General features: G+C 49.5%; 11 protein-coding genes and 1 long non-coding RNA gene across 33 annotated transcripts in view; 6 read left to right on the top strand and 6 right to left on the bottom strand.

The window, feature by feature from the left end:
* ATP6V0C (ATPase H+ transporting V0 subunit c) overlaps nucleotides 1–2,656 on the top strand; it is a 12,913-nt gene extending 10,257 nt beyond the window's left edge. Inside the window, exons 2-3 of the mRNA XM_054080834.1 lie at nucleotides 433–616; nucleotides 1,828–2,656. Of these exons, the coding sequence (XP_053936809.1) occupies nucleotides 433–616; nucleotides 1,828–2,032 (389 nt within the window). The 3' untranslated portion in view covers nucleotides 2,033–2,656. The remainder of the gene's footprint in view (nucleotides 1–432; nucleotides 617–1,827) is intronic.
* Nucleotides 2,657–8,923: 6,267 nt separating this feature from the next.
* Nucleotides 8,924–17,703, top strand: AMDHD2 (amidohydrolase domain containing 2). Its single transcript, XM_054081036.1, has 11 exons — nucleotides 8,924–10,027; nucleotides 10,533–10,669; nucleotides 11,350–11,489; nucleotides 11,843–11,897; nucleotides 12,310–12,522; nucleotides 13,620–13,708; nucleotides 14,056–14,200; nucleotides 14,467–14,574; nucleotides 15,287–15,355; nucleotides 15,773–15,874; nucleotides 16,249–17,703. Exons 1-11 carry the CDS (start codon nucleotides 9,945–9,947, stop codon nucleotides 16,335–16,337), a joined length of 1,230 nt encoding a protein of 409 aa, XP_053937011.1. The 5' UTR covers nucleotides 8,924–9,944; the 3' UTR covers nucleotides 16,338–17,703.
* A 990-nt stretch (nucleotides 17,704–18,693) lies between these two features.
* C15H8orf33 (chromosome 15 C8orf33 homolog) lies at nucleotides 18,694–29,063 on the top strand. 2 transcript variants are annotated; one of them, XM_054080189.1, is made up of 7 exons: nucleotides 18,694–18,746; nucleotides 19,888–19,969; nucleotides 22,227–22,361; nucleotides 23,479–24,194; nucleotides 26,069–26,156; nucleotides 26,268–26,414; nucleotides 26,551–29,063. In XM_054080189.1, exons 1-7 carry the CDS (start codon nucleotides 18,738–18,740, stop codon nucleotides 26,745–26,747), a joined length of 1,374 nt encoding a protein of 457 aa, XP_053936164.1. In that variant the 5' UTR covers nucleotides 18,694–18,737; the 3' UTR covers nucleotides 26,748–29,063. The 2 variants fall into 2 exon arrangements, with proteins under 2 accessions (XP_053936164.1, XP_053936165.1); XM_054080190.1 differs by lacking the exons at nucleotides 18,694–18,746; nucleotides 19,888–19,969 and adding an exon at nucleotides 19,106–19,832 and having other exon boundaries at nucleotides 26,551–29,029.
* A 195-nt stretch (nucleotides 29,064–29,258) lies between these two features.
* Nucleotides 29,259–33,912, bottom strand: LOC128853690 (uncharacterized). Its single transcript, XR_008452367.1, has 4 exons — nucleotides 33,771–33,912; nucleotides 32,998–33,057; nucleotides 30,386–32,870; nucleotides 29,259–30,059 (listed from the first exon to the last, which is right to left on the bottom strand). It is a non-coding gene; the product is annotated as an uncharacterized LOC128853690 (long non-coding RNA).
* NAGPA (N-acetylglucosamine-1-phosphodiester alpha-N-acetylglucosaminidase) lies at nucleotides 33,467–52,679 on the top strand. 4 transcript variants are annotated; one of them, XR_008452365.1, is made up of 12 exons: nucleotides 33,467–34,311; nucleotides 35,011–35,490; nucleotides 40,461–40,600; nucleotides 41,111–41,219; nucleotides 41,557–41,685; nucleotides 42,507–42,715; nucleotides 47,537–47,584; nucleotides 47,908–48,036; nucleotides 49,138–49,269; nucleotides 49,431–49,491; nucleotides 49,907–50,027; nucleotides 51,182–51,317. XR_008452365.1 is itself a non-coding variant. In XM_054080188.1 (12 exons), exons 1-11 carry the CDS (start codon nucleotides 33,467–33,469, stop codon nucleotides 51,414–51,416), a joined length of 2,514 nt encoding a protein of 837 aa, XP_053936163.1. In that variant the 3' UTR covers nucleotides 51,417–51,428; nucleotides 52,151–52,679. The 4 variants fall into 4 exon arrangements, 2 of the variants coding, with proteins under 2 accessions (XP_053936163.1, XP_053936162.1); XM_054080188.1 differs by lacking the exon at nucleotides 49,907–50,027 and adding an exon at nucleotides 52,151–52,679 and having other exon boundaries at nucleotides 35,014–35,490; nucleotides 51,182–51,428; XM_054080187.1 differs by lacking the exon at nucleotides 49,907–50,027 and adding an exon at nucleotides 52,151–52,678 and having other exon boundaries at nucleotides 51,182–51,428.
* A 257-nt stretch (nucleotides 52,680–52,936) lies between these two features.
* Nucleotides 52,937–99,976, bottom strand: SEC14L5 (SEC14 like lipid binding 5). Of its 2 annotated transcripts, XM_054080962.1 has the most exons (17): nucleotides 99,849–99,976; nucleotides 95,655–95,758; nucleotides 93,465–93,540; nucleotides 76,966–77,115; nucleotides 76,708–76,839; nucleotides 74,558–74,686; nucleotides 73,665–73,884; nucleotides 71,121–71,233; nucleotides 65,318–65,507; nucleotides 64,930–65,018; nucleotides 63,685–63,755; nucleotides 62,625–62,796; nucleotides 61,075–61,209; nucleotides 60,161–60,298; nucleotides 59,162–59,407; nucleotides 58,579–58,757; nucleotides 52,937–57,246 (listed from the first exon to the last, which is right to left on the bottom strand). In XM_054080962.1, the coding sequence occupies exons 3-17, from the start codon at nucleotides 93,525–93,527 to the stop codon at nucleotides 57,141–57,143; spliced, it is 2,133 nt and encodes a 710-aa protein (XP_053936937.1). In that variant the 5' UTR covers nucleotides 93,528–93,540; nucleotides 95,655–95,758; nucleotides 99,849–99,976; the 3' UTR covers nucleotides 52,937–57,140. The 2 variants fall into 2 exon arrangements, with proteins under 2 accessions (XP_053936937.1, XP_009569306.2); XM_009571011.2 differs by lacking the exons at nucleotides 95,655–95,758; nucleotides 99,849–99,976 and adding an exon at nucleotides 94,911–95,047.
* An 8,918-nt stretch (nucleotides 99,977–108,894) lies between these two features.
* Nucleotides 108,895–159,631, bottom strand: LOC104068218 (syntaxin-binding protein 4-like). 11 transcript variants are annotated; one of them, XM_054080910.1, is made up of 23 exons: nucleotides 159,354–159,631; nucleotides 143,615–143,688; nucleotides 138,613–138,708; nucleotides 137,765–137,834; nucleotides 136,703–136,777; nucleotides 130,089–130,174; nucleotides 129,205–129,325; nucleotides 127,180–127,321; nucleotides 126,892–126,998; nucleotides 126,333–126,486; nucleotides 123,924–123,996; nucleotides 120,705–120,802; nucleotides 117,928–118,024; nucleotides 116,644–116,771; nucleotides 116,018–116,110; nucleotides 114,839–114,904; nucleotides 114,557–114,745; nucleotides 114,131–114,247; nucleotides 112,879–112,928; nucleotides 111,879–112,009; nucleotides 110,511–110,568; nucleotides 109,919–109,965; nucleotides 108,895–109,759 (listed from the first exon to the last, which is right to left on the bottom strand). In XM_054080910.1, the coding sequence occupies exons 1-23, from the start codon at nucleotides 159,614–159,616 to the stop codon at nucleotides 109,698–109,700; spliced, it is 2,397 nt and encodes a 798-aa protein (XP_053936885.1). In that variant the 5' UTR covers nucleotides 159,617–159,631; the 3' UTR covers nucleotides 108,895–109,697. The 11 variants fall into 11 exon arrangements, 9 of the variants coding, with proteins under 9 accessions (XP_053936885.1, XP_053936886.1, XP_053936884.1 ...); XM_054080911.1 differs by lacking the exon at nucleotides 109,919–109,965; XM_054080909.1 differs by having other exon boundaries at nucleotides 108,895–109,965.
* A 976-nt stretch (nucleotides 159,632–160,607) lies between these two features.
* Nucleotides 160,608–186,984, top strand: LOC104068219 (periplakin). Its single transcript, XM_054080113.1, has 22 exons — nucleotides 160,608–160,761; nucleotides 169,639–169,738; nucleotides 170,655–170,809; nucleotides 171,327–171,447; nucleotides 172,399–172,524; nucleotides 172,798–172,839; nucleotides 172,968–173,129; nucleotides 173,559–173,666; nucleotides 174,167–174,262; nucleotides 175,266–175,388; nucleotides 176,853–176,999; nucleotides 177,840–177,991; nucleotides 178,467–178,564; nucleotides 178,858–179,015; nucleotides 179,952–180,130; nucleotides 180,221–180,359; nucleotides 181,114–181,307; nucleotides 181,642–181,792; nucleotides 182,093–182,176; nucleotides 183,084–183,200; nucleotides 183,874–183,966; nucleotides 184,484–186,984. The coding sequence occupies exons 1-13, from the start codon at nucleotides 160,700–160,702 to the stop codon at nucleotides 178,534–178,536; spliced, it is 1,464 nt and encodes a 487-aa protein (XP_053936088.1). The 5' UTR covers nucleotides 160,608–160,699; the 3' UTR covers nucleotides 178,537–178,564; nucleotides 178,858–179,015; nucleotides 179,952–180,130; nucleotides 180,221–180,359; nucleotides 181,114–181,307; nucleotides 181,642–181,792; nucleotides 182,093–182,176; nucleotides 183,084–183,200; nucleotides 183,874–183,966; nucleotides 184,484–186,984.
* Nucleotides 178,714–187,168, top strand: PPL (periplakin). The gene is made up of 10 exons (XM_054080895.1): nucleotides 178,714–178,795; nucleotides 178,858–179,015; nucleotides 179,952–180,130; nucleotides 180,221–180,359; nucleotides 181,114–181,307; nucleotides 181,642–181,792; nucleotides 182,093–182,176; nucleotides 183,084–183,200; nucleotides 183,874–183,966; nucleotides 184,484–187,168. The coding sequence occupies exons 1-10, from the start codon at nucleotides 178,714–178,716 to the stop codon at nucleotides 187,166–187,168; spliced, it is 3,882 nt and encodes a 1,293-aa protein (XP_053936870.1).
* On the bottom strand, nucleotides 187,124–213,386 carry UBN1 (ubinuclein 1). 7 transcript variants are annotated; one of them, XR_008452358.1, is made up of 18 exons: nucleotides 212,849–213,386; nucleotides 211,181–211,267; nucleotides 210,123–210,218; nucleotides 209,711–209,845; nucleotides 209,188–209,291; nucleotides 208,337–208,775; nucleotides 205,992–206,062; nucleotides 203,312–203,441; nucleotides 202,968–203,086; nucleotides 202,410–202,538; nucleotides 201,359–201,502; nucleotides 198,298–198,348; nucleotides 197,083–197,125; nucleotides 195,533–196,756; nucleotides 194,319–194,571; nucleotides 193,916–194,005; nucleotides 188,422–188,564; nucleotides 187,124–188,246 (listed from the first exon to the last, which is right to left on the bottom strand). XR_008452358.1 is itself a non-coding variant. In XM_054080107.1 (17 exons), exons 1-17 carry the CDS (start codon nucleotides 213,086–213,088, stop codon nucleotides 188,509–188,511), a joined length of 3,411 nt encoding a protein of 1,136 aa, XP_053936082.1. In that variant the 5' UTR covers nucleotides 213,089–213,386; the 3' UTR covers nucleotides 187,124–188,508. The 7 variants fall into 7 exon arrangements, 6 of the variants coding, with proteins under 6 accessions (XP_053936082.1, XP_053936083.1, XP_053936084.1 ...); XM_054080107.1 differs by having other exon boundaries at nucleotides 187,124–188,564; XM_054080108.1 differs by having other exon boundaries at nucleotides 187,124–191,115; nucleotides 212,849–213,385.
* Nucleotides 213,387–243,349: 29,963 nt separating this feature from the next.
* LOC128853726 (olfactory receptor 49-like) lies at nucleotides 243,350–245,741 on the bottom strand. Its single transcript, XM_054080734.1, is given in 3 exon segments — nucleotides 243,350–244,019; nucleotides 244,021–244,070; nucleotides 244,073–245,741. Coding segments are annotated over 3 exon segments (990 nt in total). The 5' UTR covers nucleotides 244,704–245,741; the 3' UTR covers nucleotides 243,350–243,710.
* A 4,510-nt stretch (nucleotides 245,742–250,251) lies between these two features.
* LOC104068222 (class I histocompatibility antigen, F10 alpha chain-like) lies at nucleotides 250,252–253,532 on the bottom strand. The gene has a single exon (XM_054080722.1). The coding sequence runs from the start codon at nucleotides 252,648–252,650 to the stop codon at nucleotides 252,186–252,188; it is 465 nt and encodes a 154-aa protein (XP_053936697.1). The 5' UTR covers nucleotides 252,651–253,532; the 3' UTR covers nucleotides 250,252–252,185.
* Between the last annotated feature and the right edge of the window lie 13,251 nt (nucleotides 253,533–266,783).

The raw sequence follows: 266,783 nt of genomic DNA on the forward strand, positions 1-266,783 counted from the left end.
ATCCCAGCTTTCAGCAGGGTTAGTTAATTCTGCTGCGGTAGAAAGGCGGGATTTACTGCGTTTTCTTAGTGGAGTTGAAGCCTTGCCATGTGGGCTCAGCACTGACTGAGGTTATGAGTCAGGATTTGAATGCTGGGTTTTGGTTCCTAAATAAGGAATGAACGTCTGCTGGGGAGCATATCCTGCGGTGGAGCTTACCTAGAGGGCATTCTGTTACCAGCGCCTTTCTCTTGATCCACCTTTGGTTTGGGATTCTAGATAGGTCACTTCATCATCCTGTGAGGAATATTCCCAGCTGACAAACCAAGCAGCTGAGGGACCATGTTTCTTCTGCACAGTTCTTCCCTGTGCTGACTCAGCTCTCCTAACACTGTAGCTTGGCAAAGGAGATGGTGTTTGGGAGTATGTCTAATGCGTTCTTTTCTCTTCCAGCCTTGGGAGCTGCCTATGGAACAGCAAAGAGCGGCACAGGGATTGCAGCCATGTCTGTCATGAGGCCTGAACTCATCATGAGGTCCATCATCCCTGTGGTCATGGCGGGAATTATTGCAATCTATGGCCTCGTAGTGGCTGTCCTCATCGCCAATGCCCTCTCACCTTCCATCACGCTATTCAAGTAAGTTGCTGCCTCTGCCTGTTCTGTTTGTCCAGTTACTGTGTGGGTGCTGCTGAGTGGGTGGATTGTGCTCCTGGCCCAAGGAAGGGCTGTCAGTGTCAAATGATCTGGACCTGGCCATGGCAGCAGGGGTGGATTTTGCTGCCCTGCCTGCCCTGGGCCTCGGTGGCAGTGCAGCCTGGTCAGCTGCCCTGTGAGCCAACAGCTCGGACATCATGGCTGGGAAAAAATGCCATGATTTTATGGCTTGAAAGAAACAGTTCAGTTCAGGCAGTGCTGGGAGAGGAGGTTCATCTTGGCTCATGGTGCCACGTTCTACACCTGGAATACACAAGTCTAAATACTTCTCCTGTTGCCTGGGAGATGCAAGTGAATAATTAATATTGCTTGCTGCCTTATGTGCTGGTAAATTGATCCTTAAGCCAAACATCAGGCCTCTCCACCAGCTAGTCTGAAACTTAATCTGTTCTTGGCTTTTGAGAACAGCTGGAGCTAGCTTGAGGCCTCTCAGAGTAGAACAATGCTGAGGTCTAGCAGGAGATATCCTGTACGAGCTACAGCTGATGGGCAGTGTGGTTGGCCTAATATGCTGTGATCTAAGACAGCAGGTATGAAGGCTTCTTTGCATTTAGCCGGTGCCAGATGTTGATAGGGATGGCTTGGCAGGCGCCCCTGCCTGGAAAACCAGGCCCTTCCTGACCAACTTTAACCTAACTCGACTCTAACTCCAGACCTAACAATCACCTGGATGTACTGGGGCTGAGTTTAAAAAGATGGGAGGCAAAAGCAGCTGTTACAGGGGATGGAGCACTGTGGGGCAGGCATCACTCCGAGCTGGCCTGTGTGGCTATGGTGAGCATGGCTCTGGCAGTGTGTCAGGCCTGCACTGCTCAAAGAGGCTGTGGACAACAGCTGGGTGGCCACATGAACTCATGGGCCCAGTGGCTGAGCTTTGTGTATGGGCCAGGCCTGAATGTCAGCTAAAGATCTTGCTTCGCTGCTGGTTTCTTTAAGTATTGGAGCTAGGAGCCTCAGGAAGAGTCTGCCTTTAAGCACTGTCCTTGCTTAAAGAGCAGAGCAGCTCTTCCTGCAGGAGAAAAGCTCCCTTTAAATGTTAATTCGTGTTTCACTTGAGGACTGTGGAAAAAGAGCCTGAAGCAGAGGGGCTGGGTGTCCTGTTGCCACTGAAACTCTCCATCTCTGTCCTACAGGAGTTTCCTGCAGCTGGGTGCTGGCTTGAGTGTGGGCCTCAGCGGTCTGGCCGCTGGCTTTGCCATTGGCATCGTGGGTGATGCCGGTGTTCGGGGAACAGCGCAGCAGCCCAGGTTATTTGTGGGCATGATCCTGATCTTGATCTTCGCTGAAGTCTTGGGTCTCTACGGCCTCATCGTTGCCCTTATTCTCTCCACAAAGTAAACCTTGCGGTATAATGTAAAGAGATGTAACAAATCCACCTTTAAAAACAAGCTCCAGAATGACAATGGTCTCAAATGTGTACAGTTGTCCCAATTTGGTAGTTGATCTCTTGTAAATGCGCAATGTATGTTAGTGACTTGTTTGTCCTGTGTGTATTCAATATGCAATTGGATGGGCTGCTCAAAGCCAGCTGCCTGGCTCGGGGCAGCCTGTGTGCAATTTTCCACCCATTGCTGTTAGTACTTTATGTATAAATATGAACTAGAAATGTAATTTTTCTCTTCACTGGATGTTTATTTATAAAAGACTTGACATGTTCATACATCTATGGAGCAAGGATTTTCAATTTCCCATGCTATATCTATTAATCTTATCTAGGTAGATTACACTGTGGGGTCAGTTGTAAGTGCAGAGAATTCCTTGGATGTAACTATGATTCTCAAGATTGCTGTAGTGTCCTGGTATTGGAGTATGAGAATTGTGTTTTATTACAGCAACTGTCCGAAACACTCCAGTGTTTCAGTAGTAACCGCGTATGCTCCGGCATCAGAGTCGTGCACCCAGTGTTGGGTTACAAACTTCTACCATGTTTCCGAATAAAACTTCCTCACTACATTGCTGTAATGAGTCCTCTGCCTCTGATTTTGTGCTTCTGCTGCTCCTTTGGGAAGAGGAACTATTCCTCCAGGGGGAGGCAGGTTCCTGAAGTGACTGAGTGCTAGGCAGGAGTGGTGCAGCTGTTGCTGCCAGACCATTCCCTCCTCCTGGGCCAGCAGCAGGGCCATTTCCAGCTGCTGCCCATGGGCAGAACTTGTGGTGTGTGGGAAGGTGAGGCTGTGGCTGCTCTGTGCTTGTCCTGGCCAGGCAGTGCAGCCTTGCTCTTGTGAGGGCTCTGCAGAGACTCTGCTGGTTGGAAAGTAGTGCTGTTAGCAGTTGGCTCCAAAGTACTTGCATAATATTCCCCTCAAGATGGGCTCATTCCAGAAATCATATTTTCAACTTGTGAATTGAGAGTATCGGAGCTGAAGTTCCGCTGTCATAGCCAGTGGCTGCTACATGAGCCTCCTCCCAGGAGTTGTGGGTGTTGCAGAGCAGTGCTGACAGAGGAAATGTGTTGGACATTTGCATGTGTGGAGCTTGTTCCAAACTGCCTTTGGAAATGTTACCTTGACTGTAGTTGTGTAGTGTGGAGAGCAGCACAAGCTTTATCACAGAATCATGAAGACTGGAAAAGACCTTTAAGACAGAGTCCAGCCCTTAACCTCACACTGCCATCTCCACCACTGAACTGTGTCTCTAAGTGTCACATCTACCTGGCTTTTAAATCCTTCCAGGGATGGTGATGACTCCACCTCCCAGGGCAGCCTCTGCCAGTGCTTGACAACTCCTTCCCTGAAGGAATGTTCCCTAATATTCTATCTAGACCTTGGTGTACCTTGAGCCCATTTCCTCTCATCTTGTTGCTTGGGAGAACAGACCAGCACTAGCCTCACTACAGCTTCTTTTCTGGAAGCTGCAGAGAGTGATGAGGTCTTCCCTCCAGGCTAAACAGCCCCAAGTCCCTCAGCTGCTCCGGCAATCCGTGGGCTCCAGACCAGCCCCCCAGCTCCATTCCCCTTCTCTGGGCGCCTTGTTCAAACCAAAATGTCAATATTGAACAGACAGCTGTTACCAGTAGTGCCTTTGCTCTAGCCACGCTGAGGAACTTGGAGTGATCTGTTGGAACCTCTTCTGCGAGCCTGGATGGGTGTGGAGGTATGGTGATGTACATGTATTTTACCCCTATGCCTTGTGTACTGTGTGCCAACAAACAGCTCTTATGAGGAGCCGTGGCTTCAGCATGAGGAGCTTACTGAAGCTGTGGCTGGAGCTCCTGTCCTGGCAGGAGCCTTCACCCCCAGCCTGGTGTCACTGTGGTCTCCAAACAAGATCTCTGTGAACCAGTCATTACGCAGGTATGGATTCGCTCATGCTTTTGGGAAGGTGTAGTTTGATCATTAATAAACAGTAACAAATGGATTAGTTGGTTGTTCACTAAAAAGCTGATCCAAGCACTCATTTCCTCGGCTGCTTGTGTCAGGGTGGGCTGTGTGGTGGGGTATTTCAGAAGGGCTCTTCCTGGGCTATGTGGAGGCCTGAACTGATGGAAGGAAAATCTTGGATGTCTGTTGGGCTGAGTGGAAAAGTTCCTGCTCTGAATTGTGCTCCTCAGCCCAAAGTAGCAGACTTCAGACTTCTGATTCAGGTTTTGCCTGGGAGCCATAAAGACTTGTGGAAACAGCAGCAGAAGTCTCTATGGGGAGCTGTTGCAGTGGGAGCCTTCTTGGGGTTTCGCTGCAGCCTTGCAGCTGGGAGGGGGTGGGTCACAAATCCAGGCTCTCGAGACAATACATCCATCATGCAGCTCTGGTGAGAGGAGCTGGATTCTGCTTGCGTAGAGAAAGAGAGTCTGGCTGGGGCTGCAAACACCTTTATTGTCTGTTTTTAGCTTTTTTTAAGGGGGACCTGCTGCCAGCTGTCTTTTTTTTTGCCAATTTACAAAAATATGAACAAATTGCATTTAAGAGTGTGACTCAATACTGGTGGCAGCTTTTGTATCCAAGAGAAACAAGCACTGGAAGAGCACTGGTCTATAGGAACTCCTTCAGATCCTGCTGTAGCTCAGGGCCCCCTTGCAGAAGCCAGTTCCCAGGCTCCAGTGGCAATGGATGCTTACAGAACCAAACGCAGGCAAAATCCCATCACTGGCATTTTGTTCATGCCTCAGGACATCAGGCCATTCCCGTTCACCTCTAAACCTTGAAGTCAGGAGGACAGAACAGAGAACAAAAGCTGAAATTGGCAGGCATGGGTGGAGGAATGCTTTGTGCTGAGGATCTGGAAATACGCCAGGAGTCAAATTGACACTCTGAGCACGTTTCCTCTGCTACGCAGTTCCTGACAGCGATGCCTGAGATCCGTTGATGACTCCCAGGCAAAACCCTGTTTGTCAGTCCCTTCACTGGTGCTGCTGCATCATCAAATATCTCAGCTGATTCAGGACATTAAGAAATGGACCTTTTCATCCATTTCCTCTGTCTGTGGACAGCAGTGTGCTGGATGTGAGCACAGTCCCATCTGGCAGAGATGGTTTGGAAGAGGGGCAGAGGCAGCCTCTGAGCATGACATGCCAGGCTCGTGGTGCGGGTGGAAAGCAACAGTGTCTGCTGGCACGTCACGGTGCTCTGTAACGTGGCAGATTGCGCTCTGAGAGCACTGCAGAGTGAGTCAACCCTGCGGAGGGAGAGCGCAGGCAGCTCTGCAGCAGCACAGGGAAGCGTCCCTGTCCCTCGCCTGTGGATTCTGGCTGGGGAAGGGATGTCCTGCACAGACAATGCCTCCAGAGCTGGCTACCCTCTCTCTACCAGGGCACACTCCTACTGGTTTTTTTTTTCTCAAAGGCTGCAGGGGTTTTTGTACTTTTTTTTTCACTGCTCTGTCACAGAAGCATTTTTTGGCAGCAGGATTTTATCTGTGATTGATTGCCCAGGGACTGTCTGCTTGAGAGTCCTGGTTTGCAGAGAGGTGCAGTAACCTGGGAAAGTAAATAAGCTTAGGGGAAATAAAAAGTTAATTAAGAGAAACTGATCTCAGAAACTAAAGTGCAGGGTAACAGCAGATCGAATGAAAACAGCTTTCTCAGCAAACCTTGTTTCCCTCATAGTCTGACCACAGTGGGATTGATTTTAATGGCTTTTTGCTGTTTCTGTCCAGCCTTACTACATAAACCATCGCTGCTCCTCAAGTGGGAGTCACCTCTGTCTGACATAACAGGGCATGCCACCTCTGCTTTTAAATCATCTCTGCTCTGCAGCCATCAACCATCTTTTTCTCTTGATGTAATTAAATGAACCCAGAGTCAGTCTTCCCACTGGCACTTACCCTGGAGTGGGAATTTTCTGTCTCAGGGTCAAAGGATTGTGTCCTGAAAAGCTTCTCCATTTTTGTTCCCATGCACACTAATGAACACTGTTCCTTTTTTCTACAAGCCATGCTTTGTTTGGCTCCTGAGACAGTCACAGCTTTGCACCTCATGTCACCAAGTTTTGGTCACAGCCCCAGGGCACGCTGGAGACACACTGCCCCAGTCATGCGGTCTGTAGGGGCCACCCTGCAGAGTCCCAAGTGCGTCTGCAGACCGTGGACCAGTGCAAGTGGGAGCTGGGCTGCAGGAGGGTGGGATGGGGAAACTGAGGAGCCTCGCGTTTGCCATCTTCCTTTTGTTGAGAGGACGAGACATGCTCACTACAGGCTCCAGTCCTGGGTCCTCTGGATTTTCCCGGGAGTGATGTACTGGTGGCTGTTTCAGCCTCACACCTTTTAGGCGCTTTGAACTGTCCTGTCCACGCTGTTCCATCCGTGCTTTGCTCTGCCTTTGGGGGACCACGAAGGGGTGACCTCAAGGGACTAAGTACAATAATGACTACCTACAGCCAATGGCTCTGTCTAAGGCAAAGAAATCACTGATGTTCCCAAGATGGGCAGCGTGTTCCCAGCTCATCGATGCCAGCAGCCTCCCTTGCTCTTGGGTGCATTAGAACAATTTCTTAGACCTCTTTGAATGCACATGAAAAATTAGAAGCCAAGGCTATGTCTCCACGTACCCTTCATTTGGAAGCAGCGCCTGCCTGAGCCTACTTTGGGACACCCGGACCTTTCTTCATGGCTGTAGCATGCACCCCCCCTGTTTCTCCCAAGCACTGGTATAACTTCTCATGTTGCCAAGCGCTGAATCTAAGCGCTGAATCTGGGAATTGACCCAGATTAAAAATAACTCAACCTGAAGAAAAACATGTTCGCTAAAGAAAATGCCAGTGAAACTGCAGTGTGTGCTTTCCTCAGCCGATCCCTGGGGCAGGAGGGAGAGGGAATGCGCAATTGCTAGAGAAGGAGCTGCAATTACTGGTGACATAAGGCAAGGTTAATTGAATACTGGGAAATAAAAGAACATCCAAAGGAGTATGACTTAAGCAGGACAGCTACATGACACGAAGCTGAGCTGGGTAATGCACCTACAGCACTGATGAGGTGAATTTTCCTGCCTTTCATCTCGGCACAGGCTCCTCTGTACTTCCCAGCAGTGCAGAAGGAGGTCCAGGCCATTCTGCAGCATTATGATTCAGTGGTTTGCTTTGGGGCTCGCAGCCAGGGAGAAGGTTGGATCTCCCTGTGGCCAGAAGGTGAGTGATAGAGTGTCAGCAGGGTGGACAGTGGCAGGATCTGTCACAGGACATCATAGAATCATTGAATCATAGAATCATAGAATAGAATACCCTGAGTTGGAAGGGACCCGCAAAGACCATCAAGTCCAGCTCCTGTCCCTGCAAAGGACAGCCCCAACATTCACACTGTGGGGCTGAGGGCCTTGGCCAAACACTTCTGGAATATTGTCAGGCTTGGCACTGTAACTGCTTCCCTGGGAGCTGTTTGAGGGCTCCACCACCCTCTTGGGGAAGAACCTTCCCTAATATCCAACCTAAACCTTCACTGGCATCTTCCTGCCGTTCCCTTGGGTCCTGTCCTTGGTTGCCAGAGAGAAGAGCTCAGCGCCTGCTTCTCCTCCCCGTGTGAGGAAGCTGCAGAGTGCAATGAGGTCTCCCCTCAGTCTCCTCCAAGCTGAGCAGACTCAGTGACTCCATCTGCTCCTCACACTCTTCCCCTCCAAACCCTTCCCCAACTCTCTGTCCTCATCTGGACACTCTCCGGCATCTTTAGATCCTTTCTATTCTGTGGCCCCTGGTGCTCAAGATGAGGCTGCTGCAGTGCAGGGTGAAGTGGGACATTACTGTCTGCGAGGAGTAAGTGTTTGTGTTCTCTTGAACATCTCTTCCCCTGCAACTTGAAGGAGGAACAACACACAGTGACCAATATGATCAGAGTGAGGTAATTTATTCAATCTTTTGTTCTGGTTTTATACCTAACTAAGCTCTAATTAGTAATCGTGTTAATTGTTGATTGGTACAACATATCCTAACAACAGACAGTGATTGGTTACATTTTTCAAGTTGCACGTTTCCATGGAATCAAAACATTTTAATCGCAAAGTTACATTGTTAAATTACACATCTTGTTCCCATGCTTGGTTCTGGTTTTCTTGAGCCAGCTCCCTCATTCTCACGACACAGCAAAATTCCTCTGAAATTGCCTCAACCTTGAAGCCTTACACTAAGGCTTTGTTTCTAAACACTGATACTCAGCACTAGGATTGCTCACAGGATGGCCCCTTGATTTTAGCCACCCTTCATTCTCCTGCCAAGAGATGTTCCTGTCACCAGTCTGTTAGTGTGTGTGCTCCTATGGAAGTGCCCTACTTGGGATACAGGTGATGTGGGTGCTGTCTCTGCCTCTTGACAGCTGAATTCAGTGAGGCAGCGTGGCAGAGTGCTGTCCTCCCCGCAGAGCCCTCTGCTTGAAGCCACAAGGCTGCCGAAATGTTAGGGGCATTTCCCAGTCTACTGGTTTGGAGTCTCCTCGGCTTCAGCGGTATGAAGCCGCAAATCATTCCTGCCAATATCCTGCCGGATACCCCAGCTGTGAACAATTTTAGCCACGATGAGAAAAACCTGCCTGAAGCCTTCCCTAGCCTCAAATTCCCCTAACGGGACTGTGAATAATTTTCCTGGCCTCAATCAGCATCATTCCCAGCCTTCCGTTTTAGGGGTCTTTACTGGCATCCTGCTGACAGTGAGAGGCAACTTGTGCTGCAGACAAGCCTTGACAGCACGGAATGATCAGTACAGCATCAAACCTCATTAAAACTCAGTTCCTGGCCAGACAGGGACGTTATGTTCATGCACAATTACATTCCCCGTCATTTATCTTTCCTCAGGGTGATTCATCGCAAAGGTCCCATCAGCACCCTGCCTGGGAACAACCTGCAATGAGGCGTGGGACTCTGCGTAACTGTGGGACACCGAACAGGATGAGCACGAGAGCAGGAGCACTGGGTGGACAGTGCGGCACACAGCAGCCCTGCAGAGCAGAGAGGGCAGAGGGAAGTGGAAGTGTCTGCCAGCAGAACTGTAGGAGTAAATGCTTAGACTGTTGGTGACATTGGCTTTAGTCTAGACAGATTTCCACGCAGGTACAGGTTGCAAGAGGAGCGATTGGGATGAGATCTGAGGAAGAAATGTTTTGGTGTGAGGGTGGGGAGACCCTGGCCCAGGTTGCCCAGAGCAGTGGTGGCTGCCCCATCTCTGGAGGTGTTCAAGGCCAAATTGGATGGGGCTTGGAGCCCCTGATCCAGTGGGAGGTGTCCCTGCCTGTGGCAAGGGGTGGAACTGGATGGGCACTGAGGTCTCTTCCAGCCCAAACCATTCCATGGTTGTATGATGTTTCTTCCGCAAGGGCACACGCCGCGATCCCTGTGCCAGCGTCCCAACTCACTGAGGGCTGGAAGGTGCCAGGAGCTGCCCTGGCGCTGGCTGGTGGCTCCGAGTGGCTCCAGACCCCCGTGCTTGGAGTTGATGCCCGTGGTGGGGCAGGAGGTCAGAGGGGCACAGGGAGCCCTTGAGGAGGCGGTGGTGCACCTGCAGCTCTGAGACTAGCGCTGGAGCTCTGGGAAGCAGGCGTGCTTTGTCAGCCCAGGCAACACAAGGAGCAATCGCCATCGATCGCGTGTGGCGAGACCAGAGCTGGGGCAGAACGGGGGGCACTGGGGCATGTGCCCTCGCCCAGACAGCGACACTCCCCCCGCCAGATAGTGCAGACCTCCCCAAATGGCGTCTAGGGCTGTCACGTGGGGCGGGTGGGGAATCCCGCCCGTCAGCTGGGCGGGATCACGTGACCAGCCCGCGCTGCGCTGCGGGGCGCGATTGCCCCGGCCCGGCGCCCCCGCAGCCTCTGGGCCGCCCCGCCGCTCCGCCGCTTCACCATGCCGTCCAACAAATCCGTCTCGGACGCGCCCATCGTCCAGTTCACCAACTGCCGCATCCTACGAGGCCACCGGCTGCAACGGTGAGCGCGGGGGGAGCCGGGGCTGCCTGAGGTGCTGGGGGTGCTGGTGGCTACCGGGGGCACAGGGGGCTGCTGTGGGTACTGGTGGGTGCTGGGGGAACTGGTGGGTGCTGGCGGGCGCTGGTGGGCGCTGGGGGTGCCGGGGTACCAGGGATGCTGGGAATCCCCCTGGTCTCCCAGGCCATCAGCTGTCGGCTCTCACCCCCCCACACTCCCACTGCCCCTTGTCCCCCCTGCCAGCCCCGTGGCCGTCGCCGCCTGGTGTGAGGGGCAGCCTATGAAAACCCTGTTCGTCTGATGAGGCTGGAGGCCAGGCAGAGGGAGGGCTGCTTGTTGTAGGGCCGCTGGAAGAGCAGCTTTGCCCTTGCAGCCCTCAGGGAGCGCGTGGAGGAGGGTGCCAGTGGGATCTGCTTGTCTGGGCCACCGCTGTCCCTGGGGCCGTGGCTCCCGTGTGCTCCATCGCGGATGGCAGAGGAGCTCGGGGTGTGTGTAACTGTTCCTTCAGGGAGGACCTGTGGGTACGGGAGGGGAAGATCCTGAACCCGGAGAAACTATTCTTTGACGAGAAGGGCTCTGCTGACGTCCAGCTGGACTGTAAGAACAGCATCATCGCCCCAGGCTTCATCGATGTCCAGATCAACGGTACAGTGACACCGTGTGCACTTGCAGGGGTATGGGGGGTCCTGGGTTTGTCCATCCCAGGCCTTCATACCCTGCTGCACCTCTACTGCCTGTGACCAAGCGCATTCCAGCTGCTTGGAGAGGTGCTGATTGCCAAACTAACAATAAAGAACAAATCTCCCTGTGGATGCTGCTGCCCTGTATCTGACCCCTTTGTCTGGGTGGGGTTCCAGCACCGCTTTTCTCTTGGCCTTGTGTTTCTCAGCATTTTATCCTGTCCCTGCACTGGCCAGATGCCCTCCCTACCCTTTCCAGGATGCGGGATGGACATAGCAGGACTTTTCAAGCGAACAAACCCTACCTGCAGTCGCTCTTCCCTGAGGGTCAAGAGGGGCTTGTTGGAAGTCAGACCCTCTGACCCTCTCTTTAATGGGGAATCCTGAGATTTTGCCATGCATCAAAACAAAAAGGTGATGCTTGTAGAAGGCTGGGATGCTGTGGAGAAAAGCGCTCCAGGAGGACAGCATTGGTTGAGTTTGTTCTTGCGGAACCCCATGGAGAGCTCTGGTGGAGCCCCCTCTTCTAGTCTATGCTGTACACATTGAGCAGCTTGCTCTGTCATGCGAAATGTTTCTTTAGTGGTTTGGGAAAAAGTCCTCTGGGGAAGCTGCAGCTTCATCTCTGTTTTTTTCATGATGCAGGTGGCTTTGGGGTGGACTTCTCTCTGGCCACAGAGGACTTCAAATCAGGGATTGACCTTGTCAGTCAGAAAATCCTTTCCCATGGAGTGACCTCGTTCTGTCCCACCCTGGTGACCTCTCCTCCATCCGTGTACCACCAGGTAAGTGACCTTCTCCCTGTCTCATCTGCAGGGTGAGAAAGGCTGAGCCTGGTACCAAGATGGGCAAGGCTGGCTCTGCAGAGACTGGGGCAGCTGCCTTGTCAGAATAGCCGTAGGCATGAGGAACAGAAGAACTCCACCCATGGATTTCTTGCCCTTAACCTTTAGACTGCTGAGGCAGTGATGTCTCCCAGGCCAGCTTTGCACAATGGGACTTGCCCCTGGCTTTTTCTTTACCACCTGTGCTTGGCTGCTGGTCCCAAGTTGTGAAGCTGTGGAGCTCTCTGGGAAGCAAAGACCAGGTTTGTTTTGGCAGGTGCAGGGGGCTGTGTCTGACAAACCCCTTTCTCCAGGTTCTCCCTCAGATCAGTGTAAGGAATGGCGGAGCCCATGGAGCAGGCATCCTGGGTAAGTGGTTCTGTCCCTCCCTATCCTCTCTGGCGCCATTCTAGGAGGGTGACTGTCTTTTTCCTTGTTACAGGGAAAGAAGCTGCTGTAGGGGCAGCACAAGTGGGGCTGGAGCTCTCTTGATGGGAGAGCTGTGTAGGAGGGCACTCGCTTTCTCCCTCAGCCTGGCCGTGGTCTCTTGCCTTCATACAGAGCTGGTCCCACCCTTTTAGGCCCCATGGTTAATGACAGTGGAGTGGCTTGGCCTGACTCGTTGCCAGCACTGCATATTTTGCTGTGCTGCCCTCAGGGTTCCTTGAACCACACATTTTGCTGCAGAAGGATGACGAGAAGTTGACTGGAGCAGGGTAGATGCAGTGGTTTCCTTGGTGGGGAGAGGAAGGGTCATATCTTTGTGTTCTTGTTTGGGCAGGGGCCCATCTGGAAGGACCGTTCATCAGCAAGGAGAAGAAAGGGGCACACCCGGAGTGCTGCCTTCGCACCTTTGAAGCAGGTGCCTTCCAGGACCTGCTTGCCACCTATGGGTCCCTGGACTGTGTCCGGATCATCACCCTGGCCCCAGAGATGAAGAGGAGCAGTGAGGTGATCCAGGAACTCACCAAGCGGGGCATCTGTGTCTCGCTCGGTAAGGACTTGTGGGGGAGGAGGCTGGGGGAGGCTCTGTCTCCCAGTGCCACACAGCCAGGCCGCCCTTGCTTGACCTGTAGCATTTCTAATGGCTCAGTGTGACTGGACGGGGTGGGAATTCCTTTTACCTGGCCCACATGGAGATGGTAGACCTGTCACAAGTGGGAAACTTGCTTGATGCTACAATTCTGTCGCCTTTTGCAGAGTAAGGGCCAGATTTTGTATGGACTGAGGAACCCCTGTGTTTAACATGAGAGAGCAATTGGTGCTGTTCAAACGCAGGGAGGAACAGCAGTCAGATTTGATTAAAGATGTAATTGAGGGCTAACAACATGGAAGGGTTCAAACTCTGAAGTTCAGCTGTTTAGGCCTTGTTTGATAGGCGAAATAATTTTCCAAAGGTTACAGTTGAGTTTTGATAAGCATGTTTTTTAATGGGAAGGGCTGTACGAGACCTCTACCTCTGGTGCCCTTAGGCCGCTGACTTAAAACTGACTGCATTTTTCTCCTGTTTCCCAAACCTTTCTGTGCCATAGATCATTAAAGAAATACTTTTTTGGTTAAATAAAAAAATGGGGGGGAAGGGAATTGCTGAAGGTGAAATTAAACTGTAAGCGAGAAGGGCATTTACGCAGCAGAGCATCTCTTATCTGACAGCCACAGAAAGGCAGAATTTGCTCACAGAGCATTAGAGCTGCGCTCCATGTTGGGGAAAATGGAATTTTCCTTCTGGGTAGTTTCATCCCTCTATTCTTTCTTGGCCAAGTCCCCACTGCCTGTGCTCCCTTGACAGCTCTCTATAAAGCCTTTGACCATCTGAGGACAGTAGAACGGCGTGTCGTTGGACTTCTAGCCTAGCCTGAAATCAACTGTCTGAGAGCAAGGGAGTTTGTGATGTGATATGAATGATGAAGGTGTCCAGGCAGAACACCCACTGCCAGAGTCCCTGTGGTCACAGCCAGGGACTTCTGCAGTGTGGCTGTGCCTCAGACCTGAGCCCAGGCGCATCAGAGTCCTCATGGCAAAGCATCTTCACTCCTGTAGGGAAAAAAATGGAGAGATGGGCAGGGAAATGATGTGTTGGTCTGTCCCCAGGTCACTCAGTGGCAAATCTCTCCCAGGCTGAGGAGGCTGTGCAGCACGGCGCAACCTTCATCACTCACCTCTTCAACGCCATGCTGCCGGTGAGTAGCCGAGGGCCCTTGCCCTGTGCTGGTACCACTTTCTGTACTTTCTCTCCTGCTCCCCATAGCTGCAAATTGCCCCCAGCTTGTTTCGTATCAGGCTTCAGTACTGAGGCTTCAGCTCTGAACCTCTGGCTTCATATTCCTGCTGCCTGACCTAAAAGGGAGTCAAGGCTGTAGCAGATGCTTGAAATTTGAGGGAATGCTTAGATTCATCTGGTAAGGAAAGAGCAGCCAGCTGCCAGGCACTGCTTGCTAGAGAGGGCAGCTGTGTCCCCTGACAGGAAGGCTATGAGCCCACAAGTCCTGATGATGCTCCACAGCTTGTCCTCTCTCCCCACGGACAGTTCCATCATCGTGATCCTGGGATCGTGGGGCTGCTGACAAGTGACAGGATTCCTGCTGGGCGGAGAGTCTTCTATGGCATGATCTCTGATGGCATCCACACCAACCCTGCCGCCCTGCGGATTGCCCACCGAGCCCACCCCAAAGGTGAGCCAGGCCAGGCCCACATGGTGCCGCCAGACATCCCAAGCACTGCACCACCTCCCACAAAACACTTGCGCATGTGCTAGGGCTGCTTTCACTGCCTGGAAGAGGTCACAGCTGTGTGCTGACCCACCAGCCCTCTTCCTTTGGTCAGATGTGCCTTAGGGGTGCTTTGGCTCCTCTCTGGGAGGATCAGCATGGCGCAGTGCTTGGAGCTGCAGCAAGGTTAGTGGCAAAGCTAACACAGCCTCTTTCCATCCGTTGCTCAGGCCTGGTGTTGGTGACAGATGCAATTGCTGGCATGGGACTGGCACCAGGTCGGCACACGCTGGGTCAGCAGGTGGTGGAGATCGATGGGCTGAACACCTACATTGCGGGTAGGTGCCATCCTGCGAAATTGCTGGGGCAGCGCTGCTGCTCCTCTGCTCCTGGAGAGCTCGGCAGCCTTGCAGGGCTTGTTGGTTGGGCCACCAGCATGGGTTTTGGTGCCTGGCCGGTTAATGGCTCTGCAGTGACTTGGCCCTGGAAGAATGAGGCACTTTGTGAAGAGGGAGATTGCCCTGGCTTGGGGGAGGGAGGGAGAATCTCTCCATTTTTAACTGTCCACAACACCTTTGAACACCTTGCTGCCCAATGTCACAGATGCCAGAGGTTCCAATGGCGTCAGAAGAGACAGAGAAATCTCACAGATAACTGGTGTCCTTTGTCTTTACTGTAACACCATTACTTCTTGCAACTGACTTTTCCTAAACTGCAAGCAGTTGGAGACTGAAAAGATATTTTGGAGAAGGATCATTCCTTTTGCAGTTCCCTTCCTCTGTCTCTGGCAGCAGGTGCCTGTGTTGTGAGCTAGGGTTTCACTCCGTCCAGCTGGTCTCATAGTGGAGCTGCAGGGTGACATCCCAAAACCTCTCCCTGCACTGTGCGCACAGGCTCTCTGTCACTCGGCAGCTATGGCTGTGGGCCCTTCGAGTTGCTCCTTGTGTGGCCCAGGATTTCTACCCCTTTTGGTCATATTATGCTTTCCCACCGCTGCACTTCTTGCTCTGAGTTGTGGGACTGCTCAGGGCCATCCTGTTCCCCTCCCAGGCACAAAGACCCTGAGCGGCAGCGTGGCAACCATGGACACATGTGTGCGACACTTCCAAGAAGCCACAGGTGAGCCTTGTCCACAACATTGACTCAAGAAGAGGTCTCGCTCTTGCCAGCTGTGACTGCTCCAGCAGGGAGCTCTCACCTGAAACGGTGAGAAGGACTAGGATCAGTGGCACTGACCTCAGAGGAGCACCTTTTCAAGGGGAGATTTGATTTTAACTCATAGCACTAATGAGAGGTGAAGTCTCTTGCTCCTTTCTCACAAAGGTGAACAATTTTGCCCTCCCTTGACCCTAGATGTTCAGTTTTCTGTTTCCCACTGTCTCTGTAGGGATGTTTCCCTTCCCCGTCTCCATATGGCTGTGGTGAGGGTGTTCCCAAGCTTGGGTACCCTAGCCAGCTGCCTTAGCCAGGAGCGTTCGGGCCACTCTGGCAGAGGGGCTGTTTGCTGCCTTAATGCCTCCCCCTTCTCTGTCCAAGGGTGTTCGGGAGAGACTGCGTTGGAAGCAGCGTCTCTGCATCCTGCCCAGCTCCTGGGGATTGACCACAAAAAGGGGACACTAAATTATGACTCCGATGCAGGTACTGGTATGGGGACCACAGACTGAGGGCTCTCGGGTGCTGGAGCAAAGCAGGGGCTGTTACAAATGCATCTTCATCCCCTGCTTCAGTGGGAGCTGCAGGGAGACTCACTCTGCCTGGGATTTGCTCTGGGCTTTTGCTCCAGTGGTTTTTCCCTTGGATGCTGGTGGCATTCCGTCAGCCTTTTGGAGAGACACCACATCTCGGCCAAGCATGGAGCAAGAGCTGCCATAGCAAGGATGGCACCACACTGCTGTCCTGCTGCTGGGTCTGGGTGGGAAGAAGCTCTTTCCCAGGGAGCCCAGCTCCTTCCAGGCAGCTTCAGCCCCTCTGTTTCTCTGATGGCTGCTTCCTTTCTCTCTTGTCCGATGCAGATTTCGTGATGCTGAATGACAGTCTGTATGTACAAGCCACATACATCGCGGGAGAGGAAGTCTGGAGACAGGATGCGTTCGGCATGTGACACTGGGCTGTCCTGGTGCCCTTTGAGGCTCCCTGGCACCGTGGTTGCCAGCTTGGGTAACCACCCCACTTCTCTCTTCTTTAAATTCCTTCCTGCAACTCCCTTAAAGGAGCCTCATACCAAAGAGCTGTGTTTTCCAGCACAACCGCTGCTTCCAGTTACAGCCATGCCTGCAACAGATTTGTTGGTGCTCTGTTGGTGAGTGGGGAAAGCAGGCAGAGGTGCATTGGGGAGGACTATCCATCCCCAGAGTGACCTGAAGGACTGCACAGCTCTCCTGCATGGAGTCCCCAGACAGAGGTGCTTCCATCGCCGTCTTACAGCAGTGTGAAGGTGTCCCTGCCTTTGCGCTGTTTTATACAGCACACACTGACCTGCCTCGTGCCCAAGGCAGGCTCAAGCCATTTCTATTCCTCTGCCTGCTGTTTGCCTTGCTCCCGGGCAGCTGTGGCTGGTTAGACATCAGCTTCCACCAGCTCACCTCACAGCTCTCCACGTTAAAGGTACTAGTTGTGTCAGCAGCAGCTCAGGATCACATTCTGATCCCCAGGCATCCCACTGTTGTGCGTCGTCTGGAGTAAGGCTGTCATGGCTCGCTGGCTCAGTGCCGTTGTGGGCCAGAATCTGTGTGGGCTGAATCCTCAGGGCAGAGATCAAACCCAGGAAAAATGAGGCATTGCTCATCCTTTGTGCCTTTTCCTTGCGTTGGTGTTGAGTCCACAGCACGTGGTTTCGGCTGCAGACATGGACAGCATCCTGCCACAGAAAGTAATGTCCCTTTGTTCTATCTCAATGGGTTCTGCAGACTCTGTGCCCAGCCATACCTAGTGGAGCCTTTGCATCGTCTGATGGGTTTGTGCATTCCTCAGGCCATAGACAGGAAGCTTTTGCCTTAGGGAATGCATCTGGACTGGCAGTGATAGGCTCGCAGCCCTTGGACAGGCTCAGGGACCTGAGGGAGAGGAGAACTACAGTGGGATTATGCCTTTCAGTTACAGTTGATTGTGCTTGTTACTCCCATGCTCGTGATTTTCTTCTCCAATACTTGACTGTCAGATCTTCCTGGCACTGGACACTTCTAGGTGAAGACTGATGCTGATTTCAAAGCTACTGCAGTCACGAAAGCTTGGCAGTAAGTCTTGGGCCACTTCTGAGGAGCCTCAAACCACGAGGTGGTTTCCAGTAGTGAGGGGAGGGCTTAGGCAAGGGCTCCATCCTGGCAAGGGTAGAGGCAAAGCAGGAGCCTGGGCAGAATTGGCAGAAGTGTGCGGATTTTTCTGGTTTCTTTTTATAACCATTAACAGCAGCATTTGGAAGTGCTTTCCTAGCACTTGAAAGGTCTGCTGGAATAACTGGCAGGCCGGAAGGATTTTCCCCCCCTTTGGACATCAACCTGCCACCATCGGCAGAAGCCGTGAACTCCATGATCCAATGCATTTGATGGAGACAGTAAACACGGTGTGTGAGCTGGGACGTGCGATGGCATCAGGAACCTTGGCAGGGACACTTCTGGCTGCGGCTGGGAGAATCCAAGAGAAAATGCATCTGAAACAAGGGATCTGACTGATTTTTATTTACAAAATTAAATAATTTAAAGGAAATCTGAAATACAATGTGATGGGGCATTTGTCCAGAGCTCTATTTGACCCTTCTGTCTGCCAGATGAATGTGGGTGGTGTCTGGGACCAGGACCGGGCTGCTGGTGAGGAGGGTGCTCCTGGGGGTGGAGGAGGCCAGGAGGGAGGCAGGAGGATGGTGATGTGTGCTCACAGCCCATAAACAAGCCATGTCCTAGCTTGCATCCAGAGCAGTGGGACCAGCAGGGAGGGAGGGGATTCTGCCCCTCTGCTCCGCTCTGGTGAGACCCCACCCGGAGCCCTGTGTCCAGTTCTGGAGTCCTCAGCACAGGGAGGCCACAGAGCTGTGGGAGTGAGTGCAGAGGAAGCCACGGAGATGATCTGCGGGCTGAAGAACCTCTGCTGTGAGGCCAGGCTGAGAGAGTTGGGGTTGTTCAGCCTGGAGAAGAATCTGGGGAGACTGTAGCTTCCAGTACAGAAAAGGGCTTCAGGAAAGCTGGGGTGGGATTCTTGATCAAGGAGTGCAGGGAGGGGACGAGGGGGAACGGGTTTCATCTGAAAGAGGGGAGAGTGAGATGAGATCTTGGGAAGAAATGTTTTTGTGTGAGGGTGGGGAGGCCCTGGTCCAGGTTGCCCAGAGCAGTGGTGGCTGCCCCATCCCTGAAGGTGTTCAGGGCCAGGTCGGATGGGGCTCTGAGGACCCTGATCCCGCGGGAGGTGCCCCTCCCCGTGGCAGGGGGTGGGACTGGATGAGCTTCGAGGTCCCCTCCGCCCTCCCGGATAGCTCAGGGCTCCCGGCGTCCCCGCCCCTTCCTGCGGCGGCATGGAGCGGGTGAGTCCTGCCGGCTCCCCTCCCTCTCCACCTCTTTCCCTCCCATTTCTTCTCTCCTTTCCTCCCCTTCTCCCCTCTCCCTACCTCCTCCCTCTCTTTTCCTTCTCCCCTTTTCCTCTCCCCCCTTAACCCCCTTTTTCTCCCTCTCCCCCCCTTTCCTCTGCCCCCCTCTTTCCAAGCTGGAATCTCCGCGCTGGTCTCCCGGAGCACTTGTGGGTGGCGTTGAGCTCAGTTCTGTGACACAGGGTGCTGTGAGATGGGTGGGTATTGAGTAAGCATCAGGAAAAAGGAGGGCTCTTCCATCTGGGGCCTTCGAAACGAGAGGAGGATCCTCCTAAAATGGGGAAAGAAGGTCACAGGCGGGGATCGTTCTGGCAGCGTGCATGCCGATGGTTTGGGGTGGCGGTTATTTACTCTGAACTTACAGAGATGTATTCTATTTCTTGAAAAACTCATTCGTGTTAATCACCTTTCCCAATACTAAGTGGAACAAGCATCCTCCCTCGCGCATGCTCCCCACACACCGTTACTGAGCCTGAGCTCTGCAGAGCAGCCCCCGCCCTGTTCCATTGGCATCCAGCCCCCTTTGAAGTACCTACATAAGGTTTGAAGTCGTGATTATCCTGACCTCTGCCTTTTTCGGCTCCTGAAGCAGTGGCCAGATGCTGATTTTCCGCAGTCTTCAATGCCTTTTTACCTTTGTTCTATTCTTCAAATATCACAGAACTGTTCTCTAGTTCCTAGGATTAGATTAGATATTAGCATGGACTCTATGCAGTAGCTCATAGTGGTTTGCTCAGGGTTAGAACAAGGAGAAGAGAGAAAGCAAACAGGCTGTGGGATGCCAGGGGTGGGTGACTGCGAGTGAGTTTGTCTCTAATTTTTGTCACAATGAGGACTCATGTGATGGCCTCCCAACAGGGAACTGCAGGGCCTGTGTCCTGCCCGGTGCTGTTTTGATTTGTGGTACAACTGGAGCCGTTGTACAACGCACCTCAGTTGTACCTCCAGAAAAGGGGTTTCTGACCCACTGGTCTGATCTCCCACTTGAGAGAGGAGAGAACTTTGGAAAACTCAGTTTTGCAGGTGAGATATATGTGCTTCTTTTAAACATTGTGCTTTCCCCCATCCTGTGTCCAAGGTTCCCCGAGGCACGTTTGAAGATGAGCTGGAGTGGTGCATTTTGCAGCTGGAGACAAATCTCCTGCCAACCCCAAACCAAGGTACATTGCCTCACTCACACTCCACAGCCATATACCAGCCTCTGTTCTCATTTAGCAGACCTGGGCATTTTTGTTTCTTCTCTCCCGTATTTCCTACCTTTATGCTGCATATGATTTGTTCTGACTACAAAACAACATGTCTGTGCATCTGGCCCCTGGGTGCCAGTAGGTTTATCTTTGTGAAGCCTATTCCTCACTGTTCTTGTTCCAAGGAGAAATCACGTGAAAGATGAGTGTGTGCAGATGCATCTGGGAAGGTAGCAGGGATCGGCACGTGCCCACACACCCTGCTTGGGTGCCGGACCATTTTGTCACACCCGTGTGTCATGCACGGTCCCTATTTTCCAGCAGCAGGAGGGGAAAGCTGCTTCTGGAGGGAAGCAGGAGCTGAGCGCAGTGAGAAGGCAAGGAGAGGCCACACTGTGGACAGAAAAAGACCCGCTGGCACAGTACCTGACCCTGACCCAGGAGACCAAAGCTGCCAATGGCAACCAGGCACTACCTGGAGCCTGGATTGCTGGAGTAGTGTGTGACAATGAGGCAGATTGAAGCTTTACCCAGGAATTCAAGTCTGTGGGTCAGGATCAAGGTCTGGGTTGACGAGGAAACTGCCTGCAGCGGTACTCTGCATGAGATCCTCAGGTTAAGCTGACTCCCAGTGAGGAGGGGAGACTTTCCCTTGAAGCTTTTTCTAGCTCTTTCTTTGTCACAGCTCTTGTTAGCAATCAGGCCTTGAATGCAGCCAGCGAAAACGCTTTAAGTAGGAGCCAGTGTGTGCTCAGGACACTGACAACCAGGTGCTATGAAGATACATCACATTTTTTTGGGTGGCTACAGCTCCACCGTGGCATTTCTGCCTCACAGTTGTGTGCCACTGCTCTGTTCCTAGCATGAGACTCTCAGAGTGGAATCTGCAAGATACACCTTGTTTGGACAGTCCTGGAGTGATGCGCTGCAGCCAAGAAAGATGGCCATGTGGCCCTTCCAAAATACTAGTCAAGGAAGTTAAACTTTTTTGTGACTTGAACAGTGCAAGACAAACACTAGAAGCCTGTGCCTGTCCAGCTTTCCCAGGCTAAGGTATTTGGGGAGCGCTGCCACAGAAGGACAACGATACTTTGAGAGAATTTGCTCTGACAGAAAGAACTGGGATGGGCATTATGGTCAGGCCAGTTTGTGTGAGAGTGAAGCAAGAGCCTTGCTTTTCAGGGTGTGCGCACTACACAGTCATATTTGTTGACTCACCAAGCCTGGATTTGGCTGTTGGTGTTGGGAAGGGTTGTTAAGCCTTGCGTAGCTTCTGTGCCATTAGGAGTGCACTTACTGCAGTGTGGGGTTCTTACCATATCTAATGAGCAGCTTCTTCTAGAAGCACTTGGAGTTTCCTTATCATAGAATCATGGAATGGTTTGAGTTGGAAGGGACCTTAAAGATCATCTAATTCCAACCCCCCTGCCATGGGCAGGAACACCTCCCAGTAGATCAGGCTGCTCAAAGCCCCATCCAACCTGGCCTTGAACACCTCCAGGGATGGGGCAGCCACCACCTCTCTGGGCAACGTGGGCCAGGGCTTCACCACCCTCATCATGAAGAAATTCCACCTTATGTCTAATCTAAATTTGCCCCTCTCCAATTTGTAGTCATTCCTTGTCCTATCACTTTATAAAAAGTCCTTTATAAAAAGTCCCTCCTCAGCTTTTCTGTAGCCTCTTCAGGTACTGGAGGGTCACTATAAGGTCTCCTCAGAGCCTTCTCCAAGCTGAACAACCCCAACTCTTTCAGCCTGTCCTGTATGGGAGGTGCTCCAGCTCTCCGATCGTCCTTGTAGCACTCGTCTAGACTTGTTTCAACAGCTCTATGTCCTTCTTATGTTGAGGATTCCAGAACTGGACGCAATACTCGAGAGGAGGTCTCACAAGAGAGGAGTAGAGGGGCAGAATCCCCTCCCTCGCTGTGCTGGCCATGCTTCTTTTGATGCAGCCCAGGACACGGTTGGTTTCTGGGCTGCAAGTGCACATTGCCGGCTCATGTCAAGCTTCTTGTCAATCAGCACCCCAAGTCCTTTTCAGGGCTGCTCTCAATCACATCATCCCCCATCCTGTATTGAGATTGTGACTGAATGCCAGTCATGGATTAGTCAGAGGTGGTCTGAATACGGGGCCATTCAGAGGAGAGCCCATCACCAGCATTTCCCAGTGTGGTCTCTGGGGCCCATTGTAACCTGACTCTTGTCTCTTGGTCTTTTTCTGGAGAACAGCAGAGACACAGCGCATCCTCGAGGTCCTGCGCTCCCCTGAGACTCCTTTTGTGAAGAAGCAGCAAGTAATGAACCGTGTGCTTGGGGATTATCATCTCAAGATGGCTGAGGATCAGAAGAGCGTGGACAATGCAGGTGAGCTTGAACTGCTCCTTCAGGGAATGCTGATATTTGGTTCTTTTCTGTCCCTTACTAGGACCAGTGGTGTTTAATACCTTCGTCAATGATATTGACAGCAAGATCAAGTGCACTCTCACCAAGTTTGTAGATGACATCAAGCTGAGTGGTGCAGTTGTCAGATCAGAAGGAAGGGCTGTCATCCAGAGGGACCAAGACAAGCTGGAGAAGGGGATCTGTGTTAACCTCATGAGGTTCAGCAAGCCAAGTGCAAGGTCCTACACCTGGGTCAAGGCAATCCACAATTTCAATACAGGGTGGGGGATGACTTGATTGAGATCAGCCCTGAGGAGAAGGACTTGGGGTGCTGGGGGAGGAGAAGCTCAACATGATCTGGCAGTGTGTGCTTGCAGCCCAGAAACTAGCCGTGTCTTGGGCTGCATCCAAAGCAGTGGGATCAGCTGGGACAGGGAGGGGATTCTGCCCCTCTGCTCTGCTCTGGTGAGACCTCATCTGTAGCCCTGCCAACATAAGAAGGATATGGAACTGTTGGAACAGGTCCAGAGCAGGCCACGGAGGTGGTCAGAGGGCTGGAGCACCTCCAATGTAAGGACAGGCTGAGAGAGTTGGGATTGTTCAGCCTGGAGAACAGCTGTGGGGAGTCCTTAGAGCAGCTTCCAGTACTTAAAGGGGCTCCAGGAAAGCTGGGGAGGGACTTTTAAAAAGGGCATGGGGTGACAGGATGAGAGGAAATGGCTTTACATTGGAGAGGGGAAAATTTAGATTAGGCATTAGGAAGAAATTCTTCACAATGAGGGTGGTGAGGCCCTGGCCCAAGTTGCCCAGAGAAGTGGTGGCTGCCCCATCTCCGGAGGTGTCCAAGGCCAGGTTGGATGAGCTTTGAGCCTCCTGATCCAGTGGGAGGTGTCCCTGCCCATGGCAGGGGGTGGAACTGGATGGGCTTTGAGGTCCCTTCCAACCCAAACCATTCCATGATTCTATGATTTTTCACATTGCAGCAGGTGGTGGGATGGCCTCTCTGGCAGTGCCTTTCAGAGGGAGCTGCAGCAGCAGCAGCATCCCCGTGGCAGGAATCTGGCGCAGTGATAGAAACATTATTCTTTGTCTTGTCCAGATGTGAAACCTGGGGATGTGGAAGTGCAGCAAAGCAACGGGCAGGCTTCAGATGGGAAACGATCCAACTACATCTTTGAGGCAAAGCCGGAGTGGTTCACGTCACCTGACAACAGCTTCCGATTTGATTTTCCACTTCCTGAGATTGACCTGGAAGCAACTGTCCCAGCTTTGGAAGCAGTCCCTGGTGGCAGAGGTGTTGAGCAGGCACCAACCAGTGCAGGAGCCACTGAGCAGAACAACTGGAATGGAGCCTTGAGTTTTGCTGCCTCTGGACAAGAATCCAAGTTTGCTTTCAACTTTGCCATCCCAGATGAAGACCATCCTCTGGTTCCGTTAGTTCCAACAAGCCAGCATATAAAACACACAGCAAATCGTGAAGTGCTGGGCAGTTTACTGCCTACGGAATCAGCAGGCGTGCCACAGATTTCAGCTGTGCTGAAGCCTGAGGTGACTGAAACTGTGGGAAGTGTGCCCAAAGAGGATGGAAGCCTTGTCATGCTAAAGATCCCCCAGCCAGAGACTGCTCCTGGAGGTGAGACGGTGACAGAGAAACCAGCAGCAGATGGAGCTGCCCAGAAGAAGAAAAAGAAGAAGAAACAAAAACCATCTGTCAGTAAAAAGGAGACAGAAGAAACTGAGATCAACAGGAAGGCAAAGGCAGAAACTAACAGATGTCAAAATAAAGATGCTTCCCACCAGGATGAGACCTCTCAGGTATTTAAATATTGATGGGATCCCACAATTTATAAACCCTTGAGCAAAAAAGCTTTATCTTTCCGCTGTTTAGCAGTTAGCATACAGGCTTGAAGTCAGAGCTGAAATAAGAGCATTGCTGCTTATTTCTTACAGTAGCTCTCTGCTTTCTCTGCCAGCTGAGGAACCTCACTAGCGGTAAGGAAGTTAATGCTCCTTCAGTGTCTGCTTCAAACGCGTTCTGAAGCTTCTCATGTTCACACTTGTGGTGGCTGATGCTTGGAAGCTGCGGCTGCGTTTTCTTAAAACAACAGAAATATCAAACGGAGGTGACTGCTCCATCACTGCTGAGCTGGTGCTGCGCATGCTGAGCCAGCCCTGTGCCCTCACTGTGCGGTACCGGGTTGGGAGAGTTGCTCACAGAACACGGAGAGCATGGCTGGGTACAGAGCTGGTGTCACCACGGCTGTGGCAGGATGCACTGCAAAGCCTGGGACTGCTTCCCACTGGAAGGCACGGCCCAGAAACTGACTGAAGGTGTGTGGATACACTGTTAAGGCACACCCCGACTATTGTAACGTTCTGCTAAGGCCCAGGTCTTCATTTTATTTTTCTTCTCAGCACTAGCATGGTTCTCATTAACAAATGATGCCAGCTGAGCAATCCTGAAACACAGAATCACAAAATCCTGCTTTTGGTGCTATTCTACACTGAATTCACACTGAGCATTCCCTGCTGCTTGAAGTGTTCCGCCAAGGCACTGCTTCCCCAGCAGCCCTGCCAATAAACATTGCCGAGTATCAGAAAGGCAGCCAGATTTGAAGGTGATTTAAAGAGCCCTTCTAGTCTGTTAGAAGGAAGAGCAAGAGACAGCTTGAGGGCTTTTGTGTTTACACGTGCATAATTATTAGGAATTGCTTCAGCCCCAGGCTGCAGCCCTGTTTCTTTCTCCCTTCCACTTCTCAGTTAGGCAGCTGGCTTTGCTTGGTGGGACTTGCCTTCTCCTATCTTTGTGGGCTTCAGCTCCCTTCTCCTCTTGCATTTCTGTTGAGCCAGCTTGCAAGAGCTGAGACACCAGGACTCGGCTTCTGCCTTAGTCTGTTGTTTGCTTTTGGATTTTGGGCAGGCTTGGGGGTAGGGTTTTGTTGTTGATGCTTATTCCTCACACCTGTAAATTGATTTGACACGTTCTTTGAGAAGAAAGGCTCTGGACAGCTTTCCAGAAAAATGGCATCATCTGAATGGCAGACAAATATTAAATCCATCAAATAGAGGCAGTGAGTTACAAATAAACATTTGTTCAGTGCTTTAAATTTATCTGTTGAAAAGCACTGTAGGGAAAATGTTGTGCAGTCTATAAAGTGGTCACCAGAACATGAAATTTGGAATAGTCCTGACTTCATACACATGCCTTTTCTCCTGTGTGCAGCTGCTGCTCTACTTTTTGGATGACGTATTTGGACTTGAGAGAATAGGGCTTGTTCAGCCTGGAGAAGAGAAGGCGATGGGAAGACCTTAGAGCAGCTTGCAGTACTGAAAGGGGCTCCAGGAAAGCTGGAGAGGGGCTCTTGATCTGAGAGTGCAGGGATAGGACAAGGGGGAATGGTTTTCCACTGAAAGAGGGGAGATTGAGATGAGATCTTGGGAAGAAATGTTTTTGTGTGAGGGTGGGGAGGCCCTGGCCCAGGTTGTCCAGAGCAGTTGTGGCTGCCCCATCCCTGGAGGTGCTGAAGGCCAGGTTGGATGGGGCTTTGAGCCCCCTGATCCAGTGGGAGGTGTCCCTGCTGATGGCAGGGGTTTTGGGCTTTGGATAGGCTTTGAGGTCCCTTCCAGCCCAAACCGTTCTGTGATTCTCTGATTTCATTATCCTCCCTCTGCTCCTTGTTGCATCGCAGTCGGATGAGCAGCTGCAGAAAGAGGTGGACTGGTGTGTGGAACAGCTGGAACTTGGCCTGAAGATGCAAAAGTCCACTCCAAAGCAGAGTAAGTACTCCAGTAAATGAGAACTTTCCCCTGTGGGAAGGGCTAGCAAGCGGGCAGGAGCAGAGCAGGTGGGAACCCACTCTGCATTGTGTCGCATTTGCGCTGCTTCAGCCGAGGAGGCTCTCCGTGCGATCAAGACGCTGCGCAATGACAAGGCTCCACTGGTGAAGAAGCGTCAGGTTATGAGAGCCATCTTTGGAGACTACAGGAAGAAGATGGAGGAGGAGCGGTGCAAAGAGCTGAAGCTCATGGAAGCAGGTAGGAGAACTTTGCATGCTGAAGGAAAAGAATGAGAAATGGTTTTGCTCCTGCCCTCCCTATTGCTTTATAGAGTTGGGGCTTACTATATGAGATGACTGAACATCTCTGATTGCTCTTTTCTCCTGTCTGTAAGCTGCAAAATCTGCCAGGATCATGGAAGTGAAGGGAAACGCCCGCAACAAGAACTGTCGATTCTTCCGGAAGCGCTCAGGAGCTTGCAGGACAAGCCACAGCTCAGCAGAAACCCCGTCAGAGTCACCCAGGACACTTACCACAGACTCATTCCAATTTCCAACTTCCCGAGAAGAGTTTTACTTTAATTTCTTTTAGGAAAGTCTTTTAGACTAAAACTGTGGCTAAGTGCTGTACCAAGTCCACAAACTTCAGAATGATGGAAGGATGCTGTGCAGCAGCGAATGTTATGCAAGAATCTCTCTGTATTTCCTAAAGAAATGATCCTATTTCGTTGTGCCTTATCTAGAGGTGTAAAACATTTGCCTACTGCACACATGACCCCAGGACTCTTCTGTATAATGGCACAGAGTCTGGAAGGATCTGCTTTTCTTCCTGTAGAATTGGCATGAACCTAAGAATCTGTCTTTTGTACTGGAAGATTTTCCAATTCTCCTATTGCTTTTCTAGCAGTGGGGGCAGTGATGCACACAAGATGGTATGGTTTGTAATAAAGATTCAGCAGTGTACACAGGGTGGATAATCGCATGCTGCCACTCCACAAGGCTGTGTGAATGCAGCTTGTGGTGTCAGGAAAGCACCAGGTGGTGTGTCCATCACTGCCCGCTACAGAGGACGAGGCCAGGGTCTTGGAGGCAAATGAGTGGGAACTATCCTGCTCATACATCTCAAATCGACAGGGATGAATTCAGAAGAGAACTGCAATTGCTGATTTAAGCTGGCTGAGGGATGTAAGGACAATTGTTTCCAGACAGGGAAAGATTTTTGTTGCTGAAGCCTGGGTTCTGGCCTGCTAGGAAGAATGTACAATCAGTTCTTAAGTTTCATAGAGTCGTAGAATCATAGAATTGCTTGGTTGGAAAAGATCCTTGAGATCAGAGTTGAACTGTCCCTGTCCACCACTAAACCAGATCATCTGCTTGTCTTTTCAATCCCTTCAGGGATGGGGACTCCACCACCTCCTGGGCAGCCTCTGCCAGTGCCCAAGAACCCTTTCAGTGAAGAAATATTTCCTAATGTCCAAGCTGAACCTCTCCTGGTGCAACTTGAGGACATTTCCTCTCATCCTGTCGCCTGTCACTTGGGAAAAGAGACCAACACTGACCTCGCTCCAACCTCCTTTCAGCCAGTTGTAGATAGTGATGAGGTCTCCCCACGGCCTCCTTTTCTTTAGGCTAAACAGCTCCAGGTCCCTCAGCTGCTCTCACAACCCCTGGGCTCCAGACCCTTCCCCAGCTCCGTTCTCTTCTCTGGATGCGTTTCAGCCTCTCGATGTCCTTCTTATCATGAGGGGCCCAAAACTGAACCCAGGATTTGAGGTGCAGCCTCACCAGTGGTGAGTGCAAGGGGACAATCCCTTCCCTGCTCCTGCTGGCCACCCCATGGCTGATCCAAGCCAGGATGTTCTTGGCCTTCTTAGCCACCACTGGCTCATATTCAGTTCTGGTCAACCAACACCTCCAGGTCCTTCTCTGCCAGGTAGCTTTCCAACAGCTTCTTCCCAGACCTGGAGGGCTGCATGGGCTTTTTTTGTCCCAAGTGCAGGACCCGGCAATTGAACTTGTTGAACCTCGTCCTGTTGGCCTCAGCCCAGTGCTCCAGCCTGTTCACATCTGTCTGCAGAGCTTCCCTACCCTCCAAGCAGATCAACACTTCCTCTCAGTTTAGTGTTGTCTGCAAACTGATTGAGGGTGCATTTGATCCCCTCAACCAGGTCATTGGTAAAGTTATTGAACAGAATTAGACCCAGCACTGAGCCCTGGCTACCGCCTCCCACCATTCTTTGGGCCCAGCCATCGAGCCACTTTTCCGCCCAGCAGAGGGTGCGGCTCTCCAGGCCAGTGGTGGCTAGTTTCTCAAGTAGGATACTGTGAGAAACTGTATCAAAGGCTTTACTAAAGTCCAGGTACACCACATCCACGGCCTTTCCCTTATCCATCAAGTGGGTCACCTTGTCATAGAAGGAGATCAAGTTAGTTTGGCAGGACCTGCCTTTCATAAACCCATGCTGATGGGTTTATGATCACCCTGTTGTCCTGCATGTGCTGTGTGATAGCACTCAAGATGACCTGCTGCATGACCTTCCCTGGCACCGAGGTCAGGCTGATTCTGTGACTTCAAAAAGTTGATGTTTGCTACAAAAATTTTGTTTTCATTACCAAGCTCTGATGCAGTCGTTTGCATTTGTCAGGATACTTCTTGTTTGTTTGAAATATTTTAAAGAATGCCTGTCAAGGCATATGGAGAAACTGAACCTGGGTACCAGATAAGGAGAAACATGCAGAAAAGGCTTTAAGTTGCCTGGAAATCAATAGGTTAAAACTGGAAATCTATAGGTTGTAGCAGAAGACTGATATACTTGCCAGGGAGCATCGTTACATTGACTGTGTGGAATAACACTGTTGGGTGGGGTTTGGGTTTCCAAGATTTAATATTAAACATAAAAGGCTGGGTTGGTATCAAACTTTTAGTGTTTTCGTGGTGTTTATTAAGATTAAAGAGCATCTTCTAAACAACCTTGCACTCCCAACCTGTGCCTTTGATGCAGAACAGAGCTGGGAAATAGATATTTTTTACCCTTATCTTGTTTCAGGTAATGCCAGAGTTGTCTAAATGTTATAAAATCATAGAATGGCTCTGCTGTCATATTCGTGCACAGACTGGAAAAAGGAAAACAACTCTGAAGTTGAATGTTTCCATCTTGATAAAATCACACCAGAGTACACTTAGAAAAGTACACCTCTAAGGAAGGTAAGCCAAGAGTATTAACTGGTTCACAAAACAAATCCTGCTGTACCCTGTACAATAACTCTGATAAAAGGTACCTCTCAGTTGCAAGAAAAAAATACCCCAATCACCTCCTGCACAGCGGGTCCAGCTGGCAACAGCTGAGAAATGGATATGAGTACATTCACCAAAAAGGAACCTTTTAGCAGCACAGGTAACAGATCGTGTTCACACAAGTTCCTCGAGGAACTCCACTTCCTTCCCGCTTCCCACAGGTTCACCACAAGTGATATGGAAGGTAAGGCAGGCCAGAAGGCAAGGCACAAGCTCTCCTGCACGGGAATTATGCCTTCCAGCAGGACTTCCACCACTGGCACACAACAAACCATCATGGCTGCACCTTCAGCCCTGTTCTTACTTACACATCAAGCTCCAATTGTAAAGGAAAAGCTGTGTCCAAACCATTTTCCCAAGGTGAAGTAGTTAAAAACTGCAAATGCAGACAATACAAAGCGTTTATTTGCTATTTATCAAATCCATGCATCTCCAGGAATGAATCTGCTTTTCTGACTCCCTCCTCCTCCACAGTCAGTCATTCTGCCTGAACAAAGGAAGAACAGTCTGGTCCCAACTCTCATCCCAGCGCAGCTGCTTGGATGTACAGAGGTTTTCCCTGAAGCTGTGAAGTTTCCCTTCCAGTGTAGGGAATCCCAAGAAAAGCATCTGTAGGTTAAACAAAGAAGACCACAGAAAACACCTCCACATCACATTTCAGGCTCATTCCAGCCACCCCACAGTTATCCCTCAACTACAAGGCTGCAGAAGGAGAGAGCTGTCTGTCTGACCCCATAAACAGCACTCAATGACAATATTTAAGTGTTCTTGCCAGCTTTGTATCCACATTCCAATAGAAGTGAGACCAATAGCATTCACCAGGCAAAGCAGTATCTTCTGAGAATGCACAATACAGAGCTGGCAGCCAGAGGGGAGATGGCTCACATGGTGGCACCTCCGTGGCTACTATGAAGAGAAATCAGTCCAGTCTTTACCTTCAGTTGTTCCGTAAGTTCATTCCAGTCCCAGAATATCAGATCATTTTCATTGTGCTTCACAAGTTCATGTAAGCTGTGAAGAGAAGCCATGGAAGAAAGCATGAGACAGAAAGCAGTGAGTGGGACAGAACATGTTTAGGAGTCGTGTGGTGACCTCTGGAGGGACTGCAAGAGGGCATCTGCAGCCCAGGGATCCTGGATGGGGAGAGACGAGCTCCAGGCCTGACAAAGAAAGTAAAGCTTTTACATGTTAAGACTGTTTCTCCCCTCTCTGTCAGACTATCCCAGCCCAGGATCCAGCTCACGAGATGTCCACAGACAGCGTCTCTTCATTTATAAGGGCTGCTGTTTCCCCAAGAGGCAGTGAATTGCCAGAGTGACCATGCACACTCAACCCTCACCGAAACAAAGGATTACGGGGTCGGTTTTTAAGGCAACTGGTTGCATTAAACACTCCCAACTTTGTAGAAACTAGTGTTAATTTTTTTAAACTGATCTTAAATAAAACAACCTTGATTCCTAATTTATCTTATTGAATTAAAACCCCATACTGTTATGGCATAACAGCAGGATCTCATTGGATACGCACAGCAGATGTGGAACTGCTTTGTAAGGATATTTAATGTGATCCCCCTTAAGTTCCATCAGAACAAGCAAGCTTTTACCATGCAAAATATATCGCGCACACAGGTAAACAGCCGAACATATCCACCACCTTCATGGGCAGATCCAAGCCGCTGGATGACTTGTGCAGACACACCTCCAGGTCTGCTGAGCCTGGTAGGCAAACAGAACGGAATGGAGGCCGAGCTCTCTGCAAACACCTCCTCCAGTCTCACTGCAAACCTTTCTACTGATGTTCTGCTTTGGGTGATGCGAGTGGAACAGCGGCTGCTTGCAGCACCATCCAGACTGACATAATTTCAAGCACTCGCGGGGGAAAAAAGTACAATATGCTTTGTTTCTGGTCAGTCTGGCTTTAGAAACACACCAGGTGAGGGCAAATTCAATGAAAGGGAATTTTAAACATTGCACATATCTTAGAAGAGCCTTTCTGCCTCTGAATCTGCTAGAATTGGTTAAGCACACAGGAAAACTCCGTAAGATCTAGGCAGGATAAGCCACAGGGCTCGCTAGCGGCCACCTCCAGCTCAAGTGAGTTCAAAGCAGAGAAATCAGTGTGATTTTATAGACATTATCTTCACAAGTTGAAAATAACCAAGCACAGACAGTGTTTTCCAACTGTATGGCATCTCAAAACCTGCTGAGCGTACATCAAGATGAATATGTATTTTACTACTTTATTAAGCTTACTGACACTTTATGCTAATCCAGTGAACACGCTGAGGGAACACTACTCCAAGGGCTTGTTAATTTAGATTTCAGCTATTTTTGGTTGCTCAGCCAAAACTTTCATGATTTCATTTACTGGTGACCCTGACAGTGCACTGGAAGATGCACAGGCACGCTGTATTTCCACACAGTTAGAAGAAATTAAGAGTACAAAGAACAGGCTGAAACAGCCATGCAGGCACTACTCTTACTTCTCAGGAGAGCAGTGAAAAGCGGTAGTTAGGAAAATTGAGCAGTTTTGGTGGCATGATCAAACCCAGGCACAGCACACATGAAGCTGTCACTAATCAGCACCTTCATTACCTTCCTGTGTTCTACCAGCTCCTATGTCAGACCTGCAGCAGCTCTCTCCGCCTTTGCTAAGTGGTTTTTCACACATTCTCAAGCCCACCTCATAATCCACTATTTACCAAGCAAAAGCAGATAATCCTCAGCTTCCTGCCACGGTGTACAGATCTCGATGTGTTTCAAGTGCAGTTTATTTATCAATCCATTGTAGTAGTCTTTCAGGGGTTCTTTACGTGTTTTAACCAGAAAAAAAATAATAGACATAATAGTCTTTTTTTTATCTGATGACTTTTAAGATTACTGAAAATAGTGTGGTCTGTGCCACTTGCGAACACTGCTGTTGTACCAGGCACACACAGGACACCACACGCAGACCCCAAGGACACAGGGAGGACCGAGTCCCCTCGAGAACAGCATGAACCCAGCATTATTTACTCCACATTCAGAAGAGTCGGCCATCCACATCCCCAGCCTCAGGTTTGTCTACAGCCCTAAGGTAAACAAAGAACTCAGGGCAAACTCCATCAGAACAACTGGCCCTTCAAAAATCATACTGTGGTTTAGTTTGCTCTTAGCAGGACCATTAACCAAACACATTCCTTCTGCCTACACAGCTTACTGGCAAACCCTTGTTTGATGAGCAGGTCTTTCCAAACACTAAATAAAAAAGTTTCTGCTTCACACTCCAAACATCAGATTGTACTTACTTTTGCTGCAGCATCTCAATGCTGAGCTTAAAATCTTCTGTCCGTGTTATAGCACACAGCTCTTCTCAGGCAGGCAGGACGAGAGCTTCTCCTCTGTAAAGATGTGCCATGATGACATGGCTGTAACGATCCAACTGACCAGACACAAAGACAACAGCACCTCATCTCTCTTCACCATCAACAGTAGAGTCAGCATAGAACAAAGTGAAAATAGTCTTCCGTATTAGCATGGAAAGAACGTTTACGCAAATAAACCCTTACCTGTTGTCACACGCACTAATGATGGAAGCTCAGCTCCCTCATTGATGTACTGCTCGTAAACTGGAGAACATAAAAAATGGTTAAAGTGAACAAATATACAGACACCTGGTTTAAGAGTAAATGTAGCAATGTTAACATTTGCAAAATCCTGTACAAGTCAGTTATGGTCTGTTTAAATGCACTCTTCACGAGGTGTTTATTCTAGTGCACCATATCAGCCATTTCAGTATCGCAACTTAGAAACTGCAGCTGCAAAGCCTACACAACCAGACAATGTGCACACCCTCCTCTCACTGTGATCACAGTGAGCACACGTTGTAGCTTAGAAAATGAAACAGCAATGGACAAGCTGCTTAGAACTATTAATTCTCCCTGACAACTACTCTAATTGAATCCCGATGTTGTATTGCTATGTTCCAACTCCTAATCTTAAATCACTGCCACCCCGTGGCAGAGAAATCATACAACCATGGAATGGTTTGTGTTGAAGGGACCTCAAAGCCCATCCAGTCCCACCCCCTGCCATGGGCAGGGACACCTCACACTGGATCAAAGCCCCATCCAACCTGGCCTTGAACACCTCCAGGGACGGGGCAGCCACCACTGCTCTGGGCAACCTGGGCCAGGGCCTCCCCACCCTCACAGCAAAACATTTCTACCTAAGATCTCATCTCCATCTCTCCTCTTTCAGCTAAAAGTCATCCCCCTCATCCCATCCCTGCACTCCCTGATCCAGAGCCCCTCCCCAGCTTTCCTGGAGCCCCTTTCAGTACCAGAAGCTGCTCTAAAGCCTCCCCAGAGCCTTCTCTTCTCCAGGCTGAACAACCCCAACTCTCGGTCTCTCCTTGTATGGGAGGTGCTCCAGCCCTCGGATCATCTCCATGGCCTCCTCTGGACTCGCTCCAACAGCTCCGTGTCCTTCCTCTTTCGAGGACTCCAGAACTGGACACAGGGCTCCAGGTGGGGGGCTCACAAGAGCAGAGCAGAGGGGCAGCATCCCCTCCTTCACCTGCTGGTCCCACTGCTATGGATGCAGCGCAGGACACGGGTGCGCCCACTGCCGGCTCACGTTGAGCTTCTCCTCCCCCAGCACCCCAAGCCCTTCCTCTCGGGCCTCTCCCGGCCCGTTCCCCGCCCAGCCCGGCCCCGAGCCCTCGCCGTCCCCGCGCCGCCGCCAGGAGCGCTGCTGCCCCCCAAGATGGCGGCGAGGCCGCTGCGGGGTGGTGCGCGGCGGCCTGGCCCGGGCTTGGCGGGGCGCGCGGCGCTGGCGGCGCTGGCGGCGCTGGCATGGCTGCAGGCGGCGCGCGCCGCGGGGTGAGGCGGGAGCAGCGGGGTCGGGACCGCGGGGCGGGGGGGGGCAGCGGGGCCGGGCCGGGGAGAAACGGCACAGGGGGTGCGGGACGGGGTGGGTCAGCGGCAGCGGGAATCGGCGGGACGGAGTGGGCACAGCGGCACCGGAACCCGGGGTGGGATAAACGGGGTGCGGGATCGAGAGGGGGCGGGGAGAACACATTCTAGTCATTGGGAAGAATTTCTTCATGAGGGTGGGGAGGCCCTGGCCCAGGTTGCCCAGAGCGGTGGTGGCTGCCCCATTCCTGGAGATGTTCAAGGCCAGGTTGGGTGGGGCTTTGAGCCCCTGATCCAGTGGGAGGTGTCCCTGCCCATGGCGGGGGGTGGAACTGGATGGGCTTTAAAGGTCCCTTCCAACCCAAACCGTTCTATGATTCTATGATTCTGTGACAGCGGCACTGGGACCCCTGGGATGGGACAGGCGGGCTGGTGGGGTGGGGGCACAGCGGCACCGGGACCCCGGGATGGGGAGAAAAGGGGCAGAGGGTCAGAGGCACCGGGACCCGCGGGGCCAGGGCTGCGGGACTTGACAGGACTTGGGGGCAACAGCGGCACCGGGACCCCGGGGAGGGGACAGCCAGGCCGGGGGTGCGGGACTCAGCGAGATGAGTGGCACAGCTGCTCCCCATGCTCATGTTGGGTAACAGTGTGTTCCCACCACAGCAGTCCCACTGCCTCATTGCAGCCATACCCGCCGTCCCGGCACGGCCCACGACACCCACACCGCCACGTGCGAGACTGCCAGCCCCTCCACTATGGCAATGCCACGCACGAGGCCTGGCCAGGCGACACCACAGGCAGTGGCCCAGTGGCCACCACCAGGACCTTTGTCTCCTACCTCCCCCTGCATGGCCAAGACCGCCGCGCTGTGTATGGGCACTTCACATTTGTGCGGGATCCGCTGCGTACACTGTCAGTGCTGGAGCCCGGCGGTGCGGGCGGCTGCCAGCAGCACCGCAGGGCACCAGTGGAGCAAACCGCTAGGCTCAGGGGGTGCTTGGTGGCCCAGAATGGCGGGTACTTCGACATGGAGACTGGGGAGTGCCTCGGGAACGTGGTGAGCGACGGCACCCTGGTCAAAAACTCCGGAGGGCTGCAGAATGCTCAGTTCGGCATCCAGAAGGATGGTACCATGGTGTTTGGGTAAGGACCGGGGTGTTTGTAGAGTGCACTCTGCTCCCTGAAGTCTGGCAGGGATCACTGGGGCACTACCTCTTCAGCCTCTCCCCGTTAGAGCATGTGGCTGCTTCTAACACCTATATCAGGGCTGTCCTGATTGTACCCCACTGAGCTGCCTCTGGCCATTGGCTCTTTTCCTAGGATGAAGAGAAACTGGATAAATGACTCTGATGGTCTCTAGCTGGTTAGGTTCTGTCTCTTCTCCCTGCATGCAGCAGGTACACTTGATCGTGGCAGAAGGGCAAGACGTCTCTGTCCTGCCACAGAGGAGAGGCAGAGCGGACTGCATAACTGCTCTGGCGGCAGCACCCAAGTGCTGGTCTTGGAAGGGACCTCTGGAGGTGCCTTGTCCAGCACCCTGCTCTGTGTGGGTTTGACGAGAGCAGGGCTTGCTCCAGGTCGTGTGCAGTTGGGTTTTAAATATCTATGATGATGGAGACTCCACAACTTTTCTGGGCAAACCTGTTCCTGCGATTGGCTGCTCTTTACAGTGAGAAAGATTGTCTTAAGTTATTTACTGCTCAGTAGAAATCCAGGCATCTCCAGGATTACCAGTGCTCTGCTGTGCTGTGCTTTCAGCAGGCCTTAGGGTGGTTGAAGTCCCCTGTAAGTGCCAGGGCCTGTCAACATGAGGATTTTGCCAGTTTCCCGAGCAGGTCTTACCTGCTGTTTCCTGGCCAGATGCTCTGTTTCAGACCTCCACCGTGCTACTCCCGTTGATCTGCCAGAACCCTCATCTGAACCTGTAAGCCTTCAGCTGGCTCCTGGGCAGTGCCTAGCAGAGCTCCTGCCGTTCCTGCTGCTCTCTCACGCCAAGGGCAGCTGCTTCCCTCTTCTCCCACTGCATTCCGTGGGTGCAGGCTCTTCCCGTGGCACTCCTTTGCAGCATTCCTATCACACTCTATCCTGCTGCGTCTGTGTGATCCCAGATTGTAGCCGTGCAGCTGCACTGGCTCCGGTTCCTCCTGTTTGTGCTGGTACTGCTTGCATCGCCTGTGTTGCTGTACAGCTTCATGCAGGCACCTGCTCATTTTCCAGAGGGCAAGAGCTCCCCTGTAAGTCCTCTCTCACTTCCTTATTTGTGTCTGTGTAGTTGAGATCCCCTTCTGCTTTTATGTTGTCTTTTCAAGTTCTCTTGTCCATGTCACCCTGAAACCTTCATGTCCCAGCCCTGTTTTCCACTTGCTCCCTTGACCGCGGGGGATGATCTCTCTCCTGTGTTATCCCCAGGGTGAATCTGTCCTCACCAGCCTGCCTCTGTGTAGTGAAGTCACTTCTGCCTCTTGTTCAGGCCCTCCTTCCTTGGAGAGTGTTCTAGCTTTGTTAAAAATGAATCCGTATTAGCTGTGCTACTGGGTATTGACATGCAGAGTCCACTTGTTGCTTCTCAAGCCCTTCTCACCAGCACGGCTAAGGAGGAGGCTGGCTGTGCCACCTCACCTGTCACCCTGTACTCTTGGTGCACTTCGGGTTTCCCTGGCAGTGCTGTTGATGCCCATGTGGAGGAGTGGTGGGTACAGCAGTCTGGGGCTTGGAGCAGCCTCCGTAGTCTCCCCATGCCACCCCATATCCAAGCCTCATCTCTTCTCCAGACAGGACAGCACTTGCCCACCACCTCTGGGCCTGCAGTGGGGGTCAGGCTCATCAGGCAGAGAGGCTTCACAGCGCTCCCAGCCCCTTGCCTGCTGCCAGGCCACTGGTCCTGGGTTGCGGACAGGCTTCCTCCTGGGGCCAGAGCTCATGGACTTTCAGCCTTCATCATGTTGGGGTTTGTCTTGGGGGCTCCTGGCCATGCTGAGGTTTAGAGGGTTGCTTCTGCAGGCTGTTAGGGATGATTTGTCCACCTCTTTCTCACCATCTGGAGAAGAGGAGATTGACCTTGTCACTCTATAACTACCTAAAAGGAGGTTGTAGAGAGGTGGGTGTTGGTCTCTTCTCCCAAGTGATGGGTGATAGGAAAAGAAGGAATGGCCTTAAGCTGCATTAAGGGAGGTTTAGACTGGACACTAAGAAAAAAATCTTCACAGAAGGAGTTATGAGGCATTGGAACAGCTTCCCAAGGTCAGAGTCCTCATCCCTGGAGGTGTTTAAAAAGTGGGTAGTTGAGGTGCTTGGGGGCATGATTTAGTAGTGGACAGGTGCAATGGGAGTTGATTATGTCAAAGTTCTTTAATGATTCCGTGATTCTGTGGTTCCTGCTGCTGCACAGCTCATGTGTCTCCTGTAGCTCCTTGTCTTGGCTCCTTAGCCAGCATGCACTGGGACGCTGTTTAACTTGACCCTGCCTTCAGCAAGAGGCACCAGGTATTCCTGCAGCCCAAAACTGCCCCTGTTCTCCACAGTGTGAGCGGGATCGAGGTATCTGCTGTGCCACGGCTGCCAAAGTTGGGACTGGAGGCTGTGCCCTGTGGCACTGTCACCACAGCTCACCACAGGCGCTGCCCTCTGCAAGTTCCCAGCTTCCTGTTGCACAAGCCGCAGCATCTCTCATCTCTGGGAGCTGTGGGCTCAGCCTGGCTGGTAGATGGACTCTTCCTGGCCTGTCGAATACTCCCAAAGCAGCTGGAATCGGAATCACTAAGTTGGAAAAGATCTTTGAGATCATCAACTCCAACTGTACCTGTCCACTACTAAATCATATCCCTAAGCACTTCATCTCCTTGCCTTTTAAATCCCTCCACGGATGGAGACTCCACCACCTTCCTGGGCAGCCTCTGCCAGTGCTTGAGAACCCTTTCCACGAAGAAATTTCTCCTGATGTCCACTCTTAACTGCCCCTGGCACAGCTTGAGGCCATTCCCTCTCATCCTATCACCTGTCACTTGGGAGAGAGACTAGCATCCACCTCACCACAGCTTCCTTTCAGGCAGTTGTGGACAGCGATGAGGACAGCCTCCAAAATCTCCAGGTCCCTCAGCAGCTCCTGAGGGGAGCTCCCCTTGTTCTCCAGCCCCTTCCCTAGCTCTGTTCCCTTCTCTGGATGCACTCCAGGACCTCAGTGTCCTTGTAGAGAGGGCTCCAAACCTGAACGTGAGATTCAAGTTGGAGCCTCAACAGTGCCAAGTCCAGGGTCACAATCACTTCCCTGGACCTGCTGGCCACGCTGTTTCTGATACATGCCAAGATGCCATTGGCCTTCCTGGCCTTCTTGGCCACTGCTGGCTCATGTTCAGCTGCTGTCAGCCAGCACCCCGAGGTCGTACTCTGCCAGGCAGCTTTCCAGCCACTCTTCTCCAAGCACTGCAAGGGGTTGTTGTGTCCCAAGTATAGGACTCAGCACTTGGCCTTGTTAAACCTCATCCTTATGGGTGAGGTTTAACGTCTCCTTGTGGAGACACAAGCACAAATCACTCTCTGATGAGGAGCACCTGACAGAGGGACATTAGTGCCTGCTGGAAGTAACGGCCCCTGGGAGGTGCCCTTCCCCAGCAGCAGGCAGCCAGAGGTCCTCAAGGCTTCCCAAAGGTCTTTCTGATGATCTTAGAAGACTGAGAATCAAGCTGGAAGCTGCTGCATTCCTCACCCTCCTGTTAGCCCACTTCCCCGTACCCTCAGCAAGGGCCCCTGCAAAGCCCAACTGACTGTGCCAGCCCAGAGCCAGCCCACGGAACCACGGCCTTGGCTTACGTGGTGGAGTTGGTGATGTCTGCTTCAGTGAGGGGGCTTCTGTGAGGGGGCTTCTGTGAGGGGATCAGCAGCAGCTGCAGGGTCCTTGATCTCAGTTCTGCTGTGCTGTTCTCCTGCTCGGGAAGGGTTTCCGTGTCAAATGCAGCCATGGCACCCTGTGTGGTGGTGGCTGCTTTGTGTCTTTGTGGCTTCCAGAATGTGGCACTAGAAATAGTGTTGGTGTCAGCAATCTGGTCTGTCAGGGCAGTGAGGAGAGCACTTTGCTCTTGACCCTTCCACATTGCGTCACCAGCAGCAGGACACGCAGCTCACAAAGCTGCTGCCTCTGCCACGGCGAGGAACCATGGCAGGCGTTACCTGTGCTCCGGCTGCTATGAACTGTGATCCTTTCTCAGCTGTGCTTGTTTTGTCTTTGTGTTCCCTTCCCCTTGGCAAAGGGATTTCTTTTTGCATGTTTTCCATTCAGGTATTTTTGGTTACACTTTTCTACAAAGCAAAAAGTTTTGGCTACAGTCATGGATACTTAAACACTAAAAGCTGAACATCCAGCTTGCACAAGATGTGGCTGGAGCACATAGAGCAGTCAGGGTTGAAACAAACACCATAGGCAGAGTTCACAGTGCAAGCAGAGCCGTTTGGTGGCTGAACTCTCCTGTCAGCACCAGGCCAGCGTTACTTAGCACCCTAATTCCTAAAAGAAGGCTATCCCTTGGAAAGCACCCTCCAGTGGCATGTATGGAATGGCCACTGGACAGTCCTTTTACCGACTGTTCAGTGGAAGGTTTTGCTGTCTGCAGAAGCTGAGGAAGCTCTGTCCTAGTAGGAGGGGAGCAGGGAGCAGCCGGCAGTGCCTTCCCTGCAGCACTGCTGTAGGCAGGCTGGGTGCTGCTGCTGAGAAACCTCTAAAAAAGTGTTTGATGTCAGTTTTGCAGAAGGGAAGCTGACAGGTGGCAAGTTGTTACAGCTGCTTCAACAAATTCCTGAGTGTTTGGTGATGGCTCTGCCCTCATGTTCTGCTAGATACTTTCTGCTTTTCTTGTCCTGGCTCTGGTCTGCTGGCCACATTGTTGTTGGGAGCTGTTTCATGCACAGTGGCCTGGGACTGTCATTAACAGTGCTTTTGTGCAGGATGGCAGAAAACAGGGTCCAGTCTGCTGAAGTGCGGTTTTCACAGCTTGGCTTCTAGTTGTGGGTGCGGCTGGCCTTCCTCTAGCCACCTTGTCCCCTTCTTGCTGCTTCTAGAGCCTGCTGGCAGCTTATGTGACACTGCTGTGCCTGTGGGTAATCCCTCCTGCTCTCTTTCCTAGTTACCTGTCAGAGGAAGATGTCTTGGATCAAGCAAACCCTTTTGTTCAGCTCGTGAGCGGGGTAGTTTGGCTCCTAAGAGATGGGGAAGTGTACGTCAATCACAGTCGAACAGCTGAATGTGATGAAATTCAAACCACAGGTAAATATGATGAAGCCCAGCTTTAGCCTGGACGCAAATTTTCCTTCTGATGAGGGTGTTGGATGGAGGGGGTAGCAGTGGAAACCATCTTGTCCAGTTGGAGTGTGCCACTCATTTAAGAGGTCTACATTTCTTCTGTGCTGCTTCACCCTGAGTCTGTGGCTAGTGCAGCAGTGCAGGGCATGGAAGAGTATTTGGTGAGGACTGGAAAGAGTGGTGGCATGGCTGGTGTCTGTGCTTCTCCAGGGACACAAAGCAGATGCCTCTTACAGGAGTTTAAAACAGGGCAGAAAATTCCCTTCTTTGTCCCTGTACCAGACAAAAACTTAACTAGTGCTTTTGGAAATGTTACTCTTAGATGGGCTTGGATGAACATGAGGAACCCAGGCTCTGTTCTCAATTGTGTTTCGGTTTAGCCGAGCTCCCTGCTGGGAGCTGTTTTGCAGGCAGATGTGTCTGAGCAGTCAGCTCTGTCACTCAGCTGTGTGTGAACGATTCCCTCCTGCACAGGAACCTTTGACAGGTTCATCAATGTGATATCAGCCAGGACGGCGGTGGGACACGACAGGCAGGGGCGTCTGGTCCTGGTTCATGTGGATGGACAGACTGAATCCAGAGGGTAAGGCGAGGGCTATGGTGAGGCTATGGGGCCCATGTGGGATCGACCTTGGATTCTGTCCGGGGTACTGGAGGGGCTGTGTGGCTACCAGGGCTGCGTTTGAAGGCAGAGCCTTGCAGAGCTCGAGGTCAGCTGCAGGCACTGCTGCTGGGTGTCTGTCTGGCAGAGCCTGAGAGGCTGATGCAGATTCCAGGCAGTGAGTAAGCATCCCTGGGATCCCTCAGGATCCCTGAGAGCTTCACCCTTCCCCTGAGGGTAGGGACTGAGCTCCTAGTGTAGCAATTTCATTGAAGTCGGGTAGCATGAATGAGCAAGGAGTGACTGCTTGCTTTTGCAGGGTCACCCTCTGGGAAATGGCTGAATTTCTGAAGCAGCAGGGAATTGTCAATGCCATCAACCTCGATGGAGGAGGATCTGCAACGCTGGTCTTAAACGGGACCCTCGCCAGCTACCCTTCTGAGCACTGGTAGGTGCTGATGTATGTTTCCAGGGCTGCTCCAGTGAACTTGCAGGCCCTGCTGGCATGCAGACTGCAGCCCAGCCCCTTGACACCGCTCTGTGTTGTGGGGTGTCACAGCATCAAGGCAAGTGACAGGTTGTGAGGGAGAGAGAGACTCTGAAATTTAAAGTGACAACATATTTTTTCCACTTAGTCATCTGGGATTAAAGTTTAGCTGTTTTCAGACAGGCAGAGCTGTGTGTGTGACTGAATGGCCTGATGTGGGAATCAGATAAGGAAGTGTCTCTTATGCTGGGAGATTCAGAGCTGCGTCTCCATGGGAGTTTGCAGAGAATGGTCAACAGCTTGTTGGTGTGGCAGAGAAACACTGGCTTGGAGACTCTGCCCTGCTTCGCATGAGGGAACCCAAAGAATATTTTACTTTAATTTTAGCTTTTTGGTAATTTCTGACTGTGAATATGAAGGGATTTAACATTCAGTTTGCTGTCTGACAGCTGAAAGCCAAGCATTGCTATAACTGCAATGCCATCACTTATAGCAAAGCAAATAATATTCAAGAAAAGGTGTGTTGAGCACCAGAGTTAAGCTGGGACCACCCGGAGAGAGAGATTCTCTGTTGCCTTCTGAAATTCCATGTTTGAAATGACTCCTGTCAAATAAGAGTTAACACTTTGTTAACACATTGGCAAACAAGAACATTAATGATGGGAAGGTGGGAGTCAGTGTAAATCAGGATGAGAATTTGTAGGTTATATCAGCTGGTTTCATGTGGTGGTGGGAGCATCACAGTGCTTGCACACCGAGTGGCACCACTCTACTGTTCCCAGCTCCTTTGACAACATGTGGCGCTGCCCACGGAGCATCTCGACCATCTTGTGTGTCCATGAGCCTGCCTGTGAGCCTGTGGACTGCAACGGCCATGGAGACTGCATAGATGGCGAGTGCCACTGCACTGGCAGCTTCTGGAGCGGCCCAGCCTGTGATGTACTGGACTGCGGCCCAGCCAACTGCAGCCAGCACGGTGTCTGCACCAGCGGTGAGTTGGAGTGCCCACATCTTCCAACACAGAGGTGCCGGTGGGTGCCCAGGGGCAGCTGCAGGGGAATCATAGAATCATTAGGTTGGAAAAGACCTTACAGATCATCAGTTATAACTGTACCTGTCCACTACTAAATCATATCCCCAAGCACCTTATCTCCCCGCCTTTTAAACATCTCCAGGGATGGGGACTCCACCACCTCCCTGGGCAGCCTCTGCCAGTAATTGGGAACCCTTTCTGTGAAGAAGTCTTTCCTGATGTCTAATCTAAACCTCCCCTGACGCAGCTTGAGGCTATTCCCTCTTGTCCTATCACATATCACCTGAGAGAAGAGACCAACACCCACCACTCTACAATCTCCTTTTAGGTAGTTGTAGAGAGCAATAAGGTCTCCCTTTGGCCTCCTTCAGGCTGAACAACCCCAGTTCCTTCAGCTGCTCCTCTTAAAACTTCTTCTCCAGCCCCTTTCCACTTCTGTTCCCTTCTCTGGACACACTCCAGGACCTCAATGTCTTTCTGATAGTGAGGGGCCAAAACTGAACACAGTATTCAAGGCGTGGCCTCACCAGTGCTGAGTGCAGGGGCAGAGTCACTTCCCTGCTCCTGCTGGCCACGCTGTTTCTGACACAAGCCAAGATACTATTGACTTTCTTGGCCACTTGGGCACACTGTTGGCTCATGTTCAGTCAGCTGTTGACCAACGCCCCCAAGTCTTTCTCTGCCAGGCAGCTTTCCAGCTCCTCTTCCCCAATCCTGGAGCGCTACATGTATGTTTTGTGTTCCAAAGTGTGGGCCTGGGCAGTGTATTCTCGTGGATTCACTCTCCTGCCTGTGCAGCACCGTAGTAAGCCCTCCATGCATCGCAGCGTGTAGTCTCAGCTGGCCCACGATGCCCTTTCCCAGCCTGGTGTGATGGAGCATAGCTCATGTGAGCTGGCACCACCGGTAGCTGCTTCCTTTGCCACAGAGAGCAGTGGTCTTTGGAGAGGCTTCCCCGCCTGGGAGCCTGTCCTAGTGCCGCTGGCAGGGATTGTCAGGCCAGCGGGTGCCGCGTCCCTAGCGCTTGTCCTGCCTCCTGTGTGTGTGTAGCTCCTCTCCACATTCCCACCAGCCTCTGGAGCAGCAGTAGAGGTGGTCAGAACATGTTTGTTGCCTTTGGGAGACAGCAGCAGTGCTAGATTGGGACTTGGGTATGGAAATGACACCTCGAATAGGACTTGATGCCTAACTCTGTCTCTGTTTCCCTTCCTGCCCCCTGGGGCTACAGATCTGCTGATTGGCAGGGCGGCATGTTGTGCTCTGGCAAAGCAGCCAAGTCCTGACCCCTACCCTTTGTTTTTCCTTCTCTACCTAACTCTTCTGCTTCATGGCTTTTACCAGTGTGCAATTGCTGTGCTTCAAGAGCTCACTTGGAGTCTAGGGACTGTCATAACATACAGCACCCAGCTCCTGCTCTCTGAGCCTGTCCAGTCATATTCTCCTGTTTCTCTGCCACTTCTGTGAACCAGCTAGCAGCCTGTTGCCCCAGGGAGGGGGCTGGATAGAGCTCAGTGGGTGCAGGTGTTTGGAATCATAGAATGGTTTAAGTTGGAAGGGACCTCAAAGCTCATCCAGTTCCACCCATGTCCTGCCCATGGCAGGGACACCTCCCGCTGGATCAGGCTGTCCAAGGCCCCGTCCAACCTGGCCTTGAACACCTCCAGGGATGGGGCAGACACAACTTCCCTGGGCAACCTGTGCCAGTGCCTCACCACTCATGGTGAAGAAATTCTTCCTAATGTCCAGCCTAAATCTGCCCCTCTTCAGTTTATACCCATTCCCTCCGGTTCTATCCACAAGCCTTTATGAATAGCCCCTCTACAGCTTTCTTGTAGGCCCTTCAGGTACTGGAAGGTTGCTATAAGATCTCTTCTTAGCCTTCTCTTCTCTAGGCTGAACAAGCCCAACTCTCTCAGCCTGTCCTCATAGGGAAGGTGCTCTAGCCCTCTGATCATCTTTATAGCCCTCCTCTGGACCCGTTACAACAGCTCCATCTCCTTCTTACATAGAGGATTCCAGAACTGGACGCAGTATTCCAAATGAGGTCTCACAAGAGAGGAATAGAGGTGCAGAATCATTTTCCTCGACCTGCTGGTCACGCTTTTTTTGATGCATCCCAGGATACGGTTGGCTTTCTGGGCTGTGAGTGCACATTGGCTCATGTCGGGCTTCTCATCGACCAGCACCCCAAAGTCCTTCTCTGCAGAGCTGCTTTCAAGCACGTCATCCCCCATTGTGTACTGAAAACGAGGATTGCCCTGACCCAGGTGCAGGACCTTACACTTGGCCTTGTTGAACCTCATGAGGTTCTCAGAGGCTCACTTCTCCAGCCGGTCCAGGTCCCTCTGGATGACATCCCATCCTTCCGGTGTGGCAAATACACCACTCAGCTTGGTGTCATCCGCAAACTTGCTGAGGGTGCACTCAATCTCTCTGTCAATACAATTCATAAAGATATTAAACAGCATGGGTCCCGGTATGGACCCCTGAGGGACACCACTTGTCATGGATCTCCATCTGGACTTTGAGCCATTGACCACTACTCTCTGAATACGACCATCCAAGCAGTATAAGCATATCCACCTTATGTCCACCCATCAAATCCATATCCAATTTACAGAGAAGGATGTTGTGTGGGACTGTGTCAAAGGCTTTACAGAAGTCTAGATAGATCACATCCGTCAGTTTACCTGTGTCTGCTGCTGCGCTTACCCCATCATAGAAAGCCACCAAGTGGGTCAGACAGAACTTGCCCCTGATGAAGCCATGCTGGCTGCCGTTAATCACCTCCATGTCCTCCATGTGCTTTAGCATAGCTTCTAGAAGGATCTGTTCCACGATCTTCCCAGGCACAGTGATGAGACTGACAGGTTGGTAGTTCTCAGGGTTGTCTTTTCTATCCTTTTTAAAAATGGGCACAACATTACCCTTCTTCCAGTCACCAGGGACTTCTCCTGATTGCCATGACTTCTCAAATATCATGGAGAGTGGCTTGGCAACCACATCTGCCAATTCCCTCAGGACTCTGGGATGCATCTCATCAGGTCCCATGGACTTATATATGTTCAGGTTCCTCAGGTGTTTGCAAAGCTGATCCTCCTCTACTGTGGGAGGGGGTTTACCTTCCCGGTCACCCTCTTGCTGTCCCATGACCCAGGAGGGGTGATGAGAGCAGTTATCAGTAAATACTGAGGCAAAAAAAAGTTGTTGAGTACATCAGCCTTTTCCTCATCTGTTGATACATGATCCCCATTTCCAGTCATCAGTGGGGGTACGTTCTCTTTGATCTTCCTCTTTTGATTGATGGACCTGTAAAAGCCCTTCTTGTTGATCTTTACTTCCCTTGCTAAGTTCAGCTCCAGCTGCGCCTTGGCCTTCCTGACTTCATCCCCACACAATTGGGCAGTGTCTCTATACACGTCCCAGGTTCCTTGTCCCTGCTTGCACTGCCTGTGGAGTTCCTTCTTTTTTAGTTTAACCAGCAGGTCTTGACTCAGCCATGCTGGTCTCTTTGCTTTCCTGCCTGATTTTCTACATACGGGGACTGAGCGCTCTTGTGCCCTGTGGAAAGCTTCCTCAAATATTTTCCAGTTCTGTTCCGCTTCCTTTTCTCCCTTGTCTCTCTCCGCTCCATGTCCCAGGGGGTCTTACCGAGTAATTCCTTGAAGAGCTGGACGTCTGCTTTCCTGAAATGTGGTGTCCTGACTATATTCCTCACCTGTCCCGTATCCCTCTGGACCTTGAACTCCACCAGTGCATGATCACTGCAACCCAGGCTGCCACCGATCCTAACGTCACTGATGAGTTCACTTGTATTGGTGACCATAAGGTCCAGTATTGCTTCTCCTTGGGCTGGGGTCTCTATCAGCTGGACTAAGAAATTATCTGTGATGCACTCCAGGAGTCTCCTGGATTGCCTACAGCTTGCCGTGCTACTTTTCCAGCATGTGTCTGGGTGGTTGAAGTCCCTGAGTAGGATGAGAGCTTGCGAGCATGAAGCCTCCTGTAGCTGGAGGAAGAAGGCTTCATCAGTTGTCTCACCTTGATTGGGTGGCCTCTAGTATACACCAACCACAAGGTTCCCATTGGTTCTTCCATCTTTAATTTTTACCCACAAGCTTTCAACCTGTTCGTGGCTATTCTTCAACGACAGCTCTTCACATTCTATCCCTTTCCTGAGATAGAGGGCAACACCTCCACCCCTCCTTCCGTGTCTGTCTCTCCTGAACAGCCTGTAGCCATCGATAGCCACATTCCAGTCATGGGACTCGTCCCACAACGTTTCCATGATGGCAACCAGATCATAGCTTTCAAGTAGCACCATAGCTTCCAGCTCCTCCTGCTTGTTGCCCATCATCTTTGTAGCCCTCCTCTGGACCCACTCCAACAGATCCGTGCCCTTCTTCTGTTGGGGATTCCAGAACTGGACACAATCTTCCAGGTGGGGTCTCACAAGAGCGGAATCAAGGGGCAGAATTACCTCCCTGGCCCTGCTGGTGATGCTTATTTCAATGCAGCGCAGCATACGTTTGGCCTTCTGGCTCCTTGACACAGGTCAATCTCTCAAAACCCAACCAGCAGGAGGTTCTGCTCTGTTTGGCAGCGGGTGCGTGTTTGACCCTAACCTGTGTACAAGTTCAGGATTCCTCTGCTGTGGGTTCCCTAGCAGGGTCAAGGAATGTCAGGAGGGCACCTCAAGAGCGGAAGCTCCTTATTTTAAATTCCTGCTATTTCCAAGTTGTTCTGTGCTGTGATTAATGCTTGTTTGTGTTTTTGCAGCTGGATGCTTCTGTGATGCCGGCTGGATGGGCAGCAACTGCAGTGAAGGTAATGCTGACTCCCACTCCGCTCCCTCACAGCCTGTGAAAGGCTGGTGTGACCCTTTTCCCTGTGATGGCAGGGACTCCGCAAGAGGAAGAGCCAGGGGAGAGGCTGCAGAGTGCACTGCTCTCTTTTGTCAGTGTGAGTTTTAATTGCAGCCTGAGCATCTTAAGATCGGCCTTGTGTGAAGCATGTGGCCTGGCCTCAGCTTCTGTTCTCTGAGCAGCCAACAGCGCCCTGTGCCAGTGACTGCTTCATGATGGGAACGTGGGGTGGGGTTGCCATCTTTGTAACTGGGGCCTGATGAGATCTCTGCTTGTCTCCTGCAGCTTGTGTGAGTGGGTTTTATGGGGCCGCGTGCACCCAGAAATGCCAGTGCCAGAACGGTGGCCTATGTGATCCTATGCATGGAGCCTGCTCCTGCCCGGCAGGGTACTACGGCACCAGCTGCGAGCATGGTAAGGGCTGCTCTGAGGAACTGCCTGGGCTGTGGAGAGGCTCTGGTTTCACCTCTGAGCCACCTCGTGCAGGCAAAGCAAGCACAAGGGCTGCCAGGCAGGCTCAGGCCTGGACTTCACTTCGGAGCATAACCTGCCAGCTCCCAGCACTTGTCTGTTGGACCCAAATCAGCTAGAAAAACAAGGAGGTAGCAGAGAGGAAAGAGGTGTTTTCTTCATCATTAGAAAATTGTGGGTCCCTGCTCAGTCTCTGCCCCAGAGATCCGTGTTGCTTTCCGAAGGTGGTGAGTGAGTGTAGAACCTGGATGCTCAAACATCCTTCTCTCGAGGGGGCTGCACTGGCCCCTGCCCTCACCTGGGCTTCACATGATCCCAGTCAGTGAGGGGGAAAGGCTGCAAAGGGCAGTTCTGGCTGGCAGCCTTCAAACTCCGTCTGTGTGTGTGCTTGTGCTCATGGAGCCAGTGATGTTTGACATTGTGTAACCACGCCAGCTTTTCTGAAGGGCTCAGGCCCTCCCTGTATCTGATTGAGCAGCCGGCTATGCTGACAGGAGAAGTTAATAGCAGTGTGGGTGCAAACATCGTGTGTGCGTGGTTAGGGGACTTTGTTCCCAGCCTGGGAGCACTCAGCCAGCCCAATCCCTGCTTTACAAAATCCTCTCTGTGAAGTAAACAAAATCACAGCAGTTAACTTGCAGTTCAGTGCTCTCAGGCTGCAGGAGGCTGGGTGGGCAGGCAGAACCACTCTGTCAGGGCAGGATTTGGAGTTTGTTGCGCCCTTAGTGATTGGCCACTGCTGCTCCCTTCCCCCTTGGCTTATGAGTCAAACAGCAGGGCTGGGGTGCAGATGTGGCAGAGAGAAAAATTGATGGGAAGCAATAAGGCCAGAGATTGCTGTGGTGACAGAAGCAACATGAACACCTCAGTGAGCTGTAGGTGAGGGTTGAGCCACTCCTGGAGCTCTGAGTGTGCCCTTCCTGCCTAGCCCAGAGCTGGAGCAGCAGGGGGAACAGGCACAGTTGAGCTGCAGGGACAACCTAGATGGCTTCAAAGCATGTGGAGCTCTGACAGTGGCCAACTGCTGTGTCCTGTGTTCTGCAGAGTGTCCCATGGGCTGGTACGGGACAGGCTGCCAGAACCAATGTGCCTGTGAACACCTGTGTCCCTGCGACCGGCGGACAGGCAGCTGTAACACCAGCGCCGATGCGGCAGTGCAGGAGCAGTTAAACACAGGTATTGCTGGGGCAGGGGAAGAGCAGCTTTGGGGAGTGATGCTCTGTTTGCTTTGTGACCAGTGCCCACTGGCTGCCACCTCAGCTAAACTTGCCTTTCTCAGTGGAATTGTACACCCTCTCCCCAGCATTGCTTCTATCCCTCTGGTTTTTATTTTCCAGCTGGGCAGTGTTTGGCTTCCCAGAACAAGGGAAGGAATGAAGACAAGTTCTCTCTGTCACAGTAAGTGTGTGGTACTCATCCCACCCATGTATCTGGGCGCATTGAGGCCGTGCCCTCAGTTGCTCACTGCCAGCTGGGGCTCTTCCCACCCACTTCTGGTGCCATGGCAGCATCAGACCTGCTGCTGCCTTGCCCAGAGCATCTGTGTTGTGCCTTTGTTACATCACCTACAGCTCTCCCTATGGGAAAGATGGGGTTAAGGAAGGCAAACAGATAAAAATGGAGCTGAAACCCCCATCAGTGACCTCTGGTACTCTGAGCCCACCATGCTGCAGTTCGCAGTTGGTTAGAGCTGGATGGCTGCACTCAAAAGAGTTGTGGTCAGTGGCTCAGTGTCACAAGTGGAGACTGGTGACGAGTGCTTTTCCACAGGGGTCAGTATCAGGACTGGTATTGTTTAACATCTTTGTTGCAGACATGGAGAGTGGGATTGAGGGCACCCTCAGCATGTTTGCCAATAGCACCAAGCTGTGTGGCACAGTCAATGCGCTGGAGGGAAGGGATGGCATCCAGAGGCACCTGGACAGGCTGGAGAGGTGGGGCTGTGAGAACCTCATGGAGTTCAACAAAGCCAAGGGCAAAGTCCTGCATCTGGTTTGGGGCAATCCCAGCACAAACCCAGGTTGGGTGGAGAATGGGTTGGGAGCAGCCCTGAGGAGAAGGACTCAGGATGCTGATTGACAAGAAGCTCAACATGAGCCGGCAATGTGCACTCGCAGCCCAGAAACCAACCGTGTCCTGGGCTGCATCGAAAGCAGTGGGATCACCAGGGCCAGGGAGGGGGTTCTGCCCCTCTGCTCCGCTCTGGTGAGACCCCACCTGGAGTCCTGTGTCCGGTTCCAGAGTCCTCAGCACAGGAAGGATGTGGAGCTGTGGGAGTGAGGTCAGAGGAGGGCACAGACATGATCCAAGGGCTGGAGCACCTCCCATACAAGGACAGGCTGAGAGAATCGGGGTTGTTCAGCCTGGAGGAGAGAAGGCTACGGGGAGTCCTTAGAGCAGCTTCCAGTAGTGAAAGGGGCTCCAAGAAAGCTGGGGAGGGACTCTTGATCAGGGAGTGCAGGGAGAACACGAAGGGGTGTGGGTTTAATCTGGAAGAGGGGAGATTAGGATGAGATTGTGGGAAGAAATATTTGGCTGTGAGGTTGGGGAGGCCCTGGCCTAGGTTGCCCAGAGCAGTGGTGGCTGCCCCATCCCTGGAGGTGTTCAAGGCCAGGTTGGATGGGGTTTTGAGCCCCTAATCCCGTGGGAGGTGTCCCTGCCCATGGCAGGGGGTGGAACTGGATGAGCTTTAATGTCCCTTCCAGCCCAAACTATTCCATGATTGAGAAGCTCAACATAAGCCGGCAATGGGTGCCCACAGCCCTGTGGGCAGCACTGTGTGTGCACCAGACATGGACACAGCTCAGTGTCTGTGGCACTGGGGAAGCTGCAGCTGCTCTGCAGGCACAGCCAGCCCCTTGGGAACAACGTGGAAAGCTGCACGTCTGCTTGCTTTGACTGCCAGAGCAGCCTTTCCAAGGCTTTCACAGAGCATGTTCCCACCTATCCCCACCTACCCAAGAGTAGAACCGTCCAGTTGTGATGGTGGAGAATGGAGTAAAAACCTTGAGAAGTAATTTGCACATTGGGAACACTTGAAAGCAGGACAGGAGAAGTTGCTTATGTGGATTTTTCTTCTGTCTGACAGAAACACCTGGATCTTCCTGACTTCTGTCCTGGCTCTGCTCCTGGTGCTCAGCGCCATGGGGAACATTGGCTTCTTCCTGCAGGCCAGATTGGTGCAGCGCCGGAGGAGCGGTTCCTATCTCTATGAGCCACTAAGGGAGCTGAACGGGGAGGCCACCCACACCTTCACTGCTGCTGCCTGTGAGGCAGAGGATGTTCAGCACCAGAGCCAGGCACTTATCCAGAGTCCCGGCTGAGCAGAGAGGGAGGTACTGTGCTCTGCGCCTCACCCTGCCGCTCCGAACTGGCTGTTACCGGGCTGCTCAGACTTAGACTGTTAAACCCGTGCCTAACCCAGCTGCAGGATCCCTCCAGCCAAGACGTTCCCTTGATTCTGGCCTGGCCCTGCTGCAATCACCGCCTGCTTCTCTTGGTCTGCTGCTCCAGGTGGAGCAAACAGGAGTGAGGCATTGGGTGCCATGAGAGGATGCAGGGCACAAGCCATGGGGCCGCTTCCACACACGTGGATGGATAAGGGGTTCCTCTGCTGCAGCAGGAGAAGAAATGGTTCCCTCCTTTGTTCCCTCCAGTAGGTGAGGGAAACAGGAGGTGAAGTTGAGGCACAGGCACTTCAGAAAGGTGCCTTCTTGCCTGAGCAGTGGCAAAGGTTTTTTAAGATGCAGGATACATTGTCTGTAGCGTAAAGTTTGCCTTAAGGATGGTGAAGACTGAGCTCAGGCTTTAAAACAAAGTTTTCTGGTCAATGTTGCAATAGAGGCAGCACGTGGTGAACCTGCAGTATTCCTCTGGGCACAGCAGCTGGCTCAAGGGCTGGCACACAGTGGCACAGGGCCAGGGCATTTTACTGAATCCTCAGTCCTGGCAGCGTGTGACAGATGCTGTCTGATTGCTGCCATTTTGGTACCATACAGCAACATAGACAGACGTTTCAGGTAAAACATTTCATTCTTGTGTTCTGTACCTGTTGCAGGTTCTGCGTGGGCTGCTCCTGGGGTGCCACAGCCTGGAGTCATCCCACCCAGGGAAGGGAAGAGAGCCAAGCTTGGCCAGGCCAGCGCGAGCTGAGCGAGCTGCAGGGCTAGGCTTAGCATGCTGTGCCCTTGTCCACAAGTCCCTGCCATAGCCCTTGCTCACAGTGGCTGAACTGCCCTGTCCTCGCTGCAGGGATTGCCAACCAGCTGCCAGCCCTCCAATCTGGAACAGCAGCTGGAAATCAGGTGTTTTATCTTCAAAAACAACCACTGGACCCCAAAGGTACCAAGTTTGTTTCCATGTGAGGGAGAGCTGGCCTTTACCGTGCTGTTGTAATGCTGCTGGGCAGGGGTTAAAGCCTGACTGGGCCTGAATACAAACACTTCTACCACTGGTCTTTCTTTCTTAGAGTAATATTTGTACCGCTGTTGGTGTCAAATCAGCCTGTAAATGGAAGATTCTATTTTTCTATTATTGAGAGATAACTCTTTGAAACTTGAATAAAGCCTGTTACTAATAACTGCCTGAAACTCTGAGTCTTGATCCCCAGCAGCAGGCAGCCAACACAGTCCTGCCCTAGTTAATCCCAGCTGTCCGCTCGCACCCAACAGGCCTTTCTGATTTTAAATAACCAGCTCCGCTGCAGGCTGAGGTGTTGTGGTGCCTCCTATGGGGTGGGAAAATAAACAGTGCTGGTTCCACAAGAAAAAAAGAAAGGATGTTTTAGTTGGTTAAAAAGTGGGAATAAACTGAGCACAAGCGAGACCTCTTCTGTGGGCAAAGACAGCAGTGCATGGGCTGACAGTTTCAGCTTTATTGTTTGAACAGTTGCATCAAACACTCGGTGTTCTTTAGTGATGGGTTTTATTTCCACCACAGAAACACACAGCACCTCCCGGAGCCCTCGAGCACCGTAACGACATGCACCTGTGGCCAGGTGACACGTTACAAAGAACGCTGCGTTTTGCTAGTGTGCTCTTAAACAGTGCTGGGTAGGTTTTGGCTGAGAAAACACCAGGACTTCGATATGTGAAAGTGAAGGTGACTGCAAGGGAGAGAGCATGAGTGGTTGCTAAAAAATATCAATGCCCATGTACCTCATGTCACTGAGAGCTTGGAAGTGGATGCTGATGTCATTAGAAGCCAATATCACACAATTCCAGTTTAGCTTTCTAAGAGAGAATCTGGTCTAAGAACCATCACAGACGTGTGGGGAGAATATTAAAGCTCAGAGCATGCAGTAATCCATGACGATTGCTGTTGGTGTTGGCCTGTAGATTCCAGTGCCTCTGTTTCTTGTAGTGTTTGGTGTTCACAGTGTAAACGCTTCAGACATTGATGAAGTGTGAGCTAGGGAAATGCACTCTGGAAGGAGAGGTTCCTGACTCCAGTGGGCTCTGCCCAAGCTGCTGTGTCAGCACATGGAATGCATGCCCAAGGCAACGGCTGGGCTCCCTGCTTCCCCCCAGGAGTGCCAAGGGGCAGATTTACAGGTTGCAGATGGCCATATTATGGCATTTTCAAAATCTTTTGATGAATACATCAATCAGGAGTATAAATTCTCAATAAATGCTGGGTGTTTTTCCTGTCACTGAAAGGTAATTGATCCACCCAGCCTGGCCAGCCCAAATACACCCATGTCTGACACCGCAGCAAACACCTATGTGCAGCCACAACGACTGCTGGCACTCAGTCTCCTCACAAAAGGACACAGCCATCGGGATTGCTCTTCCCCAACAGCAAATGCACAGGAAGCCAAGAAATGCCAAGGCACTCTCAGTGCCTCCCTGCTGACAGCGCAGGAGTGTGTTCGAGAGTGCTCTGCCCCTCAGCCCTTGGCACGTGGATGTGGTTCAGCGGCTGGCATGGCTGCCCAGGCTGGTGGCACCGTCGGTCCTGATGAGGCTCAACAGTTAAAAAGCTCTTTTTCACACTTGAAAGACGGCAACTGTTTAGCCAAAATGATCCCAGTCGTGCCTTCGACTTAAGTCTCCAACGCACATCCACTGCTGGTGGGCTCTGTGTTTCCATTTACCAGTCCTGCTTGGATAAAAGCCAGTAAACAGCAGGATGAGGCAAGCCCACAGGAATGGCTAAGCCTGAAGGCTTCAGATCGGGCCGTATTGAACCATAAACACCAGCACTGTACTTTGTACCGACAGCACAGTGCCCTTCCTCGTGAGAGCTCCCATCCTGTGGCAAACCCAGCAACAGCTCCTGAGGTAGGTGTTGTGTTTGCATATGGAACATCTGAAACAGGAAAGCTCCGATGTACCAAGGAGCTATTTTTTTAAGCACCCAGCTGTTTATTCCCCCCAACCCCAGCTCATGGACACGGCTGGGCACAGGGAAGGCCCTGCGTCACGTCCCGCTCACCACCGGAGCCCGGCGTTCAAGGCTCTGGCTGACATTTGAGAGACGAGTGCCTTCCATGGAGCCAGAATCCCAAATTCCTCCTGAGCCCTGGCTGGGCTGCCAGGCTCCAGGTGCCTCGCTGATGGGAGTTGAACCCCCTCAGCTCTCCCGAGGGAAGGGGAGCAGCAGATGCTGCATTTTAAAGCAAGAATAATAAAAACAAATCCAGTGCAATCGAGGATATTCTTAACCATAGCAGACAGGAACAATACCACCATGGGATGTGACCAACCACGTAAGAACGAGCAATGAGGAACAAACCCTGGAATGTCATCGGGAGGACCAGGTTTGCTCCTGGTGCTTTGGGAGTCGTTTTGAAACTCTATTTCTAGCATCAGAATTAATTACAAGTAAAGGAATTTACATCAGGGACACATAGATGCACTTTTAACTTTGGAACCTCTGTTTTTCCAGAGCAAAAGCCGTACTTTTCCCTGTCTGCCAGACCCCAGATATGCTGAGATGCAGGAGACAGGAGTTCCAGACATCTGAGAGAAATGGCCAAGGCAACAGAACAACTGGGGAATGCTCTGAGATCCAATCCTCCCCAGAGCCCTGCATAACTCAGGTCTCTGTTCTGCTCCTGTGGGAAATGCAAGGGAGAGCAATTTCCTAGACTCCAGCCCTTTAAAAAAACCCAAGCAATTTACAAAACCACATCAAGCTCTTCATCTCCTGTTGCTCCAGAGACTGGGGCTCTATTCTCCTCTGTCAATGCCTGGTTCTTCAGAACCTGTAATGGAACAGGCAGGGTCAGAAGGAACCGGTTAGGTGCATGGATTCCATCAACCTTAATAACTTGATGAGAGGGAAAGAAATGCCAAGTCCTGACTGAGAGACATGGCCCTGGATATGTGGATCATCTGTGCTGCCCCACCCCAAGCTGTGAGCCTGTGGAACTGGAAACTCACTCAGTTCAGCTGATCTTTCCCATACATGACAGGAGCCACTTGGCTGGGACAACCCAAGCAGTGGCAGAGGTCATGCCCTCATGGTGCTGTGGGCACCAGATCCATGCATTGGTGACCTCCAGCTGGTGGGGGTGAGGTCTCCACACAACCCAGTGGGATCGAAAGCAGTGACCCACCCACATCCCATGTCCCGCGTGCCTGCCAGCTGCAAAGGCTGCCAGAGGGCAACTCAGTGTTTGAAGCCCATTCTTGTGTGGTTGCCACCATAACAAGAACTCCTGTAACTGTGTCAGCCAACCTGATCCACAGATCTCCATCGCCTTCCCTACACACCCACGTGCTGCAATAACCAGTGGAGATGATGCAAACATGGGGTTCCGGGGTATCACAAAGACACACCAAACCGAAGTTCTTACAGGTCCCGAGCCCAGTCCTTGCCTGTTAATCCTAAGAGACATCCCTCTGGAGTCCAGGAAGCACTGGACTGACCTTACCTCGCAGGAAGAGGTGACACAGCTCTCACCCCAATGCCGTGTCCAATACAGCCCTTTATGCAAGAACATCTAGCGGTCAAAGATCAGAACCCAAGTAGAAAGATTCCTTGGGACTAAAGACAATCAGTTATTCCTTCCTAAAACAAAGTTTGTCCCATTAAAAAAGACGATTGGATTTAATAAATAGCAATTTCTGAAATTATAAATAAGTTAAAAATTAATTTAAAATAAGCAGTATTTGAATAAACGCATCTCAGCGAGTGCTGAAACACATACAGGCTGCTTCTTTTTAAAAATTTTGTCTTCAAGTTAGCCCACATTTAAAGAAGCAAGGTCTGCAATGCTGCCACAGAGCTTTGTGCCTTCAGGAGATGAAATATTGCTTTTCTTAGCCCTTTACAGTTTGATTCCGTTCCCATCACTTCAATGAGATGAGTCCAATTGACTCCTTATTGCTTGTAAACCTGAGGAAAAGGGAAAACCAGTCTCTTTAAGATGCTGCTTACTGGGGGCAGAATCTCTGCCTGTACCTTCTAGAAAACCAGTCCAACTTTTGTGTCTCAGTGGGTTAAAAAAAACCAAACCCATTCCCTACCAGCATCCTATCAGCTCAGAAAGGGTTTCAGGTTTGCCCTGGAACTGATTTATAAAACACCCTCTCTGTATAAAGGTCTTCATGGTTTGCTTTAAATCCCTGCACCTCCAACATCCACTTTATGTTCCGATGGAACTGGTGGTCTGGGCATTCAGCAAACCAGGTTCGTTTTGGTACAGAGGAATCATCCAGTCCTCAGTCAAACAGATAAGGCAACATCAGCCTCCTCTCCTACATGCAGGAAAAGGACTGATTGCAAAGAGCCCTTCAGAGACGAGTAACATGTAGATCCATGCAAACAGACATTCATCCAAGAACCGCAGTTGGTGAAAAAGACTATTGAGAAGAGGGCATCTGATACCAAAAGTCTGAGTCTGCCATTTGTATTCTAAGTTTTCATGTTGCCAGCAGCTCGCAGAAGCTTCTGTGTTCACACAGCTGCTCCATGTGGTCACAGGACCAACAGCGTTGTGGCTTGGCGCCTGGGGGCTCTTTGGTTTGGTGCACAGAGCAGCTCTGGGGTGAATGGGAAGCCCTGCGCTCTTCCTCCTGGCCACTGCAGCCTTGGTCCTGCTATCTAGAAAGGTGGGAGCTGCTCTGGGACTGGCTGGATGATGTCGTGGCTCCACTCAGCTGGGAAAAGCCGCTGTTGCAGGATTCCAGGCTTGACATGGATCCCCTAGAATAAGACAAACCAGATGTACTTGTTAGGAGGGCAGCTATGAACGGAGATATCGATACATGTCAGGAGATCAGCTCATGCTACAGCACATGCACAAGTATTTTAATACTTGTCCCGTGATTTTCATGTTTGTCTCTAGGAATCTCAGGGTTCCTTTGTGTCAGGATCAAAAATTCACTTGTCGTAGGCATCTCAGGTTTCTCAGCTACAGACATTATACCTTGTCTCTTGTGGTTATTCTGGGAGTGGAAGACCGTGTGGCTGGATTCGGAGCCCTTGAGCAGAAAGGGAAACTGGGGAGTGCTCCCAGTGCAGCTCAGCAGCTGTGGCTGCCACCGCTGCCCTGCGCTCTCCAGCCTGCTAAGCACAAGGCACGTCCAGCTGTGGTCTTCAGCAAATCCTACCAAAAGCAGATTGGGTTCACTGCAGCCATGACCGCCTGCTGTTCCTGACACATTTCATGCAGGTAGAACAACAAGGAGCTGTTTGAGTGATCAGGGTGAAGAATTTGCTGCTGCTCTGATTCCACAGGATCTGGCTGGGTCACTTCCTCAAGGTCACCACATTCCCATCTGCAAGTCTGGTCTGCCCAACACTTCCTCCAGCTCCCAGTGAGAGGTCAGGTATTTGCAAAGAATTTGAATTACTGAGTGATTTGAAAAGTGCTTTTTGCATTAAAGGAGTGTGGACAAATCATAGAATGGCCTGACTTGCAAGGGATCTTAAAGATCATCTAATTCCACCCCCTCTGCCATGGGCAGGGACACCTCCCACTAAATTAAGCTGCTCAAGGCCCCATCCAATCTGGCCTTGAACATCTCCAGGGATGGGGCAGCCACAGCTTCCCTGCGTAAACTGAGGCAGGGCCTCCCCACCCTCATTGTGAAGAAATCCCACCAAGGCTGATGCATCCACCTATTCCAAAAGCACTCTCCAGCTCACAGCTGACATCCTTCTCAAGGGCCAAATTAAAGTCAGTTCGGGACAGCTCAGCTGATGTTTGCTGTTACTCCAAACGTAACTTCTCAAATATTCTCAACTCGCACTAAAAACCCTCAGCTGAAACCATCCCCCACTGTGGGTGGCTGTAAGTAGGAACTGAACTACAAACACCACTGATGAATGCACAGCCAAGGGGTCCCTTATTGCTTGCAGCACTAGAGCAGAGTCTCCATACAAAATGCTACCAAAATTGTGTTCATCTTACTTATTATACATGAAAAACACACTCTGTGGAGGTCATTGGTGTTTGGATGTTCAACTCACATGCAGTTCCCATTTGGCTTCTCTATTGCAAGTCATATGGTGATACCCCCATAAATCTCCCACCTGAAGTCCTTGGATGCCAGCACCTCGTAGTAGTAGATGAGTTTGCATTTGTGACTGGAAACTTGCAGAGAGGCAAGGACGTCGTCCACCCGTGGGAGGCTGGTGCTGGAACAGGGTGGAGGGCCATGCATCTTCCACTGGAGAATGTAAAAGCCAGGCCAGCGAGTCACATGAGATCCCTGGAAGAGAGAGAGGGAGCCATCAAGTGACCACCAGGCATCGTAGGGGACAAAGGAACGACTTGGCAGAGTCAGAAGGAACTGAGCTGACTGCTTTGGAGAGCATACACCACTCACTCATTTTACACGCCTGAGCCACACATGCCCCCGTCATACTATAAAAAAAGCATATTTTCAATTAGATTATCATCATGGACTATGGAGACTCTTTCCAATGGTTCAGTCTAAATTAGGACTGCAATGGCAGCCACCGACACAGGGAATCCACAGAATAACGATCACAGCAATGATTCCCAAGCAACACGTGGTTTCCCATGCTACCAGTTCCTTCCCCTCCCCACTCCAGACCATTTGGTGCTTTGCTAGGACTGTAAGATCCACACCAGGACCCAAATATATCTGACCTGGATGCTCTCTCCTTCACGGCAAACCAGTGGACATTCCATGCGGCTGTAATCCACACCAAGGACCCATGACTTATCAATGAGCTGTGCATTGTCCCCAGCAGCTGAGGTATTTGGTAATGTGGGCTCTTTGTGGCTCGTTTCAGGAGCTCGTTTGGAGTGAAAGAGGCTGAACACCACGTCTCCCTTCAGGATGTCAAAGTCCCAGGTGATGACGGATTCCCCTTCCAAAATCTCCACAACTACCTAAGAAGGGAGGGAAGAGAACAAGCACCCTCTTAAGAGTGAGGTGGTAGCCAGCACCCTCCTCCTTGCTTTGCCACCACGCTTTTCTCTGTCACCCCTCAGCTGAGCTCTCTGCCTCCATTCCTAAGGAGGATACTGACTGCTCTCCACTGCCGCTCTGCTGCCTCATATACCTGCCCAGGCATCTTTACCTCATCTTTCCTCTCGTGCTTGTAACTCATCTGTTGGTTCTAGGAAAGCCTCAGTGGAACTGAAGCAAAGTGTTGAGGACCCAGCAAAGAGCCCTTCCAAGTGGCTGTGAATGCCACAAGGTGCTGCTGCTTCCTCAGGAGTCTAAGCAGGCTGAATCAGAGTCACTCATCATCAGTGAAGCCAGCAGACTCTTTTGATAGTCGGTGCTCTTTTCTTGGACATGCTCTTTTCTGACAACTCCCATCAGGTGTACCAGAGCACCTCCATTCCTGCCTTGGCTGTGCCACTGGAAATAGAAGCTATGCTGTCTGAAGGGAAACTGAGGGACCTTTACTCTCAGCAGTCCAAAAGATCAGCCTGCAGTAGAGACAAGAGCACCGGTTCTTAAACTGCCGTTCATCATTCACACTTGTGCTGGCATGGGCCTTCCCAAGAAAGGCATGGTGCTGCCAAACCACCTCAGGCTCACATTTGAGGACCCCTTTTTTGTTCCAGTCATCCTTAACCACAGGAACACATCACCAAGACCAGTTCAGTGCCTTAGAATGTTCCAGTTTGTACCTCGTGTGGAGCTCCTTTGAGGACACTCGCAGAATGATAGATAGTTTCTGTCCATAACCGGATGTGATCCGGGTTCTCTGGCTCTTCTTCTGTTTGATAAAGTGACTTGGGCACAAGTCCACCTTCTGGGACAGTACACTGGAAAAGCCAGACAAAAAGATGAGGGTTCCTACTCACCTAGTGGTAAAGGATTGAGTCAACTTGACAGGCTGAGAGAGTTGGGCTTGTTCGGCCTGGAGAAGAGAAGGCTCCAAGGAGACCTTAGAGCAGCCTCTGGTACTGAAAGGGGCTCCAGAAAAGCTGGGGAGGGGCTCTGGATCAGGAAGTGCAGGGATAGACAAGGGAGAACGGTTTGAAGCTGCAAGAGGGGAGACTGAGATGAGATAGGAAGAAATGTTTTCCTATGAGGGTGGGGAGGCCATGACCCAGGTTGTCCAGAGCAGTGGTGGCTGCCCCATCCCTGGAGGTGTTCAAGGCCAGGTTGGATGGGACCTGGAGCAACCCGATACAGTGGGAGGTGTCCCTGCCCGTGGCAGGGGGTGGGATATGCTTTGAGACTCCTTCCCACCCAAACCATTCTGTGACTCCGTGATCTGTACAACGAACACTTGCCTGCTGTCAGACACAGAGGATGACTCACTCAGCTGGCAGAAGATTTCACAGTAGGACTAAGTTTAGTTGAACACCGACAATTTATCTATGCTAAATTCAGAGTGCTCACCTCTAAATCCTGCAGGGCAGCATCACCACTTCAGGGCGAAGCCTCCTGTGCACAAACCCCACCACACTTTGCACTAGCATCACAGCCAGAACAGCCCTTCAGAGGGAGTGGGAGGCCAGGGTGTTGAGGAGCGGGGATTTGAGGGTTCTTGTACATTGCAGGTTATGTCTGCACAACAGGAAGCAAAACTCACCATGCAGTCCCCTCCCAGGAAGTCTGGAATCACATCTTTGTCCACGTAGTCCACCAGCCCTCCTGGACCCTGGTAGTTATTCCCACTGTAAATGAGGAACTTCTGCCTTGTGTTCTCATTGATAAAGGGACTGACCTGAAACAAAATGTGGACAGAAGACATGGTCACTGAGTGAAGCTGGAAACCATGTTTATACCATCTTACACAGATGCTTCAGGCTCCAGACTGGAAGGGCTTATCATCGGGAACGCAGACCAACAGGAGTGCAGAGCTTTGCAACTCTAAAGCATTTCTCTAAAGAAAGGGTCAACAAATGGGAGGTGCACTCTACAGTCATCTCATGTTTCCTATTTCATATATTTCATTTGTGGTCACCGCACCACACAGAAACATCACAGGAATTTAACAAGCAAGTCCTTACATTGCCAGAACAGCCAGCGGGCAGCAGGCAGAGCATCTCCAATATCATAGAATCATAGAATGGTTTGAGTTGGAAGAGACCTTAAAGACCATCTAATTCCAGCCCCCATGAAATGGGCAGGGACACCTCCCACTGGATCAGTGGGCTCAAAGCCCCATCCAGCCTGGTCTTGAACACCTCCAGGGATAGGGCAGCCACCACTTGCCTGGGCAACCTGGGCCAGGGCCTCATCACCCTCATTGTGAAGAATTTCCTCCTTACATCTAGTCTAAATCTGTCCCTCTGCAATTTAAAGCCACCCCCCCTCATCCTATCACTACCAGCCTTTGTAAAAAGACCTTCCACAGCTTTCTTGTAGCCCCCTTCAAGTACGGGTCTGTAAGGTCTCCTTGGAGCCTTCTCTTCTCCAGGCTGAACAACCCTAACTCTCTCAGCCTGTATAGGAGGTGCTCCAGCCCTCACATCATCTTCATAGCCTTCTCTGGACCCAATCCAACAGTTCCATACCCTTCTTATGTTGAGGATTCCAGAACTCGACACAGAACTTGAGGTGGGGGTCTCATGAGAGCAGAGTAGAGGGGCAGAATTCCCTCTCTTGCCCTGCTGGCCATACTTCTTTGAATGCAGCCCAGAATATGGTTGGTTCCTGGGCCGTGAGCACATGTTGCTGGCTCATGTGGAGCTGCTCATCAGCAAGTACCCTAAGTCCTTCTCTGCAGTGTTGCTCTCAATCACATCATCCCCCATCCTGTATTGAAACTGCAGATTGCCCTGACCTGGTTATAATTGCCCCAACACAGGTGTCCTCTAGCGAGAGATTAAAAACATGTGTGTCTTTTACTATCACGATGAAAACCCACCAAGTCTAGGCTGCCACTGCGGCATGAGGATTGGTGGTTTCAGTTTGGCATCCTGGCCTGCCCTGGCAGACGACCGCCACTCAACCCAAATGAGCTACAGGCACCATTGCTTGCTCTGTAGCAACACCAAGGCCTCCTCAGGAGCTAAGCCACAAGTTCTCTGGAAGCTTTTCCCTCTCTAACTCCTCCAATAAGCAGAACTGACTGGATGATTTAGCTCTTTGCCCATGCACAAGTGCTTATGATGCTGGACCTCAGGTTTCACCCACCAGAGTCCAGAGCACAGGGAAAACCCTGGGTGCTCGCACTATCAACAGCCGGCCCAGAGTTTCGGGGTAGTTGTCCTCCACAACCTCAATTATCCGCAGCAGTGCCTTCACTCCAGGCCGCCAGAGGTGCCGCATATTTAGCCCTTCCAAGTCCACTAGACATGTCCAGGATCTAGAATAAACACACAGAAAGAGACCTGTGAGAACCTCATTGCACAGTGGTTGCTTTGTTTGCGCTCCACGAAACATTTCAGGACCACCACAACCTTGACTCAGCCTGAACCCAGTGGCCATTCAGGTACAGCAGATGCCCAGCCCCGACAGCCAGAGCACGCATTGTCAGAGTGGAAAGGGGAGGAAGGCAGGCCTATTGCTAGAGATAATTAAAAAATGCCTTTAAAATGAAAGTGGAATTGGGCAGTTTCCCACATAACAAAAAGATAATTTCATGGATCTGGAATAAAATCACTGAGAGAAGATTAAATGCATCCACAAAGGAACATAAAAAGATGGAAGGAAGGATCAATACTTGCTTCCATCTAAAGCTGCAGAACTTATCTGCATGTAGGTCAGCAGATTCCAGCACCGAAATGGGCTCCAGGAAAGCTGTGGAGGGCCTCTTTGTCAGGGAGTGCAGTGACAGGACAAAGGCAAATGGTTTTAAGGTGAAAGAGGGGAGACTGAGATGAGATCTTGGGAAGAAATGTTTTGCTGTGAGGGTGAGGAGGCTCTGGCCCAGGTTGCCCAGGGAAGTGGGGGCTGCCCCATCCCTGGAGGTGTTCAAGACCAGGTTGGATGGGGCTGGGAGCAACTTGATCCAGTGGGAGGTGTCCCTGCCCATGGCAGGGGGTGGAACTGGGTGTGCTTTGAGGTCCCTTCTAACCCAAACCATTCTGTAATTCTGTGACGTCCACTGTGTACAGTACGCCAAGCCACACCAGAAACATCCTGCTGCCAGCAGTTTAACCCTAAGGACCTCAGCTCAAAGTTTCACAGAAGCGTTCTTCTCACTATATCAGTTCAAACTCAGTAAGGATGCAAGAAAACAAACAATACTAACGTGATGGGGCGGCCAAAGATGCTGGTGTTTTCTTCACATCTCTTTTGTCCTTCCTCATTAATTGACAGAACCTGTAATCAAAGACAGTGCAGACTGAGGTGAGCCTGAACACGACTGAGAAACCAGGACAGCCCTGAGAGCTTCCTTCAAAACACACAGAACCCCAGAGATACCACTTGGAGAATTTGCAGTGTGCAAAACAGAGTAAGAGTTGACATAAAAAAAAAGCCCAAGGCTTCTCTACTGAAACATTGTGCTGACCACACGAGGTACAGGTACCAAATATCTAAGGTGGAATGGAGGACTCTCAAGACCAAAAGTTGTTAGCAAAGCTGCATGAAAGGGCCATGGACAGCTTCTGACTAAACTGAAAATTATCAGAAAACATTGACTGATGAGAAACTTGACATGAGCTGGCAACGTGTGCTTGCAGCCCAGAAGGCCAACCGTGTCCTGGGCTGCATCAAAAGAAGTGTGGCCAGCAGGGTGAGGGAGGGGATTCTGCCCCTCTACTCTGCTCTCATGAAACCCCACCTCAAGTCCTGTGTCCAGTTCTGGAATCCTCAAAATAAGAAGGACACGGATCTGTTGGAGTGAGTCTAGAGGAGGCCACAAAGATGATCTGAGGGCTGGAGAACGTCTGCTACAAGGACAGGCTGAGAGAGTTGGGGTTGTTCAGCCTGGAGAAGAGAAGGCTCTGAGGAAACCTTCCAGTGACCTTCCAGTACCTGAAGGGGCTACAAGAAAGCTGGAGAGGGACTTTTTACAAAGACACGGAGTGATAGGATGAAGGGGAACGTCTTTAAATTGGAGAGGGGCAGATTTAGACTAGACATTAGGAGGAAATTCTTCACAGTGAAGGTGGTGAGGCCCTGGAACAGACTGCCAGGAGAAGTTGTAGCTGCCCCATCCCTGAAGGTGTTCAAGGCCAGGCTGAATGGGCCTTGAGCAGCCTGACCCAGTGTCCCTGCCCATGTCATAGGGGTTGGAATTAGATGATCTTTAAGGTCCCTTCCAACTCAAAGCCTTCTATGATTCTATGACTCGCACCACCACAAAAACTCTACCTCTGTCTCTGCATGAAGACAGAAACCTCACAGAGCCAAACACAGAACTGAGTTGCCAGCCATGAAACACAGAAACTATTTGCGTCAGGCAGGTAGGTGCCTGCTGCACTCTATCAAGATTTCTGAATGCTCCAAAGGAAAATAGAGTTCTTCATGTGAGAATGGAAGGAAAGCTTACGTGTCGCAGCAGTGATTCTTCTCCCAGAGCTTTCACCAAGCCTTTTGTGTCCATCTGGCCAAGACGAAGTATGTAGAGTGGTCTCCCATCTTCAAAACAAAGAGGAGGGCTTAAAGAGGGAAGTGCTCCAGCACCTTTTACAAATGCCGCGTTAAAATGTGAAAAGGATAAATCCCAAATCCAAACTCCACCTTATGAGAGAGATGTTGCTCCCCACTGCCCTAGCCTGCCTGATCTGTGCAGAGAAAACAAACCCATAGAGCTAATTACAGGTGTTGAACTGTTTTGATAACACTTATAGCATCAATACAACTTTCTCCCAAAGCCACTTTTGAGGTCCCATAATGCAGCCTGTGTGGTGGTATTGCTGTGTTGGGCTGCTTCTGACCTTTGTCTTGGTAATGCCACCCTCCAGTGTAGTATTCCTCCAAGAGGGCTGGTGGCCTCCATGACTGCAGGATGTAATCCACCTGGTACTGCTTTCTCCAGGAGAGTGACTGACAGAGCATTTCTCGTGCTTTGTCAATGTTGAAGTCACGAGCCCGCAGAAATCGAAGGATATGCTCATCTTTGGGGATCTGAGAAAACAGAAAAGGAAGCCTGAGGGTCCAGACGAGTACATTCCCTGTTCCACTGCTCATAGAGCCTGTAGACCATGCATGGGTTTTTAATCAAAACTAAGATAAAGCCTAGATTCCTTCTCCCTCCATATCTAATCCCACTGAATACAGCAGATGGTGCTAGGAGCATGGAAAAAGTGACCCATTTGTGGCTGTTTGAGAGATATAGGCTTGACATGGAGCACTGCATGTGCAGAGGCACAGCCTACGGGAAGCCTTTCACAGCTCCAGTCACCAGAAACCCCAGCAGACTCTGGGCTGGCTAGGTGTTCCTTCAGCTGGCCATCCACAAGGACAAACAATACAGTGAAGGAAAGTAATAGAGCTGCAAGCTTGCCTTCCTGCAGGGCAAATTAGCAAAGGAGGGAAAGCATCCATAGGTAAGGCGTTAACCAAGGCAAGCATAGAATCAGAATGGTTTGGGTTGGAAGGGACCTTAAAGACCATCTAGTTCCAAACCCCTGCCACGGGTAGGGACACCTCCCACTGGATCAGGGGCTCCAAGCCCCATCCAACCTGGCCTTGAACACCTCCAGGGATGGGGCAGCCACTACTTTCCTGGACAACCTGTTCCAGTGCCTCTCCACCTGTGAATTTCTGTGAAGAAATTCCTTCTTATGTCCAATCTAAATCTTCCCCTGTCCAATTTAAAGCCATTGCCCCTCGTCCTATCACTCCATGCCTTTACAAAAAGTCCCTCCCCCACTTTCTTGTAGCCCCGGCAGGTACTGGAAGATCACTATAAGGTCTTCTTGGAGCCTTCTCTTCTCCAGGCTGAACAACCCCAACTCTCTCAGCCTGTCGAAGCATGCATGCTTTGGAGGGTGATCACAACTGTGCAGCCTGTGGATGACTACCCATAGCACTGATTTCAGCTCTTGTGCTGTCCCTCTTCTGCTCTGTTGCTGATCATGCTTCCCTGGAAAGCTCTTGAGTTCTTCCACAGTCCTTCCCACCCCATCACATCACACCAGCTCTTATCAAAAGAGACAAAGCAATTGCAACTACAGTGCTCCCTTTATATCATCCATCCCAACACTTTCTATCAGTAATTCTAGCACCATGGGCACAGGAAGCCTTCCCCAACCAAGTCTGTAGAATGGCTTATTCCAGCCTGCTTCCAAATCTTCCATGTTCCCCCTAGCTGAGTACCAAAGAAGATTTGCCAGTAACTGAGCAGCAGGAATTAACAAAACCCCGGTAGATCCCACAGGAATGCCGAAGCTGACTACAGCCCATCAGGTGCAAACACAGCCAGATTACAGCTGCATATGCAGTTGATTTCTCAGTTCTTTCACACCAGCTCCCCCAGAAGTGTTTGGCCACATTTGCTACATCAGGTTCCATTAAAAATTCAACCTGTGTCGAGCAGGGACAGCCTCCTCACCAGCCTTTTGTCACCAGCCTTTTATCACCACCTGAAGTTTGTTGCTTCAACTACTCAGCTCTTTAACGCAATGATAAATCTCATTCTAAAGGATAGCATCTTCTTTGCAAGAAGCAGGGCATGGACAGTGAAACAGGACGAAGAGGACAAAAGTAAGAAGGGACATTTTCCAAGGAACAGGACATGTACAAATACTTTTTGACAGAAGAATAAGGACAACCCTGCTCTGAATTCAAAGAACAGAGTGCAAAAAGCCTCTCCAAGGTAAATGTGGGTCAGGGAGGACAAGTTCTTGAGCTTGTGTTACTCTGACAGGTGAACAAGAGAAGCAAGCAGGGGAGTAGTAGGGCGCTTTGGGATGAAGTTTCAACAGCTGGCACTATCCTCCCTGCTTCTCCAAGACTGTAGGGACCAGAGCCCAAAGCCCACTTGAAGGGCCCACGGCAGCTCCCAGCAATCACTGAGCCCTCAATACTTGGCTCTACCTCGCCAGGGCACCAAACGCAGGGAGCTGCTTGAGCAGAGCAGGTGCTGGCATACACTCACAGAGCTCCAGGAACCCCAAGAAGCAGTTGTTTCACCTTTTGCTCATGTGCTGTCATTTTTACATTCTCCAGCTTCTGTTCCCCAGCCTCTGACTAGAAGAGGGGAAAAACCAAACCATAGAACAGAACAGGCAGACATTTAGATTGTGCATCTTCCACCTGAAACCCTTCCACCTTGCAGATCACAAGTGTGGATAAAGTCTCACTGTCTTACTCTCATCTAGGGCTCATTTTCAGATGGATACCCAATAGCTGAGATATTTCCTACTACAGAGAAGTCCACACCACTTTACTGGAGAGGTCATCATAGCCCTGAAAAGCCGCACGTCCTACATTTCAGAACAAAACATCATACCTGGGGATTGATACTCATCCTTTAGTTTGCATCTGCTTGTTGTCAAGCCCCTCTTATCTGACACGAGGCTGAATCAGCGGAGACACAGATCACAACCAATATTCAGCAGAGCCTGTTTAATTAGGTAAGCTGTTATTATTAGCAGGTAAGCCCTTACACAGCTTCCTTGGACACACAGCTACCTAGTTAGCTGGGAGGCTACCCCAGGTTTTCACTCAGAGTCAGAGCACTGCATGACAGCAGCTCACAGACTGGTGTTCAGATGCTCCTTCAGGAGGTCCTCTGTTCCCGTGGGTGTATATCATAGAATCATAGAATGTCCTTAGTTGGAAGGGACCCTCAAAGATCATCCAGTCCAGCTCCTGTCCCTGCACAGGACACCCCAACATTCACACTGTGTGGCTGAGGGCATTGGCCAAACGCTTCTGGAATATTGTCAGCCTTGCTGCCATGACTGCTCCCCTGGGAGCTGTCCCAGTGTTCCACCATCTTCTGGAGGAAGAACCTTCTCCTAATGTCCAACCTAACCCTTCTCTGGCATATTCCTGCCATTCCCTTGGGTCCTGCCCTTGGACACAAGAGAGAAGAGCTCAGCACCTGCTCCTCCTCCTCCCTGTGTGAGGAAGCTGCTGAGCGTGATGACGTCTCCCATCAGTCTCCTCTTCTCCAGGCTGAACAGACCCAGTGACTTGAGCTGCTCCTCACACTTTTCCCCTATAAGCCCTTCCCCAACTTCATGTCCTCCTCTGGATGCTCTCCAGTAGCTTTAGATCTTTTTTATCCTGTGGCCTCAGAACTCCAGCCAGTGCTCGAGGTGAGGCCGCCCCAGTGCAGAAATACATATATTCTCTATATATTATTCCTGTGGTCTCTACCTGCATCTAGCAGCCACCCTGCTCTTGGGCATGGTTCAGGCCATACAACCTGTGGTTGATGCTGCTGTGCACCAGTGGCCTTGGACAGACCTGGCAGATGCTCAGTGTTCTGAATTTATCAGCTCTTACGAACCAACAGCATCAACAGTCTCTGGAGCTTATCAGCTGCTGGGAGACTTTCCCACACTGCCTCACACACTGTTGTCCTCAGCCTGCAGTCCTCTGGTAACCATTTCTCCACCCACAATTTCAGGTACCAAAAACATCCATGCACACACTCACACAGAAGGGGCTTCTTCACCCCTTCAGTGATGACAGAACTATAGCACCAATGTAACATCTTTGTTACATTTTCCTTCTATGTGGGTGACACATGTTAGGTTTTCTAAGAAAACTCAGGGCTTTCTAAGTAATGTTTAAACTCCCTGCACACAGATAGGATGTGCTTGCTCTCAGCTCTGAGAAAGATACAACAATGCATGCAAAAAGCACTGCCAAAGCTCCTGGCAAACAGCCACCTCTTCTGGAAACACGAGTTAAACGAAAAAAATATCAAATTAAAATCTTTCAGAGTCCATGAATGCAGAGCACCTCCTCACACGTTCTCTATGGCTGAGCCATTCCCTTTGGAGCCAGGAAGCTGTTACTACTGAAACCTTATCAGCCATGCTCAGCTTTCAAGGGGGATCACTTGCTCCAACCATCTTTCTCTGGTTTTCATCTCTTCCTAAGCACTCTGTCTATGCAGCCCACCCAACTACTGTTGCTCTCCCTGGTCTCTCCTTCCCACCCAGTCTCTCCAGCAGGAAATCCCAAATTAGATCCCTCTTGAGGTATCCAAGATGCCCTAGATCTCTTTTTTTCAGCCACACACCCTTCACCTGCTTGGCTCGATACAGAGAACGCCTTCACCCAGGAGGAGCCCAGCAGCTGCCAGACACTACAGCCAAGAAGAGACACATCCAGCCCATGGTATCCATGCTGCTTTGCAGGGAAAACTATTTCTATCTACACTACATGGCCAAGTCCCCAGCCTAGTGCCCTCAGCTCCTCTATTTTAGAGGCTGATGCAGCATACCTCACACCATAGGGTGAGACTGTCTTTTCTTCCCAAATCCTGCATGTTTTGGAAATCATAGAATCATTAGGTTGGAAAAGACCTTTGAGATCATTGACTCCAACCATACCTGTCCACTACTAAATAATATGCCCAAGCACCTCATCTCCCTGCCTGTTAAACACCTCTAGGGATGATGACTCTACCACCTCCCTGGGCAGTCGTTCCAGTGTTTGAGAACCCTTTCTGTGAAGAATTTTTTCCTAATGTCCAATATAAACTTCCCCTGGCACAGCATAAAGCCATTCCCTCCTGTCCTGTCACCTAACACTTGAGAGAAAAGACCAGCACCCACCTCTCTACAACCTCCTTTTAGACAGTTATAGAGAGCCATAAGGTCTCCCCTCAGCCTCCTCTTCTCCACGCTAAACAACCCCAAGTCCCTCAGCCGCTCCTTGTAAGACTTGTTCTCCAGCCCCTTCACCAGTTTCGTTGCTCTTCTCTGGATGCACTCCAGGACTTCACTGTCTTTCTTGTAGTCAGGGACCAAACTGAACCCAGGATTTGAGGTGCGGCCTCACCAGTGGCCTCACCCAGTACACAAGTACAGAGGGAAAACCACTTCCCTGGTCCTGCTGGCCACGCCATTTCTGATACAAGCTAAGATTCTATTGGCCTTCTTGGCCACCTGGGCCACCTGCTGGCTTGTGTCACTCAGCTTTTGATCAACACCCCCATGTCCTTCTCTGCCAGGCAGCTTTATGCCACTCTTCCCCAAGCCTGGAGCACTGCATGGGGTTGTTGTGTTCTAAGTGCAGGACTCTGCACTTGGCCTTTTTAAACCTCAGTACATTCAGATAAAGGAGATAAAAACAGGAGCCAAATGAATTCTCCCTGAGGAGAATTCAGTCCTTGACTGTACAAGCTGACCCACCTGCCTGACACAAGGTACACAGTGTCAAGCAGCACCTGCCTGCAAGCAGGGGACACACCCCAGCGTGGGTCCCCATTCCTCCCACCTCACCTGCAGCTCCTGGGCAGCACAGCCTGGCCAGATGGGCTGGCCTGCAGGGTGGCGACTGCTCTAAGGACACAGCAAAGCTCTCGTTTGGCAACTGCAGCATTGCTTGCTTAATGTTGACAGGAATGGCTTGGGCCATGCCAGTGCAGCCTGTGACACTGCTGAATCCTGCAGCAGACACCTGGACCATTCTCCACACTTGCCTTGTAACCAGCCTTGCCAGAACAGCTGAGCCTCACCACACAAATTGTCCAAGGCCCTGAGTTTTACTGCAGGACTGAGGGCGCCTGTTGTGCTCAGGCTGCAGAGAGGGCTCTGCTCCCCCACCCACCTTGCCTTTGTGCGTCTCTTGGAGCCACTGGCGAAGGCGGATCAAGCAGCTCTCTTGCATTGGCGTCAGCTGGCCCAGGTATCGCTCTATGTAATCAGCATCCAGTTTGTCAGCTGGAGGAAGAGGTGGAGAAAAAGAACAATTTAGAGAACACTTCACACAGCCAGAAAAGAGACATGCAGTTATTCCTACACATCAGGTTACACACGATTCCCACTAGAAGAGTGCAGGAGCCCTCATAGTAGCTGCATGAGGGAAGCAAGTAACATTCTCAGGGTGATCAGGGAATGAAGACACGGGCACTGTGTAAGGTATTATAGAATCATAGGTTGGAACGGACCTCAAAGCCCATCCAGTTCCAAACCCCTGCCATGGGCAGGGACACATCCCACTGGATCAAGGTGCTCAAAGCCCCATCCAACCTGGCCTTGAACACCTCCAGGGAAGGGGCAGCCACCACTTCTCTGAGCAACCTGGGCCAGGGCCTCACCACCTTCATCATGAAGAATTTCTTCCTAATGTCTAAAATAAATCTTCCAATTTAAAGCCATTTGCCCTTTTCGTGTCACTACAGGCCCTATTAAAAGTCCCTCCCCACCTTTCTTGTAGCCACCTTCAGGTACGGGTCTATAAAGTCTCCTTGGAGCCTTCTCTTCTCCAGGCCGAACAATCCCAACTCTCTCAGCCTGTCCTCGTATGGTAGGTGCTCCAGCCCTCACATCATCTTCATAGCATCCTCTGGACCTGTTCCAACAGTTCCATGTCCTTCCTATGTTAAGGACTCCAGAACTGGACACAGGACTTGAGGTGAGGTCTCACCAGAGCAGAGTAGAGGGCAGAATCCCCTCTCTCGCCCTGCTGGCCACATTTCTTTAAATGCAGCCCAGGATATGGCTGGTTTCTGGGCTGCAAGCATGCATTGCTGGCTCGTGTTGAGCATCTCGTCAATGAGCACTCCCAAGGATCAAAGCTAGATCACTCACTTGTCTCTTAGAACACCAGCATTTCATTCAACCCTGAACTGGCCCAGCAGGAGTTTCAAAAAAGCCAACCTATCACAGGAGCTCTGGCTCTCATCCCATTGACCACTCCAAGACATGGACACTTAAATCCCCTGCTCTCCTGCACAATTCCAATGACAAGAGGCTAAAAAGCAGACAGCTGAAAACTGAAATGCTATTGTGCTTATGGACAGCAGAGGTAAAGGATGAAGAACACCAGCATTCCTGACAGCAAGGGAGAGTTTTGGCATGAGAAGCCCTGTGCATACCAGCAGCTCATGGTCCCTTGTATCAGAGACAAAGGATAGGAGGTTCAAGTCTGCCAGTACTCAGAGCCAGCAGCAGATGTGCCATCAAGGCTTGGATGTGCAGATGGCAGCAAGGAGAATGTGGCAGGAGCTGTGCTGGAGGCTTGCAGGCCCACAAGGAGGGATGGGAGCAGCACCTCTGAGCCAGCTCTTTATCCGGCAGAATTTAACCACAGAATAAGACCTCGATACCCACAGGATACGCTGTGGCTGACTGATAATACAGAAATAGCATTTGATAAGTATCCACAGAGCCAGCAAGCTGGGGAGCCATCCCGGGGAAGCCGATCACTGCCTAAACAGGAACAGAAGAAGAAAGATAAGAGCTACTTCTCTCTTCAGCTAGATGGGATCTGCTGCTCTTGGATTAACTGTCATCTCAAAGCACGTGAACATTGCTTACAGTCAGCTCCACTGTGGATTTCCATCCTTTATACCGGGCATCACCTGGAAAGAGAAGCTACCAGGGAAGGTCTGGGGAGACCAGGACCACTGGTAGGTCAGAATTCCAAGCTTTTCCCTAGGTACACTTAGCAACACAAATGTTGTCCTTGCTTCCGAGGAATGACATCTCCTCTTTCTAATACCATAGCTCTACATTAGAAAGCTCCTCCTATTTCTTTTTGTCAGAGAAGAATGCTATTTAGTCTAGGAGAGATCAGCATATGCATGCACAGGAATATAAAGTCCAACTCAGGGACTTTGTGTGAGAAATGCATTAGGCACCATTCTGTGAGCTTGTCTTGGCCTGATAGAGGGGCAACCCCCACCTGAGCTGATCTCCAAGGACGCTGACTTTGAAACAGCCAAAATATTTATTTCTAATTTAATTACAATGCACTCACAGTACCTTTAAGTTTCTCCAATTTAAGATATAAAATATCTTAAATATTTAAGATATAAAATATATTTAAGATATAAAATATCTTAAATATTTAAGATATAAAATATATTTAAGATATAAAATATCTTAAAGGTCAGATCAAACCCAAGGTATTTTTAAGCTCAAACAAAACCAGACTGTCTGCACAATTCTTGGGTTTTCATTTTTTTTTGTGGGGGGAATAAAAAGCAGCTTTTGTTTGCATTTTTCTTTAAGAAAGAAAATAACTCTCCTTCGTCCCCACCCACAATCCAGAAGTATAACCTCACGACAAAATAATAAAAATAAATTCAGCCAGTGTTACTCAAAGCATTCCAGCTGCCGGCAGCTCCCCGGCTGGGGCTGCACGTACCGTCAGGGCCGGCCACCTCTGCCGGAGGGCAGGCGCTGTCTGGCTGCTCTCGGGGGGTCCCACCAGCCCTGGACTCCAGCAGATCAACACCAGCATCGTGGCCAGCAACCGGGGCTTGCTCCTCTGCCTGTCTGCACACTGCAGGAGGTGTCCAGCGGGGGATGAAGGTGATCCCTTGGGAGATCAGTTCTTTCAGGTAGTGTTCAATCACCTCCTTGCCCTGAGAGGGGAAAACTCTAGTTAAGCAAAACCCACTCCCAACTCCCCAGAACTAGTGAGCCGCACAAAGCTCAGAGTTTTCTTCAGGACAGGTGATTAATGCTGGTAGAGATAAAGAGAGGGGAAGTAGCTGTCTCCTTCTGTCTGTATGACCTTGTTGGGTTAATGTCAGTATGAAAGCACCATCTAAACAATGAATTATAACACCGGCCAGGCAGATTCCAATGCTATGGACGCAGCTGCCTTTCTAATCCTTCTGTCCTGTTCTCCTGCTCCCAAACGATCAGTTGGTTTCCCTGTTCCTCTGCAGCCCAGAAGAAAAAGGCCACCAAAAGGAATTGTCTCTGCCCAGTCTACTGGCAAGACAAGGTGCTGATTTTTACCCAGAGCAGAACAGTGTCCTCAGTGTCTGTGGAGCCCGGCACCCACAGCACCCACTGTGATCCTCCTCTGGCACAGTCTGCTCCCTCCCCTGCACAGCCACGTTCCAGTGAATGGATTGTTTATGCTCACTGCACGCTGTCTTTTTCTTCTTTTGCTCTGCTCAGGGACTTTAGAACCATAAGCACGGACATACAATTGTAGTGGGTCTGCTTTACCAAAAAGCAAATACGGGCGCACTGAGAGCAGGCATTTCATCTCAGTTTTGTGGCACAAAGGGACGCCGAGCTTACCCGCTTGATGTTCGAGGTGTACTGCTTCATGGCAATTTTTTCAACTGTGCTTTCAAAGCCAAAAAATGATTTGATGTCAAGAGATGCAGACTGTTCAAAGCAAGTCCACTCTTCATTCTCGGGGTGAACCTAAGCCCAAAGACACACGCAGGGTTGGACAGCAGCAGACAGTTTGCATCACGGCAGGGCACCTGCCCTCGGTACCACAGAGCTGTTCAGTCTCCACAGGTACAGGGCATGGGGGCAGGAGTGGCTACCAGAAAGGCACCAACAGACCCACAGTTAAGAGCCATGTTAATTTTCCCAGAAAACAGAAACACATAACGAGATGGACACAGGGACATTTGTGGTTAACTCAGTGTTCCTCACAAGCATAAGGAAATCAGGGTTAGAAGCAATTTCTTCCCCAGCATGACTGAACAGCAATATTCATAGCAGAAGTTGCACCAAAGTAGCAGTTTGACTGCCCACTTGAAACCGTTGTGACAGGATCTCCTTACAGAAAGGCAGGGATGGCCTCTCAGAATCTGCAATTACAACCCCTATGTCTGCAGCACAGGAAGAAAAAACAGAAAACAGTTCTTTTTCTAGTTTTGGGAAGGAAACTCAGCCCCTGAATGTCAGTCTTCCCCCCACAAATACGAGGGACACGGCAGAGCAGGGAGTTTCACCACTGTCAGGTCAATATCCTTTCCTTTCCAGCCTCTCCCCTTGGTTACTTTCTCTATGGTAAACACCTACATAACCTTTTCCTCTTCTAAGCTTAGCCCTTCTATGAGAGGGCGCTGCCTTTTCTCTGTGGGTGCTGCTATTCACAAACTGTCATGAAGGGCGAAAAATTCCAGCCTCCCCAGGAAGACAGGAACTCTCTAAAGGACACAAATCCCCAAGGGGAGATATTAAGTAACTGCAGGAGCAGGATCATATTTCTCCAAGTTGCTTCAGAGAACACTGTAGAAAAGGAAAGATGAGAATAAACCTGTTTCCTTCATACTCTAGCAGGGAAAAGGGAACTGTAAAAATAGAGCAAGGAACCATCTTGAGGATGCAGACAGTTCGCTCCCTCCCTCTTCCAGGAAGAGCAGCCCGGCTTCTGACCTTTCTTTCCACAGTCCAACTCAGCAAGTGCAACAATGCTTGAGCAATTCCAGAGTTGATCTGGGGACATTTCAGATCTGTCAGTGCCTTTCACAACAATGGAAGTTTGATTTACTGTAGTTTTTAGGAAGCCCCACATCGCCACAGAGTGATCTCTGGCTCAGGAACCCCTCCTCACTATCCAAAATATTAAAACCTTTCCAAGGATTTGTCTTGCTTGACACAGAGGCTGACACTGACTCCCAAGAAGCCGAGTTGTGGTCCAGCTGCAAAAGGGCAGGTAAGTAACAGGATCTGGACTTTTGTTTAGGGAACAAAAAGCAGTATCTGATTGCTTCCAGTAACAGATGAAGCTATTTTATGGTGATTGAGCCCAAAGAGCACAATTGCAATGAAATGTCACACTGCTGCTGAAGATACAGCCACAACATGAGACATCCCAGGCCACAAATACAGCTCAAGATCTTTCTCCAAACATTTAGAGCACAAAGATCATGACAAGATGCTAAAACTTTCACTTATTCATGGGCAAAATTAATTGTCAGGCTTCCCTCTGGCCCTCATCACAATAAGTAGTAAGGGTTCCCTTCTAATATCCAGATCTAAACACATGCCCAAGCTTCAGATGCTTTTATCAACTTGAATTCCAACCCAAAAGAGACTGATGCAGTCAGTTCTGGAGCACCAGCCATGTTTTCTAGTCTCACCTTAGGGCCCAACTCCAGAGAATCACAGAATCATAGAATCATTGAGGTTGGAAAAGCCCTCTAAGCTCATCCAGTCCAACCATCTGCCCAACACCACTGTGCCTACTAAAGTATGTCCTGAATTGCCACAGCCCCATGTGTTTTGTGATTGAGAATCAACCTAAAAAAATTTCCCAAGCCCTGTGAAAGCAGGGAAAAGCCTGCATCATGAGACCCAACGCCTTCCTGTCCAGGAGTATCGAATTGTATTGTGTGACAGCACATTCATTCAAATCACTTCACCTTGATTCATAGCATACAACTTGCAACAGCTCCTTCAGAGCAAAGTGGGAACAAGGTACTCACTGAGTAGCTGCATGTCTCGAGGATGACAACACGGTTGGCGAATGTCTCATTGTGGGCTTCAATGCGGAGAGTTCGCTCTTTCCAGTTCACAGTGTTTTTCTGGATGAAGAAAACATACTCTACCCCTGCAATCTAAGAAGGATGAGGAACAAGAAGGAGGTGGGCAGGAAAGAGAGGGAAAGAGGAGCTTTAGGAGCCTTCACCAATTTGAGCCAGACAGCAAAACCCAGGTATCTCTGCCCTCTAGGTCCCACTTGCCTTCTTCAGCAGCCTAGGAGCATCCACATTCAACTTGCAGCTCCGTTCGATGATATGGATAGCTCCATCATCACTCCTGGATTCATGTAGGATTTCACTCCCCAGGAAGACCGGGATCTCTGGACATGTAGGAAAGCGCTTCTCATATGCCTGGAAGTGAAAACAAAGCAAGTTTCAGCTTCTGGCTAGGATCAAGTGTAGGTATTTCTGAATTAATTAATTTCCTTATAGTAAGAATCCAAGAGAACAAATGTCCTTCACCTCTGGAAAAGGGGAGCCAGCACAGCGTCTAAAATAAAGCAAAATAGTCATGAGTGGAGCTGGCACCTGCTCAGGTCACTCACTAAGCTAAGCACATCATTATATAACTTCTCTTTTGCACATGAAGCACAAACAAAAGCTTGTTGTTAAAAAGTCCTCGGAACGGGCTCCTCATAACCTCAGGAACCTCACCTCTAGCTGTCGAGAGCAAGCACAGCTCTGCTGATTTCTGCTACCTACAGGCCTGATGCAGAGATAATAAAATTCAAGTCGGACACATTGCTTTGTGAAGGAGCTATTGAAAAATATTTAATACTCCTGTGCCTTAAAAATGCGATGTGTCCAACAGTCCTCATTGTTGTAGACTAGCAAGGGTAAGACCACCAACTACTGGCTACTAACTTGGCCTTGATTTATCCATTTTTAAAACAATTCTAGTCCTGGTTCTGCAATCTTCCTTGTTTTAACTAATCAAAGCTTTGGTCTTCTATCCAAAGCTGCTCTATCAGCTCCAGCAAAAGTCCAGCTTTCCATGGTGCTTGCAGCAAACAAAGTTAATTTCTATAAATGCTACCTACTGCTGCTCCTCTTTCCCTGACTTCTCCAGCTCTCATTACATTGCAAGTTCATTGCAGGATGGAAGATTTTCCTTGGATTTCTGAAAAATGCCTTGCATGTTGGGATGCTCTTTTAAATATGCAATTGAAACAATGCTAGCACAAGCAACCTGGGGTTCAAGTACACCTATAGTGGGAGGAGAACCCGTGCTCTCGGAGAGCTACATCACTTTGGTCATGAGAATTTCTTGCTGTCATTCCACAGATGAGCCTACCCGCTATGAACTGCTGTCATCTTCTCGTCTTCTGTATAACATGACCAGTTTACACAGCACAAAAATATAAATGTCAGAGAATTATCTACCCCAAAGAAGAATTATCTACCCAATATTTCCCAAGAGGAAATATTAATGTGATGGTGACTGACATCAAGTTGTTTGGCAGCACATACGTGGCACCATGGGCACATGTTTTCCACTACATCTGCAGTTTGAAGCTGATTGCCTTCATGTACCCTGGTGCTGCAGATAACACCTGCTCCTAAAATAGCTCAGGCATTTAAGGGCATATTCTGTATCTCCTGCTCCTGAACCTCTGAAGGGAACAGAAGTTATTTCAGATGATCGTATTGCTCTGGCATCAGGAGGGAAGAGTGAGCAGAGGAGCAGCTGGAGTTCTGGCAGTTGAAAAAGCACATAGGTTTTCAGCTCACCCTTTCCGAGACTCTGGGTAATGTTCTGCTGGCTTTGCCACAGTTCTTGGAGAACTTCCCCCCTATCTGCAAGGCCTCTCTCCGTGCTTTTTTATCCTGATCAAAAAAACCCCTAAAGTTTTTGATAAATATAAACCTTCCCATGGTAAGTAACCATTCTCAGCACCAACGCACTGGGCTCCATAGAACAGCAAACTCATTGCCTGAAGAAGCTTAATCTGTTGTGATGGCAGTTTCCAGCTGGCTGCCAGGCACTGCTGCAGGATGCCCTGAGCTCTCTGCACTTCCCTCAAGGCTCACAAATCACCCAGGGTGCATCCTTGTTCGCTGCTTTGGTGTCTGCAATTGCCAGCACATTCCCTTTCTCAGGACAAGTTAATTCTCCCTCCTTGTCCTGTCCCAGTGCTCCAGATCCCAGCCCACCATCCTGTGCTGTCTCAAGGTCAAAGTCTTTCCCCTGTTCTCCTTTGCAAATCTTTTCTGTTCCAGCCCATAAAAGCAAGACCGTCTCCAGGCTGCCTGTTCTCAGCCACTAGAGCCTCAGTGACTGTGAACACTGTGAGCACCTTTGTTCTGATCTGCAGTGGTCTGCATTCAGCCGTGTCCATACCACTCCTTACTCAGGCCCTTATCACACTTGCAAGAAGCCGAACTGGAAACTCTATCCCAAATGAAGGCTGCCCCAGTTAATCCTGTGACTTCGGAAAACAGTAGAGGTTGGACACCACCTTGAGTGCCAGAGACCAGGTGAGAACAGTCCTAGGACTGTCCGTGGGCTTGACAGCAACTCACAGCTCTGCCTAAACACCCCTAAAATCCTGTACCTCTGTTCCTGCAAGGAGTGCCTGGCGCTCATCACCATCAGCCATGCAGCACCATATCCCTGCCTGCCTGCACCCTGATGCATCCTCCACCACCTCTGCTCACAGCTCTGGCCAAGCCAGTAACACCATCTGTTCCATGTTTAACGAGCAAGGACCAACAGTAGGAAGCACAGCTGAACTGATGCCATCCATTCTTCTGGGTTAGGATTAGGGCTGGCCAAGGACTTCTTGTCCCCAGTACTCATGATTTCCCACAAATCAAAGACGTGCAGAGCAGTGGTGCCATGAGTACTTGAGGGAGTCTGCAGAGAAACAAAAACTGTTTCTCCACTAGGACAGTGAACGGTCAGAGCATAGCCACCCTCCAGAAGCCTCGCTTCTACGGCTTCACCCAGAACACAGCCCTGTGAGTGCCTCCTCACTGCTGAAAGACCATAATAGCCAGTCTGGAGACCTCCGGTCTCTGAATCCAGGCTTGTCTGTTTCCAATGTGACGATCAAGGCCCTGGGTCTCTGCACACAGCTGAATTTCTCTCCTCTAGCCACACACTTGACCTGACTGGGACAGGTTCCCTAACAAATCGTCATTAGATCAAGCAAAACCAAGACTAGTTTGCAGTAACGGCACAGTCACTAATTTCAGACAACTAAACAACATCTGGAGAGTGAAGAGGTCAGGGCAGAGGCATGTGTCTACACACAGCCCCAGTGACAGAACCAAAATAACCGCCCAAACCCATCACCCAAACATAAACACTTCCATATTTGAAAAGGACTCCTTTTCACACATCGATGTGAAGTCCTTCACTGATTTTCTTTGCACAATTCCTCTAAGAACACAGCAGCTGCCTGAGATGGTGTGAAGGATAGCAATAAAGTTGTGCTGTTAATGTGCCAGGTCTTCCACCACTGAACGGATCAAACAATAAGGAGAGTGAGCTGTCCGTTGCACCCAGCATCCTCTTATCAATCAGTGCCTATACCCAACAGTTCCTTTTTCCTCCAGTAGAGAAACTGAGGGAAATAGAAGACAGAGAAATCCTGTATCTCTTTTTTTTTTTTTTCCAAGTCTCTGCCAGAATCTGTTGTTTCTTCTCCTTCTCTACAATTCTACAGAGTGCAAGTTGGACAACAGAACATCCCAGTCACATAACAGGCACTACATATCAGCCTGTTTTAACACTTTGGATGCTGACCTGCCTGTCTTTGCTCTCTGATCTTGCTGCAGTAGCTGCACTGACCAGTACACAGGAACCATCATTTGCCTCTCTTCTCTGCCCCAGAAGCAGTAACAGCGGCAATAACAGCAGCATTGTGTCTCTACTTTCTCTGAAGTGCACACCCACACTATTTCTTTAAGACAACCACCTTGATGAATGAAGTCTTGAACAAGATCAAATTTTTATCTAGAAAATGGATGGCTCTGTGAAGCCATTCTTCCCTTTTTCCAAATCCCAGCAGGTTTGGCACAGACAGACAGACCTAGCTAACACATGTGCGCCTCCAGCTCGAGGAGGCCAGACCATCACTCCAGTCCTGGCCAGGGCTTCCCTTCAAGAATGACCAGATTCCTGCATCAACTTCACATGGGATTGGGCTGAAGAAACCCCCCAGGCAGCTGCACAGCAGGAGCTGTCTGGGCACTCCAGAGCACTGTGAACACTTGATTTACCAATCAAACTATCTCAACAACCCACTTTAGAGTAATTATTTTCTCAAAGTTTCGGGTCAATATGCTTTCAGCCCACCCAACCAACCATGCCACAGGACTCGGGGGCTTGGGCCCTCAGTGTCTAAATTATAAAAAAAAATCCATCACATAGCTGCAGGCATCAGCCTGTTGTAATTTAAAAATTCAAATAAGTAGAAAATAAATGGAAGAAAATTTACAAGTGAAACAATTTCTAGCTGAGAAAATTTAACCCATGCAGGAAATCCATAGCAGATACTCAAGTTTTCAGTGGGGTCAGCTCATTCAGCCAGAAGGGAGGATGAGGGAAGCTCATGCAAGGCTGCAGTGCATGTGTCTGTGTGAATGCGCCCCTGCCCCACTGTCTCACAGCACCTCAAACGCGCTGCAGCATCACAGGCAGCCAAGCAGCCCCAGGGCACCCCCAGCACAGGGCATTCACCAGCCGTACCACAGCCACCCAGTTCCAGTTTGCTACCCTCAGCAAGTTTGCAGATGACACTAAGCTGTGTGGAAGTGTGGATCTGCTGGAGGGTAGGGAGGCTCTGCAAAGGGATCTGAACAGGCTGGACCGCTGGGCCGAGGCCAATGGCATGAGGTTCAACAAGGCCAAGTGCCGGTTCCTGCACTTGGGGCACAACAACCCTATGCAGTGCTACAGACTGGGGGAAGATGGCTGGAGAGCTGTACAGAGGAGAAGGACCTGGGGGTAATGCTTGACAGCAATAGTACATGAGCCAGCAGTGGCCCAGGTGACCAAGAAGGCCAATGGCATCTTGGCTTGTATCAGAAACGGCGTGACCAGCAGGTCCAGGGAGGTTATTTTCCCTCTGTACTCGGCACTGATGAGACCACACCTTAAGTACTGTGTTCAGCTCTGGGCCCCTCACCACAGGAAGGATGTTGAGGCTCTGGAGTGTGTCCAGAGAAGAGCAATGAAGCTGGTGAAGGGGCTGGAGAACAAGTCTTACGAGGAGCGGCTGAGAGAGCTGGGGTTGTTTAGCCTGGAGAGGAGGAGGCTGAGGGGAGACCTTATTGCTCTCTACAACTACCTGAAAGGAGGTTGTGGAGAGGAGGAAGACATGGTTTAAGGGAGTGTAAGGAATGGTTGGACTCGATAATCCAGTGGGTCCTTTCTAACCTGGTGATTCTATGGTTCTATGATTCTATGATTCTATGAGTCAGAGGCACACGTTATATCAAACTGCTTCCAGTGACTGCTGCATCCCAGCCCCTTTGGTGCTACAGGAGCTGACAAGCGATTTATCACAGTGAGCAACACAATCAACAGGGACGTGGCTGACTATGAAATCAATAAGGAATGCTGTGACCAAGGTTCTGCCCTGTGATAACAAGGTTTGGCCAGCGATCTCCTGGGAGAAGTGTCTGAGCAGTTTTATCTGCACTGGCCAAACATGATGGGACCAACATTGCAACAAATGGAAGTACCTTGCGAGAAGAGTGTCTGTGAGGACAATGATGCGAAGTCATGCTTGTGTCCTAAATTATCACTCAAATGCACGTTAACCAGTACAAAGAAATGCATCTGTGAGAAGAGATTGCCCTGAAGGCTTAGGGACATGGTTTAAGGGAATGTTAGGAATGGTTGGACTTGATGATCCAGTGGGTCCTTTCCAACCTGGTGATTCTATGATTCTGTGATTCTAAGGTCAGGCAGATGCCAAACAAGAACAAGTTATACAATAATACAAGCATCAAACCCAAAAAATTACATTCTGAAGGCTCACAACCACCAAGGAAAGGGAACATCACCCTGCTCTACAAGCCCTCTATTTCAGCTGCTTAACCCCTTCCCCTCCAGGACTCAGAGGTCCTCTCTGAGTACTTCCCCTCCCTCATCCCAAGCTGTTAAACGTACTGACAGTGCTGTACATGACTGCTTCTCGTTATACACAACAATAGCTGTTTCCTACAAGATCCAGAGAACACAGCTGGAGGCAGCGCCTTTTATAACAGTGACTCCTGCTTCTCCTCTACAGGTTTCTACAATCTTTCCTACCAAGTGACCTTGAAATCCATGACACAATTGAGGCTTTTGGAATCTCAAACAACAGGGAAGCCAAGCACTGTGTGAAACAGAACACCTCAAAATCCAAACTTTCCTGCACAGGCCAAGGCTCCTTCCTAGCAACTCCTTCCAGCCAGCATTTGCTGGGTCCAAAGTGGTTCCATGTGCTCCAACAAGAGGCAGCTTTTTTGAGATGATCTAGTTTCATACCTTAATATCCTAGAGGGAGTGTTATCCTCTCAGTCCCGGGGCTGCATGCAGGCTCCCAGGGCAGCAGTTCTGGCTTTCCACCCATGCCAGCCACCTCTCAGAGAGGCGGCTCTTCTCACTGATACATAGCAAACAGACAACCGGTTTGGATTCTCCCTATCTGTACACAGATCCTTTTGCAGAGCAAATATACAGTGCTTGCATGCTAAATGCCACTGTCCATGAACTCAGACAGAAACAAACTGAGCTGTTCTGAACAGTGGCTGGCAGGAAAACACTCATCTTCTCCTTAGTGAGTGGTGGTCTGAAGTGGCTGCATGGCTGTTGTCTTCAGGGATGGGTTGATTGGTTTTCAGGGCTTCATTAGTGATGGCAACAGGGAGATCTGCTTGTTCAGGTACAGGAAAAAGAACAGGAATGGAAAAACTACAGACTGACTCCTCCATGACGCCAAAATGAACTTGAGAGGCAAGAACTTTTCAAGTTCTTGAACTTTTCAAGAGGTGCAAAAGCCCAGCTACTGGGGAAGGTTATCTTGTGTAGAACACATGAAAAAAATGAACTGTTATTCATCTGATGTTGACAAAGTGTTGTAGTCTATGTCATAAAAATATATTACAAGAATAAGACTTCACCCTTGTGTTAAAGACTAAAACATTTCAAGCTTTCGTGATCATACACAGTTTAAATCTCTACTAATTAACAAGATGCCTCACGGTCTGGTTACAGCCATGTGCAGTTTGCCAGGATAAAGGAAGAAAACATCCATCTCTGTTCAGATGAATGGGAAATGAGGAGGAAAAATGACATTGAGTTTTGAGCTAGAGATGTCCAGATCACCATTGCTTTGAAAAGAGAAGCAAGATCAGAACCCTCATCACTGAAGTGGGAAGTGGACACGTTTGAATTGGCTTTCAAGCAGCTCTAATGACACAGGAATATCTCTCTCTCCAGATTCAGGTGTGTTCAGATTATGACCTTCTAGAAAAAATAAATCATTTCAGCCTGCAGTCCCTCCTTCTACTCAGTCTCCGTGCTGAAGGGGACCAGGGGGCCACATATCTACTAAGCAGACACAATGGTCCCCTTGCTTTGTAATCAGTAGCACAGATCCTGCTTCTCATCAGCCACAGCAGTGCAAATTAAAATCCATATGGAGCAGCTGGGAGGGATCAAATGGATGTTTGGGTTGGAGAAATGCACTGAAGTCATGGAAAATGGGAACTTCCAAGGAGATGCACAGCAGAGTAGCAGAGAAAGACTTTGAGGCCTGAGCAATGACACTTGTGTTAGAAAAAAGAGTAAGATTTGTCAGTGAAGAGTCCACTGGACCAGAGTACCCAGGCTGCAAACATTGACCCAGTGTTAGCTCTCCCTGCACTGCAGCCAACGATTTGCCTCATTTCTTCAGATTTTAGTGAAAGCAACAATTGAGGCAGCAGCAGCTGCCTATTACAAAAGAAGCACCACTGAGCGACAGCGAGTGTGCTGCAGCCAGGACACGCACTGCAGCTGCACAAAGCCAACTCGGGAATGACCAGCATGCCCGATCTGGCCAAGAAGAAACACCACCCTGTTCAGCTATTCTGCTGTAGCATCCTCCTCTGCTTACCAGGGAGGAGAAGCTCAGTGATGGAGCAGCTCAAGGCACAATCAGCCATCACAAACAGCTCCAGAAGCGGTGCCGTGCCCAGGAACCACTGCTGGCTGGGGTGTTACACTGCCAGAGCCCACTATGGAACACGATGGATATATCCAGCTAGGAAGGCAAGGAAGAAGACATCTCAGGTGATTAACACCTCAAAGAGCAGAGCGCAGCAACCCAGTATCAAATCGCACATGCGCTGCTTGGTGAATCACCCCAGATCACAACGGCTGGCTTACACAGCAATGCCAGTCAGAAGGACAATCCATCTTCACCAGTAGCTGCTGTGAGCATTGATACAAACTCGCTGTATCTCCGGGCCAGACCTGGGCCAGCCACCTTGCTTAGTAGTTTAAAATCTTCCATGCTGGTTGAGATGTAACAGTTGATGATGGTTAATTTTCTTGCCTCTTTCGGTCCTTGCTCAAGAGCTTATTGCCTTCTGCACCTACACAGTCTGTAAGAGAGAGGGGTCCTTTAGTCACCACTGGAACATAAGATCATGGTGATACCTCCAGCTGCGCTCTGTCTCCTTGTGTTGCAGGACCACTGAACTTTGACTGATTTTAGAGCTCCTCCATCCCAGCATGGGCTGCACTGATCAGATTAAGCTTGAGAAATGACTCATCCTTCAAGGAAATAAGCCTCCATGTTGCAGCTGGAGAAGGTGAATAAAGAAAACAGGGATTATACTGTACAGACTCTTTGAATCACTGTACATCTCTCCAACTCACACGTGGTGCCAGCACCATTCGCTCCCAAAACATTTTGCCCAGACAATGGCATCATAGCAGTGACAATGCCAAACTATCCAACTACTGTGATCCCCAAAAGGCACCAGCCAGATGCTGGTGGCAGCTCTCCAGAACTCTGAATGAATAAGCAGTTCTTCCACCCACTTCCAGCAAGTGTGGTAAACAGCACTCACTAGACATTTTCTCCTTGCTCGAGGGTCAATAACCCACACCATAATCTCAAGACAAATGCCAGTGCTCTGTTCAGCCTGTGTATTGCTGACAACCTGCTTCATGCATGAGGAGGTGGTGGCAGGGGCAAGGTCTGAACACATGAATGCAGTGGTGAAAAATCAACGAGGCTGACACAGAAATCATTACTTTGACTTTTGTTGCCAAATGCTTCTCACCAGTAGGATGATGGGATATTTATAGTGTATCTTGACAGCATGGTTTCAAATCATCGAGTCACACTGAAGCATCGTGTCTTGAGTCAACACTAGATTCTCTGTAAGTGCATGAAATGTTAACCCAGCAGCTTCTGACAATCACAACAAATTTATCCCTCAAAACAAGGCAAAAGAGACAAGGGAAGCTGCCTGCTGTACAATACTTGGCACAGACCATGGCTGTAGGTCATCCACATCCACAGGCAATTTGTCTGTGCTTAAAAGGCAAGTTCTAAACCAAAGAGAGTAGATTGTGCTCCCTAGGGGAGTATTCATTTCTTACCTACTGCTCAGATTATTACCAGGATATTTCCTATCACGTGACATGGGTTGAACACCAAAACACAGCTATTTTAGACCTTTTCACCCCTTGCACATCGTTTCTCTCTCAATCTCTAGTGTACTGTCAGCCAGAAACACCACTTCACACAGCACCTGAAAACTATGTCACTGTCTGTGTCAGAGCGGATCCAGAGGAGCTTCCAAGCACTGGGCACACAGGCCGCAAAGCTCTACCGCCTGCCATCTGTGCCTATCCAAGGACACAGCAGGTAGCAGGACATGCAGGAACCTCTTCTCCAGTGCTTCTGCACATGCTGCTCTTGGAGCTCCACTTAAGTCTCTCCAGTTACTCTGCACAACTCTCTGATCAGCTGCACCATCACCGCTGCCTCCAAGGGATTCCAGCAGTCAGAAAAAGCTCCAGTCTCCCTGCAGCAAGTACTCCTCTTATTGCAGAGCTCACACTTTAAAGCAGAGGCAATGAACCAGCATCAAATATTCTAAGATTCTACTAAGATTCTACTTTTTTTTTTTTATTTATTTTTTTATTTAAAACCAGCCTGTGATGATACTGGATAACTGACAACAGCCTGGAGCTCCAGACAGGGATATTCCAGTTTGCAATTACAATAAGTGTATAGGAACTCCCAAAGATGTGTGCTGTGGTGCACCTGCGCTGTAGGCACTGTGAGATACTGCACTGTAGCTGACCTAGACAGCCAGTCTGCGCTTCTAATGCAGTGAGACAGCAGCAGCCTGAGACCTAGGTGGACTGTGAACACACACATTGAACTTGTCACTCTAAACAAGCCCACAGAATGAACGTGATGTTTGCTAGACATCAGGCTGCTGGTAGATTATAGTGCTTTCACATTTTATCTGTTACCAACGTGTACTGCAAGCTGTCGGACACACTATTTTGCCTGCCCTGCAAAAGAGAGGCTTAGAGGTTCTGTTGCAAAAGCATCATTGCATCAATCAGTGAAATATCAAATCCTTTAAGGGCCTGCAGCATAGAGAGGGGACCACATATGGTGTATCGGGATTCAAGCAGACTCTATAAGCTCAGCGTGCCAAATGCAACAGGAAGAATTCATTAAAAAAAGCTACTTCAATTTCTAACGACTTTAACAATATGCATGCTAATGCTGAATAGGCACAAATAAAAACCATTTTGGAAAGGTGTATGGAAAGCAATACCAGCTGTCAGGACCCAGACCTCAGTATCCAGAGGTCCTTCGCCTGCAGCTAAACCCGACAGCTGAAATAGTCAGGACCTGCTTTCAATTATACTGTGTATACAAGCCTTCCAAAACTGTGGGCATAAAACAATGATGGGAAGATGAAATAAAGGGTGCATTTTGATTTCAGTCATACCAGATGTTTGACTCCCACATCTACCTGTGGGTCAGATCTTCAGCTGCTGTAAAGGAGCAAGACTTCAGTGACTGCAAAGCAGCTTTGCCAGTGTTGCCAAGGCTGAGCTGCTGGTGGATTATTCAGGGGCAAATCCAGTGACTATTGCCAAGACCATTTCAGCGGGGTCAGGCAAGCAAGAGACATCTCGTACAGGGTCAGGGATGGTTGCTTTGGATGGGCTTTGAACTGGTGTTACAGCAGGAGTGTACAGATGATGGTGAAGGGATGCTTTCTGCTTCTTACTCCATGTGAAGTAATTTCTGACCCTAAACAAACCCACAACACTTGCAGTGTGAACTAAATTTGCTACACAGCTTGTCAGTGCCTCCAGCACTCAAACTATACTGAGAAGAAACAGAAGTACACATCACACCGGTTCCATTTGTTTCCTAGTATATCTTAACAGAAAAACAAACAACTCCAGATCAAAGAAATGCAGAGAACACTGAATTGCCACTAAAACTAGAAAACACTCCCTGAGCTACTAGGGCCTCACATGACCAGGATGTCACTTGCAGTCGCAGGAAGGGGAATCCTGAACTGCCACCTAACAGATATATGGGAGAGTCCAAGGGGTGCTTGAGATAAGAAGTGCCTGTACACCACACACGCACCTGAAGAACAACTGCCCCATGCTGCCCATAGCAGAAGCACCTGAGACAGAAGAGCTCAACCAGCACAGTGAGAATCACACGCCACTGCTGCCCGTATGTGCGTTCAAAAGACAGGGCTCTTAGCTGCTCATATGTGTGTCACCACATGCCGTGGGCAGCACGAAGAAACGAGGTCAAGCTGAAAGAAGCTCTGACTCACATCATGCACATGTAGGGCTCAAGAGCAGTTTCATCTTAAGCATGGATTACAAGTGGTACACATGATGAGAGCTGATGCTGCTGCAAACTCCCAAATACCTGATTTTTGTTTTGCCTTTTCAAAACCATGACATGTTTTTAGATAGCAGTAGTAAACCTCCCAAAGGTTATAAGCAAAGCTGGTATCCAGTATGCAGTCAGCTTAAATGTCAAGCTACAGGCATATATTTTCACATGTTAATATGCCTTTTTAACAGTTTAATAAACCCAGCCTTTAATCTACTTGTGTTGCATTTTGAAGAGCTTTTGTTTCACAGAAAAGATAGAATCACAGCTAGTAAAGTGATAAAGGTTTGATTTTGCTCAAGGGGTAAAACCTGCAAGCAGAACATTCCCCTTTTCTGCAACATTTATCATTGCCTTGACACCAGGTTCTGCCCCCTTGCTTGCAGCAGAAACCATGCATTGCTGTTTGCAGCAGTGAGAGCTGAACATGAAGTACATTGTAAATGTGGCAAGAGGAGCAAAGAACTGACAGCAGTGCTGTCATGAGTCTCTCACACCACTATTGCAGCAGCTCAAACCATTCATCAAGTACAGGAGAGCATGTACAAGTTCCTGGGGGGTATTTCAGTACTGTAGCATCAGGAATCATGGAATGGTTTAGGTCAGAAAGGCCCATCCACTTCCAACTTTCCTGCCGTGGGCAGGGGCACCTCTCAGTGGATCAAGACAACTTGGGCCAGGGCCTCCCCACCCTCACAGCAAAATATATCTTCCGAAGATCTCATCTCAATCTCCCCTCTTTCAGCTTAAATACATCCCTCCTTGTCTATCCCTACACTCCCCAATCAAGAGCCCCTCCCCAGCTTTCTTGGAGCCCCTTTCACTACTGGAAGCTGCTCTAAGGACTACCCCAAGCCTTCTCTTCTCAAGGCTGAACAACCACAGCTCTCTCAGTCTCTCCTCGTACAGGAGGTGCTCCAGCCCTCAGATCATCTCAGTGCCCTCCCCTGGACTCGCTCCAACAGCTCCATGTCCTTCCTGTGCTGAGGACTCCAGAACTGGACACAGGACTCCAGGTGGGGGTCTCACCAGAGCAGAGCAGAGGGTCAGAATCCCCTCCTCGCCCTGCTGGTCCCACTGCTTTGGATGCAGCCCAGGACATGGGTGGTTTCCGGACAAGTGCACATTGCCAGCTCATGTTGAGCTTCTCCTCTCCCCGTACCCCAAGCCCTTCTCTCCAGGGCTGCTCCCAATCCATTCTCTGCCCAGCCTGGATTTGTGCTTGGGATTGCTCTGACTGGGTGCAGGACCTTGCAGGAGTACAGATGAGGAACAAAGCAGGTGAAAATTACTCCTGTGAATTGGGACAGGCACAGGAAGATTGCCCTGCATTTAAATCTTTTTAGAAGGAAGGACTTTTCTAGCAAGCAAAAGCAAAAATCCCAGACTCCAGAACGACCAGAAGAGACCTGATAATCTAGTTCCCTTTTCCTTCCTTAGATGCACAGGACTGGCAAAAAGGGCAAAGAGGGGAGTACAGTCCTCCTTCCAAGGACATGGAAGATACCTCAGATCTACTGCCTACAAGCACCAGAATGAAAGCTGCACAAGGATTAGTGAGCAGTGTGAATCCATAGACAATTATCCCAAGACAAACAATAACAATGGTATTAACAGTAGAATCACTGCCTCAGCTGCCAAGCAGATCCCCATGCCTAGAGGCTCAGCTGCACAAACGTGCACCCTGCAACCCCAGGGAAGATAATGGTGTCCCTGACGGTGGGGCTCAACAAGAGGCATGGGAAACAGTGTTGAAAGAAGGCCAGGAAGCAATGAATCATCTGCCTGCTTTGCCTATGACAACCCTGCTTCTGAGTGCTTCGTATCGGAATTAAACACATACATGATTTTCTGCAGCAGAGTCCAGACATTTGAGGTTCTGGGGGGAAAGTCCTTTTCCAAACAAACATTACTTACCTTATGACGGAGCCCATACAGGCCACGAGAAGCACAACCTTCCCTATGACACAGATGAAGAGCCAAGCACAAGGGTGTCTGAAGACCCATAAAACAAGGAGGTGCCTTGAGGTTACCCACACAACCTCCCCTTTCCTACTCTTAAACAGAGTATGAGACCTTGGCATTCCAAAGCAGGGAAAGATGAAAGCAGCTGACTATCAGGTTCCCAGTGCCAAGGAAGCTACTGTCAGTCTTGTGCTGAAGCAGATTAACAGCAATGCCATGTGCTGCAGAACAAAACAGCTTCACTGTACTCTCATTCTCCTTGCAAAACTTCCAGCAACTGACAGCTCTGCAAAACTCGCACTGCTTCCACACAAAGGGAAGACTCCATTGGAACACAGAAAATGTGATAGAGCCTGCACCCAGCTCAGGCTGCATGGGCTGCCTCCAGATTAAAACATCACTTTATAACACCAGCCTTCATAATAGAGCAGATCCTGCCACAGACACATGATTTTCACAGGACATTGGAGTGGGACTAGTGGTCTATATTCAACTCCCTGCTCCAGTACACCATCACTTGACCCTGGACAAGTAACTTGATCTTCATAAGAAGAGGACCAAAAACTTTGCTAAGGTAATCATAGAATCTTAATGTTGGAAAAGACCTTTGAGATTATCACCTCCAACCATACCTGTCCACTACTAAATCATGTCCCCAAGCACCTCATCTACCCACCTTTTAAATACATCCAGGGATGGGGACTCAACCACTTCCCTGGGCAGCTGTTCCAGTGCTTGAGAACCCCTTCTGTGAAGAATTTTTTCCTAATGTCCAATCTAAACTTCCCCTGACGCAGCTTAAGGCGATTCCCTCTTGTCCTAGCACCTATCACTTGGAAGAAGAGACCCACCTCTCTACAACCTCCTTTTAGGTAGTTGTAGAGAATAATAAGGTCTCCCCTCAGCCTCCTCTTATCTGGGCTAAAAAACCTCAGTTCCCTCAAACGCCCCTCGTAAGACTTATTTCTCCAGCCCCTTCACCAGTTTCATTGCTCTTTTCTGGATGCACTCCAGGACCTCAATGCCTTTCTTGTAGTGAAAACTGAACCCAGTATGCGAGGTCCAGCCTCACCAGTGCAGAGTACAAGGAGGAGAATCACTTCCCTGGCCCTCCTGTCCACAGTTTCTGATACAAGCCAAGAATGGGAATTTGAGCTTGCTGAACACCTCAAGGATGACAGCCCTGAAATATCAGGGAATTTTAAGTGCTGTCATCTTGAAAAACTGAAAGCAAATAAAACTAAATCACTTGAAAAATAAACCCATCCAAGGTTGGCTTTTGGGCATTCCGCTAATCAGCTTACAAAGCATTTGCCAAGAGGCAGCCCTCCTGTATTAGCAGCCAATCTATAGACAAGCATCTGGTGTTAGGTTTATACTGCTAATATGGACAACGGGAATGTGGAGAGGTATGCACAGAGCAAAGAACACTGGTATCTTGACAGCAAGTACTGGTGTCTTATTCCAATACAGGGTGCAGAGAGAGAGCAAAGAACACAGCTGGAGAAGTTTCACTGCCACAAATAGCAGCCCCAGCCTGGCTGGGGCACTGCGACAGCACAGTACTGGCTCAGCTGTTAACAGACATGGCAAACTGGGATTAAACTGGAAAAAGAAAGAGAGAGGAGGGCAGGAAACAAGCAAGGAGAGCCCAGCTGTCAAAAAGAAAGTGTTCATTGTGGTAATTAGAGAGCACCAAAGCAAATGGTGCCTGCCCTCAGCTGAGGAGCTGCTGCTGACTTCAGGGGTCATTATTCCCAGTTAGGGCCAAACGAAGAATCTCCCCCAGTTTTAATTGTGGAAGTAGAAGACTGGAGACTGTTTTGGTTAAAACAAATCTTATAGCACTTATTTCCCAGGAATCCAGAACAGACAACGTTGTCAAAAGGAACACCATGTATCACGTTAGCTATCCCTCCCATTCCTGGAATGGCTAGAACTTTCCATTTTCATTCTTGATCCCTATCTGACCAAAAAAAAATGGTGTCCTTGTTCAGCAGGGAAGAGAGACAATGAGGAAATCAGCAGATGAACAGTGGCAAATACTAGGCCTTGGGGATCCCTAGAGCAGACTGCAATGCCCAACGAATTACAAACCAAAGCCTTGGGATTCTATAAGCAAGCATATCCAACAAACACCCAGTTGCTCAGTGCTGTCCTCGCAATGCAATGGCAAACCTTTCAGGATATCTCACTTGCATCTTGGAGAGCTGTGACAATGTCCAGAATATCACAGATGTCTTTAAACTCTGAGGAAGCTGCCATGCTCACATTACCTTTGTGCACCACCAGTGACTGAACTTCCCTTACGGCTCTCACACACCTTCTGGAAATCACAACACTTGGAGAGAGATCTCCAAACATTTCAGTTACAGGGTGAACAGGGAAGAACAATATGGAAGAATTTTTCCAAAGACTTGTAACTTTTAACCAAAAAAAACCCACCTGCGTATGATTTAGAATCAGTTTCTAGATGCATACATCCTACAGCACTGACTGGGATCAGATCTAGAGATCTACTAAAGTGAAAGGCTCTTGGTGATAAGGCAAGGATGGTGTCTGGTCACAGACTGACCCTGCCTACCTGCATCTCACAATGTCTGCCTTCCTTGTGAAGGAGTTTTTTCCCTCTATGCTGCCCCTCTTCAAATACTGAGATCTTGATTCTTGTTTTTCATGGAAAATTGAAAAACAGACAGGAAGAGAGCTGAATCTCTGTTCCCATAATATAGCTGTAAGGTGGCCACAAAGACATGCTAGAGAAAACTGCCTCCCCCACCACCCACTGGTTGGACGTTGCAGCCCTCGCCAGCCAGAGAAGGAAAAGTGCTGAGCATTACTCACTGCCATGACGAGCTCAAAAGGGTATTTGTAGACTCGAACTGGGGACTGGTATTTCTGCACCATTTTCACTCTACACCTGTAGTAGAAAGAAGTCAGAACATTTTAGATCCCTTACACCAAATCCCACACTACATTCTAGCAATTTTCAAACAGATCTCACTAGAATCAGAATCGTGGAATCATGGAATGGTTTGAGTTGGAAGGCACCTTAAAGACCATCTAATTCCAACTCCCCTGCCACGGGCAGAGACACCTCCCACTGGATCAGGCTGCCAAAGGCCCCATCCAACCTGGCCTTGAACACTTCTAGAGATGGGGCAGCCAGAACTTCCCTGGGCAATCTGAAGCCTTAACCTTTAGAAGGCTTTAGAAGCTGTAACCCTTCCTCATAAATGGAGGAGACACATTAGGTGAAATATCTTGCTCAGCGCTGCTTAGCAAGTCAGTGGCAGGGACTGAACAGGAGGCAGGTCCCTGCAGTTCCCATCCAGTGCTGTGTCCAGCATGCGGCAGGTTTGTCTTTGCTGCTTCCCGACACTACTACAGTGATTTCAACTTACAGCTCCAACAAACTTTAAGACAATTCAAGCACAAAACAGAAATGTAAAGCCAGAATAACTGATGGTCTGGAGAAGGAGCCTGTCTTAGGAGCCTTGCAAAGCTTCAATGGCAATTCTCCTCCCACCTTCCTTTTCTGCATTACATTTGTACTCATTATCTAGAGTCCCCCTTGCTGAAACCTTCCACAGCTTCCCAGATCTCTGTGTTTTAAATGCATTTGTGCACAAAGTAGCAGTCAGTCATTTTAATGCACTAAAAGAAAGGAAAAGGAAACAGCATGTTTAAAGAACATGCCTGACGCTCAGCTGGCAATCATTGTCCGCTGACTGGATGCCCACTGTTTCCTGCTGAACTACGGAATAACTGCATGTACTGGAAATAATTCAGTCCTCAGCATTTCATTTCTCCCAACCACCTCTCACTGTTCTCATCAGGATTCCTCCCTCAGACTCTCTTGCTGGCGTTTTAAACCTCAAATATGCATCAATAACCAGCACCTAAAGGAATACGCAAACCATTAACAAAGGTTACTAGGCTGCTGCCTGTGACTCCTTTAGGGTCCTTTATATCGTTGGTATTAATGCCATCTAAGAACATCAGAAACACAAAGGACTGGACAGCTGGTTTGAGACACTGTGCTGACTCCACCCCACTCAAATTCCAGCAGACACAGCCCTCGGCAATATGACGCAATGTAGCACTGATCTCAGGCAGAGCAGTCAGACAACCTATCCCTGACATTTTAAACCCAAAAAATGGAGGTGAGACATGACTTAAAAGGCAAATAGCACTAGATTCTCCCTCAAAAAGACTGCTGCAAAATGCCATTGCACAGTAAAATCTAAGCAAGGGAGAGGGGAAAAAGACTTTAAAAAGTCTGAGTACCTGAGAACAGGGAATGTTTGTAGGGTGGTCTCACGACTGGGCAGTCACACTGCAGACGATCCCATTGCCCATGGAGCAGCATTCAGGGCTTGCTGGATGTCCAGCACTCTTCCTGGCTGTAAAAGCCAGCCCATGCAGAACACATAATCGTGGAGAGAATGCATAAGCAGCTCAAACTGAAGTGAGCAGAGCAGGGCCAAGCAAACACCCAGGGAGCCTGGGCTGCTATCACATATCTGATACCCGAGTCAGGAGGCAAAAGGGGCACCTTGTAAAGCAACGCTGTAATATGATTATGCAAGTGGGATATCCAGGCTGTGCGGGAAAGTTCCGAGGAAGTGCAAATATAGTAAGAGAAGCCTCAAACACTTTTAGCTGTGGTCTGGCTCTCAGTTCTGACCTCACCTCCTAAATTCCTGTACCTCTGGAGGAAGGGGTTGGGGACCTCCACAGGAGGATGCCTCAGGACAGATCAGTTGATCTGAAATCACTCACAGCATAGCAATGGTCACCAGCAATCGAGCAACAGAATGGCACAAGTTCTAGTTCAACAGCTTAACCATGCTGCTTGGACAGATCCGTTGCTTCCGAGCAGCTGCAGCAACCAATTGCCACGGGATTACTGCCTCTTACCTCGCTAGCTGAGAGAAGCTCGAGTAAAAGACCCAGTGGCTCTTATAGCCGTGGGGAGCTGGGGAATACAAACAGCTGATAACTCACACCTGCCCCAGAAACCTTTCATACCTTGGGGAAAGTGCAGCGGCAGATCTTCTATGTCCTCTTCTCAAAACAGAATAGCGAGACCGTCATTCTGCTTCTCAAAGCAAGAAGGAGTCCAGCTATAACTCCTGAACAAAACAAACCAGAAAAGTTTGTGAGACATAGCTGCTCAGTGCACGCAGATACAGACGGAGGAGCACTGACAATGACATAAGGTTTTCAGGTGTCACCTCTAGGCAGCAGGACCAAGGTACCTGAAAACAAGCATCCTCATAGGGCTTTAGAACAAAAAAAGACAGACATGTTTTTAAACTCATCTCACACATTCCACTCCAATTACAAAGAGATACGTTCAACCACCTTGCAAAGAAAACCAGAAAGAAACTACACAACTGCAGAACACGCCTGCTCCTTCAGCATCTACCACCTGAGCAACTACACTGGCCCCGGCTGCCTGCTCCACTGCAGATTTGCAGCTGGCTAAAAGCACACGCTCAGAAACACAAGCTCAGCTTGAAAGCAGTGACTCACTGAACTGCAGTTTGGTTGCTTGGAAGCCCCAGCCCCTGGCTACAGGGAGACCTATGGCCACTTATTGGGTAACACTGGGGAAGAGCGCGATTTCAGCTGGCCAAGCCCAGTAGTTTGTAAAACTTCAGAGTTTGGATCTGTCAATGCCCTGAAACAACATCCCCAGCTAACACCCACTGTAACTGTCCCAACCAGATATTAGAAGGGTTTCAATAACTGCCCACCTGAATGCAGAAAATGGCAGCAGTTGCCACATTTCACTCAGCATCCCATGCCATACCAACAGCTGTGCCAGCAGCATGTGGATGCAGCAGCCTGAGCATCCTGTGGGGTCCAGCTGGCCTGTGCCCCCCCCCTTCACTACAGCCCATACAGAACTCACAGATGAACCAAAGCCCGGAAGGCAGAGTTCATTATAAAAGCTTGAGGTACAGCAGCTAGCACTGTACCAGGGGAAGGAGGGCACAGAAGGGTGCACAAAGTGGAAAAACACAAACCCCCAATTGCACTTGCATTTCCCTGTTGCATCTTTAGTCGCACTTCAGAGAGAAGGAGAGTTCTGAAAAAGAAGTGGTGTACACACAGCCATGTAAAGCCACCGCTAGGTACAAGCAGAGCTTGAAGGCTGCGAAGGCTCCCATGAGGAGCACACATCACTACACACACAGCAAAAGGACGAGCAGCAGGGGTATGAACTACATATTTCCATTTTATTTAGATCCATCCACTGTGTACCTGAGGGATTTTCCATATGCCTAACTTTCATTCTGTTATTCGTAGCAGAGGCTTTCTTGACAGAATGCAGCCAGATGGCTGGAAATAGGAATTTGGGTCTATGTATTAAACATATTCAAAGCCCTGAATCAAAGCCTCCAACCCCTGCTTCTCCTCCAGGCTTGTATGAACTCATTCAGCTCTTTCCACACTTGAGCTGCCTGCTGGGTGGTGAAACTCAGCAGCAAGTGACTTTATTAACTTCTCCACCTGTGGTGGCTTCTTTTCAGCAGGAAGAAAACAACTGAGCAACTTTTTTGTTGTTTTTGTCAAAGAAATACTGAAAATAGCAGTTCCAAACTTCCTCAAACACTATTACAACATGTGAAAGCCAGCTGTGGCACTCAGCTAAGCTGACATTTCCACTTAGAAAAAAGGGGGACTCTGCAGGGCCATGGTTTTTCCTCCTCCCTTCTACAGTAAAGTGGAGAGAAAAGTGTGTGACATCTCCTCTGCCTGAAATGCTTTTCAGTTAGGTAGGTGTTGACACAGTGGCTGATGCTTTACACACATAATAAACATCCTACAGCTTAGTACCATGGTATTATTAGAGCTCTTCACATAAGAACTTGTTCTCAAGGCTTTTTTAGCTTAAGGAAGCCTCAAAGTGGCTTGATGCAAGCACAAGCCTTTATTATCTTTTAGAAGCAGACACCTTCTCAGCTAAGAGTTCATCTTCCTGCTCAATTTCACCATCAAGAAGCATCTTTGGTGCAAGGGTAAAACAGCGTGGGGGGCTACAGCCAGCACGCTGCTGTGGATCCTGGCCACCATTCTGTACACCTTGCAGAGATACCTGAAGGCAGATTATAGTCAAAGACAAGCAACACAAACACTAGAACAACATCCACGCATTCTGTACTACACAACAAGGAACAGACTCTTTGGCTAAGAGGGGAAAAAAAATGGAACAGTGTACAGCATTCTGCCCTAAAAGCCTTGAAAAGCCAGTGGTTTCTTCCACACGTCTCAAAATAAGCTTCATGCCTAATACTTCTGCACCTTTCATCCCGTAAGTTAATTTTCATAGAATTCTAGAATCATGGAATGGTTTGGGTTGGAAGGGACCTCAAAGCCCACTCAGTTCCAACCGCCTGCCACGGGCAGGGATACCTCCCACTGGATCCAGTTGGCCAAATCCTCATCCAACCTGGCCTTGAACACCTCCAGGGATGGGGCAGCCACCACTGCTCTGGGCAACCTGGGCTAGGGCCTCCTCACCACCACAGCAAAACATTTCTTCTCAAGATCTCATCTCAATCTCCCATCTTTCAGATGAAAACCGTGCCCCCTTGCCCTATCCATGCACTCCCTGACCAAGAGGCCCTCCCCAGCTTTCCTGGAGCCCCTGTCAGTACTGGGAGTTGCTCTAAGGTCTCCCTGGAGCCTTCTTACCATAGAACAACCACTGACTTTTTACATGCAGTTCCATACTAAATCCTTGGTATTTGTCAACCTGCACCAGAAGATATGACTTCTGAAAGCAAAGCCTCTCGTTCCTTGCCTTGCTCCTCCATATGAAGTCACACTACACCATTATCACTATTTTCAGTACTGAAGTTCAGTTTAAGAAGAAAGATGTGCTTCAGCTTAACACATCAAACGAGTAGGTGCAGTCACCAGGTGCCTTGACAATGAGACAAAGCACCAGCATAGAAGTGTTTCATAGAATCATCACTGAATCACAGACTGCTTTGGCCTAAAGCCCACCCAGTTCCACCCCCTGACATGGGAAGGGACACCTCCCACTGGATCAGGGGGCTCAAAGCCCCATCAGGGCTGATCAAGAGCCCCTTCCCAGCTTTCCTAGAGCCCCTTTCAAGGCTGGAAGCTGCTCTAAGGTCTCCCAGCAGCATTCTTTTCTCCAGGCTGAACAACCCCAACTCTCTCAGCCTCTCCTCATACAGAAGGTGCTCCAGCCCTCGGATCACCTCCGTGGCCTCCTCTGGACTCACTCCAACAGCTCCACGTCCTTCTTGTTTCGGCATGCTCTGCACTAAGTTTGCACTCTGTCCAAGCAGGAGGTGCAGACACGCTCATCAGCTCCATCAGGCTCGGAGGGCCACCAGCAAAGACCGCTCCCTTGCCCAAGCCGATTCCAGCCCGCGGAGGATCTGAGCCGCGTGACACGGGTCACGGCACACGCTGGGTTTAACCCTGCCCTGGAGCCAGGGGGTTTGTGGAGAAGCTGACCCAAATACCCCTGAGGAGCACCTGGCTAGGCCGGCTCTGCAATCCCTCGGGTGCAGCTCCGAGCACCGCCGAACATCCACCCCCGCTGCCTGGGGCACCTCCCTGACCCCGCCGAGACCGCCTGGAACCTCCCCCCCGCTTCCCCCGCCTGAACGGCTCCGGCACCCCCCGACACGGCACCCCCCAGCACCCTCGCACTGGCTCCGGCACCCCCTGACACCCCGCACCACCACACCCCACCCCCCCCGCCGCTTCCCACATGGGCGCTCCCAGTACCTCCTGTACGGCCACCCCAGCACATCCCGCACCCCGGCACCGGCCCCCCGCCCCGCACCTCCTGTCCCCCCCAGCACACCCCGCATCCCTCCCTCCCCCCCGGCACCCCCGCACCAGTACCTGCCCCCTCGCACGCCGCACATCTGCAGTGGCACCCCCAGCATCCCTCGAACCCTCGGCATCGGCCCCCACCCTCCGTCGCCCTGGCCCCCCAGCATCCCCCGCATCCCTCCCACCGGCAGCCCCGCACCGGTACCTCCCTCCCACGTTCCCGCACGTCCCACACCGGCACCCCAGACACCCCCAGCACCCCCGGCCCCGTATCAGCACCCCCGGTACCGGCACCCCGGATACACCCCGCACCGGCACCACCCCGATACCGGCACCCGCCGCACTCCTGGCATCTCCCTCCGACGCGGTACCCCCACTGCCCCCGCTACTCACCGCGGGTTCCTCCCGGGCCCATTCGCAGCGCGGGGTCCCGGCCCCACAACCACCGGCTCCACGCGCCGCTTCAACGGCCGCGCGCGGCGCAGGGCGCTGTCCATTGTGCTGGGGGGGAGGAGGAAGGGGGGCGCTGGCCACGCCCCCGCGCACGTGCGCCCCTCGTCCCGCCCCCGCGCACGTGGGCCGCCTTCCTCGCACTCCGCACGGCTGATGGGGGGTGGGTGGGGGTGCCGGGGGGTGGTAGAGTGTCCTGAGCTGGGAGGGACCCACGGGGGTCATCGAGTCCAGCTCCTGTCCCTAAACAGGACACCCCAACCTTCACACCGTGGGGTTGAGGGCCTTGGCGAAACGCTTCTGGAATATTGTCAGTCTTGGCACATGACTGCTTCCCTGGGAGCTGTTCCAGGGCTCCACCACCCTTTGGGGGATGAACCTTCTAATGTCCAGCCTTAACCCTCCCCTAGTCCTCACGAGTCCTAGGCACTACGCAAATTTCTAACTGTGTTTAAATGTCTCTGTGGATCTTGTGTGGTGCCAAGGGACAACTTCAGTGACGTTACCTAAGGGCCTGCTCTTAGGACGTATTTCTGTAAACTCTTAGATCTGTGTTTCAGCTCTCTGTTTCCAAGCATCAAAGTTTGTATCCAAGCATGGATAACCCTCCCCTGGCATCTTCCAGCCATTGCCTTGGGTCACTAGAGAGAAGAGTTCAGCGCCTGCTCCTTCTTCTCCCTGTATGAGGAAGCTTCCTGCAGACTGCAGGCCTAAGGTGAGGGGGAATGGTTTTGAGCTGAAAGGGGAGATTTAGAGGAGATGTTAGGAAGTAATGTTCTCCTGTGAGGATGGGGAGACCATGGCCCAGAGAAGTGGTGGCTGCCCCATCGCTGGAGGTGTTCAAGGCCAGGTTGGAGGGGGCTTTGGCCTACTGGATCCAGTGGGAGGTGTCCCTGCCTGTGGCAGGGGGTTGGAATGGGACAAGCTTTGAGGTGCCTCCCAAACCAAACAGTTCTGTGATTCTGTGATCCCTGGGAAGCTTGCACTTGCTTTGGGCTCTGGAGTGTATGGTGAGAGGATCCTGCTCACTGAGCCATGTGCTGGGGAAAGGGGCCGTAGCAGATGTCACCATTGGGTGAGGACCCTTGAGGATGTGGCTTTGCTGGAGGAAAAGACGCCCACTCTGCCACCTTGGGTGGATTGCTGAGTAGTTGCTGAGCAGCTGTATGTCCTGGGGCTGGAGGAACGCATGGCACTGAGTAGTGCTGGAGGAGAGGAACGTGGGACCATTCTGGGAATATTTTGCCCCTTCAAAGCTTCCTTTCAAGATCTCCCTAGAGACCAGCTGCCACTCTGTGTTATGTTCCTGAAAAATAGCGCACTCACATTTGCTGCTGATTTGTCTTTTCCTGTCTCCTTATCACTTCTAGCTGTAAGTGCCCCCTTATCTGGGCAGGCATTTCAGGAAGCTGTGGTCCTATTTCTGATCAGCAATATTTCCGGAGATGTTCTGCTATCTCAGGACAAGGAGGCCAGCCTGACGTGCTCTGTAAACAATGAACCCACAGAGTCACCAGATGTCAGAGCACCCAGGGCTGCATCAGGCAGCTTTTTCTGGAGGGTTTTGCAGGGCAGTTGGATATCGAAAGCCACAAAGTTATTCCAGGACATATAATATTCCAGTTATTATATGTCCTGGAATAGACATGTTGCAATGTCTACATTCCCTTTCTAAATAAATGCTGTCTTTTCCCACTCAGAATGCAACTTTTTTTTCTTTTTTTTTTCCCTCCAGAGAAATGGTATTTCTCTCCCATTCCTTGAACACTGTTAAATTTACTCAAAGAAAACATAAGAAAAAATAAAATACTCTTTCACCCTCCTACTATGACACCAGTACCAGCCCAGGGCTACTTTGTGACCTAAGAGAGGCAATTTTCCTTTATTCACAACAGGTGGTCGAGATTTTGACTAGTAACACAGACGCATAAAGATTGGAAAAGATCCCTAGGCTCATCCAGTCCAACCGCCAGCCCAACCCCACCATGCCTGATAAACCCTGTCCCAAAGCACGACGGCCACATGGTTTTTGAACCCCTCCAGGGGTGGAGTCTCCCTCACTGCCCTGTGCAGCCTCTGGCAGGGCTTTTCCACCCTGTCAGTAAAGAAATTCTTCCTGATATCCAGTCTAAACTTCTCCTGATGCAACTTGAGGCCATTTCCTCCCTTCCTATCACTTGTTACTTGGGAGACAAGCCCAGCACCCAGCTCTCCACAACCGCCTTTCTGGGAGCTGCAGAGAGCGATCAGGTCACCCTTCAGCCTCCTCTTCTCCAGATTAAACAGCCCCAGGGCCCTCAGCCACCTCTCATAACCCCTGTTCTCCAGCCCCTTCCCCAGCTCCATTCCCTTCTCCAGACACACTCCAGCCTCTCAATGTCCTTCTTGGAGTAAGGAGCACAAAACTGAACCTAGGATTCGAGGTGTGGTCTCACCAACACTGGGTCAAGGGGGATGATCCCTTCCCTGGTCCTTCCCATGTGTTGCCTACACCATGGCTGGTCCAAGCCAGGATGCGCTTGGCCTGCCTGGCTGCTTGCCACTACTGGCTCATGTTCAGCTGCTGTCAACCAGCAACCCCAGGTCATTCTCTGCCAGGTAGCTTTCCAGACACTCTTCTCCAAGGCTGGAGTGTTCGATGGGTTATGGTGACCCAAGTGCAGGACCCGGCACTTGGCCTTGTTTAACCTCAAACAATTGCCCTCGGCCCATGGGTCCAGCCTGTCCACATCCCCTGGCAGAGTGTTCCTGCCCTCCAGCAGATCGACACTCCCACCCGATTTTGTGTTATCTGCAAACTCACCAAGGGAGCCTTTGATCCCCTCATGCAGATCACGGATAAAGTTGGGACCAACAAGACTGGCCCCATTCCATCCTTTCCTTTGCTGGGTGGCCCTAGCTATAGTTGTTATTTTCCAAGATGTGTTTTCTCCTGCTGCCAAAAGGTCACCTTGGCATTCTCCAGTGTTAGCAGGCTGCCCTTTCCACAGAAACACAGATGACTCTCCCCTGGAGTTACCAAGGGCTGTGAAGTCTCTCTCTGTCCTTCTACCTACAAGGCCTGGGCCCTTGCCTCAAGGACTGGCATGCAGCCCTCTGTATTTCTTGTGGGAGCTGCTCAGAATGAAGTTCTTACCCCACAGCAGCCCAGCCCAGGAACTCCTGCTGGTGTCTGCAGTCAGGAAGGAGAATGTCTACCAAGGACATCTGCTCTGCAGATAACATTCAGCCTCCATTTCCGACACTACCAAGAACTTTTTGCTGCAAACTCTCTTCCTCTCAACTTTCCTGCCTCGTCTGTGGTTGTGAATTTGGAAAACTCCACAGAAATTCGAGTGAGCTGGTGCGTAACATGCAGAAAAAAGCCCATAGGAACATTCGTGATCTTGTTATTGCTCTGCACCTTGTTGTGAAAGCAACTGAGCTCCAAAGAAGCTGCAGAGGAGGGTTGTGGCAGCGCTGTGGTCAGTGAGGCCAGCAGAACCTGTTGTCTGTCCTAAGGTGCCGGAGCAGACCCAGCCTGTGCAGGAGAAAGATCAGGGGGAAGTGGAAGGGCAGCAGCACACAACCAGTCCGGCTTGTTCTGCACCCTCACACTGAGGTGCTTTCCAGCCCTTTCACATATGTTCAACAACCCTGAGAAAATCAGCATTGTTTAAACATTAAAGAGTCCCTTTAAAAATTCAGCAGCAAAGTTCACCTGTTTTTTAGAGCCATATTGAAGACGGCATGGAAGTGCATTGCCACTCTCTAGAACTGGGCTGCAGTCCAGCCCATGTCAATGAGTGGAGCTGGGAGAAAGAGGAGCCTTTGCAGCCTCCGCGCTGGAAACAGGCAGGTCAGTGTGCTCTACAGCAGCATCTGTGGCCACCTTCCACCTCCACTACCTCGACATCTCTGAAGAGAAATCTTTTAGCAGATAACCTAGCTCTGTTTCATGAAAACTGAGCAAAAGTTGGGTCTGTTGTTCTGAGAGCCAGCAAAAGTTAAAATATTGAGGTTTTTTTTCTGTGAAAAATGCAGATCAGCAGGACATGATACTCCACCATTCATAGAGTGGTTTGGGTTGGAAGGGACCTCAAAGTCCATCCAGTCCCACTCCTTGCCATGGGCAGGGATGCCTCCCACTGGATCAGGGTGCTCAAATCCCCATCCAGCCTGGCCTTGAACACCTCCAGGGTTGGGGCATTCACCAGGTCGTTTTGTGTCAACAGGTATGCCCCATATCTGATGTGTCCCCAGGGCTTTTGCCTGCCCCATGTTTCTCCCATAGGTTGATATGGTAAGTTCCATTTTTTCCAAGGTGAAATGTGCTGCCCAAGGTCACACAGTGAGAAGGCAGAGATCACTGGCAGGAAAGAAACTGGAGAGCTAATGAGCTCCAGCCCAGCACATTTACAGCAGATTTGGTTACCCTCCCATCAGGCTGCAGATAAACGGGCGTGCTAATGGCTCGCTGCTACATTCACCTTGCAAGATAACACCTGGATGGCTGCCTGCCCTGACGTCCCTTTTGTGCAGCTGTTGGTTCACTGCTAATATCTTGTTCTGTTTTATTAGGAAAAGAGCTCTCCTGATTTCTGTCCTACCAACTCTGAACTGAATTTCTACTTTGTCTAAGAAGAATACACAATAAAACTGTCACATCATTGATATTTACCCCCTAAAGCTTCCAGGTCAGCAGCTGACTCTGTGGATGCTCTTTACATGAATTTTTATGAGTTTACACACAAGCAATGTGTTGAACTCAGACTGTTACATCTATTTACAGGGACTGTTTGTATTTTTCCCAGTGGCTCATGGAATCATAGAATCACTGAGTTTGGAAAAGACCTTTAAGCTCATCCGGGCCAACCATCAGCCCAACCCCACCACGCCTACTAAACCTTCGAGAAGGACTTTTTACAAAAACATGAGGGAAGAAATTCTTCACAATGAGGGTGGGGAGGTCCTGGCCCAAGTTGTCTGGAGCAGTGGTGGCTGCCCCATCCCTGGAGGTGTTTGAGGCCAGGCTGGATGGGGATTTGAGCTCCCTGATCCAGTGGGAGGTGTCCCTGCCCATGGCAGGCTTGGAACAGGATGGGATCTGAGTTCCCTTCCAACCCAAACCATTCTATGATTCTGCTTCCAGTGAAACAGCGAGAGCAGAGGAAAAGGCTGTTAACCACGGGTGCTGATTCCAATTTGAATATTTTTTGAAAGTATCTCCTTCCTGCAAATACTCCTAACAATTATGTGTAAAAGCCAGAATGCTGTGTCGTGTGTTCTTACTACTTCTCAGCGCATCTCGCTTCTAGCAAAGCATAGACCCAGGCAGGGTGTTTCTCAGAGACACTGCAATCATAGCCTGGAGAAGAGGAGGCTAAGGGGAGGCCTTATTGCTCTCCACAACTATCTAAAAAGAGGTTGTAGAGAGGTAGGTGTCGGTCTCTTCTCCCAAGTGATGGGTGATAGGACAAGAGGGAATGGCCTTAGGATGCATCAGAGGAAGTTTAGATTGGACATTAGGAAAAATCTCTTCACAGAAAGGGTTTTCAAGTACTGGCAGTGGCTGCCCAAGTAGATGGTTGAGTCCGCATCCCTGGAGGTGTTTAAAGTCGGGCAGTTGAGGTACTTGGGGATATAATGCAGTAGTGGACAGGTATCGTTGGAGTTAATCATAGAATCACTAGGTTGGAAAGGACCCACTGGATCATTGAGTCCAACCATTCCTAACAATCCCTAAACCGTGCCCCTCAGCACCTCATCCACTCATCCCTTAAACATCTCCAGGGAAGGTGACTCAGCCACCTCCCTGGGCAGCTTGTTCCAGTGTCCAATGACCCTTTCCATGAAAATTTTTTTTCCTGATGTCCAGCCTGAACCTCCCCTGGTGGAGCTTGAGGCCATTCCTTCTTGTCCTGTCCCCTGTCACTTGGGAGAAGAGGCCAGCTCCCTGCTCTCCACAACCTCCTTTCAGGTAGTTGTAGAGAGCAATAAGGTCTCCCCTCAGCCTCCTCCTCTCCAGGCTAAACAACCCCAGCTCTCTCAGCTGCTCCTCATAAGACTTGTTCTCCAGCCCCCTCACCAGCTTTGTTGCTCTTCTCTGGACACGCTCCAGAGCCTCAACATCCTTCTTGTGGTGAGGGGCCCAGAACTGAACACAGTACTTAAGGTGTGGTCTCATCAGTGCTGAGTACAGAGGGAGAATAACCTCCCTGGACCTGCTGGTCACGCTGTTTCTGATGCAAGCCAAGATGCCATTGGCCTTCTTGGCCACCTGGGCACACTGCTGGCTCATGTTAACTCAGCTGTTAACCAACACCCCCAGGTCCAGCCCAGGTCCTTCTCCTCCAGGCAGTTTTCTAGCCAGACTTCTCCTAGTCTGTAGCACTGCATAGGGTTGTTGTGCCCCAAGTGCAGGACCCGGCATTTGGCCTTGTTGAACCTCATGCCATTGGCCTCAGCTGATCAGTCCAACCTATTCGGATCCCTTTGCAGAACCTCCCTACCCTCCAGCAGATCCACACTTCCACCCAGCTTAGTGTCATCCACAAACTTGCTGAGGGGGCACTCAATGCCTTCATCCAGGTCATTGATAAAGACATTGAACAGGGCTGGACCCAGTACCAAGTTCTGGGGAACCTGACTTGTAACTGGCCTCCAGCTGGAATTAACTCCATTGACCACCACTCTCTGGGCCCGGCCATCCAACCAGTTTTCAACCCAGGAGAGCATTCGCCTGTCCAGTCCAGAGGCTGACAGTTTCTGAAGCAGAATGCTGTGAGAAACTGCGTCAAAGGCTTTACTGAAGTCCAAGAAGACTACATCCACAGCCTTTCCCCCATCCAGTAGTCGAGTCACTTTGTCATAGAAGGCGATCAGGTTAGTTTGGCAAGATCTGCCTTTCATGAAACTGTGTTCACTGGGCCTGATCACCTGGTTCTCTTGATAGCACTCAAGATCACCTGTTCCATGACTTTCCCCTGCACTAAAAGATAATAAAAACTACGGACTGACAGGCCTGCAGTTCCCCGGATCCTCCCTGCAATCCTTCTTGTAGATGGGCACAACATCAGCCAGCCTCCAGTCCAGTGGAACTTCCCCAATCAGCCAGGACCGCTGGAAGATGATGGAAAGGGGTTTGGAAAGGACATCCACCAGCTCCTTTAATACTCTTGGATGGATCCCATCCAGCCCCATAGGCTTGTGTGTGTCTAGCTGGGCAAGCAAGTCTTTAACCACCTCCTCTTGGATCATGGGAGCCTCATTCTGCTCCTGTAACTCTGGGGTTTGTGCACAGAGGGAACAATTTTCCCTACTATTAAAGACTGAGGTAAAGAAGGCATTAAGTACCTCAGCCTTGTCCTCATTGCTTGTCACTGTTGTTCCTTCTGCATCCAATAGGGACTGAATATTCTCCCCAGTCATTCTTTTCTTGTTAATGTATTTGTAGAAAGATTTTTTATTACCTTTCACAGACTTAGCCAATTTGATTTCTAGTTGGGCCTTAGCCCTCCTGATTTTTTCCCTGCACAATCTTACTTCCTCCCTGTAGTCCACCCAAGACACCTGTCCCTTCTTCCAAAGCTCATAGACATTCCTCTTCTTTTTTGATGTCTCTCAAGGTCTCCCTACTCAACCAAGATGGTTTTTTCCCCTGCCAGCTCCTTTTCCAGAACATAGGTATGGCTTGCCCCTGAGCTGCTAGGATTTCATTTTTGAAGAGCGCCCAGCACTCTTGGGCTCCCTTCCCTTTAAGGAATGTGTCCCATGGGACTTTGCTAACCAGCCTTCTGAACAATCCAAAGTCTGCCCTCTGGAAGTTTAATGTGACTGTTTTGCTAATCCCCTCCTTCATCTCACCTAGAACTGAAAACCCTATCGTCTCGTGATCGCTTTGTCCCAGGCATCCTCCAACAGTCACATCCCCCACAAGGACTTCTCTGTTCACAAACAGCAGGTTGAGGAGGGCACCCTCCCTCATCGGCTCACTCACCAGTTGTGTGAGGAAGTTGTCTCCCACGCACTCCAGGAACCTCCTGGACTGCTTCCTTTCTGCTGTATTATACTTCCAGCAGATATCCAGAAGACTGAAGTCTCCCACCAGGACAAGAGGTAGCGATCTAGAGACTGTCCCCAGCTGTTTATAGAAGAGCTCATCAGCTGCTTCTTCTTGGCTGGGTGGTCAGTCCCTTCCTCACCATAATTGAGCTCAAGGGTATCAAAGCACTCTCTAACATAGAGGGCTACCCTGCCTCCTCTCCTACCCTTCCTGTCCTGCCTGAAGAGTTTATACCCCCATGGCTGCACTCCAGTTATACAAGTCATCCCACCATGTTTCCATGATGGCAACGACATCGTAGTCACCTTGCCCTACAACAGCTTCCAACTCCTCCTTCTTATCGCCCATGCTGCGTGCATTGGTGTAAATGCACTTCAGCTGCACAGGCAAACCTTCAGCCCTCATAAAGGGAATAGAGTTCATCCGCAATTGACTGGTCCTTGGAATAACTAACGCCACAGTGCCAGTTTCGTCCTTACTGTCCCCAGGTGTAATCGCCCCCACTTGCTCTGTGGTTGTGTACTGGTGGTCCTCTCCAGCACACTATCTCTCAGTCACTGGAGTCCCACTTCCAGGCTCACTCCCGACTAGCCTGGTCTCGTCCCCCTCCCCCTTCACATCGAGTTTAAAGCTCTATTTAAAAGCCTAGCTAGATTTTTAGTAAGGACTTTAGCCCCCCTAGGAGACTAACGTGTCCCATCCCTAGTAAGAAAGCCTGGGGGTGCGTGGGTCACCCCATGATCAAAGAACCCAAAGCCTCTCTCCTCACACCAGACTTGGAGCCAGGCATTAATCAACTGTTTCTCTTTGACCTCCTGCTCCTCATTCCTTAGCATTGGAATGGAACAATGATCTCAAAGGTCTTTTCCAACCTAATAATTCTATGATTCTATAGACACAGCAACAGCAATCAGAACCCAGACATCAAATGCTTTGTGAGCAGTATTTCCATTTTATTTTCCTGTCCTCATGTTCATCTGAGATCTCAAGCCCATTTGTTACTCTCCGCATGCCCTCTTGCATCACATGTATCTCATTTCCAAGTGATGCCATAGGCCTTCACTGAAATACGTTCTGTGTGTCATCTCTTGCATTCCAGGGAGTGTTTGGTGTCCAGCAGCACAGTGTCACCAGCAGCACACAGCTGGCTATCCCCACACTATCCAACAACTGGCTGCAATGGTGCTTTCCATTCGAAGTGTTGCAGCTGGGACAAGCTATACAAAAAGAATAAAAAAAGAAGTACCTATCCTGAGACAGCTAGGATGCTACAGATTAAGTTCCTTTGATTACAGTCACTAAATATGCTTTGGTTTTTCATATGAAATACCAAAAGGAATCTGCTGGAGACCCACAAGTCCCTTGGGTAAGTTCATGCTCCTCTTACTACCCAGAATACAAGCTCTAAATAAAAGGCTGCCAGTGAAATCCAGGCCTTTGTAGCCTCTTGAGAATATTTTTCCTATAAAGCTGCAAAACCATGAGCAAAAAGCCTTGTAAAAGAGCTCAGAGGTAGACGCGCAGGGGAGGCTGCTAAAAAAGTTTTGGGTGGTTAGGGAGAAATTAGTCTCGTCTCAGAAAGCTTGTTTCTCAGTCTGGTTTGCCTGGGAGCTGAAGCAAAGCACCCATAGTCCTTCCCATGTCCCAGCACAGTGGCAGCTAGGTTCCAGACAGGCGCAGTTCAGAGCACAAGTCCTGGGAAGTTTATGAAGGCTTCTTAGGCATTTCGCTGGTTGGACTTGGTGGCTTCAGTTGGTCAGTCTTGCTCTGGCTTGGAGGAGGGGGCCATGTGGTCTTCTGATGGAGATGGCTGAACATGAGAAACATGTTTTATGTGGTTTGAGAGAAGGACACAGGATAACATGAAAACAACAGTGGGTATTTTAGGAAAGAAAAGTAGTAGCGGCCACTTCTGTTGTCAGAAAATGCTTTTCATAGCTATGAAATTGTGGTTTGCAAATGTACCCACCTAAAAATCTGTGCTGGCAGATACTCAGGTTGAGTTGAGGTGATCGGCTAAAACAGCGAGAGCAGACATTTTAGTCTCAAAGTGCCTTGTCAGCAGCTATATTAAAGACATGGCTCTGTTCAACATACACCTTTTAAGAGGTTTTAGGGAAATTCTTAAGATACGGAAGGTTCAAGCAAAGCCATGTTGCCCTGCTCTCCCTGGCTGGGACATCACAGCATCTTGATACCACAACAAATATGTTTGATGTATCCAGTGAAGATTTTTCCCTTACTCAGAGCTCACAGTAGTCTATAAAAGCTAGACAGGGCATGGAACCATAAATCCTGTATGGCCTGAGTGAAAAAGAACAATTTAGAAAATAAAAGAGAGATCAAGGACCTCCTGCCATGCTTCCCTGTGCAGGGCAGGAGCTCCTTGCTGCCTAGGAAGGGGTGGATTTCCCTGACACAGCTGTCTGGAGGCCTCTGCTGGATCATCTGGTTAAAAGTTGCCAAACAAAAAATTGATTTAAAAACCCCAACAAAACAAACACAATTTTTTTGTGTATGTGTATTGTCACATTACAAACCATGGCAGTTTTGACACCTACTCCTTGTAGTTTGGGATTCCTTCTGCAGGCAGGCACTGGTCCCTGTCGCACAGCAGAGCTGTGAAGGTGAGCACAAGTGTAAGCAAAGGGTTAGGAAATCTGCTCAGTGCAGGCGGAATGGCTACATTACGATAAAGCACATTTACATGAACTCTGAAAATGCTGACACAGGTGTATAGCAGAGGTGCTCCTTAAAGGCTACAATTATTTTCCTTGTGCCTTGTGCTTTGAGACAAAACCCATGGACCATGGCCATGTGTAGTTGGTGAACAGAATCAAAGAGTAAAGATTGGGCAACTATCTGGGGCTGCGTGCCCACCTGACCATGGCATAGAGGAGAGCAGCCGCTCCTTTTGCATGGCAGGAGGCAGGCAGGGTCAAGTAACTGCTGCCAAGAAAGGCTCATAGACTAAGCTGAGAGTCCCAGGCTGAGAAAGTTAATTCTGACTCCCATGGAGGTCATTGCCTTTTCTCTGATTTCCTCTCATCCACATACATGAGTGGAAGGGAGTCCAGGCTGATTTGTATGCCAAGGAAACAGGGAAATTACTATGCCCCTCCACTCGGTGTTGTTGTAGTCATACCTGGATGGAGTAATGAAGGTTTGGATCTCTGGTTCAAACATATTGAGAAACTGGACAGGGTCTGGTGAAGGAAGCCCTGGGGCTTATAACCCGCAAGGAGAGCCTGGGCAGGGCTGGGAGGGCTAGCCTTGTTCAGCCTGGCAGCGAGGAGGCTGAGAAGCAAGCTTGCAGCACCCACTTCTACTTCAATGGCAATTAGGAATGTGTTGGAGCCAGGCTTTTCTTGGCAGTGGCAGACAATCTAACTGGGCGCAGTGGCCACAGATTGCACCTGGGAGCTCAGACTAGATTCTAGGAAAGTCTTTGCCACAGAGCAGGAACACATTATCCAGAGAGGCTGCGGACCTCGTCCTTGGAGGCTGAAAACGCAGGTAGCTCAACCCACTGCAGATCTGACTTAATGTGATGGCTCTGCTTGGAGCAGAAGATTTGACTCCTGCTTCTCCAGCAGTCCCTTCCAAACAGCATTTCTATGGTTCTGTGAAACCATCCTCCTGCCTGTTAGGTTTCTTTTCCACCCCCCGGATAAATGCCTTTCCTCTGGCCCTGGGCACAAGTCGCACCCTTTGACTCCTTACACCGCAAGTCTGCATTTTGGATTCAGAGATGAGTCACACAGGTACACGGGGGCAATTACAGCTTGATCAGCATGAGAGAATCGGGGGCATGTGTGGGAGGCTGAACTGGTATGGCAAAAACAGGTAAGGTGGTGAAAACTGTAACACCAACAGATATCCTTGCGAGTCATATGGATTCAGGTTTCTCTGGTTAATGCGGTGCTTACCGTCCTTGTTGGAGAGGATTTGCGCTAACAGCTCTTTAGCTTCTGCAAGCAAAAGGTCAACAAGATCTGAAGATGGAGGAGATGTATCTGAGATTGCAGCTGTTTTATCCTCTTCTGTGTCACTGTTGACTCTTAAAAATATGGAAAGTGCCATCAATACTTCTATCATAGAATAGTCATTGCAAATCCTGGCCAGCCTCTTGTGAAGGGTATTCTACGTAAATTCTGGGTATTAGGGGGGATCATGCCTTGGTCAGTCAGCAGCACAGGAAACTTCTTTATACACACCTGCAGCATTGTGTTACAGACAGATGTCAACATATTTTTTAGAATGACTCAAAACGATCTTTCCTTCATTATATTAGAAGTAAACACCTTGGAAACTTAAAAATCGGATTCTATCATTCTTAAAAACTGGCCTTTTTTTTTAAGGGGCTAGTCATTATTAATGAGACTGTGTCCTTCAATTTTAATTGACTTAATGAATTCAAAACACACTTGTATTCTGACAACAGAGCTGTGGTATGTATTTTCCCAAGTGGTAGGAGATAGGTTCGGGTTGAAGGAGACTCCAGAAGCCTGAACTCTATTTCTGTGGCTATTCATGCAGCTGGGAATCATGCTGGCTCTTTGCTTACGCTCCATCAGATTCTGTAACTGCTGATAAAAAAGAACATGGTCCTAAAACCTGGCTGGTGGTGGAAAAAGCAGATGGGTCAAAACTCTGCTCCTTTTAACCAACCTACTTAGGGGCTTTGCTAGCAAGAGGAACTCAATTAGAGGAGGGTTTTGCCTACAAAAAAATTGACTGAAGGCCAGGCCCCATCCAGTACCAATCCCCTAGCAGCCTTCAGAGCACCTCTCTCCCATGGTTCCACTTCTGAAGTGACAATGTGTTAAGAAACTCTGGGTAGGTTACTCGTGTACCACCTTCCCCTGAGAAAGGGCAGTAAAGGACATTTCATGTTGCTGTTTATGATTCCCAGAAGCCATCTCCTACCTTTTCTCCTCTGGTAACCAGCTGGGTGTGCTCAGGACCTTGTGAACATTCTGCCGTGCAGCCAAAAAAAAAGGGGGGGGGGAAAAAAAAGCTTTCGAACTTGTAGGAATGAATAATTCCTGAGAACAAACCCCATGGGTTTTTCCTGGTGATCAGATTTAATATGACAGTAAGCAGCTTCTGATTATTCATTGCCCTTGAAGTGAACATCTCCAGGACTTTTGCAACTCAAGCAACATTAACAGTCTATACAAATACACAGACACATCCAAATCATGTGTTTTAATACTAGCACTAAAATAGATGAAATGCAACATAAAAATACTCTTCCAAAGAACAGTTTTGCAGACTACGTTTCAGCGACGCTTGAACATCACTACCAGCAATCCCTGGTTTATGGATTGTACCTGCATGAACGAGATCTTGTTACCATGCACAGGTAGAGAATCTTCAAACACCACTGGGGGGTGTATAAAAAAATGAAGATATTTTGCATAGTGGTCAAAATCCTGTGATGTTTGACCCTAAGGCCAAGTCAAACATGTTTCCAAAGCCTGGCCCCGATCCACACAGGCACCAGCACGCAGTGCTGCAGGTCTAGAGATGCTTTCATTCTTCCTTCTCTGAGGCAGGGGATACAGCATCCACACTTTGTTGTGTTTCACTGTTTCCTACTGATTTCAAGAGCTCTTGGAACAGGCTACAAATGGCTATAGGAGATGTACTGAATACTAATGATCCCATGCTGGCCAGTTCACTAATTACCCAAGCTTGTATTCCTGGTACAGGTAGTGAAGCAGAAGAACTACCAGTGAAAATACCAAAGCAATTACGTGTGTAATTTTGCAGAAAATCTAGGGGGAAGAAACACTGGAAGAGCAAAACTGCTTTTTGAGTTCACATTTCTTGTGTAGAAAAGCAACCATCCAGTTATCCAAAGGAAAAGTTCAACTATCGTGTCCAACAGAGTCCCTGGAGCCGCCTCAGCCAGGGCATCACAAGGGATGACTCAGGGGCAGCAGAGCCGCTAGGTAAACCCTGCACTGTGGCGCTTGCATAGCTCGGAGTTAGATGAGTATCTCTGAGTTCATCCCCTGTTCCTCCTAGCCAACAGACAGTGCCTTTTTAGGATGAGACAGTAAAAATACCTTCCCTTGCTTATGGAGCAGGAAGTTATTTGGACTTGCAAAATCACCTGTCTGGGATGAGGCGGCAGCGATGCCCCCAGTACCGGGCGGCTCAGCACCCTCACCTGCACAAACAGGAGCAGTTTCCTGTTGCAGATCTCCAGGCGCTTCCGGGAGACTTCAGATTTTCGTAGCTGGCCGTCAGCCAGGGACAACTGTCTTTTCAGTTCCAGGATGTCCTCCTGAGACCGAGGGGAAGGCCGAGAGGAAAAGAAAAAGTGAGGATACTCCAGCCTTGGCTTTTGGAAACACCAGTTTTTGACAAATAGAAAACCACAATCTGTTTGGAACAGACAGTAGAAATCAGACAGGTTATAACCCAGACCCAGAGACCATGCTGGCCCTCTGGACATGCACAACAAATGGTCTGTGTGCTATATCCATTTTCTCCTTTATAAATAGAAGGGAGGATCCCACAGAAGAAGGGTCAGGAAGACTATGGGGTTGTTCCCCATGGATCTGTTTTCTCCCAGGCTGAAGGGCTGCATTACCTCTATTTCAGAGACGTGTTTTGCTTTCTTCCCCGCCAACTGCATCTTCAGTTCTGCAATCTCAGCTTCCAGCAGGTGGATCACTTCCTCATAATCCTGCTCCGCACTGTGAGCCTGTCTCTGCACGACCTCTGCCATCTGCAGCTTGCTGTGCAGCGTCCGATTCTCGGAGAGGAAGCCCAGGGCTTTCTAGAAGTAGTGAGAAGTTCTGATCACTGCACCACTTCCCCCTCAGCTGCCAACCACCAAACCCACCCTAAGGCCCCCAGTCTCTTCACTGACCTGGTTCAGTCTCTGCAGCTCCTCTTCCATTGCCTTCTTGCTGTTCTCCACCTCTTTCAGGAGAGACTGGGGAAAATATTTGCACTGGATTAGAAGGAACAATTGGTAGAATAGTCTCTATAAGATACCCTGGTCTTGTAGCCTCTACCCAACAGAGCAGTGTTGTTCAGGAGCAGCTGTGTGCACTCTTCCCCACCGCAGGGATTTTTGGGCTTTGACCTGCATGCCTGCAGAACCCCTCTGGACACAGCTATGGTACTGGCAGCCCTGAAGGTGATCTGCCACTGCATCAGGATGGGAAGACAGGCAGTGCTGTAGCCTCTACGGACTGGAATTATTTGTGATACACCTCTTTGTATTTTTCACCATACTTAACTCACTGCTAAAAAGGGGCTGCATAAAATCACAGGTCTGGGTCAGAAGGGACTTCAAAGCCCATCCAGTTCCAACCCCTGCCGTGGGCAGGGACACCTCCCACTGGATCATGGAGCTCAAATCTCCATCCAGCCTGGCCTTGAACACCTCCAGGGATGGGGCAGCCACCACTTTTCTGGGCAACTTGGGCTAGAGCCTCCCCACCCTCACAGCAAAACATTTCTTCTTAACATCTCATCTCAATCTTCCCTCTTTCAGCTCAAAACCATCCCCCCCCATCCTATCCCTGCACTCCCTGATCAAGAGCCCCTCCCCAGCTTTCCTGGAGCCTCTTTCAGGACTGGAAGCTGCTCTAAGGACTCCCCAGAGCCTTCTCTTCTCCAGGCTGAACAACCCCAACTCTCTGTCTCTCCTCATGCAGTAGGTGCTCTAGCCCTCAGAGCATCTCCTTGGCCTCCTCTGGACCTGTTCCAACAGTTCCATGTCCTTCCTGTGCACCGGACTCCAGAACTGGACACGAGGCTCCAGGTGGGGTCTCACCAGAGCAGAGCAGGGGAGAAGAATCCTCCCCTTGCCCTGCTGCGCCTACTGCTTTGGATATTTTCTGTACAAGTAAGTTTTCTTTTGAGGTTTAGTGCAAGAAAGGAGCAATTAAGCAGAGCTGAGGATGAGAAACTGCTTTGTAATGAGGAATGCACAGCATGTAAACTGGTGGCTTGCGAAGAGGGACAGGCTCCACCATTACCCTCACGTATGACTACAGTGAGCTAGAGCAGAAGGCACCAGCCAAGAAATCTGCTCCACCTTTAGCCTTCGGACTTCTTGCCGCAGTTCCATCATTTCCAGGTGCAGGTGCTCCAGCTCGTCATTGTCGTTGCAGCCAAGAGAGTCAGCGGTCTGTGAGGCAGGGGACAGGCAGGATCAGGCACCACTTATGCTTTACCCAAGCGGGGCACTGTATGGCAGGCAGATTGTTTTCCATATCCACAATAATTATGGATCAAAATCACTTTGAAAAGGAGTTGGTGTTTTTATGCAACAGATGAAAAGGCCCATTAAATAATTCAAGTGCAGGGTTTCCCTCCCTGATCTCTGACACAGCTGCTGCGGTGAATTTTCAATTTGCAAACAAGGTAGAATTAGCTGAAATTGATTAATTATGATTAATTAATTAATTATTATTTTCCTTCTGTGTCACTGCCAGGCTGTTTCCTTCAGATCATCCCACAGATATTGTTATTTCCTTATTAAAAATGTGAAGTTTTACAGCTTTTATACAATTTCCTAAAATTGAAATAACTAAGGCATAGTTCTGCCTGCTCTTTATAACAACAAGAAAATGGTGATTTAGCTTTTTGTGTCTCCAAATGTTATGGATATCGTATAGCAGATTAATGGATTCAAAGTAGAAGAGTGCTGGGCTAACTGACCAGAGAGTGAAAAGCCGATGTATCCAGCAAAGTGGCCACTTCATGCTCCGTGAAGACCATGGAGCTGGAATCCAGACCGGCCTCATCCAGCTCCTCTTGCAGCAGGTTCCTGAGCACTTGGAGGAGATCTGCAAGAAAGAATCAGTTTTAGTGGGCTAAAAGAGAAAAGCACTGTCTGTTAGTAGATAATGCCAGCAATTAGATCCACTGGCTGCTGAGCAGAGTGGGTTGGGAGATGCTGAGTAAAGCAGGTTGGGAAATGCTAAGCAATCTCCTCTAACACCCCTGGGTTCTCCAGTAATCCCAGCAAGCTTCAATAAGTTGTTGACAATCTTTACCAGGCTCTTGTTTTTATTCAACTGAAAAAAAACATTAAACTTTTAACACACTTCCCCCCCCTCCAACACTTCTGTGAAGCAGAGTTTTCACAATTGCAGTTCTCAGAGTTCTAAAATTTGAAGCCAAACCCCACATTTCTCTGAGAAAAGGCAGCTGCCTGCCTGCTGGCAGTTCTTGGGTTGCTGATTTAAACAAAACCCAACTCAATGACTTCAGAACCCAGAAAAAATTGTTTTATTGACAAGTTTGAAAAGCCAGATCTGTTTTGCTTTCGGATACGGAGGAAAGCAGAGAGTGAGAGGCCACACAGGACAGACGGGAGGGGAGGCAGCACTGGGGTCCAAGCTCCTCCACTCCTCAGCCCGAGGCTGCAGCAGCAGCCAGAGCTTTTCCACGAGACCAGCATCTTTCCTGCCAGTGCATTTGCTGAATGCCCTGAATTGTCCTTATTTCTATTGCCACAAACTCTGGAGCCAGGCACTCCCAGGAGAGGCATATGGTTCTGTATCCCGTCTCTCGCTCTGCAGAAACACAGACATTCAAGAGGTGCTGTGCATTGCAAGCTTTTTCTATCTGTGGAGACAGCACTGATGGCTTTGATTTTTAGTGAAACATTTTTAGGGAGCAGACCCTGTATGCCAGAGATGCTCTGGCAGCTCATGGAAAGCAGAGCAGGTTTTTAGTGTCTGTGTGTCCCCTGGCAGCTCCTGTGATCGAGCTGGGGGTTGAGGAAAGTGAAGCCCTCACACCGACTTCCTTGTGTTTGCAGGTTACAAATGTTTTACCAAACACCTGCTCTTGTATTAGTGACTTTCCTTAGGTATTTTGAGGCTATATCAATACCCAGGTAGGGGTCTTACCTGCTACCTCTCAGCAGATGCCCCTCTGCTTTCTCAGCCTCCAGCCAAGATACTCAGAAATGCAAAAGCCTTCCCCTCTGCTCACCTCCATAGGCCACCGTCCCCTGCGAGTCTGTGGTCAAGCTCTGCCGCAACTGCCGTTTCTTCTCCTCGGTCACATCCAGACCAAGATACTGCAGAACCTTGAGCAGAAACAATGAGCCTTTAAAAGGAAAAATACTGGAAAAGCAACTCTTTGAAGTAAGCGCTGGGAAGACAAACAGTGATCTGTTCTCCTGGAAGTGACTCTCCAGTCAACATCTCCCACAGGAGTAAGCTTGGGCTGGATTTCCAGTCTCTCCTTTCCCCTGCATGTCTATTCCTGAAGACAAGGACATGATCATATCCCTGCAACAACACTTTATAACGAGTGCAGGCAGTTTTGCAGCTATGGCAGATTACCAGGGTCTACAAAAAGCCTGTGGAGCTGTAGCAAGGCTCAGCGACCAAGAGTTCAGCCTCTCCTCTTTCTCTTACTGCCCAGGATTTGCATTTGGGACTGAAAAGATGAAAGCCATTCACAGAGTATTTCCCGTGGCAACAGGAGACATTCAAACATTTTGCTCTTCATTGCACCTTTTGGTCTCTCAATATGCCTGATGCCGTCTGCTATTGATATTTATCAGTTCAACTCCAGGGCAGCACACAGAAGCAGATAAACCTGTGCAAATCCTACTTTGCTGCTGGCAGCAGCAAGTAAAGGTTTATAAAAGACAAAATCAAGCTCAGCAGACTCTGGGAAAGAGCCTGAATTGAATGTTTGCCTGTCCCAGGCTGCACACACAGCTCCTGCTCACACACGCACAGCACTGCCCTCACTGTCTCATGGGGAAGGGCTGAAGATGAATTCTTGTTCACATCTCTTTCACCAGCAAGCCCATGGGACCCATCCCATCTCACTTGCAGCCTACGAGGACTGAGTCCCACCTCCTGCTCCTCTGCCTACCATCCCTGCACTGGGCGGTGTTGCCAGCTCCTGAGCATTGGGATGCCCTGATCCTCAGCCTGCAGATGTTGGCATCTGGCGTTGGCCATCCCCAAAACACCTCAGATATGTACCAGTCTGTGTGCACCTCCTGACCAGGCACAGTTGCAGCTGCCTGCTCATAAACTCAGCCTTTAAAAGGGAAAGCCAAGTGTCCCCATTCCTCCCATCAAAGAAGAACTGCTTTTATACCCACGATGAGCAAAGGTTGCTGTGAAAATGAAATCCAAAATCACACTGTAAGAGAAATAGGCAGGCTCTGGGAAACCCTACAGCAGCCTCCCAGAACTGAAAGGGACTCCAAGGAAGCTGTGGGGGGCTCTTGGTCAGGGACTGCAGAGATTGGATGAGGGTTTTTTAGCCGAAAGAGGGGAGATTGAGATGAGATCTTAGGAAGAAATGTTTTGCTGTGAGGGTGGGGAGGCCCTGGCCCAGGTTGCCTGAAAAGTGGTGTCTGCCCGGTCCTTGGAGGTGTTCAAGGCCAGGCTGGATGGGGCTTTGAGCAACTGGATCCAGTGGGAGGTGTCTCTGCTCATGGCGGGGGCTGGAACTGTATGAGCTTTAAGGTTTCTACCAGACCAAACCTTTCTGCGATTCTGTGTGTGCTGTCCTGCCAGCAGCCGAGAGCAGGGAAAGGGCAAGCACTGCATCCACGGTCAGGCAGCAGCAGCTGCTTGGTGCACCGGCCCTTGCTGGGGTCCCCAGCCCTGCAAAAGAGCTGTGTTCCTGTGTTCTCCCCTCAAATCCCAATGCAGGGGGACCTGCACCTCAAAACCAGACTAGGCCCATGGCCCTCAGGGTCACTGCCCTTTTGTCTCAGAGAGCAAAAAGGCAGCTCCACTCCTTGCACTTTGATGGTGCCCAGGGAATTAATTTTCCATAAAATCCAATTCTAGCTGGATCCTTGGGGAGGTATCCCATATTCCAGCATTCTCTTGCCCACACCAGGCTGCCTGAGGTCACCCCAGCAGCAACAGCAGCACCAGAAAGTTTGGAGGGCAGCTGCCTGCAACCACATCCCCAAGTTAAACACATGACATATAAGGGAGATGCAAATGCCACGAGGAGAGATCCAGAGCTCCCCAGAGCATTGAGAATAGCTGAGATGAGCCACAGTGTGTACAAATGCCCCTTCAGACATGACTGGGATATTTCACTATGCCATCTTCTCCCTTTTTGTCTTTAGAGGCTGGAACCAGCCTCCAGCAATCTCGATTGAAGAGCTGAGACATCCCCCCCTTTTCTTTTTTTATCCCAGAATCTTGCCAATCAAAGATTTTGGTGGCCAACTGTTATGCTTCTGTCTAAAAATCAGATTAATTAATTGTACACATGAGTGGCGTGATGCTAATGACGGATGCAATGTTCTGAGCACTGCAGCTGGCTCTGCACTCCAATTGCCTGCGCCAATGCAACTCCCCGAGCAGCGTGGCTAGCATCCTGGAGTGGTGAAGGAGAATTAGGCTGGGACCGGCTGATTGGCAGAGGATGGTGTATGTGGATATTTGAACACTGGTCAAGAGCTATGGCTTTATTCTGTGCAGATGGGCAGGCTGGATCTCTTAGACTATTTCTATTCAGGCTTGCACTTTGTAAACCCTCCAGAAACCAAGCAGCACAGTGACTCCCATGCTGCACCTGTCCTGATCCTCACCTGCCTGAGGGCAACACTGGTGCAAGAATCAAAACTGGAAGGTCTCAACTGATTCCTTCACAGAAAAACAAGAGGACACCATTCCTATGGTCTTATTTTGTTTGCTAATATTTTGTGCATAGCGCACCTTGGCAGAGGGTTGAGGGGAGACCTCACTCTAAGAAGAGGGACCTGTTCCACTTACCAGTTCCAGTTTCCCATCCTTGAGCCGGATATGGGGATCCAATGCTACTTTTGGTTTGGTGCCTGAAGCTGCTTTATGATTGGATTCTGAAGTGGGTGCTGAAAAGCCAAAAGTAAATGTTAATGGAGGAGCACTTGGGTAGAGGAAAGAGAATCTTGCACAGCAATATGTAGAACTCCTGTTGCATGAAATACAATGTGGGTGCAGCAAAAATCAGAGACCAAGATTTAGCAAATCCAGTCCTGGAAGGCTCAGCTAGGTCAGTGCTGAAAATATTGGATACCAGGGCAAAACTTTAGTGAAACTGGGGTTGTTTCATCCAAGGACCTCAGGACTGCAAAAATACCACTTGAGAAATTTCCAATCACACTTATTTTGTGGAATCCTGCGATCTGTAGTTATGGTGATCTAGGAAAAAAAAATATCTGCCTGGTTATTCCATTCCATTCCATTCCATTCCATTCCATTCCATTCCATTCCATTCCATTCCATTCCAATGGACTGAGCAAACCTGAAATGCAACACTTTCTAATACACAGCCTTAGTTTTCACAACACCTATGGAAATGGGAGTTGATGGGTTAAAAGCAGCGTAGAAAACCACCAGTGAAAAAAACCCTCGTCAAAGCTGCAAAAAGCCTTGAAGCCTCTCCCCTCAGCTGGGCAGGTGGTGGTCCTCAGGAGAAGGAGCCACGTGTGTTGCGAGGCAGACACCTAGAAGAAAGAGGTGGCAAGGGCAGCTACTTTGCTGGCAAAAAGCTCTGTAAGATCAAAAAAGCCAGCTGCTGACAGCTGCTCCATCCGTGGAGCGATCCGCTCCTTCCTATTGCGATTAAGCCTTGTCTACAACTGCGGTGCTTTTCCCTGGGGTAGGGACTGCTGGAGGTGGAATTGCTCAGGAGCTCCCTGCCTGAGCCCTGCTGTACCTGCAGCCCCACTGCATGCCTGCCCTGCTCACCAACAAGCCGTCAGCCCAGGGACAACGTTCCTTCTTGTGCCACCAGCTCAGGATTTGCCCAGAGAGCAATTTCTTCCACCTGCTTGGAATCTGGTTAACATCATGGGAAGTCTTGCCAAGTGACTTCGCTTTGCCTGAACTTCTCAGGTGCTTGACATCCCACCCTTCTCAACACCAGGGCAGAGATCAGGCACAGGGAAAAGGGAGCTAGGAGCAGTGGAAGTGCTAATCATCCTAATCTGGAGCACCTCCTGCACGAGGACAGGCTGAGAGAGTTGGGGTTGTTCAGCCTGGAGAAGAGAAGGCTCCGAGGAGACCTTATAGTGACCTTCCAGTACCTGAAGGGGCTACAAGAAAGCTGGAGAGGGACTTTTTATAAAGTCATGTAGTGATAGGATGAGGGGCAGTGGCTTTAAATTGGAAGAGGGATGATTTAGACAAGACATAAGGAGGAAATTCTTCACAATGAGGGGGGTGAGGCCCTGGAAGTTGCTCAGGGAAGATGTAGATGCTCCATCCCTGGAGGTGTTCAAGGCCAAGTTGGATGGGGCCTTAGTCAGCCTTACCCAGTGGGAGGTGTCCCTGCCCATGGCAAGGGGAGTGTAATTGGGTGATCTTTAATGTCCTTTCCAACCCAAAACATTCTGTGATTCTGTGATTATATGATTCATCCACTCTGCTAACGCCAGCAGCTGGGAAGCAGCAAGAGGTAACAAATGGGTTTGGTGGACTGGCCACCACCACTTCACTCTCCAAGTTCAAGAGCAGAGCTGTCACCTCTTGATGTGTGGCTAATCAGGATTAGCTCCTCATGGCTTTGCTGTCAGCTCTGGACACACCTGTACAGAGGGTATCCATCAGGCACCCACAGAGAGGCACTGGCCTAGGCTCCAAGCCTTGCTGCTGCTCTTTCAAAAATATTTGTCTGTTTTCATGGATGACAACGCTGACACAAAGCCTCCTCAGCATTTCACATCAGAAACCCACGTGTAATGAAATCTCCCAGCTCAGTCAGGAAGCGATTAGGTCATCGGGATTTGCTGGATTGCCTGCATGACCCATGGCTTTGCTCCCCATCACCAGCAGCTCTGGCTGTTGGTCATAGCCACCTGAGAGCTTGCCTGAAATCAAAGCTGCAGGGTGCTCAGAGCAGGGCAGTCCCTGCCCAGGAGCACGGCAGGTGGAGGCTGATGCCAGCCTGAGGCGAGACAGGGATCCCCGGGAGCAGAGCGCTGACATACGCCCAGCCCAGCACTGCCTGCCCTCCATCTCTTCCGGTATTTCCAGGTATGGACTAAACACAATTTACCTTGCAACGCTCACTCTTAGCCCTCCAGATGGAAATTACAACACAGCACAGGGATCTGCAAGCAGGGCCAGTGCCTCAGCAGCACGCGGGACAGGAGGAGTTGGCTGCAAGTGTGATGGGCTGCATTTGCCAGGAACTCACTAGGGAAAGCCCAGCTTTTCTTCTGAGTGGGGACATGTCACAGGAACATCGGGTATTTTGCTGGAGGTCATCTTCCTGAACACTGGGTCATGTGAGTTATTGAGATTCCCTGTGGTTCCTGAGGGACCTGTGACGCTGCAGAGTGATTTGAGTTCCTGCTGCTGTCCTGTTTGGTGAACAGAGTGGGTCTCTCCCACAAAAGTTAAGAGCTCAGTACAGGACTCAGAGCGTGGAGAGAAAAAACAGTATGGAAAAGTAAACAAACCATGGAGTTTGGATGCAGAAAGAAATGTGTCTTAATCACATCTATAAGCAATTTCCCAGTTTGACCAACTGAGGGCATCCTTACTGCCTGTATGACGCCCAGGGCTGCCGGATCCATTACAACTATCATCAACTGACTTTTTTATACTGTGTCACCGAGGACCACCCATTCCCATCAGAAAGGAATGTTGCCTGGAATGTGACCTGCTGGATGCAGTCGGACATGAGCTTTGCATGTGGGCAAAGACACTGCATGAAAAACAGGCTCTGAGTGGAAGAAGTTTTCTCCTATGAACACCTTAGTCCTTTGACTGTTTTAGTGAAGCATTTTGCTACTACAGACAAACACGGACATCATTACTACCTGCTGAGCAAGCCAAGCTGCTGCCTTGCCTCTCTCCTAGCTGTCTGAGTCTTACCATCACCCTGTTAGACTCCACTACAGCAGCATAAACACTGATAAAAGTTAATTTCATCACCCTCATCCCTGAGGAGCCAAGATTGCATCTGTCACCCACCCACAGAAAGGAACTTGGCAGGGCTCTTACCTGAGACAGTAAGCTCTGGTGGGCAAATGTCCGGTGACAAAGAAGGCACAGGAAAGTGATTTTCATGTCTATTCTAGAAAACCAAGACAAAACAGCACAGAGAATTGTTAAGAAGAATCTGTTGGTACAAATGGGGAGCAGAAGATAGAGGTGGTCAAGAGAGAGCAACCGATCCGGCTAATAAACAGCAAAGGCACCACATATGGTGCATATGGGCCAAAAGGCATTCCAGGGGTTTCTCTGGCAGCACTCGGCAACAGGGACATTCCTGAGACATCTCAAAATCCCTGGTCACACACAGAATACTGAGTTTGTCACTACAGTAACTGAGAGCTGAGGATGGATTTGCCTCTGCATGCTTTCTCCGTAAAGATTCTCCCTTAAGCTCTGCATCCAACCTACCAGCAAGGTCCTGAGTCTGACCACAGCCTGCTGTGTTATTTGGAGAGGGGCAGTTTTAGACTAGGCATTAGGAAGAAGTTCTTCACAATGAGGTTGGGGAGGCACTGGCCAGGTTGCTCAGGGAAGTGGTGGATAGCCCATCCGTGGAGGTGTTCAAGGCCAGGCTGGATGGGGCTTTGAGCCCCCTGATCCAGTGGGAGTTGTCCCTGCCCATGGCAGGGAGTGGAACTGGATGGGCTTTGAGGTACCTTCCAACTCAAACCATTCCATGATTCTATGGTTCTATTTGCCCAAACCAGAAAATTATCACAGTGAGAAAGGCAGGGAGCTAAGACCAGTGCCTGCCCTTTGCCAAATGCCAGAAGTAAGAGGGAAAAGTAGAATCACAGGGCAGGCATGCTGAGCACCACCGAGATCATGCTTCCACAGCAGGGAACTTGGATATGGATAGGAACGTGGATAAGGATATGGAGCTGTTGGAATGAGTCCAGAGGAGGCTACAAAGATGATTGGAGGGCTGGAGCACCTTCCATATGAAGACAGGAGAGTTGGGCTTGTTCAGCCTGGAAAAGAGAAGGCTCAGAGGAGATCTTATAGCGACCTTCCAGTACCTGAAGGAGGCCTACAGGAAAGCTAGAGAAGGGCTATTCGTAAAGGCTTGTGGTGATAAGACAAGGGGGAACGGGTATAAACTGGAGAGGGGCACATTTAGACTGGACATTAGGAAGAATTTCTTTACCATAAGAATAGTGAGACACTGGAAGAGGTTGCCAAGAGAAGTCGTTGGTGCCCCGTCCCTGGAGGTGTTCAAGACCAGCTTTGATGGGCCCTTGGGCAGCCTGATTTAGTGGGATGTCCCTGTCCACGGCAGGGGGGTTGGAACTAGATGACCTTTAAGGTCCCTTCCAACCCTAAATATTCTATGATTCTATGATTCTATGAACTTAGATGCAGAAAGGGGCACAGTTCTAGTGCTGAGGATACACGAACAGGCAGCATGGGTGCCTTAGCACATTTTCCCTGGCATGGAAGCCCAGATCTCATTAACAGTTCCATCTTTTAGCAGGAAAGGTGCAATTTAATTCCAGCTGGCAATGGAATTTCACATAGGTGCATGATGTTACAGGAGCACAGCTTCTGCTGGATGGTGAAGGATCTACCGACAGTGCTCAGCTCTATTTGTGTGGGCTAAGGCTGACTTCCACAGGTGCATCTCTAGCCTGATACACACAAAGGCAACGTGGATGTGGCATACTTGCAAGCCCACATCTCCACTGGATCTGGAAAGAAAGATCTTTTATGAATGATGCTTGAATGAAAGGAACTTCCAGCCTGCCTTTTCTAAAGGAAGTTTATGTGGAAGAGAGCAGAAGGAACAACCGGCAACACACTAGTCCAGGAGAGGAGCAACAAATGCACGGAACCCAACCACAGAACTAAATTATCATGAGGGTGGTGTGATTCAATCCTGTCTCACCACACACCACTTCCAGCACTTGTCTCTGCAAACACAACATGGAGTGAAGTTTCACAGGAAGAATGAGCCTGCCTTATCATTAGGTTCATGAAGAACAGAAACAGGCTGCTTAGGAATGCTGCGGGTTCATCCTCGTCAGAGTTCTTTAAGAACAAAGAATTGTTCCTGCCTTTGGGTAGGAGAAGAGATCAAACCGACTCCCAAGATCCCCTCCAGCCCTGTGACTGGTACTGAATGAGATTCAGCTTGGCATCCACAGAAGGGTTTTGTTTTTTTAGAACCAGAGACTTCTGAAACAGGTCTGCATGCAGGCCCTGGAGAAGACACTCTTCTCATTACCTTCACAGATCCTTCACTGTCTCAAACCCAAGGTGTAAGAAACAATATTCCAGTGCCTGCTTTTATAGGGCTACACATCAGCATCACAGACTCTCACTGCCCAGGACTACCCTGCAGTCTCTGAAGAAGAGTTTTCTGATCAAAGAAAGGTAACAGGTCTTATGTCCATTTTGATATGTACTTTGACCTACCTCTGGGGACCTCACATGGACCTTCAGTCTGCAGGAGCTCAGCCCGTTCCCCACAGCCTTTGGAGGTGGCAATGGGACGTTATTATGAACTGACAGTCCAGGGTGTAACCGTCCCTTTCCAGGAATAAAGGCCACTTCTGTGTTTCCCTCGTGTCTTAAACAAAAAACAAATATAGCACATTTTATTAACAAAAACAGGAAAAAAAAAGAACACAGATTTGCAGAACTCCTATGCTTGTGGATCTTTCTCTGGGACAATTTCACTGTAGCCCACGTAGGCTGCACCAGTGGAGCTGGATCTCCAGCAGCCGTGTTACTTCTTTGAACTGCAGAACTCTGCTGGGCAGCGATGAGGGATATTCATGAGGAGAATAACATTGGGAAGGGCTAGATTACACTGCAGAATGATCCATACATTCAAAATTTCCTTATATGACCACTTATCAGGACACTTTAGACTAAAATGCTTCAGGCTTCTTGAAGCCAAACATTCAAAAGGCATTTCTGCCTAAGACTCAGCAGCGCTGTGATGACGACAGGAAACACACTTTATGCCCACCTGAATTTGGCTTTTGCAATTATTTTTCTGGCCTCTTCATGGGTGATGCCCACCAAAGAATCTCTGTTGATAGCGATTAGTTGGTCACCAGGTCGGAGCCGACCATCCTAAACAAAGAAGGAGAAAGTCAGAGCATTGGGAAGAAACATCTCTCTGCCCAAAGCCTTCTCCCGCACTACAGATCCTCATTAGTCCGTGCAATGCATTACTCATCCATTCTTAGAAAAGCTGCTTCGGAACAATTACAGCCTCTTGGAGAGGTCTCCATTGCAAAGCCATTGAGCTTACCTTGTAACAGTCACCATCTGGCATAAGCTCTTGAACATAAATCATGGGGCCATCCAGCCTGTTAGATCCACCACTGACTGTCAGTCCTAAGCCGGAGGATTTTGCTATAGAAATGCTCTGGATTCCTGATTCAATGGAGTAGCTGCAAGGGAGACACATTAGCAGGTGACTCAAGGTGTTCAGATTTATTTCCCCATGTCACTGAGCAAATATTTCCTTGCTTTCTTTCCATGCATGATCCTTTTAACTTCTCCCATCCATTTCTGCCTCTGCATCTTTTCTTGCATCCAACCTTGGAAAGAAGAGGTGAGGGCTCAAGTTTCTCAGTAGATATTGCTCAGCATTATGGAGGTGACTGCCATGCGTAATCCCAAATACTGGGGAACACTAATTAGCATTTAGAAAATAAAGAGGGATGATATTGAAGGTTTAGCCAGAATATACTTGGCACTCTTGGTTATTATATCCAGAAGCACATGAAAGATTGATGGGGTTATGGTTTGAATCTAGCTAAATCACTAGACAGCAATTTACAGATTGGTCATCTAAAGCAGCCTTAGCGAACGTCAAAGTGAAGGTCAAAATGCACAGCTGACTGTCCTAACTCAGGTTTGGGTTCCAGATTCTGTGAGATGCCCTAAGAAATGAGCCCTTAAGCACCTTTATGGAGTAGCCACCACACTGTGATTTACTGCTGTGGCTGTGGTACAGATCCCAGTCAAGGCTGCACCGCAAATGGAGCAGTAAACCCTTCACTCCAAGAACTGCCTGCTCAACAGCAGCCAAGAGGCAGCTCCGTGCCAGGAGGGAGGTTTAGCAATTGCCGTAAGTGTTTGTGGGAACACAAGTCTCACTGACCACCCTTGGGTCGGTGGCAGCATTACAGCAGAGAGGTGCTAGGGAAGGATTTGGTGGGATCCAAGGGTCAGCGAGCCTTTGCCTCCTCACGGTCTGCATTCAGGTGGCTTTTCTCCTTCTCAATCTGTTTGCACAGCAGCCACTCACCAACTGGTATGCAGTTTCTGGTGATTCTTGTGTAATCAAATAACTTCAAATGCAACATCAGCTGTGCATCCCTCGCCTCAGATTGACACCAGTGCATAACAGCCCTGCGCTGTGCAGTGGTGCCATCCCCAGGGGTCAGACATCCCAGGGACAGAGCACACTGCCAGCACCCCCAGAGTGGCCCATCGAGAATAAGGGCAGCACTCACTCAGTACGCATCTCATGGAAAACCTTGCTCTAAGAAATATTTAGGAAAATGATGTCACAACCTGCAGCATTGAAGCCTTCAATTCCAATAAAAATACCAGACACTGTCTGGGTGAGACTGAATCGTATCTGAGTCCTGTTGCTCAGTGGGTTGGCAGGACCTCAGATGACACCACGAGGAGATACATAGACTGAAAGATGCATAGACTGAGAGATGCATAGACTCTGTCTGGACAACAGACAGAGTCCTGGACAACCGCTGGTTGACACGAAAGCAAAGAGCGTCAGGAGTGTTTGCATCGAGAGGGCAGTGCTTGTGCTCTTGTTGCACCATGCCAACATGCCAGAAAGCAAGGCAATAGCAAATAAGCTCCTGAAACACTTTCTGAAAACACCACTGGCCTCCCAGAAACACTCCGCTCATGGCATTGTTCATAAAGGTGATGTGCAGCTTCCTCTCAGCTGTCTCTAAGCCTTCTCCCTGGGGTTTCAGAGGGAAGGAAGAGGAGCATTTGCATTGTTAACCAAGCTGCAGACATATTGACTGCCTCAAATGGGAAGCTTCCTAGCTCTTGGGCACAGGCTTCCCCAGGAACAGTCAAGATGCCACCACGACAAGGACTTCTAGAAGATGCTGAGCTGTCCTAGCCATTGTGGTGATACAACAGGGTAGAGGACATAAGGTTGCCCAAAGCAGTTCTTCACGCACTGGAATTATTTATTGCATCTGCCCCTGAGACAGTGTTAGACACTTAGTGATATCTTCATGACTGAAACAAAGGACAGGCTCTGCAAGGCCGGCCCTGTACGTACTGCGTGTGAGGGGTGTGCGCTGGGTTCCCAACAAAGGGGCCATGGGAATTGGCAGGGCTTAGCAGCAGCGGGCTCTGAGAGCGTGAGGAGGAGCCTGAGGATGTACTTTCCAGGTATCGACCTGAACAGCAAAGTCAGAGTCAGTCAAGGAATACAAATACTCCAGCATCACCCTCCTCCCCTCTTTGCCACTGACAGCTGACACCATTTCCCTAGCTTTTTGGGGAAAGCCACCTGGTGGTTGAAGCCCTCAGTCTATCGTTCATGGAGAGCCTCCTCAGCACAACTCCTGCATGGGACTGTATCTGTGCCACAGGGGAACGGCTAACAGCATTCTGGTAGCACACCAAGCCAGGGGATACCTTCTTTTCCCACACACACGATTTGGTGCAGCCTGCTTAGGTTAACCTTATTGCATTCCATTAGGCGTTTTCCATTTGCAATGTAAAATAATGATAATTGAACAAACAATTGCTGGAATGCTTTGGAAATTCATAATAGGAAACTGCACCTGCAGAGATGGGTACTGCTGGGGCTACCTGCCCAGCACATTGGTTAAGCAAAATCTGGGGATCTGGAAGCTGGTAAGACTCCAGTTCAGTTGCGCCTCCCTCACTCCATGGAGGCTGCCTTGCCACCTCATTTGGTGCCCGCTGCCTTGCTGGGCACTTTGCGCACACAGGACCGGCTGTGGCTGCTGCTCTGCGCCCAGGGACACGCTGACTGCTTCCAATAAGGATAAACAGAACTTCTATTCCTTTGAAACTCCACCCAAACACCTACACAAATCCAAAACTCCTTCAAAACAACACTGGGCTAAAGAAGACTCTATTGGCATAGAGAGGGGCTTTCGATTTCCCCCTGAGGCAGGCTGATCTACTCACTGCCGCTGTGCAGGATTGGCGAGCTCCGTGCTGAGCCCGTATTGCTCTGGGAGCCAAACTTCTCCAATAGCTCAGAGAACTCTCTCCTGGAAGATAAACATGAAATAGTCAGCTGCTGCTCAAAACTGTTTCCCACCTGATGATACGATAACAGTGTTTCTGCTGGCAGTAATTTACTCTCAAGCATACATGGCTGATTCTGTCCAGCCTTGGGAAGCAGACAGAACTTTCTCATGCACAAAGGTATAACCTCATGGTGTTGAAAGGCTGTGCAAAGCTTAAGGTTGATTGATAATCAACCTCATGGCAGTACAGATTTCCTGTCATGGGCTGGAGCTTCAGTGTGCTCTTTCTCTGCCCTGGAAACTGTTCAGGTGGAGCTGCACGCAGAAAGCATTCTGGGGCAGCAGAGGCTTGTGTACTCTCCCCAGCAGCTCATGCTGAATTCCGCACATGCTACATTTGCAGATATCAACATCATAAGGGCTTGTTGGTGAATTCAAGAGCAGGGAGGAATGGCAGCTCACAAACATTTAGCAAGATTCCTCTGTCCTGATGTAAACCGCCCTGCTTCCTATATTGCCTCTATGCAAAGCAATCTCATCCACAGAAACCCCTGGAAAGCTGGCTCTGTGCCCAAGGGCCTTCATTAATGCTTCCCTTCCAGGTCGAGTTCAACCATCGTGTAACTACCCACGTGTGCCAAATACTTGAGGAGCTGTAACTACCTGTACACAAGAGGTGAATGGCTTTGTGACTTTCCTTTTGCCAAGTCTATCATGTTGAGGTTTTAAACCCCTATTAAGAACCACCATTAACCATGTTTACCACCTCCTGCATCGTTTCTGTAATCCTTCTTTGAGCTGCTATTGGCCTCTCACAGAGGATGCCATGTTTAAGCATCAGCCTCCTCTGCCCATCCCTGCCACACCAGCTCTTTGTTCCCAGGAGCAAGCTGTCCCTCTGCAACTCCTCTGCCTTCATAAACCAACACTACCTGATCAATCCAACCTTCTGACAGAGAGAAGAGCCTAAAGGATGACTGATTTCTTACAGGTGTCACTAAATAAGCAGCCAGGCAGTGGGGAGAGGCCTTGAAAGTATTGTTTTTGTGGCCAAGGTAACAACCTTAGATGTCTGTTTTGAAGGCATGAGGGAATCCCCATGGGAAGGTGCCTCCTTGATGCTGTAGCCACAGGAAGAGTCTGGTTGCGACTGGTGAGCGACAGTCAGACAAGCTCCAGGCAAGGCTGTAGGCAACCAGCCACAGCAAAGTGTCCTCAGCAAGGAGACTCTTCTTACACACCAGCAGATGTTGTGTCATCTGTGTACTTTACCAAGACAGATGTCATACTATTGGCTAGATGGGAGTCAACAATATTAAACGATGAATGAATCATCAGCTCTTTAGGTTCCTACTGGAAATGCTCTCAGTAATTTATGTCTTCCCATTAACAAACAGCTCCTTAATGAACTTCAAAGAGCAGTGCCTGCCATATCTATTATTGCCATCAAATATAAGCCTTATTCATGCTATTTGATGCTAATTTTATATCTATGTCACACAATACTCAATGGAATGCCTTGGTGAACACTGTGCATCAACACTATTGTCTCTATGTACTATACCCAGGACCTTAAAAAGAAGACAACTACTTTGTTCAAAGACCCCATCTTCCACAAAACTGTTCTCACTACCAGTTTCATAGCAGTAAACACGGCAATAGAGATAAAAGCCCTGAGAAAATGGAAGGATGGTGTAGACGGGGAGGCCCTAGTCAGGTTGCCCAGACCAGTGGTGGCTGCCCCATCTCTGGAGGTATGCAAGGCCAGGTTGGATGAGGCTTTGATCCCCCTAATCAAGTGGAAGGTGTCCCTGCCCATGGCAGGGGGCTGGAACTGGATGGGCTTTTAGGTCCCTTCCACCCAAACCATTCCATGATTCTATGATCCTATGACCCCAGAGCAGCAGTTTGCTCTTCCCTGGGTTAAGCCTTGGATGGATCTGCCCTTAGCAGAAGATTTGCACCTTACCAGTGAAACTGCTGTATTTCTAAAAGTGATTCACACTCCTGTTTCACTGGTAACTCATCTGGGTGGCCTTGTCCCTCCTTGTCCTGTTTGAACGGCAGGTCTAACGTGCTGGACGCTAACATGGCTACCGAGCCATCAGTAGCAGGGTTTTTGTTTTGGGTTTGGTGTTTCTGTGGCTACTGTTACATTTTCCTCAGACAATAATCCATCAGAGCACAGAACAGGTTATGAACTTAAAACAATGGCTAAAAAACTCTTAGTCAATGCAAATGCAAATGGTCTGGAGCTCTTGCACGCCTTAAATCCTGCTAAACAATGCAAACCTCATCACCAACTCTTGCTGTCAAACTGCTATAAGCAAGGTCACGTATGACTTGTACATTCTTTGTTGTTCTTTATTTTGTGTTTCTGAGCTCATCTACAAAGGAATATTTATCATTATTTGCTGAAGAGCCTGAACAACGAGCTCTGAGCTCAGGGTCGCTCTGCAAACTTGGGCCCAGCCCAGCTGTTAGCTGCAGGGACGATGTGACTAAACGCTGCATCATGGACAACTGTCCCAACTCCTGCTTTGTTGGTCAATACTGCAAGCCCTGGTTCCACCAAGGACATAAACCTATGACTAACTTGACTAGCTTATCCCTACAGCCAGCAATGCACTTTTGGATGTCATTCTCCTGAGAATTAATTTTGTGCTCAGTGCTGTATTTGAAGGAACTGGCAGGCAGGCAGGTGATGCCCAAACGTTACTGATTAATAAACAAGTCCATTGAAGGAACGCCAACAAGCCTTGCTTTGAGCTTTCAAACACTAAGACACTTCAGAAAATGTCTTTAATATTTAAAATTTGACCCCTACTGAAACCTTTGGAGATGTCAGGTGTCTGCAAGTCCACAACACCCAGGTTTATCTAGAAAACAAAATGTGGGATTGTTTTAGGTGGAAAGTTCACTTTAACAATCCCTTCTCCAGCTCTTTTTCCTTAAGATACAGACATTTGAGGTCTGGAGGATCCCTGTCACAGAGCTGGGACCTGCACAGCTTTCAGCTGGCCCAGTGGTACGGACTGGGGGGTTGCCAGTGTCAGCCAGCTGTGGGCTGACTTTGTTCCGGATTAAGCAGCAGGGGGTCAGTCTTCCTGTGGAATATTGTTGTTCTATCTCATAATACCTCTTTGTCCTGCCCTTTTGTTCTTGGGAGAACAGAGGGTGAATTCTACATCAAAGGTTACATGAGAGCAGAGCATCTGCAAACCTCAGCTCTGCACCACAGATGAGGGAGAAAGAGCAGCTGGTGACATCAGGTAAATTAATAGCTTCTCTCAAATAAACAAAGCCTGCAGGTCAGGGGGAACTGTGAACACAAAGCACTGCAAAAGCATCACAAAAGCAGATTTTCTCACTTCCAGCTCGAAGCAGCTGCAGTGTTTCCACCGCTGCCTGGCTGGGATGATGCTCCGGAGCAGCATCTCCGGCATGGAGCCCAAGTCCATCCTGGCACAGACCTGCTAGAGCCAGCACATCCCAAGCTGGTAAGCCCTCCATGCTGGCTGTGCTGGGCAGCACATCGTGCCACTTGTCTTTGCTTGTCAATATATACCTGGGAAGTGGTGCCCCATGCAAGTGCATCTCTGCTTTTGGGTAACAGGACGCATGTTTTTCCCCAAGGATCCTGGGACATTCCTGGGTCACAGGACTCAGCCCCAGCACTGATGTCCAGTTTAGCACCAAGGGCTCAAAACCAGCCTTCAGGCTGAGATACCACTGTCACATGCAGGAAAAAAGGGATTCCCTTGCATTCGCAGCAGGCTGGGCACCTGCAGCCTGCCTCCAGCAGCAGCCTACCACCCAGCAGGAGCCTCTCTGCTGATACCTGGATCTTTGTTGCATTGGTTATGTGTTTGTAGGAAAGCAGACAGCTTTTCTTACTGCTTGTGCCAACCCTGTTAATACAATAACCCATTTCCACCCTGATGACTGTGCGTATCATGCGAAGATGCAATGTATTCAGCATTTTATCATATTAAGGTGCAGCACAAACAGGCTTTTTCACAGTGATAAACCTGACAAACCGGGATGTGCAATGCATAGAAACAAGGAATCATTGTAATTTTCAGGCTGAGAATGAATAAACAATAATTATGCATATGCAATAAAATTACCCTGATTAGCTAAAGATGAGCACAAATGAAAATCACATCCAGCCGTCATCCAAATACAGTGGGTCCAGCTCTAAATCTGAATTTTCTGCTGTCAGCCCTGGCATTAGTGCTGCTCTCTGCAGTACGGCTGATGTGACAGGCTGAAAACGTGCATCTTGTACACACCAGGGCTGAGTTCCATTAAGAGCACAGGTAATTTGGACCTATAATTAACTCCAGGGACAAATAATAATGTTTCTGAGTCAGATTCACCCAAGGGCAACCACAACAAAATGCTGCCTAGCTGAGTCATTGGGAACATTGGCAGGCGAGTTGGATTGTCTTCCAAACCAAGAGCCACTGTGTTCCCTCCTCCGGCATGCTTTGTGCACCTGGGGTTTATGAAGATGACTTATGTGTGCCTATCTGCAAATAAACTGAATTGCACCCCTCCCCATGCCTTCCTTCAGCTTTTGTGTTTTGTGAGCCACTTTGCCGTGCAGTGGTAAGGTGTGAGGCTACCCTCAGCTCTTGGGAGTTCAGGGTTCTGCAGCCCCATGGGCATCACCTCGGGAGCTGCTGGTCCTGGGAAGTCAGAGAGCCCAGAGGGCTGTCTGCTCACCCACGCACAAGGATGGACTTAAAAGATAAAGAGGCAACAATAAAACATAGGCAAAAGTAAGGAAAAAAACAAAAAGCAAAAAGCAGAAAAATCCTCCCCCCCTTTGCAACAGCCCCTAATCCCAGCGATATGTGTGCATGTATTAAACAGTTTCGAGGTGATTACGTAAGGGAAATCTCTGCAAATCTTTAAAAAAACCTAACCTGATTACTTCCCCGCCCTCCGACCTTTCACAGATTTAAGAGACAATCAGCAGCAAACAGAGGCCAAAGCAATTGCTTCAAGCCCTGCTGCCCTCCCAGTCCCCCGCGGCCGGTTTTCTGGCAGCAACTGGGGGCTGCCGACAGATGCAGGAAGGGGCTGGAGCTGCTGACAAAGCTGTGCAGGCATATATTTTAAGAAACATCTGCTGCAGTTTAAGATATTAGAAGGCACATCGGGATGCCTGAACAGCTTGAGACAGATCAACATGGGCAAAAGCAGAAAACCTGATCCAGAGGCTTTGGCTGGGAAATAAAAGTGTTTCCCTGAGCAAGCCCTGAGCTGCTGGGCACGGGGAGCTGCTGGCTGTGGGAATCCAACCCTCTCACTGGGAACCAGCCCCAGCACCATCTGCACAGAAAGGGGACATCAGGAGATGCCCACTGCCACTTCCACCCCTAAGGCAGCACAGTGACTGCTGCAGCAGAGGTGCATCCTGCACATCCTTACTCCCGAGGGTCAAAACTCACCAGCCTGGCTCTGGTGACCTGCTCACTTCACCCAGTGTTTCCTTAGCAGCTGCTGAAGGAATTGAGTTTAATATAATAGTTTGAGACATTATTGTCACCACAAGAGTGGAATAGAGGTAGGTAACAGCAGCCCATCATTAATAGCAAATAATTCTTCTGCCAGGATATTACTGTATCAAAATTAGCCTCACCCCTGTCATTACAGCACTCTCACTCTCTGCTAAGGCAGTAGTGCTCCACAGCTGCTGATGGATAAGGAATAAAACCATCATTATCTCCATCATTCACGGGCTGCAGGTACGTTTAGCAAACAGCTGTGTGATCGTTAGCCATCCATACACAACACAAAGCCTTGGCACTCCAGCCTGCCTGTCTGCAGCTGCGCTTGGCCTAAACCCACTCTCATTTCGGTGGTGCATCTCAAGTTTCCAGACCTGTGTGTCTGTTCAAATGGGGAGGGTGCTCCAGCACATTGTGCCAGATCTCCCAGAGATCCCATAAATCCCATACCTTGGCTTCCACAACCCTGCCCCCTCTAATGAACCCATTATTGACTCACACAACTTAAATCCAGCCAAGACAAAAATGAGCTTTTCCCTTCTCCTCCAATCATCTCTAGGGAAGGTTTTCCCAGAAGCGGCAACGGGAGAGGTCTCAGGGAGAAACTGCCCATCCTACCTGAGAAGGAGGGATCACCTGTGGAAAGAAGACCTTAACTCTACAGATCTAACTGGAAAGGAGAGGGAAGGTCCTGCTGTCTCTATTTCCATGATGGGCCATGGGCAGCTCAGCACCACTCAGCAAAGCTGAAGGAACCTGTGCCACCTTACAGCTTAATGGAGCTGCCCTGGTCCTAGCTGGGGAAAATGCCTGCAGAAATCTGCTGGGTGCTGAGATGGAGGTCTGCAGCTTTACTTCCCTTCCTATTACTGCTCCAGAGTGTTCCCAGCAGCGTACAGTTATTAAAGACCCTTGGCCACCTCCATCTCCACCACGGTATTGGAGTCCCATTAGCTCAAAGGCAGTCTAGCTTTAGTGCCTATGCATGCTGTCATCCCCCTTCCAGGCATGAGATGACACTCCTTACCGAGCATCGTCATCGCGGGCTATAAGAAGGCGCATGTGGCTGGTGGCTGACGCCGTCCTCAGGATGTCCACAGCCCTGTGAGACAAGGACCACAACATGTCAAGGCATGCAGAGCTCCACCAAGCCTGCCTGGCTGTGTCTCAAAGCTCCTGGCAAACTCGGCAGAGACTCTTTGGCCTGGGCAAACCCCAGCAGCAGCCAAGTGACCTTTTTTGGATGGACACCCGTGGAGCAGCCCCATTCCCTCCCTGGCACTGGAGCTGGAGGGCAGCCAAGTCACAGCCTGATTTTCCCTTCTGCAATAAATAACAGATAACAAAGCAGACCCAGAAGATTCATGTGGTGGTGAGCAAACACCTCTCACCACATGTCTTCCCTTTGGAAGTCTCTGTTTCAGGGACAGCTACTTTCTGGTTCAGAATACACGCATCCCCGGGGGAGCTGGGGCAGCTTGCTGGGGCCAGACACAGCCACCCAGCAGCTGCAGAGATGTCCTTAGGGACCTCCTTCATCCTACCTAGCTGGTCTGGGTGTTTGGGAGCAGGAGAAGCTCCTCACGCTGCCTCTCAAGCATCTATCCAGCCTAAGCATGCCATGCAGAAGAGTAAGGCAGTGCAGGTTAGCACGATGCTTAATGGAAAAGAGGAGCCCCTGAAGTGCTGTACCCTCTCACGCAGGGAGCTGAGGGGCTGGACTGCAGCTCTGGAGGGAATCCCCGGCACAGAGCAGCACTGTTGGCCTCAGGCACTGGCTGACCTCCTGCGCTGGGAGCTGTGGAACTTGCACCCCTACTCCATCTGCTGCCGCTCTCGACCAGGAGCTGTCAGAAAACCAGCATTTTGGGAAAACATCTGAATAGCTCACAAATACACTTTGGGGTCACTGGTCTATTTTTATGTAGAAGCTTTTTGTCTGATCATTCCCAAGCTGACTCTTGGAGCAGCGTGGCTGTGTCACAGCGCAAACAAAGTGATGCCCTGGTGTCCTCCATGCAACCTGCAGCCCAAACCACTTCAGAGAATTATACAAAATCAACAGGAACTTTTTGTTTGGATATGGTACCTCTCGCTTGTAACCCCAATTAAGGAATCTCCATTGACCTCTAGGATCTGGTCTCCTGGCTGCAGGCGCCCTAGAGAAGAGAAATAATAGATAGAAATGGCAGAAAATACAGCTTGAAGGGACTGGGAGAGGTTGGGCTGTTCCTCCCTTTGCCTTGAGACAGGATGAAATATTCATAGGTTTATCCTGAGATGCTCATGCAACCTGTTTTTCAAGCTGTCCATGGATGAATTTTCTGCAGCCTCCTTCAACAACCTGTGATGGTGTCACAGCCCTTCCTCCGCTGCAGGGAGCTACAAAAGTAAATGCCAAAAAACCCAACAAAGCTTTTACTTAATTCAATCTGAGGTCAGGTAGAAAACCATGAGTGGCACTCCTGCCAGTTCTGGATTTATTTGTCTTAATTAGATGGAAAAATGATGCTGTAACATTTGGGACAGCCCTCACCCCATCCGAAACTACAGCAGGTGAACACCACAGTGCCCGGCTGCCTAACACACCTCGTTTGAAGATGCTCAGAATGAAATCAGGGGCCTGGAGCAGAGCTGAGTTTGCCAAAGGATCTCTGGTCATTCTGGGGCCACAGAGAGCCAGTGGGACGTGGGAAAGGAGGGGCAGCACAGTGAGTTCCTGCTTTAGAGACATGAAGCACTGGTATATTTGCTGTAGAAGCCAAGCCAATGCTGCCATGGGATGTTACAATGCAAAAAACACAGTAAAAGATACCCCACACTGCTGGAGATCTTGGGAAGAAGCACCTGATGTCTAATAAGGCAACATATGTCATAAATACATTTGATTTTGGCTTTTCTCAGACTTTGTGCTACTCCACACCATATGTAACTCACCATCCGCATAAGCAACACCCCCTGGAAGGATCCTCTTGACATAAACTCCATATTCTTCCCCAGTGAGTTCCTTGATGCCACCAATTACCTTAATACCTGGAGAAAAAGAGGCACCCATGACACAAAGGTAGAAGGAAGGCAGTTTCCACAAGCTGTCTTGGAGGCATGCAGCCCTAGTTACAGCTCCCGGCCACCCTGGCACCGCCCAACACCCCTGTTAAAACCCATTGTGGAAAGCCCCACGTATTCCCCACACTACAGAAGCAGTAGCAGAAGCAATGGGATGCAGCAACTGCTACAATACAGAGGCTAAAGGCATTGGGTAGCATCTGCTTCTAACAAAGCAGAAGGCAAAACTTCTCCAACAGTCACAGGTACGGAGGCACCACCTTCCCCCAACCCCGTGTTCATCACTGGTGGGAAGGAATCCGCTTCCAATTCTGTTTCCACTGCTGCCCCAGCCTGTGCTTGTGTCTCCGGTAGGACTTGTCCTGTGAAACACTACTGGAGACCAGCACTTTCCCTTGGAGACCTCCTTTGAGGTGCAACATCCAAACAAGCCCCAGTTCAATACAGTGGTGAGAACATCCCTGCTGCCAGCTCCTCTGCCTGCCAGGCTCCAGCAGCATCTCCACCACAGCCCTTGAAGCTGCCACCAATGGCAGAGCTGCACACCAACGGCAGCCACTTTTTATCAGTGTTTGGACCTGGGAGGAGCAGCTCAGGGTGCAGAGATGAGGTTTTTCGGGCTCTGAACCTCTTGCTGTGGCAGGGTGGCTCAGGTGTAACACCTTGGCAAAGGGTTCATGCTCCGCACAGCCACCTCTCCACCCTGGGACACACTCTGCTGGCATAAGCTGGCTGGCAGGAAAAGGCCCAAGAGACTTATTTGTCCAGGGCTCATTAAGTCCTGCTTCAAAGATCCAGGCTGTGGATAGAAGGGTTTAAAACCCTGGCTTTAATTATCAAATCTCCTCTGAGAGCTGCCGGTCAGGCATTTTGCTGCTTTGGCTGGGAGGGCATACTGCGGGCAAGCAGCGCAGCAGAGAGGGCACAGCCAACGCCAAGCCAGCTTCACCCTCTGGCTGCTGCCCTAGGGTGAGGAGCGGCTCCAAGCCTTGGTGGGATCCTGAGCTGTTCTCAGCCTTGGTAGGGTCCCAGGATGCACGAGGTGACCCCATGCGAGAAACCAGAGCACAGCTCCTTCCCCAAAACATGAGACCTCTTTCTGAAACAAGCAGGAAGAAAGTTGGAACACCCTGGATCAGGATTGTTTGGGAAAATGGTGTTATTTCCATCCCTTGTTCTCTTCCTTTTATAGGCCAAGCTCTGATCTAAGGACTCTCCCAGTTTTCAGCTACCTCTGAGGAAAGGCCTTATCTCTCAAGACACCTTGACATTAAAATTGTGACTAAAACCAGGCTATCACAATTTTTCATTTCATTCCTACATGGATCACTTGCTGCTATTCCCAAGTGCAAAACCCCAAGCCCTATCTGAGTGCTGAAGTTCATTCCCTGGCCTTGATGGGGGAGGAGCTCTTTTACTAACTGTGCTGGAAACTCATGGCAACACACCTCAAGAAAAGGCACCGATGTTGTTCTCCATTGCATTTTTCAAAGAAATGCACTAAAATTTGAAATATTGCCCAAAAGGGGAGTCTCTGAGAGGCACGAGCCTCACCAGGGCATGGGGACAGGCCAGGTGCATATGGGCCGAAGCAGGGAAGAGATGCTGCATCTCCAAAGCCCACTGGCAGAAAGGAAAATGTGCCCATCGCTGAGGGTGCTCAGCTGAAAAATTCCTCAGCTCCCGGCTAGGCTGGGGTTGCTGCTGTTGGGCTTTGCCTCCAGCTGGCAGAGGGACCCTGGGGAGTGCACTCACACCTGGGATGGGGTTGGGAAACCCATGGTGGGGTCATACAGAGACAAAGCCCCATCCATTCACCCAGGCAAGGAATACACTGGAGGTCCTGCTTAAGCCAAGGTGATAGAATCATATCTTGACAGCTCAAGAAGTCACCCTGCATCTTTCTTCACAGCAGTATGTGATATAATCAGGAATGATAAAATGCATTAGAAAAAACATGTCAAAATCGGCATCTCAGAAGAGGCACAGCTGTAGCATCACCCAGCAGGACCTGCTTGTGACAGGCTCCTCTGCCAGGGTACTAAGGCAATAATGGCTCATTTCCTTTGTGTGTCTGCAAATCAACCGTAATAATGGCTTAATATAGCTGAAGTATCTACAAATCCTTCTTTATCTCCAAGGAAGTCAGGAGAAAATCCGATCTTGTTATTAAAATCGGTGATCGCTCACAGTATTGCTCCTGGACATGCTCAAACTTTGCTGAGAAAAAAACCCAAACCCTGACTTGACTCTCCTGTTGGCAAACCAGACTTGCTGCCTGTGTTGCCCTCCCACCCATTGCCTTGCTGCAGAGGTTCTGCAAATACCAGTCCTGTCCCCCAAGAGAGGCACTGGGGAATCCCTGCCAGGGTGGGGAGGAGGAAAGCCACGCCCCTGCCAGGACTCAGACCAGGCCATGCAACAGACCCACAGCCCCAAAGACTGTGGTGGCAGCCTTCCTGGGAGTCTTCGTATTTTATAAACACTTCAATCACATTTCTATTTGGGACTCAGTGTAGGTAAATAACGGCTCTTTAATTATCACAGCATCAAAGTCCCAGTATAATGCTTATTAAGTCATACTTAGGGCCAGATAATCTAGCCTATTTTGGATCCCTCTATTTAATCTTTCCTTTCTGGCAAAGGTCCTGGAGCTGATGCCCACATCCCCAATATTTTCCCTTTTGCAGAATAAATGTTTACAGGGAAGCTCCAGGTGGGCAAACAGCGTAGACTGACCAAGACAGTTGTTTTCTTTAGATTCTTAGCAATTCTTCAAGACCCTCAAGTTTCTCTGGTATATCTAATCCTGCTCCCATTAATGCCAGTGTTGCAGTTCTCAACTTCTCAGGCTATAATCGCACCTGCTTCTGGCTCCCCGTCCCATGGGTCAAGGGGTGTCCTGGCTAATCTGGTTGTTTAGCCCAACTGTAATCATCTCCGGTGCATCCCAACCCCACTGGGTGCCGTGTAGTGCTCCTGGCAGTCTGCACAGAGAGAGGCCTCCTGCTTTGTGCCTAAGCTAGCAATGTTCAATTACATTTCCCTTAATCTCTCTGTCGATCTTGCAGCCCCAGCCAGCTTTTTCTGTCTGGAGGAAGGGACAGATTGGAAGTGAATCACTCACTGCCCTGTCCTAAGAAGATGAAGGTCAAGATAATGGGATCTCAGTGTTTCTGAGAAATGCTTCTTAATCAGCACTCCTCTTTGATGGCTGTCCTTTAATTCCAAGTGCAGGTTTCAGGAGCCACCAGGTAACCTCTTTGAACTTTTGCTGAAGTTCACATGTGTGCTTCCACCTAAAGCCACAGAGCAACAGACTTGGGGCCAAACGCTGACCTGCCATGACAGCACTAAGCAGGCTGGTGCTGCCTGAAAGAAGCTCTGCTGTAATAACAACTGCATCCCAACGTAAGAAACTCTTGGAGGCATATTTTTTCCTCAAAAAAACGTTCTGAGCAGCTACACCTATGGCAGACATGGGGCTTCTGCTTGATCTTCAGCAGAGAGGGATGATTTCTGGAGGACAATTGCTTGCCTTGAGCATTTCAAGCCTCATAAGACAGAATGAAGAAAGCTGATGACAGCATTAGAAAATCAATGTCACAAGCCCCTGGCCACAGACTGGGGGAGAGGAGGAGTGCTGGAACCCAGCAAAGCGGCTCGCAGCAGGCTGTGACGTTTGTGCCCCTCTTACAGAGGTCAGCAGCTGTCCAGCAAGGATTTTCTGGGTCTCCTTCTTTAACGAGCCAATCTAACTCAACAGCTAAAATTCCATCAACTCAACCAAACCCACCTCTGGAGATTAAAATATCATATTCATCCAGCAGAGACATTTCTCTGAGCTCCTGTAAACACCATGAACAGAAGACCAGAAGAGTCAGCAAAGCCTTTCCTCCACAGTAGAAAGCCCTGTTACCCAAGAGCCAGAAAAAGCCAGTGATGAAGCTGTAATTAATCTCAGGCTTCAGGAATCCTGACTTTGTTTCTCTGGTGAGTTTGACTTCTCAAGAGTAGTCCCCAGATGGTCACCCAGGGACCTCACCACAGGGCCCATGGCTGCTCTGTGCGATAATGGGCTGCTCTTGCAAATAAAGCTTATGGAGCAGACTGGGTGGTGGACTCCAAGACATCTTGATGTTGCAGGTTTGCAACTTCTTATGAAGTCCATGAAAGAGGATCAGTATTTCTACTGCTGGATACATGGAGGTCAGATGAAATGCTATAGCAGATCCTTTTGGACTGAGTTGCATGAACCCATGGCTTTCCTCACTTATGTATTTTCCTCACGTGGGTATGACCATCTCTCTTCTCTTCCACGCTTTGATGTTTAGAGCACTGTGGAAGGGTGGCTGACTCGCTTGGTGCTCATACCCTTACCTGTGGGCCAAACTTGCCAAAAATGACACAAACAGCCTGTTCCCCAGGAGAGCTGCAATGTCCTGCATCGCTCATTGGGGAGGTATCCCACTGCCCCAGGGCGCCCTTCCTGCAGGAGGACGGAGACAGGCAGCTGGGAAGGGCTTGGGGTTGTAGCATTATTACTATTATTTTCTTTTAGTTTTAAAATTTAACTTAATTCAGCAGAAAAATCTGAAAAGGGCGGGGCTCTGGCCCCTGGCTCCTGCCCAGCTCAGCACTGTGGCTGCTCACTATCAGCAGAGAATCAGGTGGGGTTCTGACCTTATTGTAAACTCTCAGCTGCAAAAGGTGCTATTGAATGCTCTACACAGGCAGGCACAGGAACGAGCACTTTGGTGAGATATAAAACTTCAGAGAGGAAGGCACATCACAACATATGTGCTGGGGACCAGGGGGACATGCAAGCTGCCCCAGCCCACCCCAGAGTCCCTTGCACTGCATCAATACTCACCCAGCCCGTTTGCACAGTCATAGAAATCAAAGCAGTGCACAGTTCGGTCCATCCCGTATGGTCCCATGAGTGTCCTGGGAGAGAGAAGAGAAGCATCTTTCTTTCATTGGCTAAACTGGACAGATGCAGGGGCATCCAAGCAACACGTGCACAAGCACATGCTTCCTATCACCCTAGAAACTGTCCATGGAACAGTGTAGACACACAAGTTGAGGGACACAGCCTCGCATATTAAATCCACGCTGCCAAAAAGCAGCCCTCTTCCACCTCCTCCGAAGTGTATACAGATAAATGAGAGAATATGTGCAAGGCTGGACACCATCCTCCCCACCCAGCAAATCTGATGGTCTTGTCTGTGATTCATTACCCCAGATTAACAGGGCTGGACAGCTGTCCGGCTCCCGGGAAATGAGATCAGAGCTCGGACCAATGTACTGGGAATAAACCAGTTTCACAAATACAGCCAGCCTGTAATGATGACAGCTGGGTGTGAGCTGCTCCCAAGGTTTTGTAACACAGGTCATCTCCATCCCTATGGCAAGGGGGCTGGAAGAGGGGGATGCCACATCTGCTGGGCTGCTTCAAGTTCCTGCCTCACCAGGGCAAGGGTGGGAGCTTCTCATCACAAGCCAGAGTGGCTGCAAGAACGTCATACACCTGAGTTTCCCCCGTGCCAAGGAACACTCCTAACTGCCCCAGAGTCTCCCCCTAAACATCCTCCAGCAAGGTGGGCATCCCAAATACATGACACAGAAAGCACCCAGATCCACGCTGCCCTAGCTGGAAACCCAGACTCCAAATCCACCAGCAGTTTTCCTTCTTGGGTGGCCCATGGTGGTCACCTCCATGAGGATGCATGGACCTTGTTCTGAGAAACCCAGAGTCAGGCGTGCGAGGTGGGAAAACAGGGCTGAGAGGCTCCCACAACACTCCACTTCCCAGGATTTAACATACAAGAGAAAAGGCATTTCTGAATCAATTTCAGATCCCAAATTTGGATGTAACCAAGGAAGGACAACGCCATAAGGCACAATAGACACCTCTGAGTCCAGTGGGATGTAGGAGAGGAATAAACCTTAGGGGCTTCTCTTTGCAGGCATCCAAAATACCTCTCAAAATATTGAGTTGTTCTGCAAAGCTAGTGGCACTGAACTCCAAGATTCAGACTAGAAGCTTTTTCTCCTCATTAAAAATAACTCCCATTGGTATTCTCACAGTGTTTTGCATATCCAAGAGACCAGACAAACAACTGGCCTCATCTGGCTGTCAGAAAACAGAGCTTGAAGGCATCCCAGAAAACCCAAGCAGCCCTGGACCCAGACTGGTTCAATTTGCCCGCCAAGATTTTCGGAGTAATTCACCAAGGAAACTCCACCACAAGTAAACAGAAATAGCTTAACCCAGGGTGAAACATGACGTAAGAACAGAGGTTTTGGTAAAGCAGATGCCTACTTGATATGATCAACTTTTATTCCTGATGCAATGCACGAACAGCAGAGCAGGAGTGAGCTTTGCTAATACCAGATATGCAAAATACCCAACAACAGGAACTAGTGGAGATGTCCTCAGCATCTTCTGCTGCACACGAGCCATCCCTGCCATCGAACCCTGGTCCTGGGGAAGCCACAGCAGATCACCCTTGGCTCTCCTGATGGAGGTAGTCTGGGATCCCCAGGGCTGCCTCACGTCCCTTGCCCCACTCCTGCCCCAGCTGTGCGGGGGTTACCTGCTGATGATGATGGCTCCCTTGTAAAGGACAGAGACGGCGGGCATCTTGCTGGCAGCTGCAGCCCAGCCCTGCCAGGCACCAGCAAGTCCGATTTGGCAGGAATCCGTTAAAACGATGAAAAAAACAAAAAGGGGGAGGTCGGAGGGTGTCACGTGGTCTCCTCGTATGCATTTTAATTCCACTCAACATTAACACAGATCGGCTAAAAACATTTCCAACTTCAGATTAAAGCTCACGCAAGCCAAAGCTGCCACAGCTCATGGCAAGTGCCTTCCCAAACCAGTGGGAAGGGGGCTCTGCCAGTCCCCAGCCGGGCAGATGCCCTCCTTGTTAACACAACGGAGTGATTATTCAGATGCATCCTACCATGCATCTGGGAACAGCCCCTCCAGGGCAGTGGTCGGTACAGAACTTGTGTGCTCACCATCCCTAAAGTCTTAAAATCCAGAGCAAAGCTCTGTAAGCAGGAACAGACTGCAGTACTTAGTTTAAGGGGGTTTGGTTGTTTAGGGTTTTTTTTTAACATCTTTTACAGTCTACAGAATTTCCTCCTTAATAAAAAGCAAGTTCAGTTGTTCCCCTGTTTGTTGGGAGGTCAGAAGTAGGATTTGTTTTTAAACAGCCTCTTCCACCCCCATCACACTGCACATCATCCAGACAGAGAAGCAGCAGGACCTCCCATTCTGTGGAATGTGGGGATAGAGCTGTGGGATGAGATTATCCATGGATGGCCAGCGAGCAGGGACAGACCTGAAACAGGACACCTTGGGGCTCAGCAGAAGCAGGCTTGTGATCTTGGTGTGCGAAATGAAGAGAAATTCGTAGGAAACATGCTCCCCTGGATCTGTGGGATTGGGAAGGCACAGGTCCTGCATCCCTCCCAGCTCTAGGAGACAGCTGAGGTTATGTCGAAGTTCTTAGCCCTGATTCCATCACTGGTGTCATTCTTGTGTTGTTTCATAGCCTCTCTGCAGGCTCCTGGCCAGACCACATTAGTGGTACCAGACCTTGTTAGCTGAGAATCAGTGTCCACCAGTCCAATACAGACGTGCTTGGGACTGCAAACTCCTTGCCAAATATTCTCTTGACGCTGTTGCTGTTGGATGGTGCTTTTCCCATCTGTGAGCAACTTATTTTCTTAGCAAGAGCTTCCCCAGCAGCTTTGTGATTTAAAAGGTGATTTAAAACAATGACAAATGGGCAAAGTTTTCTTTTATAAAGTGATCTCTATCTGAGGGCTGATCTCTATCAGATGAAATATTAAAAAGTTTTGCAGACTAAAATTTCAGGTGGCCAAAACTCTCCTAAGAAATAAATTCATTTAGCTGCAAGATAAAAATTTGGATAAATAACGCCAACTAGACATCAAACATGGATGCATCTGGCAATGTCTTAAGTGCACCCCACCTAAGCAAGGCATGCCCAGCACTTGGACCACATCTACATCAAGGCTTTTGCCAAAATGGACTAAGCATGACGAGCTGTACTTGGGGCCATTTCCCAAAACATGCAGGCAAATGGGAATCTTTCTACATCTGGCCATTTAGCAATTCATCCACCCTTGTTTCTACATCTCAGGGAACAATTTCCACACTCAACATTAAGTGGAGATACGTCTTTTTGGGGCTTGGGTGCTCAGCACATTTGAAACCAAATCCTTCAGCAGCCCAACCATGGTCCCACCAAAGATGGCTCCACCAACCACTGCCACCTGCACCTGGAGCCACGCTCACCCTTCCCATGGGCTTCATATTCGTCAGGTGGGATGTTGAAACAAAGCACACATTTGTCTGCAAGTTGGTGAAGTAAATGAAAATGGAACCAAAGAGGCCCTCAGGGAAGAGGATCAAGGCTCAACTTCAAAGTTTATCTCCAAACTCTCAGATCCTTGGCTCCATCCTCCAAAATACAGACTGACCCTGGCAAAAGCATCAGATGGTGATGCTCCTCCTGCCAATTAACATCTATCTTAGCTAAAAAAGCTTCAGAAAAATAGCTTTAGATGTTGTTTAGTGTTTTAAAAGTCAAGCTGACATTCAGGAAAGGTTCATAAGCAAGGTAGAACCTGCTCAAGAGGTCCAGTCCTGCTGTGTATAACAAATGTTGAAGGTAAACATCCTACTGGCAAAGAGGATCCATGATATGCTCAAGCTCTTCACCGAGAATGGACCCAGGTGAGCAGCTCAGAGTACATTGTGTTAGGAAGCCCAGGCTCCTTCCCCAGAGAACCCCTGATGAGCATGTCACATTTTTAAATAAATGAGTGAAGGGAAGGGGCACAAATGAAGTACAAACAGCACTGTGGGGCTGGACAGCATAGAAACACGTGCTTAACTTGCATGTCCACCTGGTAGCTGACCGCTAGAAAAATCAGGTTTTGTGAAACTGATTTTTTTCTATGTAAAAGCTATTTTTGCTTGCAAAAATGTTTTTAATATAAAATGATGAGTGTATATTGGGGTGGTTGAAACTATGAAAGGAATAAAAATACATATTAGAGTACAATCATAAGGGAAAAAAAATGCCGGCAGCAAAATGTAACTTGTTAGGTGCATTTCCAATACATTTCCCTAAGAGATCATGAAGGGGAAAGTTGGGGAGGGAAAAACTGGGACCACTGGAGAGGCACGGAAAGAGAGGGGTAATATCCCCACAACTGCACCTGCTGCAGCAGGGCTCTGCCCCCAGCCCCCAGCAGCCAGCCGATCTGCTGATGCTATTGAGGAGCAAGGGGCAAACCAGGCTGCTTTTGGGGCCAGCTGGGCCGTAAACACCATCCTGTCTCCTCTGCCAGGCCATTGCAGTGTGTTCAAGGCCAGATTGGATGGGGGCTTGGGCAGTGTGTGGTGTCCCTGTCCATGGTGGGGAAGTTGGAATTAGGTGATTTTTAAGGTCCCTTCCAACCCAAACCATTCTATGATTGTACCTGCTCTAAACATTAAACTTTGAAACCTGCCAAGAGGAGTCAACTGGAGAAGATGGAGGCAATATATCTGTCTGAGTTTCAGAAATAAAAATGGGAGGACAGCTGCAACTAGCATAACCAACAGTGAAGTTATTTGTTCTTACCCTACAAGTCTCCCCTTTTTCCTCTTAACCAGGCTCCAAGCAAAACAGTGCTGGGAACAGCTGGCATACAACAGGTAGAGTTTGTGGGTCTAACAAACCCAACCATTGGAAGCATTGCCGCTGCATGGTCAACAAGAGGGCAGTGTCCAGCAGAAGGTGCAAAATTGTGGCGGAAGACATCGCTAAAGACTTGTCTCATGTGAAACACACATATTTGAAATGAAGGGGTTCAGCAAGTGCCCTCCCCAGCCAAGCAGTTCTTTGCAGCCTGTCCATTCAGGCAGAGACATCTCCAGGCTACATTAAGCCCATACAAACACAGAAATAGACCAATTGTTCTCCTTCATTAGTTTAGACCCAACAGCGAGGCTAAACCCCAGCAACTGATCTTTTCCTGCCCTCAGCACTGACTGATCAGCACAGACAAAGATATGGAAGGCTTGTGCAGCCCAAGCCACAGACCATGAAGCTCCTTTGGCAGGAGGAAAAGCCACCTTGTCTGAAACCAGCACTAAAGAAACATCTCCATCACATCAAAGAAGATGTCTTCTTGGCTGTCCTACCAGCAGACAGACAACTCCACCATTTCAACTGAATTGAACTGAATCACAGATGGTTTGGGTTGGAAGAGACATTAAAGCCCATCCAGTTCCACCCCTTGCCATGTGTAGGGACACCTCTCACTGGATCAGGGGGCTCAAAGCCCCATCCAACCTGGCCTTGAACACCTCCAGAGATAGGACAGCCATCACTTCCCTGGGCAACCTGGGCCAGGGCCTCCCCATCCTCAGGGGAAAATACTTCTTCCTAAGATCTCATCGCAATCTCCCCTCTTTCAGATTAAAACCATTCCCTCTTGTGCTGCCCCTGCACTCCCTGATCAAGACTCCCTCCCCAGCTTTCCTGGAGCTACTTTCCATACTGGAAGCTGCTGTGAGCAGTCTACATCACTGCACCAGAGCAGGGCCGCTTGCCAGAGGACGCATGGCACCTCTGGACTTCCAGGCTTTGACGTGACCAGCGTTAGTTTTCAGTCCCTTTGTGTAGGTCTGCCAACTCCATGGGAAGGATGCTCTCTCCTGCTTTTGTCCCTCCAACACATTTTAAATGTGGATTTTCTCCTAAATACTAGTTACATGACCCCCCTGCCTCACCCAAGACTGAAAGGGAAGCTGCCTTGAGGCTCCCCCCTTTCAGTGTCCAGGGTAGGAGTTTTCAGCTGTCTTGCTTTAAAAAGCACCACTGGGATCAGAGGGAGAAAGCAATGGTTTCAGTAGGGATTCATGAAGATTAATGAGAGTTTCTTTTCTATCCAGCAGAAGATCACTGCTGAGTTGTTACCCACCACTCCTCTACATGTTGGGCAAAAGGCTCTCTGGGCAAGCAGCCTCCAGCCTTTCTGTGGATAAAAAGTTCTGCTGCTTTACTCCCTTGGTCTGCCTTCTGCCTTCTTGAGCTTTGGCCCTCGCTGTGCCTATGTCCAACCTAGAGCAGCCTTCACTGGATAACGTGGCCCCAAATTCCTGCTCTCCACGCCAGGCAGCACAAACCCCTCCTCTTCCCATGGCATCTGGGCCAGAACTGAATCATGTCTCCAGGCAGAATCCTGAGCATGGCAAAGCAGCGGCACAAGGATGCCAGGGCTGTGATGGGTGGACTGTGGTGCCTGCAGTTTCACCGAGCCCACAGGGAGCCTCTGCGTGTGGCTCAGCAGAGGAGCAGGGTCTGAGCATGTTTGTATGGGTGGGAACTAGAGGTGGAAAGTCGTCCTGAGGTGGCAGTGAGGTCTGTCTGAGGGCTTTTGGCTCTGAAAAGTGGCAGTAAGAGGTTTCAGGGAGGGAGTAGACCCTGGCTGGGGACTATGTTACTCTCTCTGCCTGCATCCCATGGAAACAGAGGGAGAAAAGGGCCTGGGTGGCATCAGGCACTGTCTTAATAAGGGCCCAACCTTTGTTTCGTGAAAAAGCAAAATTAGTGTAGGCTGAGAGGCATTTACAACTGACTGGAAAGCAGAAAAATGTAACTGTGCTGCTTAAATGATCAGCTACGAAGTGTCGATAATAAATCAAACAAAACAAACCAGCTGCTATGGAGCTGGGAAGCCACCACATGCTGTCCCCCATCACACTGCAGCCACATCCTCTTCATAAGCACTATCTGTAGAATCGCTTCAGATGAGCTCATAAGATCAGGGATGTTCACAGACAAGTCCGAACAGAAGAGGGAACAAACAAACCCATGCTGCAAAGTTACCGGTGAGGGAAGCAGGCAGGTGCTCTGGGGAGCACCCAGGGACTGGCAGTTCTGCACATCACCACGGTGCACTCTGCCCCCGCCCTGGGCATCAGCAACTCCTGCCCCCCACATGCAGGCTGGGTACCCAGCTGAGATCAGCATCCCCAACATTTGGTCCAGCCCAGACCTCCCATGCACCCACTTGTTAATGGATTAATACAAGCTTGAATAGGTTTGCTTCACTTTCGCCCCAGCAAGACAGTGGAGCAGTGGCATCTCGCAGATGGGGAAGTCTTTCTTCCTCCTTCCTCCCTCCTCCTCCTCTCCCTCCCACCAGGTGGGCAGTGTGCTGCTGTGCTCAGGGACATAAGTTGCAGCACCAGTTAGGGCATCAGCTCCCGCAAAGGGTTAACATGATTATAAACCTGCCTGCTTTTCTAAATCCCCTGGGCTGTGGGATTGGACTGGTTATAAACTTATTAACAGGGGACGGTCACTGCTGGAGGCTGTGGACTCTGTCCTGCCAGCCAGGCCACAGCGTTGTTCTCGGGGTCACAAATCAATTAATTTACCCAGTTAGGGAATGCAGAAGAACCAACCACAGGAAACTCGCCCAAGTGAATTCTCAAGAAAGAGGCATGGGAAATGGCTGGGTATAGAAAGATGGGAAAACAACATATTTTTGAAAAGGTTTCAGAATGCACCACTGAGACGGGAGTGGCAGAGCCTGAGACTGAGGCTTGGGGACATTTTTAACCCATCCTTGAGCGGCAAACATCCCCGTGCTCAAATTGAGACCCCAGCACAAGCCATAATCATGGCAACAAAGAGAACCAAGGAAAGCACTGGGCTGATCATGCACCCTGCTGTGCCCGGTGAGGAGCCAGCAGTGGGCACAGAGTGGTTCAGCCACCAGCCACAAGACCTGCTTGTCATTGATGGGCACCTTCGGGGCTGTTTTATTTCCCACTGGGTCTGGCAAAGCTGCTATACAAAAGCCACCATTTTAAAACCCTCTCAGTCTCCAGCAGCCGCTCTCTGGAGCAGCAAAACCATATGGGAGAGCTCCACAGGCTCCCGCTGGCATCACCATGGGGAGAAATCACTGCTGCGGCACAAGTTCCTGGTCCAGTCACGCATCCTCTTAATCATCACCTTGCACCCTGATGATGTGAGGCAAGGTCTTGCTGGTGGCTCATGTTTATTTATTAAATTCCTACTTCAAACTCTAAAATTAATCTTTTAATCAGTGGCAGAGTGGGGCCATACTTATCGGAGTGCTGGGGAGGTGTTATCTCCCCACCATCTGCTTGCCACCCTCTGCCTTGTCCCAGTGGAGCCACCAGACAACTGAGCACCAGCCGGCGCATCTGGTATCCATCGAATGCAGTGGCCGCACCCCCAACACAAAGCTGGCTGCTCCTCAGCCAGGGCTCTGCATCTGCACAAAGCGCATTCCAACAGGCAAAACTAGACAAGGTTTCAACCCCAAATCCCAACATATGAGCAGATTTCTACTGTAGAAAGTAGGTTTTGAGCATTTTTTTGCCTTGCAAGTGCAGGAAAGCAAGGCTTAGCAGCTCCATGGAGCCAGGGTTGCCCAGGGGACACTGATGAGGCTGCTGATGTTGCTGGGCAGGAGTGAGCACTGCCTTTACTTCCCCAGCCCCGGTGTGCACACTGTAGCCCCATAACAGCAACACACATCGGTGGCACCAGCCTGGCAGTGCTCCCCAAAACTCACCAAGTGAGGCTGAGCCTGTCCTGCACTTCCTCCTCCTGCTGACCGTCAATGGATTCTGCCTTTTCTGCACCCAAAAGCAGCAGAGAAGCACTGGCACTGTGCCCCAAAGCGACCTCTCAAGAGAAGGCAGCTGCCGCCCCACGGTGCTGCCCTCATCAGCCGACACCCCCGTGGGATGCTTCCGCCCCGCAGCCCCCCAGCTCTCACTCCAATGACCTACTTCAGCAGGAGACAGATTAGGCCCCATCAGTGTCCTTGGTCCCCAGTGACTGCAGGGTGCCCCAGGCCCTCGGTCCCCACAGGAGACACCCAGGTTCAGTAACCCAAGGAAGCCTCTGCCATACCTCAGGGTGGGGTCCAGGAGCCCATCAAGGCCCCCACCAGCTCTGGATCCGGCCCACTGACCCCCAGTTAATCGGCTAAAGCTGCACGCTCTGAACCTTGGCCCTGGCGGCAGCCGTGCTCCCGACGGCTCTCCCTGCCCTACATAGACATCTGCAGCCGCCCAGCGCCCGCCTTCACCTCCTATCCCTCCCCTCTGCCATGCCTGCCGCCTTCCCTGCACCCACATGAGGGTCCCTGCTCTGCACCGACCTACTCCCTGGGCACTGATCCCTTTGGGGAGGCTGGTTTTGCCAGATCGGAGAGCGCAGCACTGAGGTTGCAAGAGGAGCGAGAGCACCCATAGCCTCTGCCAGCAGCCGTGGGTGCTTCCCTAGCTGCTACCCACAAAACAAACGCTCTTCCCAATCCAACGCTGGCCTCACCTGTGCACTGCCCCTCCCAGATGCTGAGAGGTCTCTGCAGGTCCCTGCACTCCAGAGAGAGTCCACAAAAATGGATTGAATTAAACCCTGCACAAAGCTGTGGGGCCACTGTACGCAACCTTCTTCCACGGGCTACCAGCACTCCCAGAGACAGAGGCTGAGATGCTGAGCAACGCCCTGTTCCCAGCGTGGTCGCAACCTGCCCTGCTTACCAGTAAATGAGAGAAAGCCCATCAAAGTGCTCCAGGTGCCTGCCAGGAGGCTGGAGGTAGGACATCATCTGGGGCCACTGTCCTCACGGAGCCCTCAGGGCCGTCACAGCTGCCTCGTGCCTCCCAGATCCATGGGCTCAGAGCCCCGGTGGCAGCACAGCTCCCCCGGCACAGCCAGACACATCTAATCCTGGGCGTGCGAGCATGTGATCGCCCCTCTCCAGGCTCCCCCCAGCTAAACCCGCCAACGTCTCCAGTTGTACAGCGCCAGATAGGCATGGTGTGGCTGTGCTGCTGCCTTGGGATGCTGCCGTACTGCTAACTCCAGCCGGCAGCCCAGAGACCCCCAGGGCTGAAGCTGCCAGGGACATGGCACGGTGAACCCCTCTGCTGCAGCACACACACCATGCCAGTGTGTGGCTGGCAGCCAGGGCTCTCCCTGCCTGGCATGGCTCCCGGTTCAATAAACAGCTATTATTTTAGCAGAGCAATCCCTTCATCCTCTAACAGTGAGGTCCTACCCTTGCCTGGCAGCTGCAGTGGCTGCTAATAATGGTTATAATCATTAATGATGGTTACAATTGCAGGTTAACCTGCCCTAACAAACTGTATAAACTCAATTGCAGGCAGCACCGACCTGCGCTGCACCCAGGCTGCAGCGGAATGTGCAGCTCCCCCTCCCCAGCTGTGCCAATGGCCTTCAGCAGTTCTAATTATTTATACAATTAGGGGCACAATTCATGCACGGGTTCTCCCCCCATCCCAAGTTTTAGGTCATCTGGTCACACTCGAGCATCTGAATGGTCCCTCTTGAATGGGACTATTGGGAAAAACCTGGGAGGGAGAACTGGTAGGCAGAGGGAAACTGTCTAAAGTGAAGGGACTCCTCCATGTGAGTTATCGCAGGGCAGCAAGTTCTCAGCTGGCCCCGTTGTGCTTCCCCACACCCAGCTGTGAAAGGGATGGACAGACAACAGGATGGGCAAACAACAGGATGGACAAACAGCAGGATGAACAGCGAGGTCTTTGATTCAGGGTGATAGAAAAGACACAAATGAGCATTGACCTGCTGCACAGCATGTATTTTATTTCCCCCTCTACTCACGAGGTGAAGTCCCATGGCAGCAGCCCATGGAGGCTGCATGCCTGGGAATTAGGTGAGTCCCAAGGATTATGAAATGCATCTGTCTGTCCCTGCCCTGCATGGCCTGGGAAAGCCATCAGGCCCCAAGGGCAAGTTCACTGTCCACCCCCCCAATCCCCTCCCCGGCTCCTATGTAATGCTGAGACACTTAGGGAAAGCACCACGTGGTAGGGATAGGGACAATCCAGCTGCCTGAGCCAAGGTGTCCTGCAGGCATTTTGCATGGTCTTTGGGGTCACAGTGGTGGCTGGTGGCATCTCCAGCTGTGGCACGAACACCCATGGGAGACGAGATGGGAGACTGCAGACCTTGGGCTCAAAGCAGCAGCCCAAGCCCTTGCTGCTCATAGTGTGATGACGAGAAGGGAGGAGACTGGTGGATGGACCTGGAACACGCAGGCATGGGTCCCTGCAGTACCTGGCAGCCACCCAGGAGGATGTGCCTGTGCCCAGGGTGACAGCCCACAGGTGCTGCTTGCCTGGCACTAAAGGAGCTGCCTGTGAGAATGGGGTGAATTAAGGCTGATCCTGCTCAGCATCCTTTCCAAGTGACCATGCAGGATGTACCAGTGCCAAAATCCGTTTCCCTTGCCACCTTCCAGCATGGTGACAAGTGCCCTGAGGAGGCTCAGCCACCTCCCAGGTCAGCTGCCACCCCCAAGGATAGCTGCCACCCTCCAGGCTTTGTCCCTATACACCTTTAGGGGTGCAACTCTGCTTACACCCTGGGCCAGCCCCCAGCCAGGCAGTCCCCTCTCCCCAGGGACACCCCATAGTGCGTTTGGGGTGCATGACCTTCCCTAGCCTGGTGAATACTCCAGATGAGAGGTGTTGGTTCCCCACACTAGTGCAGAGAGAGCCACCCACTCCCAGGGTTGTTGCAACCTGGGCGGTGCTGGGTGTGAGTCTCAAGTCTGGTTTCTGCTGCTGGGAGAGGATGGGCAGCAGGGTTTGCCGAAACCGCTGGGAGCAGGCAGGTGCAGGGGTGTCGGGGTGCTGGGGTGCCGCAGCCGGCTCAGGGCTGGGCCAAGCCTCTCCTGGACTCACCGGTCAGGATTGTCAAAGGCAGTGTCACCTCGCTCTAGGGCAGAACAGCATCCAGGGGCCATGGGGATGGCAAGGCAACCCCAATCCTGCCCTGGTGCAAGCAGTCCAGCTCTGCTGAGACATCCAGTGCTCTGCAGCATTGTTTCTGCCTCCCTCCTTGCAGCTGCAGCAATGAAGCCCCATGGATGCATCCCCACCTTGTCCACAGCCGTGGGAGTGTCCCAGGGTCCCCCGAGTTGGACTCGTGGGGTGAATCATGGAGACATGCCAGGGAGTGCCGTGCTGCCTAGCACTGCACGAGAGTTCCCGTGCTGGCGGAAGCAAAGTATTATCTCCCTCGCCCATCAGAGGCAGCTGCCCCTGGGTGCACTCTATCTGCATATTTACACAGATGCAAACATTACACCCCGGAAATTCCCAGTCTTTACATCACGGGCCAAAGCCTGCTGTGGGGGCTTGACCTTTTTCTCCTTTTGGATGGGTCCTGGGGAACCTGTGCTGGAGCAGACTTTACCTGGGGACATCCCAGCCATGATCTTGACCATGGATGATGCTCCCCTGTGGCCAGCGGGAGCCCCTTGGGCTTTTGGACCATTGCGATGGTACAGGGCTGCAGAGGGCATGGCTCACCTCTGAGCTCCGACAAAGCTGGGGGTTGTGCAGAGGTGTCCACCATGCCCCACAGAAGGCAGAGGGGGACACCTGGGTGACTCCTCCCTGGGAAGCTGAGGCCCCCTCCTCCCTCCATCTTTTCACGAGACAGGAGAATAAGGACAAGAGCAGCTGTATGCAGCAAATGCATGACAATCTTAAAGCCCTCATGCCACCAGCCCTGTTGTATGGTGCTCAGTGCCTTTCTGAAAGCAGTGTCTGAGGGACACAGGACAGGGACCTGCCAAGGAAGGGGTGTCCCCCTCTGCCCACTCCCCTCAGTTTGGTGCAGGCGTCCCAATCCCTCCTCAATGCCCTCTGTGCATACTACTACTCGGTGCCTCCAGCTCAACATGGCTGGCACCAGCATCCCAAAGCTAACCCACAAGCACTCTCAGAGGCACTGCCAGTGACAATGCAGCTCATCTACCATATCCCCACCAGGAGCATGAAGAAGAGCCGAAATTTAATTTATACCACGCTGCATTTTCATGCCAAATGAGTCAGAGCACCGGGCTCGCTCAGCCTTTGTTTTGCTTGGCTGCTAGCGCCAGCTTTTGCTTAGTGTTTGTTCAATATTTAACTCCCTTGATGGCACTTGGGATCAAACCAGCAAGTGTGGCAGAAAAAAGCCACTTTCCTGCTGAGGCATGAGCTTCCCCAGTCTCTAACTCCATCTGGGAGAGATGCGCTTATTTTACTTTATTTCTTTCTCACAGCTTGATGGAGCCCTGAGCCTGGCCCTTCAAGCCCCTCTCACCCCACAGGACCCATTTAAAGCTATCAGGGTTCACAGGGGCTGCAGGATGAGGCCAGAGCACCTAAAGCAGCCGGCCTGGCTGCTGATTTCAGAGTAAAACCAGCCTTAAACGGAGCTGAGGGAGGTTTCGCCCAGCACAGGACCAGTTAGGAACGAGCGTGGCTACATTCCTGTGCATGTGGGAGCCGGTGAGAAGGAAGTAGCAGCGCAGAGGTCTTTCGGTGCCCTGCTTTCTTGCACTGCACCAACCAAGAGCAGGAACTCCTTCCCCACCCTGACAGCCAGGCTCCCCCCAGAGAGAGGAGCAAACAATTCAGCTGGCTCCTCCTAGGAGAGCTGTCAAAAGATTTCACCCAGAAAATAAATTAGGTTTTGGCTGATCCACTGTTGTTTTGTGTTCAGTTGAGTGTTGCAGCTTTTGGAAGAAGTTATTAATATCATAGAATGGTTTGAGTTGGAAAGGACCTTAAAGATCACCGAGTTCCAACCCCCCTGCCATGGGCAGGGACACTTCCCACAAATCCTGAAGTTTTGCATTGGGCAACACTTCTGGAAAGTCTCCAATGCCTGACTCCTCTGCTGTAATGAGTCCTCAAAGCCCCTCGGCACCACAGGATGTGCTGGGGCCATAATGTCTTTTGGGGTGTGGCTGCCGTGTTGACCCCCAAGTCCCAATTGCTTCCCAAATTAGGATGAGCTTTCATGGGGGGGGATGTCCAGGGCTATTGCAAAGGTCTCAGCAGGGAGCAAACCCTGGCAGCTAATGTCCATCCCACAGCTCTTGGCAGCGGAATCAGCTTGGCCAGTGGATACGGGGATCGGGCCGGGTGGAGCAGGGTGAGCTCGGCAGCGTGTGGGATCTGCGCCAGTGAAGGGCTTGCCAGGAAAATGCAATCTCGTTGCATGAAACGTGCTCCTTGCCTGGTCCCCTCCTGCTGCAGCAGCTCAAGAGCTTCTCACCCAGGTTAAGTCAATATTGCCACATCATTGCCTCTGTCGAGGTGCTCACCCCCATGAAAGGAACTCGATGGGAGTTTTAAGGGCTGGAGAGGAACCATAGGAGCACAGATGGGCAGGGCATCCCAATGGGCTCCAGGCCTGAACACAGCTTCTCAGGGTCCCTATGAGTGGCACTGAGGGAACCCCTGGTGCTCAGCATCCCCCTCAGCATCTTGGCTGCCCCACAGAGGGGCCTGGCAGCTCCCTGGGCAGGACTGGGCCAAAGACCTCTCCCCAGCACAAGGACACCCCTACTTTTTGTTGCTCAAGAGACTTCAGAGAAGCCAGCAGGACCTGCTCTGTATCAGCACAGGGTGTCCCAGGTCCAGCAGGAGTCAGGGGGCACAAAGTGCAGTTGGAGTGGCTGCATCAGTAATCCTGCAAAAAGGCTCATTAGGAAAATAAACACTGCCCTCTCCACCTTCCCTTCAATCCTATCTCAGCTCTGAGCTGTGGCTCCAGCAGTCCAAGGGAGACAAACCTCTGCACAGAATGCGTGGTGCTTTAGGCAGGCACCAGAGCTCATACAAGAGCTGCCAGCACCCCCAAACCACAGGCCCCCAGGTCCCCAAAGCAAACTGTGTCAAATAGCTTTGTACAGCGCCTCAGATCCTGAGCCAACATAAAGGCAAAAAATACCTGGGCTGTTTACATAAGACATAGTTTTCCACTACAGTGGAGTTTCTCACCACCCAGCATTTCACCCAGTGGCTGCAATTTTGTGGCTCTCAAGGGCATTTGCACACAAAAAATGAGCCACGCCAGAGATGCAGGGAGATTAGGAGGATTAAGGCTCCTGAGCTGTCACAGGAAATGTAATGCAAAAACCCTTTGGGAGGCAATGGCGTTTCATCCCCAAACCCAGCCTCTGCTCACCTGCATGAAGGGTTTAAGAAATGAGGCAATACTGGGATGCTCATAGGGGAAAGCTGGCAAAGGAGTGATCTGTGACCCTGAGTACCTGGGAACACCCTGCTGCTGAATATTGGGGTGGATACAAACCCACAAAAACCAGACAGCATTTCTAGAGCAAATAAACACACACAAAACTTCATGTGGTAAAATAAAAGTGGGTGGGCTGTGTCCCTCCCTCCTTGCCTCCCCTTGTTTCGGGATCAGAGCCAGTGCATGCTGCCCAGGGTGGGGAGGATGGAGATGCAGGTGCTGCCTGGCTGTGCAGCGCTGCCTCTGCCGCACAGGGATGTTTGTGGCCTGTGAACAGAACGCAGTGCTGGGCAAACCCTCCCCCTCCAAAAATAGGGAAAGTCTAGTCTCCTCCTCAGCCTGAGGAGGGATGCATGACTGGCAGGGAGCATGCTGGGTCGGCACTGCCAGCCCAGTGAGCACACCAGGTACCAGGGGGATTGGATGGATGGTTCTTACCAAGGGGATTCTTGGGAGGCTTGATCCCAGCAGGACTCTGCCACCTCTGCCACGGCACCTTTGGACTGGGCTTTGGCACAGCCCTGGGCACCCAGAAGCATGGTCCATACACATCTGCTCCCCAAAGGCTTGAAGATGCTTGGCAGGACAAGGCTGCGGAAGAGCAAAGCATCAGAGTTTTGCAGGGTTGCATCTGCACTCTGAACAGGGTCAAGGCTCCACAGGGCACCAGCTGTAGGTTTCATCCTTGCAGCTAGGTCCATTTCTGACGACTAATTCACCACCAAGGAGCAGCTGACAAAGCCAGGGAGTGTGGTCAGGCCAACCAAGTGCCACAGAGCTTCTGGCAGTCTCCCTACTGTGCAACAATGCCCCACGAGAAAACTGCCTCTCAACCCCCCAAAAAGCCAGGAGGACAACCCACGCTGAACCAGGATGGAGGAAACCCTTCTACAAACACACACACATGCTTTCTGCTGTCACCACTGGGACTCAGCCAGGCAAAACCAGACCTGTATAGGAACATCTCACCAGCCAGAGAGCTCCCCACCCTCTAGGGGCTCCTGGGATGAGTTGCCCTGGATCAGAGGTGATCCAATGTATGCAGGGCATAGGGATCAATAGGTCACAGCATGCACTCACTTCCAAAATAAAAGTGAGCAGAGGATTTGGGGCCAGTGGGAATGCTACAATCAGGCCTTTAGTCCCACATGGGCACAAAATTGCAGGAAAAAAAATCCCTGGCCCTAATTGCTGATCGCTGTGTGAGCAGAACTTCTTAGGTTGCAGCAGGCCTGGGGGAGGCACCTCCCTGCCTTCTTGCTGTGCGGGTGCTGCTGAAGCCCCTGGCAGGAGGGGACCCCTGTGCTGGGGACTGTCTGCGCACCTGGCAGCACTAGCACCAGCTTCCTGAGCCTGGGGAAGGGTGAACCTGGAAGAAGCTGCGGTGCTCAGCTCACTGGTCCCTCCTGGAGATGCAAAACACTCGGGAGGGAGTTGTGGTGGGAGAGGAAGGCTAGGGAGAGGGCAGGGCCCCCCCTTGATGCCTGTGCCCATCACCCCGGCTGCACTAGGGCTCGGGGCGCTGCTTTCCACCCATGTGCCGGCTCCAGGGGTGTCGCAGTCGACCCTGAGCATTTTTGGGGGGATCCGGCCCCATCGGAGCCTCCTTTAGGCAGGGCTGGAGCGGGGAGCTCTGGGCTCCTCCTGACAGACGGGTGGGGGGATGCTGTGGGCAGGAGTGGGCGGTGCAGCCCCGTCCCCGCCTCCCGCCCCCACCCGGCGCGGGGCAGAGGCTGCGGGCGGCGGCGGGTGAGGAGCAGGCGGGCGCTGTGTTGGGGGACGCGATGCACTCGCTCTTCAGGAAACGCAACAAAGGGAAATACAGCCCCTCCGTGCAGAAAAAGAGGTGAGTGTCCCGGTTCTGGGCAGCCTCTCTCCTCCCTGGTCGGGCAGCGCCGCGGGGCTTCGAGCTCGCTCCGCTTCTCCGGTGCCTCCTGAAGGCATCGAGCTGTTTTTTCCCCAGTCCCCCTCCCATCACAGCAGTGGCTGCTCCAGTTAACAGATTCCTTCGTTTCCCGGGCGTATGATGAGTTGGATTTTAGGGGGAAAAGGGTCTTGCTGTCCTCAGCTTCATCCACTTGTTCTGTCAGGACCCAGGATTCAGTTGAGCATCTTTTCCTCGGTTCTTTCTGTCAGTTGTGCCGGTTGTGGGGGAAAAAGAGCAGCATGTGAATGCGCCTCGTGAGAAGTTGCTGGTGAAAGGAAAAAGCTGTAAAAATTCCTCTCCGAAGGCTTGCTCCCTCCCCAAGGCTGTGCTGCTGCGGAAGGGGGCCTGAGGAGCGGGCAGTCCCCCGTCTGCACAGGGAAAGTGGCAGAGGGGTCGTTTTTCCAAAGGGAGGAATGTTCAGGTCAATTCAGAAGTGCGTCCTGCGTTTCCCAGAGGAGCTGGAGCTCTGGAGCACGCAGAGCGGGATGGCTGATGCAGATTGAAGCTCATGGCTTGTTTGTCCCTGTCCATCCCTCTCCAGAAGCACCTGCCTTGGCTGGTGGCTTAGAGCAGCCTCCCAGCTCCCAAAAATCCTCCTTTGGAAGGGATCTGGGGAGCTGGCACAAGGGGTTGAGGTGCCTTCAAGGACCCAGGAAGGGACCAGTTAGCCCAGAAAACGCTGGCATCTTCCAAGCTGGGGGAGGCCCTCGCTGCTCCCTGCCCATGGGTGCAGTGCTGGGGTGCATAAGAGATGTGTTCCCCAAGAGGAGAGGATGCTGGCACGGTGGGTCAGGCTTTGGTATTTGCTGAGCTCCCTCAGTTCAGGCTGAGGCTGCAGCTCCAGCTGTGGGGATGGGCAGCCCGTCTGGCTCCTGCTCCCAAAGCCCAGGGCACGCTCTGCTACCAGCACCTGCCCTAGGGAGGGCTGGCAGGGGTAGGTGGGTGGCACAGAGCCTCTGAGGCTCAGCGTGTGCTTCCTTGGTTGCCCCAGCCCCAGCGTTCCCATGGTCAAAGGATGGTGTAAATACCCAATTGTACTTGTGGTCTTCAGCAGTGTTAATTGAAGCCTTGAAAATGAGAAACATTTGACAACATTGACACCTTGGGACTCTGAGCAGCATCAGGGTGGCAGGAGAAAAGTGACATCCTCTTGACTGGGCACCCACCCTGTGATCGCCACCCTGGGTCCACACTGTGGTGTCCTGAGCCCTGCCAGTGCCAAGCACCCTGCACTTGCATCCTCCAACAGTGAATGAAGCTTGGGAAGACACTCTTCCCTCTGCTGCCCTGCCCACAAGCCTAGCTGGCTCTGAGCAGCTGCCAAAGCACCTCTGAAGGCTGCGGGCCAGGCTGAAATCTTTGTTTCTGGCTGGTGGTGGCTGAGGAAGCCCTGGGCCATCCTCCCTTCCCGCACCTGGTGTCCACGCGCACCTCAGGGAGGGCTGTGCTCATTAGCTCCAATTTGTTAATTCCTGCATTGGAGTTTACAAACATCTGTGAATCCAGGGAACATTCCCACTGTGTGGAAACAGCCCCACCATCAAGATGGGGAAGCTGGTGCTGGACTGGTTAAACAACTTGCTGGAGAAGGATTGCAAAGAGGAGAGGAGCTCTTGCTGTCCTGGCCCCTGCTCCAGGCGCTGCCAGGCTCCCAGCCGGCTCCCACCCAGTTTTTCTGCTAAAATCAACCGACTGCCATAAATAGGGATGGAGATTTCGACACTGTGTACAGCCCAGCCTCATCCTGTGCTTCAGCTGGGGCTGCACCCTAGACAAGGGCTTAGTGCCAAGGTGCCGCCGGTGACCAAGCCTTCAGAGCCCAGTGGTGATGAGGCAGTGGCTGAGCACCGGTTTGGCAAGCATGCAAGGTGCTGGAAGATGAGGAGCCAGGGCTCTGTGCTCAGCTGATTCAGTCTGGGGTTGCCCAGGAAGCACCGTCGTACTGCAGGTTGGGGCCTGATGAGGAGCCGCTGTGAATCTTACGGGCTTGTTCCAGCCTTGGGATGAGTCCTTCCCATGATGGGGGCATCCTGATGAGCAGCACTGGAGACTCAAGGTCTCCATGAGTCTGTGCAGCTCAAGCCAAGCACTGTAATCTACCCACAAACACCACTCTGTCCCCCTGGATGCAGCCAGCCACCTTTCCCCAGACCCAAACTGGCCCTTCCATCCAAAGAACCTCAAAGCACATGGGTTTGAGCAGCTTCCTCTGTGTATTCATAGAATCCTTAAGTTGGAAAAGACTTTTGAGATCATCAAGTCCAGTTGTACCTGTCCACTACTAAATCATATCCCACAGCCTGCTTGGGCCTTAGGTAGTGAGAGATTGGGTTGGGTAGGGGTGGGTTTCCTCATGCCATCCCTGCTGCCATGCTGGGGATGCAGGTCCCTATGGGAGCCAATCCTTACCTGAACAACGAAGGAGCCATTTGCAGCAACCACCTCTGTCTCAAGGCCAACACAGCTTACCTCTCACCCTCCGCTCCCTTGGCCTGCTTTGAAGCTCAAATAGGGCAACACGGGGAAAGAAGAGGAGCAGCATAAAACCTTGCAAATCCATGATGGTTTGAAGACAACTTGATGCTCTGGCCTGCTGAGGCTCATCCATCCTTAGTAGCACCAGTTGAATCGGAGCATGTTTGCCATGTGCTGTGCTGTGACTTGGCTCAAGGAAAACGGTGGCAAGGCTCTGTGCCGAGCACCCTGGACTGCTTCCCCATCCATCACTGGTGTGCAAGTGATGCTCCTCAACAGCTCGCCACGGTTTGTTTTTCTGATGCACAAATTAGCAGTACCAGGGGCTAAGTCTCTCCTTTTAGAAATACCTGGCGCACCTCTGGCCTTGGCTTGTAGTCTCTAGGCTCAGTAGCCACCCCTATCCAACCCTGGGCATGTCAGTAGGTATATGGGCATCTCCCTACCTTGCTTGGGGAATGTGGATGATGATGACATTTCTTTTGTCTCCTGGACTTGGTTGCTTTGTGCTCTTGTGCATCCCATCCCAGTAGTGTAAGGCTCTGGGATTCAGGGGGAGTGACCATGACTGATGTTTTGTCAGCACATCTTATCTGTAAATGTTTCCCTAGAAGGGAAAGTAGAAGCCTTGAATTGGAACATAACATGGAGGAAAACTATCACTCTCCTTCCCTCTTGTCTTCACCAAACATTTGCCATGCTTAGAAAACAAGAGATCAGTTTCTGTCTTAGGAAGTTCAGGCTTGGGAGACAGCAAACAAGGTTCAGCCTTGAGAAGTCACTGCTGAAACTCACCCTCCTGCCAGCAGGAAAGATGTTCATCCTTGGGGTCTCCTGGTGACAGCATCAGCTCAAGAGGGCTCCCAGGCCTGGAGAACCAGCCCCAGTCTAAGAGGGGCTGCAGGCATCTGAGGCAGAAGCCAGGAGGGCTGGTGTCCATTTCCAGAGGTGGTTTGGTAGGGCTGGAGTCGGCAACAAGGGCCAGACAGCAGGTGAGTCAGGGGAGCTACTCTGTGTTTATGGTGCAGCAAACCTTGCCATCACCTGGCCTATTTCTGCTTTAATTTCCATGCACATTACAGTAATGTAGCACCATTGCTATGAGGGAAGATAAATATAATTGAAATGAGCTGGACTAAGCACAGCAGCTCTCCTGTCCAGTTACGCCCTTACGTGGGTAGCTTGACAGCACACTGCTCCGGAGTTTTAAGCCAGATCTTAATCTCTTCCAAACCTGCATTATGCGAGTCATAGCCCAGCCCTTGTGTCTTCTGCTCTGCCACAGTTTCACTTTAGTGTCATTCTGAGTGGCACAAGGCAATAATATGCAGCTGTGGCTGTGGTTTGAGAAGTTTTAAAGGCATTTATAGTTCTGTGCTGTAGCCTTTTGGAGGATTCATGCACTTTAAATTCCTCCTGCCTGAGGCACTGTCTGTGCGTCCCAGTGGTGGGATACAGTAAGCAGGACCAGGATCCATGCTTGGACCCCCTTCTCAACTGACTCATTTGTCCCTGGCCAAGCCGTTCCCATCTGTGGAGGAGCTCCTGGCACGGGAGAGCAGGGGCACAGCCAGCATTTGCTGCACTGGGGGAAGGAGCAGGACAGAGCCCTTCCTATTAACCTCCCAGCAAGTGTCTGATTCGGAGAACAAGCCCCCAGCAGGAGCTTTCCCCAGGACCATGGTTAGCTGGAGCAGTCAGACCTGCTGGAGTATCCATCTGAGCATCATAACTCAGGGGATGTGTGGTGAAATAGCTTCCCTGTTTGGGTAAAAAAGGAGACAGCAAAATCAAAGGCATTTCCAACTACCCGCCCCAAGCACAAAGCCAGGGTGCAAGCCTGCGGGCATCCTGGAGATGCTGGCCTCGGGGAAGTTTGCTCCGAAAACCGCTCTTATCAGTAAAGGTGAAACCTAATAGGAAGAGAGGTAAAAATTAGGAACAGAGAAAAAAGTCCAGTTTTTAGCAACAAAGTTTCTGTATCCCAATAATTATCATCATGACAGAAAAAAAAAAACCAAACAAACCCAAAGAGAAACTCCAAAACCCAAAGATAAACCCTGGCCCCTCTGAAACAAAGCATCACTTGATGCCTGAATTGGGGTACGGGGGTGAGATGAGCTCTGCAACAGAACAGCTGCCTCCTCCTGGCTCCCCAGTAGGGAGAAACCCGACAAACCCCTCCTGTTCCTAACAGGAATCATCTTAGGAACTTTGTGCCAGGCAGGCAATGCTACAGCTGCTCAAGGCAGCCCTAAAAAGAGATAAAGCCTCTGCCGACTGCAGCTTTTCATGAGTGATACGACTTTTTCCTTCATGATTGGGAAGTATTAAAGTTCTCTGTTAATGGTACAGCCAGTTTTTCCAGGCTTTCTTTTTTTTCCTCTTCCAAACAAAGACTTGTCTATTACAGCAGAATTGTGTTTCCCTTCAGCTCTGCTGGAACCTTGCAGGGGATGTGCCCGGGGCACCTTTGCTCCTGCCTCTGCTCAGTCTTGTGTGTGCTGCCCTTCCCAGCTGCCCTGTGGCCAAATCCTGCTCTCCCCACCTCCGCCCCCCTCCCCATTGCCGCTCTATGCTCTGACTGTTGCCTCCTGCCTGTTTTGTTGGCCCAGTGGCCCTTTGCCTTACCCTGCCAGCTGCTCTGTTCCAAAGCCCGAATGCATCCTGTGGCTCTTTCCAGCAGCTTTCCGAGCCATCTCCTGCCTAACCCACCCGCACACCTCTTCTGGGCCAGCCAAGGATTCCTCACTACTTTGCCCATCACCTTGTGCTTCTTGTGCATCTTCCTCCTCTCAGCAGACAAAGGGCATGGGGAAGTGGCCTCCTCCATCCTCTTGCGCGGAGGTTTTGGCCAAGCTTCAGCTTTCCCAGCTGCTCCCCTCAGCAGCCTGCTTGACATCCAGGTGGATGCAGGGGCTGTGCTTGTCCTTGTATTTTATTAACACAGACCCAGCAGTGAAGGGGACAGGCGTGTTATTAGTAGGGCTGATCTCACATTGGTAATGCCTGATATGTTGGTTAAGTGGCACAGAAATAAATGATGAGAGATCACAGAAATGAGAGATCATAGAATCGTAGCAAGGTTTGAGTTGGAAAAATCATCTGATTCCAACTCCCATGACATAGGCAGGGACACTTCCCACTGGATCAGGCTGCCCAAGGCCATACCAACCTGGCCTTGAACACCTCCAGGGATGGGGCAGCCACAACTTCCCTGGGCAACCTGGGCCAGGGCCTCCCCACCCTCATTGTGAAGAATTTCCTCCTTATGTGTAGTCTAAATCTGCCCCTCTCCAATTTAAAGCCATTCCCCCTTGTCCAATCACTCCAGGCCATTGTAAAAAGTTCCTCCCCAGTGAAAGGCCCCTTCAGGTACTGGAAAGTCGCTATAAGCTCTCCTTGGAGTCTTCTCTGAACAACTGAACAACTCCAACTCCCTCAGCCTGTCCTCATAGCAAAGATGCTCCAGTCCTCAGATTATCTTTGTAGCTCTTCTTTGCACCTGTTCCGAAAGCTTCATATCCTTCTTATATTGAGGATTCCAGAACTGGACACAATACTCCAGGTGAGGTCTCACCAGAGGGGCAGAGGGGGAGAATCAATTATTTTTGCACACTTATTACCTCTGCATTTCAAGCAGATGTGGGGGTGATGTGGGGCACACGGGAACCTCCCTGTCCACAGTCCCACACGTGTTCAGCAAACGTTGGAGTGTGGAGGAGGCTGATTTGAGATCCAGCTCGCATGGGAGGTTTGTATTAGATTTCCCTGCACCCAAACCTCCCCTGGTGACAGTCACCTCCTCTGCCAGGGACTCTCACGTAAATCACAGAGAGGAAAAGAGCAAAATGCTCTTCCTGAGCCCTGCTCAGCACCAGCTCAGTTCCCAGCTAGCGCAGTGGACTCTCCCAAGCTCCCACCTGGATAACTGGCCTCTCACATCCTTAAAGCTCAGGTGGCCTCCAGTTAATCAGTGAGAGATGAGGAAGGCTCCTTGGTGGCTGCAAGCTCTCTCAGGATGAAGGAGCTGGAGCCAGCTCTGAGGAACCACCATCTGAAGACACATGAACATGCACAGCACATTTCAGTTGCCCAGATTCAAACCAGTTTCTCTCCACTGATTTCATCAGACATTTTCCCTGGTTTATAATGGGGTGATGTGGATTAGAAGAAACCCCAAAGTGGATTTTGAAGAGCTGCTGCTACCACTGCAGCAGGATCCGGCCACCTGCCCCTCATCTCCCAGTGCACCACTGCACTCTGCAGCTGTCATTCATGAACAGAGAAGTGAGCCTCATCCTTGCAATTGTTGTGACCAGCTGCACAACTCACAATGACCCCTTTCTTTGCTCCAATACTCAGAAATGCCTGCTCAGTTTGCTTCTGCTGATATGAGAAGGCCCATAGTTATGGCAGTTCCTCTGCTCATCAGGAGGTGCCAGGCAGGCAGGGACAGCCAAAAATCACCAAGTACTATTCTGATGCTGCAGCTTCTATAAAAAGGAAAATAAAACAGTGTAACTCCTGCCTATGCCAGAACTTCCCAGGAAGCCTGAACTTCCGTGGAGCTTTCAATTGCTACAAGGCTCCTGCAGCTCAGGGTAGTTCAAGGCAGGGAGGAACAAGCCCAGAGCTGGGTTTTGGGTTGTTCTGCTCCATTGAAAGAGATGCACATGGCAAGCAGGAATGCGTCCTGAAGCTCAGCACCAGTGCTGGGAAGGAGGTGACCAGACCCAGGCTGTGAGTTTTTCCCCCAGTGCTCACGCTGGCAAGGCAGTGAGCTGAGCTTCCCTAGTGGAGACTCTGTGTGTCCCCAGGGTGAACAGGATTGATGAGGCCATATACCACTCTTACCTGCTGGTAGCTGAGCACTGGTACGTGCCAAGGGAGGACACTGCAAAGCCCTGGAAGAGGATTGCCTTGGTAGATGAGCCATGTCCCCTCTCAGCTTTGGTCCACCATGCTGTGGGAGACAGAAGGACACACCTCGTGCTGTCCTGGAGAAGCTCATGTGGTCACCCTCTGCCCTGTGACAGGTGTAGGTGCTGCAAGACCCTTTGGAGCTGGGCTGACAAAGCTTCTGGATGAAATTGTCCACCCGGGGCAGCAGGAGCCCGCCATGCCATCAGCAAGCACAGTTGAGATGCTGGTGCTCCACCAGCCCTTTCTGCTCTCCACCAGCCTGCCCTGCTGCCCTTCACTCATTGCTGGAGACACACAACTGATCCACCAGCAGCACTAACAGCAATAACATTTACAAGCACCATATAAAGATTAATTCTACCACCATATAATGAGGTCATTAATGCTCATTATCCCTGCTCCATAGGTGTCTGGGATTTGAGTGAGCCAAACCCTTGGCTGAAGCCCACAAGACAAAGCAGCACAGCTGGAACGTAAGCCCCAGCCTTGCCACCATCCTCAGCTCTAGGAGCCCTCCTGCTGCAGGGGCTGTTGAAGAGCATGCCTGGCTTTCTGCCTGGAGAGCTGTGGGCATTGCCAGGCACAGAGCCTGGCAGACTATCCTGGCACCCTGCAACCTCTCCTTACAGCCAAAGTGACAGCAAGAAGACAAAATGTTTAAAATAACCCTGGCAATGCAGAAGCTGTGTCACAGGTTGCTCTGTCTGTGCTCTAGCTCAGCCATAGCAGGGCTGGGAATATTTGGGCTGGCCCCGCACCCTGCCAGCCCCACTGTAAATAGAGAGGCTTGGACCAGCGTCACCCTGAGAGCAAAAATAATACCTAGCAAGAGACAAAGTGCCGAAAGATAAATGCAACATGTGCTGTCCCATCTTTTTCTTTGGTGTGAATTGTGAATATCTCCTTGCAGAGCAAGGAAGCTCTGCCCACAGCAGAGAGGGGGTGCAGCAGGAAGAACCGTGCCCCAAAGCAGGGAGCACGCAGGGCTGCAGTCAGGGGCTGCCCAAGACGCAGGCAGCAGCCTCAAATGGGCCACCTCACCTGTGTGCATGGCATGCAGGTCCTCTCTGCTTCTCAGGCTCCCCCAGCTCTTTCCTTTCTTCTTCTGAGACCAAGGGAGGCTCAGGCTTGCCTATGGTATTGCTCCCATTTCACTGTGCAGGACACGTAAAGTCCTTGACCACCACCCCGCTCCTGGCTGAGCAGCTGAGTATTTTGGAAAGTAATAGAAAGGCAGCAGTGAGTCACACACAGCTGCAGTGCCAGGCAGGCTCTGCTGGCCCCCGGCCACCCCCGGGTCACAGCACCCCAGGCACACCCCTGGCAGTGGAATGGGTCTGTGGCCATGTTTGTGGGGTGACGGCTCTCCCTCTTTCTCCCCATCTTTCTCTCCAGCATCTCCAGCAAAGAGCTGACTGAGCTCATAGAACGCCTGCAGAAAAATGCTGACCAAGTGGAGAAAAACATCGTGGAGACAGACTCCCGAATGCAGAATGTAAGCAAGTTATGGGCTCACACACACCAGCTCCTCTATGCAGCCATGGCTCTGTTTTTCCTTCCTGACACAGCCTTTCCCACTCATCTCTTCTTCTGGGGCACGTGTGCACAGTTCCAGGCTGCAATGATCTGTGACAGAAGAATGCACGGGTTCTCCTGTGTTGTGGGAAGAAGGTGGGAGAGTGTTAACAGGCAACAGGGCTGCAAAACTCTTCCCCGTCCAGGCAGGGTAGCCCCGTGCAGAGCGGGGCTATGCATCCCTGCACATGCGTCCCAGCCAGTAGCCGAGGTGGAGGAGAAGGAGCCTGAACCATCCTCCCCTACCCAAAGTGTACAACACAACCCAAGGTGATGCAGCCCCCTAGCCACAGCCCTTCCTTGGGGCTAACATAGAACCATAGAATCATAGAATCCTTAGGTTGGAAAAGACCTTTGAGATCATCAGCTCCAACCATACCAGTCCACTACTAAGTCATGGCCCCAAGCACCATATCTACCTGCCTTTTAAACACCTCCAGGGATGGGGACTCCACCACCTCCCTGGGCAGCCTCTGCCAGTGCCCAAGAACCCTTTCGGTGAAGAAATATTTCCTGATGTCCACTCTAAACTTCCCATGACACGCCTTAAAGCTATTCCCACTTCTCCTATCACCTATCACTTGGGAGAAGAGACCAAGACCCACCTCTTTGCAACCTCCTTTCAAGCAGTTTTAGAGAGCGATAAGGTCTCCCCTCAGCCTCCTCTTCTCAACACTAAAACATAGGTGAGGGGAAAGGAAAATACATCCCTGGGAGGACATGAAATGTTGCAGCTGGTGTCTAGGGGCAGTGCGTCAGGAGGACCTTGCTCAGCTGTCTTGGGTACCATTTATTTCCCCCTTGTGGCCCTTCCTCCCTACTCTCTACCTGCTTAGGACTTGCACAAGATCAAGGCATGCCAGCTAGCACAGTACAAGGACCTGACAGCTCAGAAATTGACCGAGTCTGACAAGCTGCTCTACGTGCTGGATGGGGATGCAGCGATTGCCCGGCACATGAAGCACCCCCAGGGTGACATGATCACAGAAGAGTGAGTATTGGGGATGTGGCCTGTCCTCAGAGCCTTGGGAACAGGCAGGGATGCTTCTCCAAGGGCTCTGCTTGCAGCATGGGAGGCACCACAGGCTCCTCCGCAGCCTGCCTGGCACTGGGTGCAGAACCTGCAGCCACTCTTGGGCAGGGGTAGAGTGGGAACAGCTGCTACACCTGCTGATGGCAGCTCTGCATGAAGCACTGTGGAGTGGCCATCTGCTTGGCAATGGGCATGGACACACTCTTCCCCATGTTATCCCAAGCCTGCACTGAGCTGGCAGATCTGCTGAGCACCCTGTGGCAGAGGATGGTTGCACAGGGTAACCTTTGCCCTCTCCCTCCCCAGCCAATTGCACAACACAGCTGCTGCTGGCCCTCCTGGCAGTGCCAGAGTCTGTGAGATTCCCTAAGGACAGTGCCTCCCTCCACAGAGAGGCTGAGAGAGGATCACCTACAGCTACTGATACTAATGCTGTCCCATGGCCACATCCTGCATCCCATCCTCTTTTCCACAGTATCCGGCAGATGAAGGAACGAGTGGCAAACTTGCGTGTGAAACATGAACAGATCTACGACTTCCCCCTGCAGCATATTGAGCCTCAGGTCAACTGGTCAACAGTGATCAAGGAGAAACAGGTACAAAGGGGACCTTCAGTGCCACTGTTTGGCCAGCAGCACCAGCTGGGGACAGGCAATACCTCACGCACCTCACCATGGAGAACCAGGGTCCTGGAAGCCTTCTTGGCTGCTTGATACCAGAAGCAGCAAACAGTATGGGAGGGAGGTGGGGTGCTGGGTGGTAGGGGAGGGTGCAGAGGTGATAGGGCAAGGGCACCTGTTGTGGTACCAGGAAGCAGTGCTTGAAGTGTCACTGCTGGCAGCAGCTGGGCTAAGCGAGGTAAAGCTCCAGAGGATCGTCAGCTATGGGTGCCAGCCAGGCCTCCAGGAGATGGGCTCCTAAAGCTCAGGCTGGCAGTTGACTTTGTGGGTGAGCTTGGGTAAACCTCTGCCCTTCTCCAGACAAGGACAGAGACTGCACTCCCTCTCCAAGCAATATGCTCCGACACCCCACTGTCCTAGGAGTGGAAAAGCTTCTCTTTACACCCAGTCTGCGCTTGCCGTTTCAATTTATGCCTGTCATCTCTTGTCTTCCTACTGCACACAGCACCTTGTAGAGCCTGGCTCTGTTTACTTAACAACTTCCCCATAGTTATGGGAAGGAGGCTCTTAGGTCTCCCCCCTAAAGCCTTCTCTCCTGGCCAAGGCTGAACCACCCTCAGCCTCTCCTTTTGAGTCCTTGGCTTGGCATCCCACAGTTCACCACCTGCTTTGGGGCTTTATTCTGTGGCCCTTCCTCTACATTTTATATCCCAGCACTACACTCTTGTCAGCCAGAAAGGATAAAACCCCCCAAACTGGCCTTCCCTTGGCCATCATCTGGCACTGCTGCCTTCATCCGGGGGCTCTGAAGCACCCACATGCTGCTGAATGAACCCAGTTCTATGCCCACCTTCAGGAGGAGTTTGCCAGGTCTTTGCCACCATGCTGAGTTTCCCTGTTGCTAACTTCTACTCCTGTGCCCCACAGGACGCATTAAACAGCAAGGGCTTTGGGACTGACCTGCCACTGGTCAACAGCCAAGTAGAAGAGCACAACATCTTCCACAATGAGGTCATGGCCATCGGCCCACACATTGCCAAGGAAGGCATCAAGGTCAGTTCTCCTGCCCCTCTCCCTGCTGCCCCATGGGCTCGCCCTGTTCTAAGTTACTGATGAAGGTGAGGGCACCATCCAAGCTCCTACAGCCTGGACCTGGTTCGGTGGTTGCCCAGATCCACTCCTAACCTCCAAGCTGAGCACTGCACATGGACTCTAGCTTTACAATGAGGCAAATCCCATAATCCTCACACCCCCCTTCCCTCATCCAGCCTACCACTCTCTGGGGACATCCTCCTAATTCTTGCCTTTCTTCTCCTCTGTCACCAGGAATACACGAGTGACTTCCAAGCCAAATACCAGAAACTGCTGGTAAGAGACCTCAGAGATCCTTTTGCAGAGGTTCTTAGGCAGGGGTTCCTTGCCAGGGTGGCCAGGCACTCCCAGGAGACCTGTGATGAGGAGCTTGGGGCTGAGCTCTCCACTTTGACCCTTCCCAGGCCACCTCCCAGCAGCGGCAGCAGGATCTGAATTCCCTGCAGGACTACATGCAGCGCTGCACCAACAAGCTCTACTGGCTGGATCAGCAGGCGAAGGACAGGACCCATTACGACTGGAGCGACCACAACCTGGACTACCCCAGCCGGCGCCGCCAGTACGAGGTTTGTGTGTGCTCCCCTGCAGCCTGGCCCTGTGCCAGCTGGGTATTTCGAAGGAAGGGAGGTGGGCATGGGGCCAGGGGAGCAGGCTAGGGGTTGGCCCAGAGCAGAACGTATCCCTTCCCCATGCCTCAGTTTCCCCTGCCCCATCATGAAGTGTTTTGAGATGTACGGTTGATAGCACATGAATAGTAAGGTTATCTCCTATCAAAGATAATGCAATGAGACAGTTTCCTCATTCTCCTTTCCCTCATCCCAGCGTTCACTTGGCAATAGTCATATCTTTAGCAACATCTGCAAGGGAAGGAAAAGCAAAAGCTGCCTCACACTTCTGGTCTTGTGGAGCTGTTCAAGCCCTTTCAGAGTAGCTCAGGATGCAGCCAGTCCCCCTTTATTTGCATGAGGATCACTGTCTTGCCTCTCTCCATGCAGAACTTCATCCACCGGAAGCTGGAGGAGAAGGAGGAAGCCATCAACAAGCTACATGCGGATGGAGATCAGCTGCTTGCCCAGAATCACCCTGGGAAAAACGCCATCGAGGTGAGCACCAGGGATCAGCTCCAGCTTCCCCACCCACCCTGGTGCTCCAAGGACCTGCCCCGCCCCTTTCCAGGGTGGGACCTGGTGACAACACAACTTTTGACTTTACTTCCTGGGATGCCAAGCGGAAAAAAACTCCTTTACGTGCAAGTGTGTAAACACCATTGGAAGAGCAGAAATAAACCTCAGGAGCACTTCCCATCTTCCTCATTCCTGTGTCGATAAATTATGGTGGCAAATGCCACCTTGGATGGGAAGATGGACATAAGGCCACAGGATTTGCCATCTCCTTATACCCACCCTCAAGTTTCCATGGGAGCATCTCAGCTTTGGACTTGCTCTCCAATATTCCCATCCTAGCTTTGACCTGAGCATCTGGGTGGCTGCAGCCAAGGACTAGCTTGGTCAAGAGGGAAACATGTATGTTCTGATGGTCAGCTCAGGCTCACTGCTAGTGTGGGGTGTCTTGCTAACATTCACCTCCCTGTCTTGCGTCACAGGCTCACATTGAGGCGGTGCATGCCGACTGGAAGGAGTACCTCAACCTGCTGATCTGTGAGGAAAGCCACCTGAAGTTCATGGAGGACTTCCACAAGGTACCAGATCCCCAGGGCAGCAAGTCACTGTTTTCTGTGCACAGCCCAAAGAGCAGGAGCTGGGAGACCCCAGCAAACAGAAGCTCCTGCTGCTTGGGAAGCAGGGTAGAAGAGATTTAGTCCTTTAGTCTGAAGGACTTTTAAGGTTTGAAAGATCACTTTGAGCTGCCTAATCACAAGTCCATAATTGCTCCAAGCACCATCAACACAGTAATTGCTTGGGGGCCAAAGCTTAAACTTGCAGAAAGCATTTGCTCCGATGCCAGGTTCAGAGGCCACTGTCCAGATGTGGGCATCCTTGTCTCACAAGGACAGCAGAGAGGGATCTTGCAAGAGGTGCCTCACCCACTACACAAAGCACAGGGGAGAGACCTTGCAATGCTCCATCGCAGCAGAAACAGTGTCTGAGTGGGGAAAGTTACAACCTGCAGAAAGCAGAGCTAGGCCCGCTTGGGGAGGCCCTGTGCAGGGGCTCAGCGCCCCAGCTGAGCTCAGCAGACAGATGTCTGCTGGATAAATTGCATCCAACAGCCAGGGAGGCTCTGCAGGGGAGCAGGTTGGGCTGGATTCCTTTCCCACGGCCTGGGCGTGTTAATGAAGTGATGAGTCTGTTGCCAAAGCTGAACTCTGGTGCCCAGCCCAGGCAGTGCCTTTTGTGGGGAACTGCCAGAATAACTGCCCCCGAGGGTGGTTTGCATGTGGAAAGGCTCAGCTCTGCCTTCTCCGTGGCACTGTTGTGATGAAGTCCAGGTGAGGATGGGGAAAGGTGGGATTTGACAGCTCTGCAGGAGAAGACCATGGAATAAGCTGCCCCGGTTGTTTTTCCCCTATCTCTGCTGTACCAAGAACAGGATATAGCAATTCCTTGCCTTTCTCCCTGCACTTCCGAGTGCTCAAATACCCATCACCACTTCCGGTGTCTGTCCAAGACCAGGATGCTGGGGTAGGTCTGCTTTGGGTTTCAGCAGGACCCTCTCTCACAAGAGACTTTGCCTTTCTGCAGTTTCAGAAAGACACTAAAGATGCCCAGGAGCTCTTGAAGAAAGTGGATACAGACCTGGACCAAAAATTCAGCCCAGAGTTCAAGGACAGATACCAGCTCGAGTCTCTCCTCCGGGAGCTGGATGTGAGTATTGGTGCAGGCAGGACCGAAGGGAAGGCAGCACAGGAGCCAGTATCCCTATGACACTGCTGGAGGGGCATCCATCCTGGCCAGAACATGCTTTCAGCATGGCAAGTAGCAGGACCATGCTGCTGCCTCCCTTTCACCCAAGTCTTCCTTCCCCTCCAGCTAGAGATTGCCTCTTCCATAGCAACGCAATTGCTCATTGGGCTGGTTTTATTTGTTCTCTCAGTTGAGTTAGTGCTACATTAGGGCAGGAGCCTAATTAGACCTGCTGCCAAGGAGGCCATGGAACTTGCTGTGCTGCCGAGTTGGGCTGTGTGATCACCCACATGGGAAGGGCTGTGCTGAGCTGAGGCTCTAGCCCAGCCCAAGCCCCAGCATGCTGCAGCTGGCCCAGCTGGTGCACATGTCCTGGGACAGCTGACAGCTCTTCCTGAGAGGTCTGCCTTTCCTCCTGCCTAGCCTCATCTCCACTCAACACGATGGGATGGATACCCACCTGCACAGCTAGAGACAGAGCAACCATTAGGCAGCCTTTACAGAGGGCTCTTGAGTTAGAGCTGATAGTGGGGAATGGGATTATCTACCAACGTGCAGCCAGGCAGATATGGACCATACACCAGGGACCGCTGGGCCGAGACCAATGGCATGAGGTTTAACAAGGCCAAATGCCGGGTCCTGCACTTGGGGCACAACAACCCTATGCGGCACTACAGACTGGGGGAAGAATGGCTGGAGAGCTGCACGGAAGAGAAGGACCTGGGGGGTGCTGGTTGACAGCCGACTGAACATGAGCCAGCAGTGTGCCCAGGTGGCCAAGAAGGCCAACGGCATCTTGGCTTGTATCAGAAATGGGGTCACCAGCAGGTCCAGGGAGGTTATTCTCCCTCTGTACTCGGCCCTGGTGAGACCGCACCTCGAATACTGTGTTCAGTTCTGGACCCCTCACCACAAGAAGGATGTTGAGGCTCTGGAGCGTGTCCAGAGAAGAGCAACAAAGCTGGTGAAGGGGCTGGAGAACAAGTCTTACGGGAGCGGCTGAGAGAGCTGGGGTTGTTTAGCCTGGAGAAGAGGAGGCTGAGGGGAGACCTTATTACTCTCTACAACTACCTAAAAGGAGGTTGTGGAGAGGAGGGAGCTGGCTCTTTCTCCAGGTGACAGAGACAAGAGGAATGGCCTGAGGCTCCGTCAGGGGAGGTTCAGGTTGGATATCAGAAAAAAATTCTTCACAGTAAGAGTCCTTGGGTACTGGAACAGGCTGCCCAGGGAGGTGGTCGAGTTGCCTTCCCTGGAGGTGTTTAAGGAACGGGTGGATGAAGTGCTGAGAGACATGGTTTAGGGAGTGTTAGGAATGGTTGGACTCGATGATCCAATGGGTCTTTTCCAACCTTGTGATTCTGTGACTGTCTGTCACTGAGTTCTTCCGACCTTTTCCTAACGGTGTGGGTTATTCACCCGTGCTAGGACCAGGAGAAGGCATTGGACAAATACGAGGCTGTGGTGAAGTCCCTGCAGGAGCGCAGCCAGCACGTCCTGCCCCTCCACTACCGCCGTGAGATGCCACTCCAGCCCATCCTTGTGGAGGCTCTCTGCGAGTACGAAGGCGAGCAGGTAACATCTCCCTTGGCCCGTGAGCAATGCAGAGGTGCTCCTGGGAACCATCTCATCTGGGGGCACTGGGGATGGAAAAGACAGCCACCCAGGGAAGAAGTTTCTGATGGTGTCCAAGCAGTGATGTCTCCCACAGCAGGGACAAGGCAGAAATCGTGCTCTAGTGGGACCAGATTTTGCAGCTCAGGAGGAGCAGGGCAGGAGGGGTCTGGGGGAAACGCAGCTGCTGTCCACCCTGCAGGCAGCATGCCTGTTACATGCCTGTCAGGAGCTTGCAACAGCTGGGCTCTGTCACATTCCCATGCTCCCTGCACTGGGACAGTGAAGATGTCCGGGCATGTTTCTGACCAATGAAACTCGCCCACCATCACCAGAGCAGTCCCAGCAGGCACATCTGCATCTCCCCCTCCCTGCCATCAGGGCACCAGTCTTTGCAGGACTGAGTAGTTGAGAGAAGGGATGGGACAGCAAAGCTGAGAGACACCATGGGAGCAGCAAGGGCCTGGAGAGGAGGCAGCTCAGGCTGACTCAGCTGCCTTCCATCTCTGAAAGGGAAAGCCACAGCACAGCCTCAGAAATGCCTTCTCATCTCTGCCCTAGTGGGAATTTGCTTGCGAGAGGAGGCATGGCTTCATACCTGGAGGCTCAGGGAAGGGAGGAGCAGGTGGATGAGATTTCAGCAAGCAGCAGAGACTTGGAGAAGCGAGAGGGTGCAGAGAGGAGGGAGTGGTTTTTATGCCGGTCCTGCTTTGCCGCAAACGTGGCTCCCTGGGGCTGCCGGCTAGAGCAGGGCGGGTGGTGTTTCCTGACCTGCTGCTGTGACCGGTTCCTGTCCCCCAGGGCCAGATAAGCCGAGGAGCCCACTACACCCTGCAGAAGAACAGTGGAGACGTTTGGGAAGTGGCAGACAGCTCAGGAAACAAGATCAGCGCCCCAGGGGTCTGCTTTATGATCCCCCCGCCTGATGCAGAAGCCATAGCGCTGGCAGACCAGTAGGTGCCCCCCAGCCTCTTGTGCCAGACCCTCCCACTGCCCCAGCAGCCTTTGCCCTTGCTTTCACAAGCCCCAAACAACCCCTTGCCTGCTGGAAGCCTCAGGTTCCTCCAGGAGGGATTCCTGCACCCTCTTGCTTGCACAGAAGATGCCACCTGGCAAAGTTGGGCCAGCTCAGAGGAGGATCCCACTCCTCTGGGGGGCCAGTACGGTGGGGAGAAGCTGACCATCCCTCCCTCAGCAGGCAGGTCCCTGCCTTTGCTGCCTCTCCACTGCTCTCACCCCTCTGGTGAAGGCACTGCTCTAGCCCTTTGCCAATGTGGGGTGAAGGCACCTCCACCCCACTTGCCCCCTGGCTGTGAGGGGCCAACCCTGCAGAGCTGCACTGCTCTCCAAGAGCAGTGCCACACTGGGCAGTGGGACAGTGGAGAGTGATGGATGCCGACCTCATGTCCATGCTGTCCTGTTTTGCAGAATTGCTCATCACTATGTGACCGTGAAGGAGAAGACAGCCAACTGCAAGAACATCCTCCAGCAGCGCTAACGAGGGGCTGAGGCAGACAGCATCGGAGGTGCGGCTCTGGAAGGGCAGCCTGGGGCTTGTCCCTTCCCAGGCACAAAAAGGCTGCTGGAGCCTTGATCTTTGGTGGTGGCTTGCATTAGGGGGGATGTCACTAAGAGCTTCCCATCTCCTAAGGGTGCCAGGGACAATGGCATTGGCATGCGTGGGCAGAGCAGCCAGGCTGTGATGGCACCAGGCAGGGTTCGGGGAGTGGAGGGCGATGCGGGTTTTGCACTCACCAGTGGGACTGGGCCCAGACCCACCTTCCAGCCGGCTCTAACTTAGTCCCCCGACATTATCCAGATGCTGCATCGGTTCGGGGGCGCCAGCTTCTGGCAGGGCTGGAGAAAGTGAACAGCGACCTGGACAAGCAGGAGAAAGCAATAACGGCAAACCTCCGTCCGCCACTGGAGCAGAGTCGGGCTGTGCAGGACAGCACTGAGCGCTCCAAGGACCTGAAGGTATAGGGGTGTAGGGGCAGACAGAGGTGCCATACAGGGACCATGCTCCCAGAGGAACTCCAGGGAGGTCCCCACTATGCTGGGGGCTGTAAGTGTTCCCTGAGGCCAGGAGCATGCAGGCACGGAGTGACGCTTACAGCTGGCTGCTTCTTCCAGTGGAGATGGGGAGCAGCCCTTTGAACAGCCTCAGAATCCAAAAACCTTTGCCTGGCTGCTGGCACAGCTCAGTCACAGAAAGGTCGAATGGGGAAATGGCCATAGCTGCAGAGCGTGGGCTGTGAGGAAGAGAGCGAAACCTTCAAGTTCTGACCCTACCCATATTCTGAGCACAGCAGAGAGTTAGCATAGTTGCCACCACCATCACCAGCTCAGAAAGGAGCAGGAAAACACTTATGGCTCAGGGCACTGTTTCTCCTTGTGGACCTGCTCCACTAAGCTCCAGTGCTGGTAGCATCCCGTACCTTTCCTCTCCTTCAGACCCCTAATTAAGCCAAGATCTGTACCACAAAAGCTCCCATGGTTTAGGAGGAAGTTCAGGTCCTCCTTACATCACTTGCCAAAAGCTGTGTCAAAATTCATGTGCCACAAGTGAAAGTAAATTGCTCTGACTGCCTGCAGTGCTTTGATGTCCAGGCAAGAATTCATCCATCAGAGCCCAGCAGCCCAGCTGACTTCAGCATGTTTCTGACAGAGCTAGAGACGGTGGTAACCAACCAGAGCTCCCTTGCTAAGGGCTAGCTAGCCTGCCTCAGAAGAGACATCAGTCAACTGAAAGTCAATACAAAATATCCTTCTGTCCCCTACAGGGCTGAGAGGTACCTGCTATCAAGCGCTCAGCCCTGACCTCCCTTCTCACACTGGGCAGCCAAGGGTCAAGCTACTTTCTTACCACAAGGTCCTAGTTCTGTTGCTATAAAGGCTTTATTCCTACTGCAGAACATCACCAATGAGATCCGTCGCATTGAACCTGAGAAAACAAGGAAAATCCAGGAGTGTGAGGTCTTCATTGAATCCGTGCCAAACACTGGCAGCGCCACCTTGGTAAAGAACAAGGTGGAGAACACCACCAAGAAGTACGACCGTGTAGTCCAGCTGCTTAGTGCTGCCCAGGAGAAGTAAGTCATGGCTTGAGCCTGGCATAACATAGGATCCTACAGGAGATAAGCACAGGTGTGCCTGAACACCTTTCCTGTCTGTCCATACAGAGTTGAGGTTGCCATGCACCTCGAGAGGAGCCTCCAGCAAGGCCGAGACCTGCTGTCTACCTATGAGAACAAACTGGTCATAGATGACACAGTGCCAGAGGATTTGCAGGTGGTAGACCGCAAGAAAGAAGAGCTGCTGGTGAGTGGTTTCTCCAGGCAGTTTTGTACCCTATCGACATGCTTCACATACAAAATGTTTTTCCAAAAGCTGAGGCAACTGCTGCTCAACTCACGAGCTGGAACAGTTGGTAAAGGGATGGCTTCCCCTGCTGGAGACAAGGCTTCGCATTAACCTCTGTGATCCCCACTCATTGCCATCCCAAACCAGAAAGCAAAGGCCAGCTGAATACCTGTGATCTGATGAAAGGCCAAATGGAGAAATGGAGGACAAAACGGTCTGGGAAAAGCAATGCAGAGGCTGATACTTGACAGAGATGGACCTAGGAAGGCTTTAAGCACAGTTATCACTAGGAAAACCACTGACCAAAATTGGCAATCCTTTTGCTATAGAAAGCCTAGAACTGGCTAGGCTGGAATTTTCTGTCCTCCTTCAGCTTTCCTATCAAGTCCTCAAGTTCAGACTAGCGTGCAAAAACCTTAACAGCTCCTTCTGGAGTTGTTGCACTGGCAGGAACAGGGTTTAAGGCTTGCATGAAGAACATCAAATATTTTGCACATAGTACGCTTGCTTTTAAAGATCAACATGTAGAGAAGGGAGCAAGAGAGCTTTTCTCCCCATCAGGTTTGCTTATGATGCAAGCCTCTAACCTGCTGCTCTTCACAACTCACCATCCTTTGCAGCTCCAGTGCAGCAGCTAGAGTTGATGAGGAACAGTGACAAAAGTCTGGGACATGTGTCACTGTGGAGAAACTCTCTGTTGCTTTTTCCACAGGCCATGGGAAGTGACCTCCAATCCAAAAGGTTCCTGCTCAATGAAGCAGAGCAGAACTTGATAAGGACAAAGACATGCTCCAACACCCTGGCCAGCAAATTCCAGGAGCACTGTCCCGACATTGAACGGCAGGAAGCTGAGCTCTACAAACTCACCCAGCGCTTCAACAACCTCAACAAACAGATTGACCACAGGTAAGACAGAAGATAGGATCCAGCTAGGACTGAACCAGCATGGAGAGCTGGAATATTTACAGTGGAGTTGGTGAGAGATATAACACCATCATGGGAACGGGCAGTTGCAGAAAGGCTTTTAGGAAGGGAGAGAGGTTCCTAGCATGCACTGGCTGGGTAGATCTATGCAGCCTTTAGGATTAAGTGCTCTTGCAACAGAGAGGGGGACTTCAGCAAGAGAACAACTCTGGCTCAAATCTGTATCTTTAGGGAGCAGTGGAAGGGGGGGTGGGTTCAGAGGCATTTGCAGAAGACGTGAGGTAGCACACTGAAGCTGAGCCGATTTCCCCTCCAGGACGCAGACCCTGCAGAAAGCAAAGAATGCCTATTCCAACTACCGCACCAACTATGACAAAGTGAACCAGTTCCTGTGCAACATACCCAACTATGAGCCGCAAGAGACTGACAACATCCAGCAAGTGGAAATGAAGCTGAAGAGCCAAGCGGTAATTCTTTCTGAGAGTGCCCTAGGCTCCATGAGTAGAGGAGAAGGAACACCACTAAGATAAGGAATGGAATTCAAATGCTACCTGAACAGAACACAAAAAAATATAAATACTTATTAGCTTGCTTAATTTTTATGCTATAAGGTCCCACTGCCACACCTGTGTCTTGTTCCTACATAGCAGGGCAACTTGTGAAGGTTGCATTTCTCAGTGGTGTGATTTTAATGGCAACCCTCAAAAAGGGTGAACAACGTGTCTGGATTTTGCATTCCCCCTGACATGTATTCCTCTGCATGCCAGGCACTCCTCAGTGACATTGCAAGCAAAGAACAGGAGGTGCAGAACATCTCTGCCACAGCTCAGCAATACCAGCAGGCAGTGAAGGTAAGGACTGGAATTCTGCCGGTGGGAGAACTTCAACGGAGACTGAGAATGGTTTGGGTGGGAAGGGGCCTTTAAACTCCATCCAGCCCAACACCTTGCAGGGACATCTCCCACTCCATTGGGTTGCCCAGAGCCCATCTAACCTGGCCATGAACACCTCCAGGGATGGGGCATCTCCCCACCTCTCTGGACAACCTGGTCCAGTGTCTCACCCACCCTCAGCATAAACTATTTCTTCCTTATTTCTAGGCTGAATCTACCCTCTTTTAGTTTAAACCCATTTCTCCTTGTCCTATTGCTGCAGCCCCTGCTGAAAAGTCTGTGCTCATCATTCCTGTTGCCCCCTTTAGGTACTGGAAGGCTGCTCTAAGGTCTCCCCAGATCTTTCTCTTCTCCAGGCTGAACACTCCCAATGCTCTCAGCCTGTCCTCATAGCAGAGCTGTTCTATCCCTTGGATAATCTTTGTGGCCTCCTCAGGACCCACTTGAGCAAGTCCTCATCTTTTCTGTACTGACGACCCCAGAGCTGGATGCCACACTGCAGGGGGGTCTCACCAGGGCAGAGTAGAGAGGGAGAATCACCTACATCCTACAAGGAGCCAATTAAAGAAAGCCTAGTGCCTTTGCTCAGTCAGCTGATAAGCTAAAAAACAGGTTATCTGCTTCAACATTGACATCAGATGCCCACTAGCACAACTGGCTCAGATTTATTACCTGTGAAAGGAGGTTTTTCCACTCCAACCCTGCTGGGACATCCTGCCAACAATTCTCCACGTGCCACCATCCTTGGAGTCTCACCTAATGTACAGGTCAAGGGAAGAAGTCATTAAAGCTAGGGTTTAGGAGGGATTTGTGCATGAAGGGGGCCCAGTAATCTCACTTTCCTCCTGGAAACTTCTTCCCAAAGGACTACGAGTTAGAAGCAGAGAAGCTTCGGTCCATCCTTGACCTAGAGAATGGCCGGAATGGGTACATGAGCAAGAAGCCCAGGCTGCAGTCTCCAGCTGCGAAAGTGAAAGAGGAGGTAAATAAGGGGTAGTCTATAGTGACTGAGAGCAGCTGACAGCTTGTGGGACCAACAGAGATTTTGCAAGCAGGGTAGTTGCTGTTGGAAACCTTGATCCAAGAGGGAACTGCAGGGGAGGGCAGAGAATCAGGGGAGAATCATCATTCTTAACTTATTAATTTTTTTGGACTAGGCTGACCAGAATGAGAAAGGGAAAATAGTGGACAGAGCACTTTCATTCTGAAAGGGGGAGGTGGGGAGAAAAGCCAAAACCCTGACATTTTTCCTCTCCCAAGACGTTCAACCGGAGAGCGAGATTTCCCCAGTCTGCACACTGGATAGAAATGCTGACAGCAAAAGCAGGCCACAAGCTACTTAGTTAGGCAGGAGCTGTTCATTACCCTGGGTCAAACTCACCCTGCCTGCCAAGGCAGGCAGCCAGAAGTGTCCACCTGCTTCTTCCTCATCTGCGTCCCTTTTTGCACATTTTGAGTAGGAGATGTACACCATGACCATAGACGCATGTGTGCACGAGAACTGCTCCTCCTCCCCTGAAGCCTGGCAGATTACCTATGTAGAAGGTGTTTGGAACACCACCCAGGGTTATTTCTGTAAGGCCAGGCCATGTGGTTTCTATGCAGCAAGCACCTCTGGTTTGACCATCTTTTCTCAAAACATTTTTCTTCTGTAGGAAGCTGTGCTGGCAGCCAAGTTCACCGAAGTAAATGCTGTGAATAAACAGAGGCTGCAGAATCTGGAGTTTGCTCAGAGCCTCCTGCGGCAGGTAAGTGGTCACCAGGAGCAATGTGATAGCGGAAGGACAGTCAGGTAGAAAATCATCCACAGGTGCCTTTCCTATTACAAGCTGAACTGGGAATAAACCTACTAGCTAGTGTTTCATGTCCCCCAAATCATTAATCAGAAGACACAAATCAGATAGAACCCCCCCTCCCCGCCTTTGCCACCCCCATCTCCTGCTCACCCTAGGAAGCTCCGCGTCATTTTTAACACTTCTTTTGCCAAAGCCATGCCAGAATTAGTGTCCTTCATGACTAAAAGATTTGTTTTGACAGCAACAGGCATCACAGAAAACATTTCTCAGGCTGCGAATCCGCAAAGCAGTTAAAGAGCAGCCTGTTTGCAAATCCCCCCTCCCCTGCTCAGCATTTGCAATTAGGAACCTCCGCTAACCAAGCTCCTCCTCCTCCTCCTGTCATTTTGTGGCAGGAGGTCCTGAAAATAAGCACCAGAAATGGGATTATTTGGGTTTTTTTTGACTCTATGTTCTTTTTTTAAAACAGCAACCAGAGATCCAAGAGACACAAGACTCTTTCCAGACTGAAAAATATGTAAGGCCTGTGGAAGAAGTGTGGAAGCTGAAGAAAGAGCTTGAGGATGAGACTCAGCGTCGGCAACAGCTGGAAGCGGAGATCAAAGCCATTCAAAACAACATTGTCCACCTGCAAAACCAGAAGCCCCAAGAAACTGTTGTTAAGAAAGAATTGCTGAAGAAAGTGCCTGACCCTCAGCTGGAGGAGAGCTTCCACAAACTGCAGCAAAACCTTGCAGAAGAGCAGCGCAAGAACCAAGTGCTCCAGGATGAGCTGGAGGCTCTTAAAATCAGGCTGCGCATTTTAGAGCACGAGAAGAGGGAAGGAGGGCAGGAGTATATAGTGAAAGAGGTACTGCGTATTGAACAAGATAAGGCTCAAGCTGGTGAAATCCTGAAGCTCAAAGAAGAATTGGAAGAGCTTAGGAGGCAGGAAGGAACCAGAGAGAATGAAGTGATCTTTTTACGCCAACAAATTGCTGTGCTATCCAGTGAGAAGAACAAAGAGCAGGAGAAGGTAACAGAGAAGGAAGTGCTGAAGCTGCAGAATGATCCCCAGCTGGAGATGGAGTTCCAGAGGTTGCAAGAGAACAAGCAGAGGGAGACTGCTCTTCGGCAGAAGCACGAAGAAGAGCTCAGCTTCCTCCAGGACAAGCTGAAACGCCTTGAGAAGGAACGAGCCATTGCTGAGGGCAAAATTACCGTCAAGGAGGTGCTGAAAGTAGAGAAAGACTTAGCCATTGAGAGAGAGGTGAATGAGCTCCGGCGCCAGTATGAAGATGAGAAGTCCAAAGGTCGTTCCAATCAACGAGAAAAGGCTGAGCTCCTCAGGAAGATCCAGCTGTTGGAGGAAGAGAATGCCAAGGTGGTTATCCAGGAGAAAGTACGTGAGATCGTGCGCCCAGACCCTAAGGCTGAAAATGAAGTTGCCAACCTTCGTTTGGAGCTGGTAGAGCAGGAGAGGAGATACCGAGGTGGCGACGAACAGCTGAAGAGCTGCCAGAATGAATTGGCTGCTCTGAGGAACAGAGGGCCACTTGTAGAAGTCAAAGAAGTCATTAAGGAGGTCATTAAGTATAAAAATGACCCAGAAACTGAAAAGGAGCTACAGCGACTCCGAGAGGAAATCATAGAGAGGACTGGAGCAATTGAAAGAGCTGACCTCGAGATTTACCAGTTGAAACAAGAGATACAAGCTTTGAAAGATACCAAACCTCAAGTGCATATGAAGGAAGTTGTTCAAGAAATTCTGCAGTTTCGGGAAGATCCCAAGACGAGAGAGGAGGTAGAATCTCTGAGAGTGCAGCTAGCAGATGAACAGATTAAACACATTGACCTGGAGAGGGAGCGGCTACTCCAAGAAGAGAAAGTAAGACAGAAGGAGGAAGAACTTTCCCAGGTGAAGGAGAAAGTGGTCCAACAGGAAGTAGTGAAGTATGAGCAAGATCCTGCCATGAAAGCTGAAGTCAGCTCCTTCTCTCAGAGCATAGAGAGCGAGCTGAAGCAAATTGATTGCCTCCGTGAAGAACTCCGCAAGCTGCAGAGGCGGCGGTCTGAGTTGGAGCATCAGCTAGAAGAGCTTGAGAAAGAGAGACAGGCCCGCAGAGAGGCTGAACTTGAGGTGCAGAAGCTGAAGATTAGGTTGAATGAGTTGGAAGAACAGGAGAGGCAGACAACAGAACGAGTGACTGTGAAACAGAAAGTGATCCTTCAGCAAGATCCCCAGCAAGAGAAGGAGCACTCCCTCCTCAAGCTGGAGCTAGAAGAAGAGAAGCACCGGAGACAAGTCTTGCAAACTGAACTAGAAGCCCTAAGGAAGAAGCTCCTTTCTTTGGAGAAGATGGAGGTTAAAGAGAAAGTGGTCTTTTCAGAAAGTGTCCAAGTGGACAAAGGAGACACGGAGTATGAGATTCAAAAGCTGAAGAGCAATCTGGAAGAAGAAAGTAGGCGTAAGAAGGAGTTAGATGCAGATATCAACCGCCTCGAAACCAGGCTGTCTGAGGTGGAATTCAACAACTCCAAGTCATCAAAGGAGCTAGACTTGTTAAGGGAGGAAAACCACAAACTACACCTTGAGAAACAGAACTTGCTGATGGAAACAAGGAGACTGCAGTCAGAGATTGAACTCACAGCAACAGAAACTCGGGATTTGAGAAACATGAGCCACGTGGACAGTGGAATAAACCTGGACTCCAGATTCCAGGCTTTGGAAAGAGAGTTAGATGATCTGAAGCAGTTATCCAGAGAAAAAGACACAGAGATTGAGCAACTCCAGAACCGCCTCAAGACAGTGGCTATCAAGAGGGAACAAAGAGAGAACCACCTGAGGCGCTCCATTGTGGTCATTGATCCTGACACAGGAAAAGAAATGTCTCCAGAGGAAGCTCATGTGTTTGGCCTCATTGAATGGAGCCTGTTTGTCAAACTGAAAAGCCAGGAATGTGACTGGGAGGAAATCTCAATAAAGGGTCCCAATGGGGAATCGTCTGTGATCCTTGACAGGAAGTCTGGTAGAGAGTTCTCAGTTGAGGATGCCTTGAAGAGTGGAAGGCTAACCATGGCTCAGTACAACAGTTACCTCAACAAGGAGATGTCGATCCAGGAGTTGGCGGTCTTGGTGTCCGGAAGCAATTACAACACACTCCCTCCGCTTTAGAAACTTTTCTTAAGAGCTGCCAATCAGAGCTGCTCTACTCGTTACCTACAGATCACTGCAAGTCCTTACCCTCCTTTGTGCCTTCTGAAATGCTAGACTCTGCCCCAGCCATGCTACAAAGCCATGCTGCTTGCTGTCATACACTGCAGAAAAGCACCAACAGTTATGGAGAACACATCAGGACTACAGCAAAACCTTCTCCCTCTCCTCATCTCCACCTAACCACCCAACCTAACAAAAACCAAGACAAAAAGCCTCAGGACAGTGAAGTATTTTAAGTCCAAAGACTCAGTAGAACCCACAGTTTCCGCAACATATACTCATGCAGTGTCATTAAAAGCTGTATACCACAGTCATGAGAGAGATTGAAGGTCAAGATGACTCCGAGGTGACCAGCAGTGGGTGGTTAAGTCAGCTGCATGTTATCGTGAACAACTGAGTAAGTGATGGGAACATCCTCTGAGAAAATCAGCTCTGTAAAAACGAAAGTTGTGCTACACATCTCCATTCTGGATCACTGCAGATTCGATCACCATTTGGTTCACCTACATGCCTGCACTACTGGGGAAGAGTGAAGCAGATGTCATTTGACAGCAGCAGCCGCAGATCCAGGAGGAGCATTCATACACCACAGAGGTCACCAAGAAGTACATGAAGAGATGGCAGCGCTGCCAAACATAAGAGGGTAGTGTAAAGCATGCAACTGTAACCGAGCGCAGAGTGCCTTCCAAACACCGCTAGCTTACCTCACGGCTAAAAGCCATCTGTGCTGATATTTTACTGGATGGAGTTACATGCAGCTAAAGGTTTCATTTACTTGTGTAAGGGAATGGGAAATAGAGGGGGATTCTATTTATAGTACAAAATAAAAATGCAGTGGTTCCAATCAGAAGCTGTTTTTTCTTTATTAATTAGAGCAGTCTCTTCATCTCCAGCTTTGCAGAAAGATGCCATTTCAGAATCAAAGCTGTTCATTTTAACTGTTGACTCCTTTCCATGGGGGAAATTGCTGGAGCAGATTAGAGCTGGGACTAATTAGCAGCTGTAGATGGGAGTGAACTAACAAACAGGAGTGCAACTGCAGGAGAACATGGAATTACACTGGGATGTACCGGGGGCTTCCACACACAGGGCACATTCAATTCCTTTCTCCCAAATTCCTGAACCCCAGTAACACTTGCAATCAGCAAAGGCAGCCATAAGCATTCACTGCGTATATATCCTGGCTTTGGGAATTAACACCATTCGCTCACCTTTGTGAATGAAAGGAGCCCGCAGGATCACACCGTCACTCCAGGGTCCAGGCCCCACAAGTCCTTTCTAGCAGACAGATGTCAACTTCAAGCATCAGCAGCAGCACGTGGAATGAGAATGTGCAATTCTGCCGCCACCGTGGCTAGAAATAGAGCTGGAGTTCACTTACCACATCTCAGTCTTCAATGAAAAAAGAGTATACAATTCATTACTCACTCGAGACACAAGATGATCGAGAGGTGATCATCTAAGCTGAAAGACAAATTCTTGAAAGCAAGGTCATGGAAGGATAGGCAAAGAGATGGAAAAGAGCATTTTGCAAACTTTGAAACAATTTATTCAGTTGTTCTGTACAAGAGTAACAGTTTTCACATCGCCCCCACCATCTTCAGCAAGACAGTCCCCCCAAACACAACAAAATAGAATAGGAAACCGCAGCTCACACACCCAAAAGGAACTGCCATCCTCAGTCAGTGCCATGGGAGCCTCGCCTCCCTACACCATCACAAAAGCATTGCAAGTTGCCTCACCAAGGCAGAGATGCCAGACTCCAGGCTCCCCATTTGCTGCCGGGTCTCTGCGTGGTTCTGCCTTGCTGCGCCTGCTCCTACCACTCACTCACTCGTCGTAGCATGTAAAGAAAAAATCATCCCACAGAATTTCCAACAAATAAACATTTCCCTGAGGCAAGAGGCTTCGCAAAATTCCTAGAAGGAGAGCATTCTGCTCTGGCCACGCACACAGGTGCTTCCCAGCAGAAGCATTCAAGTGAAAGCAAACAGAGGGAGTAGAACCAGTACCTTGAGTCACTCGCTGAGAGGCACTGTCCTGCCAGGTGCTCCAACGTGCTTTCAGTGACCAAGGGAAGTTGAAGGTGCAAAGCACCTCTCAGGATTAGGTCTTCAACCACGTGACATCCACTACTCAGAGTCTATCCACCACTGCTGTGCTTAGTTTCAACAACACAAGTTCTGTCTTTGGCTCTTTCGCTACAACCTAAGGATTTCCTGTAAACAAACTGTAAATCTGAACTGCGTTTGTTTTTTTTTTTTTCCTTTTAATTCAGACAAAGCCCTGACCTTGGGAAGTTCTGTGTCAGCTCAGATTGAAACAGCCTGGCTTGGATCTTACTAGAAATGGGGAAAAGTAAAGCAGGTATTTGCTGGTATCCTCAGTGTCAGCATCCTTCCCCAAAGCTCAAGAAGGAAGGCTGCAAGCTTTTGCTTGCAATACCAGTGAAGTTTGTGTGGGTCAGCTCTACCCGAGCACGACTCAGCTGTACCCATGCAGGCCTGAGGAAAGGCAGCCTGGGGGAAGTGCAGGAAATCAAACACAGCTGAGCTGGAACCACAGCCTGCCCTTCACTGACCACAGACCAAAAGAGCAAGCTCACGAGAAATGTTTAGGTCTAAGAGTTAAAAGACTAAAACAGCAGAGAGCCCCCCAATTCTAGCTGGTCCCCACTCCACAGCTGCGACAAGAACACAATCCTAGTGCACAAATCACTGCTGAGAGCAATATTGTTCTCTGGAATCCATTTGACCAGTAGTAACCTTGGTTATCTAGATGATTCCCTTTGCCCACCAAAGAGATCATAACTGACGACTCTAGGAAAGAATGGCTTTAGGGAAGGGTCTGGAACCCGCCTGCACAAACTCAGACAAGAACTGGTGCTCCTTCTGCGTTTGGTACTGTGTTCGCAGTCACCAAGACACCACTGAAGTCCAGAGAGTGCAGCTTTTTTTTTTTTTGATGTGCAACCATAAAAAGCTCTATTAAATAAAACAGACTACATTTTAAATACTGAAAGATCAAAAAAGGGTTGAGGAGCACAAAAAATAGAGCTGAAATGTGTGTCACTAGTCCATTCTTGCTCCACCACAAAAGGCACTGGAATTATGTTGTCCTGTACATGCGACACGTCAATAAGTGTCCCATTCGATCCAATGCATCCAATGATAATGAGGATAAAACTGAGCAGGAGGAAAAAAAATCCAAAACCCAAAAGAAATAGAATTCTCAAAGTCAATGACTGCATCTAAAAACACATCTCGAGTCTTCCTTCTCCTCCAGAGGGGAACATCAGGTGGTTCGTTAGATTCACCACACAGGAAATGTTAAGTCCTCCACGTAACTGTAGCACAATTTTATAGTACAATTTCAGAGTTAGTCAAACGTCTTCAGAAAGCACTGGCAATGCTAGAATGATCCAAATAAATCCAAAGCAGTAGAAAGAAGCACCTTTCATCCCCTCCACTGTGAGGCCAAGGAGGTAACTGGACTCGGAGGTACTTGGCAGATACAGACACCAGTGGCAGGGAATTCACTGCAAGAAAGCCAAGCCACCCGGGTTCTCCCTGCAGGTTCTAGCTCCTGCCAGTGCCAGGGAATGCATCGAGGGCAGCAGCAATAAAACAGTGCTACAAAATGCTTCTCTCATTAGGGCATTGCCCAAGGTGGCCCCCTTCACATGGGGCTTGGCTCTGAAAGCCTCTGAGCAAATGCACCAATGAGTTCCTTGCTGCGGTTCAGTCTCTCCAGTTGTTGTGAGGAAAAACAGAAAAGACACAGCCAGTATCCAAAATTCAGGACCTTTTCCTCTCGTGTTTATCCCAGCTCTAGCTCCCCTCCTTGCAGACGTCACAACTTGCGCTGCTGTGCATTGGACCCTTTGCCATGAAGCTGAGAAGCATCTGAAAGAAAATAAAACCTAGTGGGAAGGGGGTTTGGCACCAGCTCCACGGAGCTGCACGCAGCCGCAGCAGCCACATGTCTCCACAAAGAAAGACCTACTCTTCCCTTTCCAGCACCAAGAAATTGGGGAGTAAAAAGAGCTGCTTGGGAGCTCACAGCTGGGAGCAGCCCTGCCTCTGCACCCAAGTAAGGGACACAGGAAGCACTGAGACTCTCCTGTGGCCTCCCAGGAAGTGCGCCATGGCATGGATTCAGATTGCTTGTGGACTAGCTAGCCTGAGCCCTTCTCTAGAAGCCACCCTGCTAGGTCTCCACACCTAGGAAACCAGAAATAGAGAAGTGGTTGCCTTTGAAATAACCCTGTCAGTGCAGCCTCACTGCTGGAATCACAGAATGGCTTGGGTTGGAAGGGACCCCAAAGCCCATGCAGTTCCAACCCCTTGCCATGGGCACCCAATGGATCAGGGGGCTCAGAGCCCCATCCATCCTGGCTTGAACACCTCCAGGGATGGGGAACTAACTACTTCTCTGGGCAACCTGTGCCAGGGCCTCCCAACCCTCAGAGCAAACCATTTCTTTCTAAAATCTCATCTCAATCTCCCCTCTTTCAGCTGAAAACCATTCCTCCTTGTCCTCTCCCTGCACTCCCTGATCAAGAGCCCCTCCCCAGCTTTCCTGAAGCTCCTTTCAGTGCTGTTGTAATGAAGGCTTTAGGTACCCACTAAAAGCAAGAGAAATCATAGGAATCTACTGGAGTAACAGAAAGGAACAGGTGTGGAGGGAAAAGAGAAAATGCACTGGAGAGAGAAGGAAGAAGGAACTTTAAGAAAGCAGAGGTTCTCCAGGATCAATTAGAACCACCAGACTATGAATGAACAAATGTGTATAGTGAGACGTGCAGTTAAGCAGCAGTGGCACCAGGCAGCATAGCAAGAGCTTCTTCCCCACAAGGACAGTTCATTCCATGCAAGAGCTCGGCCCCAGCCCGTCACATTCCTGAATCAAGCAGTCAGAACCATCGCAACAGCACCAGCACACAGGCACCTCCACCAGCAGATGCAACAGTGACAACACACAAGCAAGCACCAAACACTCCTTGCACAGATGCTGTTTGATGAATGCCAGCACTTTCACTGAAGACGTCAAGGATTCCTTGCATTTGCAGCACCCTACCAACACAGCAGAGTCCTTGCAGCTTTCAGACAGAGCGATGCGGCTGCAGCCACCTGCATATGCGGCCAACCACACGTTATGCCACAAAATAAATTAACCCATTTTAAGACAATGGTGGTCACTGAAATATCTCCTGTGTTCTTCTATAAAACACCACAGCTGATTATCTTCCCAGAGGAGACAGCACAAGGCTCAATCTCCAATCTTTATGTGAAAATACCAAGTGAGAAAGCAGGTCCCTGCTGAAGCTGTCTTAATGGTCAGTTCCTCTTCACTTATTCCCAGCCACCTTTTGTCTACTCGCCGTTTCTGGCACTACATCCTGCCATCATTCTTTGGTTATAAACCCTATAAGCAACAGTGAAGCAACCGCTCTAAATTCCTTCAAATAATGGGACAGAAAACTCCTTCTCAGCAGCACAGAACACATTTCATAACCCAGGTTCCAACCAAAATCAGTCACCCTGCCCTCCAGTAACTGTGAATTTACAGACAGGAGGGAAGGGTCACACCAGGGATTGCTGCTGGCACCTCCTTCTGCTCTACCACAGGGGAGTGGCGTGACCACTCACCTCAGAGAAACTGCAGTAAAAGCAAAGACAGCAAATCCTTGAGTTTTCACCAGTTTTCTTCAGCAGACAAGCACTGCGCTGAGCAGCACAAGGCACTGCTTCCCACAACTGCCATGGGAGGCCACAGGAGCTTCAGCAGGTTCCCCACACATCTATCACCCTCAGTGCCACAACATCAGCTAGCACATCCACTCCTCTATGATTCTGTTCTACAAACCACTCCTCAATCAGGCATGTATTGCCCAGTAAGACAATGACACAGGAGCAGGCACTAAGGCAGCAGCACTGAGCTGCACTGAAACGCTAAAGAACCATTGCTCAAGAAAGCCGAAGGAGCAATTAACTACAGGGCAAGAAACTCCCTGAAGCAGATCAGCTCCATCTGCTGGCCTTGCATTTCAATTCTCTGAATGCTGCATGGATCCCCCTTACTTCTCTCCTTCCTCTACAGTGCATTTACAGAAACTCACAGCCTGCAGCAAGACTCTGTTCATGAGCAGAGAAGTTCTTTGGGAATCTCTTGTTTTTATTCATTGCTTCTGCAGGTGTCAAACTGGCGCAGAACAGGCTTAACTGCAAACTCATCACACCGTCACCACCAAGTAACACAACTCCATTTACAGTACAAACTTATTGTGAAGGAGGTGCAGGCAATCAGCTCCTTGCATAGATGCAAGATGCTCTGGTCTGGCACATTTTATATAGGTCACCAGATCTGCAGACTGTGCATAAACACGCACAGCTCTAATCCTGGCAGGATAATTCTTCACCACGACTCAAGCAAAGCTGAGCACCTCCAGGAACCAACACGTGCTATAAGCACTGAGGGCTCATCCTTTCAGAAATGCACACGTTTGCCCTGGCTGACTAAACAGTGAAGGACGCAGAAGGCTACACCTCGCTTTGTACCCTGGGGCGGCCACAAGTTTTAGCAATGACTGCACTGGTTAACCAACGTGGACAACCACTTTGCTTTCACTCCTAGAGGAAGTATCTGCTGAGATACAGGATGGCTCGCGATGTGGAAGACAAACATGACCATCTGACAAGTTACCTGGCAAACTTTGCGGTAAATGAGTGGACAGGGCAGAGTGTGGGAGTGGCGCTGCATGGTGAGGGCTGGCGTGCAAGCCAGCTAGAAGACCTAGAGAGAAAAACAAAGAAAAGAGAGGGGAAAAAAAAGAACAAATACACATCGAAGACAGAAACAAGCAGAGGAGCTGCAGCAGTAAGCCTACAGTTCAGCTTCCAGGCAGTGGGACTTCAGCTATAGGGATGTGCCCAAGGTTCTCCAAGTGCAACTGCTGGAGATATAAATGTGTGAACTACAGCATGAAGCAACAGCAAGAGAGATGGATTGGTCTGCAATGGGTTAATATAGCAGAGCATCAGCGTTCTGGTTAACTGACAGCACAGGCACAAGTAACACACGCACACATGGCCAGGAGGATACTCACTGTGGCCAAGGCTGTGGTGGAAAGTTCCTGGAGCAGGTCCCGTAACTATTGCATCTTTTGATACTCCTGGTTTTGGGGAGGAGTCTGAACTGAAGGAGATGACATGAAGAGGGAAGGAATGAATAGGGGAGATAATACCTAACGGGGCAGAGCTCAGGGAAGCTGGCAGCTTTGGATTGTTGGACTTGTAGGATGGAGCCAGCACACTTAAGGAGGAAGAACTTGTTAGCAGCACAGCTCCACTAGTTCCTTTCTGAAAAACAATGGAAAAGGTCAGTCAGGAGCGGCAAACACAAGCCATGGCGTTACTCGTACTCAAAGAACTGCAAAACATAGAGCACTCAAGAGCACCTCCTTGCAAGGAGCATCCTCCCAGCCAGGGCCCAAGAGCTGCCAAATCTTAAGGCCCTCTCTATGTGCCCAGAGCACTGGCAATCCTGCTGCTGGATGCCATACTCTTCTAAATGTGACCATACTGGATTTCCTTCTGTTGTTTTCATACTCTGGACCCATGCCTCCATTTGGCAGAGGAAAAGCTTATGCATTGCCTGCAAGTTCCAGGGAGGATCTTTTCTACTCACTCCTAGCAGCACATCACTGCTTACATGTGAAGGCACCAAGGTTTGGTGGGCCCCTGCACACAGGAACGTTGTGTGAGGTCTCTCCCATGAAGAGACACACCACTGGGGAAAGCTTGTCAGCTTTTTATCTCATCAACAGACTAGGTGCATGGGCTGAGCAGTCCACCGTTTGCAGGCCTATTTAAACCTATTAATTTAATTGCCCTGCTCCTTTCATACACCACACAAGGCGGCAGGGACAAGCAGCCAACAACAAATTAATACAACAGTGTCGGGAACAATTACTTTTTTCCTACAGATGAAAATTAAGGCCCTTCTACCATTAAATACAACGGCTAAATAATAAGTCTGTACGGGTAACTCCAGAGTCCTCATGAGACATTACATCCCCATGAACAGGGTCTTGCTTAGTTATGTTAAGCTGAAAATGAAAGCTTGAATTCTGGGGCGCAAGCCCACGGCAAAGGCCAGGACTGCCCAGCCTAAGCAGCCAAGAGCCAGAGTAATTCAAGAATTTCAGGAAATTCTTTTGAAGGCATCACTTTATGGCAGGCCTGAACAAGCAAGGAGACAGCCCAACAGAGTGCCACGCATCCTCCTGGCTTTAGGCGAGTCCAGCACAGCCCTGCTTACCGGCACAGAGGTAGAAGATGCGGTGCTGCTAACAACCGCTGGCTTTAGGGAGGAGGTCAGCAATTTGGCCACTCCTTGAGTGCCCCCGCTAGAATCTCCATTTGAACCTCCAGGAGGTGCCACCAGAGTCAGCTTCTGTGAAACAGGCGACTTCTTCACCGAGGAGCTTGAGGATGGGCGGCTGGACACCTGGCCTGAGGATGGGGTCTGCATGCTTGGCACCAAGCTTCCAGAGGAGGAGCCCTGGTTTGCTGCAGGTCCAGATGAGGAGCTGCTGGAAGAAGCCCCATGCTTAGAGAGGGAGCTAGAAACGAAGGGCGATTTGTAAGATTGTCCTGAAGAGCTAGAGCCACTTGAGTGCTTTCCTGTGTAGCTGAGAGATGATGACAATGAGCCTGGGATCTTGTGGGAGCTGCTAGAGTTTTGGGAGCTGCCTGGTGATGCAGACAAATGGGAGCTCTGAGCTTTGGTTGATGACTTGACCTGCTGGATGAGGGAGCGCTGGGGCAGCGGGGAGGACTTGGGATTCTGCAGTTTGACAAACGGAGTTGGGGAGGTGAAGTTTTTCTGTAGTTGGCTGCCTGAGTGAAAGACCTTTGCTTGAGAAACTGGCACTGGGGTGGAGGTCTGAGGCCCGTGGCTTGGCCGGACCAGGCTGTGGTGTTTCTGCTTTGCCTGGTGTGCATCAGGAAGGATTTTGCTGGGGGAGGCTTGGCAGGAGAGCTCTTTGTAATTAGAGTTCTCTGTCTTTTTGTCTTGAGAAGATTGGCCCAATGCCAGGGCCTGCTCAGCCAGGAAATTTAGAGGAGACTGGAGGGAACCAGAGGATGATGTAGGGAAAGGGTTGGACTTCGGACACGTCCTCTTCTCCTCTGAGGACGCAAGATTTGAGATCTTCTCTGGTGGAGCTTTTGGAGCTCCAGGAAGAGTAAAGTCAGGGCTTCCTCCTGCTCTGCTGTTCAGCACAGTCAATTCCTTTGAGACTGCTTCAAGGGAGGAAGTGGGATTATGAATTAAGTCTTCATCCAAGGAGTCATCCATGAAGGTAGCAGAAGCACCAGTACTGCTGGCTGCTTGGGCTGTTGCAAAGGACAAGAGGTCTCTGGTTTGGGCACTGATGCCCAGAGCTCCTCCCTGGGGCTCTGAAGACAGAGCCAAGGTGCTGCTTGTGTGCATTGAAGGAACAGAAACTGACACCTTTTTCTCTGGCTTACAGGAAGTTTCCTGGAACAAAATCACAGAAGGCAGAGTCAGAACAGAAGCAGGATTTACTGCCGAAAAGGGAAAGGAAGGTTCCCGATTTCGGGACTAAAGGCAGAAGAGGCGTGATCTGTGCCTGCCAGCCCCCTGCCTCCCTCCCCCGACTGCTGCTGCCATCTGCTTTAGCTGCTGTTGTTTTCTCCTAGCCCAGTACTGACCAGAGCAATTTCACAGCTCAACTTCTTTGTACCTAATGTATAGATACAAGATCTAAACATTGGATTTTAACATGTGAGACAACTCACTCTCAGTGTATGACAACCATGAGAACCAGAAAACAAAGAACTCACCTTCACTTTCACCTTAGTAGGAGCTATAACTTTCTTCTTCGTCCTGTTTGGAGTAAGACAAAAGAAACATGGCTCACTGAATGCCTGCAGGGAAACATCCAATTAGGGAGGACACTTGGGCCCTCTTAGTGATGATCCACTGAACCTTTTGCAAAGAACCGAGGGAACACAGGCAGCAGGTGTTGTTGCTAGGATTCAAAACCGTATGACATTTGGTTGCTGCTCTAAGAAGCTCCAGCTCCCACACAGGGGAATGAATTAGGGAGTGGAACAGAGTCTTGAAATGGTAGCAGAGCAGTGAAAGCCCTTGGACACACCCTGCACCGGCCACAGGGCTGGGAGTGACTACAGGAACCCATTGCTGCTCTCACTACAGCAACACCCAGAGAGAAACCAATACAGAGACTGGTTTAGAGAGAAATTACACAGTTCTTTTTAGGTTCCCAGAAGTAAAGGACGCAAAAAGCATCTGCCAAATTCAAGGAAAATAGATCATTTGGTCTGGTCAGATGCGATCTCTGGTACAAGACATCCCTGAACTGCTGGAACAAAGGGCCGAGGGAAGCACGACTCTACAATCTACTTCATACTCACTCACACTTCCCCTTGCTAATTCAGTGCCAAGACCAGGACTGCCTGTCAAATAGACATCAGCCTAAATCCATATCATCATCTATTATAGATTGCCAGCAAGATCCATGAGACCCTTTGGCATTAAAGCACCTGCCCAGCTGGATTCCGATGGCTCTCTTGGTTTGCCACCCATCAGCCTGTTTGCATCCACCTTCACTAGCTTGAGCTCAACGTATCCCTCCTTTAACCGGGCAACAAGAAAGAGGGAATCCAGAATCCAGTAAGGACTGACTGAACAGGTAGCGATAATCACAGTGCTGGCATCACACTCGACTTTACCTTGGTCTGCCACCTGGGGACTAGCAAAGAGGCCTGACTCCAGCCTGTTGAACAAGGCCAGGAGGCAATCTGGCTTCAAAGTTCTTGTCTTTGATTTTACTATAAGGTTAAAGCACCTCAGGAAGGCTGTTGCTGGGAGATGGCACACACAAACAACTCCTCTCCCTAGGCCTCCCAAATGACGCAGTGCCAGACTATCTGATGGGAGTCGAGCAAGCTCAGGTGCTCCTGCACGATCCACCCAGGACCCAAGGAATGGAGTTCACCAGTCATCACTCCAAAGGAATGCTGCGCGATACTCACAGGACTGATGTGAGGTGTCCATGTACACGCCTGCTCTCCTTAAACAGTGTCCTAAGAAGGGAAGAGAGCAATGAGAAGTGACATCCAGCAAGACCCAGTAGAGTAGCTGGGATCACTGGAGACAGAGCTGCACAATACAGCAGGGGACTTAATGAAATTAAAACCACAGAGAGCAAACAAATATTCATTCCTCCTCTAGAAAAATCCTGCTGAACTCCCCCACACAATTTCTTCTCTGGGGAGCTTTGCTTGCAGGCGCTAGAAAGGCCATTGAGACGGCTGTTGGACAATAACTAAGGAAAAAGCTCTGCCACCTTAAAAAGCTGACAGCCAACTGGAGAGGCAGTAAATACATTCAGGCTGGGTGTTACCGCTGCCACGGATCATCCAGGAGCTGGCAGATCATACAAGAGCTCTCCACCAACTTCAAGAGAAAGATTAACTTGTCCTGCCTCAATAGAGCAACACATATGAGAAGTCTCTGCACACTGCATGTCTCCATAACCTCTGCATCCCCAGGAAACAGCTGAGCAGACTTCTGAAATTAGCACCACCAGTTCTGTAATGACGGACCAACCACAACCAACAGACAGACCTTCATCCAAACCCCTTTGCTACTAAGGCTGAGGAAACCAGAATCTCACACAAACACTGTTTCACCCAAACCAGCTGCCACTCAGCTGCACTCTTAGATGTCAGGGTGAGAAGCTTATAACTACTACATCTTCAGTACTGGCAGAGAGAATACGCTTCCTGTCTGCTATTAATGGCCTGATAAAGACTCCTGACATCCTTTTGCTTTTAAAAAGGAAGCTTATTTTAACATTACATTCTGTTAATCGCATTTTAGTGCTAACTGAGAATGCAGAATAATGACCAGGGCGCCTCTGAACTCACACTCAAAGTTGCTACTCTGTCCATCTTCAAGTTCCTCTTAAGGATGAACTTCTGTGATCACGATGACAGTGAATCGAGCTGACTTGTCCATAAAATTGTTTACAGTTCTCCTAGTGTTGCCAATCCCTCCCCAACCCTTTTGTGTGGCTGTCACTCTGCCCTCTGTCTTTAAATCAAAATGTCACAGAATCATAGAATATCTCAAGTTAGAAAGGACTCATACGGATCATAGAGTTCAACTTCGTGTCCAGCAGGAGAAACCACTGTCCTTGAGCCACTGGAAAGCAAGGAGGAAAACTGCCTCCAGTCAGTCATTCTGCAGTTAACTTCACTGAGAGTCTCTTCTACACTATGTCTTAGGTGAATGTTTGTGTGCCTGAGAACAGATTCACCTACAACCTAGGGGGGAAAGAATTTTATTTCCTTTTATTCCAAGAGAAGGTTTATTAAAAGATGGCAAGCTGAGCCCCCAAATCGGCTAACATCTTCATTAACCGAGTAGGAATCCGCACCCACCTCTTCATGCCATCATTCAGCTCCCATACACTGAAACACACTACAACCCAGCCCGTGACGACGTCTTGTGCACATGCAACTGCAATAAATGGCCACGGACTTTTCCAAACAGATCTGTCATGCGCCACTCAATCTGTCGTGCACTACTCATACTCACTGCTCATAACAACTGATGCCTACTTCTTCCTTTATCCCCCAGGAAACCCCAAAAACAAATTCGGCAGAGAGAAGACGACGGCAGTTCTCAGCTCTTTAAATGCAAAGAGATAGAGATCCCAGCAGTAAGACTGTACAGTTGTCCTTTCTTTAAAACTATTGAGCAAATCCAAGCAGGCCAGGAGCTGATGCAAGTCCCCACAGAATGCCTCTCGGCAATTTGTAAGGCACTCTGCAACTGCCAGATTAATGGCACAGATGATGGAGGGCATGAAAGAGCAGGAAACAGCAGTGAAGACACCACTATAAAGAAAACCACACCAAATTCGTGCTTAGTCTGCTTTCTGACATGTCCAGTGCAAGCCTGAAGCACCTAAAACTTTCTGCTTTGCCTTCTTTTGGGAATACCATAGGGTTTAGGGAAGACTTCCCAAACTGACTGAAAAACCTGTCCTTTGTGAGACAGGTTACAAAGAGATCCTTCACAATGCAGATTCAAGAAACCATAGGCTGGTCAGCCTCACCTCAGTCCCAGTTCTACCTTGTCACTGCCAGTCGCATCCATTAGAGGGCCAAAACTGGTCAACGTCATCATTTGCAACCTGGACGTTTGAGGGTGATATAAAAATGGAGGGAAGGGGTAGAACATGTTCGAGGGCAAGGCTGCCATTCACGGGGACCTGGAGAGGGTGGAGTAAAACAGCCAACACAAACCTCGTTAAGTTCAACAAAGGCAAACACAAAGTCCTACAGCTGGGATGGAATAAACTCATGCAGAAACACAGGCCGGGCCAGCTGGCTGAGTAGCAGCCATGCAGAAAAGGACCTGGGGGTCCTGGTGGGCAAGTTGAACAGGAACCACTGCTGCAAGGGTGAGCTGCTGAGACCTGTATCCTGGCAGGTATTAGCAAGAGCACGGCAAGCAGTCCAAGTGCTTACTGTTTAGCACTCATGAGGTCACATGATACATCATCCACTGTCAGGGTCCCCACAATACAAGAGAGATGTCAACAAACTGAAGACAGCCCAGAGCCACCAAGATGGCTGAGGAACAGGGACACATAAGAGGAGAGGTGGAGGGAACTGGGTTTGCCCAGAAAATGAGAAGACCAAGGAGACGTCTAATTGCAGTCTTCCACTATCTAAAGAGTGGAGGGTGCAGAGAGGCATGAAGAAGATGGAGCCAGACCCTTCTCAGAGGCGCACAGCAAAAAGCCAAAAGAGAGAATGTTCAATTCAGTGCATAAAGGGGAAATCTGATTAGAAATAAGGAGAAAAGATTCCATGAAGAATGATTAAGTACCAGAACAGGGGCCCAGAGATGCCATGGTTATCTCCATCCTTGGAGATTTCCTAAGCTCCATGGGACAAGGCCCTGAGCACCCTGATCTGACTTGGAAGCCGGCCATCCTTTGAGCAGGGGGAGCACTAGTGACTTTCTGAGGTCCCTTAGCACAGGGAATCCCTGGAGTACAACTTGATGCTTGCTCACCTGGCCTGCATCCAGCCTTTGGGCCAAAGGGGCTTCACCTCTCCATCTAGGAAGGTCTTCACATAATCCTCAAGAGACTGAGCCTTATTCTTGTCAAGGTCAAAACCATCCAACTTAATCTTCACCAAGTGGCAAAGCAGCTCCCTGAGGAACAGGAAGATTTCACAGATAGTTATGCAGATTTATTCACCCCAGTTGGAGGTCACTCTCTGCATCCAGGACTGGAGAAATACGCCAAGATACGCCTGGCTCTGCACAACACCTTGCCAATAAACCCGACCCTGCACCACCTCCACAAGAAAGGGGAGGCAAAGGCACATTCCTCGCTCCATGTCTGCACAAACATTGATGCATCAGGGAAGTAAAGCCTTGTTCCCCCTTCCCATTTTAATACCTGAAACAGCAGAGAGAATAAACCAGTGCCAGGATCACAGGCGTCACCAACAACCACAGACCCAAACGTCTCTGCAGACCTCTGTGCTGAGAGGCAACAAGGAGGCAGGAAGCGAAGCCTGCTTTGTTCTAAACGAATCGGCCATCTCTGCAGCAACACCCCAGTTTCTTACAGAAGAAGATGAAAAAAAGAGGCAGAAGTAATTCCCATTTCATCCTTTGCCACTCTCTCCTTCTCCCAGCACTCCCTCTTTTCGCAGGCCTGAGGCAGCAACCCCCATTCACTTTAGATGCTTTCACCACTAGAACCCGGTCTTGTGGAGAGTCCAGCCAGTGGGACTACAGCAATTCAGCAGAGTTCTTTCTTCCCCTGCAGATCTGTCCCTCTCTTTTGGCTTCTGCACAGAGGCTTTTCAGCCCTTCTCTCAGAGTTGGTTTGTCCCTGAAATCAGCTTTGTTTTGCAATGTATGTAAGGGTGAGATTTAATAACTGCAGCAGTGGCTTCCATAACCAGCACAGCCTGCCACAAACCTCTGAGACAGCTGTGACTACAGATGATCAGCACTGCTCTGAAAATACAGTGCAAATACTGAAATGCTTCTCTTCCAACTGCACAGAATAAGTTACAGGTTTAATTAATATCTAAATTATGCAAACCTGATTTCATCATTCCACTGAAATTTCTTTCGCGGTCCCATGACACGCTTCCCTCCCTTTTCTTCATCCTCCTCATCATCGGAACAAACTCGGTCTCGCTGTTCTTTGTCCTTTTCCTCTTCCAGCATCCTAAAACGGAGACAACGATAATGTGGAAGTCACTGTCCTGAAGATTCAAAGAAGGGATCTCTGAGGGACACAGGTCTCAGTAGTCAGCGATAACACACACAGGAAGGGGGCCTAAATCTCCTGCTTAGAGAGCAAGCTGAGCCAAGTGCTCAATTAAGACATCTACTACTGTGTATGACACCATAAGCCTCACTGCTCTTACACTGCCATGTTCCTAAAAAACCACACACAGAGCAGTGAAATATTTCAGCCAAGCTCCAGTCCCATCAACGCTGCTGCAGTCAGCATTCCCATAGCACAAAGAATGCCCATCAGCAATTTTTGGCTACAGAAGAAAAGTAGGTGATAAACTTCAAGAGAGCAGCCTAGAGGTCACAGGGAGCCTGCTGAGAGAGCTACAGATGTGCAGCAAGCGAATGAGGAGCTTACTTGGCAAACTTGGCCTGAGTATGGGCTTGGCATTCCTCCTGGTACTTGGCCATCTGCTCTGGCATGACCCTTCCAATGGCTTCCTTGAGCTTCTGCAGAGGTTCCTTCCATCGGCCACCCTAGAGCACAGCACAGAACAGAGCCAAGTTCCATATGGCTTCTTCCAGCCAAGACACTCAAACCTGGCAGGGAGAAATCCAGCCACGTCTGAATCCACCCCACCAGAAGCGGTGCCTGAACCATGCTCCATGGAGCCCACCACCCCACCAGGCAGAGAAAATCATGCTCTAGAGATCAGGAGAAACATACACATGAGATGGGACAGTGCTGCTGCATCCACTCACCTGCTCACAGAGGTAAAGCTTGCGGGCACGCTTGACCAGAGTGTCCTTACTGCATGGGAAGAAAGCAGCCAGGTGGGCATACACCCCTGACCGTATCTGGCTGTTCAGCTCCCGGGTCTGCAGTTCTATGCTGTAGAACAAACAAACACACTGCTGAGCAGGGACCTGGCAGGGGTTCCCTAATCATCACAGAATAAAAAAAATCATGGAATGGGCTGGGTTGGAAAGGACTTAAAGCCCATCCAGATCCAATGCCCTGACATGGGCAGGGACACCTCCCACTGGATCGGGGGGTTCAGAGCCCCATCCAACCTGGTCTTGAACACCTCCAGGGATGGGGCAGCCACCGCTTCTCTGGGCAACCTGGGCCAGGGCCTCCCCACCCTCACAGCAAAACATTTCCCCATAAGATATCACCTCAATCTCCCTCTTTGAGCTGAAAACCATTCTCCCCTGTCTTCTCCCTGCACTCCCTGATCAAGAGTTCCTCCCCAGCTTTCCTGGAGCCCCTTTAAGTACTGGAAGCTGCACTAAGGTCTCTCCAGAGCCTTCTCTTCTCCAGGCTGAACAACCCCAACTCTCAGTCTGTCCTCATATGGGAGGTGCTCCAGCCCCTCTAAGCAACAACAAACCAGTTCTGATGCAGCCTGTGCAGCTGGAGGCAGGGAGAGAGGGACAAAGTACAAGCCAAACAACATGATGATTTTTTAGATTTTAGAATCAAATTTGAGCCCTTTATTCCAAATGATGCCTTTTAGTCAAGTTTCAGAGTAAAAAGAAAAATCACTAAAGGATGTCGGCAGCCTCATCTATTCTGAAGTTCTTCTCAGCAGCTGCAGTGCAGAAGCATCAGTCAATGAGATGAGAGGTCACACCACTTACAGAATCAGAATCATTAAGGCTGGAAAAGTCCTCTAAGCTCACCCATTCCAACCATCAGCCCAACCCCACTGTGCTAACTAGACTAAACCCTGCCCCAAAGTGCCACGGCCACACGTTTTTTTAAGTCCTCCAGGGATGGAGACTCCCCCACTGCCCTGGGCAGCATCTGACAGGGCTTTTCCACTTTGTCAGTAAAGGAATTCTTCCTGGTATCCAATCTAAACCTTCCCTGGTACAACTTGAGGCCATTTCCTCTCATCCTATGCCCTGTTACTTGGGAGAAGAGACCATCACCCAGCTCACCACAACCTCCTTTCAGGCAGCTGTAGACAGCAATGAGATCTTCCCTCAGCCTCCTCTTCTCCAGGTTAAACAGTCATGGGTCTCTCCACTGCCCTTCTTTGGATTCACTCCAGCCCCACAATGTTCTTCTTGGAGTAAGAGGCTCATGACCAGCACCAAGTCCTTCTCTGCCAGGCAGTTTTTCAGCCACTCTTCCCCAAGCCTGCAGCACTGCACGGGGTAGTTGTGACCCAAGTGCAACTCAGCACTGAGCTTTGTTGAACTCCATACAATTCACCTGGGTGCATCGATCCAACCTGTCCACGTGCCCCTGCAGAGCCCTCCTATCCTCCAGCAGATGGACACTCCCACCCAATTTGGTATCATCTGCAAACTCACTGAGGGAGCACTCAATTCCTTCACCCAGATCATGGACAAAGATATTAAACAGAACTGGCCCCAGGGCCGAGCCCTGGGTGAGCTGCATGTGACCAGCTTCCAATGGGACTGAGCTCTGTCCCCCACAACTCTCTGGGCTCAGCCACCCAGCCAGTTTGTCACCCAGTGAAATATTTAGTGGTACATCAGATGCTATAGCAGTCCAACTCAGGTAACAGAAAATCTAACTTCATCCCTTGGGCTTGGCCAAACCCACCCTCACAGTCACACTAGCCTTAAGAGAGAAGCTGTTTAAGCCACCTGTCCATGTCAATAATTTGAGTGTACAAACCCCAAAGTGATTCTACAGCAAATTCATATAAATCTATTGTCTGAATGTATTTAAAGTTATCGGTCTGACAACAGATCAGGACACTTGGCACAGCCAGCACTGGAATGCCAAAAGGCAATAATCACTGCCTGAAATAAGAGGGAAACAGACTCCCAAATTTGCCTTTGGCAATTCCCTTCAAGTGCCCTGATGAACCTTAATGAAAGTAAAGCCTCTGTGTAAGCATTACTCCACTGTGATGATCACAAAACCATGTGCGCTCATCAGCCTTCTCCAGACACCTGAAGAAGAATGAAGCCATGATTCACAGCTGCGTGAAGCAACACAGGCATTCCGTAACATGTGAAAACAGGAAGCAGCTATGGAGTTCCTCCAGTCTGCAGAGAAAGCCAGCTGGACGCAGCAGCCTTAGCCCAGCTATACAGTATTGCATATAGCAGAGACCTTAAACAGCAAACATGCCTGGCATCTCTGACAGGGAGAGATTTACTGTTTTTGTACCAAGCAACAATTGCTGCTCAAGTGACAAACTTTAAGTATACGGATATCAAGCACCATCTTGAGAAGAAGAGGCCTGGGTATATCCCATCCAACATTCTCCTACCACAGTTATACATCGTATTTCAACTGAAAACCATCGCTAGGATTCCATGTTAACCTAAGCATGTCCTGCACAGAGGACCTGTACAAGCACACCTCTACAACTCCTGCTAAACCTGCTCTTGAATTTACCAAAAATGTTCTGCCTAATGTTCTTTCCCACTCTACTCTCCAGGTGGCACTTACTCCAGTATGATGTTGTTGATATCCTGAGTGAAGAATCTCTGTTTGCCTTCTCCCTCTGCAGCTCTGGCAGCCTGGAAATCAGCAAGTAACACAGGTCACCATCAGTTTACAGACACAGACAGGTACAAGCAAGCGCTCTTCAAACCACTTCAGAAATTCAGTAACAGAAGGCACAGATTTGTTCCACCAAACCCTGCATTGGCTCCTGCTGGAGATGGGCCAAAAGCAGAGAAGAGAGATTGTGTCGGCCTCTCTTACACATCTGCAGTTCAACTCCAATCCTGCTGTTGGAAGTGGTAAGACCATGTCCTGCCCACAGATTCTCCCATTCTGGATTGCCCTGTCCAAATGTTCAAGAGTCAAGTGCCTTGGAGCTACTATACGGGAGTGAAGTTTCCTCCATTTAATGGGGCAAAAGGAGATGGCTTGGTGGCAACTGGTCCCTTTGCCCTGCTTCAACTGGGAGAAGGGACAGTGCTCGGGCATGGTTTTAACTTCACATTAGAGCTGTTAGACTGAGTAACACGAGCACAGAGCTTCTCCCTAAACATGAATACTCACCCTAATAGTGTTTAATGTGGGTCTGGGATGCTGATCGCCAGGCTTTGCAGGGCACTAAGCCAGGAAATCAAAAGAAAGAGAAGCAGCCAGAGGGGATGGGTTATTTCCCATCAACATCACAGAAACTAAAAACCCTCCTACTCAGGAGGCTTCCTGAGCTGTGACTGCAGCACACTCAGTACTGCCTAGAAATCACACCCAGGAACAATAACTCCAAGAGATGAATGAGAGAGTCAAAAACTGCCAAAAGCTTTTAGTCACTTCTGAGTGGGAATGCAAACAAATCTGGGAGTCACCACAAGGCACCACATCATGTTAGTGATTCCTGACATGGGAAAGGAGACCAGGAGAGAAGGGCACAAGTTTGAAATCCTGCAATTTAACACTCCAAGGCAGAGGCTGATAAGCAATTAATTTATGCCCAGAGGGTGCACATTCCCCTCTGTCAGCAGCAGGTCACAGGCAGCTGGGATAGCAAAGGAGAAGGTCCAATGCTAAAGAGAATCCTCCACTGGAAAATCCTTTGAGAAAGAAGAAGGCTGAAGTTCAATCACTTCAAGCAGAAGAAGAAAGGTCTGGAGGCTCCGTTTAACTCAGGAGATGCTCCCACTGCCTGGGATGGAAGAGATCTGGCTCTTGGACAGAGCCGTGGCACCTCTTCATTCCCACATGCCACATAACTCATGTCCCAAAGCCCAGAGGGTTCATTCTTTACATCTTCTATTTCTCTTCCTGGGCTTCTTCTCTGAACGTACACAGATCAGCAACGAAAGACAGAGCAGCAAGAAAATCACAGCAGGAAAACCTACAGGTAGTCTGCCATTGCACCACCTCACAACAACAGAATGGTTAACTTGATATGCTGGGAGCCTCCCTAATGTTCTCCTTTAGTCAACACAGTTCAAGTACAGCTGCTTCACTGTTCTCTGCTAACAGCCCCAACAGCGAACTGAAACATCCATGAAGAGCCCATTCTCTTTTATTTCCTGGGGCAACATCAGCCATGCCAAGAGTCAAAGCAGATCACATCACTTTGGAGAAGGTGGGCGAGTCCCACAGTCTTACAGACATAGGAGGAACTGCTAGGAGAAAGACGTGGGATCGCCCTTCCAATATATCCCACTCCCTAAACAGTGCCCCAACACCAAGATGTTAAAGACGGGGAAAGAACTCAAATTGCCAGGGATATGGCTCCAACACATATTATGCCAAACTTTTCCCGTGCTTCAGTGCCTGCGTGGGGCACAGAAACAGTCCTAACGAATCCTCAAGCCCCATCTACAGGGCTTTTCATGCCTTCTCCCTGACTGTAGAGCAGGGAATGCTTCTCGGCTGCACCCACCGATTTTTACACACGGAGTCACAGACCCTGTCGTGATCATTAACAGCACGTTAAAACCATTGCAGGGAAATTTGTCTTTCAGCCTCATTAGTACCCGTTTTAAGTTCATTCTTGTTAAATTGACTGTGGAAATTACCTCTTGCATTAGGGTCCTGCTTTGCCAAGAGAGCTAGAGAAACCATACAGACATGAAGAATAATGAGTGTTCCCTTCAGCAGATCTCAACACCAAGGACTTGGACACTACTTGAAACCTAGGCATTCAGGAAAGTTACATGGTCCCACAAGAAAACTGGGTGACACCAAGGAGTGATCCCAGGTGGCCCTGTGGAACTCTGCCACTGGAGCAAACTCTGTCTCTGGGTGAAGCAACAAAAACCCTGCAGAGCTCTCCCTACTCCAGCAACCACACAATCCGGCTGTCGCGCAACCAGCTGCCATACCTGAGCCAGCTCTTTGATGCGTTTCTCCAGAGGGGCTGGCAGGCCTTCAGGGAGGGATGGTGGTGGCCTGACATCCTGTTCCAAGCCCATCCCAATAGGATCACTCCCATCCTCCCCATCAGGGAAGGGACTCCCTTCTGGGGATTCACTGAGGAGCCGCTCCAGGTCTAGGTCTGTTAATGAGTCCACAGCTGTCACTGCCTGAAGCAGATCATTATCACTGGCATGACCAAAAAGGGAGAGCAAAGGGTCGGGCATCGCCTCCGCCTCCCTTGGAGCCAGAGGTTCTGCTGGTGAAGGAGTAGCCACTTTCTGCTCTTCATCTTTTTTCTTCTGAGCATCCTTCTCCTTCTGAAACTTCTTCAGCATCTCCTTGACACTGAGGGTGCCAGAGTATTTCTTCTTCTTCTTCTCTTTACTTGCATTTAATGCTGTAAAGCTGTGGACAAAGTATGGAAGAGGAAAGAGAACAGAAATGAAGACATGATGAAGGGAGAGAGACAAGAATATCTTCCTCCCAGTTCCCTTCAGCCACAAACTACTACTGCAGAGGAACTGACACAGGAGAGTCAGCCTGACAGCAGCTTGACGCTTTTTGCCTAGGAAATTCCTTCTCCTTTGCTTCAGGTTCTCCAGTATCCATTCCCAACATTGGTGCCAAGGAACACCAAAGTTTCAGCTAGCTGTACCCCTCTCTGTTTGGATGCTCTTCCTGTGGAAGCAAATAGGCTTCTCCTGTCGCAGCACACACTCAAGCCACCCCCTGCCGCAACAGGACTGCCACAGCCCAACAAACACCACCTGTAATGCCGACACAAGGTGTCAAGCAACAAGCACTCCCTTGTCCTTACCCAGCTTTTGGAAATTTGGACTTCTTGGACTTCTTTTCCTTGTCATAAGAATCATCTTTCTTCTTCTTCTTCATTTTTTCCCCTCCATCTTTCAGCTTCCGCTTCTGGAGATGGTTAAAACCAAGTCACCATCAAAGCCACTCCAACGATATTGTCCGTGCCCTCAGAGTCACTTGGGGCCCTCTCCCAAGAATCTGAGAAGAGCTGCTTCCCCACTGGACAGATCAACGCCAATCCCAGGCATCTTTCCCTGTGGTTCCAGTGTGGACTGTCTGCAACACTTCAAAGTGCACCAAGCCTTTACACTACAGACGATCCCATCAATGGAGGTGAAGGGACACCAAGCGCTCTGGCTGTTCCCCCTTTTAGCCACCTCGCTTCATCATTAGGAAAATGTGGTTCTCTTGAACAGACATCACCAAGCCAAGAGAAGCATCTACTTCCCAGCAGAGTCTCACTTGCCATGCAGCAAACCCTCCAAGCTCTAGCAGAGAAATTGACTCGAGAAAGCTGGCTTGCTCACCTTGGGACACTTCTTCTTCTTCTCTTTAACATAGTCATCTTCAGATTCAGATGCCTGCCGGAACTGCAGTGTTCCTGAGTTGATGTAAAAGCCTCCATACTTTGTAGTAAGAGAAGCTGGAACAAGCTCATCATACTAGAAATAGCAGAGAATAAATGATTGGTGCTGTGTACTTTGTTACCCTATTCTGTAGCTGAGCAGCTCGGAGAAAGGTGTGGGCCCTGTGCTACCTGGAAGCAGGTGGGGCTGCGGGTGCTCATGTTGACCAGCATTCTCCCACATGCGCTTGCCCCAGTATCTTTTGGTTCCCAGCCCAGGCACCGTCCCGGCTCACAACCAGTCTGTGGCCCCAGGGCTAGCTCAGCCCCCCAGGCAGCTGCTGGGAACGTCCTCCCACCTGGCCCATACTCACAGCTTCAGAATTATCGATGAAGGAATCAGATTCATCGTATCCATACCCCATGTCAACCAAGTCCTGAACACGGTCCTTTCTACGTCTCTTGCTGCCCTAAACAATAAAAGATTGACAGCATGTTCATCTTTATTTTCCAGTTACCACAGAGATGGCCCTGATGGAAGACACTGGCATTGGCTCCAGGACAGAAGAGAGGTGGGAAGCTTTTCTGCCCTGAGGAGCAGCCACTGAACCAAACCAGTGCAAGCTCACATCAGACTATAACCTGAGGATACAGTAAATCCAACTCTAGTCCTTGTCATACAGAACCAAAACTGGTGCAGCCAAATGGAACAAAGCGCTGTGCTGACAGACAAGTGGACCTTGTGCCAGCTGCTTTCATGCTGAATTGGCTCTGCACCCTTGAACATTTCTGCCAGCGCACAGAGGGACTGTTCTTCTGTAATGGCTCTACAGTCATGACAGACTCGGTGCCAGTTGCAGCACACACAGAAGGAATGCGTTGGGGTGACTGATAGATCAAATTCATATCACAAGGCCACACTATCCCAAAGTGCTGGTTATTAAACAGAATGTGGTTTTATTGCAATCTACAGAAGTAAAATGAGAGGAAGAACAGCAAGGAACCAGCTAAGAGAGATCAGCGTCTCCTACGCTACCCAGCACTGCACTGCCCTGAAGGCAACAGGCTCATAGGGCCATCGTACTTAAAGACTGAGTGGATGTCATCATGCCACAGCCAAAAGGCCTGGAAATAAATTTTTGCTGAAGAAAATTAAATTCTATAAATTATGGTAAGTCATTTGCCACCACAAATGAGAATGTCATTCACTTTAATCAGACTGGTTTGTGGCTTAAGAACACACGTGAACTATTTTCTTGGTCTACAGCCCTGAGACAGAAAAGGAACATAGGAAAATGCATTTTTTGGCCAAGATAAAGGACGGCAGCTGAACAGGAACACAGGAGCCAATGTCTATTAAACACTACTGGCTGAGAGCTGAACAGCATTCCCCATTCCAAGGGATAAGATCACATAAATAAAGAAAACATACGTATTTTTCTTCAAACTTCCTGGCAAGAGCCTCCACTTTATGCCTTTCCTTTTCGTCATCATTAAAGGGATCAGCGAGGTCTTTCTTCTGCAAAGATAAAAGAGACAAAACCATCAGGATCAATCCTGCCTCTTCCACCAACCCACACGCACTAAATCCATCACGACCAGCACACCCAGACCCAAGGTCAGAAAAATCAACCTTCAGTGCAGTGTTTAGGGCAGCGCTGTTTAATATCTTCATATGGGACAGTGGGATCCAGTGCACCCGCAACAAGGTTGTGGACAACATTAAGGTGTGTGGTACAGGCAATAGGCCTGAAGGGTGTATGGCATCCAGAGGGACTTGGACAAGCTGGAGGACCGTGTGAACCTCATGAGTTTACCAAGGGCAAGTGCAAGGTCCTGCACCTGGGCTGGAGCAGCCCCAGCATCCCTACAGGGATGGAGAGCAGCTCTGAGGGGAAGGACTTGGTGGTGCTGGCAGGTGAAAAGTGGGACAGGAGCTGGCAACAAGCAGCCGAGAAACACAACTATGTCCTGAGCTGCATCCAAAGCAGTGGGACTGGCAGGGCGAGGGAGGGGATTCTGCCCCATCTGCTCCGCTCTAGTGAGACACCACCTGGAACCCTGAGTCCAGTTCCAGAGTCCTCAGCATGGGAAGGACACAGAATTGTTGGAGCAAGTCCAGAGGATGCCACAAAAGTTATCAGAGGGCTGGAACAGCTCTGCTATGGGGAGAGTCTCACAGAGTTGTCATTGTTCTGCCTGGAGAAGAGAAGGCTCCAGGAGTCCTTAGAGCAGCTTTCAGTACTTAAAGGGGCCTAGAGGAACGATGGGGAAAGACTTTTTAGCAGGGCCTGTAGAAATAGGACAGGGGGGATTGGTTTTAAACTAAAAGAAGGGAGACTCAGCTTTGATATAAGTAGGAAATTGTTTATGGGGGTGGTGAAACACCAGCACAGGTTGCTCAGAGAGGTGAGAGATGCCCCATCCCTGGGAACATTCAAGGCCAGGTTGGATGGGGCTCTGAGCAGCCTGATGGAGCAGGAGATGTCCCTGCTCACTGCATGGGTTTGGGCTGAAGGGGCTTTAAAGGTCCCTTCCCACCCAAACCACTCTGTGGTTCTAATGCTCCGAGAGCATCACAAGGTTTTGAGTGCTCTCTGGGCTTCTCCTGTCCCTTGTCTCTGCTTCTCCCCACTCTCAAGAGAAAAGACAAAGAAGTAGCGTAAGCCATCAACTGATCCTGAACGGTTCTGAAGAGTGACAGTAGAAATGAGTAAAGTCCAAGCAACTCTCCTTTTCACAGAAAAACAGATGTAGGACGATGTTCAAATGCTACAGAAGTTTGCATGAAGCTGTGTCCTGAGAAATAGCTTTCAATGGGCAAACAGAGTTGTCAGGCAACACCTGGAAGCGCCACATCAACCCCACCGCAAGAGATGTTGGGCACCAAGGAGCAAATATTCACACGCAGCGCAGTAGGTCTCCATGAAGACACAGCCACGCGTCTGCTTTGGATGATCTTTGGTAAAGCTCCTCAAACCTGCTCTTGCAAGCCACATACCCCAAATCAATTCAATTCCAAACTAGAGGATGTGAAAGACTAAGCCCCCGGAATCTCCCAATCCGACGACGGTTGCGCACAGGCCCCGAGGGCACTCACCTTGTCTCCCGAGGTACCACCTTTTATTTTCCCTCGGCAACTCTTGAGAAGGTCCGGGTAGAAAAACTCTGGACAGCGTTTGTGATCTGGCTCGAAGAGGGTCAGGGTGATTCGCACGGCCGTCGCGGCTGCCTCGGCATCCTGCGGCTGCTCGCCATCATCTTTCCGAGACCTCTTCAGGAAGCTGCCGCTCAAGGGGCCGTGGAGGGTGGTGAAAGACACCCTGTGGGGCTCCGCCATGGCTCCGCCCGAGGCTCGCCCGTCCTTATGGCAGAGTTCCCATCGCTCCGGGAAACGCCGTCCTCCCGGCACGGATGAGACCGGCGGCCGCGGAGGACGCTGGCAGTAGCCCCGGGACACGGAGGATCTCGGGCTGCAGGCGCTGCGGAGAGGGACGGACACAGTCAACACCGGGGCCCGGGCCCCTACGGGGAGGAACGCGAGGGGCGCCCGCAGGGCCGCGCTCCGACCGCTTCTCCCACGCCACGGCGATACCACGGGGCCGGGGGAGACGGGGGGGGGAGACGGGGGAGAGACAGGGACGGCGGGAGAAAAGAAGGGTCGGGTCGGGCTGGGCCGCTCTTGTAGCTACCGCTGCCGCCCAGGCCGTCTCAGGGCCCGCGCCTGCGTCACGTGCCGGGGGCGCTGCCCTCGCGCCGCCGCGCGCCTCGCACCCAATCGCTGCGAAGGGGCGGGGCCGTGACGGGCGTGCGGATCATGTGATGAGCTCGGACCAATCGCCGCTCCAAATCGCGGCGGAGGTACGTGTCACGTGACGAGGGCGGATGCCTCCTCCCCCCGCCTCCGTGCGCCTCGCGCCCAATAACCACGGAGGGGCGGTGCCCTGACCGGCCGGCCTGGATCACGTGAGAAGGGCGGACCAATCCCCGCTGTCGCCACCCGTCCAATCGCCGTGGAGGAGCGGCGCTCCGATGGGCTGGGCCGAGTCACGTGAAAAGGACGGACAAATCCACGCTGCCGCCGGCACCGCCCCGCCTCAATCCCCGTGAAGAGGCGGTGTCCCGACAGGTCCGATCACGTGATCTTAACAAGCCAATCGCCCCGAGGGGCGGTGCCGTGCCGGCACGTAGGGTCACGTGGGCAGGGCGGACCAATCGCCGCAGAGAAGCTGCGCCCCGATGGGTCGTCCTACGTCACGTGAGCAATCCCCGCCTCCAGCACCGCAGCGGGACCAATCGCCGCAGAAGGGCGGTGCTATAAGGGGCCGGGTCAGGGCGCCGTGAAGGCATGCTGAGGTAGCGCTGGTCGTTTGGAGTCGCGGGCCGACAGGAGCCTGGCAGCAACTGCCGCGGCGCAAAGAACGGCGTGAGGGTTGTGGGCGGCGGCGCAGGGGCCTGCTCTGGCGGCCCCCGGGAGGAATAAAGAGAACCGAGGCCATACCGGAGCCCCTGATGTGGGGCGGTGATGAGGGGTGGGAGCTGCCCCCGCTCCGTACGGGCTGGAGTCGCTGTGGAGCCGATGGGAATCGTCCCAGTAATGCCGAAAATGCCCCAAGGTCTAATTTTGATTTTATGAAACAGTCAAAATTCTTGTTAATTGGGAGCTGGCTCAGCTTTGTGCTTGGCCTTGGCTTTAAGGTAGGTTAAACAAGTGATTACAGAAGAAGAGACAACTGTTCGGCACAGATCACATGGAAAACAAGATGTTATCATCTTCAAGGAACAAAGAATGTATGGAAAACACTGTTTTTAAAGAAAACATGCTATCAGAGAGACGTTGTCTGCAATTTTAGAGCAGTTTCCAGTACTGAAAGGGACTCCAGGAAAGCTGGGGAGGGGCTCTTGATCAGAAAGTGCAGGGATGGGACAAGGGGGAGCGGGTTTGACCTGAAAGAGGGGAGAATGAGATGATACCTTAGGAAAAAATGTTTTGTTGTAAGGGTGGGGAGGCCCTGGGCCAGAGCAGTGGTGGCTGCCCCATCCCTGGAGGTGTTCCGTGCCAGATTGGATGGGGCTTTGAGCCCCTGATCCAGTGGGAGGTGTCCCTGTCTATGGCCGGGGGTGGAATTGGATGGGCTTTAATGTTGTGAGAAATGCTGATGAGTCAAATAGGTAAACTGAGGCATGCACCTTGTGAAGCAATATTAATTATTTATTAATTTGTGATTGCAATTGCATGAGCACCTCCTTCTAACAAGAAGAAAAATGCTCAACCTTTGTCAAAACATTCACAATCTCTGTACCGTTTGTCTCAAACAAAGACCACCCTCTCCCAAATTTTGCAACTTATCCCAAAGCTATGTACTGTAATCAGTGTTCTTTTTCCTTTTTCTCTGGCCTTATTTAGCAACTGCTCCAGATCCTTATGTTGTAATAACTTTTTCACCAACATAAGATTCTTTCTGACGTGGAGGGGTAATAATTTTGAATTAGCATGGATTTACATCATAGGAGCTGATATGATGTGACAGGTGCAGGAATGAAAGATGAGACGGACTCTAATAAGGTGGCAAAATGGAGACCTTTATTAAGAGGCTACACATTATTTTATAGTCTTGCTAGAGCTATTGTGCTAAGAACATCAAAACTCTGTTGGTATAAAACTGTTGTTTACCATATGTGTTATGATATTATTGGCTAATGCTAATTTTGTACTACATGACCACATGCCCTGTTTTTCTAAATTCTTGTTTTCTTCTTCTTGCTGGCTTAGCTTCAACTTGCCTGTGTTACACCTGCTTATCGTGTTGTTTTCCTCCCTAGAAGGTCAGCCCAAGGACATGTTCTTTCCCTTAAGTTAGTGATGTGTCAAACAGCTTTGTCCTACTATCGCTGAGCCCTGCATCTCCCCCTTCTTTTAATTATATTTGCCAAGCCCGCTTAAATGCATTGCTAATCATATTCTGCAAGCATCACAATATACATGGCAAAATTAACAGTGCTAATAATATAATCGCTAAAATCACACAAAGTCCCTTAATCAGCTCTCTTAACTATGCTGGGAGTCCTAGACTCCCAAACCGTCTTCCCAAGCCAATGTCACTATGTTTCAATTTTGATGTCAGGGATTTTAATTCCTGTAATTGCTTAAATATCAACTCAGAATGATCAGACAAATTCATACAGCATGTGCCTTCAATCTCTTCACACCCGTGTCCTTGTGCCAATAGTAAGAAATCTATGGCTGCCCTATTCTGTGAAGTTGCATGGCGAACAGAATCTAAGTCCACTAAAAGATTTTGTAGTAGCGTAGATGTGGCATTATTTTGCTTCGTTAGCCAACACCCCAATTTGTTAAGTTGGCCTAAAGCTCTGCCAGCGGCCACTCTTGGTGCTAGCAAACTTGTGATTGCAATTTTGTCCAAATCCCAAAAATTTAGGTCATCCTTGCAGTCTCTGCTGTGTGCATGTATACTTCGTTTCAAGCGACACTGTTTTCCTATGTTTAAAATCATTGAATTGTTGGTGATAGCAAGGTCAATCTATCTAGGGAACAAGGTCCCCCACAGGTGTTAGAAGGTATGCCTGGCCATGCTCGATCTCCACAAATAAAAAATACCCGTGGTGGTAGTTTTAATGTTTTTTATGGGGCCTAGCAAGAAGCCCTTTGGTTCTATAATTGCACCATGCCGTCTCATTCTGAAAGGCAGGGTGTGTGGCATTTACTATAATTGCATTGGAGGAATTTCTTCCTGTGCAATTGAAGATTACACATGCATCAGCCTTGACCGACCCCAAAATATCCAGTTCTTGAGGTTCTAAATACATCTTGGGTAAATAATCTGCCCACACGTTCCACATATCTACACATCCTTTTATCATATTTTTACGCTTTAGGAGCCTACAGATATCGGGGGGACCATCACACTCCCACTCACAGATATGTTTTGATTCCACTGTTTGTGGCCACTTTTCCATATCTAGTGGGACTCCTACAAGGCATGTTTGAAAAGGGTTATTGGGTGTCGCCATGGATAGACATAGTGAACTACTATTAGTGGCATTTGCCGGGGTAACCCATACATTTACATGGGTTTACAAAAGGCAGATCTTGCCAAACTAACCTGATCACCTTCTATGACAAAATCACTCGACTACTGGATGGGGGAAAGGCTGTGGATGTAGTCTTCTTGGACTTCAGTAAAGCCTTTGACACAGTTTCTCACAGCATTCTGCTTCAGAAACTGTCAGCCTCTGGCCTGGACAGGCGTACACTCTCCTGGGTTGAAAACTGGTTGGATGGCCGGGCCCAGAGAGTGGTGGTCAATGGAGTTAACTCCAGCTGGAGGCCAGTCACAAGTGGAGTTCCTCAGGGCTCAGTACTGGGTCCAGCTCTGTTCAATGTCTTTATCAATGACCTGGATGAAGGCATTGAGTGCACCGTCAGCAAGTTTGCAGATGACACTAAGCTGGGAGGAAGTGTCGATCTGCTGGAGGGTAGGGAGGCTCTGCAAAGGGATCTGAACAGGCTGGACTGCTGGGCCGAGACCAATGGGATGAGGTTTAACAAGGCCAAATGCCGGGTCCTGCACTTGGGGCACAACAACCCTATGCAGCGCTAGAGACTGGGGGAAGAATGGCTGGAGACCTGCACAGAAGAAAAGGACCTGGGGGTGCTGGTTGACAGCCGACTGAACATGAGCCAGCAGTGTGCCCAGGTGGCCAAGAAGGCCAACGGCATCTTGGCTTGTATCAGAAATGGGGTCACCAGCAGGTCCAGGGAGGTTATTCTCCCTCTGTACTCGGCCCTGGTGAGACCGCACCTCGAATACTGTGTTCAGTTCTGGACCCCTCACCACAAGAAGGATGTTGAGGCTCTGGAGCGTGTCCAGAGAAGAGCAACAAAGCTGGTGAAGGGGCTGGAGAACAAGTCTTACGAGGAGCGGCTGAGAGAGCTGGGGTTGTTTAGCCTGGAGAAGAGGAGGCTGAGGGGAGACCTTATTACTCTCTACAACTACCTAAAAGGAGGTTGTGGAGAGGAGGGAGCTGGGCTCTTCTCCCAGGTGACAGGGGACAGGACAAGAGGGAATGGCCTGAAGCTCCGTCAGGGGAGGTTCAGGTTGGATATCAGAAAAAAATTCTTCACAGTAAGAGTCCTTGGGTACTGGAACAGGCTGCCCAGGGAGGTGGTCGAGTCACCTTCCCTGGAGGTGTTTAAGGAACGGGTGGATGAAGTGCTTAGGGACATGGTTTAGGGAGTGTTAGGAATGGTTGGACTCAATGATCCAATGGGTCCTTTCCAACCTTGTGATTCTGTGTGATTCTGTGATTTGGTCTCTGAGAAACTAAAGTATAATCACTAAAACGACACATAAAAAGGTTAAAAACGAATAAACAGAAAAACTGTAAAAACTTCATGTTGGAAGGTCCTTTGAAGGTTGCTGATAAACTTGATCTTTCTTCAGCCATGGTCGGACTGCTCGTGCTGGTATCCAACGCGGACTGTCTCCTTCCCATATAATTAAATCATAAGGACCTTCCTAATTTCTTTCCCAAGTTCTTACCATGACTTTCACTTGATTTTTATGTTCAATCATTCTTGTTGACATGGTTTGCACATGTTTCACTATTAGAGGGATTAAAGTATCTCCCAGCAATTGTAAAAAATTCATAACATATTGTACTTTAGCTAACCTATTTGCTAGTGTTTCTCCCCGTTCCCCCTGTTTTTGTTTGCGCAAAAGTGTTTCGATGGTGCAATGCGTTCATTCAATTGCCTGTCCAGTTGGGGAATGTGAAATGCCAATAAGGTGTTGCACTCTCATCTGTAAAAACTGTCAGTCCATTTACCAGTGTGGTACTACACTTAGATGTTTCCTCTAGACATTCTTGTTGCAAAAAGGTTATCAACCGATGGCCTGGATGATTTTAATTTGTCCACTAAAGTTCGCCAAGGCCACTTGTAGTTCTAAGTTGTTCTGCATACTCTGTTGTAAATATCATTCTGTCATTGGAATGACTATTGTTTCAGGCTCCCATTCAAATCCTCTATCCGATCTGGACCTTTCATGATTAACTGTGCAACATTTCTACTCTTGTTACAGACTTTAGTGGACAAATTAAAATTCATCATCCAGAAAAATCTAAGTGTAATACCACACTGATAAATGGGCTGACAGTTTTTACAGATGGGAGTGCAACACCTTATTGGCATTCCACATTCACCAATAAGTCAAGCAATTGCAGAACGCTCTCATGCAACCTTAAAGTCACTTTTGCAAAAAAAAAAACAAACTGGAAATAGAACTAGTCCTCCTATTGTAATCCATCACCTATCGCTAGAGTCAGGACTGAATAACCAGGACCAGCAAGGTATCAAAGTACTATACAAAGACTGGGACTCAGGAGAATGGGAAGGACCTGTTGAGCAAAAAATGACAGGAAGAGGTTATGTTTGTGTCATTACAGACAGCGGTTCAAGATAGGTTCCAGTGAAATAGGTCAGTAGTAATGGATGCTTGTGTAATGTATAATTGTGCTTATAACATCACTCAAAAAGGTCAGAATGTAAATGCTACTTTACCTGTGTATAGAAACGCTACAGCCTTGTATAGTCATATCTCTCCTAAAGTATCACGCTCTTTTCTTTTCCAGTTGCTTCGCATGTAGAAATTTTTTGTCTGATTAATGGAGGTAAAGTGTGCGGAGGAATATTGTCAAAATTTAATTGCAGGCTATGGAGCCTTGGATGGCTTATGTTACTAACTCCCAATCTCACTATGATTTATAACAAGAAACGAAGTAAACAAAATAAACGATCTATCCATCAATTTGGGGCTGACTGTGAGAGTACAGTCACCTTTCTGGGAACCTGGAGAAATTGTAGCTGCCTCAGCATTAGCTCCTGGGGTAGCAACTGCAGCAGCCTTGACAAAGCTGACAAATTTGGGATGTTGGTTGAGTAAGCAGACCAATGCTACTTCAATGGCTTTGAGTGGCTTGTTAGCTGATATTAATAGTGTTAGGCATGTTACATTACAAAATAGAGCTGCAATAGATCTTTAGTATTAGCACGGCCATGGGTGTGAAGATTTTGAAGGCATGTGTTGTATGGATCTGGCAGATCATTCAGAATCCATACATAAACAAATAAAAGCCTTAATTAGATGCACTCAAAAAATACAAGAAGGCACGGGGTTTTTTGGTTTGGACAAGTTTTTTAGCTGGTTTAATCTCTCTGATTGGCTTTCGGGACTGTTAAAATCTTTAATTATGTTGCTTATTATAGTGATAGTTAGCGCTATTGTTTTGACATGTATTATGGGTATTTGCAAGCGGCTATTTGTTAAAGCATCAGATCAAACATTCTTGGTTAAAAAAAAAAAAAGGGGAATTGTTGGAGAATGGCTCGAAGAACAAGGACATGGCTCTTTAAAAATGCTACATTCAAGCAAGGCATAGGCCTGCACAATAGACTGAATGGAGGAATACCGAGAAGCTGCACAATCATGTTGATAGCGCGAACTAGCAAGGACACTGTGACCTTGACTAGTTTCATAAATATTCTTGGGGAACTAGCTGTAGAAAGAATGAGAAACTAGCTTAAGCTGATACCGCAAGTAGGAGGATACATGTAAAAACCTAACCCTTAGGCTTCGCCAATCAGAGTAGGACTAGTAGGCATAATTAACTCGTGCTGTATGTAACTGAGCTATCTGAAGGCAATAAACGGAGCCTGCTTATAACTCATATTGAGTTGTGCACATCTTCCTTTCTCGACAAAAAACAAGGGCTTCTGAACCTCCCTCACAACAAAGAGCCAAGAGGGAGCATTTGCTTTTGTCATGCGTCTCCACCGCGTGCTGTGTTGCTGGTTTCCTTGGTTCTTTAATATTAATGGTTTACCCCCAATATTGTATTTGAAATGGTGTTGATTTGTAAAGTGACAATCTTTTGTCATCTATGGTAATGGTCCAGGTGTTGTTGAGTTCTTGGCCCCTTTCGTCTGTTTTCACCTGTATGGAAATTCTCAAGGCTGCAAATGCATTAACTTTTCTATTCCTTTGCAGTTTTTAATCTCAGAGGATCCTCCTTTTGTACTCTTAAATCATGCTGTCATTAGTGTCTGGCTAAAACCCCCTTTATGGTTGTCTGCACTAGGACCCAGCAGTTGTTGCTCTAAGAAGGGACAATGCAGAGTGTTCTTCTTAAATTGTTACTCCCCTAGAGAGAGATAAGGACTCCCAAGCTGAAAGAAAAAAACTTCACGTTCAAAAAAAATCAGGAGAAAGTGGGAGGGGAAGAGGAGGGACTGACATACAGCCACAGGGCTGGGTTTTTTTTCATTTTCTTTTTCTATTTTCTATGTTTTTTTTCTGTTTTTCTATCTTCTATTTTTTCTGTTTCCATTTTCTTTTCTGTTTTTCTTTCTGTACTTTCTGTTTTCTTTTTTCTATTTTTGTTGGGTTTGTTTTGTTTTGGTGGGGTTTTTTTCCGTTTTCTTTTCTCTCTCTCTCTCCTTTCTTTTTTTCTAGGTATTTTAAAATTTTATCCTCTGCAACTTTTCACTTCAAAAGTCCCAGGTAAATCTACCTGTTTGCCAGCTTAGTGGATGTTTGAGATTGAAAGGTCTCAGAGTTGCATTTTTAAGATTAATCAAAATAAACAGAGGCTCAAACTCCTATAACCAATTTGGAAATCTTACAAACGTTTAAAGCCCTTTAAACACACACAGAGAACCACTCTTTTGAAAGCTGTCTTACTATTCCCATACAATGTTGTTTGTGATCAGTCAATAAGAACAGCAGGATGGTATGAATATTTAAATTATACACGGTACTGAACACATACAACACTTAAAATATGCACATGTATTATAAAATAAGGTTTGTATCAATTGTTTAACAAGTAATAGTCTTTGGTTGTTAGAGCATTTTTGTCGCAAAGGACTATCCTGTGGCGGCTGTGAATTATTCATGCATGGAATGGAGCCGGCAGCTGCTTCAGGCAGTAATTTCTCTTTTTACAGGTTTTCAAATTTCTTTTATCGCTTCATAACTAACTGATTCCCAGCGAAGATCTGCATCTTGTAATAAATCATGGGGAAAATTTGCAACAGTTCAACCTGTCCCTGCAGCTGCGCTTCCCTCCCCGAGGAGGAGGACTTGTGCCCATCTGAATTACTTTCATCCTTAGAAGTTTCACTTGGTAGTGGAGGACAGAGGAGCGGATTAGTGGTATTCAGTGTAGATCTTACATCGGAAAGAGGTGGGGCAGAGGATTGTACTACAGTTAATTGTTTGTCTTTACCTTGTGGCTCGGATTCGCTCGCAAGTTCAGTGGGCGTCTTATAAGACCTGTCTTTAGTTGGATATGATTGTTTCTTGACAGCTTCCTCATCCTCAGAGTCACTCCACAATGGTGATCGCTTTTCTATTTTCTTTGAAGTCCTTTTAGAAGTCACCTTTAGGTCCTTCAATACTGGACCAGGAGGGTCAGGATTACTTAAGGCACTAGCCGCTGCTAGATCTTGTTGTGCTTTAAAATCTTTTGGTGTTTCATATAGCAATCGCCATGTTATTAACACACGAGTAGCATTTAAATCTCCCTTTGTGGCATGTTCAAACAGTAATTCACCAGCCTCCTTCCAAGTCCCAATGTCAAAAACACACGGTGATTCCACGGGCACATTCTTACTCCTTAACCATGCTAATAACAATTCCAGTTTATGTTCTTCATAATGAACTCCTTTCCTTTTCAAAATATGCTTAAACATCTTTACTATTCGCTTTTCTTCTGTCAATTTCCTTTTCAAAATATGCTTAAACATTCGCTATCTTGGATCGAAGACAAGTGCTGCATCTGTCGGGGCACCATTATTACGGAGCCATTTTAATAGAATGCGCATTTTAGTCTCATTGTATTTGACTCCTCTCTTTAGGAGGAGCTGGAGCAGGAGTTTTGCGATTGCCTCTTGTTCTGATGATGCTCCCTGCTCCACGTCTGCCCGACTCCTCACCTTGTTTGATAGGTGATGTCCCGGGGTTTGCGAAGAACCGCAGTCCAGCAGATGATTCTTGTTTGAGTCGGGGTTCCCGCCGGCTGCTCGGAGCAGTTGTAGACCTCAATAGCCATACGATGGCGCTATCACGTCGCGGGTCACCATTTGCAGGCATGAAAGAGGACTGACTCCAGTAAGGTGGCAAAATGGAGACCTTTATTAAGAGGCTACACATTATTTTATAGTCTTGCTAGAGCTATTGTGCTGAGAACATCAAAACTCTATTGGTATAAAACTATTGTTTACCATATGTGTTATGATATTATTGGCTAATGCTAATTTTGCACTACGTGACCACATGCCCTGTTTTTCTAAATTCTTGTTTTCTTCTTCTTGCTGGCTTAGCTTCAACTTGCCTGTGTTACACCTGCTTATCGTATTGTTTTCCTCCCTAGAAGGTCAGCCCAAGGACATGTTCTTTCCCTTAAGTTAGTGATGTGTCAAACAGCTTTGTCCTACTATCGCTGAGCCCTGCAGACACGAGCCGCATAAGTAAAGTTCCGTCCTACTATGTCAGTGAAATTGCAGATGCAGAGATTATCACAATTACTCGTATTCACAACGATGTCATCTGCGATAATGAAATCACAAAGTATTCTCATACAAGCACAACCCTTGCCTGTCTAAACCAGCACAGTTTCAGGATGTTCGTTAGGGTCTATTTCAGAGTGACCCAACTTTTGTTCCGTGTCAAGACAGATGTCTTGAGGTTTGATGGTGTTACTTTCACAAATGAATCCTCCTGTTCTATTGCTCTGCAAGCAGTTACATCGATTGTCTAACATTTCCCTGCCTCATGATAGACCTATAAGTGATGTTTAGTTGGATAAAGAATGGATCCATTATAGTTTGGGCCTAAAGCAATTATTGGATATATTGCACACACTGAGGCTTGGGTTATGGGCATCACAATGGTGGTGGTTACATCATTGACTATATCAAAGTGAGATTAATCAAATTCCACCGAGACTGGTATTTTCTCTCAAAATCATTTGCGTTATCCCAGGTGCCTTCGTCCCCTTCCCTCGTTATTGCAGATTTTATAGCCTGTATCCATAACCAAGCCTGTACACAGCTTAGAGCCATAGAAACATTAGCCTGGAGTGTGTCAAGTTTATTTGACAACAACTGGTCATCATAGAATCATAGAATCACTAGGTTGGAAGGGATCCACTGGGTCATCGAGTCCAACCATTCCTAACACTCCCTAAACCATCCTTTTCATGAAATTCCTCCCATTGAGGCAATATATCTGATAACAGCCATTGGTTATTCCCCAACACTAAAAGAAAAAAGCGTAAGAGATATTCCAACTTCTTCAAGTCCATAGTTATTGTGGACATCCTATTCATTAGCAGTTCAAAGCCAATGTTTAGGACACCCAGTCTTGTTCCTAAAATATCAGTAACATCCCTCTTTCTTTGACTCCTTGGTGAAAGAGTTCGCTTGTGTATCCATGCTGTCCATCCTACATAGGAGGTTTTCAGGAGCGGGGTAAAACCAGCCTGAATTGCAGAAACTGCAAAACACTTTGTGTCTATTCATATGTTCCTTTACAGGTGTAACAGATCTCTGGGATGTAGGTTGTTCCATTTTTCATTTACTTGGATTTCCTCTCCAATTTTTCCCACTAGGGACAATACTCTATTAAGCCCATCCTAGACTCACTCTTGTTTAGAAGTCATCCCCACGCATAAACACAGTAGTCTAGTTCAAGTCCTGATATCCAGTGTCAGCTGGACTAATCCCCATCGTTACAGTATATTGAGTGCACGCAGCCATGGCCACCTCAGGTCTTCCTGCCTGCAGGCTTTCTCTATTATAATCAACAGAAATATTATCGCTTTCATTATAATTTTTGTTTATCCAGTTAAAACATACTTTTTAGTGCTGAATTCAAACAGAACTTTGTCCTTTAATTTGGACAATAATAATTTGGACTCATTTGCCAAATGCCTGCTTAATCTATAAACAACAGATTGGTTTACAATTTTAGCTTATTTAAGAAAACAAAATTCACAAACTAACAAAGGCTTTTAACCAGTATGTCCTTGTAAAAGCATTCGTATCCGTTCACTGATCCCCTTGGCAATTCCAAGTTTCCAAAATTTCCCTATGGTGTCTTAATACTACCTCTAGGGGGCAGTATTCCACTGGGGAAGCCTTTGAGTTCCCCAGCTTCACCAGAAACCAGAAATTTAGGTTTGCAGATTATTATTCCGAGTACAAACACACAATTAAGAACACCAATGTTTTTTTGGTGACACTTCAAGTGCATATATGCTAGTACTTTCTTTTTCAGTCACAAGTTATGTTCATTCTCCACGGTTCTCCAGTTTTACTTCTGTGATGTTCTGTTTCCTAAGTATTGGTATCTGTTGAGGCTTTTACTCGTGTGCAGCAAGTCCATCCCTTTTCTGCAGTTCTCACAGCCGTTTCAGTGGTTAACAGTACCTGAAATGGTCCTTCCAACTCGGGTTGAAGATTTGACTCCTTCCAGGTGTGTGTCAGGACCCAGTCTCCTGCCCAGAATGAATGTACTGGAAATTCCAAAGGTGGGGGTTGGGCCAACAGTCCACAGACCTCAAAAGGTGATAAGTAAGAAGACAACCCAAGTATATAGTTCTTGAGAATCTTATCTTTGGCTTTCAGAGTAGGCACCTCACCTCTCCCCTGTAGGTATGGTAATCCAAACAGCATTTCATATAGTGATACTTGTAGATCACTTCTGGGAGCAGTCTGAATCCTGAGAAGAGGACAAAATTACCATTTTGTCCATGGTAATTTGGTTTCTAAAGCCAACTTTGACAGGTGTTTCTTTAATGTTTGATTCATCCATCCTACTATCCCAGAGGAGGGAGGGTGCCATGGAGTATGAAACTTCCATTTTGTCCCTACAGTTCTCATTAATTCCTGTAGAGTATGTGAAGTAAAGTGACTTCCCTGTCTGAAATTAAATTTTCCACAATCCCATATTGAGGGAGTTGTTCGAGAATAATTTTTGTCACTACACTGACTGTTGCTGATACTGAAGGAGAAGCTTCCACTCATCCTCACAAGTGATCCACCGATACTGACAGGAATTTAAATCTCCCTACTTTACACAATTCAGTAAAATCTACTTCAGAGCAGCCCTGTGGAGAAGGACTTTGGCGTAATGATTGTGAGAAGCTCGACATGAGCCGGCAATGCGTGCTCTCAGCCCAGAAACTAACAGTGTCCTGAGCTGCATCAAAAGAAGCATGACTAGCAGGTTGAGGGAGGTGATTATACCACTCTATTCCTCTCTTATGAGACCTCATCTGGAATATTGTGTCCTGTTTTGGAATCCTCAACGTAACATAACTGAAACAGGTTGCCCAAGGAAGTTGTGGTGCCCCATTCCTGGAGGTGTTCAAGGCCAAGTTGTATGGGGCCATGGGCAGGCTGGTCCAGTGGGAGGTGTTCCTGCCCATGGCAGGGGGATTGGAACTAGATGATCTTTAAGGTCTCTTCCAACCCAAGCTATTCTATGATCCTTTGATTCTATGAATGCTCTGAAAATGTCTGAGTCCCTGTTCTCGTCTACCCAGAGTTTTTTTCCTCATAGCTTTCCTACTTACTCACTGGCACATTACATAAACAGTTACACATGTGTTTAGCTCTTGTATACAATCCTATGCAGACACATTTTCTAAATACAGCATTGCTCAATGCCTGAACTCCTCTGCCCCCAACAACTTGAAAGCTGTTTTCTCCTTTTCGCTAAATTACTGGTTTTCAGGCGGGGACTTTCAGACTCTGACACTAGGGACAACTTCATTATCATTTTAGAGTACAAAGCAGCCTACTTTGCTTTCTCATCGTCAATTCCATCTCCTTGTTACACTAAAGAGTTTACTATTTGATGCCCTCTTACGTGTATTACAGCAATTTCTTCAAGTAGTAATAAGTTTTCTAAAACCTGTCTGATTAATTCCTCATGAGCCAATTCCTTTCCTCTGCTGTTTATAAAACCCTTTCTTCCCAAATGTTTCCGAATGTGTGCATCACCCCATACACACATTGCCAATCTATATACACAGTCCCCTGTTTTCCTACTGATAATTTCAGTGCTTGATTCAAGGCTTCCTGCATAACCTTGATAACTGCATAACCACTATGTCTTTTTCCTCTTATGACTCTAGATGACCCATCTATGAAGAATATTTACCCTTCATCTAAAATTTACCCTTCGTCTTGCAGATCTAACCTTAGTTTTGTTTGGTAATTTATTCGATCTAAAGAGTTATGGTCCACAAAGACTGTATTTTCAGTCTCCTTGTTAAAAAGGAAGCAGGATTCAAGATAGAATCAGTGATTATAATTAAATCATCTTTTCCAGTCAATATGGTGTATTCAAGAATCTGTTAGACACCTCCCAGCTTTCTGAGTGAGGGTTGTTTTTACTTCATGAAGAGTAACGACAATTAGTTTCCCCAAAAAGTTAATTTCCTGCTTTCTTCTACTGGTAAAGCTGTTGCTGCCACAGCCTGCACGCATTCTGGCCATCCTTGAGACACAGGATCTAACAATGTAGATAAGTGGGCTGCAGGTTTTCTTTTGTTCCGCCATTCTTGGGTTAAAACTGCTAAGGCAGCCCCCTCACTAACAGTGATGAAAAGATGAAAAGGTCTCTCCAGAGCAGGCAGAACCAGAGTTGGTGCTGTAATCAGATCTTACTTCAGTTCTTCTATAATTTATCTTTCTTCTTCTGTCCAATTCAATATATTAGGTTCTTCCTCTGATAATTTAAGATATAGTTCCTGTGCTTTCTGTGCGCATGCTTCTATCTGTAACCTACAGTATCTGATTAAACCTAAAAATTTCCTTAACTCATTTTTTCTGGGAAGAGGGAGTTGCACAATTCCCTGAATTCTTTCAGGGTTAATTCTCTGTTCACCCTCACAGGCTGGGTGTCCGAGGTATCTGACTTCATTCTTACGCACTGTAATTTATTCTTCAAAACTCTTAACCCATGCTTTCCCAGGAAATTCAGGAGTCTGTTTGTGGTTTCTTTGACTTTCAACTTCCAGAAATTAGTAGATCATCCACATATTGTAATAACATTTCCCTTTCTTGAGTCTGAAATGTTTCTGAAAGTTTTTCCAGCACTTGTCCAAATATGTCAGGTGATTTTGTAAATGCTTGGGACAAAAGAGTCCATCAATATTGCTGTTTACGTCCTGTTCTGGCTCTTCCCATTCAAATGCAAAAAGATTCCCACTGTCTGCGTCCAGGGGGCAAGTCCAAAAGACATTGTTAAAATCTATTACACTGAACTATTTATGTTCATGTGGAATTTTACTCATAAGAGCATAGGGGTTGTCCCCTTGTTAATTTGTCTGCTTTTCTTTTCTGACTGAGCAGCTGCATAATAGAGAAGTAAAATAAAAGTAGAATAGAGAACTGTGCTCTCCTGTGAGCACAGGCAGGGACAGGCAATGGACACTTGTGTGTCAGAGCTGGCCTTCATAACATCTTTTCCTGAAAGAAAGGACATCCCCTCAGAGAAGTGCCTGAAGGCTTAGGTGTTCTTCTTTGAAGAACATGCTCAAGAAAGTGAAGAAAAACAGCAAAACTTGAGTGTTCAGCTAAAGAGAGGATGCCCCGGGAAATGCAGATGTCACAGCAGATATCGATAGCATTGCGCATATTAATGAGATCCCAGTACCACTGCAGGTGCCACTGCCACTCATATGACAGATCCCAATACCAGTACAGTGATAGTGTTACAGTCACAATGATCCCAAGACCATTGGTACAGATGCCATTTGAGGTACCCTTGCTGACACTATTGCAGCTGGAGAGGGAATTATGTGGGCACGCACACATAGAAACCCTTGCAAGTTCTCTTGCAGCTCCAGATGCCATTAGCAGATCCCCTTAAAGGTACAGTTCCAAATACAGACATAGATACCAGTAGAGACACAGATACTACTGGAACTATCACCAGTAGAGGCACAAGTGCCATTACCACTCCTGCCACATAAGCCATTGCAATTACAGACTGACAAGGAATTTCTGATACAATTGAAGATCCAGGCACAAAATATGCAAAGTTCCAGATATAATGACAGCTTAAAATACCTTTAAACACAGCATTATAATGCAGAAATGCAGCGTGTCACTGGCACTGGGACACAGACAATCACACAGACAGCGACAAGCAGAGGCCATCAGAGGTACTGTTAGAGACAGTTACTGACACACATAAAGGTATTGATGCAAATACAATTGTAGATGCTGATAGAGATGCCAGTACAGATGCAGGTATGGGTGTTGTTACAGGTGTACGGGTGTTTGTACAGATATGATTACAGACACCTGTGCCAACTGTTATGGGCTGACTCTTGGCTACATGCTTTGAGGTGCTCCAGCACAACATCATGCACAGCTGCTGATGCCTCAAGGTGGACTTGCTGCAGTGTGGACTGATCAACAGCCACAGATAATTCAATGTGTGCCTTCTCCAGCGTGGACTTATCCTTGGACCACAGTCCCTTCAGAAGTAGACCTGCTGTGGCACAGATAGAACAACAGCTACCGCTGCTTCAAGATGTACCTGCTGTGTTGTGGGCTTATCCACAAACACAGACATTTCGGAGTGTCCTGCTCCCACATGGACTCATCCACACGTTACAGTCCCTTTGACTTGGTTTCACACTAGAGTTCAAGCCCGTCCTGTACAGAAGCACGGGGAAAGCAGCTGTGCTCTGGGCTTCTCAAAATGTTCACTGGCACAGCAGAGTAAGCTGAGAAGCAATGCAGTACAGCAAGCAGCAAAAGCAACAGAGAGCCACTAAAAAGCACGAGACTCCAATTTACAGAAAGGCAAGAAAGCCCAATGGCAAGCAGTGAGGTCTGACACTTAATGGCTAAACAACAACAACAGCTATAAATTCAGTGCAGCACGTCCCAATAAACGCTGACATCATCTTGAACCCTTCGAGCTCCACTGGGCACCGGAAAAGGCTGTAATGGTTTCACCACAGGAAGCAGCTCAGCACAAAACAACTGCTAACCCGCTCCCCCTGGTGGGAGAGGAGAGAGAATCGGGAGAATTCAAGTGAGAATATGTGTGGGTTGAGATAAAACCAGTTTAATAGGTAAAGCAAAAGCCATGCATGCAAGCAAAGCAAAGAGTTCATTCATTGCTTCACATTAGCAGGCAGGTTTTGAGCCATCAGCAGGCAGGTGTTGAGCCATGGACAGCATGGGCTCCATCATGCCTAACAATTACTTGGGGGAACAACCATCATAACTCCAAATGTTCTCCCCTTCTTTCTTATTCCCCCAGTTTTTATCGTGAGCATGATGTCATGTAGCATGGAAGATCCCTTTGGTCAGCTGTGGTCAACTATCCTGCCTGTGTCCCCTCCCAGCTTCTTGTGCACAACCAGCCAACTCGCTGGTGAGGCAGAGTGAGAGGCAGAAAAGGCCTTGGTAGTGATGGTGAAAGCACAAGAGGGCATGACTGCCGAGCTTTGTCCAGCTTAGATCTCCTCATGGTGGGAAGTGCATAGAGAGATGCTAATCTGGTGTCCAATGACAGGATGCAAGGGAATGGCTTAAAGTAGGGAAGCTCACATTGGCAATTTGAACAAAGTTCTTCCCTAAGAGGGTGGCCAAGGACTGGAACAAGTTCCCCAGGGAAGTGGTCATGACCCCAACCCTGCCATTGTTCAGGAAGTGATGGTATCTGTCTTAACTGTTATGTTGCTCTGCATGGAGTCAGCAGTCAGACTCAGTTGGGACCCTCCAAGGTCCCAACTCATGATATTCTATGACTCTGTGATCCCCATCCATTTCTACCTTGTCTGTGAGTAAGAGTCCAAATGCAGTCAGCTCATTGGTTTCTGTGCCAAAACTTGTCTTCAGCATCCTCTGGAAATCTGATCTGATTCTCCCCAGTCCCACTGAACTTCCAGCAGGTTTTGTGGTAGTTAAACCACCCATGTACCCAGGGCTGGTGACTGCACGGCTTCATCCGAGGCAAGGCTCTCTGCACTCTAAACTCCGCTTTGTACAGAGCACATCTCCTCATTCCTCTGCCTGCCTTCCCAAGGAACCATGGCTGCCCTCTTACCACTCAACCTGACCCACCATAGCTCAGCCATCTCATGGAGGCAGGGCAGAGACAGAGGTTGATAAAGAGGAGGTGACTGGAGGTTGGATGTGGAGGATGTTGGAAATTATAACTCAGAAGAAACAAGGATGAGAAGTGGGGAAAGGTGATCCAAATTGAGGTGCTGATTGTAAGGTCACTTCCTTCACAGGACCCTGACCGGCCAGCAGCTGGGAGGAGCTGTTTGGAGGGGAAGAAGCCCATCACAAAGCTGCCCATCCCAACAGAGGATTAAAAGGGGCAGGGTAAAATTAGGAGAAAGGGGAGGTACTCTTGACTTCCCATGCAACAACCAAGTCCAAATGACTTTTGCCTTTGCTGAAAACACAACCGTGCAGCACAGGCAATAAATGTCAAAGTACACAACACCTCATGCCCTCATCCCCTGAGCCCATGCAGGACCCGAACTAAACAGCAAGGCATTTCAGCCTGCAATTTCCTGAGTGCATTCGGCAGCCCGGTTTGGGAAAGAAAACCCAAGTTTCACACATGACACTGATAAATACTCTTTTATTTCAGACACACCTTTGACATCACTAATGGTGATAAACCCTTTCAAAGAAGGTCTCTGCATCAGAAAGCCTGGGTTCACCTTCTAGAGAAGCAGGAGGACAGCAAATATTTGCATACAGACACATTTATAACTACAATGACCAACAGATAAATGTTACGTGGGGTAACTGTGAGACCACTTTTGAAGACAGATGGGCACAGAAGCATCATTGCTTCTGAAGTGTTACTGGTAGAAGCAACTTTTTCAGGGCATCCTTGATCTTCTGGTTCCTCAAGCTGTAAGTTCAATGCTGGAGGCATCACTGAGTACAGCACTGCCACTGACAGATCCAGCAATGTGAAGGAGACGGACGGGGGCTTCAGGTGCGCAAACAAGACAGTGCAGACAAACAGGGAGACCGCTGCTAGGTGAGGGAGAGGCATGTGGAAAAAAACTTTGTGCTGTCCGTGCTCAGAGGGGTTTCACAGCACGGTTCTGAAGATCTGCACATAAGACACCACAATGAAAACAAAACAGCCAAAAGCTTAAAAGCAACTCACAACAAGAAGGCCAGCCTCCTTGAAGTAGGAGCATGAGCAGGAGAGCTTGAGGATCTGGGGGATTTCACAGAAGAACTAGTCCCCAGCTTTGCCCTGGCAAGGGGGGGGCAGTGAAGATGGATTTACTGTCTGTAGGAGGGCAGTGAGAAACCCAGCGCCCCAGGCTGCCCAGGACAGAAGCTCTGCTGCCCAGGAAGGTCCCATAGTGCAGGGGTTTGCAAATGGCAACGTAGCAATTGTAGGCCATAATGGTGAGAACAAAATACTCCGCACAAAACAAGAACAATACAAAGAAGACCAGGACAACACATCCTGCATAGAAGGTGGCCTAGTTGTCCCAGAGGAAATCAGCCATGGACTTGGAGACAGTGGTGGAGATGGAGCCCAGATCAAGGAGGGAGAGATTGAGGAGGAAGTACATGGAGGTGTGGAGATGGTGGGCACAGGCTATGGTTGCGATGATGATGAGGCCGTTGCTCAGGAGGGCAGCCAAGTAGATGCCCAGGAAGAGCCAGAAGAACAAGAGATGCAGCTCCCCGATGCCTGCAAAAGTAAGGAGGAGGAACCGGGTGATGGAGCTGCTCCTGGACATCTGATCTCTTTGTTCATGAAATACTGTCAAATAAGAAAAGCACACTCATAATTTAGGACTGCTCTGAGCAAAGCTTGGAGTTTAATCTCCATGGCAGGGCTTCAAGTTTAGGGTTCTGTCAGCTCCTGCTCTTGTGCCTCCTAGGAGTGGAGACTGTGCTGCTGGTTCTTTTCCCCATCGGAGATGTTTTGAGCCCTGGTGGTCCTGTTTTTGTTTACTTCTCTCAGCCTTCCCCATACTCCTTGACTTTGTTTCCCGAGTGCTGTATTGCTGACTCCAGGCTGTATAGGGAGCCACCCTGGCCTGGCTGCCAAAAGTCCATTCCAATTTAGCTGCCTGCTCATTTGCTCTTGTGGTCTTCTGGCATGGTCCTTTATTCCAACCTGATTTCCACTGCTTTTTGGGGTTGACAGCATAACCTCTCCAGTCAGGAGGCAGAGGAGGCAGGGATGGGCAGCACAATCTGGTCTATCCCTACAGAGCACAGGAGCTCAGACACTTGGGAGCTGTTCTGGTCTCTCTTCTGGTGGAGCCTTGAAGCAGACAGTCCCCAGAACGGACCTTCTTGGGCGTAGGGAGCCTTGAACACCTGGAGCGAGTGCTTGCCAAACTCTTGTCTTGCATGTTAAGAGTGAATTATCTGGTTTCCTTGGGAACCTCATTCTGCAAACATGCCTGACCTTAGAAGGATGTGTCCACTGAGGGTTGTTTGTCCTGTCCAGAGAAACAGGACAGCTTCAAGCTGCTCTGGGAACCTGATGTGAACCAGGAGACAAAGCTGACTTTTCTTGGTGTTTAGTTTTTTCATTTCTTTTGAAGGTAGGCATGTGTGTGCATTCCTTCTTGTCCTCATCTCTCAGGTGTTTGCCAGGAGTCTTCCATAAATGCAGGCAGGATACAGACTTGGAGAGCTGACCGACCCCTGCTTTCCCCTTGGTGTCTTAATCCCATCCCGACCTACTGCAGGGATCCTTCAGCAGGTTGGAAAAGTCTCATATCCCAGCTGCAGCTCTCCAGCTGTGCCTTGATCTTAGGTGGGACCTGAGACAGTTGTTGGATTATGGCATGGGAATGCTTTTGGGTGCCTGATTGGAGGAATTGCGGAGGTCAGCAGTGAGCCAAGGGAAGAAATCCTCAAGGCAGGGCTTGCTCCCTCCCAGCCAGGCTCCTGGCCAAGCCAGGAGTTTCCTGAGCACCTAGCGAAGCTGTTGCAGCATTGAGCAGACACTGATATGCAAAGGGCACCGATGCTGTGTGTGAGGCTGAGTGGTGAAATAATGGCAAGGGCTGGAGGATGAGGAGAATGAAGCTCCTTTTTCAGGTGGGAATCCTCCTGGCATTGCAGAGCTGTTCAAAGAGGGTTGGATGAGATGTTGTTGGGTGTTGGTTTGATCTTCCCATTGAATGCATGGGCTCAGTCACATTCCAAGACAGGCTTGAGCGGAAAAAAAAAAGGAAAGATGTGTTTGCTTTCACCTTTTGCTTGGGAAGGCTTCCTCTGGCACGTGCTGCTCCACAGTGCTGACATTCATGTGCTGGTGAGACATACTTCTCCTTGGCCTTCTGCCACCGTCCCTGTGCATGGATGCTGCAGGGGCAGCCTTGGCCTGGAGAGCTTAGAGAATATTTGCCCTCGTCTTGTAAGGGCAAAATTACTGGAGCAAAATTACTTGTTGTGCCTTAGTTTCTTAGTCCAACAGAGAGGGCTTCTGCCTTTGCTTTGCCTGAATGAGGACCACTCTTGAGCCGGTGAGCAGGCTGGATGTTAACCAGAACAACCTTTGTCTCTGAGCAATCTAGGAAGCCTCTTCCATGACCCAAGAAAACTAGTTTTCCTTTCCTTTACAGATTCCCAATCTACAAAAGAAATTCACAAGAGTCCCCTCCCAGTCTGGGATCACTGCGTCCTGTAAGGACAAGAGCCCTGCCTGTCTTCAGCAAAGGCACATGGATTCAGAACCATCCATCTCGCCAAAAAGGAACAGTCTCCTACGGACCTTAAAAGAGAAAAGCCGTTTCTGTTCCCCTGGCACAACCAAGCAGATGGACCAGACTGCTGAGCAACAGCCAGAATTGAGTCATTGCAGTTTCATGGAAGGGTTGAAGGAGAGTTGAATCATAGGGGAGTCAGGGCAGCTGGGGAGAGACACTTCTTTCCTGCACTGTCATTGCTCTTGCAAGAAAATTATTTGGGCATGAGAAACATTTTTTTTTTGCCTTTGTGTGCCATCATTAGACAGGACAGCAGGAAAGTGACAAGGAATGATCTCATTTCTCCAAGCTGGGAAGATCTGTTCCATTGAGAGGATTTAGGTATTTTATTGTGGGTCTTTAGACCTGGAGCTGGAAAGACATTCAGCTCTCTTCCGTCCCAGCCCTGTCTCTGCTTTAAGCAAGTCTTTGCACACACAGGGTCTTGCACCAGGTTTCCTTATGGCAAGGATGAGTTTGCCTGGTACCACAGCTGCAGGGCTTCAGCCCCCGTGGGAAGCAATGCCCTCATCCAGGGGCACAGGCAGGAGGAGCGGGAGCTATTCCTGTGGGAGAGAGAGATGGGACATGGTCACAGAGCTCAGGACGGATGGTCTTCAAGGACAGCGTCCTCCAAGCTCAGCAAGGTTCCAGAGTCAGTTAAACCCAATCTCAGCTTGAATAGCAATTCAAGGGCACTACGATGAGTGTTTGCTGCTTCAGGAAGAGTTAATGAGGAAACAAAGATCCTATGTGGTCACTGATGGATTTAGGAAGAGCAGATGTAGGCAGATCTGGGATTCCCTGTGTCCTTGTTGTCTCTGTCTTCCCAGCAAGGTCTCCCATGCCCCTGTGACTCAGAGCAGGACTCTGGAGCAGATCAAGCAATGGTGGATGGGGACTGAGTCAAGGATCACTAGAGCAACGCAATACTTCCCAGTCTATGAGGCAGCAGAGGCAGCATTGCAGGAGCTGAGTGAGCAGGATGATTTCACAGTGAAGCCTCTCCATCATCATCTTCCAGGAATCAGGCCAGTTCCTTCGAGCAATGATAGTGACATCAGCCCCTGTGTCAAGCAGTCCAGATATTTGAATGGAATATGGAAAAGTGGTGTTCATAACAAGGATACATTTCATTTGTGGTCTTGTGTCTGAGAGAGGTTGTGACGAACAAATTTGAGGTGGTCCAGTGGATCCAAATCCCTCATCTCCACAGATGACTTGTTCTGTTTTAAGAACACTGCTTTTAAAAAGCACCAATTGTGCAATGCGAGTTCCCTCTTGTATTGTAACAGGGGGGGTGATAGTAGAAACCATTGCACAAATCTGTCCTGTAAAATCCTCGTCAATTACTCCCCACATGAAACTAGAATGTTTTGTAAGATAGCACTGGAAACGTCCGATAAGTAAGGCACTGAGTCCATAACCGATGGGCCTCCACGCTTTCAGAGGGACCTTGTGTACTCCCTGTGTATTAATAGTTACTGTGTGGGCGGTGGATACATCCATCCCTGCTGCTCCACTGTTTTTTCCTGATAAGAGGTCGCAAAGGCCTGGGGGCCGCATTGCAGGAGACCAAGTGTTCTTCATGGGCACAGGTATTTGTGTCTGGGCGTGCCCCCCACGCTCTGTCTCCCGTTTCCCGGCTGTAGCAACTCTCCATTGATGTGATATTTGGACTGGCATTGCTTAGCAAAGTGTCCAGCTTTCCCACACCTGAGACACCTGCTAACAGCTGATGTGATCGCTGATCTAGCAGTGCCATTATTCTTTTTTTGTCTATTTGAACAGGCAGTTTTGAGATGTCCAGTCTGGTTACATTTACAACATCCTTTGTCAGGTGTTTCCCATGGCTGCCATAGCAGCAGCGAGAGCAGCCATTTTTTGGTCAGCCGACCCCATCTGGGCACAAGCCATGATCACAGTTTCAAGAGTCTGTTCACCTGGCAAGGCACGTATTATTTTTTGACAATCTGCATTAGCATTATCTCGCGCCAGCTGTGTGATCAACAGTGTTTTGACATAGTCATCAAAAACTTGGCGTTCTACAGCAGCCCGCAGCCTCTCTACAAATTGTAAAAATGGCTCTTGAACTCTCTGTGTAATTGTTATATTTTATCCTTCGGTTCAGCGATCTCGGCTGTTCTTATCAGTGCTTTAAGCCCTACTGCTTTTACCTGTTCAAGCACTGAAGGGTGCCACTGAGCTTGATGCTGCGGATTACTAAACTGCCCAGTTCCTGTTAAAAACATCTACACCTTTCCCATATCGGGGGTCTGACTCGGGGAGCTGCAGGTTCCATATTACCTGTGCTTCTGCCCTCTGAGTCCAAATATTTCGAAAAAACTGTGCACTGAACAGGCTGAAACATAATTTGTGCAATTTGGGCAAAGTCATATGGTGTCACCTTTAAGGTGTAGCTATTGCCTCGGACAATGTCCAGTGTCCTTCTAGCATAGCCTCTTGTTTTACCTTTTGCCAAAATACACAGGGATCATACGGTCTCACAGTAATCTGTGCCGAGGGTGAATCCCACGCCTGAGGGGTTTGAGGTTTACTGGAGGAACCCCCAAAGGTTGGCTTGGCGTTAGCCTTGATCTTTCTGTTTTTTGAAGCAGCCGCCTCAGTGCCCCTCCCCCCCCCCACCCCCCCCCCCCGCCCCAGGACTGTCCCAATCACCCGGCTCATCTGGCAAAGGCGGGCGTACCGAGGGATTGTACGCTTTGCGTACCCCTCGCTCTTCAGGGGGCAGTGGAGGGGCGGACGGCGTTGCTGGGTTAAACCGCCGTTGTGGTTAACAAAGATACTGACTCTGTCTCCGTGTGAAGCACTATCAAACAGCCTGTTCCCTATTTCTTTCCAATTCGAAACAGTAAATGATGTCATTATATTTGGAGTATAACCCCGTCTCTTGCTCCATAAAAGCATCTTTTGCAACATTAATTCCTCTTAGCTTTACCCCCTTGTTTTCTAGTATTTATTTGCTTCCACATGCTTATAATCATTTCCTCCTCTTTTGTTAGTGAGGCTCCCATCTTTTTCCCCATCAGCTCACCTGCACTCGGTGTCTTCTTAAAAGTCCCGGATCCGGAATTAAGCAGCTTCTTTCACTGCTCCTCTTGGCTATTCTTGCCAAAAACTCTTTTAGCAGCTTCTCTCGCCGCTTCTCTTCCGGATGTATTAAGCAGGGGTCCTCAGCCTGCTGTGGACCCCCACATTTACTCATATTCAAATGATTGCAAACGCTATTACTGAAGGCAGAAAGAGAATAGTACAAATAACTGGAAATGAGCCATTTAACATTTTTGTCCCTATTACAATAGAATATTTACTTTGGTGTTTAACTAACCGTCTTTCACTACAAGCTGCCCTTGAACGATTTTCAGAAGTTAAAGTTCATTTTCTCTCATTGTTGTCTCTTTTCCTTTGTGTTATCCTGTTGCTGTTTCAGGGCCTACAGTGTTCACAGATGGGCCAGGAAAAGCAGGAAAGGCTGTGCTCCACATGGCATGGTGGAATGCAATGTCAGGATCTAATTTTTCATTCTAGAGGTTCACCACAATTCGTTGCGTTATTTGCTGTTGTTCAAGTTTTTACATTGTGAAATGACAGCCCTGTTAATTTGGTAAAAGATTCACAATAGTAGTACAAAGATTAGAGAAATCATGGCTGAACTCATGAACACCATTTCTTGCTTTTTAAACAATTGTGGATCTTACTCATTTATAGAAAACACCCCTTTTATGTGCTTCATATTAGAAGTCAAACTAGTCTTCCAGGATTTTTAACAGAAGGTAATGCCTGTGCAGATCATCTCACCTTATCTGTACATATTTTTCCAATTCCTAATATCATACAACAAGCGTGTTTTTCTCATGATTTCTTTCACCAAAATGCCACAACACTATGCAAACAATTTGGCCTTTTCCTGACATCCTAAAGAAATCATGCGTTTTTGTTCCGGCAACAATTTGTTTCCATACCTCAACGTGGAGCTAACCCCAGAGGGCTTCAGGAATTACAGCTTTGGCAAACACATGTTACATATATCTCTGCTTTTGGTTGACAAAAATATGTTCACATTTCTGTGGAGACCTTTTCAGATGCCATTTGGGCTACCCCACATTCAGCAGAAAAGGGTCGTGATATAGGAATACCACATAAAATTAAAACAGACAATGGCCCATGCTTGAAAAACAAAAAGGAGGAATGGTAGGAGAGTCCCCACAGAATAGGTTAAATAAGATATTATATGTCCTTAACATTTTTTCTCTTACACATGCACATATTTCTGTAATTTTTTCAATTTTTTTTTCACATTTTGCTTCTTTGTGATAAAAACACCTGACCATAATGCCGCACAAAGCCAGGGGTTTTTGGAAATCATTACATTCTGGCCAACAGAAAGGTCCATTTGACTTAGTCTCTTGGGGAAGAGGTTATGCTTGTGTTTTAACAGATTCTGCCACAAAGTAGGTACCAGTGCAGTACATGCTTCTAGATGTCCTAATTTACAGAGACACATTAATATGCATAGTTGTCACAAATCACCAGGCTGTGGTAGATATGCTGCTACCTGTCCAATTTAGCCAAGGGCTTTAAAATGAAGAGTTGAGTCACAATTCACCAGGCTATACTAAAACATTCTGCTATTCATGCTTTGCAGATTGCAGTGAATGCACTACCAGAGAAGACACTAACAAGCAGCAGCATTCGGTGCGAGAAGCTTCACTGTGGTAGATATTCTTCTAGGTTTACAATTTTGCAAAAGGGCATTAATACGCACAGCTTAGTCACAAATCACCAAGGAAGGCTAAAACTTTCTGCTATTCATGCTTTGCAGCTTGCAGTGAATGCACTACCAGAGAAGACACTAAGAAGCAACAGCATGTATACCACAGGGTATACATGCTTTTAGGTGCCCAACTATCCCAAAGGGCTTTAATACACACAGTTGAGTCACAAATCACAGGGATATACTATAACATTCTCCTATCAGCACTTTGCAGTTTGCAGTGAAAGTGCTACCAGAGAATACACGATCAGGTAACAGCATTTGACGTTAGTGCCTTCAAGATTTCTAATTTTGCAGAGGCACCTTAATATGCATAGTTTGGTCACGAATGACCAGGCTATACAAAAACATTCTCCTCTTTTTGTTTTATATCTTGTAGTGAAAGCGCTACCAGAGAAGACAATAATAAGCTGCAGCATTTGGTGCTCGCAGCTTCTCTAAGGTAGATATACTGCGACATGTCCTGTTTAGCCGAGGGGCTGTAAAAGAAGAGTTGAGTCACAAATCACAAGGTTATACTAATACATTCTATTATTCACACTTTGAAGCTTGCAGTGAAAGCGCTACCAGAGAAGACACAAACAAGCAGCAGTATTCGTTGGTAGCAGCCTCCATGTGGTAGATGTGCTGCCAGCTTTGGAATTTTGCATAATCTACTTAAAATGCAGTCAATTAAGAAATCACGAGGCTATACTAAAACGTTCTTCTATTCGCTATTTGCAGCTTGCAGTAAAAGCGCTACCAGAGAAGACGCAAACGAGGAGCAGCATCTGGTGCTAGCAGCTTCCCTGTGCTAGATATGCTGCGAGCTTTCCAGTTTTGCAGAATTGCCTTAATATGCACAGTTTAGTCACAAATCAGCAAGCAATACTAAAACGGTCTCCTATTTGCACTTTGCCATCTGCAGTGAAAGCGCTACCAGAGAAGACACTAAAAGGCAGCAGCATTTGGTGCTAGCAGCTTCCCTGTGGTAAATATTCTGCCAGCTTTACAATATTGCTGACGGTCTTTAATGCGCAGCGTTGAGTCAGAAATCAACAAGCAATGCTAAAACATTCTCCTGTTGGCGCTTTGCAGCTCGCAGCGAAAGCGCTACCAGAGAAGACACTAAGAAGCAGCAGCATTCTGTGCTAGTAGCTTCCCTGTGGTAGATATGCTTCTAGGTTTACAATTTTGCAAAGGGGCTTTAATACGCACAGTTGAGTCACAAATCACATGGCTATACTAAAACGTTCTCCTATTGATGCTTTGCAGGTTGCAGTGAAAGAACTGCCAGAGAAGACACTAACAAGCAGCAGCATTCAGCCTTAGTTGCCTTCATGTGGCAGATATGCTTTGGGCTTTCCAGTTTTGTAGTGACGCCTTACTATGCATAATTTAGTCACAAATCACCAAGCTATACTAAAACCTTCTACTATTTGGGCTTTATGCCTTGTAGTGAAAGTGCTATCGGAGAAGATACTAATAAGCAGCAGCAGTGATTGGTAGCAGCCTTCTTGTGGTAGATATGCTTCTAGATTTCCAATTTTGCAGAGGAGCTTTAATATGCACAGTTGTGTTACAAATCACCAAGCAATGCTAAAATGTTCTGCTACTCATGTTTTGCAGCTTGCAGTGAAAGCGCTACAAGAGAACACACTAACAAGAGGCATCATTTGGTGCTAGCAGCTTCCCTGTTGTAGATATGTTATCGGATGTCTAATTTTACAGAGACGCCTTAATACGCACAGTAAACTCACAAATCACCAGAGTATGGGAAAACATTCTGCTATTTGTGCTTTGCAGCTTGCAGTAACAGCGCTACCAAGGAAGACACTAACAAGCAGCAGCAGCATTTGGCGCTATCAGCTTCCCTGTTGTAGATATGCTTCTAGTTTCCATTTTTGCAGAGGACCTTTAATATGCGCAGTTGAGTTAGAAATCACCAAGCAACGCTAAAATGTTCTGCTATTCATGCTTTGCAGCTTGCGGTTAAAGCGCTACCAAAGAAGACACTAACAAGCTGTGTCATTCGGTGCTAGCAGCTTCCCTGTGGTAGATATGCTTTGTTTTCATTTTTTTAGAGGGGCAGAGTTGAATCACAGATAACTGAGCTATTCTAAAATGTTCTCTTATTTGTGCTTTGCAGTGACAGCACTATGAGAGAAGACGCTAACAAGCAGCAGCATTCGGTTCTAGCAGCTTCCTTGTAGCAGATACACAGACAGGTTTTGGTGTGCAATGTTGCCTTACGGATGGACAATCTACACTATAGTGTTCTTCTAATCTCGCTTTGCAGTGTGCTACTGGGAGAAGGCATTAAGAAGCAGAAGCATTCGGTGCTAGCAGGTTCCTTTAGCTGCTAGTAGTGAATGTTTCCAATTTTGCAGCAGAGCTTTCCTGAGCATATTCAACGCACAGGTGGCCAATCTATACTAAATCATTCTTCAATTCCTGCTATGCAGTTTGCAGTGAAAGTGCTACCAGAGAAGTGACTATCAACCAGCAGCATTCGGTGCCTGAAGCTTCCCTGTGGTAGATATGCTTCTATCTGTCCAATTTAGCGGAGGAGTTTTAAAATAAAAAAATTGAGTCACATCATCAGGCTATACTAAAACATTCCACTATTCGTGCTTTGCAGCTTACAGTGAAAGTGCTACCAGAGAAGATCCCAATAAGCAGCAGCATTCAGTGCTAGCTGCTTCCCTGTTTTAGATATGCTTCTATCTGTCCAATTTAGCCGAGTTGATTTAAAATGAGGAGTTAAGTTACAAACATGCACATTGTATATTCAGCTTTCTGTGATTTTCCAGCTGTTTGTTTATGAACAGATAACAGGCTGGTGTCTCTGCTCCTCACATCAGCTTGGCCTGAGCAGGATGCCTGACTTGTGCAGTTATCTGTGAGGTCATGAGTGGCTGAGCAACTGATAGGTCTGGAGAGTGGGGCCCGGCTCTTAGAGCTTCTCGTGATGTCCCTCATTACTGAGAGAGTGACAGGGCTGGAGAAGGTACCTGGCTCGGGACAGTGCTTTTGGTGTCACTTGTGGTTGTGTGTCTGGTGGGGATGTGAAGTCACCTGGCTTATCGTGATGGTTTGGTTAGGGTAGAGTTAACCTTCTCCACAGTAGCTGGAATCGGACTAGCGTTTGGATTTATGCTGAAATCGGTATTGGTGATCCAGGGAATTTTTTGTTATTGCTAGGCAGGGCTCACACAGAGCAAAGGCCTTTTCGGCATCTCACACCGCCCCACTAGTTGAGGTGCAAAAGGAGTTGGGAGGGGACACAGCTGGGGCAGCTTACCCTAGCTGACCAAAAGAATCTTCCACACTATATGATGTCCTGCTAGATCATTGCTAGAGAGAAACTCTGTCTGAAACACATGCAGTGATCTTTCAGAAAATGAAGTTACTCAGATGAGGCTGAGCTTAAGTGAGAAAACTGATTCTGTTTTAACTCAAATCATAACATCTAGTCTCCATACAGAGCTACGCAGGGTGGATCCCTCCAGCAGCTGGGCTCAGACATTTGGTCTGCTCAGTAGCTGCTCCTGGATACCAGCCTCGGCAGTTGCTGCCACCTGAGCGTAAGAGCCCCCAGGGCCACCATCCCACTCCAGATGCTGGTACAGACCACCGCAGTCACCAGTCACACTCACACACAAACTCTTGACTCCAGTCACTCTGGTCTCCCAGATGCTGTCACTAAGGACATATGGTCCCGCTGCAGTTGCTGCACTCACAGCCCCATGCTCACAGTAGGAGAGAGAATCGTTCACACAGGGAAGAGTTAGAAATTAAGTTTAATGGTAGGACAGGACAGACTATGTTGGTTGGGGTCCTCCCCTGAACTTCTCATTATAAGTCCTATGCAATTAAAAAATGGTCTTCACCTACATCCCATAATGTGTCCTACATCCCTGGGCAATGATGCTGTTAGTCCAAATGGTGATCCAGAGAGCTGCTCTCAGAGACTCATCTCAATCGGTTTCGCACCTGGACAAGGGTACTGATGACTCTCCCAGGGCAGCCCTGGAAGGAGCTGGCACAAGATGTTCATTTCTCAGGAGCCTCTGACTTGGGTTCTTATTTGCAGCTGTGCCTCTGTGCTCTTTTTGAGTTTGGAGATGGGCTCTTGGTGAGGTCTGCAGTAATGGGCCTGGGAGCAGCTGGGGCAGGGTATTAACTAAACAACTCCTCCTGCCATTATTTGTGCCTTCTGTGTGTGGGCAAATGAACTTAACCTAGCACAATCCAACAAGACCATAAATCTGCTGAGACATTTGCATATGGAGGCTGCATACACAAACACTGGTAGTAATGCGCATATGAGAGCAGGTCAGCAGCACTGCTGTCTAGAAATGCATCACAATGAGGGAAAAAGCTTCATCATTGCATGGGCAATGACTTTGTTCAGGGCCACTATCACAGCCTTGTTCCTAAGACTGTAGATGAATGGATTTAAGAATGGGTACAGGACAGTGTTCAACAAAGCAACAATTCTGTTGGTATCCAAGGAACCATCTTCTGAAGGACACACATTGAGAGCAATGCAGCTCCCATATATGATGGCTAAGGTGGTGAGTTGGGAAGAACATGTGGTAACAGCTTTATTCCTCTCTGAGGCTGCTGGAATGTGCAGAATACAGAACAGGATGCTCATGTAAAACGCCAGAAGTTAAACATAAGGAACCCAGGATGACAAATGACGAGAAAACAAGAATCTTATTTTCCAAAACAGGCTGGTGTCAGAGCAGGACAGTTTGAATAAGGGGGCGTAGTCACAGAAAAAATGGTCTATCTTGTTTGAGCCACAGAAAGTCAGCTTATTGAGGAGTGGCAGACGGTAGCTGAAGAGTGTGAAGCTTATGACCCAAGTGGCAAAAACTAAGTGGATGCAGAGCTGAGGCTTCATGATGGCAGTGTAATGCAAAGGTTGGCAGATGGCAACATAGCGGTCAAAGGACATGACAACAAGTAGAACAAACTCTGTACTGCCCAAGGCAAAATATAAATAGGATTGGGCAAAGCAGCTGCTTAGTGAGATTGTCCTCCTACCAGAACACAAGATCACAAACAATCTGATGCTTGTGGAGGACGTAAACCAGGTTTCCAGAAAGGCCAAGTTGCTGATGAAAAAGTACATGGGGGTTTGCAGATGGTGATCCACACACACGAGGAAGATGATGGTTGCATTCCCCATCACTGTTGTCAGGTACATGAGCAGAAAGACCAGAGAGAAAAGTAGCTGCAGTCTTCGGTCAAGCCCTGAGAAGACCTCTAGGACAAACTCAGTAACTGCAGTTCCATTTCTGGGACTCATGCTGAACCTCAATTCATCCTGCCAAGACAGGAACATGACAGAACTACAAGTGGGATAATGTGACAGTCTCCATGAGAGGTTCAAGCCTTCCTTCTCTTGTATATTCCTTTCTTGCAGTCTCTCTGCATAACACAGACAGAAAAGGACTTTCAAGCATTCCTCACACCCTGATTTTTCAGTTTCCCATTTCAAATGGAGCCCTTGGAGAACATGCTGTTTTCTTTCTACTTTTCTCAGACATCGATAAAGAATTCTTTCTTTGGAACAGAAGGCTTTAAAGAGGCTGTCAGCTGTTTCACATTATTCCTGGGAAATTCTGAATTCACTCAGACCTATTCCAAACATCTCTCACACCTAATGTGTCCAACTCATCTCTTCTACTACACAAATGCTCAAACATCAGATCAAACCAAATATGGATGTTGAAAGAGATTCTTTCCACTTTTCAGTACTTGCTTTTTTTGGATGATGACTCCTTGTGGATTTCTACATGAGCAACATCAGGAATATCTTCTGTAATCTCCTTCTTTCTTCCACAGCTTTTTCTCTCTATTTCTTCAGGAAAGGAGATGGGAGGGTGGAATAGGGACCAAGTACAACTTGTCTTCTTTAGTACTGTAAATCATGACAGAAATTTATGACGGTTCTGCATGACTTGTCATGCAGTCTCAGCAGGTATCCATCTGCACTGGCATGCAGTTACTTCCAAACAGTTGCTCACTGCTATCACTGTCAAATGACCTAAATACAGAGAAGAAGAGCTTCTGGAAGAGATCTGTTACCTTTCTTTTGCTCCCCAGTTATAGGTTTGGAAGACCCAGCCTCTAGAGTTTCCTCTTGTCTGCATTAACTCTAAAGGGAGCCTTGGGAAAACCAGTTCTCGCAGGCGCCTGCAGTGAGGTAGATGAAATTCACAATTTGAGTCTCAAATCTCTGATTCATTAAGTCATTATGTTTTTAAAACCAATCTACACATGTCACAGAAGGAAGCACGAGAAAAAGGCATGCACTAAAGACTGGTGTTTCCCCTTTATCTTTACATTTAGACATAGAAAGGAGCAGAGGCGTTGACTCCCAAACCAGGAGGTGCAGGGGGAGACAATGGGTTTGAGGCAGTGAAACAAAGCTGTGCTGGTGAGCAGCAAGAGCACTTCAGTGCTCAGTCCCCTGAGTGGGGGGGACCCTCACATCTCATCATCCATATAAAGGATGCGCGGGGGACAGGATCTGCCTTCCCAGGGCCTAGGGCTTTGTCTTTTCTGCTTCATCAAACAGATCAAGGGTTCCTCAACATCAGAGCTACTTGCACAACACCTTTGCCTGCCTGCAATCACGGTTTCCAAGTACCTGCTCCAAGGAGTCCATGAGGAATATTTGACTTGTAATTGCCTTCAGCTGGACCAGTTAAGACTGTGAGAGACTTTGACATTTACTTCTGGCTTTATTTCCTTGACGGATTTTTCTGTCTCCTCTCATGAGGAACCTGAGTTCATGGACTCAGCACTAAATACACCATGGGGCTCATTAGGGTGGAAAGTTCTCATAAGCCATGTCTCTACTTTTCTTCACATCATCACGACTTTTTCATTTAATTAGAGAAGTTTTAGGAGTCGAGGTTGATACCAAAAATGCTGGCAAATAAAACTTTCTAAGACTCGTATTGGAGTTTTAGAAAGCAAGCATCATTTATCAGGCCTGGGCAACATGCGGGAGTGATCTCCATCAATCATGTGCAACAAGACACAGACTAGTTACAGAATGTATTTCCCACTTACATGCATATGTATAAATTTTCCCATAAATCTTATGCATATTCTCTTACTTTCCAAGGCCTGATTTTAATGTTGTGAAACTTTGCAACTGTCAAAACTCTTGCTAATTCGGATCTGGCTCCAGCTCTTTGCTTGACCTTCCGTTTAAAATAGGTGAAAACTCTAAATGAGATTATTACAGAGGAAGAGACATCTCTCAGCACATATCAGACTTCACACAATACCTTACCATTTTCAAAGAAAAAACAGTGGAAAACACTGCTTTTAAAAAAAACATGCTATCAGAGGGACAATCTGTCTAACTTTCAAAAACCACAACTGCTTAGATGAAACTTAACTGTACCATAGATTAAATCAAAATATTCCACTTTGAAATATTCCACATATTGTATCAAATCCTTCATTTTCTTTTGGACCTCTGATTCTTATTCAAAGGTCCACCACCATCCTTCTTCCCACAGGACAACAGGCAAGGCAGAATAACACCAGATAGAATACCTACATCTATTCTAGAAATTTAACCCCTTTTCGAAACTGTGCATTTTACATAATTTAATACTGAGAAGACTGTTTGTATTATGACAGCGATTAACCCTAAAGTTTGTGACAAGGAAGCCAGCCACGTAGTCAGTGACATTCTAGCTACATGGTTTGAAAATTTGATCAGCCAGTTGTTTTCTGCATCCTCTCTAAATCCTAGTCTTGTCAGGCAACATCCTGAATTTGTTCTATCCGTTTATTAAGGTCTTCCTTTATATTTGGGATATAGATGCAACAATGATCCGTGTTCAATTTCAGATCCCCACAAATTCCATGCTCTTTAGCCAGCAACAAATCTAAAATCAGGCAGTGTTGTAATAACGCCTTCGTATTAGTCTGTACCTGCTGATTAATCACTTGAATCCTTTCAACGGAACTTGTCTGCCCACTTGCCGTCCCATGATCTCCTTCCGGGTGCATTAACCAGGGGTCCTCAGCCGCTGTGGACCCCCACAGGGATCAAGTCAGGAATCATTTGAGCAACAGCAACCATTCCCGGTCTATGCGACAGGAGGGGCAGCATTGCAGGGAGTTGAGTGAGCAGGACAATCTCACAATGAGGCCACTTTCCATCATCTTTCAGTGGTCACAGAAACTTGGGGAACTCCCTGACTGCTGGCTCCACTCCCACATTGCATGTCGTTTTCAGAAACGTCCAAAGGATGAGGAGGGTAACCAACATCTGTGTCCTGGAATATGTCCACTTGGATTCCATTTATGGATGTCTGGAAGAGAAAGGGACCTGTTTTGTCTTGGACAGGTTGTGTTTCACCATCCTTCTATGACTCAACTCTTCTATGACCCGGCTTTTCTACGACTTGATCCTCTATTACCCAACTATTAGATTAGTCGCTTCTACTATGACCTGATTCTTCTGTGATCTGAACCTTCCACAAGCTTTAAATCACCTCTTTCCTACTGACATTTATTGCACACCAGTCCCACAGCTGGGACTGGTCTCTCAGCCAAGCACTTTCTCACACAGCTCCAAGCAGATCAGGGGCTCATGGCCTTATCTCATAAAACACTGAGAATGTCCATGGAATGGGATCCCCCAGCTGCCCTGGGGCCTTGCTGACTTTTTTACCCTGAAAGTTTTCCCAACCCCCCTGCTCTCTTGGCCTCTTCTTGTCCATAATTTGCTCCAGGACCCAACCATCTTTCTGGCCTCAGCAGGACTTGCTCCAGGCAAGTCTTCCTTTTGCTGGGAGCCCCATACTGGATGCAGGAGCCCTGATGAGTCCTGTGGTGGGTTAACATTGGCCAGCAGCCAAACCCCCACCCATCTGTTCCCTCGGTGCCCAGACTCAACAGGACAAAGGGAGAAAATGGACCAAAAAAGGCCCAGGAGACCACTGAAGCCTGGCCAATCGCAGCTTGATTTGTGCTGTAGGTATTCAGGTCTCCAGCCACAGCCTGGCCTGTTCATGGGCCTTGTTGATTCAGACTTGCAGAGTCACTCCCAGCTTGATGTTTTATGGGGTGAATAATGGAATGACACAAAGTCCCAGACCCCAGCGGATTCACAGAGGCCAAGGACCTACTCTTCTTCCTTTCTCTCATCACTTGGTCAGGTTTTGGGAAGAGAGGGAGAAAAACAGGTGATTTTTCAGGGTGTCAAAAACTGAAAGGGGAGACCAGGAGTCCGTCACATGTGAAACGACCTAAAGGTAATGCTCTTTCAAAACTGTTCTCTTCTGTTTCTTTTCTCAGGTTCCTTAAAATCTTCCACAGGAACCTGGAAGTGCTGAGGAGCCTCCACCTCCCTCTCTTTTAGTAAATAAGCTGACAGAACACCAAGTCAGTGTGTTTGAATTCTGTTTCCAGCCTAAAGCACTCCATGTCCTGGAGATGGGCCAGGAAACTTGCAGAAGGGTTCCACTCCTCTGGACATGAAGATGGATGTTCAAAGTGATTTCAGGAGTCAGGGCCTCCCAATAACTACGTGTCAAGTGCCTCATCTCTGTTTCTCTAGTGGAAGGTTAGATTGCTTGGTTCCTGTATAAAACTGTCTCTGTGGATGCTGATATTTCCTGAGCAGCCTGGTCTGACTTCAGAGCTGGCCCTGCTTGGAGCTGGGCATTAGACTAGAGATCACCTGAACTCCCTTCCCCCTGAGGTGTCCTTTGAGCATAAGACGTAGATACCCTCACCTCCAGTTTTATCCTTTCTCATTGGGCACACGGTCAAGGCACAGGCTCCTGGAAGAGCTGGTGGGAAAGAGACTGCTGGGAGTCTCTAGGCCAGACTCCAGACCTGCTGAGGAGACGCTGCACCAATACCTGTTTGAGAATGCATCTGTCACCTCTTCTCTGAATGGGAAACTAATAAACTATAAATTTTAAATAAGAAATAAGTATACGTGCACTTTGAAATCTTCCTCTTTAACCACACTGGGAAATGACTCACAGGAGCTGTACACGACTTGAAGACCTGAAGAAAACTCCAGGAAGAGAAAGAGCTTGTTAAGGCTTTCTGTATTTTAATGAGACCCAGGGTGTATTTCATGCTGAGGCCTTGAACCTTAAGCTACTGAGAGGAGATCAAGCAAAGATCTCAAGAATTCAAAAGTACAACTCAGAGCACCTTGAAGTATTAATTGGTCACAGTCAATTGAGGATCGTCCCAGTCAAGGCCTCCCCAGGGACTCGTTAGAGCATCGTCTTGGAGGCCATAATTGCAGGCAGGCAAAGGTGCTGTGCAGGCATCTGTGATGCTGAGAAAAGCCTGGACTTACTTGATGAAGCAGAAAGGCCATGCTCTGACCCCAGGCCATGGGAAGGCAGATCTGGCTTTGACTCCAGTGACGCTGGTGTTGTGAACATTCTCATACTGCCTAATCAAATTTGGAGCTGTTATTCCATGTAATTCCAAATACAGGCCTGTAGAGTTACATGAGTTGCCAAGGCTCTCAAGCAGGTTCATAGAAGAGCTGGGTCATAGAAGGGCAGGGTTGTAGAGTAATAGAGGAGTTTCATTTTAGCAGGTTCATAGAAGTCTCATGTCGTAGCAGATTCACATCATAAAAAGGTCATAGAATATTCAGGTCATGGAAGAGTTGAGTCATAGAAGTTTATTCTTACATTCTTACATAGAAGTAAGAGTTTATTCTTACATTCTTACATAGAAGTAAGAGTTTATTCAGGTTTTAGAAGGGTTTGGTCATAGAAGGGTTGGTTCAGGGAAGGGATAGGTCACGGAAGAGTCATAGAATAGGCTGATCACAGAAGGGTCATAGAAGAGTAAAAAATTTAATGGAATAATTCGCCAAGGTACGGGGTCTCAGGTGGGATGTGGCATGGGGAGGCAGGCTGTAATTCAATTCAAATATGCTGTTGTTTTTCCAATACAAATTTTTACCGACAGTTATCATTGTAATAACAGTAATTTCAAAACTCATTGTGACCTAATTCTTTGAATCCTTATCTTTACTGGGTTCCCTGAGTTCCACTGGATTTTCCACTCAGGCTTTGGTACATGCTTAATTCCCATGTAGTGAGCAGTTGGGGATCATTTTTCTGTGGTTGATGAAGGTCGAAGAAGGTCGAACCTCCTTAATCCATGAATGATGAATCCAGGCTTGTACACAGCCAGCTTCACGGCTGTAGTTAAAAGCACCTGGTATGGTCTTTTCCACCTAGGAGAGAATTAATTGTTCCAAGCCCCAGGACTTGATCTACACCCAATCTCCAGACTGGAACAGATGTGCTAGTGTATCAAACTCTAGGGATTTGTTAACTGTCATGAATGTCTGCAGTTCCTGGAGACTCTTTCCTAACGATATCAAATAGTTATTAATGTCCAAATTCCCTTTAACAGTGATATCTCATAGGACATAAGGCACCTTGATTAAAACTGTATTGTCTTTTCTTGTGGCCATTACTCCAGCTGGTTCAGGAGGGCCATTTGGATTTTTACACCATGCTTTGGCTCCCTCGTTAAGACTGGTGGATCCAAATTCTTTTCCTCCATGAACGATGATGACCTGAGGTGGATCTCCCCTCTATTTTTCTCATTGCTAAATAAACAACTTAGATAAATCAAAAAATGCAGCATATCTATCTCAGATGCTCATTGCCCTCTCCTTCCTGGAATCCGGCCAAGGCCCCAAGAGAGGAGATAAGGAGATCTCCTTACTTGAAACTAAAGGGGCTGTTGAGGTGCAGCATTCCTGTGTAGTTCTTTCACACAGCACTCATGTTCCTGCTGATTGGTCAGCCAGGGGGTTGATAGTCCTTTTCTCTCCTGTGTAGGCTGGAGAATCTACAATTAGGTGGCACAGCCCAATTCTACTGATAATGCAACTATGATGCATTTTCTCACACTCTATGTGTTAAAAATTGGAACAGCACAACTCTACTGATCACAGCAATGTGAGGAGTTATAGATTAAACAGCACACACAGCAGTGCAACATGAATCATCCATGGGGTACTTATTTTGTTTGAGGCCTGTTTATCAAGCTCTGTCACTTAGCGGACACATCCTGCCATGGGCCAGCCCCTCACCAAGTGCTGGGATAGTGCTCCCTGCAGGAACAGGAGGAAGAGACAGTGCCACTCAAGGCCTCCTCCCTGTCCCCAACTGTCTGCTCCTGGGGTCTCACTGCCCCCCTCCCACAGTGTGTTGTTGCTCCAGCTACAAGGGGAGCACAGAGACCTGGGGCCACCCCATCCATCCCTGCTAGGCCCACAATACAGTTGTGCTCCAGCTGTCAGACCCCCTGTCCATGCCTGCCAGAGAGAAACAGTCATGGGCTGTCAGCCCTGGGCTTGCTATGGGCACCAGTGTTCATGCCAGGAGCCAGCCCAGGAGACATGGCCACACTGCAGCCTCTGGGAGAGGAGGATGATGCTGCTAGTATCACAGGGAGACTCCACCTCTTCTCTATGGCCCCACTATGGGGCTTGAGAAAGGGGAGCAAGGGGAGAACGGGGAACGAGAAAGGGAAATTATGGCAGTGGCCACAAGCCAGAGCCTTGAGTCTCCCCCAGCTGTAGTGAGTGGCTGGAACCAGACCTGCTTCCCGACTCAGGATAGTAGCAGCCATAGCCAGCACGGTGGTGACCAAAGTGGACTCCATCTCTAGGGTGAACAGGGCCATGAGGAGGGGAAAGGAACCACCCCAGCTCACTGCTCCCTACTCTCAATGCCACAATGCTCACCCTACGTAAAGAGACTGGGCTTTGCCTGGCTGGTGTGCTCCTTTACCCATCCTTCTTCTCCAGGCAAATGTTGATGTAGGCCAAGGTGTAGTAGGTGCCATCACTATTGGGTGTGATGCTGCTCCACACAGTGTCCTGGTCCCTCACCTCACTGTCCTTCAGCCAGCTGACGGTGATAGGGCGTGGGTAGAAGCTGTAAACGTGGCAGCACAAAGTCAGAATACTCTGGGACTCCTTCCCAGACACTCGAACCCTAGGGGTCTCTGGGGAGATGGTGGCAGTGAGGGTCAGCACATTCACCTGTACTGGACACTCCCCCTGGGTCCCTGCCTCACCCTCACCTTTTCTCTCCAGCATGGCCTGTCTGTACCTCAGGTATTTCCTCAGCCACTTGATGCAGGTGTTCTCCAGGAAGTCCTTCCACAGCTCAGCTTCAGTCCTGTCCTCCCAAAGCTTCTTGGAGATTTCTGCCACTGTCCCCCATGCAATGAACATCATCATGGCCATGTCAAGGGTGAGGAATTCCTTCCTATCGTATGCATTCCAATAAAACCCACTGATGTTGCTGTCCTCCAGCAGCTCACAGCCATATGTGCACTGCCATGTATGAACCCCTGACACACGACCAGAGAGATGGGGCTTAGGGGCTACCACAGCCCTGGGCCTTCATGGGGGCATGGACCTTCTGGCTTTGTCCCCTGCCTTCTGAGGCTTGGGGAGAATTGGGCACCGGTACAAGAACTGTCCTCCATCCTAATTGGGGCCCAGAGCACTCAAGGGGCTCCATAAAGCCATGATGCAGACCCTCTGCCACTTGCTCCATGGCACCCTGGGGTAACAAGGGGATGGGATCTCAAATGCTGGGAAGACAACAAAAAGATGGGACAAGGTCGGGGGACACCCTCTGTCTCTGGGATGGGGGTAAAAAAAGGCAGTGTGAAGAGGCTGGGAGCCGCTCTTATTCTGGGGGCCTTAACTGCTGTGGAGATGGTGAGAGGCTGGGACAGGGCAGCCAGGATCTTCTCGGGATTTGGGACAATGTGGCTAGGAGCCTTCTGGCAATGACACTGCATAAAAAAAGGGCTGGCACAGGCTGCTGTTGTAGCCTGGGGCAGGTGGGAACTCTCCCATTCCTATGCTGGGCCCTCAGGTCTACCCCACTTCTCCAGGTGGCCAGTCTTCCCGGCTCCACTGCGTTGTCATGTCTAGCCCATTCTGCCGAGCAAACAGGGCAACCTGGCTCCACGGGGCACCATTTCTTCCTTGTGCTGCCAGAATGTCAGGTCTACCTCACTACACTGGACCAGCAGATCTACCCAGCTCGGTTCGGCCAACAGGTTTTCTTAGCTCCACTGGGCAGAACGTCTACACAGTTCTGCTGGGTTGCCACGTCTACTCTCAGCATCAGTCAGAAGTCTGCTCAGCTCAGCTTAGATGACAGGTTGTAGAATCATAGAATGAGTTGGAAGAGACCTTAAAGATCATCTGCTTCCAACCTTCCTTGCCATGGGCAAGGGACACCTACCACTGGACCATGCTGCTGAAGGCCCCATCCAACCTGGCCCTGAACACTTTTAGGGAGAGGACATCCACAACTTCCCTGGGCAACTTGTGCACCTGCCTTCCCACCCTCATCATAAAGAATTTTTTCCTGATGTCTAATCTAAATCTTCCCCCTGCAATTTAAAGCCACTCCTCCACACAATATGACTACAAGCTCTCGGAAAAAGTCCATCCTTAGCTTTCTTGTATGCCACCTTCAGGTACTGAAAGGCTGCTATAAGGTCTCCTCAGAGCCTTCTCTTCTCCAGGCTGAACAACTCCAACTCTCTCAGCCTGTCCTCATAGCAGAAGTGCTCCAGCACTCTGATCGTCTTTGTAGTTCTCCTCTGGATCCATTCCAATATTTCCATGTCTTTCTTATGCTGGGAATTCCAGAACTGGACACAGGATTCTAGGTAGGGTCTCGTGAGAGAAGCAGAAGGGAAGAATCCCCTCAATTAGCCTGCTGGCCATGCTTCTTTTGATGCAGCCCAGGACACGGTTTGGCTTTCTGGGCTGTGAGAGCATGTTGTCAGCTCACACTGAACTTCTCATCACTGAGTACCTCTAAGTCCTTCTTCTTGGGGCTGTTCTCCATCTCACACCCACCCCCCATCCTGTATTAAAACCACGGATTGCCTCGACCCAGGTATAGGGCCTTGCAGTTGGCTTTGTTGAACCTCATGAGGTTCACACAGGCCCACTTCTCCAGCTTGTCCTGGTCCCACTTCATGACATCTCATCCTTCTGGCATGACAACTGCACCACTCAGCTTGATATCACCTGTAAATTTGCTGAGGATGCTCTTGATCTTGCTGTCTATATTATTGATGAAGATACTAAACTGCACTGGTCCAGGATGGACCTCTAAGGGGCACCACTTGTCATGGATCTTTATCTGGACATTGAGCTGTTGACCCCTATTCTCTGAATGCGACCGTCCAATCAATTCCTTATCCACCAAATGGTCCACCCATCAAATCCTTATCTCTCCAATTTAGAGAGAAGGTTGTTGGGGGGGACTGTGTCAAAGGCTTTACAGAATCCAGATAGATAATAAAAGATATTAAACAAGACTGACCCCAACACAGAGCCCAGGGACACTGTTTGTGACTAGCTGCCAGCTGGATTGAGCTCCATTCACCACAACTTTCTGGGCTCAGCCATCCATACAGTTTTTTTTTACCCAGCAAAGAGTACACCTTTCTAAGCCATGGGCCACCTAAGAGAATGCTGTTGGAGACAGTGTCCAAGACTTTATTGAAATCAAAGCAAACAATATCCCCAGCTTTTGCCTCATCAACCAGGTGGGTCACCTGGTCATAGGTGATCAGGTTGGTCAAACAGGACCTGCTCTTTGTACACCCATGCTGGCTGAGCCTTATACCCTGGTTGTCCTGCACATGTGTGATAAGTGCATTCAAGATGAACCGCTTCAAAATCTTTCCTGGTTCTGAAGTCAAGCTGACAGGTCTGTAGTTCCCCAGATCCTACTTCTGGCCCTTCTTGCAGATGGGTGTCTCAATGGCAAGCTTCCAGTTGCCTGGGACTTCCCCTGTTGACTAGGACTGATAGTAAATGGTGGCGAGGGGCTTCGTAAGCCTCCATACTCTCAGATGGATTCCATCTAATCCCATCCCATCCCATCCCATCCCATCCCATCCCATCCCATCCCATCCCATCCCATAGACTTGTGACTGTCCAGGTGGTGTAGCAGGTCATTAACTGGATTATTGGGGTGTTCTGTCAGGCTGGCAAGTTCACCAGGCTCTGCCCAGGTGGCAGGTCTTTCAGGCTAATCCACGTTGCAAGGTCTTCCCCACTCCACCAGGCTGGCAGGTCTATTCCACTCCACTAGGCTGGCAAGCCTTTCTGGCTCTGCTGAGCAGACAGGTCAAGCTTGCAACTGCTGGTTGCCAGGTCTACCTGGCTCCACTGGAATACCAGATATAGTCAGATACACTGACTAGACACTGGATCCAGATGCACTGGATCACCAGATCTACCGTGGTTTGTAAGGCAGCAAGCATCCCTGGCTCCACTAGGTGTACAGGTTTATCTGGCTCTGTTGGGCTGACAGGTCTATTCACCTCCAGCTGGGGGCATGTCTTTTAATCTTTTCGATGTTGCCAAGTCTAACCTTCTCTGACAGGCTGACAGATCTAGTCCACTCTAACAGTCAAGCAGGTCTACCTGGCTCCACCATGCACATCCACCTGGCAATGCCTGGGTGAGCCGCAGCCTAGCCCCTTGCTGATCTTGGAAGATGCTGTCCTTGAAGACCCTCTGTACCAAGTTCTGTGACAAATCTGTCTCCCACAGGAATGGTTCCAGCTCCTCCTGCCTGTGCACCTGGATGAGGGCATTACTTCCCATGGGGGCTGAAGCCCTGCAGCTGTCGCAAGTTCATTGCTGCCATGAGGAAACCTGGGACCAAGCGTGCAAGATCCTGTGTGCGCAAAGACTTTACTTAGAGCAGAGACAGGGCTGAGACAGAAGAGAGCTGAATGTCTTTCTGGTCCAAGGTCTAAAGATCCAGGATGAAATGCCTAAATCCTCTCAATGGAACAGATCTTCGCAGCTAGGTTAAATGAGATCATGCCTTGTTACCTTACTGCTGTCCTATTTAATGATGGGATACAAAAAGTGATGCCCAAATAATTTTCTTACAGGAGCAACGACAGTGCAGGAAAAAAGTGTCTCTCTCCAGCTTCAGCCTGTTTCAAAGCAGGTTCCCCTGGAGACCCAGGGACACCTCAAGGAAGCCCAGAGTTGGCAGAGAAAGGGCTGCCTTGGGCTGCTCCTCTGCTGCTAAGCTGGGCTGGGCTCCTGGCATGGAGGGAGCTGGTGGCAAGTAGGCAGCACTACAAAGAGCCATCTCTGGGCAGGAGCAGCTCTTCTGCAAAGCCCAGCTGGGCTGAGGGCACTGCCTGCAAGCAGCGAGGGGAGGAGGAATGCAGAGAGATGTTAAAAGCAGGTTGGGGTAGGAGGAAGAGGAAGCTTCATTTGCAGAAAAATCTTCACAGCCCTTCTACAGATGAGTCTCTGGCTTAGGACAGTTCTTGGAGGGATCTCCTAAAGCCGACACAGACCACAGCCTGTGGCATCTGTCAGGAGGGCTTGTGCAGTTGTTTGAACCAGGGCTGCTCACAGTTCCAGATAACCCCAGAATATTTCCAATGGGACATTTCAAGTCGAAGATCAAGGCAGAGGTTACATTAAAGATAAGACACTTTGCTGAGTCTGTGTTTTCACTGTCCTACTCTTGGGGAATTTCCAGGGAGAAATGGCTCTCGAGGTTGAAAAAAATCACTGAGGCTCCTTGAGTCTGATGGGGGCCACCTAAATTGTCTCCAGCTGCCCCTCTGCCTATGGACACCATCAGCACTGCTGGATCCATCAGGCTTAACCTTATCTGCCCTTTTCCACCTGGAAAAAAGATAGAGGGACAAAGCAGCTCCCCTCCCTCTGCACTGAGCCACAGGCTATTAAAAAACTGTAAAAAAACCTCTCCGTCTGAAATATTTTTGGAATGTGGTATCTTAGCACTGCAAGTGCTGATGACATCAGCTTTTACAGTTCTGACTATTCCTGGGCATCTGACAAGGCTCCTGGGCCAATAGCCTTGTCATCACCACCTCCACACACCCATGTACTTCTTCGTCCTCCACCTCTCTCTCCTCAATATCGGCTGCATCTCTGCTACCATCTCCAAATCCATGGCTGGTTCCCTCTGGGACGCCAGGGCAATCTCCTATGCAGGATGTGTTGCCCAGGTCTTTGTATAATTTTTGGTTTGTGCAGAGTATTCTTTTTTCATTATCATGTCCTATGACCGCTACATTGCCATCTGCAAACCCCTACACTATGGGAGCCTCCTGGGAAGCAGAGCTTGTATCCACATGGCAGCAGTTGCCTGGGGTGCTGGGTTTCTCACTGCTCTGCTGCACACAGCCAAAACATTTTCATTTCCCCTGTGCCAAGGCAATGATGTGGACTAGCTTTTCTATGAAATCCCCCAGATCCTCAAGCACTCCTGCTCAGATGCTGATGCCACTGAGGTTGGAATTCTTGTGGTCAGTGTCTTAATGGTATTTGGCTGTTTTGTTTTCATTGTGGTGTCCCATGTGCAGATCTTCAAGGTTATGCTGAGGATCCCCTCTGAGCAGGAACAGCACAAAGCCTTTTCTGTGGGCCTCCATCTCCTCCTCTTTCCTGAACCTGGTGGTTGCAGTCTTCTACTCAGAGGTGCCTCCATCAGTGAACCCCCTCATCTACAGCTTAAGGATCAAGGAACTCTAGGATTCAATGTGGAAACTGATGATTGAATGTTCTTCTGAAGCAATAAATTCTTGATCTTCTGCCTAGCAGTTACAATGTAACTCAATGCAGGCCCAAATTATCTTCTTTTTTTTTTTTGTTATTCACTTGCTGTAAAGTTTCTGACCGCTTTCTCATTCACTGGCCAGTTTTCTTTTCTGAGCAATGGGCTGTGTAAATGAGAAGCCAATCTCCTGTGTGGTTAAAAAGAATAAAAGGCCCTTTAATCCCTTCTTTTTTTTCCTGAGACCCCCTTCTGCAAGTCATTTTTGGAGCTGTAGGGACAGCTCCTGTGTGCATAGGTGGAGAGGAAAAGAGTACCAGCATTGCCAGGCAGCACCAGTGCTTGATCTCCCAGCTCTGTTCCCTCTCCACTTCCACACCTTCCTTCTCATCCCTTGCCTTGCTGTAAGGCCTGAGTGCTCTGGCAGCTTGGTCACAGACGTCTTGTGTGGCAGTGCTGTGCCCACAGGCAGTGGGCACTTGTGTGACAGAGCTGCTGCCAGAACAGTCTTTCCATAATGCAAGGGGATCTCCTTAGGGCAGTGCCCGAAGGCTTAGGTTTTCTGTGGTGATTGAGGGGTAAGGACTCTATTTGAGGTGCAAACAAAATCGTTTATTGAGTGAACATACAGAGCTTTTCTACCCCTCATCTAGCTTATTAGCAGCTACCCCAGTAAAATTCCACTATTCATAGAGATAAACACAAAAACTGCAGATAGAAATGTACACCTTATCTCCTTGTTATGTTTTCTTCTTCTTCACTTCTCACACACTTCACCCCGCATCCCACGAGTACAGCTTCATGATTCAAGGACTTTAAGCTACCTAGCAAGCTTCAAACCAATGGCTGTTTGGTCTGTGCTCACATTAATGTGTGGCATTATAGGCATACCAGCACAACTGCCACCTGCACCAGCACATGCACAATAGTGGAGTCTTTAAGTCTGTACATTTTAGGGACAAAGCCTTCTCTCATCAAATTCAAACCCAAACATGCTTTCTCCCATAGTTTCTTCTAAGGTTTCTTTCACAACCACCACCAAGAGCGTGGCCCATAGTTGAAAGCACCAGAATGTCCCCTGAAAGGCATCTCTAAGGCACAGGAATAAAAGCACAGATAACTGTGGGTGTTCAGGGTTGGGACATATGAACCATCAGGGCCAGCAGGCATGATCCTTTACCAGACCCTTCTTTTATTCTTTTGTAACTTGACTCTTCTATGGCCTTTATTACAACCCTTCTATGACTAAACACTTTTATGACCTGAACATTCTATCACCCTTCTATGACCTGATCCTTCTGTTACCCAACCTGTTTATTACCTGACTCTTCTGTTACCCTGCTTTCCTGTGACTCTTTTACAACTCTTCTATGATCAGTCTTTCCCCATAGCATCACACACTCCACATTCCATCTGACCCTTCCATGACCATTCTATGATCCAGCTCTTTTGTAACCCAAGCCTGCTATGACCCAACTCATATGCAAACATTCTATGACCTGACTCTTCTGTGACTCAAGTCTTCTACGGCCCAGTTTTGCTATGATATGACCCTTCTGCTACCTGAGTCTTCTATGACTCTTCCATTACCCACCTTTCCAATGTCTATGCTATGACTTCATTCATCTCATCTTTGACCCAACCCTTCTGTGACTCGAGCCGTCTCTAACCTATTCTTCCATGATGTGACTCGTCTATGACCTGAGCCTACTATTACCAAACTCTTCTAAGACCCAGAAAAAGAGTCAGGTCACAGAAGACTTGGATCGTAGATATGTCCAATCATAGAAGTATTCAGCCAGAGAAGAGTTGCATCAGAGGAGAGCTGGGTCAGAGGTGATTAATAAAACAGTCACAGAAGAGTCAGGTCACAGAAGAGTTGGGTAATGGAAGGGTCACAGAAGGGTCATAGAAATGTTTGGTCACAGAAGACTTGGGTCATCAAAGAGTTAAGTTTCAGAAGGATTATTGAAGATTTGCATCACAGAAGGGTCATAGAAGGTCATGGATGATAAAGGCCATAGAAAAGTCAGATTACAGAAGAGTCATAAAAGATTTGGGTCATACAAGGGCTGTAGAAGTGTCAGGACACAGCATTTGAGTGGAGAAACCTTCCTCAGAGGAACATCTGAAAGTGTTCGTGCTGGTGCATTTTATATCTCTATTGCTGCTGCTATCTTTTTCATTTTCCCGTGTCTATCTCCTTGGAAGAAATCTTCAAGGAAAAAAATCCATTGGCTTCTAGAATAAGGCAGGGTAGATGAGATCCATGATCACCGTTGTACTTGGTGTTACTTGTTCTTACTAGAATGGAGTTAACTTTCCCCATAGCATCACACACTCCATATCCCACTGACCCCAGGAAGAGCCTTGAGACATACAGGAGGGACAGAGTCTGCCTGCCCAGGGCTTGGCCTTTCTGCTTCACCAAACAAACCCAGACATTTCTCAGCATCACAGCTGCCTGCACAGCATTTTTGCCTGTCTGCAATCATGGCCTCCAATTCTCTGCTCTAACGAGTCCTCCAGTGAGGATCGTTCTATTGTTAGGAACGATGCTCACTGAGACCAATTAATACTTCAGGGTGCTCTGAGATATGCTTTTGACTTCTTGAGAGCTTTGCTCCATCTCCTTTCAGCAGCTGAGTTTCAAGGCCTCATCAGCAAATACACCCCGGGTCTCATTAAAATACAGAAAGCCAGAACGAGCTCTTTCTCTTCCTGGAGAGAAGGAAGGTCTTTAAGCCTTGTAAAGATCATTTAAAAAATATAATTAAAGCCTTGTCTAATGAGACAATCGGAGCTGAGAGTCAGGCAAGCTTTGCACTCCCTGAAGTTCAAAGCAGCAGGTGGGGAGTGGAGAGTTCTCTTAATGAACAGAGAATGAGAGGAGGAGAAAATGAAAGAATAGAACATGCCTTTGTCTGGAGAATCTGAGCCTGCATAGATGACATCTGAAGTGGCCCCTGGATCAGGAGAGGGGAGGGGACAGGAAAGATGAGGGACATTAAATGCACTGTGTGACAGGAAGAAGAGTGGTGAGGAAGTTCCAGGGGAAGATCAATATTTCTTTGGAAAACCCTGCGTGAAAGCACATGGGATTAGTCGAAGTCTCTTGTGGGTGAGGACAAGCAAGGGTTGCATTCACCTTTGAAAGGGGGCAAAAGTGCAACCCAGGGACTCCTAGCCTGCGCAAAGGTCACTTTGGTGAGGAGTGACCATGGAATGAGCACTCTCAGGTGATATTTTGGGCACCTGAAAGAGAAGAACATCATCATGGACTCACTAAGGGTAAGTCACACCTCACCAGCCTGGTTGTCTTCATGACGAAGCAGCTGCATTTGTGCTTGAGGAGACAAGCATTGGTGTCATCCACCTCCTTCTGCAAGACTTTTGGCATGGTCTCCCTCAATCTTCTTGTACCCAAGTGTGGCCATCACAGTCTGGGTGGGTTGATCAAACAGAGGAGAAAACACTGTTTGGATGATGAGGCTGAAAGAACAGTGGTGAAGGGACTGCACCCTTCTGGAAGGCCAGGGGACACCCTGGGGTTTGGTGAGGTGTCTCAAAGGACTCTCCTGAACCCTGTGCAGTTTGACACCTTTATCCATGTCCCAGAGGAGGCAACTCTCACCACATTTTTCAGTGACACTAATTTGGGAACAGCATTCCTGTGCCTTAGAGATGCATTTCAGAGGACAACTGATGAGCAGGAGTACTGTCCTGACAGGAACAACATGAATCGGCTAGATGGTCACTCTCAAATTGTTGTGGTCAATGGCTCAATGTCCATGTGCAGACCAGTGATGACGCATTCTGCAGGGGTCAGTGTTGTCCAATATCTTAGTTGCAGATATGGGCAGTAGGATAGAAGCACCTCAGCAAGTTTGTGGACACCAAGCTGTTTGGTGTGGTCTCCACGCTGAAGCAAAGGGATGCCACCCAGAGGGATCTGGACAGGTTGGAGTAGTGGGGCTGTGTGAAACTCATGAAGTTCAACAAGGCCAAATGTAAGGTCCTGTACCTGAGTTGGGGCAATTGCAAGCACAACTGCTCAGAGAATGGATTGAGAGCAACCCTGAAGAGAAGGACTTGAGGTGCTGGGGGATAAGAAGCTCCACATGAGCCAACAATTTGCATTTGCAGCCTTGAAAGGCACTGGCCTGCATCCAAATCATTGGGACCAGAAGAGCCAGGGAGGGGATTCTGCCCTCTACTCTGGTCTCATGAAACTTGAACCTGGAGCCCTGTGTCCAGTTCTGGAGTCCTCAGCACAAGAAGGACACGGATTTTTCAGAGCAAGTCCAGACGATGATGAGGCGGCTGGAGCACCTCATATATAGGGGCAGGCTGAGAAAGCTGGGGTTGTTCAGCCTGGGGAAAAGAAGTCTGTGAGGGGACCTTAGAGCAGCTTCCAGGACGGAAAGGGGCTCCAGGAAAACTGGAGAGGGGCTCTTGATCTGGGAGTGCAGGAGTAGGACAAAGGGGAACAGTTTTCAGCTGAAAGAGGGGAGATTGAGATGAGCTCTTAAGAAGAAATGTTTTCCTGTGAAGGTGGGCCCTAGCCCAGGTTGTCCAGATAAGTGGTGGCTGCCCCATCCCTGGAGGTGTGGAAAGCCAAGTTGGATGTGGTTTTGAGCAGCCTGATCCAGTGGGAGGTATCCCTGCCCACGGCAGGGGGCTTGGAACTGGATGGGCTTTGAGGTCCCTTCCAAACCAAACGATGTCATGATTCTAAGATAAGGGACACCTGGCTTATGAAGACCTTATCATGACATCAGCATCTCTGTAGTTCTTTAGGGCAGGAACGTGCCCCTGGCTTCTGAAGGTGCTTGTGATGATACTGGTGCCTTTATAGGTAACAGGGCAGAAGCAGGGCCCTGGCTTGTGCAGCTGCTTCTGCTGTTCCAGGTTGCTCAGTAGCCGATTGGGCATGAATGGACAGCTGGCTGTTGAAGGTACTTATGGTGTCACTGGTGGCTCTGCAGCAAACAGGGCAGGAGCATGCATGTGGTTCTGTAGCCTTTTGTGATGTCCCAGGCAGCTGAGGAGGTGATAAGGCAGGAGGAGACTCCTGCTCTGTGCAGCTGCTTACATTGTCACTGATGGCTGAGCAGCTGATAGGTCAGGAGTTCACAGCTGGCTTGTGTTGGTGCTTGGGATGTCACCCATGAATGGTCAGATGGCAGGGCAGGAGCAGAACCCTGGCTTGTGGTGCTGCCTCATAGGTCACAGGTCCCAAAATATGTTCTAGGGCAGGACCAGGTCCTGCTTTTTGCTGATGCCTGGATCAGTGGGTGACAGGGCATGGGCTGCCCTGGCTGTGCAGTTGCTTCTTGAGGCCAGAAGCGCTAAGAAGGTTTGAGCAGAGGAGCAGCCTCTTTACTTGTGAGGGTGCATTTGATTTCTCAGCGTGCCAAGTGGGTGACAGGGTAGGAGCAGGTTGTGCTGCTGCTTTGGGATGTCACTAGTGGCGGAGGAGGTCTCAGACCAGGACCAGGCCCCTGACCTGCACAGGGATATGGGATGTCTCTCGTACCACCACACCCTGTAGGCTCGCAGCACACTTCTATGTTCCATGGGGGCTTATGATGTCACTGGTGTCTGATTATGTCTCAGGGCAGCAGCACTGCCCTGGCTTTTTATGGCACTTGTGAGATCAGAGGTAGGTGAGTGAGTGGAGGAGCAGGAACAGAAACCTTGCCTGCACTGGCACTTTTTTGGTAACTCGTGGCTGAGAAGCTGTTTGGGTATGAATGGACACAGGGCTGGTGCATCTGCTCTTCACGTCACTTTGCCCTGAGCAACTGCCTGAGTGGCAAGTGACCTGGCTTGGGCAGGCATCTGTGAGGTCATGAGTGGCCGAGTAACTGATAGGACTGGAGAGCAGGGCCTGGCTCTTAGAGCTTCTTGTGATGTCCCTCAAGGCCGAGTGAGTAACAGGGCTAGAGAAGGTACCTGGCTTGGGGCAGTGCTTGTGGTGTCTGTGGTGGTCATGTGGCTGGTGGGGATGAGAACTCACCTGGCTTATTCTGCTGGTTTGGTTGGGGTAAAGTTAACATTCTCCACAGTGGCCAGAATGGGGCTGTGGTTTGGATTTGTGCTGTTATAACTCAGGGAGGTTTTTGTTATTGCTGAGTAGAGCTTACACAGCGTCGAGGCCTTTGCCTCTCACACCACACTGCCCACACCAGTGAGCAGGCTGGGGTGCACAAGAAGATGGGAGGGGACACACTTGGGACAGAAAACCCCAGCTGACCCAAGGGATCTTTCACACCATATGGTGTCCTGCTCAGCAGTGAAAGCTGTGTGAAGAAGAAAGAAAAAGGGACATGTTTGTAGTAATGTTTGTCTTCCCAAGTAACCATTACATGTGATGGAGCCTTGCTGTCCTGGAGATGGCTGAACACCTTCCTGCCCATGGGAAGCAATGAATTAATTTGTTGTTTTGCTGTGCTTGAGTGAACTGATTTTGCTTGACCTGTCCAAGTGTCTTTATCTGAAACTCAAGAGTTTTCCTCACAATGACCCTTCTGATTCTCTCCCCCATCTCACCATGAGGGTATGAAGCAGTGGCTGTGTGGTGCAGCTGCCTTAAACCATGGCTGTCTTTTTTAGTACCCAACTTGGGGCTCGAAGGTTTTGGCATGAACCACCATCACGATGACACCAATGAATACAGAAGAAAGGCTAGGCCTGCAATGAGTTACAATAACTGCCGTGTAGAAGAAGATCAACAATTATTGCTTCAGAGGAGGATCCAGTTATCTGTTTCCAGCATCCTTGAGCTGCTGGTTCCTCAAGATGTAGATGAGGGGGCTCACTGCTAGAGGCACCACTGAGTACAGAACTGCCACCACCAGATCCAGGAATGGGACAAGATAGAGGGGAACTTCGGGTAGGCAAACATGGCAGTGCTGACCAACAGGGAGACCACAGCCAGGTGAGGGACGCACGTGGAAAACAATTTGTGCTGTCCCCACTCAGAGGGGATCCTCATCACTGTCCTGAAGACCTGCATGTAGGACACCATAACAAAACCATAAAAGTCAAATCCTACTAAAAGAGTAACCACAAGAATCCAGAGCTCACTGAGTTAGGAGTCTGAGCAGGAGAGCTCGAGGATGTGGGGTATTTCACAGACGAACTGGTCCACAGCATTGCCCTGGCACAGGGGCAGTGAAAATATATTCGCCATGTGCAGCAGAGCAGTGAAAAACCCAACACCCCAGACAGATACTGCCATGTGGACACAAGCTCTGCTGCCCAGGAGGGTCCCGTAGTGCAGGGGTTTGCAGATGGCAATGTAGCAGTCATAGGACATGACTATGAGAATAAAATACTCTGCTGAAATGAAAAAGACAAACATAAATACTTGGACAAAGCATCCTTGGTAGGAAATGGCCCTGGTGTCCCAGACGGAATTGGCCATGGATTTGGGGACAGTGGTGGATATGGAGCCCAGGTCAAGAACTGAGAGGCTGAGGAAGAAGTACATAGGGGTGTGGAGTCAATGGTGACAGTCTATGGTGGTGATGATGAGGCTGTTGCCCAGGAGGGTAGCCAGGTATATGCCCAGGAAAAGCCAGAAGTGCAAGAGCCACAGCTCCCATGTGTCTGTGAATGCCAGGAGCAGGAACTGGGTGATGCATGGGACACTATTCAGGAAAGGAAAGGACAATGAGAAGTTAGGACAGAGTTTTCAAGAAAGGAAACGAAAATTGTATCTTCTTTCATTGTGTTGCTTTATCTTTTAGACCCTCCTGCCCCACCTGAGGAGTCTTCTGCAAAGGCAGAAATGATCTGCGTTTCTATTACATGGCCTGAGTGGCAAAAGACTTCACTGTCACTTAGTGCTGGTTGAAGGGAGCTCGTTTATCCATCGGCCCTGTCCCTAGATTTCCTGTGCTCGTATGCACTTGAGCTGCACAGTCACAGTCACGTGTTGCCCTTAGAAGAAAGCAGGCCCTTCTGAGAGCAGAGGAGTCTGGATTCAAGTCTTGGATCTCCAGAATTCTCCATCTTTCACAGGGTGCCTGAAGGTGCATAACATGCTCCTTGTTCAGGCAAGGACACACAGGATAACTTTCAGCTGCCCACGTCCAGCTGCTCCACACCACTTGCATTGTGTGGTACCTCTGGGGCTGCTTTATGAATAGCTCAGGGGTCACAAAGATGCTGTGAGACAGGGCTGTCTGGTGCCAAGTTCTCGGCCTGTCAGGACACTGCAGGGGAATGGTCAAGTGTCCTACAGACAGAATCTCCTCTGGGGATAGCCTTTCCTTTCCCAAACCCACAGCCCACTTTTCCTGGAGCTCCATGGGTTTGAAGGGGCCTGGGGCACTGCACTCCCACACAGACCCCTGCCCAGCAATGCTTGAAAGATCAGTGACTGAAAGTCCCCCAACCTGACAGAGGCAAGAAGCAGGAACAGGAGCAGCACAGAGAGGTAGGAAAAGCAGGAGCAGCACCAGGACCCTTCCACCAAGGAAGGCGAGAAGAGAGACAAAGGCACTTGAGAAAACTGTCACCATAACAAGCCATGCACACAGCCTCCCAGACAGCAACACTCAAGGTAGTGTCACTCGTTCTCTGTGGTCCGTGGAGGGCAATGAGCATGGGGACACAGGAGGTCCCTCTCCTCAGCTGGAGCTCTGAGTGCAGAGTAGGTGGCTGATGCCTTGCGCCCCACAGTGATAAGGGCTGAGACTTTGTTTGGTCAGCAAGATTCTTCTTCTCATGACACTACAATTCTTAATTTTGTCTTGTTCCCT

This window comes from Cuculus canorus, chromosome 15, assembly GCF_017976375.1.
Source record: "Cuculus canorus isolate bCucCan1 chromosome 15, bCucCan1.pri, whole genome shotgun sequence".
In the NCBI taxonomy this organism is placed as follows: domain Eukaryota; kingdom Metazoa; phylum Chordata; class Aves; order Cuculiformes; family Cuculidae; genus Cuculus; species Cuculus canorus.

Coding starts and splice junctions, on each gene's coding strand:
- AMDHD2 (XM_054081036.1), top strand. CDS start 9,945: ATGCCGTCCAACAAATCCGTCTCGGACGCGCCCATCGTCCAGTTCACC. Junction 14,575..15,286: donor GCTGAACACCTACATTGCGG/GTAGGTGCCATC, acceptor TTCCCCTCCCAG/GCACAAAGACCCTGAGCGGC. Junction 15,356..15,772: donor ACACTTCCAAGAAGCCACAG/GTGAGCCTTGTC, acceptor TCTCTGTCCAAG/GGTGTTCGGGAGAGACTGCG.
- SEC14L5 (XM_054080962.1), bottom strand. CDS start 93,527: ATGGTGCAGAAATACCAGTCCCCAGTTCGAGTCTACAAATACCCTTTT. Junction 77,116..93,464: donor CTTTTGAGCTCGTCATGGCA/GTGAGTAATGCT, acceptor TTTCACTTCCAG/GCATATGAGAAGCGCTTTCC. Junction 62,797..63,684: donor ATCTTTGGCCGCCCCATCAC/GTTAGTATTGTT, acceptor TGTTTATTCTAG/ATCCTGGACATGTCTAGTGG.
- C15H8orf33 (XM_054080189.1), top strand. Junction 24,195..26,068: donor ACCAGGATGAGACCTCTCAG/GTATTTAAATAT, acceptor GTTGCATCGCAG/TCGGATGAGCAGCTGCAGAA. Junction 26,157..26,267: donor AAAGTCCACTCCAAAGCAGA/GTAAGTACTCCA, acceptor GCGCTGCTTCAG/CCGAGGAGGCTCTCCGTGCG.
- LOC104068218 (XM_054080909.1), bottom strand. CDS start 159,616: ATGGACCTAGCTGCAAGGATGAAACCTACAGCTGGTGCCCTGTGGAGC. Junction 129,326..130,088: donor GCCAATCCTGCACAGCGGCA/GTGAGTAGATCA, acceptor TTTGCTGTTCAG/GTCGATACCTGGAAAGTACA. Junction 112,929..114,130: donor AACTGCTCCTGTTTGTGCAG/GTGAGGGTGCTG, acceptor GCTGCACGGCAG/AATGTTCACAAGGTCCTGAG.
- LOC104068222 (XM_054080722.1), bottom strand. CDS start 252,650: ATGGCCATGATGATGTTCATTGCATGGGGGACAGTGGCAGAAATCTCC.
- NAGPA (XM_054080187.1), top strand. CDS start 33,467: ATGGAATGGTTTGTGTTGAAGGGACCTCAAAGCCCATCCAGTCCCACC. Junction 42,716..47,536: donor GCACGGTGTCTGCACCAGCG/GTGAGTTGGAGT, acceptor GTGTTTTTGCAG/CTGGATGCTTCTGTGATGCC. Junction 48,037..49,137: donor CGGCACCAGCTGCGAGCATG/GTAAGGGCTGCT, acceptor TGTGTTCTGCAG/AGTGTCCCATGGGCTGGTAC.
- PPL (XM_054080895.1), top strand. CDS start 178,714: ATGCGTGGGCAGAGCAGCCAGGCTGTGATGGCACCAGGCAGGGTTCGG. Junction 180,360..181,113: donor GCAAGAAAGAAGAGCTGCTG/GTGAGTGGTTTC, acceptor CTTTTTCCACAG/GCCATGGGAAGTGACCTCCA. Junction 181,793..182,092: donor TGAAGCTGAAGAGCCAAGCG/GTAATTCTTTCT, acceptor TCTGCATGCCAG/GCACTCCTCAGTGACATTGC.
- LOC104068219 (XM_054080113.1), top strand. CDS start 160,700: ATGCACTCGCTCTTCAGGAAACGCAACAAAGGGAAATACAGCCCCTCC. Junction 173,130..173,558: donor GCCGGCGCCGCCAGTACGAG/GTTTGTGTGTGC, acceptor CTCTCCATGCAG/AACTTCATCCACCGGAAGCT. Junction 177,000..177,839: donor GCGAGTACGAAGGCGAGCAG/GTAACATCTCCC, acceptor CCTGTCCCCCAG/GGCCAGATAAGCCGAGGAGC.
- UBN1 (XM_054080107.1), bottom strand. CDS start 213,088: ATGGCGGAGCCCCACAGGGTGTCTTTCACCACCCTCCACGGCCCCTTG. Junction 209,846..210,122: donor TCATCGATAATTCTGAAGCT/GTGAGTATGGGC, acceptor TGCTATTTCTAG/TATGATGAGCTTGTTCCAGC. Junction 198,349..201,358: donor AAAGGCTGGATGCAGGCCAG/GTGAGCAAGCAT, acceptor TTCCCTTCTTAG/GACACTGTTTAAGGAGAGCA.